We start from the raw sequence: 288,358 nt of genomic DNA on the forward strand, positions 1-288,358 counted from the left end.
ACAGGCCACTTCCACTCCATACATATTTTCACCTGCTTTTACTATGTAGATATCTGAGCAACATCGTATCCATGGTGTTGAAGTCTCTTGCTGAAATGTACTTTAAAAGGAGAAATCTGGTCCTAATTATAGAGTGATATTAATTTGCCATGAATTACTGACTTTGAGCAGCTAGCAAAGATTGATTTTTCCTTGTATTTCAAATGGAGATGTTACTTGTGCACCAGCATCACAGCATGCCTGGAAAAGATGCCAGTTAAAAGTTGTTAGAGGGACAATCAGAACAGAAACCATCTTTATTTCAATTGTTACTGGGCACAGACATATACAAAAATCTTATGTTTGATAATGTTCGATGAAAATTCTTTTTACAGGATACCTTTCTCAATGGAAATAAATTTGTATAGTTTCTTCACAAGGTATAGTAAGGTAGGTACAGATTAAAATACAGGACTATAACAGCCACTTTGATAAAAATAAAAAGGCTCTATATGGAATCAAGTCTGCCTACACATTGTGCTTTGTTAGCACTAAGAATGTGTGCATCAAAACAGGATTTTTGTTGCAAAGAGGTTTTGTGCTCCTGTTGCTCATTCCCCACTTATCACCAACACAGGTTTATTGTTACCCGCTTCAGAGCAATTAACTGTGATGTCACCAACAGAGGATTGTGACATAGAGGGCATATACCCAGCAGTGGACAAAACAAGGAACAAATATTCTGTTTTCAGGCAGATATGCTATGCAATAAAAGAGAGAGGAAACCAAGTATAACATGTAGGTAGAATTATTTGTAAATAAAAAGCTTTTCTGAGTTTTCACAATCCATCAGCTGGTCTTTAAAATGGATTACGGAAGACAGCATTGACTTGGCTGGTGGTATGGAAAAGGCCAGAAACCTAAGGGTTAAGATATTCAGTATTCTGTGATTCTGAAGGATTATTGATATTTTCCTCAATATCAAAGAAACTGCACATTGAAGACCACTAAGCCAAATAAACTGAATTTGGTATATGATAAAGGATCAGATTGTAAATGGAGTTTAAAAATCAAAATGAAGAAATATAAGCATCTGAAACCTTTCTGTCACGTCTATGTTTGTGGCACTGTCCGATAGACAAAAGGTTTGGAAAATGTAAGTTCTTTATCCTATGAATAGTTCAGACATTTGCCATAGTAGCTTCTTTACACTCTGCACCCTAAAACCTTTGAATTGCCTTTTTCCATACACAGACTGTCATTCCTTCCAGACAATTGCAGGTTTTCTGATATTGAGTGCAGTTGCTGACTGCAACTTGTAAGCAACCATTTTAGAACTATTCATTAGAATCAAATTCAGGCCATGCAGAGAGTCACCAAAACAATTTTATTTCCAGTGTTTAAGTAGGTATGCACACAGGCATGATACAGGTTTGAATTCATTAAGTCTTCATGCAGAATTATATTCTTCTCAATAAAAGAAACCAGTTCCATCCAGGATCCACTATCTACACGCTCTATGTTACAACATTTATATCAAATCTCGTATCTGAAGAAAAGATACACATGTAATATGTACATTTAAGTTACTTATTTTACAGAAAGATTAAAAATTCAAGTCACATAAAACTCAAAAACTGTATTAAAATTGGATTATAAAACTCAGAGATCCAACTGGAATGCCTAAGGAATGGAAGCTCTGTATCCACCTGTGTTAAAATTGGTAAAATGTAATGAAATTTGTTACCAATAAAATGCATTTATTTGTGTGTAGTATGTTTCTCTAATTTAACAATTAACAATATGGCACCCTAACAAAACCAAATGAATTTATGATGAGGCACTTGTTAGTGACTAACCCAAAAGAACAATTTTTCTGCATACTAACGCCAGGCCAACTTTCAGTCATAAAACCATGTACACACCACATAGCATGTTGCATCAGATGCTTTGTTCAACATTTGTATGCAGCCATCAAATATACTTTTTTCTTAAAATAGATATATACTTTAACTTCTTTTTAATGTTCTTCTGACTGTAGTAATGCACTGTGAAGACTTTCCACACTGCACATGGATGAAACCAGCCCAAATGAAGGCTGCATAACAACAACAGTACAGGAAAATATATACAGAGTTATTGGGAAGTGTAACAGTAAGCTACTGAATTGCTGTAGTGGACCTTTCCCCATTTCAAAGATACTGGTAAAATCGAGATCTAACCACCTGGGTCCCAGAGAGTTTATGAGGATGGGCATCAACTGCTGGACTAAAGTTGCTTTTGTTCATGCTCTGATAGCTTTCACCATTTACCTGCTCAGGGTGCTGGAGTGATCCTGACAGAGGTGTTCTATTGATCAAAGTCAAGCGGCTAGAAGAACTGCCTTCATCTGCCTGCATCTCTACAGGTAAAGGCAGATCTGCTAAGCTAGTGTTCTCAAGTTTGGGCTCTCCAGTTTCACCCGTATTAAGGTCAGTTGTGCTAGTGCGTAAACGTTCCCGTGCAAGCCACTCTGAAATGGAGAGGTCCTGGGCTGGACATTTTGGCTTCAACCGATTCACAGCTGAAAGCTCAGATTCTTTCTCTCTACTTTGACCTTGATCTTGAGCTTTCCAAGCATTCAAAACACTTATTTCAGCAAAATCCCTCTGCCCTCCAAGCGTGTGCCTTCGCCTGATATTTTTTCTCCTTGAGGTCTCTGCAGAGCTAAATTTTTGATTTCCTATCCCAAACATATCATCTGCAGACGCTTTGAGACGCAGTTTTAACCTATCTGTTATTTTAAGTCTCCATGTAGGTTCTTGTTTTTCAGTTTCACTTCTAGTTGATGTAGTTAAACTGCTTGTTGATCTTCCTTTTTTCATTATATCAAACATTTTGGTCATCGCAGGCGACTCCTTCTCACTCTTGGCATCTCCTGATCCCTCGCTATCTGTTTTGTGCCGGGCAGACTTTCTTCTAGATAGTGTATCACATTCAATAAGTTTGTGAGAACTAAACAGTCTGTGGCTGTCTAACTTTGGTGTTGAACTTCCTTCAGTACAACTTACTACACTTTCTTCAGAGTTCCTCCGATTTGTTTTTGGCACTTCTTGTGTTTTCCCCCTGAATATCCTTTCAGCAGCAGAACTTGTAGCAAAGACAGGGAAATCACTTTCACTGTCTGTTTCCATAGGACGACCTTCACTGATCAATTCACTTCTTTCATCATCAGCCTCCTCTCCCTTGCTTTCGGTCACCGATTGCACCTCAGGGCTCAGCATATTAGAATCTAAACCGGTTACATATGTATTAGATGAAGTGGTTGAGTAATCAGAGGTGATAGAACTGACATCAGCAGCTAAAAATTCAATGCATTTAATTTCAGGGCTGGCTAATTTTTTGCATGAAAATCTGTGCAGGGAAGCCTGGGAAGAAGTGCTAAGCATAGTACCAGAGTCAGACACGGTTTCCTCAACCTGGGATGAGGCTTGCGTAATAGGCGTTTTAGGACTATCTTTCTGTATGGTTAGCCGGTGACTGAGATTAGGTGATACTGTGTATTTTTGGAGGTAAGGCGGTGAAGGTTCCTCTGAGGCGGTGCTCTCTTTCCTTAATGATTTCTTTTCATCCTTTGCAACATTCATGTCTTTTTTAGTGCTGGTCTCTTTTTCTTTCAGAACAAACATCCTTTGTTTTCTCCCTGCAGCCTCTCTCTCTCTCTCACATTCCTCTTTAGTTGTGTCCTCTTTTGTTACATCACCATGAGATTGTTCAGCAAGCTCCTTCTTGAAAAACACATTATCCAGCTCATCTTCTGAGCTGCTTGGTTGTGGTTTCTCTTTTGGTTTTTTTCGCTTGCGACTGGCTGCTGCAAAGATGGAGGACACAAGCAGTTCCCTGCTATACTGATCCTTTCCAGATCCCCAAGAACCCTGTTTAAAACAAAAATCAAGGCACAAGGTTAGCAGTTAAAACTTGTACCAGTGTGTCATTGGTTTGAGATTTTATATAGGTGTTCTCATAGACTCTCAGACTTTAAAGTCAGACGGGACCATCATGATCATCTAGTCTGACATCCAGCATATTACAGGCCGCAGAACCTCACCCACCCACTCCTGCTATAGTCCCCTAACCTCTGGCTGAGTTACTGAATTCCTCAAATCAGGATTTAAAGACTTCAAATTACAGAAAATCCACTGACACTAGTTTAAACCTGCAAGTGCCCATGCTCCATGCTGCAGAGGAAGGCAAAAAAAACCCCAGGGTTTCTGCCAATCTGACCCGAAGGAAAATTCCTTCCAGACCCCAAATATGGCAATCGGTTAGACCCTGAGCATGTGGATAAGACTCACCTGCCAGACACCTGGGAAAAAATTCTCTGTAGTAACTCAGAGCCCTCCCCTTCTAGTGTCCCGTCTCCAGCCACTGGAGCTATTTGCTGCTAGTAGTCGCAGGCAGAGCGACAGTGCTTACTCACCTTTCTTCAGGGAACATTTCTCTGCACTGCCACATGGGGAAACCTGCATCCTCCTTTTCCCCATTTTTCAGAGGAGTCCCTCTGTCTTACCACAATCCAACTGCCATTATTAGCAACTGTGTGCTTGATTAAATAGTTAGGGAGACTCCATTGCTCCTAAAAAGACCATCTCCAAGACCAGAATATGGTATAAGCTGTTTGACAGATGACATCCTGCAATGCTCCGACTTTGTTCCCTCCCTCCCTCCCCTGCTCACTTGATGCCCTTTCTCTGGGTGATCTCACACAGCTTCAACTACCACCTCCATGCTGATGAGTTACATATGCCTTTCCACTATTGACTTGTTTCCGTCCATCCAGTCCCACATCTGTGCCCCTCTTTCTGACATTGCCTCCTGGATGCAAACCATCAATTTAACCGTAACACAGGGAAGATCAGTTTTGGCCAGGAAGCATTCTCTGTTCCTCACATTCTCTGTCATTAATGACATCACCACAAATGTCCCCAATATTCAGCTGGGGGAGTGTAATGTCTGACACTTCCTTTTTCCTTACTCCATCTTATCTAAGCCCTGCTCAAATTCTGCGGCTTCCAAACCATTCAAGAGATCCAGTTTTTCTTTCCTTCCCTATAGCTAAAACACTTGCTTCTGCCCTTATCTCCTGTTTTGATTACTGCCCTCCACGCCACACAATACATGGGTTAAGATCATTTTCCTTGCCTGTCTATGGTACCCCTTCTAGGAATTCTTTTACTGGTTCCCTCTCATCTGCATCAGTTTGCTTATGCTTGTCCTGCATAGACGGGTACCCAGAAGTCACTTACTACAGGACATACCAAACAAAGAAAACAACAGAACACCACTGGGCCATCACCTACAGCCCCCAGCTAAAATCTCTCCAATACATCATTAAGGATCTACAACTTATCCTAGCAGATGTTCCCTCACTCGCTCAAGCTGTGGGAGGCAGACCTATCCTTGCTTACAGACAGCCCCCCAACCTGAAGCAAATACTCACCAGCAACTGTACACCATACAACAAGAACACTAACCCAGGAACCTATCCCTGCAACAAACCCTGTTGCCAGCTCTGCCCACATATTGACTCTAGTGACACCATCACAAGTCCTAACCACATCAGCCAAACCATCAGGAGCTCATTCACCTGCACATCTACTAATGTAATATATGCCATCATGTGCCAGCGATGCCCCTCTGCCATGTACATTGGCCAAACCGGACTGTCACTACGCAAAAGAATAAATGGACACAAATCAGACATAAAAATGGTAACATCCATAAACCAGTAGGAGAGCACTTCAACCTCCCAGGACACTCTGTAGCTGACTTGAAAGTTGCCATACTTCTACAAAAAAAACCCTCAAAAACAGATTTCAGCTAGAAATTGCAGAGCTGGAACTCATCTGCAAACTTGACACAATCAAACTGGGTCTAAATAGGGACTTGGAATGGTTCTCTCATTACAAGAAGTAATTGTCATTGTTCACACATTCTCACCTCCTAATCAATGGCTGTGAATAGGTCTCAACTACTCTAACTGAATGGACTTTGCTTATACCTACCTTCCCCATTGTTGTTCCTTACCCTTGGATGTGTATATATAAACCTCCTATCTGATTTCTATTCCTTACATCTGACGAAGTGGGTTGCAGCCCACGAAAGCTTATGCCTGCAGAAATTCAATTTGATAGTCTTTAAAGTGCTACAGGACTCTCGTTATTTCTTTTTGTGTTGCCCTTCCCCACTATCTCACCAATCCCAATGATCCCAGTCTGTCTGCTTCTGCCACAAGAATCCCTAGGCTTTCTCCAAGGCCACTCCCTATGCACACAACTCCCTCCCTGAACTGGTCCCCAAGGCCACCAGCCTCTCTACGTTCAAGTCCAGCCTGAGGGCCCACTTCCACCATGACTTTTACAAGAAATTAACCGGCTGCTTATGGCAAGGTGGGTGGTGAGGTACTTAGAGACCATCTTTTTGGTGGTTGGTTTTAATTATCACTACTATTAAAGGTGCACGCCAGAAGATTTTTCTTCAAGTTTTTTTACACCCTTCTGTATTATGTATAAAGACAGTCTGAAAGTTTTAGGCTGTATGTGTTTGATTTTTTCAAGTGATTTTTCTGCTTATTTATCTTAAGCCTTATCCACACTAGAAAGTTGTACCACATTAATAACATTGGTGTAGATAGAGCAGTACAACCTCCTAGTTTGGCTGCAGTTCTGTCAGTAGAAAGGTATACTGGTATAGCAATTTCTATACCAGAAGGGAAATAACTGTACCAATAATAAGTAACCTTTATACCAGTCTGACTGGTATAAAAGTATCCACATTTATATCCACTCTATGGCATTACTGGTAGAACTATTTTGGTTTAAAACAAACAAAAACCCACACCCCTAAATCCAAAGCTATACTGGTAAAACTTTCAAATGTAGACCAGGTCTTAGCGGAAAAAAATGTCAAGTCCAGTCTTCTTTGGTTTTGCTGAAGGGGGATTGGTGGATGTTTCTGAGAATTTTTACTATTAATAAATTAACTGAAGGGGTGAGGTTTCTGATTTAATAAAGTTCTTTTGTTCCAAATGTTAACTGGTCATTTTAAATGATAACAAAATCCATTCTAACTCAGTAGCCCTTTCCCTCTGAACTACCCAGCTCACTCTCAAAAACTCAGGGTGTGTCTAGACCAGAAGACTCATGAGTGGAGACTCAGTGCAATCGTAACATCACAAAAGCAAATGTAAAAAAAACAAAACAAACAGAAATGTAAAGTCTGCCTTTATACAACAAAGCAGCAAACCAAAAAAAGAAGGAGCCTAATTTTTTCCCCTCCTTTGTAGGTCATCTTAAAAATAAAAATATTTTCAATACATTGTCATCACCACCACCAGACCACTCTTCTTGTAAGTATCCTTTCCCCCACTCATTTTCTCTATTTGTTTAATCTTTTTAGATCATAAGCTCTTTGAGGCAAAGACCAACCCTCCTCCTATGTGTGACCAGTGCCTAGCCATTACTAGGAACAAATAATAATAATGACAACATAAGTAAGGTACGTCAGTTGCTTATATCAGTGATGGAAACTTTAAAATAGCAAGATTCTGAAGTTTGCAGGTTGGCATTTCCAGGGCGGAGCAGTCTGTTCTTGAGGTCCAACAGGACCTGTAAGTGCCACTTATTTGCATCTAATGAACTGTCCCCATATTGCTAGTCTCTCTCTTTCTCTGGCTGACCTCACAAATGGAAGGTTCAGTCTACCAGGGAAGAGCAGGAAAGGGGACAACCCTCCAGAATCTTAAAATCCTGATCAGTAATTAGCATGCCTCCAACCACATGGCATTAAAGTTTTGGGGCTCCTCCCCACCCAAAATAGCTTTTGTTTAAAATGAAGGTGGAAGCTGCTAAGCCCGTCCACTCACTTGCAGTTGTGCTGAGTTATAATCTAGCAATTACAAATGCTGAAGAAGTGAGTACAATAAGTCTTAAGGCAAGTAGAAACCTTACTTGCTACATGTTATATAATCTAGATACTTATACAGCCATCACCATTGTGGAGGTCTAAGGACCTCACAATCACAATATTTTGTTCTTACAAAACCACTGTTAGGTAGGGAAGTATTATTCCCATTTTACAGAGAGGGGGAATTGAGGCACAGGCTAGACTAAAAGACATGTGTAAAGTAAGTCACATAGGGTATGTCTACACTGTACTTAGACATCCATGGCTGATCCCTGCCAACTGACTTGGACTCACAGGACTCAGGCTAAGAGGCTGTTTAATGGTGGGATAGACACTTAGGCTTGGACTGCAGCCAGAGCTCTTCGACACTCCTACATCTCAGGGTCCTAAAGCCGAGCCCAGATGTCTACACCACAATTAAACAGCCCCACAGCCTGAGCCAGCTGGCATGGGCCAGCTACAGGTTTTTAACTGCAGTGTAGACATAACCATAGAAAGTCTGTGGTTAAGTCTGAAATTAAATCTAAGCTCCTGAGTCCCAGTCCTGAATCATATTCATTAGACCTTCCTCCCTACCCCAAAAATCCTTTCATGGGTTTTTGCAGGAAAATCTTTGGCTATACCAGCTGGCTTCTTATGGAGATACGATCCATGACCTTCAGCAGAAGTTGCCCTGGTATTTCACACATATTTCACAGATGTAAACAGACAGACATTCAAATACTGTCGCACTAGTCTGGGTGTCAACAGCAGGCAAGAGTAACATACTATATAATCGAAACAAGATGTATAAATAAATAGTAGTATACAGTATATAGACCCCAACTGTAACAAATGTTGCTTCAGAGTTTGTAGCTTCCATTCCTCAGAGTCAATCTTTATACACATTTCAAATGAATGACACTTTTTCCACTTTCATGCTCCAAACTTAATTGGTTAAGGAATACTGAATATAGTACGTTTACAATAAAATCTTAAATAGTGCCATAACTGTAACCATGTATAAACAACCAATGCAACAAAATGTAAACACGTAAAGTAGATTATTTTAAAAAGTTTATTCTTTATAATTTCACAAATGATTTACCTTAGATTTTGCTGAGTCACTAGTAGCTGAGTCTGCGGGGAAAAAAATCAGATATAATATGGTTAACTCTGGGCAAAATTTATTTTTTGCTACAGACAGTGCTGGACTTATGGGGGGTGGGGGGAAACAAGCACAGAACAAAATGTGAAAGCAAATAAAAACCAGAACAGAGTGGATAGTCAGAGCTCACAAAGATGCAAGCTGCACCACAGAAAGCCACCGCCATGAAAGGATGCTGTGAATTGTAGGCAGAACCAGCTCAATGACAGGAATGGCAAAGGAGCCCTTTTCTTCTAAATAAAAAACAGAAATACTAACGTTTATTCAGTATTTTAAGTATACAGCCCTGCAAAACTGCAGTTGAGAGACCTTTTCAGGATTATCCTGGGTACTCTCCTGTGACTGATGCAATATACAATACAAAACTTAACATCTTAGTAGTTTTGGCTGTCCTAGTTGCAAATTGAGGTTCTCCTAGTTGCATTCATTTTGTCAAACTGCTAAAAGTTATTTGAAATAAGGAGTGGCCTTTAACATTGTGCTTTGTTTTAAACCCCAATTTTACATCTGTATTCTTAGAGTAATATATTGGTGACATTTTACTTTTATCTAGCTAGATTACAGTAGCTACCGGTTTTGTATTTCTCTATAACAAGCGCTATTATGAAATGAAAAATGAACACCATCGTTTTATTGTCTAGCAAAAACTGAAGTTATACAGTTATAAAGGGGGTAGGAAGGGGCTAGCACAATGACCAGAACATGTTTTCTTTGACATTTTCCAACTTTTGGGGGCTTTTCCCCCCCCCGAATTAAAAAGCTGAGCCCCATGCTACACCCCTTGTTGACACATGGCTAATGCTTTATGACTAGAAAAACTGGTGGACCATACCATGCTATTCCTCCTCAGGGTCTGCTTCAGAAATAACAAGAAACAGCAGAAAGACTTTTAAAAAGTAGCATTGATCTGTTTAAAATACTCTTAAAAAAAAATTTACAGCACAGATCAATTTTTTTTTTTTTTTTTGCATTTACAAGAAACGGGGGTTTCTGCAGACAAGGCAGCTACAATGTGGGCAACAGTCCTCCTTCTTCCTACAGTTCCAGCTGTCCATCAGTGACATCACAGAATCCACTAGTGACATCACCGTGTGATAGACTCCTCCCACTTCACCTGTTTCAACGTCAGTATAGAGTGACTGTTTCAGTAAGTGCTGAACAACCCTTGAAAAACTAAAACAAAAGCTAGAGACAAAGCGATAACTTTTGTGGGAAACAACATGCTGGGTTAGTGCAACAGTACGGTGGGGGTAAAAAAGTCACCGAGAGCGCGGCTGCAACGCTAGTACTTAGCCAAACGACAGGATGGCAATTGATAAAAAGAAGGAAATAAGCTTTAATATAAACATATTGCAGTATATTTATGAAAATGTCATCTGTTGACAAGCATCATAACTTAAGTTTTAACTGAATTCCTAACTTTGAGACAGAGCTCTATATAGAACAGCGTAGAAGGTAAAACTTCCTGCCATCACAAGCAACCACTTATACAGCAGCACTTATCTATTTGACCTCATGATTATTACATGAAGAACTATGAATAAATAAAACAGTGCATGCATGTTTGTTTGCCCTCAGTCTTTCAATGATTACACTTTTATTAGTCAACAAAGCTTTCCAATCTATATTATAGAGTTCTGTGTAAGCTCAAAAGCTTGTCTCTCTCACCAACGGAAGTTGGTCCAATAAAAGATATTATCTCTCCCAGCTGGCCCCTCTAATTATCCTGGAACCAACATGGTGACAACCCCACTGCATCGAACACCACTACAGACACTTAAAAATATTAATGATCATTTAAAAGAAGAAAAACCAACTTATTAGTAAAAGAAAATAGAAAATTATAGTGAATTAATAGAGTAGGTTATTCTAGCCTACGGACTAACACTGCCCGGCAAGAGTTACCTGATACGTCTCCAGGAGATACTCCCGTCCTTCCAATGTTGGTGAGTAAATGATCTATGTTTGGCACTGGCTGAGATTCTACAGTGTTTTCCTCCTGAACTGTTGTCTACAGTTAACAAACAAAGATCTCTTCATCATCGTTTCACAATTAGTTCATTAGGATTCAAAAGCATTTAGAAAACTGCACTATTACACCTGAGGACACAGTTTCCTCGTGAGCTCTAATTTTTCCATATTGCTTTATTGTTTTTAACAGAAACACATGGAGCTTATTACTAGCTCTTTAATTACCGCACAGACTGGAGCTCTATAAAGGTTTTTCTGAAGGGCAAAGCATACAGTGGTCTAACAAGAAATATATACATATTCTAAGGATATCTGGACTGTGTGTTCTAAACTACAATGAATTTGAACACCAATATTTAAGGAACAATACTTACAAGGGGCTCCTCAGCACCATCTTCTGTGAAAAACCAGTCATGCTACAATTTAAAATAAAAAAAGTGAAAACCCCACAGGAAGTGAAACAATCAAATGTGGATATGACTAAAAAGGACAGTTTTGAGAAAATGGCTCAAGGGACACAACTCAGAGCCAAACTTGTGCAATATGTGAAAGCAGGTCTTGTCTGTTTCATTTGTTTTTTAAATAATGAAATGAATTCACTTACTTTTTGGATGAGAGTTTCTACTATTTTGTACTGGTCTGGCATGTGAGTAACCATGTGTGTCATGTTGTCTTCAGACGTCCTCACAAGAGTTGGACCAAACACTATAGCCAGATTTCTTGGTTCCATCTAACAAGCAATGGAATTAGATCTGCATTACACATTTATAATGGGGATATACAATAATACCCATTACAATAAAATACATTAAGGGCCACTCAGCTACTAAATAGTTTTGCTTTCTAATAGTCTATCTTCCTTAGCCTTTATTTGTGCAATGCAGAACAACCAGTTAATAGCTATTATTGCTGTTGTTTTTGAAGTCAGTTAAACTTACGACATTCAAAAGGTTTTCAGTAGTGCTCATTTTACCAACTCAGGAAGTCTGATGCATTATTTTTTTTTAAATGAAATCTTTTATAAATGTACATTTCAGATAAAAAGGAGAAGATTCCTCTATACAAAACCTGATCCATTTCTGTACAGTGGAACTTATACACCTTTATTGCAGTTCAGAATCCAACCTCTTTATAACCAGGGAAAAGCTTTATAAGTGCAGGGAAAAGCTAAATTAAAAGGACTCGCTCATATCTTCCACCTACATTTTTGATTTTACATAAACACTATATAGGTAAAAACAATTCTGGAAAATCACTGCCTTTTAATTAAGATATTTAAGCATCTTCTAGAAGCCGTGAGTACTGGGAAACTTCCAAACTGTATTTTATCTCAAAGTGTTTTATTCAAAAAGGGAAGATTTCAGCTACTAATCAAACATTGTCCTCTCAAAAGGTATGGAAATCTCTACTATCTGTGCACGCCCTAACTTGTGATGCACAGAATCCACTCCACTCCCATTCACCTATGGAGAAGGCAGTCAGCATTTTGGACCATATGTGAGACTATCAGATAATCTTCACAGCACACCAATTGCTTACTCTATAAATTATCTGCTTTTTAAACTGCACCTTATGACAAAAACCATAAGCAAACTGAAGCACAATACGTCTACTATGTTTTATTATATATTGTGGCTTACAGTTTATCTTCTCATGCTCATGACATGGAATAAACTCGTAATAAATGGGAGGCAACGTGGTCCGCAAGAATGAGAACAAGACTGCAAGTCAGGATGTCTTGAGTCCTAATTCTAGCTTCGACTCAGCGTATTGCCTTGGGCAAGTCATATCACTCCTCTGTAAAACAGGGATGCCGCCAGACTACGTATCCACGCCACGAGGATTCATTAGCTGAAATTGTTACAACACTTTTGATATATAAAATGCCATTATAAGGTCTAATGACTATCAGGCAACACCCTGAACATTGCTCTAGGCATTGTACAAAAACGTATATTATAAATGGCTTGTGTTGTATCTTACAGCTTTGGTTTTATTCACCACCAAAACCGGATTATATTTTGTAATCCATCATCATTTTCAAAAGCACCTCCGTGATTTAAGAGATTAAGTCCAATTTTCAAAAGCGACTTAGGTGCCTAAGCCTCAATAAAAGTTAACAAGACGTAGCTGCTTAAGCACCAAACATCACATTTAAATATAGGATTTAGGAGTTTTGAAGGTTTTACCCAATCTTTTATCCTGCAGGATCCCAAAGCACTATACAAAGTATGGGCCTGACTTTGAGAACTATTGAACACTACAATCAGTAGAACATAGCATATCATACAACAGTGGGAGGAGAAAAAGAAATCACAGTAGGCCCCTATTTTCATGAGATTTTTAATTTCAACTCTCAGACAGTAAACAGACTGAGCAGACCTCTCTAGTCCACACAGAAAATGTGCATCATTTTAACTGAAATTTGTTGCAAACCGTTCTGTTCAACTAGCTGAAACATCGCAGGGACACACTTAAATCAGTTTACAACTGGCTAATGTTCAAGTTACAGAATTAAACAGCAAGTATATAAAGAGAACTGTAAACCAATTTAATTGTGCCCACATAGGCCTTTGTACCATTTCATGCAAATAAAAATGAATTTTAGTTAAACCAGTAGATACTTCGTAGGCAGACAAGTGTCATCCAAAAGCTCTACACAGCAAATGGCCTTATGTTGACTTTACCTACCTTAAATAAAATGCTGGGTAGACACACACATGGGTTTATCACCTGAAATAATCCCGAACAATGAAATTTGTTTAAAGTAAAATGGAACATGTCCTTTACATGTGATTTGATACCTTGTTCTTTTCTGAATTCTCTGCTACTGTCTTCAGATGTGCAGAAAGAAACTTGAGTGTTTCATAATGATGTTCAGGTAAATCATGAATCTGAAACAAACAATCTTAGTATGGAGTTTAAAATATTTTTGTGCTAAATTTGTGCTGCATTTGAAATGTATTCAGAGTCTGCATACCAGCCTCTTAAGTGTTTTCAGCCGCTCAACAGGATCTTCTCTTCTATTGGCATCTATGAAATCTGCATATTTGTCTGATAAATGAAAAAAAATCTATTTTACTGCACATCTGAGAGAAGTTTTTTAGACAACAGAATTTAACCCATTTAATCTTTTACATAACGTGTCAAGCAGCTATAAGGAAAAATTAGCTCTCTAAGAATTTATGCCATAAATTAAATTAATAAATTCTAATAATGTGATTGAGAATGTCACTGGATTGTAATTATAAAAATTAACTTACCATTCATTTAAACAGAATTTACCCCCACACACACTATTTATATTCAAGCCCATATAAAACATAGGCTCCATATGCAGTAACAAGGTCAACAAACTCCCTTCCCACAGCTGTGCTACTAAGTTGAATAATGGTTAAACACACATCCAGACACAAGGTTACGTTATTTCAAACTCCTCAGAAACACAAGATCAGTGAGGGGAGGAGTAAGGAAAATTTGATTAGCTTATTTTGGCAAAGGGCTAAAATTAATAGGATACTACCTGTATATTAACCTACTACGTACAATGCAGTGGCGACATTAACAAATTATGTTCCTGTTTTGGTTTAATACTTCAAAGCCATTTGCTGTGATTCTTGGCAGTTAGAGAAAAAATTTACCTTCAGTCCACATGTAAACCATTTTAATCATCTGCTTTTTTAATAAAGAAATTTGGAAGTGTACTACTTTACTACTTGTTTTCACTTGATTTTTTTCTCAGTCATTTGAAGGCCCTAATGCGGATTAATATTTGACAAAAAATTCTTTAAAAAAGCTCAGGACGGAGGACAACTCACCATTAGTAAAAAGTGGTTCTGGAAGCTTTCTGAAGAAGGATTTCAGTAAACTGCTTATCACATTCAAGTCTCGCCATTTCTATGTATTCAGAAGAGAGAGAGAGACTGTATATTTCTATCATCATCATACAAAAAATCTCTCTAAGAGATTTAAAATGGAAATGCAGTGAACACTAACTTACATCATCATGAACATCAATGTCAGTCATTCCTTTATTGAGTTCTTCTTGCATACTTGAGATGGCAGCATTGTTTCCTGGGACTCTGTATATACCTGTGTATTCAAGGCCTCGTTCTTCAACCAGTTTGCAGCATATATCAACTATCAGGGGAATATACTGTGGGAGGGGTGGAGGAAGATGGTTGGTTTTATTTCAAAATGTCTCATATACGAGTATGAACATTAAAAAGCAGAGCAAAAAGAAAAATTGTATTTTCATACTTTATTGGTGTGAGCAGGGGGACAGTCATCAAGCCTAACGCCAAAGGTTCCTATAGCAGATGGCTTCTTCTCAAATGTCTTCCTCATGATGCTTGGAATGCCTTTTCGCCATGTTCCCTTGTCTTTTGGTGGGCTTGTCTCGTCTTTTTGTTGTTGATTTAAAGCAAGTGGGGACGAAAATGGAAATGTTATACAATCAAAACCAATTCTAATGAAAGGCAACAAAAACCACAAACACAAAACTCTTATGTCTTTGAAAGCGTGGACATTTAACAGAAATGTTGTACTTCCTACTCTCTCTCACCCTTTTCCCTCAGCTGTCCCATTGGTTTCCATTACTGAAAGCAGTTTCCCATTTGGCTTGCACATTACCATTGTGAATAGTGATTTTAGGTTCTGAAGTTATTACTATTTGCAGCATGCATCATCTCAGAAAAAGAGGCAGCAGAAGGGCACCTCAAAACAGAGCAATGGGGAAGATCTCGTTTGATTCTTTGACACGTCCGCAGGCTTTATTAGAAATTTAATCTTGGTCTTCATTAAAAGGGCCCTCATTATCGTCAACTTTTATACCCCCCACCTATCAAACCAAAAAGGCCAACCATTTCATGATTTGTCACAATTTGACCACTTTCACTGTCTGAACTCCTTGCAGACACTTGCAGTAAATATGCATAGCTTCTCAGAAACAACCAGGCATCTGGCCTCCACTGAAAAGGGGTGACTGGAGTTTGCCAGCCTCCCTTAAGCTATATAAAAACACACCTCTCTCTTCACATGATCTGAAACAAACCTTTTTGGATGCACCCAATCCTAAGATTTAGGGATAGAAACAGCTGAAGTGGTGTGTTTGGCACTGTGTGACTTCGTTATGCTAAGAGTAAGGTTTTCAAAAGCATCCAATCTCATTTTCAGAAGTGACTTAGGAGCCTAAGTTTCACTGAAAGTCAAAGGTACTTAGGCTTCTAAGTGTTTAAGTCGCTTCTGAAAAATGGGACTTGGATGTTTTTGAAAATTTTACCCTTAGACAGATGCAGTCTCAATTGCTAAAAACTCAGTCATAAGAACAATGTTAAGTTCCCCTCAGTGGTACAGCAAGTGTGGCTCCACTATCACTATAATTCTTTGGATGTAATCCTGTCCTCTTATTCAGAGGTTTGTGGAGAAATAATGCTGTTGAAGATCCTGAAGTTTACCCAGCACTGTTTCTTTCCAGCAAACTGCTATTGCAGTTTTAATATATAAAACTGTATGATAAAGATAGTTAGTACAAAGGAAAACTTATTTGGGGCACAAAACTGAACTTATTTTCTCAGAGTTCAGGCCCACATGTTCAAACCTGAGTGCTTAGTCAGTCACCCAAATCCATATATAGGCACCTAAATCAGTGGTCTTACTTTCAGCAGTGCTGTGCACCAAGAATTCCCTTTAAAAATTTTGGCCTGAGACTACCTGTTGGAGATCAATTATTGACTTACATTTACAGTTGCAGCTCACTCACCTGTGAAATGTAATATGTTGGCACCTCAGAAAGAACTCAGAGGGTTTAATTTCCTGCCCTGGGAAATATAATACCGTTTCCCACCCAAAATAAAGTTTTTCTTTCTGTACTTTAAATCCATGGGGCAAGAAAATCCTCTACAGTTATAAAAGGTTTTAGAGAAAACTTAGGTTTCTTAAAAATAATTTAAAAAAATGATTCTACTATTCATTTCCAGATTTCCAGGGTAGAGAAAGACTAGTGCTACATAAGACTAATCTTCCCTGAAGCAACGCACAACTTCATAGAGCTTGGCTCTGAGAAGCACAACACTGGTATAGTCTACTGCTGCTGTCACTACAAACAGTTGGAGGAAAAGAGCCAAGACCTACCTGAGAGGAGACTGGAATACATAACTTCAACAGCCTGAAAAGCTGAAGCATAGCTACAGGTAATATTAGAATCTATGGATTTATAAGGACTGGCAGCGAATATAAATACAGCTCAATAAACTAGTTAATGCTTTTTTGTATCTATATATTCCTGTATCTGAAGAACTGGACTAAAGCAATTTTATGTCTTGAACATTTGGCCTTCTACAAGGTTAATTTTTTATAGGTTTAACAAACATTAATGTATGCACATACACACCTTTAGTGAGCATCTTTCTTTCAGACTCCTCCTTGGGAGAGTGAGGGCTTTGGGTCCTTTGTTCTGTTTTAGTGCCAAGGAATGTCTGCCTGATACTGAGACTCTGGCGAGGTGTTTTGGGGGAAGGCTCCATTTTGCTGCTGGAAGAACTGAAATAAAACATGACTTGGTACAGGGAAGCTAGGTATCAGGCAAATAAAACTGCCGGCTACATACATGCTGCTTACCTCATCATTGTGCTGTACTCTTTAATCCTCCGGCTAATTAGATCCCTACTAGTGACACCAGTATCCTGTAAAGTCAATCGAGATCTACTTTATAATCCTAGTTTTGTTAATACCATTGCAAAACTTTATCTAATCACCTTCAGAATATCCACAACTATTCCCATAATCAGACATACCACAATTACATAGTGTGTTTACAATTCCAGTACAGTGAAAATGTAATGGATATTTTCAGGAACCAGAAAAGAAAATAAAGACAGAATATTTGACGTTTAAAGGAAAACTGCAGCGTTTAGTTATAAGTTAAATGCTACCATAAGTGTTTTCTAAGCAGCGCAGAGGATTTCACCACAGATCTTCAATTAACTTACATTTTAATAGAAGATGTGACACTAAATCCCCTGTATTGCTCTGAAAATCTCAATTTATACACATACAATACAACCCTACTTACCTAACTCCCTACCTACCTGTGTGGCAATGATAGCCATATGATAAATTGCAGAAATAATTAATAAATTCTTTTAACCACCTCCCCAAAATTCTACTCACTAATCCACCTTCTCTATGCTAATTATTTTAAAATTGAGGGGCTTCAAACAGCTGTAATAAAAAAAATTTTAAAAGCATGAAGAAAATATTTCTCTTCCCAGCACAAAAATGTAAACATATCAAAAAAACATACAAAAAACTGTTTTGCAAAAAAATATGTATAGACACAGGCATCAACATACTATATAAAATATGCGTGTATGTATATGCATACAACATGCTCTCTCTCCTAATAATTTTTATATATTATAATTTATATAAAGGAATATGCAAATTACAAAAATGTTTTGAAATACCGGTCAGTGTTTCACTATATAACTATTAACAGTGCAAAGTTTCTCAGTGAAAACTGCTGCTTATACTGCTACTTCCCAGCATGAGTCTGGTGGCTCAGAGTATGCCTGAAATTACAGCTCCCATCTGATTACATTGTAAAGCAGGGATTTTAACAGGTATTTTATAGTGTAACAAAATATATTTGTAGTTAAATTAACAATTGTTTTTAACAATCACTTTTTAATGGATAAAGCTTACTTTACTACTTCTAAAGTTAAGTACAAATTAATTTTACTTTAGTACAGATTAACTAAACATCAAATTTTTAAAATGTCATTTTAATTATTTAAAATGCCATGTCTATTAGCTCAATTATTCTTTGGGATGTTTACAACTCAAAAAACAGATTAATAATTTATTCTTCTACATAAATAGATGTAGTTACATGGGTATCTAATTGCTCTGTAGTTTTTTATTTCCAAATGAGCATTTCAATTTAGTGTCAACCTGAAAAATATATTTGTCCTATTATCAATAAAAAATCTGATGATTAAAAGAAAATGCAAGAGACTAAAATAGCCTGTAAGATTATACATCATATAATATATGATTACCTTATCATTTAGGTTGCTATTGTCTTGTATAGCCTTAATCCATGACAACATGTCATCTCGGTCTTCAGCCTGAAATAGATACTCGCAGTCTGATGTGGTGAGCCGAAATACATTTTTCCTCTTGGTTTCACTATATGAGATATCTATCAAACACGCATTGATACTGATAGGTTGTTCTTCTTCAGATGGAGTTGTCTGCTCTTTTTTATCCTTGTATAAATAAAGTGAATGACCTCGAAGAACAACGTAAATTTGTTTCCATGGCCGAATGCTGCCACCAACTCGCTGGAAAATATGAACCAGTTGTGTTTGTGTGTATAATACATGTTACTGTTACCTATTTATAAGCCACATACAAATCTTTATGTTCTAAAAGTTCTAACACAGGATGGCTCAGAATACTTGACCTTAAGGAACAATATGGAAAAATATTATACAAAAGTACCACAAATATTATACAAAAGCTGTCCACACAAGTGCTTATGCCAGCAAAATTTATGTCATTGGGGGGGGGGGGGGAGGAAGGGAGGGGTTCACACCCTGAGCGACAAAACTTTTGCCGGCATAAGTGTTAGTGTAGACGAGGCCTCACTCTTCTTTGTGCCCATTACATAATGTTTTGCTGCATAGAAGAAAGCTTTACAAGGAACATCTCTTGCCTACAGCTTGACTTTTCTTACCCTCAATTTTGGCAACTGTATTTTTTATATTTATCCTTCATATATGTTAGAAAACACAATACCTTTCCCTTGTCTGAGACAAGCTGTCTAAAATAGAGCCATCCTTCCTTGGAGGCATCGCCAAAGACCTCTGAAGAGGAATCTTTTCTTGATCCAGAGTCTTCTGAAGATTTGTGGCTGTCTGGGACCTAAAGAAAATGCCAGAGTCAGAATATCAAGAGATCCTCCAAATATATTTCTCCGTAGAAGTCTATATTTAGGTCACTTTCCTCCTTCATTTTAATAGCTTGCACCTCATCTCTACATGAAGTGTATAATACAAGGAAATACATACCAGGTTATGAAGGTTTCTACTATTCCATTAGTACAAAATGATTAACTGTGAATTCACACACTGTTCAAGCCTATGTAATTCTTGTGGCATTCCCTCTGTATTTATTTGGATATTTTTTAAGAGTGCATCAGATACTATAGCTCAGATTTGAGATGCCACAGAAAATGAAAACCAAAACCTTTGTTCAGATATAAAACAAGTCTAATAGCATTTTAAAGTAGCTTTAAAAAACTAAGAGAAACCAGAGAACAGTAGTTCACATTTACTAACTTTTCAGAGTATGGTGCCTTTTAGGGAAAAATATATCTGGCATAAAAAAGTCACTTTAGCATGAGTTGATGGGTAACAAATAAATTCCCATTAACATCACATATGTAATCCAACACAATATTTAAAGTTCATATAACTCATATTAGCAAACATTAACATCCACAACTCTTATAATACTCAAATGTTTTACTAACCTTGATCCCCTTTAAACTGCATACATGTTTAATAGATCTGTCGGGAGAAAAGAGTACGTATTATAATGAACATTTTGTATACTTTTTAATAAAAATGCACATACACGCTCACACACACGCTCTCACACAGGCACACACACAGATAGATGTGTTCAGGACTTACAATTTTCCTTCTTCTCTATAGTCATCCAATCCTTCATCATAAGACTTGGATCTCTCAGTTTTTGCAGGCGATTGACCATCCAATATACTAGGCCTGATAGATTCTGCAAATCAATCAATTATTCAATACTAATCAGCTAATCACTAATCACATTTTGTGCTTTGACTATTTGAAGCAATAAAACACAAGCAGCTACATTTTCCCTGCCAAAAAAAAATAAATTTTTTTTTAAAGAAAATTTGTTTAAAAAAAAAAACCAAAAAAAAACAACCAAACTTACCATGGTCATGGGATAGCTGACGTCGAATTAAAGGAATTGACGACGTGGGACTGGGAGGAACTGTTGTTACAGTGGGAGCTTGAGAGGCAGATGCAGAAATAACAGCAGAAGCAGGAATGTGTGCAATATCATGGTCAATACTAGGGCTACTTGGCTCATCTACAAGGCAATATGCAATATATTAGCATGTTTAATGCTTTAGTAAAAAGCTCAAACTAAATAGCAGCCTGGACTTGCCTCTTTATTAGAATATCCGAGACTAATATCTTAAGCCTTTCAAACATCAAGGAGTCAGTTAATTCACACTGTTAACACACACATTTTTATTAAGAGAAGTTGGTGCCATATCCTATTGACATATTAACATTAGCTACCTATTTGGGATAAGAAGAATGCCATAACTGATTATGCAGACTAGAATGTCCTGTTTTCTTAGATCATACAACTATCACAATAGAATATCTATGTTTAAATGGTATGCAGTTCAAACAGCATGCTGTTGGTCAGAAACCTTTATAGTTCTAAACTCAGTTGCTGATACATAAGAAGGCAAAGCACACAAGAAATGGAATACAAGTAATATTCAGTGCATTAACATTCATGCATAAAGACTTCAATAACAGTTGATATTAATCTTCAAATACAAATCATAAAAAAGCTCAAACAGCAATGTTTGAAATGGCAACGTACTTAAAAGATAACCAATCCCCCATTTAAAAAAGAACATCTGTAGTAGTTAAACCATTATTCATACTTCATAGTTGCTACTGCTACCTACCAATTATATCTTCCACTAACTGCTCATATAAACGATTGCAATCTGTACATGCCCAACACCTCACAGTCTCAAAAGCAACAAGGGTCATCATGCAATAATCCAGAAAGATTTAAGTGTTTCCATGATTTTTATATACTTCTTACAAGATGCAAAGTGTTGAAAAATCAAAGCATATAACTTAGCATATAACATAGCATATAGACATGTCCTAAAATACACTAGGTATACTAGAAAAATACTTATTCCAGTACTGAGGTACAGGAGAAAGATGGAGAGAACCAGATCACGAGCATGTTGCTGAACTGTACTGGTATAATTAATATGTATGTATTCTCAGTGCCGTGAATTTTAATATGCAGAGCTTCTGAAAAGCCTATTGAAATCAGTGAACATTCACAAACAGAGGTTTATTCTTTGCTTTGTGTGAACACTACTGCATGCACTGCATTGTGCTTTTCAAATAGTCACTAATAGTTCTGTTCAAAACAGTCAGAGCTTGTACCATCATATTTTGGTTGAACACTTACATTTTTTAAATGGTAGCAAAGTCTGTTACAAGTTTAGTAATTTTACACAGCCCTCTACTCTATGTCACCAATGCTATGTTAAATGAAAACTGAAGCAATGTCTTGAACTGAAAGACTAATAAGGTCCATTATAAATCTGATCTATGTTATACTACTGTAAAAGGTAGCAGCAGAGCTCAGCCATGCAATCTAAAATTGTGTGATTGCAACACAATTCAAAGCAAAAGGTATTTTCCTTAAAACTAGTATTTATCTAAATCATTTCAAATTTTCACCTATTTCCACAGAGGCAATCAGAGACATTAATAAATCACTTCTCTATTGTAGTTTGGGGGTGGGAGAAACCCAGTAATTTCCATTTTCAGAACTACAACAATCCCTGGTTGTCCTATTTTCTTCTTTTTCATTGTGCTTTGATCATCCATTCCAACAGAAAATCCTGAAAAATTCCCATACCCTAATAATTTGGAATAAAGGATACACACTGTGAAATGAAGAATTCCAACACCGCTTCCTTTAATTGGTTCTTAAAATGTAAATTGGGAGTGCTCGGTTTGCATCTTTTTTTTTTTTTTGATGCCACAGACTTCAGTCAGAATGCAATAATCCCTACTCCAACAGGCAAGAAACACTGGCATTCGAAATAAATCCACTCAAGCTATAAATACTGGAGTGTTACTTGATACTCAAGATGCTACATGATTTCCCACAGTACATGGTATTTAACCCATGAATTAGGTTGAAGAGAAATGCTTCACAAGCCCCTAAGATCCTGAGGTGAAAGCAACGATGATTTATATTTTTGTCTGATTTTCATACTAATTCAACTTTGTTTAAAATTTACCTTTTACTAATCCTAAAAGGCTCCAACACCCAATTCAAGGGGCTATGAAATGCCACCACAAGAAATAATTTTAAACTATTTTATAAAAATAAAAATAAGCAACAGAATTTTAAAACATTGAAACATTTGTAATATCTGGAAATACGTTGTGTGGAGCAGACAGCTGATCCACACAAGCTTCAAGGAAAGTATTACTCATTTAGTCCAAGATGTTCCCAGCAGAACTCTTGTATTCGGTTTTTTTGTGGCTAATTTGTAAAGTTGTAGCTGATGAAGTCAGTAGAAGGGATGATGGCAGAAAGGGCAAAATATGTGAAGAGAATAGAGAAAGGAAATTTTTTTAAATACAAAGTTTTCATTTTTCTACTTTTGCCAGCGTCATGGAAATTTTGCAATTATATAAGTATAGGGCACATGCTGCAAGCCTGTCCTTTCCACTGGGCTAAGAACAATCTGATGGGATATCTTGCTGCATTCTGCTTGTTACTTAAGGCACTAGACATAATGCTGTTAGCATTTGTTTTGTTTTACCACTGTAGTATTTCTGCATGCCACTTCACACAGAGTAGTGACATCTATTTTTGGGAGATTTTTGTGGTGCTGTTAATGCATCTACACGTGTCTGTGCACAGTGAGAAAACAGTAGCGGGGAATCAGTAGAAGGGACTGCAAAGGTCATCTAGTGTATCCCCCGCCAAGATGCAGAATTTGTGGTGTCTAACTCACCCAAGACAGATGGTTATCAGCCTCCTTTTGAAAACCTCCAATGAAGGAGCTTCCAAGACTTCCCTAAGCAGTTTGTTCCATTGCCCTACTGTTCTTACACTGAATTTCATCTGCAATTTTGTTGCCCAGTCACCCAGTTTTGTGAAATCCTATTGCATCTCTTTGCAGTCTGCTTTGGACTTAACTATTTTGAGTAATTCTGTATCATCTGCAAATTTTGCCACCTCACTGTTTACCCCTTTTTCCAGATCATTTATGAATATGTTGAATAGCACAGGTCCCAGTACAGACCACTGGGGGATACTGCTATTTATCACTCTCCATTCTGAAAACAGACCATTTATTCATTCCTACCCTTTGTTTATCTTTTATCCAGTTACTGATCCATGAGAGGACCTTCCCTCTTATCCCATGACTGCTTACTTTATTTAAGAGCCTTTGGTGAGGGATCTTGTTTATGGGAAACAGGAAATCTGTAACATGCAAACTATTGTCTCTCTCTCTAAATATAACGGTGTAAGCATTACTCATTTATTCCGATACCTAATCAAAATTTCCTTCCTTACTTCCTGACCAAAGCTACAAATGGCATCACTTATTGAAATAAGCTGTTTATTGCCCATTCATCTTGTTTTCTAAGACATACAAAATTAAACTATTTTGAGTTATGTACAGTACTTAAGTAATCTCATTTGTGGCAAACTGTGCGTAGCCCTAATCACTTGATCGTATTTTCAAGTTTCTCCTTGAGGCAAACAGGCTTTTAAGTCAGCCTGTAATAAAGTCTTCCCATTATTATGAAGCTGTCAGGTAACCATTCTCTCATTTTTTGTTTTCCTTTAAGCTACAGTAAGGGACAATCTATCTTAATACCTTAATGCAGAAACCATACAAAACTTTAATCTTCTGAGGTATTTGTTGAGGTGTCTTAAGTCCAGGAGAGGCCTCAATCCTCCCTTTGCTTTTGGAATCAGGAAGTAACGGGAATAAAACCCTCATCCCCTTAAGTCTTGGGGGATCTTTTCCACTGCACCCACCTGCAAGAGTGCTCGCACCTTCTGAGCGAGTAGTTGCTCATGAGAGGGGTCCCTGAAGGGGGATCAGGGAAGGAAGGTGGGAAGCCGGGAGTGAGACAATGTAGCCAGTGGCCCCTGAGCTGAATACCAGTCCAATGTTATGGTAGCTCAGGCTGGGAAACCCCCAGGAGGTTAAATGAGAAGAGAACAGAGAGAGAGGTTGGATCCGTAGTTGAAACTGGTAGGTCACTCTTGTGCGCACCTTCAAAAGGTCTGCTTTCTGTCTCAGTTATGGTGGCTGGAGCTCAGTTGAGGGGCAGCAGATGATGAGCAGCCCTGGTGCCTTTTATAACCCTTATTCTTTTTCCTGTAGGAGTCACTACAGGAATGGCCTCCGAATCACTGTTGGATGCTAAGGCGTGAAGTGCCTCCTGGATGAAGGCCATGTGTACAAGCCAAGGGACTGCAGGGTTGCCCTTGAGTCCTTCATGCTGTGCAGTCTGGAATCAGTCTGTCTGACAAAGAGGGCCCATGCCATTAAAGGGGAGGTCCTGGATCGATTGCTGGACCTCTGATGGGAGGCCTGAGGACTGTAACCATGACGCCCTTCTCATCATCACTGCCGATGCCATGTTCTGGCTGCAGAGTCCACTGCATCAGAGGCTGCTTGCAGGGACGCTCTGGCTACCATCCTCCCTTCCTCCAAGATGGCTTCGAATTCCTGCCTAGAAGGGTGTGACAATGAGTCCGCGAACTTTTCTAGCAACTGCCAGATATTGAAGTGGTACCTGCCCAACAGTGCCTGTTGGTTTGCTACCCGTAGCAGTAGGCTAGCAGTGGAATAAATACTTTGACCGAACAAGTCCAGCCTTTTTGCCTCTTTATTTTTAGGCATTGAGCTGACTTTACCCTGTCTGTCCCTTTCGTTGGCAGCTGTAACCACAAAACATCCCGGGGAAGGATGTGTGCGCAAGTATTCAAACCCCTTTGCTGCTACACAGTACTTCCTTTCCACCCTCTTTGCTGGAGGGGGAAGAGGTGGAGGCAAGGAGGCCAGGGTTTGCCACAGTTATTTGGCCAGTTTAATTACCCCTTCGTGGATAGGGAGGGCTACTCTACCGGGTGCTGCCGATGCCAGGATTCCAAACAGGTCATCCATAGGCTCATCCAGCCTCCTCTATTTTGAGGCCCAGACTGGATGCCATACTTTTTAAAGGTCCTGAAGTCATCAAGCAGTGTTGCTGATGAAGGGCCCGCTACTGCCCCATCTGGTGATGATGAGGAAGAAGCTGGTAGCTGGAGTGGGGGAGGGTCTGCTATTCTAGCTGGGGTAATGTCCCCGGACTTGAGGTAGGTGACCCTCCCTGATCAGATTCTGAGTCCAGGTGCAGTGCTGAGCTCTGGGGGATAAAGGACCCCTGCACTGAGGCCCCTTGTCCTGAACCAGTCTGCAGGAACCCAGGGGGGAACCCCCATCAATAAAGCCATGGCCTTAGACACTGTTCCTTGGATCTGTTAACCGGCTTGTCCCTTGACACGGTACCCGCCATTACCAGTGTCAAGTCTCGATGCAGTGGTCTTCTGTTTGTCGGTGGCACAGGCATTGCCAGGAGAGGCCTTTCATCGCTTGAAAGGCCTATGGAGATGATGGCACCCTCAGGTGAAGAGGGCCTCTACCACTACCTGGAGTCGATGGGGGGCCTGGTGTCGGGATTGAAGCTCACAGCGGTGAGGGACCCTTTGGAGATGGAGAGGGTTGGCAACCCAACATGGGTCTCACTGGGTCCCCCGTATCTTTGTTTTATTTGCCAGTAAGCACCCTGGCGTGGTGCACGTTTTCTTTGACCTCTTCTTGAGCACTGGAGATGGTGATTGGTGCCAAGAGGATGAAGAGGATGCCGGAGGGGCACTCCGTGCAAAGCCTACTGTGCTCGGTGCCGAGTCCGATCTACCCAGCTCCAACACTGGCCTGAGTGCCGATTCCATAAGGATGGCCTTAAGCCAAACATCCTGGTCCTTTTTCATCTGTGGGGGAAAACTTCTGCAGATTTTGCACCTCTCACTGATGTGAGCATCTCCAAGAGACTTCAGACAACTTTGGTGCGGGTTGGTCCTTGGCATAGACTTCTTATATGAAGCGCAGGGTTTAAAACCCAGGAAACAGGGCATGCCCTGGCCCTGGGGATCTAACTACTACAATACAACAACTAAACTACAACTAACAGCAACTATACACAAGAAAAAGAATAAAGTAAACAAGGTTACTTATCAGTAACTGATGTGCTTCGAGATGTGTTCCTCATGTCCATTCCACTATAGGTGAGTTCCGGGAACCGTGCAAGGTGGCGTGCACTTTTTTCCCCTTAACAGACCCTGTAGGTCTGGCTCTGGTGCCCCTTGCAGTCCCACGCACATGCCGCAGTATATGAGGCACTGCCGGCCCTATGCCCCCTCAGTCCCTTCTTTCTGCCAACTCCAGCAGCGGGAACGGGGGATGGGCTGTGGAATGGACATGAAGCAACACATCTCGAAGAACATCAGTTACTGGTAAGTAACCTTGTTTTCTTCTTCGAGTGATTGCTCATGTCCATTCCACTATAGGTGACTAACAAGGAATACCCTGGAGGTGGGTAGGAGTTACCGGTGAGCTGCCCTCAGCACGGCTCTGCCAAATCCCACGTCCTCTCTTGCCTGCTGGACGATGGCATAGTGGGATGTGAAGGTATGCACCGACGACCAGGTGGCAGCTTTGCAGATGTCCTGCAGGGGCACTCTCTCCAAGAAGGCTGTAGATGAGGCTTGAGGTCTGATTGAGTGCGCTGTGATGGTTCCCAGAAGCAGCACCCTCGCCTGTTCGTAGAACTTGATGCATGATGTAATCTACGAGGAGATGCGCTGGGTGGAGACAGTGAACCTTTCATCCGGTCCACCACTGCAATGAACAGCCACCAAGTGAACCTTCAACGAGGACAGAGCCAGACCCTGGAGCTTTAGCTGGAGCAGGTACTCCAGGATCGCCTGCACAGACGAGATGCTGGGCGGGATGCCCCGGGACTCCACCCAAGAGGTAAACCATTTCCACATAGCCTGATACACAACCTGTGTAGAAGGTTTCCTACTGCCCAGCATGACTTGTTGGACCTGCACCGAGCAGGCTCTCTCTCCCTCCGTCAGCCACAGAGCCTCCAGGCCGTGAGGTGCAAGGGGTCCAGGTCCGGGTGCAACAGGCGACCATGGTCTTGGGACAGAAGGTCGTGCCGCCTTGGAAGCTTCACGGGCAGGGCGATTGAAAGGTCCAGCAGCATGCTGAACCAGTGCTGTCTCGGCCAGACTGGAGCGATAAATATAACGTCCACCCTGTCCCTCTATTTTCAGCAGGACCTTGGGCAGCAGTGGAATAGGCAGGAAAGTGTACATGAGGGTCCCCATCCAGTCAATAAGGAACACATCGGAAATTGACCCAGTCTCGCAACCCCAGAGCAAGCAGAACCTCGGACACTTCATGTTCCAGGCCGAAGCGAATAGATCCATTTGGGGAACACCCCACTTTTGGAAGATCATAGTCACTACCTCCGGGTACAGCGACCAGTCGTGGTGAGGTAGAAACGACCTTCTGAGGCGATCCGCCTCATTGTTCCTCACTCCTGGGAGGTGAGAGGCAGTCAAGTGGAAGTCATGTCTTACAGCTAAGTCCCACAAACGGGCTGTGTCCTTGCAGAGCCGAGGAGCGTGCCCCTCCCTTCCTGTTTATATAAAACATAGCTGCGATGTTGTCCGTCAGCACCTGCACCACTCTGCCTATCAGGAATCAGAGGAACACCCTACATGCTAGGTGAATAGCCCTCAGCTCCTTCACACTGATGTGCAGGTGACTCTCCTCCCCTGACGAGAGCCCCTGAGTGCTCAGGTTGGCGCTGATATGGGCTCCCCATTCCACATCCGAGGCGTCAGATATTCGGGTGACCAACGGGACCAGTTCCCTGAATGGAACACCCTTCAACACTGCCCTGGGAGACCTCCACCAGTCTAGGGAGGCAAGACGGCAGGGGAACTGTGACCACCCAATCCAGTGGGTGTCTGCTTAAGCACATATATGAGGCCAACCATGCCTGAAGTGGTCTGAGTCTCAGGTGAGCTAGTTTCACTATGTACTTGCAGGCCGCCATGTGGCCTAACAACTGTAGGCAGTGCCTGGCTGTTGTCGTGGGGCATTGGTGCAGCTGGGAGATGATAGAGACTATCACCTCAAACGTGGCCGAGGCAGGAAGGCTCTGGCCTGGGAGGCATCCAGGGTGGCCCCAATTAATTCTATACACTGTACTGGGGTTAGTGTGGACTTCTGCTCATTTATGAGAGGTCCCAGCCTGCTGCACGTGGAGCAAGTGAGGGTCACACTCTCCTGCACTTGGGACCTGGGCCTGTCCCTGATCAGCCCATCGTCCAGGTAAGAGTAGATTTGCACACCCTTTCACCTTAGGTGGGCCACCACTACCACCATGCATTTGGTGAACACCCTTGGAGCCGAAGATAGGCCAAAGGGCAGGGCTGTAAATTGGTAGTGGGAGCCAGCCACCGTGAAGCGGAGGAAGCGCCTGTGGCTGGGGAGGATGGACACATGAAAGTATGCATCCTTGAGGTCGAGGGTGGCATGCCAGTCTCCTGGATCCAGAGAAGGGAGACTAGGGAAACCATGCGAAATCGGAGTCGTTTGACATATTTGTTTAGACGATGGTCTAATATGGGTCCCAGACCCCCCTTTGCCTTGGGGATGAGGAAGTACCTCGAATAGAACCCCTTCCCCCTTCTGCCTTGAGGAACCATGACAACCGCTTCTATGTTGAGGAGAGTGTCCACCTCCTGCAAGAAGAGTTGCTCGTGAGAGGAGTCCCTGAGGAGGGACCGAGGGGGGGGGGGGATCGTTGGGGAGGGTAGAAGTAAACTGTATGGCGTAGCCTCCAGAGACTATCCCGAGGACCCAGCAGTCCGACATAACCTTTGCCCATTCAGGAAAGAAGGGTCTCAATCTGTTTAGGAAGGAGTGGGGCAGTAGGGCTGCCACCCTTGGGTGCACCATCAAAACTGCCTCCTTGATTGCCCGACCCCCCTAGGGGGCCCCCTGCTGGGGAGCTAAGGATGAGCTAGGAGGCTGATTTCATCTTCTAAACCCCCTATTTCTGTAGGGTTGAAAGGGCCTAGGCAGAGGCTTTGGTTGCTGCTGCGCCTGGGGCCGTGACTGCCGCCTGGAAGCCTGGGGTGTGTACAGGCCAAGGGAGCAAAGCGTGGCCTTGGAGTCCTTCAGACTGTGCAGCTTCGCATCGGTATGATCAGAGAACACGGCCAACCCGTCGAAGGGATTGTCCTGGATCAATTGCTGCACTTCCTGGGACAGGCCTGAGGATTGCAGCCACAAGCACCTCCTCATGGAAATGGCGGAGGCTATAGCCCTACCCGCCGAGTCAGCAGTGTCACTGGATGTTTGGAGCGCTGCCCTAGCCACCGTGATTCCTTCATCGAGAATGGTGGTGAAGTCTGTGGCCTGGTCCAGGGACAGGGCCTCAGTAAACTGCCTGAGGGAGTCCCACAAATTAAAATTATATCTCCCCAGGAGAGCCTGATGGTTGGCAATCCTGAACTGCATGGCTGCTGTGTAATACATTTTTCTCCCAAACAAATCCAGCTTTTTGTTGTCTTTGTTCTTGGGAGTGGAACCAGGCTGACCTTGCCTGTCCCGCTGGTTGGCTGGGTCTACACCAGGGTTCCTGGGGTCGGGAGAGAGAACAAATACTCGAACACTTCAGCTAGGACATACTACTACTTCTCAGCCACCTTCGACATGGGGCGACCGAGGAAGGGGTTTGCCACAGGGCCTTAACAATTTTGAGGACCCTATCCTGGACTGGTAGGGCCACTCTTGCTGGGGGAGTCGCCACCAGCACATTGAAGAGGGTATCATCGGCCTTCACTAACTCCTTGACCTCCAGCCTCAAGTTAGAGGTCACCCGCTTGAGCAGCTCGTGGTGCGCCCTGAAATCCTCCAGTGGCGCCATGTGGTCCCGGGAGACTGCTCATCCAGATAGGAGAAAGAGTGCTGCTGAGGCGTGTGCTGCGGGTGCTCCCCCGCCTGACAAAGGTCCCTCCATGGGGTCTGACTCCTCGTCTGAGGAGTGGCATCTATGGGCCTTCTCCTGTGCTGGGGGCACAGAGTGAATCCCTGCTGACAGGGTGGATTGAGGCCCCAGTCCCATCTAGATGCCCCATGGGAACTAATAAGGCCGTTATTGTGGCCATTGTCCCTGGGGCCAAACTGGGACTGACTGCACCACCTGCTGTGATGCCTTGTGGGAGCGTCAGCTGCCCGACGACTGTCCCCCCTGTGAGACCCCGAGCCACTAGACGGGCGGTGCCGTGCCCGTCCTTGGTCCTGGGTGCCGTGCCGTGCTGGGGACCGTCCTCTCGATGCTTCTGACATGGAGGACAATGAGGACTGCCTCCATCGCCATGAGCAGTGCCGACGGACGGAGGAGTGCTCCGAAGAGCTCTCGGTACTGGAGCGCTGTCTTGGTAGCGACGACTTGCGGCGCTGCTTGCCCCTGGGTGATCGAGACCGGCGCTGCTCTGAACTCCATGGTGTAGAGCCGGACTCCAGCAACCGGGTTCTACGTTGGGGACTTCGTGGTGCGGGGTCCTTATATGGTGACCGGGTTCCACACCGCCTCGGTGCAGGCAAACCCCTTGATGCCAAGTCCTCCGATGGTGAACGGGTTCTGTGCCGCCTCAGTGCAGGCGAACTCCTTGGTGCCACTTGGTGCCAGGGATCTGGAGCAAGCAGGAGCTGTCAGACCTCGACTGGTGCCACCTCTTGGCCTGCACTGCCTCCGGTGCCGGGAACAGACGTTAGTGCCGAGAGGGAGACTCCGCCTCCTGAGTCAAAGTACGCCGACTCAACGCCGCCGACCTGGAGCGACTACTGGGGGAGCGTCCTCGCTCTACCCCCGGTGGCCATCTGGTGGGAGATCTTCCTCCCTGTACCAGGGATCTCTACCGCCCTTCGGGGGGACCCAATGCGGGCTTGCCCCGGGACACAGGCCCCTTCTCCTTCGGCCGGAGGGGGGAAGAGGGAGAGATAAGATAAGATAAATCTTACATTTATCTTTCCTGTGCTCTCCCCCCAGGCACTTAAGGCACTAATCATGGGGGTAACTGAGTGGGAAAGTCTTCCCGCAGGAGGCACACGGCTTAAATCCAGGTGACCGGGGCATGGGCCGTCTGCTCTAAGCCTCTCAGGGACTTCTTATCTAACTACACTTAACACTACTTAACTTCTACTTAAAACTAACTAAAGTACTTTGAATAACAAAGAGTTCAAAGAAGGGGAATTGTACTTGCAGAGAGCAAGGCTAGTTCCAGCAACCATCACAGGCAGAAAGAAGGAACTGAGGGTAGGGCAGGCAGTGCCTCATATACCGCAGCATGTGCGCGGGACTCCAGAGGGCACCAGAGCCAGCCCTACAGAGTCTGCTAAGGGGAAAAAAGTTCCAGGAACCGTGCACGGTGGCGTGTACTCACCTGTAGTGGAATGGACATGAGCAATCACTCGAAGAAGAACACTGAGTTCAAGAACAACTTGCGAAAGCAAGACGCTCCAGCACCATCACTGGTGGTAAGAAGGAACAGAGGCAGGGGGGAGTGGAGCCGACAGCACCGATATGCAGGTGCATATGCGCGCCCCTGCAGGGGGTGCTTGAGCCACCCACTATGGGTACTACTGAGGGAAAAAATCTCCGGCACAAGTGCATGTGGTGCGCACACACATCTAATTTGGGAATGGACATGAGCAAGCACTTGAATTATTTGACGGGCAGGACTTCTGTGCTTTCGCAGACCAGCTGACTTGGTTTCTCCACTCCCAACTTTATCAAACCGTTTGCTCAAGGTACAATTTTCCTGTTCTTTCAGATTCTTTATGTTTGTGCAATAAAAATCAACATTTTTCAAATGAAATACTCTATTTATTCCAATCATGGGAATCTGTGGGGGAAAGGGAGGTACAGGGAAACTGATGCAATGGAGGGGAAGGTATGGGAAGCCACAACTTAGGTAAGCAGTGCACATTACTGTGGATCGCCACTGAAATGGATTTTCAAAGCCTCCTAGGGATGGTAAGATCCTTGCTGGGCCTCTTATTGTCTTGGTATCTTGCTGATCAAAAATTAGCTGCCAGCCTATCAGCCTCCACACCCCACCTCTGTGGAAACTTCTCTCCCTTTGTCTCACAGATATTATGGAGCACACAGCATGCAGTGATAACGGGATATTGCTTTCAGTGAGGTCTAACCTAGTAAGCAAACTGTGCCAGCAACCCTTTAAATGTCCAAAGGCACATTCCACCACCATTCTGCACTTGCTCAGCCTATTGTTGAACTCCTCTTTACTGCTGTCCAGGTGGCCGGTGTACAGCTTTGTGAGCCATGGGAGGCAAGGGGTAGACTAGGTGTCCCAGGATCACTATTGGCATTTCAACATCATCAATGGTTATCTTGCAATCTGGAAAGAAGTCCCTGATCGTAGTTTTCTGAACAGACCTGTGTTCCTAAAGATGCACGTGTCATGCACCTTTCCTGACCATGTCACATTGATCCACCAGCACTTGAAATACCATCAAAAAGTATTCCTTATGGTTTATGTGCTCTTTGGCAAGATGGTCTGGTGTCAAGATAAGGATATGCATCCCATCTATTGCCCCACTGCAGTTAGGGAACCCCATCGTGGAAAAAACATCCACTATGTCCTGCACGTTGCCTAGAGTCTCTACTCTTCTTAGCAGAAGTCAATTAATGGCCCTGTATGCTTGGATCACAACAGCTCCCACAGTGGATTTACCAATTCTGAATTGATTCCCCACTGATCGGTAGCAGTCTGGTGTTGCAAGCTTCCACAGAGTGATTGCCACTCACTTCTGCATTGTCAGGGCAGGTCTCATTTTAATGGTGCTGCACTTCAGGGCTGAGGAAATCTCTGCACAAAGTTCCTGGTAAGAGACCTGCATTTGAAAGTTCTGCAGTCACTGCTTGCCATCCCATAGCTATATAACGATGCAAGCCCACCAGTCAGTGCTTGTTTCCTGGAATCAGAAATAGCGCTCCATTGTGTTCAGTTGCTGCATGACTGCCAGCAGCACCTGGGAATTGCTTCATTCTATGGCTTGCAGCAGGGCTGCTTGAATGACATCGCAATGTCCCAGGAGGCAGCTCCTGTCTTGGCTCTGGAAATACTGAACTGTAGGACAAGGCACAAGATGTTTCTAATGGTCATAACAAAAGTGCACAGCTGAGTGGGGTCTGTGTTTTTCAGGCTATGGTGTACACACAGCTAAGCCAGGCTTTCAAAAAAAAAAAAGACGCAAAAAATTATGGGCTGTTTGTGCCATTGATATTAGAGTAGGGAGGGAGGGAGGAAACGCATCATGGGAAGCCGAAGCCATGTTCCCATTCCTCCATGCGACCATGTTTTGGTCCCATGAGGTTTTGGAAGTCTTTCCCAAAACCCCCTGTGGCTAGTTGCATTGTGGGACAGCTACCCACATTGCACTGCTCTGTGCATCAATGCAAGCACAGCTAGTGAGGACGCACTCCACCAACACAATGAATGTGGTTAATTACTGCAGCGGCTGGATGTCAACTTAAATTAAGTTGATTTAACTTTGTAGTTGAGACGTCCCCGAAGTAAAAAGAAGGTAGAGTTGGGAAAAAAAAAATCTCAAACAAGTTGATTGTCATTATCTTGTTACCATTAATGATTTTAAAGCTTTCTGTATTTTAATTCGCCTCGCCCCCTGCCCTTTTCCTCTCCACCCCAACCCCTTTTGGTAAAGGATCATGTACAAGAAAGGATAGGCACAAAATGTTCTTTCTCCTTTAACAAAGTTGTTGTGTTTTTCTGTTCTTTATGTTTATAAGTACTTTTCTCAGACCTGAAATCTACATCACTAAAAGTACTCCTTCCACTTTTCTCTCTGTGGGCAGAACTGCCTCTTCAATTTCAGCTTTGCTGCAGCTGTTACTGGTAAACAAATCATTGCAGAGCCTGTGGAAGGATGTTCATCAACATATCCATGAAATGCCTGTACACAAGGCGCTGTCAAATGCACAAAGCAAACAAACTGGTGGGTAATTAAAGAAAAAAAATGAACTTTTCTCTTTCAGTTACAGTAATGTCAGTGGTTACTTGAAACAGTAAGTACAAATGGGATTTCCAGTTGACAGTATCCTTTTAAGCACTTGCAGTTAACTGGTCAAGCCTACCAGATTAAAAATTAAAACTAATCTCTATTTAAAAACAAAATATGACTAAAGCCTATTTTACGTCACTGTCTGCCAAGCGACGTTAAGAGACAGACTGAGAAAATGAATCAGCAAACCAACCAGACTACAATGATGTGACAAACTGTTTGTTGAAAGGGAAGCTATTCTTGTTAAACACTCGTCATGTTTTTTGTTGAAACATGACAATTGTCTTTGCTTTTTAAAATAAGATTTCTTTCTGGCCTTACATCACAAAAACCTTTATACAAAGAAAGATGCACTGTGTATGCTGTGTGTACATGCACACATGCACAATACAATTTAAACCAGAGATTCATAACCTGCAAAAGGTCAGAACAACTATACTTTTCCAATTCAATTAACCCAGTGTTAATTAACACAATTATTATTTGTATTGCAATAGCACATAGAAACTTAACTGAGATCAGGGACCTGTTGTGCTAGGCAATGGACAGTCCCTGCCAAAGAGTTGACAATCTCAAGGACTGACCCAGTAAAGACTTGCATATGAGTTTAACTTTATACACAGTCTCATTAACTTCCATGGGACTAGTCCCCGAAGTTTGAAGCTTAAACAAAGGAGACAAAGGTTGGTAGAAAGGGAGTATTATCACCCCCATATTACAGATGGGGAACTGAGGCAGAGACATTAATTGACTTGCCCAAGATTACACAGGAAGCTTTTGGCAGAGCCAGGAACTAAACTCTCTCTCTAAAAACTCTGACTTAGATTAGCAAAAATTCTAGTCACAGGATACGTCTACACTGCGATTAAAACCCCACAGCTGGCCTGTGCTAGATGACGAGGGTTTGTGGGGCTCAAACCAAGAGGCTGTTTAATTGCCATGTAGACTTCGGGCTCTGGCTGTAGCCTGAGCTGTGGGACCCTCCCACCTTATGTAGTCCTAGAACCTGGGTTCTCACCCAAGCACAAACATCTAAATGGCTGGCTATTAAACAGCCCCTGAGCCCTCGTCAGCTGGCACGGGGCAGCAGTGCAGACAGACCCATAAAGGCTAGACTGTGACCAGTTCTGCACAAGTAAATATGATGGAGATAGCCTTAATCCCTAACACTCAAAACTGGCTTTCCCAAGCACGGGAAGTAGGGAAGGTTACCGTCACACCTGCACATTAGGAGGATAGAGCCATTGTGAGGTGGCAGAAAGAAGCCATTCACCCTATGAGGATAGAGTAGGTTCAACTCTGACTTGTGCTTCCCTGCTGCATCTGAAGATACAGTGCCTGATTCAGGCACAACACTTCCAAGAAACTGTTCCTGGGAAAATACAGCTCTGTATCACCCTCTCCCCACCCCCATAACAATCAGCATAGCTAACTCTTGCAATTTTATCAAAATTCCTGTGAAATGTGGAGTTAATACTTAAAGTCTCAGCTCACCAGAGTCCATTTTACAGTGTGAGAATCTCAGCTTCCATTAGAAGAGTAAGTCTGGTTGCAGAGAAAAGCCTGCATGGTTGCAGAGAAAAGCTTGAAAGCATGAACCCCTAAAGGCTCAAATTCCAGACAGCAAATTTAAAGACATTTATTATTTTTAACAATTTCATAATTTTAAACCAATCATTTTTTCAGCCTGGTTTATGATTTTTGAGCACTGGAAGTTGGCAATACTGTGGCCAGTCTCAATACTAGAAAATTCATCCATAAAAGATTCTGAGATGGAATTGCATTGTTTAATAATGTATTTATAAAGCATGTTAATTTTATACTATTAGGGATAAAAATTTAATAAAATATGCTTCATGACCATATTCTAACAAATATATAATTTAAACAAGGCCTACTTATTACATGATTTAAATCTTTAAAACATGCCATATGTTTTGTAAACTGTAATTAATCTTAATGACGTTCTTGTGTATAGACGGACCTTTAATTTTAATTTGACTTATATGCACAGAACTAAATAAGAGCATAGCACATAGAATAATACTCATGTTCAAATCCACAGAATTACAACAAATGGGAACTGGGAACATTCTATTTCTTTAATTTTGCAAGATTTATTAAATCCACACCTGATTTTTTTTTTTATAATATTTGTTTTATTTTAAGATGTCCCCGCAGTAATCCATGTATAACAGCACTGTAATTTTGGTTATTCATCAATCCTGTAGATTTATAACACTGAACTGCACTTTGTAAAGGGAGTGGTGGTAATCTGTAGGAGGCTGAAAGAAGGTGAGCAAAGCGCAAGGAGCTCATACAATTGATGACAACAAAAAGATCCTTTTTGTTCGTGAGGTAGTAATACAGCCACAGACATCTTCCTGGCAGTGGGATGACATGCACTTGTATTATTCAGTCAAACACTATAAATAGGCAGAAGATTAGCTCCATCTACTGCAAACAAAATTTAAATTCACAAATAGTTTCTCATTGCTTCCTCATACTTCAGTTCATAAATAATTCTCACAAAAGGAACAATAATCTTACTTTAAATGTAATTAACTACTAAACTTCTAAAGGAGTTTGGTATATTTTCTAAAAATGCAGCCACAAAATCATCATAAAAGATCAGAGTTAGTTTAAATCCTACTGTATTAAGCTATGGAAAACATACATTTAACATCGACTTCAATTTTTTTCTCAACACCTGATCTTGACCTCAGAACTATAATGTACACACTGCTTTAAAAAAAATTTAATTTCATTGATTCATAGATTCCAAGGCCAGAAAATACTACTGTGATCATCTAGTCTGACCTCTTCCTGTATAACAGAGACCACAGACCATCTGAAAATTAACTCCTAAGATATATCTTTCAGAAAAATATCCAATTTTGATTTTAAAATTGCCAGTGATAGAGAATCCATGACCCTCAGTAAATTTTTCCAATTGCTAATTACCCTCAGTTAAAAATTTAACATTTCCATTCTGAATTTGTCTGGCTTCAATTTCCAGCCATTGGATCATGTTATATACCTTTCTCTGCTATACTGAAGAGCCGAGCCCATCATCAAATATTTGCTTCCCATGTAGGGTACTAATAAACCTCAATCCCAATTAAGCTCCTTAACCTTCTCTTTGTTAAACTAAATGAATTGATTTCCTTGAGTCTATCACTATAAGGCATGTTTTCTAATCCTTTAACCATTCTCATGGCTCTTCTCTGAACCCTTTACAATTGATCAATATCCTTCTTGAATTGTGGACATCAGAACTGGACACACTATTCTAGCACCAATGCCAAATACAGAGGAAAAATAACCTCTCTACTCCTACTTGAGATTCCCCGTTTATACATTCCAGAATCACAGTAGCCCGTTTTGCCACAGCATCACACCGGGAGTTAATGTTTCAGCTGATTACCCACCATGACTCCCCAAATCTTTTTCAGAGTAGCTACTTTGCAGAATAATAATAATACTTTGCAGTCCACCTCCTGAAGGTATAGCCTAGATTCTTCATTCCTAGATATATACATTTAATTTTAATTGTATTAAAATGCATATTGTTTGCTGGCATCTAGTTTACTAAGCAATCCAGATCCCTCTCAATCAGTGACCATCCTCTTCATTATTTATCCCTCCCCCAATTTTTATGCAATCTGCTAATTTATCAGTGATCATTTTATGTTTTCTTCTAGAGGTCAGTGGTTCTTAACCTTTCCAAACGACTGTACCCCTGAAGCCTGAGTCCCATCCCCACGGGGCTGAGGCATGTAACTTAGTTTCATGGCGCCCCTGTGGCTCCAGGCAATTGCCTTTCTTGCCACCCCCAATACCAGCTCTGCACTTGCGGCCCCTCTAAAACCCCAGGTTAAGAAACACTGTTCTAGGTCATTAATAAAAATGTCAATTAGCATCAGGCCAAGAACTGATCCCCCTGGGACCTCACTGGAAATACTCTTGCATAATGACCATTCCCCATTTACAATTATATTTTGAGACTTATCAGACTTTCCTTTTAATCCATTTTAATGTGTACCTTGTTAATTTGATATCATTCTGAGGTCTTTTAATCAAAATGTTGTGCAGTACTAAGTCCAATGCCCAACAGAAGTGCATTAAATGAACACTGTTACCTTTAATAATCTAACCTGTAATCTCATTAAAAAAACAAGTTAATTTGACAAGATCTATTTTCCACAAATTCATGTTGATTTGCATTAAATTACTTTCCTTTAATCCTTAATTAATCAAATCCAGGGTCAGACACTCCATTATCTTGCCCAGGATTGATTAACATTCCTATAACTACCTAGGTCATCCCATTTACCCTTTAAACATTGGCACAAAAACATTAGCTTTCATCTAGTCTTCTGGAACTTCCCCAGTTTTCCAAGAGTTATTGAAAATCAACATCAATGGTCCTGTGAGCTCTTCAGCCAGCTCTTTTAAAACTCTTGGATGAAAGTTATCTGGACCTGCTGATTTTAAAATGCCTAACATTAGTAGCCTCTATTTAATAGCCTCTGAAATACTAATGGAATAGAAAGAGTGTTCTCATATGATTTGACTACATCAGCTAATTCCCCCCTAATTTCCTAACATTGTATAGATTTTACCTATTCTAGTGAATTTTATTTCTTTATAAAACCTGTGAAAGAATGGACAATTGCAACCCAAATCACACTAAATAATAAAACATATCTAGGCAAAGACAACAGTGTCCAAACATGCAATATATGGGACTTACATGACAAAAGTGTATGCTCATTATAGGGCATCAAGGACTGGCTGGGGCAAGTTCTCCATTGACAAGATACAATAATGAAAACAGATATATATTGGTATCTGAGTTCATTAAGAAATGAAATCTTCCATTATTTCACATTACAAAAAAGAAGCATGACTAAGTTGGGGAGAAAAAAAGGCACCCTCTAAAAACTACCAAATACTGCAGTCTTAACTTTAGGAATCTCTCCCTAGATTCATTTTACAAAACAAACTTGATGCAGCTGGACATTTAGCAGTATGACTTACTAACTACACGGAACATACTGACATATGTATGCTATCAACTAAGATAGCAGATAGATTAACATTAAAACAAGTACAACAATAAACAGTATATGTATATATTCCTAGCCAGCTACCTATATACAGCTCCAGATATCTAAGTATCCAGGCACAGTAGATTTCCAGATTACCAGGTTTCCAAAACAACATGGGGTTGTATCTAAATAGAACACCCTCAACATGGGATACCTTTCAAGGCAAACAACATATTTGGCCTAAGACATTTACTAATGTCCCTTTATCACTTGAGGTTTTTTGTTTTTAATTAAAATGATATGTTAAGAATGTTGTGTACATTTATTTAATTGTGCACCAGAGCCACTCCTAAAAAAAATACAAAACCTCTTTTTAATTATATCTTCTTCTCTGGATGTTACCGATTATTGACTTGGAAGTCTAAGTTTTAATTTCAAATGCATTTTAAGTTATAGAAGCACAAACTAATGTTTGAAAGCATTAACATAGTTTTGTCGTTGTGCTGTTGTGCTTTAAAATACCAACATTTTCAAAATTTGTTCCTAGACTAATAAACATTGAAAGTTTTAGCCTGGAGCTATAATAATTTTTCAGGCCAAGTTTTAAATCTCTGACAAAAATAAAGGATGGAGCCTTATAATAGAAATACTGGTGATATGTTAAAATCTTTGCCAATGCTACTGTTAAAATAATGAAAAGCAACTGTCCCTCAAAAAGGAACTGCTGTCAGCCTGAATTTCTATTGCAGCTACATGTATATTTATGCAGCTTGCAATTGCTAGTTCATAACTAACAGAACGATCAGGAATATAAGAACACATTTGAAGATGTCTCTATTCAGCTTGTTATGGTCTCTGCTAAATTTGAAAGCTCCTTGAAACCTGTCCTAACAATGTCTATGATCAGACACCACTTGTCTTTAAGAGATCCACACATCTTAGGCTGACAGGCAATGGTGTCACTGCTATGGGTATCCCTAAGGAATTTAACATCTTTGTACTTGATACCTACTCTTTCCTCACTTTAAAATAAAACAAAACAAAAACCCCCTAACTTTTGAACAATCTTCAGTGAGGGGGAATGTTCATTAGGATGATCAGCATTGGCCCTATATTTATTACCTTCTCTCCATTCCCTCTACTACCTTCTTTCCTGTATTGCATTTCTTAAATATGTTTTAGTTACTTTTCGATTCTAAAAGGATAGTTTTTATAGGTGTTTTGCAGTCTATTTAAAACTATACTATTCTAATTATTCTATACAGGGGACCAAACACCTTGGGTGTGCTGCTAAAAACAATTTTTATTCAGAGAGTAACGGGAAAGACCAGCTAATTTTTAAGTTAAAAGTACTTGATCATAAGAGACTGTCAGCTATGTCAGATCATATGCGTGGTCTGGCATTTAGAACAGCAGCTGGGATTGCTGAGTTCTACGAGTGTCTCTGCGGCTGACTTCTCCACTGCAGGAGGAACATACAACTGCACAAGTACAATACAATTGGTTTTGAGATGTTAAATGGATCTTAGAAAAGCATTTTGAGATATGCAGAAGAAAGGTGTTTTAATAATTCAGCAAAGGAGGATTACGATTAATTTACTTCTAAAAAAAAAAAAATCAGGGGTGGGAAACAAGAAAAGGAATCAAAATGGGAATGAAGGAGAAAAGAAGCCAGAATCCATTAGCAACCACAACAGAAATGAGTCAGCCTTATTTGTGATGTAACAGAAGATCAAAATATTTTTGTTTAACATCATAAAGTAAAAGGTTTATAGAGAAATAGGTCAATGGGATAATGCAAAAAAGATAACTTTTTGATAACACACTCCTGAAATAAGGCAAACTGATTTACAATCCAGCTTTGGAACTTGTGTAACAGTGGCTGGCACCAATGAACAGCAGAATACATTTAAAAGGAAAGAATAATGTGTAATAGCTAGACAGAGAAAATATTGAAAAGTATAAATAAAATGAGGATGATGCTTCAGATGCCAAAACTTGGAATCCTGTCCCTACTGAAGCATGTTTTATTACCCACATATGCAGACATTTAACAGCATTCTGCTTTGGAGTCACTTAGGCAGACATGCATTCAATTACAATTTACTATGGCCAAGACTTTTTAGTGAAAAAAAAAAAAAGCTTAACAGAAACAAGAGACATGAACCAGAGAGCAAAAACAGTAAACATATTTTTGACGCCTGTTAACTTTCTGGACTACCGATGTTCTATATCAGTCAACAAAATAAATAAAGGAAGCTATTGTACATTTGGCCAAGCTTCTCTACATTATACACAACTACAGTACCACATATCTTGGTGATGGACTAAGTGATGCCGCTTTCCAGGAAATTGACATGTTATGAGTCTTAATGTATTAAAAACACTGGTCCTGCCTCCCACCAAAAGATTGACATTTTACAAGTAATTTGCTGCGTATTGCATACATGAAATGCACTCAAGCGCAGGATGGATAAAAATTGATCTTAGTAAAAGAACAGAGTTTTATTTACAATCAGTTTTTATTTAAATCAAATACACTTTTCCTTTTTAAAATTCTATTTAAAATGAAATTTTAAATTATGATAACCTATATTAATGCCTAACCTTACTATCATCTACTCAAATCATTTAAATTAAATAAATATTCACATAGTACAGATTTGCTGCTGAAGTTTTAAAGTAAGTCAAACCACTAAACTGGTGGAAGTCAGTTCCTGTCTTAGCACCTGGAACCAGAGTATGCTGAAAGGCTAAATGAGCTTTTTGACAGCAGTAGCCTCTTCTTCAGGTGCTGAGAATATTTTCTCCATTTCAGTTTATTTAATTGTTCATTTAGTTCAGTTCAGTGACTCGTTCATTCAAAGCTTGGGAAATCGATTGGGATTGAAAAAGCAGGAAATGCTTGAGAGAAAGCTTGAGAAACTGAGTGGGATAAAAATGAGGTGAGAGGATGAAATCTATGAGTTCTAAAATCTTAGTGGACATGGTGACCAGAAATCATTAGTTCAATCAACTAACTATTGAGACTCACTCATTACTGTTCAGTACTACTTCGTTTAATAAATCAGTTTTAAATGCGAACTGTGTTTTGATAAATTTACTTTCCTTTTTCCTTACATACCCCGAACACTTAATGTGGCTTTATTTAACTAGTAAAAATGTAAAAGACTTTCTGTGCATTTGTAATTAAATTCCAATTTCCATCCAAATGCAGCTGCACACAAATCACAAGTTAAAAAAAAAAATCAATTTCCTAGTAAATAAAAAAAATGCATCACTCGCCATTTTCTAACAATAAAAACTGTAAAAATTATGAATCTGAATAAAATTATGCTAAGCAATATAATTGCTTAAATAAACGTGTGGATATAGCGTATCCTCCTGTTTAACAAAAAATACCATCAAATTATACTGACCAAGAAGAATCAGCCTCTCTTTAGGAAAATAACTAAAAGCAGAAATGCAACACAAGATTAAAATACATTATTTGAATCAAGATACCCTTCTTACTGATTTAAACCACCATTAAAATTGGTAATTAAACCACCCTGCTCAAGAGGCCATTTTGTGAAAGGAATACATGCAAGAAGCATGCTATAGCTGCGTGTCCCTAGGTCGTAAGTTTGAAGGAAAAGTTTGGTTGGATTTCTGTGAGGGATGCAAAACATTAAGATGTGATCTCAGAGAGCACCCTAAAAACAACTGGTTCCCCCTGGCTAATTTCCCCCCCTTTTTAGTACTACGTTCCTGGCCAAATCCTCCCCATCTTCACCAAAATCTAAACAAATCATCTAGAACAATTGGACATATTTATTTTGTTTTAGGAATAGAAAAGTAACAATATAACAATAATAAATGAAACAAAGTCTGCCTATTTAAAACTTCAACTCTACATAACATCAGCCAGTATTTACTCCCTAGGCATTTAAGTCTGGACGATACTCCAAGGTTGTCTGGCCAGTTCCATTGTACTAACAAGATCAGTATTTTATAAGAAGAGCATACCAGTGTACATATTTGTGCAGACAGAAGCCCCGAGGAAGCAAACAGGCTGCCAATACCAGGATAAAGTTTTACACTAAATCAGTATTCTTCCCTCACCCCACATATAGTAAATAAAAAATCCTTTAGATTTTCCAAATAACTTTTACTGAAAAGATTGGATATAATTGGTTAAGCATTTTTTTAAACTATATCTAGGGAACTCTTCACCCATTGAAATATAGTCACCAGTGGGGCCAAACATTACAACTATGCAAAACAGTTTAGAACAAGAAAGGAAGAATACTGTACCCAACTGCAACTTCAAGGGCTGACAAAATGTAATTTTTTCAAGTCACATTATTAGTAACAAATAACTCTATTTTTTCAAAAAGGGCTATTTCATCTTTAATGAACTCAAGTAGCTGGGGCCTCAATATTAAATGGTCTCCAAAAGATAGCATCTCAAGCAGCACATGGATTTTTAGCTTAGTAATTCGTTTAGAGGTGACTCAAGGGTGTGCCCCCTACTCAATCAACAGCATCAGTCCTTCATGTTCTTTGGTGATCTCCCATCCAAGACACTGCTGCATAGCTTATGAAAACCTCACAGGAATGTGTGTTATGAGACAGCAGACAAAAAGACAACAAAGAAAGTTACAACTCTTTCCTCTAACTTGCAGTGCCATTACCAAAATGAAATACATCGATCATAATTTAAAGCTCCTTTGGACTTTAATCTTTAGACCTGTTTAAAATCTGGAAGTAAGCCACGTCTGTCACAAGTTCATTGCATATCTTTTTGTTTAAATTAAACCCAACCCTTTTTACACAATCTCTTATCATAATGTGGCATTATTTGTCTGTTACACAGCATGACATTTAAATTGCATGTGATTAGAGAATTCTTAACCACTCATACAAGATATATGTAATCTACGTATGGAACTATAAAGAACCTCTTAATAGACCTAAATCAGACTTAAAGTTTGTCAAATATGCAAATTTCACGACGATCTTTAATAGTGGGAAAGCACTAAGCCTTTGAGATACAAAATATACTCCCTCCACAAAATAAATGTTTACTGGTTATGTGTCTTACTATCTTATGCTAATGCACTAGGAAGAAATGTGGGGTTGTGCAATAATTAAAAGTACCAATTAATGTTCATGTACCAATTAATCAACAATTTATATACTACTTATACCAATTTGACAACATATAAACCACCTGTCCATTCACAGAGAAAGTGGCTCCATGAGGACAGTTAAAGCTAAAGAAGAAAATAACATGCATTCTTTGTGAGACCTCCACCCTCCAATACACAAAAATTTTCATCATCACAATTTCATGTTAGATGTCAAAGTGACTCCCAACTTGGTTGGGAAGCTTATCTATTATAGTTTTAGAAAAAAATAATTGCCAGCATAATATCTATTTGAATAAGTAGTGTTGGAAAAGATCCACAAAGAGAGAGTGTGTCTGACAGAATTCTAGTTAGCTACCTGAATGCTGTTCTCTTTATTCAAACTCTATACATTAGAAATAAAGCAGTAAAACGATATATAGCACACTGATACAATTAATCTGTTTAGCTCACCTATAAACGGAATGGATGCCAAGGAATCGCCAGGTGGGCTGGAACCTGAAGCTTTCCTTTCTTCAATCCTTTTTATATGGACCTCTCGACGTGCATCATTAGGTAACCAACAGGTAGTGTCTGAGACAGACTCCTGGTCATTTACAGCTAGGATGTAGGAATGATGTCTCAAAGGCTGTGGAGTCTGATGACCAGAGGGAGATTTTTCCCGCAAGACAACCGTGTCTTTGCCATTTTCCAGAACATCTGGTTGCTGAATTTCAGGGTCTTGTGCATTTTCCCTTTCAAAATCCTGAATCTTTTGTCTAACAGAAACATCTAAGTTATCAGAGGTAGCTGAACTCTTGCTCATCTGTTGGACAAGTTTGGCGGAAGCTTCAGTCGAAGAGGGGGATTGGATGCTCTTGCCAATTTCTGTTTTGTGGTCTGGGGCACTTTCTCCTCGGATTCTTGATTGTTGATTTAACAGATCACTCTGATGCAAGTGATTTACTGCTCTTTGGTCGCTGGCCACAACATCCAGGCTCTGATTAAGGGGAAGTGATGATTTTTCTGCATAGGGAGCATAGGTCTTCAAAGAGTTACTTCTAGAACCTCTGGCTGTCACAAGAGATGCTCTCTCTTGTGAAGTGGTTGTAGGCTTTGAAACACCACCAGTGATTTGAAAATCCCGAGTATGCTGCAGTGTTTTTACATCTGGTGGAACTTTCTGGAACTGAGAAGCAGACATAGAGGCTCTAGTGCCTTTTCGCCTGTCTGAACTATAAGCACCTGGAGCCACAGAAAAATGTGGACCTCGAAGGGACATATGAAATGCATGCTGCCTAGATCTTTCATAAATACCTCGCCGATCATCTTGTTCAGTAAATCCAGTCCATTTGTAAGTCTTTTTTCTGTCTCCATTTGAATCTGTAACAAGATTCTCAGCACAAACATTTTCTAATGTTTCACCCTGTTTGCTGAGGTAATCCCACGACTGAGTCCTATGGTTCCTAGAACTAATAGATGGTGAAGTTAATGCATCTTGTGAAGCACTTCTTGGCCACTCTTTCATCAATACAGGATCTTCAAGTCTTTCCTGGGACACGCTCCGCTGTCGGATCTGAATTGATTGTGGAACCCTATCGTGAGAGGTGCTTCTCCGTCGTACCTGTGAAATAGTGCGATTTGGCACCACTTGATTATAATCAGTTGTGTTCTGAGAGGCTGCTCTCAAACTATCCAATCTTTCCTGTATCGTTCGGCAGCCGTACATGTGCAAACGTCTGTTGTCAATGTACTCTTTGTATGTTTTGTAGTTTTTCCAGTCTATGTGCTGGTGGGAGTTTGGAGAAATATGGTGATTAGTAGAGATTGGGGGAGAACCTGAAGGAGGTCTAGTGCTTGAGATCCCTTCTGGATGTCCTCCATAATTTTCAGGTTTACTTATCATTCCAACAGGATCTATTGGCCTTGTAAGTGGAGTCTGAGGAAGTACAATGGCAGTGGACACTGAAGACGGCGGTGATGTGGTCCTTGCTTTTGTTTTTAAAGTGGTTTGATCCTTTAAGCCATACCTCACTTCCTCCGTCCTGTGTGATGGACCGGCATGATTGGTTCTACAGGATGGCAAGTCTACAACCTTCTCGGAAGGCACAACAACAGTCCTTATGGTTTCATTGCAAACACACACAGCTGTATTTGATTTTGCAATATCTGTTGGCGACGGAGGCACTTGTATTTCCATTCTATAGGCCCTGTCTGGCTGTGTCGATGTCCGTACTGATCTACTACTGGCTTCCTGCTTGCTCAACGAAGAGTCAGAAGATGGTATGTCTACAGGCTGTACCATGACAGAAGCAGTGGATGTAAGTCGAGGATAACATAATGGGGGTGGTTCAGGAATGTTGTGAGCATTGCCACGATAGGCTTCATTGCCTTTCAGGTAGGCATCTTGGGAATACGCCTGTGGATGGATGATTTGAAAAAAAGAGTCAAGTCACAGAAAACAGAGATGAAAACATCCCCTACATTGAGTCCATTCTCTTGCAACTGAAGGATAAAAGTCCGGAGAGAGAGAACAGTTTGGATATTAAATTCATACTACATTTGATCTGAAACAATAGGCCAGTTTAAGGAAGTATAAAAGTAGTACATTTCTTCCCTTAATGCTCCCTTGCTGTTTGGAAATTTCACATGTGAAGTAACTAGAGGAAAAAATTCCAACACACACTTCAGAAACCAAATTAATTACAACTTTCTGGAAATTAATGCAGGTAGATGAGAATGACATGTTTCCCAAGATTTGTGAACACAAACTAAAGGATTCATTTCCCCCCCAATTTTCTCCAACCATACTACCTCAAATATTCCTCCCTTTTAAGCCCCAAGATGCTCGGAGCTAGGATTTCACAGCAATAGACAGGTTAAATGGCTGTATAATACATTTAACCAGCACTAGAATATTCTCTGCTCTCTTGCCATGTAAAAAACTAGATAGTATTTGTATACACTTCTCCCTGAAATATAGATTCTCATATGTAAAAGGCACTGTTGCTAAATGTAAAATGAATAAATAAGAGTGACTGATAACGTCTTTGTTGCCAACCAACACCCACCACCCTTTAAATATACTTGCATATTATAGAGGACATTCAATAAATGACACTATTATAAAATTAGTTGCTTAAATTGATATAAGTAATATGAAAATACATGTGTAACTACTATTGTCTATATACTAGTATAGTAAAATGCAAACTAAAATTTCAAATTAATTTGCTCAGTATGTTTAATAATTCACATCTTACCTTCTGTTTAAGAGCCTGACTCCTAAGAAAAATGGTTAGATTACATTTTGCATGTTTCATCAGTCTCCCTTTTGCATCAAGAGACCTTTCTGTAATCATTGCAAAACTAAACAGCATGTACACAAAATCAAGTCAAGCATCATTTAAACACTACATTATTTTAAAACTTTAGCATGACTTGGTCTAGTTAAAATGTGAAGAAATAGAGAGCTGACAATTCAGATCTTGCCAATGCAGTAAATGACTAAAATGATTTCCCAGGTCTTTTATACAGTTCACAGTTTAGGTGTGGTATCATATTACAGCATTTCCTGCTCAAATCATAACATGCTCAATTCAAACAATCAACGTGCCTTGTCTTAGCAGTAGAGAGGTTGTAAAAGCCCAAGTGCAGCCATAAACATAAGACTGAGAGCAAAGTACTGAGGGGGGGAGGGCGAGGCACTTAAAACACTGCTGCAAAAAAACATTATGTGGAGCATTAGTTAAGTGCAGAATATTAAAGCAAACTGAAAAGAAATCAACCAAGTAACAGGCATATTCTACAAATTAACAGGGTTATACACCATGAAAGGAATTCAGCTGACCAGCATATCTAGCTCATTTCCAGCAACTTGCAGGTTTTAATATTCTGGCTTCTTACGAACCCATTAAGAAAACATGCCTTACAAAAATCAGAGAAATGGCTACTGTGTACATTTCTTACCAGTGCTGTGACATCCTTTGTAAACTGCAGCTGGCAGAAAATAGGAAAACATAGTAAAAGCTGCTTACAGATGTAAAGACAGAATTATATTGTCATACTGATGCTGGCTACAGCAAGCTAAAAATACATCTAATACCAATTTTTCTGGAAGGTACCAACGGAGGTGAAGGGCAGTGGAGTATAAAAAAATAACTTCAGGTTCCTTGTGGACATGTCTATTGACTGCTCCTTCCATTTATTCTCTACCTGTTCCGGAAAGCAAAATACATTTGTGCCATGTTGTCTTGGTGCATCTTTACTGCTGCATGCAGAGCGCTCTGGTTGTGTGTAACAAGGCTTCCCTTCCACTAGAGCAACATTACTGTCTCATCTCCCCTGAGCTGCTACCATCCCTGCTTCCATATGACGAAATGAGGTCTTCATTATGCATTTGAAACAGTGCACCCCTTCCCTACATATATCTGAACATAACCACAAACTGTCAGCTGACCGTAGCTGCCTTAACACTATATTCCAGAAATTAGAGGGATGATTCTGCAGAATCATCTTTCCTATGTGATTGTTTTCATTTTTTTCACCCCTCACAAAACAGGAGCAAGCTATGCTTCCATTACATGTTGCGTGCTAATAGTTTTTTATCTATAATGTTTTTCACTATAGTAGAATATAAAAACTGCATTTCTAGATTCATATAAAAAAGTGGCTATTTATAATCTTGACAAGCTCCCAATACAATTTAAAAAGAAATGGGAAGGAAGAGGGACAGCCAGAAAAATGCAAATGAAATAACAGATTATTAGCATGCAGATAATTGAGACCAGGGAGAATTTTGTCAGTTTGTAAGGTAAAAACATAAAATAGTCTGGTCCAGGAAGGAGAGCTAATATTAACATTTTCCATTAGACCTAACTTATAAATTGTGCTGGAATTTGCATCTTCGTAAAATATGTCCACCACAGAAAATGCTTCATTAACTTTGAAAAAAAAAAATGCTAAGATCTAAACCGACAAGATCTAGAGAGGCCCCAAATTATAAATGACTGGAAATGTAATAATTATGTACCCCACAGAAACCTGAGTGTTGTACTAACAATATGCTTCAGAAGATAACTGATTTTTTAAAAACATTATGTACACAAAGGTATGTATTTATGGTCACAGCCGCTTAATATCTGTGCAGAGCAGGGTCACTATTGTGAAGAGAGGAGAGCTGACTGAAAAGGGCTCTGAGGGATTGGTAAAATTCCCTAATGAGCTAATTCAGTCCAAGCTTCATTTTCAGTGCGGAAAAATATCTAGGGTGAGGAGTTTCCACATTTGTATTAATTAAATCCTTCCTTTTTATAATCCCAATTATGGGCCTGCACAGAAATATTGTAACATTTAAGGAAGCGAAAGCGCTGCATTTTATTACTGTCCCGATAATACTATAAGCTGAGGAAATGAATGGATAAGTTACTGGTAACATTATTATTTAGTCTAAAAAATTTTAACTGCATCAATCAGCAAGTCAATGACCAATTTTAAAAATAGGTTCAAGAATTAAATCAGAATCTTGAGTGCATCAATATACATTTTCTGGCATTCATACCCCTATTTGGGCAGAATCTAAAATATATCAAAGAAAATAAAAAATGTGCATATTATTTTCACTCCATTAGTTCCACTTAGTAGTTTAACACGTGAAACACAAATACAGTGTCTCAAACCTGTTGCACTAAAAGGTATGTTTACAAAAATGAGCCATTATGGTTTGGCTTAAATTACAGTAGTGGCTTCTGATTTAAAAGCCCATTTAAGTCCCTGATGCAAAGAGCTGCCAAACACCTAGGAATGCATTGAGAGCTAAGGAAGCTCAGCACTGACAAAGTTTCTCTTTTTAATTATCCAATACCACTGCATTGCAGCTTTGTAATCCTTCCTACTTCCCATAAAAATATGAAGTTCTATGAAGGCATGCTATAGAATTATAATTATACTTATCTCCTGTAAATCTGTTGCTCTACTTACTTACAAGATAAGGGAAGAATGCAGCTATGATTTGGTAGAAAAACCCTGTTTTTATCAAGTTGAGTAAAAACCATCTACATTATAAAACATTAATTCTCTCCCTTTGTTTTTGTTTGTACTGTGTATTTGTATGCTAACATTTCAGGGCAGGGACTGTATTTGTACAGCACCTAGCACAATGGATCGCTAATTAAGAAGACAAATCTTTAATCCTATGTGATGAGAACAAATTATTTTAAGTAAATAAAACATTATAAAAATATTTTATCAACTCATATTAGACTAAATAATTAACTTAAGACGTTCATTCATTTTTGTTAATTTCCACTGCATCTTAACAACATTTGGCATTAGAACAACTAAAATCCAAACTCAATTTTTCTTTCCATGATTATTGCCTACAGCCACCACACTTAGTCAATTTTAATTAAAACACAAAGTTCTATTTCAGAAACAACTAAAACAATATGCTGGCAAAAGTGATTTAAAAGATTATCATGGTAAAACTGTATTCTGAGAACTTGCACCCATCGGCCCCAATCTACAGATTAGTTTGAGCAAATGCTTAACTTTAAGCACCTGGAAAGTCCTAGTGATTTCAAAGGGATCACTTGAATGTTTGAAGTTAAGCATATGTTTAAGTGCTTTGTTTAACTAGGTACCAATGTGATGATCTTGGAGGACTAAGCCCTTGGTGTGCCTTCTTCCCTCCCTACCCAGCCAGTTTCACTTTCTTAATATTCCATTTCTTTATCAATCCATTGAATTGTGCTCTTCCCCATTCCTGCACTTCATCATTCTACATTAACAGGGGAGCACTACATCACACACAGTTCTCTTTTAAAACAGGGGTGCATCTTGTCACTCATCTTGCAGCATCTTGGTTTAGTTCATTTATGGCTAGATGGCCAATAATACAGCTCAAGGGGGTTCATTTTATTGAAAAAAACCCAACACATTACTGGTGGGCTATATCCTAAGAAAACAAAACACGCATCTAGTCTCTCTCCTTCCAATGGTGAATATTTAAGTACTTAAAATCTTAAACTGCAGAAATTTCATTTAAAATATAAACAGTGTAAAGAAACTTTTTACTGCGAGTAAATATCACTTTAGTCATTTATCTGATGGGAATTATATTTTCTAAACATAGTTTCTTAATGCCATAAAACAGGGCTTACTGAGAAGATTAATACTATATATTTCTATCCTCTTCATCTGTTTATTCCATGGGCCACAAGATCTGCAACATTTCCCAGCTCTCACCCACAAGTGTTTAATGGTAAAACTTAATATTAATTTCTGTGGGCATTAAGCGTTTCCTTTAATCCAAAAGCTGTTTAAACAAACACCCCAAGAGTACTCTTAAAATACAATGTCTATTTAAATATACATGATTTATTACAAAACATTTAATAATTTGCAAAGACAATTAAATGCAATGGAAGATCAACATGGACCCATTAGTTTGGGGGAACTGCATGGTTCGGGAAATTAGTAAAGTACACAGACTTTCACCATCAGGCGGGTAGTGACTGAAGAAAAGTTATGATCCAATAATAGTTCCGTGGTCTATGTGAAATACATTGACAGATTAGAATCACTTCTTTGTGCATATGTCTGCATCACAAAAACACCACTGCAGTTTGCAATTATTGACTTCTCTGTTGGCCCTCTCTCAATGACACGGACAACCTCCAGGGTCATCTGCTGCCCTAGTGCTCCTCTTCCACAACCCAAATATTTTCCCTAGATTTGGCTCTCAGTGTAGCAACAGCCTTAGTAAAGCAGATTGGAGAAGGGGAAATCTCTTTCTTCAGTTGTATGTAACCAATGTATTCTGAGGTAGGTTTTTTTTTTTTTTTTGGGGGGGGGGATCTCCTTCCTCTGAAGCATCAGAGATGGCCACAGTTGATAATGGGACACTGTACAGCGTGTTCCAATGCTCTGAGGTGGAATCACGCATGCTTCCTCTCACGTGCTTAGCTGACTGGTTCTTGCTCACATGTTTAGGGTCTAACTAATTACAATATGTGGTATTGGGAAGGAATTTCCCCCCAGGTCATAGGCAGTGACACCTTGGGTTTTTTCCCCACCTTCCTCTGCAGCACAGCATGCAGGTGACTTGCTAGTATTATCTGGATATATCTCACTTACTGCCCTGCCATTGATGCACCTTGATCCATCCTATTCTCTGCCCATGGCACACAAGAGTTTAGCCTCCAGTGGGCTGTAATATTTTGGTCTAATTTTGATTGTTGGGTTTAATGTGTGGGTGCTGGGTAGAATTGGTGGCTTGTGATATAAAGGAGGGCAGACTAGATTAACTCCCTTCTGTCCTCTATGACTAAGACAGCTGGGAGCCTGACCACCACCTGTTGCTGATTTCTCTTTTGCTTATCTGTCATTTTTGGGGAGTCCTTATTCCTAGGCCCTGTTCTCAATCAGGAAGTGAGTGCCAGTTCATTAAAAGAGAAATTTGATCTGAAACAGGTGAGGAATTTTTTTAAACTTCTTTTTAAGGATGTATTCAAGGATCTATGAGTTTTGAACGTTGTTTTGGGGCTGAGAGCAATAATTTATTGCCCCTTGGTATAATTATGTATGTAAAGCTAGATATATATATTTAAGATCTGGATAAATTCAGCTGGTAATTAGCTGGTTTTCTCCCTCCCCGCCACCCCCACACCATTTGGGACAATACTGAGCTCGACAAGAGAAGCACCTCTGGTCACTATAACCCATGTCCAAAAGTACCAAAATTCAGAGACAAAATTCCACAAATTTCAGTTTTGGGAAGGATTGAATTGCAAGTCATCAGGACACAAGAATGGCCATACTGGGTCAAGCCAATGGTCCATCTAGTCCAATATCCTGTCTTCAGACACTGGCTGATGCCACGTACTTCAGAGGATATGAATAGAATAGGCAGTCATTGAGTGATCCATCCTGTCATCCACTCCCAGCTTCTGGCAGTCATAGGTTAGGCATGCCCAGAGCATGGGGTTGAATCTCTAACCATCTTAGCTAATAGCCATTGATGGACCTGCCCTACATGAATTTATCAAATTCTCTTTTGATCCCATTATACTTTTGGCCTTCACAACATCCCCTGGCAATGAGTTCCCCAGGTTGATTGTGCAGTCTGTGAAGTAGTTCTTCCTTTTGTTTGTTTTAAACCTGTTGCCTATTAATTTCATTGGGTGAACCCAGGTTCTTGTGTTATGTGAAGGAGTAGATAACACTTCCTTTCTTATTTTCTCCAAAGCATTCATAACTTTATAGACTATCATACTCCGTTAGTCTCTTTACCAAGCTGAAAAGTCCCAGTCTTTTTAATCTCTCCTCATATGGAAGCTGTTCCATACTCAATCATTTTTGTTGCCCTTCTTTGTAACTTTTCTATTTCTAATATCTTTTTTGAGATGGGGCAATCAGAACTGTATGCGGTGTTAAAGGTATGGGCATACTATGAATTTATATAGTGGCATTATGATATTTTCTGGCTCATCTGTCCCTTTTCTAATGGTTCCTAACATTTTGCTAGCTTTTTTGACTGATGCTGTACACTGAGCAAATTTTTTCAGAGAACTATTCACAATAACTCCACAATCCCTTTCTTGAGTGTTAACTGCTAATTTGGATCCATCATTTTGTATGTATAGTTGGGATTGTTTTCCAATGTGCATTATTTTGCATTTATCAACACGAATTTCATCTGCCATTTTGTTGCCCAGTCATCCAGTTTTGTGAGATCCCTTCGTAACTCTTTGCAATCTGCTTTGGACTTAATTCTCTTGAGTAATTCTGTATCACCTATAAATTTTACCACCTCACTGTTTATCTCCTTTTCCAGATTGCTTATGATTATGTTGAACAGCACTGGTCCCAGCACAGATCCTTGGGGGACACTACTATTTATCATTCTAGAAAGTGACAGTTTATTGCTACCCTTTGTAGCTATCTTTTAACCAGTTACTGATCCACGAGAGGACCTTCCCTCTTATCCCATGACTGCTTACTTTGTTTAAGAGCCTTTGGAGAGGGACCTTGTCAAAGGCTTTCTGAAAGTCCAAGTCCTTTAATTTAAAAAAAGAAAACAAGATTAAGCTACATACAAATAAACAAACTGCTCCTCTCTCTCAAAAAGTACAATGCAGTCAGTTTTGTGAGGAATAGCAAATTGTAATATGCTGCCATTTATTTCAAATGCTGAGATAATACATTGTCATTGATGGAACACCAACTGAAAAATAGCTTAATTAACTTTTCCTGAATCCAGCCTCAGTGGTTTTATTTAAACACAAGTTAGAATACCTTTCTAACAAAGTTACAGTCTATACCCGAGGACATTTAAAAAATGACATCTACGAGTTGCCAAAGTAACCCATAAGGATGCATTTATGCTAACTTGGGGCTAGTTCCCAAGAGGAGATTATTGTTTTTAACCATTCAAAGTAAGATAGTTGGAGATGTGATGCAACCAGAATAGATGATGTTTTGAGTTGTGCAACTAATGATGGAAGCTCTAGAGAAGGAAAAATGAGACATCTCTAAACTCTGGAAAGCCCCAGCAAAGAGTGAAACTTTCACTGGGAAGAAAGTCTGAGAATCTGGGTAAGTTACAAGGGCTGGATTATGAGTGACACCTAAGTGAAAGCATGAAGTGTTTGTCTTCTGCTATTACTGCATTTAGCGTAGATTCAGGCTAATATTTGTGGTTTTGTTTGTGCTATTATGTTTAGTCAATATATTGCTGCTGTGTTCTTTATATATTAGAGTTCCAGCATGGAAGTGGCAAACAATAGAAATGTAAAGCACCATAGGAATGGTGAAACAATTCATACACACTGCATACATCTCATCAAAGGGAGGGCTAAAGGTGTTAGAGGAGTAAACGGATGGAAACAGCATGAGAATGCAACACACAACACTTAACTGCCACTAACTTTCCTGAAACTATCCCCATTAAACAGAATTCCTAGTCACTTTAAGAAAAAGCCACTGCCATTAAGTATCATTGGCTTGAAACGATAACATATTGGCTCATACAATGTACTTAAGCTGGTTCCCTGAAAGGACATTTAGATTACAGTACATCCAACCAATTTATTTTTTTACACATCTATCTTTTAAAAAAAGCTGAATGGGTCATTCAGGAAACTGAGGTTTTGTTTTATTTTATTTTTAAAGAAAAGGGTGGAGGTCCTTGCATCTCTTTGCATCAAAAATGCTAGGAGTGCTACGGCCATAACACCTAAAATACATGAAGAGTGCCTCACGACAGAAAACTACCCATGGCTGAAAAATGATCAACACAGATAGGAAGATGGTAACTACCATAAGATTTTAAAGGCTTGGGAGAATACGATACTGAGATCCTTAAGGCTCTAATATGGATACAGGCCTGCCACCACCTTACCTACTCCCCTACATAGAAAAAAATAAAATAGGGTCTTTGAAAGAAAAAAGTGCCAATTCAGCAGCTATATGGTACAAAACTGGTCAATTCTGGGAAAAGTCCAGCTCTATGGGAAGAGAGTTCTTCTGTGTCTTTTGGCAATAAGTGCAGATTTCATAGTCAACTCTCAGGTAGTAGCAGTTCTTGAAAAATGCAGCGGCTCCAGCTTTTTATGGAACTTTACCTACTGTGATATTTGTGTTTAAAAGGAGATTACAAGTATTAATACTTAGAACCCGCCCTACCCACCTCTTCTCTGGCAAGCTGAGTGCAAAAGGTTTTATATTTTTTTCCAACTGTCTACATTCTGCTCCTGCTAGAACATTATCTCCAGTGTTTATACGTAATCATTTCCAAGATGATTCCAACCATAGCTGTTTGAGGGAGACATTAAATGAGCTTAAATATTTTGTAGCAGGGCAGAATTATGAGTTATGTAAGAAAACTCACTAGGCCATCGAAACACTGTTTGACTACACTGAATGAATGACGTTGAATCACACACATTTTTATAAGTATAGCTTTGTTTCAGAAGTGAACTTGATTGATTTATTGTCACATCAGTTGAAAGTTAGAGATTAGTCTAAAAAGCTGCTTTTAGAAAAGAAAAGATCACCACACAGTTGGGGTTCTGTCCTTTTAATTGTCTTAAGGTAAAGAAAAATAGATTTCTGATTATATCAAGTACAGCTAAACTCTGATATTTCATGCCAGATACTCAATCTCCAAGCAGCATTTCTGTTCTAGCCTCATTTCAGCATCTGTCTTGCCTAGAATCTGCTCTAAAATTCAGTACAACTGTGCATAATTGTGCAAGATACCAGTTTCTAGAGATTTTAACAAAAGCTCTATATCTCATTTTTCAGACCATTTAATTCCTTCCAATTAATTATTTTGATAAGCCCATTGCTGAAACTGAGGTTCAAGGCATCCCCTCAGTCTTGCCAGATTAGGGCTCCCTCCTCTCATGGAATGGGCCTGGGGTAAATCTGCCACACCCTGGACGAGTCTTTTAGCTTCTCCTCTCAGCGTCTCTGGCTTAAAGCATTCAGGATCGGCCTTAGTTCGGGACCAAGGAATGCCCCCGACATATGAAGGGTGTAAGTGAGTAAAAAACCCAGACCTAGGGTGCCTCTACCCCACTCTACCAGAGGCGAGGTTTTAATAGGCCTAGAGCTGCCTTTAATTGGGCTCAGGTGCCTCTAATTCACCAGAGATAAAGGCCCTTTTCCCTAGAAGCTGGGAGGAGGTTAACATTCTGGGGCTGACACATCTGCCTTCTAGCACCCTCTTGTACCCATCTGCATGCCGGACCCCAAATAGTAGCGCTCTCTTCTAGTCATCCAGCCTCATTTTGTCACAGGCCCCTACTACGGAATAGAGTGAGATGCATAGGTGGGGCAATTTTCACGGGCAAAGGGCCCAGACCCGGCAGCGCCTCCATCAGGGGCTTCTCTCTGATTCCACTGCATCTAGAACAGTGGTTTTCGGCCTATTTACCATGGTGGGCCACATATGCAGCTCTCTGTGTGTTATGTGGGCCGCATCCATACAATATATGTATTACCTGTATGGCCCTGAGGATGTCACATGGGTTGCAGCTGTGTGCTGATTGAGCTGCAAGTGGCCAGCGGATCATGGGTTGAGAACCACTACTCTAGATGCTGCTGAGCTGTTACACAGAAACCACCAGCCAGAACTGCACCTGGCTTCATTGCTACTTTCAGGGAAGCTGATTTCTCCCTGTATAGTAGTTACATATCCTTTTCCTATCTTTGCTCGGCCTCCTCTCCCCTATACCAGTGTCCACAGAAGCACCTATACTTGCAAATCTGGTTCTCTTCTTCATCCACCGAATAGAGAAGCTCCTCTTTAGACAAACATATGTAACAGTAGGTAATACTTTTGTCATTTTTGTATAATTACACCATTTTTTCATTGTTGTGACAGTCCTATATATACTTGTTGACAAATAAAATTCAATCGAACTTGTGCTTCTAATTCCTCTAGGTGCTACGGAAAATCCCACAGACTATGTTTAAAAATTATTCATAAATTGTATTTAAGGAATACATTGCTATAGTTTATTCAGCAAACTTTTACTATATACTTTCTTTTCAACACCTTGTACAGCCTTCCTCTGGAACAATTGAGAGGATGAGACAATTAACTGTTAAATTAAGTTAGCTCCAAAATTAAGTGGCCTTTATGGGAGAGCAATTTTTGACTGCTACTCTCTGTTACAGTACATTGTGTAAGAATGGTTTATTGTGCTGCATGTGATCAGATATCTGAAGCCTATTACAAGGAGGCAGAACTGAGGTTGCAAGAGAAACCTCAACATTGTCACTTCCTGACTGTTTAGTGCTGACTCATGCAACCTTAGTATTCTCTAGATGTACTTTTTTTAGACAGAATTTCCTAGGATACTTTACAAAACCCAAATATAGGAAAACGTTCCATATATAAAATTTAAAAAAATACAAACAAATTGAATAATCATATTTAATTAAAGAAGAGGCAACAGTATAATGAAGCTGTGGACCTATTTAGACATAAAACACTGGAAACCCCTATGCTGTGCACATTGAGGTCCACAGGAGAGATCTCTTCTCTTGTACCCCATAGGAAGTTCACGAGAGAACCCCTCTCCCACAAGCCCTATGAGAAATGCATCTTTTACTTGTTTAGAAGATGTGAATAGGTGGTAGGACTTTTTATAAAGCCTTAATTCATTCACTAAATATTTACTATATTTTACACTACACAGATAATTTTTTGTACATGCCTAAGTTATGTTTTTTCCTTTGCTTCAAGTTTATAAATCCTAAAAATACAAACCAATTGTACTGTGGATAGTATGATTTTTTTCAAAGGCTCACAGCTAAATCAAATAAAAAACAATGTTCCCTAGAACAGTCAAAGGTTCTTTTCAATAAGGACTATTTCTGTGCTACATTTTAGTTTTTTCCCCAAGCAACTATACTAGAATTTTTTTTTTAAAACTTAAAAGAAAATTGTTTATTTTTAAATAATGGGGCAAGTCTTTTTATTAAAAAGCAGGTCAACCATTTTTGCTCAAACATGCCAAAATAAATAAATTAGATCATCATGGGACCAAACTAAAAAATTAGAGTCTGGAAGAATTAATACATTTTAAGTGACTAAAAACAAGGATTAGAATGTGTCGTATGTTCTCAGTTTTCTATTTAAATAACTGTACAGAATGTAACTTATTAGGTTTCTTTTGCTTTATAGTTCTACCTTCTTTCACCTTCTCTCTTTCGTATACTTAACCTAGGCTTACATTTTCCTGCTTTGTTTTCTTTATCTTTCCTCTTTTCCTCCACCCCCTAGAGTATATGCCTTTTTCTCTGTCCACGTTATATATTCTACCTCCTCCTATATGTTCTCTGTTCTTCCCAGTTCTCCCCCCAAAACTAAATAGTCTCATCCCTTCCTCACTTCTTTTTTCCAACAAATCACATCTCTCTCACCACTCTCCCACATATATTTTCATACTCAAATCACCCAACACCTACCCATCTCACTTCCCTCATTTGTAAGCCAGAAAGGTCTACCAAATCTTCCAAAGCGAGAGGATTAAGATAGGTGTTCCCTAAACTTTTCCTTCAATTTTTAATTCTGATGTAACCTGGGAAGAACTACCAGCAGCAGGTGAGGCTTTGGAAGCTCTCTGCAGACTGCAGAAATGAATTTCAGCAATTTTCATTTAGTTCACATTTGGAAGGTTATCTTTATAACCTCAGAGGCTAGACACTTAAGCTGAAATACTGCCCCTATTGAAATCAATAAACTGGTCAGGAATTATTTGACAAACCATTTTCCAACAACAACAAAAAAGTTAATTTGTCAAAACCAAATTTGTTCATGTGAAAGCACTGGTTTTTGACAAATCTCATTTCAAAATGAGGGGGGGAGGGGTAGAAATTGTGGAAAGACTACCCCAGAAGGGGAAAATACATAGAGGCTGTAGCCTGTGAAGCAAGAGAGGAGCTGCAAAGCGGAAGAGAGAGACCATGGGAAGGGGTGTCAACCTCACAAGCTATTCCCCAGAATGACCAGGAGAAGGTGGCGCCCTATCAGTCAGTTGAGCACCCTGTCACAGACAGGAAAACAGTTTCCCCCTCACTCCTAGTCAATGCAAGTTTTGTCATGGACAACACCAGGCCAGGATTTCACCCTTACTTCCCTTTTTAAATAAGGAAAGCAAACATGCCACAAACATTCTCTCTGTATGATGTTACTAGAACATATTTAAGACAAGACAGCCTCTCCTAAGTAAAGGTGATAAACAGGTCTATCCAAGACAAAATAAAGCGGGTTTACCTCTCTTACATATTAACAGCAAACCAAACTATCAAGTTAAACCGTGGGTGTTATCCTGCTCCTGAACTTGAGAGAGAGAGAATTAACATGGCTCCTGCACCCCAGAGAGACACAGGAGACTGAATCCCCAGGAGACCTTCCTGATTTGTAACACAAAGACAATCCCTTTGGGAACATGAGAGAGACTCCATCTTTATCCTTCTCCTTAAGGAGATAAAGCAACCAAGCAATTTGATCTCTGTGATGGGTCTTGGCCTGGGCAGCCAGTAAAAAAAACTGGAAAAAAAATTGTGGGTAAAAGAAGTCATCTTGAATGAAGACTGTATCTTGCTAGATTAAGTTTTAGACTTTCAGATCTGTATTTTTCACTTTTATTTGCTTGTAACTATACTTTCTCTCTTTTACTTGATATCATCTAACCTAATCCATGCTCTTTGGTAAGTAAACTTGTTTTACTTCTACTATAAACCAACTGAGTACTGTGATTGAAGGGAAAGTAATATTTACCCCAGTTAAATTAGTAAACTGAGATGTACTGGCTCTTTAGCAGAGCAGCGAACTTAATATCTTCTATGAATGCACAGTGCTAAGGGCTGTGCATTGTAGAAAAATGTCTCTGAGGAGTTTGGGGGCTGGAGTTCACTGATAGGCAAGATATGGGCCAGGAAAGCACTGAGTATGCTAGTGAGGAAGACAGACTGGTGTGGCTGACGCACAGTCTAACCACCAGCAAAACTCACTCTTACTCAGAGATAACACAGGGGCTCATAGCTGTGGATTTCCCCAGTAGGATGTTACATAAGTCTTTGTTAATGACAATTTTGATAACAACTGTATAAGAAAAAGTTAACTGATAAATTGTTACCGAACAGTGATCAGGGACATATTTACTTGAGGCTTAATTTGTAACAAAGAAAAATGGACATTAACTTCTATGTATTAGCAGAACACTTAAATCTGCAAGATTAAACATTTTAATTTAAATAAATTTTTTTTAAAATTAAAAGAAAAATCTCCTCTCCAAGAGCAACAATGAAGTCAAATTTCATTCCAGTGGCACAACTTGTGTTACACTAGCTAAAGATCTGCTTTCATTTCATTTTTAAAGCTGTTTCTTGTAAGATTTATTTAATGCTATGAAGTTTCCTTTGGGTTGAAACTTAGCATTCAACATTTCAGCTTAGTGAGATCTTAAAGTAACTTTATATTCAACAAATTTTGGGAATTCATTTCTCCAATTCTTGCCCTAGCAAATGTAAAACAAAAATTAAATGAACCTGAGTTATGGACCATATTTAAGGTTTAAGTTACTTAAAACAGATTTTTTTTAAAGTTGAATTCTGTAGGATATCTGTGGTGTGAATCATCCATTCTTGTTATTTTGAGTATCTCTGCCTGTCTTGCATCTCTTCACAGATGCCCAGTTTTTACCCTATGTAAAGTTTAAGTTGCCCTCTAAACTCTTGACTGCACCTCTCCCCTAATTCCAACATTTCTGTATCACTATGGACACCACCACCATTCTCCCAGTCATTCAAGTCATAACATGGGTGTTATGTGTTCATTCAGGCCATTTTTAAATCTTGCCACTATTCCCACACAAAACAATCTTGAAAATTCAGCTTTTTCTCTGTCCACAAAGCCAAAACTTCCCATCCTTATCATCATAATTTAATGTCTTCACTACTGAAGCTCCCTATTTCATGGCCTTGTCTATTGTAATCTTACTCCCCCTCAAATCTATTCAAAACACTGCTAAGATAATCTTCCTGGCCTGTTGATTTAAAAAATGCTTCATGTAGTCACAGCAAGTAAGTTCTTTCTGTGCAAAAAAATTCACAAATTTTAGCAATTTTTTTTAAACAGCCCTTTCTCAAGTTCTAATGCTAAGAAACCTAAATTAAATAAAGTTAGACAACCAAGAGTGACAGTGTCATGCTTTCTAAAATACCACTTTAATATAGTTTCAGTATTTTACTAATATCATAGAAAAATGTCATGAACTGAGGTGTTTTTCCTCCTGTCCTGAAACTACTGGTGCTTTCATATCCTGAGGTTTCAAAGATAGTGAGCAAATAGAATGGGAGTTAAAGAGTAATAGAAAAATAAATGTTGAGATTCCAACTACTTAATAGTAAATGTTCAAAGATTTAAAATATTCAGAAAGCAGCATACTTTGTTCAAAAATTTTTCAATAAACCAATGAGTTTTTTCAATAGTATATGTTATTTTCGTTTTCAGAAACACAACATACCAATTGAAGGATGTCTTCGTCTTTAGGCATAACGCTAAGTTCCAATATGCAGTCACTGAAATATAAGAGAATATATTACTTATGATTTTGAAAGGGATATTTTATTTTCTGTTCTGTTAACATAAGGAGAATGACACTGGTTAAAATATGGTCTGTTTGCTTCCCCCAGGTCAGAACTATTCAAGCACTCACCATTTAAAAGTTAGAACACGGTTAGCCTTTGAAATTAGTCTCTTCACTAGAGATAATCGCCATTATGATTTCATCATCGCATAAACCAATAAACATTATTTTTCCCCTTTACATACAGAATTATACTTACTAAGGTTCATTTGTATATGCAATATGTTAAACATAAGAGATGTGATATCATGCAGAGATTCAACAGAATTAAAAATTCCTGCTTCAATACTACACGACACAATGCAAAGGAGCAAGATGGTAGGACCCCCACAATAATATCACACTAGGCAAGTTATTGTTTTGCATTCAGTGTAACCTTTTATAAACATCCATGTTTAGCCTGTGAGCTAAACAATCTGGCCATCTTCTGGATGGGAATTTGGAATATCTGCCATCACAGCTTCCTTGGCTAGCAGTAGGAGCAGTTTTATGCACAGCAATTTGCCACCTATGAGTGCTTCTAAGCTACCAATACTATGTCACTAAAAAAACACTTTTTGGGGGGTACCTATGACACCTGCTTTGGGTTTCTTGGACAAAAATTAAAGTTGCAAACACGTGAATACAAGTAAAACTCCCCTCTCTCCACTACCTTAAAGAAAATTAATTTAGGGGTCTTGAAAACTGGCAGGGAAGACAATACAGGCAAGTATAGGTAGATGTACAGAAGACAGAGTACAGGATGCAAAGCATGCATCCCTATCCAAACCCACCATCATGCTTCAACCTCATCCTGGAGGAATCAGCTAAAACTTGCATAGGCATTCAGAAGAGACATATGCCAATGGGTGAAATGCCAGCTATTTATTGCCATCTCATGTCAAGCTTTGGTTTTTTATATCTGGATTACTAAACCCAGAGGCAGAACAAACAAAGAACAGTCTCAGATAACTGACCACTGCTTTCAGAAGGGCTAGGTACATACAGAAGTCTGGAATGCTAGAATGAAAATGGATTAAAAGATGGGTCAGACACAGCCAGAAATTATAAGTGTGATCCATTCGGTTAATCCAGAACTAATGTTGACAAGTTATCTGGAGAGAAAGTGTAATCTCACATTACACAAAGGCAAATCCTATGAACGTGTTATTCTGGAAACAATGCCAATGAGCTCTATCAAAAACAAACTAAGGCAGCTCAAGAACCATGGGTATATGTCTCCACAGGAAAAAAAAAAAAAAAATCTACATCAGCAAGTCTCAGAGCCCAAGACCACTGACTTGTGCTCACACGACTGGGCAAAAAATAGCAGTATAGACCATGGGTGGCCAAACTATGGCTTGTGAACCACGTGCAGCTCTTTTACAGTTAAAATGCAGCTCACAGAACCCTCAATGACCCCCCGATTCTCTGCCTACCAGACTAGGATGGGGAGCTCAGAGCTTCAGCCCTGCGGCACGGTGGTGGGGCTAGAGGATTCTGCCCAGTGGGGATTCAGCCCCGGAGGGGGGGGGAGGAGGTCATTAAGTTTGGCCACCTTGGTATAGACTTTCAGGCTCAGTGTGGAGCTTGGGTTCCAAAACCCTCCTCTCTTGGCACATTTTAGAGCCCAGGCTTCACCCCAATCCCGAGTGTCTACATTGCTATTTTTAGCCCCACAGCACCCAAGTCAGTGGACCCGGGCTCTGAGACTCTCTGTCGTGGTGTTTGGTTTTGTTTTTTTGCTGTGTAGACATATTCTAAGAGTCTCCATTGCATTTCCTGATGTGCTCAATGGATCTTGATACAAAATCTTATCTTTGTATCAGACAAGGCAGTCTGTTCTAAAATTCCAGTCTGAATCGATTCCAAATCAGTTTTACAGTGAGTCTTGACTGGCTTACGCAATAATATTAGAGCTGATCTAAAACCTTCCTTATGTGACTTAACTATAACTGATGAACGTTTATTGGAATATGTAAATCCTGCTTACTGCATTGAAATGGAATGGCAAAAATTAAAAGCAACATGGCAACTTTAGCATTAGAAATAAATGTCATGCGCCTTGTTTTGGAAAATGGAGAAACCCAAGATTTCACCGTAGTCAATAGAAAATAAAGTGCCCTGGTGGGAGGTGGGAGGTTTTTTTTTCCTCCATCTTTCTCTCCCCTCCCCCTTAAAAAGGGGACTGAACTTCAAGTCCAGACTTACACAGAGGTCAGTCTGTTCAAGTTTCAATAAAAGGTCAGAACTCAGTTTAATAAAACTTATTTTCCAAAAAAGCAAATCCTCATTCATTCTTGAAGGTATAACATACACTTAGTTATTCTTTACATACAAGACATTTCTGTTCTGTGATCCATTTATCCATTTGCTATTGACTACAGACAAAAGGTGGGATTTCAAAATAGGATCATATGGGAAATTAGATTTCAAAAGTGTTTTTCCTAAAATATTAATTTGAACATATGCAGTACACTATGCCAAATGGTAGTTTCTTTAACTTTGAAAATCAATTTTATCATTACAGAAGTAGATTAATAAAGCTAAAAGTGTGTAAACTATTATAAAAATATGTCTTCAAAAGTACGTTTCAAAGACATTAACAAGAAAATGTACACTTCCCATTTTACCTGATGATATAAGCAGTAAAGTTATAAACAAATCTTTTAAAACAGCACTGTTAACAATACTCTATGTTGTATTGTTTAAAGATGATTACCCCTTACTCTAGAGTAACAACTGAAAAAAGAGGAAGGGGGAGAAGTACCGTAATTTTAAATTATTGCTCCTGAAAAATATAGGCTTCAATATTAGAATTGACCTTAGGATTCATACAGAGCCTCATTATGCAAATTATGCAAGGGTTCTCCCATGCAGCTCCAACTGCAGCATTGGAATCTTAGACTCTATATCAGGAAGTCACATAGCTGGTAATGCAAAATTCCCATTCATGTAGCATCTATAGAGGACGAGGACTTCTTTAATATAGCAGAATATCAAGCCATTCTCCTACTCTCCCCACCCATATTTCATGCTCGTTTATATGAGCTGTGTAAAGGGAATTTTCTTCTAGTCAAATAAAATTTAAACACTAATTTCGAATAAGTCACCAAAAGAAGTCCAACATTTGTAAAAATAAAATGTCACTGAAGAAGCTTTACTCAAATAGTTGATCTAAATTTGATTGTTAATTTATATGAACCTTGAGGCAAAGGGGTTTGGGACTTCCCAATCTTACTAGTTTGTGAAATACATCTGAGAATCTTGACTCTAGATGCCAAGATATTAAGGAAATATTTTTAAAATCTCCCATTCTTTTAACACTCATGAAAGTGTATGTAAGATTATCACTTATATAAAGTGGATCGGGAACACCACACACCAAAGTGACAGTTTGAACAAAACATTAGGTACAGCATTATTAATTCTTAGAGATGTCTGTGGAGAGTACTAATCAAGCAAATAACCTCATTTGTGTCATATTTGCTGTTAGTCAAATTTAAAATTCTTGATTCAGCATCAGAAGAGTTATCAAAACTAAAGCACTAAAACAGAATCTAGACCAGCATGAAGACCCACATTTGATAGGCTCTCTTTTTTGTGGCTAATGGAATAGAATTTAAAGGAGTTAAAATGTTAATCTTTTGTATAGTTCTGAAGGTTTTAGCAATACATTTATGTTATGAAAAATTAAAAAAGAAAACAGAATGGAAGGATGGATGGTAAAAATCCCTCCCCCCTCCCTCCTCTGGAAAATGGCACACAATGTTCTGTGGCTCTTCTAATCCCGAAATGACTTTTAAAAAAAACATTCTTATGAATCAGAATACTGATCTCCTGTTTCTTTGTCTATTTACAACAACTAGTACAATAATTTATCTCTTACAGGTTTTTACATTAGTGCTCAGCACATCTCTAAATTGCTTTTATGCAAGTGAATAAAAATAAAATTTTGGTGGGCCAATTGAATGGGTTGGCAAATACCACTAACTGGTACAAGACCTAGTTTCAAGAGCAATCTTGGGACTTGTACTATTTGGAACAATTTATTCTGGGAATTCTGCAGAGTTCATTCTCTCATCCTGCAGAAAGAATATACAGTGTAAATCAAACTTTGCCATCTCCTACCAGAGACAGAGAGAGGGCTGTATGTCCTTAAAGCCACCTGATGAATGCAACTGACTTCTCCAAGGAAAAAAGGCATGTGGATTAAACCCACTGAAGTCAATGGGGAATTTTTCCACTGACATCAACAGGCATTAATCTGCACCCTATATTAAGGAAAAGCCACACTACTGAAGTCCATATAATTCAGTAATGAGGACAGACATCTACACTGCAAAACTCAGTTTACATCTTTTCTGGAAATAAAGATGAGTTACTATTACATTGAGGTGCCATAAAAGTGGTGCTGGAATAATGTGATAATTTAAATACCAATAAGCCACCAGGCCAGATGGTATACATCCAAGACTTCTAAAGAAGCTTAAATATGAAGTGGCTGAGCTGGTACCAAAATATGTACTCTCTCGTTAAAAACAGTATATATACACCATAGGATAGCAAATGTTGTATTTATATTTAAAAACATATCTAACGGGTGATTGGGGGAATTACATAGCAGTAAGCCTTACATTTATATCTGGTAAATTGGGTTGAAATTATAATTAAAAAGAGGATATTGACGTATCTGGAAAATCATGCTATTCTAGGGTATAACCAACAGTTTCTAAAAAGTAGTATTTTACTAATCTATACAAATTTTTTCAACATGACAGTAAAGTAGTAGATGAAGGAGAACCGGCTGACAATTTAACTTTCAAAAGACCTATAATGAAGTCCCCAAGAAGCTACTAAAGAAACTAAGCTGTCACTGCTGAGAGGCAAAGTACTGTCTTGCACTAGATAAGATACAGGAAACAAAGAATATAAATAAATGGTTGATTTTCATCATGGCAAAAAGGTAACAATGCGTGTTTCAAGTTTATTTATTTAATAATCTGGAAAGTGGAATCTTCTTAGTGTACGCGCAACATGCCTCAGGCGATATGTGACCAGGATTCATCACCAAATTCGGCCCACAGGTTGGATCATTAGCTTGAGCAGCAAGGTTGCAAAATTTGAAGACGACAGTTATTTAGGTTAGACTAGTACAGAGAAGACTCTGAGGAACTTTTAGAGGGACTTAACCAAGCTGTATCGCTGATCAATATAATAGAAAACTAAGTTCAGTGTTAATAAATGCAAAGTAATGCACACAGGAGGGAAAAATCTAAATTACGCATATATCTTATAGGGCTCTAAATTAACTATCAACTCAAGAAAAATACAGCATATCCAGAATCCTGTTTGCAGAATACTGGTCATTCCATCTTAAAGAAGAAATTGCAAAATTAGAATGGGCTCAGAGAAGAGTGACTAGAATTAATAAAGGCATGGAAAAGCTCCCCACAAAGAGAGGTTGAAAAGACTGGGATTGTTTACTTTATAAGGGAAACAAATAAGAGGGGACATGGAAAAAGAGTGCATAAAATAATGAATGGAATAGAGTAGGAAGATCGGGAGCTTTCTTTCTCCCTGTGTGATAAAACAAGAACAAGGGGACATTCAAAGAAAATAAAAGGTGGCATGTTCAATACTGATAAATGAAATCTTTTTTCCATCTCAGCTAGACTGTAGAATTCATTGCCACAGAATGTAATTGAGGCCAAGAATTTGATAAAATTCAAAGGATTAGAGACACAAGGTGAGTGAAGTAATATCTGCCGGTAGGACCAGCTTCTGTTAGTGAGAGAGAGATGCTTTTGAGCTTACAAAGAGCTCTTCTTCAGATCGAAGACCACCTCAATCACCTTGTTGTATCTCTAATATCCTGGGACCAACACTGCTACAACAGCACTGTATACAATATTATCCAGAGTTATAACAGTTAATCCTAATAAATTTTGAAGGGATATCAAACATTATGCTTCATTGTTTAAATCCATCTCCAACCATTAGGGAATAGAATGAGGCCTTCATGGAGGCCTTCCACTATTATTCCATTATTATTCTTCTGATGAATTTGGTATAGGCCACTGTTAAAGACAAATACTAGCTTAGATGGACCTTGGGTCTGATCCAGTATGGCCATTCCTGTGAGTACAATACTGTATGCGTGTTGGGGGGAGTGGGAGCTATATAGATACATACATATATACTCACAAATACCTTTGCTTCATCATGCAACAGTCATTCCTCCCTAGCACCAATATATTAATTTGGCACTCAAAATTGATCAATTTACCAATATCTTACCTGTTCTGAATTAAAGCGATTACTTGGGAATAGGTCTTCCCAATAACGCTTTCTCCATTGACTTTTACAATTCTGTCACCTACGGTGAAAAACAAACAAAAAAATTAAACATATAGTATATTTGTTTCTATTTCAGTTTTCTGGACTCTTCTGTTCATTTTTAAAGGATGTTTCAGTATTTCACAACAATCAGGTTCACTAACAATAAATTTAAGTTTAGCTTGCTTTAAAAGCCAACTACAAGCATATTCTTTGCCACTTAAAAAGATACACACTATATCTACACATGAAGGTATATGAATACAAAAAAAATGGTTACTAACCTTCCATAACTGTTGTTCTTTAAGATATGCTGCTCATGTCCATTTCATGTTAGGTGTGTGCGCGCCCACATGCAAGGCTACCAGAGATTTTTTGCCTTAGTGGTATCCATAGGTCTGGCTCTGGATCCCCGCACTCATGCGGTGGTATATGAAGCACCGCTGGCTCTGCACCATCTCAGTTCCTTCTTGCTGTCAACTCTGACGGTGGGTCATGGAATGGACATGAGCAACACTTATCAAAGAACAACAGTTATGGAAGGTTAGTAACTGTTTTTTCTTCTTCAAATGCTTGCTCATGTCGATTCCATGTTAGGTGACTCAACCCATATCCCTGGAGGTGGGCTTGGGCTTCATGGATGTGCCATTTGCAGAACTGCTCTGCCGAAGCTGGAGTCGTCCTGGGTCAGGTAGGTTATAGCATAATGGGATGCGAAGACATGGACTGAAGACCAGTTAGCAACTCTGTAGATATCCTGGATCAGTACCGGACACAAGAAGGCTGCTGAAGAGGCTTGCACCCTGGTAGAGTGGGCTGCTACAATCGCTAGTGGAGGCACCTTTGCTTGTTCATAACCGCCTGCATCAAGTTCTGTTATCAATGAGGAGATCCTCTGGGAGGAGACCAGCAGACCTTTAAATCTATCTGCCAATGCAACAAAGAGCTACATCGACCTCCAGAAAGGTTTAGTCCTCTTGATGTAGAAGGCCAAGGCATGGCTAACATCCAGGGGATGCAACCTATGCTCTTCCCTGGATCCATGTTGCTTCAGAAAGAATACCGGAAGGAATATGTCCTGGTTATTTTGGACATGTGACACCACCTTTGGTAAGAAAGCGGGTGGGTGTCGCAGTTGGACCTTGTCCTTATTTAAAAAAAACTGAGGTGCTGAGGTGATTGCCCCCATGAAGGATACCTTCCAGGAGAGGGGAAGCAAAGAGCAGGTAGGTAATGATTCAAATGGGATCCTGTGAGCCCCAGTAAGACTGGGTTCAGGTCTCTCAGAAGAATAGGGTCCTTAACTTTAGGGTAAAGCCTTTTCAGATCTTTTAAGAACCTGATCGTCATGCCATGAGTAAGGCTAAGATTTTGTCACAGAGGTCACAGATTCTGTGACTTCCAGAGACCTCCTTGAGATTATCCTCTTCAGCTTCTGGGGGCTCTGGGGACTGGAGCTCTCAACCACCACAGACAGCAAGGGTTCCAGGCTCGGGGGGGCAGCAGCTCTCAGATGTGGTGGAAACCCCCCCAACTCTGCGGGCTGCAGAGGCCCCACTGCTGTCTGCCAGAGCAAGCAGTAGGATCACTGGCAATGCAGGCAGCAGAGACCCTGAAGCTCCAAGCCGCTGCAGGCAAAAGGAATTCCTGATGCTATCTGCCAGGACAGGCACTGGAATCCCCTGCAGCCCCAAGCCACCACAGGGAGGAACCTATAGCAAGAGGCAGGCCCCGCAGCTCCCTGCCTCTGCGTCCCATCCTCCCCCTTCAGCAGCTCCCAGCAACTGTCCAGTTACTTTTAGTAAAAGACACAGACAGGTCACAGTTTTATATGAATTTTTGTGCATTGCCTGTGACAAAATCTTAACCTTAGCCATGAGAAAAAAGACGGGTCCACTGTGAATTGGAGAATGGAGGGCTGAAATAGCTGCCAGATGAACTTCCAATGATGAGAGGGCGAGGCCCTGATGCTTGAGATATTACAGGGAGCCCAATGTGGACTGAATTGAGGCTTGGTAAGGGAAGAGATTTCAGCTTGAAGCCCAACAGGAAAACTTCTTCCATTTGGCCAAATACGTTGCTCTGGCAGAAAGATTTTGGCTGCCCATCAGGACCTGCTGAACTTCGGTTGAGCAAGCCTGTTCCTCTGCATTCAGAAATGCAGCAGCCAAGCCATCAGGTGCAGAGATGCAAGGTCTGGATGCAACAGGCAGCCGTGGCCCTGGGAGATTAGGTCTAGCCAGAGTGGGAGCTCCAAGGAATTCCTGTTGAGAGCTCAATCAGAGTTCCGGATCAGTGCTGCCTTGACCACGCCAGAGCAATCAATATCACATTCACCCTTTCGGAGGACCTCGTGAACCAATGGTATTGGTGGGAAGGCGTACAGCAATGTGTCTGCCCATGAGAACAGGAAGGCAGTGGACAGAAAGCCCCTGTCTAGCCCAGGGATCGAGCAGAACCGGTGGCACTTTCTTTTCTGTCTAGACATGAACAGGTCCACTTGTGGAGTCCCCCACCTTTGGAAAATAAGGCTGACAACCTCTGGGTGAAGTGACCAGTTGAGACAAGACAAAACGGACTTGCTGAGGAAAGCCACAAGTGTGTTCCTGGCACCCGGGAGCTCTGAGGTCACGATATGAATGTCGTTCTGCACACAAAAGTCCCACGCGCAGAGGGCTTCTTAGCACAAGGCTGACGAATGGGCTCTGCCTTGCTTGTCGATGTAAAACACTGCGGCAGTATTGTCCATTAGAACTTGGACCACTCTGCCTGTCAGGTAGGGAAGGAACACCTGACAAGCCAGATGTATTGCCTTGAATTCCCTGGCATTTATATGGAGGAAGCAATCCTCCTGTGTCCAGAGCTCTTTTGTGCTAATATTGTTGAGGTGCACTCCCCGCCCCAAACCCAATGCCTCAGAGACTAGGGTCACCAAGGCGGATGGTCCTTCAAAGAGTATTCCTTCCAATACCAACAGAAGGTCGTCCACCAAGTCAGGGATGATAGGATGAGCAGTCGGACTGTGACCAAACTGTGTCTGCTGGTGACATAGACTGATGCTAGCCATGACTGCAGTGGTCTGAAATGTAGACATGCATGTCAGACAACGTAAGTGCAGGCTGCCATGTGGCCCAGCAGGTGGAGGCATGTCCTTGCAGTCATGAGAAGGTTTGAATGTGCGTGATGAGGTCTGTCATGGTTCGGAACCTGGGCTCTGGGAGGAAGGCCCTGGCTTGGAGGACTCAAGGACTGCACCTATAAACTCTATCCATTGGACCGGGGACAAAGTTAACTTCTGCTCGTTCATGAGCAGGCGCAGATGCTGGCAGGTGGCTCGTACCAGATTGAGGATGCACTGAACCTGAGCTTGCAACCTGCTCGATGAGCCAGTTATCCAGGTAGGAGTAGATCTGCACCCCTTGATGACTCAGGGAAGCGGCCACCACTGCCATGCATTTTGTGAAGAGCCTTGGGGCAGATGAAAGGCCAAAAGGTAGCATTGTGAATCGATGATGGCGCTGGTAGACCACGAACCGGAGGAATCTTCTGTGACCAGGGAAGATTAAAATGTGGAAGTAAGCATCTCTTAAATCGAGGCAGCATACCAGTCCTGTGGATCCAATGAAGGGTTGATGGAAGCTAGCGGGACCATGCGGAACTTCAGCCTCTTGAGATATCTGTTGAGGCAATGCAGGCCCAGGATAAATCTGAGACCTCCCTTGGCTCTCAGGATAAGAAAGCAATGGGAATAAAACCCCTTTCCCCTTATGCCTTGAGGGACTTCCTCCATTGCCCCCCATCTGTAGGAAAGTTTCCACTTCCTAGATGAGAAGTTGCTCATGAGAAGAGTCCCTGAAGAAGGAGGATGGGGAAGGGGGCTGGGAGGAGGGAAACTGAAGAGAACTGTAGGGTGTAACTATTTGATATGGTGTTGAGTACCCAACAGTCTGATGTAACCTAGGCCCATGCAGGAAGGAATGAAGACAGATAGTTGAGAAACAAAAGGGGACATGGATCCTCAAGGGAGACTGGGATGCCATCCTCGGGCGCACCCTCAAAATGACTGATGTGAGCTACTCGGGTGGCGCAGAGGGGCCAGTTGAGTCATGGACGAGGCTGGAACAGGGCAGCAATGTTTAAAGCCGGTCTCTCTCATAGGAGCCATACTGTGGTGGGCCCAAGAATTTAGGCTGTTGCATCGGAGGGCAGAATTGCTTCCGGGAGGCCTGTGGGGTGTACAGACCTAGGGAGGGTAAAGTGATCCTAGAGTCTTTTAAGCTATAGAGCCTGGTGTTAGTCTGCTCCAAAAAAAGGGCATTGCCCTGAATAGGGAGGCCCTATAAGGCCTGCTGCACTTCCTGGGACAACCCTGATGACTGCAGTCAGGAGCATCAGCACACACACACTGCAGGGGCCATCAACCTGGCCAATGAATCAGCCCCGTCTAATGCTGTTTGTAGGGAGGCTCTAGCTACAGCCTTGCCTTCCTCTAGAATGGAGGCAAACTCCTGTTTGATCTCTTGTGGCAGCAAGTCCTTGAATTTTGCCATCAAGTCCCATAATTGTAGTTATATCTCCTCAGCAGCACTTGCTGAATGGAGATTCTCAGCTGAAGACTGGCTGTGGAATAAATCTTTCTTCCAAACAGGTCCAGCTTCTTTACATCTTTAATTTTGGGCACTTAGCTCACATGGATCTACTTGTCCCTCTCATTCACAGCTGCCACCACCAGGGACCCTGAGGGCGGGTGTGAAAAAAGATATTCATATCCCTTAGATGGAATATAATATTTCTTTTCACCCTTTTGGATGTCAGTGGCAGTGAGAACAGGGTCTGCCGTAAGGCTTTGACCACCTTAAGCACCCCTTCGTGCACTGGCAGTACGATCTTGGGCAGCACTGCAGCTGCCAGAATATCGAAGAGGCTGTCCACAGGCTTCTCTGCCTCTAAACCAGGGCTCAACACATTTGTTTTGGAGCTAGGAGCCAGCCCAAAAATTAAGGAGCCAGACAACGTGGGTTCAGTGGCGGGGTGCCCTGGCCAGAGCACAGCAGCTGCTCTCCCCTCCCGGCCCCACCTTTTTCCCCCACCCCTCTCCCACAACGTGGGTCCAGCGGCAGGGTGCCCTGGCTGGAGCACAGTAGCTGCAGCACTCCCTCCTCCCAGCCCTGCCTCATGGGTGCAGTGGCGCCCTGGCCGGAGCACGACAGCTGTTCCCCCTGGGGAAATACTAGGTGCCAGACTTAAATTTCTAACTGCCATGGCAACCTGGCACCTGGGGTTTGTCGAGCCCTGCTCTAAACCGAGGTTGGAGGCAATGTTTTTGAGGAGCTCCTGGTGGGCCCAAAAGTCATCCGGAGGAATTGTAGGGGCCGGGTCGGTGATCGCCTCATCCAGGAATGATCAGAATGACAAGATCCCTGGGGAAGAGGGTGGCATTTCCTCCTCTTCCACGGGAGCTGTCCCTAGTGCTGGATCTTGCGGTTCAGTGCCGGTGTCTGAACCGGAATCCTGTTCCTGCACTGGGCCGGTCAGTACCACGGTACCTTCAGAAGCGGCTATGGACGACCGGTAAAAGAGTAGGGTCCCAGCCTCATGAGGCTCCCCCATGAATACCAGTATGGCTACTGGATCGGTAATTGCCCCTGGGGCCAGCTTCTTGCCATGGGACCCACACCCAAAGCTTATGCACCTGATGGTCGGTGGTTTCGAGGTTGGTGGCTGGGTTCTCCTGATTACAAGGAAGATGGCTCTTCCCTCAGGGACCATGGTGGAGCAGACAGCGCTTTCGCCTCTCAGCTACAATGCGGCACCAGGGAACGGTGCCACGGGGAAGTTGATCGGTGCCGGACTTCTTGAGAGAAATGCTCCGCAGGAGAGGAGTGGCGAGACGGCCACAAGAGGTGCTGCATCAGGGAACAGGGCAATAGATATCAGTGCTAGGGGACCGGTGACTGGCGCCACACCATCGGCGACTGGTGCCTAGATGACAAAGATGCATGGCCGGAGACTCATGCCTCAGAGCTGGGGGACCAGGTGCCAGGGGCCAAAGACCTTCACTGAGGTGTGGGAGACCGGGGCTGAGGTGTTATGAATCGGTGCTGTGATTCAGGGGAGTGGCATGGGTCAGTTAACCACTGTGATGGTCCCATGGTGGGTTTTCCCCTGGAGGCCGGTGCCTTCACCAACTCAGATGCTGAGGGAAAGTACCGCGGAGCAGGAGAACTGGTAGCCAGCTCTACAGATACCACTAAGGCAAAAAACATCTCTGGTAGCTGTGCACATGGGTGCACATGCACCTAACATGGAATCAACATGAGCAAGCACTCAAAGAAGAATCTAAATTTTCCTGCCAAATTTTCAGATGTAGTACTTAATTCTACGCTATCCCCAAATTACACCCCTTAAACAACTCATTTACTCATGCAAATGCTCTTTTGAACACACAAGCAGGCACAAACGACATAAGAGGCTAGTTTGAAAATTTGGCCTCCCAAACAACTTTTGAGGCATATGTTTCAATATTGAAATGTGTTGATTTTTTTAAAGTGATTTACATGTAAATTTTTATTTTGAGACTTATTTATTTATTTTTTTTTAAAGATAGGTAATTTTGATTCAAAACACCTCCAGCAGTAGCACCTCTGTCCTTTCATTTTAACAGCCATTGCAATTTTCTTTTGTCCTAGAGTACAGCAGTGATAGCAATAAGGGAGAATGTTTCTGAAGCTGATCCATTTCCTTCTTTCCCTTAGAGTGCTAGTGTCACTTCTGAGATACTTTCAGCTTTTCGATGTTCAAACTATCCATCCACACAGAGCAGTAGTCTAATTCTGTGCCACCCAGATCAAACTTAGAATTGAACCCCAGGTTTTTTTTTTTGTTTTGTTTTTTTTTGTTTTGAGTTTTCCAGGTAGTTTTTGTGTGTCCTACTGATTATAATCTTCTTTTACTTGTCAACCATGGATAGATGGCAAACCGCACATAAAGGAAACATGACAAAAATGTGTATTGTGGGCTCCTTTTCAGTTTTGGAACACAGAATTAACCTCATTACTATCACAAGAGAGTCAAGAAGCTGTAACACCCTACACAATATAGGAATTATAAAATAATCATGTGCAGACCCTGGTCTTCTCTCAAAAGAAGAAAACAAATACAAAATGTTTAAGGAAGGACAATATTAACATTTAAGAGGCTTTGAAACAGGAGAAAAGAAGGCTTGACTCTTCTAACAAAGAGAGGGAGAACTCTTACTTTTCTTAGATACAAATCTAACCTATACTAATATCCTGGAGAAGAGGTTAACCAACTACAGATATACCAGATACACACTGGAGACTCTTTGGAATGCATGATTTCTGAAGACTCTTGCGTGACCATCTCTCTCTGCTTGCTGGCATCTTGCTGAGGACAAAGTTCTGCATGAAGATCTGACCCAGCTGAGTTCCAAAGCCAGAAATGGACCGAATGGTTCCTCTTTATACTGGTTTAGACTGTACTTGTGGTTTTCAACATATGATGAGCAAAGGATCACACAATGGGGGTTTACAAATTTCAACTTGGTAAACAGTGCATCTGTGTCCTTGCTTCAGCAAACTGTTTTGCTGAACTGGTATTGCTGACTAAAGTAGTTTCCTGAAGCAGAGCAAGAACAAGAAGCAATACTACATAAGAGAATTGGATGCCAAACATCTTGGCTGGTGGACACATGACCGACAAGTAATCTTGGCTGGTGGAAGGCCAAACCCCAGATAGGTAGGTAAGTAGGTCATTGCATTGTGTATTCCCTACCTAGTTCCACTGAAGTGTTGAATTTTTCTGAAGCCACAGTTTAGTCTGGAATGCTTGAATCATTCTCAAGCTACAAAAAATAAAAATAAAAAAAAATGTACAGATAAAAATTGTCACTATTTAAGCCAAAATCTACATACTTAGGAGTTTTAAATCCAGTTCTAAAAAGTTCAGCCATATTGCAGGGCTTCCTCCAAACACCACCAGAGCCTTGCCTCTGACACTGAAAATAGGAACACATTTTTTTATTTTAAATCATAGCTTCAAACCTTGCCCACTTATTAGGTACTTCCTGTTTTCACATAGGAATGTGGAGTAATGATGAACATCCTTAGATTGCCTCATATCACCTGTCTTCGTGTGGAGTTTTTATTTCCAGTCTGTTTTCCCCATGATTTACAAATCAGCTCTCAGATTGGGAACTAGCAGAAGTGATGTGGGTCAGCTAGGAGCATGTGTCCAATGAATCAGAAAAGAAAGCCTGGAAGTTTAAGTGGGGCTCAGGACAGAATCAGCCTCTAGAATGGAGTGATTGAAGGAAGACTATGCTCTGTCATAGGTAGACAAATGGAAGGAGAGAGTGTGCTTATTGTAGGAAGATGTAAGAAGAAGCAGGTGAAAGCTTGTTCTTACAGTTATCCAATGATTAAACCCATCTCTATACTTTTTGGCAAAGTTCTGAATCAATCTGAACACACTAGTAACAATTCGCTCCTGCCTTGCATGTTGTGGAGTCATTTACATCTGTGCTGAGTGAGTGCACAAATACTGTTCTGATAGTGCTTTATATCCACTTCGCATAGGTGTAAATGACTACATAAAGGGCAAAGCACAGGAGAACCAGGTCCATTATGGTTATAGGTATTGTAATTGATTTCTACCATGTTTAAGTATCCATGTTCAGGATTTTCAGATGTGATCTCTAAGATAAAACGCTTTAAGTGTCAAACATAGGAACTATGGACCTATTCAGCACCAATCCAATTAGACTTATGAGTACAAAACTATATAAAATTATGGAAAATGTTTCAAATAAACTCTCTGCAGTTAGGTTATCCTTTCATTCAAGTTTACAAGATTATCACAAGTCTCTTTGTATTACAGCGAGCCACATTTAGCTTTTCCAGTCCACCGATCCACTGACAAACTGGGTGTTTCTGTTCAATCAAACTGTGAATGAGACATTCAATAATACAAAATAAGTGCCTTGCAACAATGTAATACAAACTGACAAAAATAATTAAACATAACTACCTAAGTTCGTATTAGATTTCAAAATGTTTTATTTCCCTTAGCATATAAAGCCATACATTGCATGGCACAACCCAAGAAAAGTTGGTTCCACAAAATGAGATACCCACTATATACAAAAGTGATTGTGTCAGAAGTTGAGCAATCTAACTGGCTGATCATTCCCTGAGTACTTTATAATGTGATTTCCAAGATACAGCCATAATAATATATTTCAATCTAAAGTTTTAAGAGAAATAGCAACATGACCTAATTAGATACAAATTCTATTACCAGTCTTCTTAAAAGGACACTTGGGTAATTTTTAAAAAATTATTGATAAGTTATTTTCTTTCCCCCCTCTGGGGTTCTAATAGTTTTTTTTTTATAAGCTTGAAAATAAAATTTTCTCTGTACAGATTTTATTTTTTCCCCCCAGTTTGGCAAATACTGAATTTCATCTTCATCCAGAAAAATAACATTGCTCCTTTGTACACTTCAACATATGTTGCAGTTTATCAAGCCAAAACTCCTCTCTCTATACACCAGCATCTAATTATGACATTATTATTCAGAGAATGATTGCTTTGTATAACCAGAGCAAGGAGAAAAAATAGGATGCACTGCAGAGCCTGGAAAGTTAGTGCTGTGGTTTTTAAATTTCTTGGTACCCTGGAGTTTTCATATTTCTTTCATAAACTTACAAAGTGACCCTATTCCAGACAATTAATACATGTAAATTATTATTTTTTTAAAAACCACCAAACCCTGATCAGTCAGGTCTGGAGTGTTCTCTTTGACTCACACATATTCCTTCTGTGGAGCATAATGTGTGCCATGCTTTTAAGGTTAGAAATTCACATTAACAATGGTATCCAGCTACATAATCTGTAGTTTTCTAGTGTGTATAATTGTTCCTTCTAATAGTTTTTCTTTCTTGAAGTATTTAAATAAAGAACCATAAATTACTACAAAACATAGGCTAAGTCTACACCAGACTTGTGCCAGCATAGCTATGCTGATCCAGAATGGAGCCTGACTAACTTAGGCAGGCAGGAAGAATTCTGTAGGTCAAACATAGTTATAATATGCTGGTGTAGCTTGTTTCATTTGCAGGGAAAGGGGGGTTACTATATTAGTACAAAGAGCAACTTTGTGGGTACGGCTGCATCCAGACCGGGGTGGTTTGCCAGCATAGTACACTGGTATACCTACGGGTGCTCTTAGTGCAGACCTAGCCTTATATAATGCACTTTAAATGGTGCTTTACAAACAGATCCTTTCACAGTTTCAAAGAATTTATGGACTAAATCAGGGAAGACAAGCAAAATAATAGTTAGATAAAAGGACCAAATGGGAATTGCTCACATTTATTGATTTCAAAAGAGGTTGGGAGTAGGAGGGCAGAGTGTTAAATGATTTGAAACCATCTAGTTATGCATGTAACAACATGTAAATTCCTGTTAGCCCTGGTCCTCCCTGTACCCTTCCCTCCTGTTTGTGGCACTCACTTGTCCCTGGTCTAATATTAAATCGTAAGCTCTTTGCGTCTTCCTTTATGTTTGTATTGAACCTATCACAATAGGGCCCCTGCCTTGATTTGGGCTTTGGACATTAATACAAATAAATAATACAAAAAACAACATGAAAAATACAGACCAATCATTCAGGAAAAGGAGGATGAGATGGTTATAGGAGATCTGAAGTAGAGCGGAAGGATTACTTGAAGAGGTGGGTTTGATGTAGAGGTCTGACGGAAGAGAGAGCACTTAGAGGATAAATCTGGTGACAAGGCTCAAAGTGTGGCTAGGTGGAGGGTAGCATGAGGAACAGCATAAAAGAAAAGAAGGAGCAAATCGAGGACTAAAAGGTGCACAGACAGTGGGAGAGGAGGAAATATAAAATGGGAGCCAAGATTGAGGTGGGGGCAAGATTATGTAATATTTTATAGGTAAGGACAAAAGAGCATAAATTTGTGGTGGTGAGACATGAAGCTACTGAAAAAAATCAAAGGGGTGGAATTGTGTGGTCAGAGTGGTGGGACCAAAAGAAGACTATAGCAGCAGTGTTTTGGCCAGTCAACAGGGGAAGAGGTGAGAGTCAGTGAAGCCAGAAAGTACAATAATCAAGATGAAAGACAAAACGGCAGAAAAGTTATAGCTTTGTTTATATTAAATTAGCACTATAAAAGAACAGCACCTGTGCATAATCCAGCTTCAAAAGCAGGTCCACCTTCTTTAACCTGTTTAACAAATATGGTATCCATCGGTTCCAGTCTGTTTCTTTGCTTCCCTAAAGAAAAGCACATGTGTTGAAAGGTGTTTTTTATTAAGCTGTATTATGATGTTGAACTGTAAAAAAAAACATTTCTGAAAAATTTTAATCATGCCATATTCATCTTCATATTAAATATTAGGATGCAAATTATTTGTAATTAATTTGGCAAACAGAGCCTTAACATCTGTTCTATTTGAAACCATTTGCTTTCTTTTGGCTAGACTGAAGATCTTTGAACTGTCTGTGTAAAACTGTAGTTGCAAAATTGTAGCATATGCATATATCAGAAGACAGACTTTTCAGCTTTACTTTTTATCTCATCAGTATTCCATTCTCATGCTGGTAGTGGCCATGGTTTTCAACACGGGCAATTCTTTGTCTTCCAGATTCCCATCTGGCAGGTTTGTGGTTTCACAATCAGAATTACAGTGCTATGACTTGGAAAAAAAAAAATGAAGCATTTCTCCAGAAGGTTTAGACTTTGTAGGATCCTGAGAGCACCATAAAACTCCCCAAGCTACTGATCTATAATAGCAACCCACAGCTCCCTGAGACAAGCTGACCAAAGGTCTTTGTAGGTTTCTTTTTGATGTAGGTTCAAAAATCAAAGTGCATATCAAGATTAATGTGTAATATATGTCGTTTATACACATAATCAGACTGAGTGAGACACTCACAGGTTTGTCTAAGGGAGTCTCAACTGGTGAAATGTATAACTTCCTTGCCTCCTAACTGTGCACGCTCACAAATAACATGACCATCCCAACCCTTCCCCTTTTACACATCACTTTTGCATTTGGTCCTCCAAGTCTAAGAAAGTCTAAGAAGCAATAGCCATGCTAGGTCCAGAAGGGTGTAGCAGGAAACAGTGACTAAAGCATGTATAAATTAAGCATGACTAAATTAAGCATGTATAAATTAAGATAAGGAGATATAGATGTAACTTGCAGTTCACTGTAAGCAGATGCAAGTCAGAGTCCACCTGCATCTTAACTGTAACTTGATGGTAACATATCAAGAGAGCTCTAAGTATAATAAATTACATCAGCTTAGACTTGTCTGTTTGTACACTGTGGGTCAAATTCAGAGGCAAGTCCTAACAGCCCAATTTTGCCAACTGATGAGCACTTTGAACTCCCAATGAAAAGCATTTACAACTATAAGTGATAGCATCACCATAAATAAGCCTTCAGTTGCAATGGAACAATCAAGAAAGTTGGTTCTACGAAAGGAGATACCCCTATATAAAAAGTGATTACATCAGAAGTCGAGCAATCCAACTGGCTGATCATTCCTGGAGTGCTTTATAAAGTGATTTGCAAGATACATGTATAATACATTTCATTCTAAAGTTCTGACAAGAAATAGTCTTCATGAGAAATACCTACTACATCTGGCATTTTCTACTTCCTGTTTTAAATACAGACATTAAAACATTGCTAAACCATTTATGGCCATTCAGAGGCACTAATACTTCAAGTTTGGACAAGCTCAAAATGCAAGACAAAGACTGAATTGCTCAAGCCAAGGACATGAACAAGTTGTTCCAGTTGTAAAGGCCAGCACCTATATGGGTGACCTTTTGTAGGGTCAGATCCCATAACCACCAGTATTGCCATTTTTGTCCCTTACCACAAGGTACACAATGCCGTAACTGAGAAGAAAAACAAATGCTGGAAATTGGAAACATCAACATACAAAAAAACCACACACAGATACTTATTACCAATACAGCACATTCAGTTTATAACCATTCCCTTGGGGGCTGGGGGGAGGGTGTACAACACTTACACAGCCAAAAGCTCAGACCTAAAACTCATACTATGGATGAAAGCTCAGCAGTCAACAAATCTGACTTCCATAACCTTATATCAGACAAGGCTCCCATCATGTCTTTCTTTACCAAATCCTGGTGAGATGGCACCAGAGACACAATGCTAGCTCACCTCATCCTCCCAAATCACTCTATATATTATCTCTATCCAAACAGACAAAACAAGGGGCCAAGCAGCCATGTTACTCCCAATTCAACATCATACGCAGAGAAGAATCCCCTGGAAAAAAACAGAATCCTTCACCTGTATCCACCACATCTTGTATGTGATTATCTCCACTGACTTACAATCTATAGAGCACAGAGATCGAAGGCTTCCCCGGAGAGCTGGAGTTTCTGATTGACATAATAGTGGAGTCCCCAAAGCTCATCATCACAGGGGACTAATATCTACACTGACAATATCTCAGATGGTGGCCAAAACCTGCCTTTTCTACACACATGCTCTCCAGCCTGGGTTTCATAGGTATTCTTGGGACCAACTCACAAAGCTCTCCAGCTGAATGGCTAAAGTGTTCAGATCCCCTTCTGGGGATGTATCCAAGTCCACTGAAGTCCAACATCACTGACTCTCTTCAGGGTCTTCAATCCTCTCTCTGGAATTAGTTAAACTCCCTCCTCAGGGATCTGGCCCCTCTGCCTGTGGTCTACTACTCTGGGTCCCAACCCAGGGACCCTGTGAATTGCAGCCACCCACAATGCTGCTACATTGCCCTGGGCCACTCCCCCGTGGTCCCTTCACCTTCTTCAATCTTAACTTAGGGCTTTAACTACTAAGTCCCAACAGCCAGTCAGGAGCTCCTTCTTGATCCCACAGTCCCTGCCAGCAACTGCTCTGTCTGAAGTACTGCAGTCCCTTCAGTCAGCCAGGAACACCAACTTTCCTCCTCTGGCTCCAAGCAGCAACTGCCTCCTGCTCTGTACTGCAGCTCCTTTTGTATGGGCCTGCTGGGCCCAGACTGGCTGCTCCCTGCATCCTCCCTCTGATTGGCTGCTTTCCATGCAGTCTCTCTAGTCTCATGCTCACAGTGGCTGTGGAAAGATGCCCAGGAGCGCTTGGCACCTTTACTGACAAAGATCACCAAATGCACTTTTGATTAGAGTATGTCTCAACGACACATATTTTTAAAATTTCTCTTGACTTAGAGCTTGTGAACTACTACCCAGCATCCAAACTCCCATTCTAGAGCAAGATAATTGAGAAACTTGCTGAGTGGCCTCCAAGAATACCAACAAAAAGCTAAAATCCTGGGCCCCTCAGTCAGGAAATGGGAAAGTACTGAGCTGGTTCTATTCCTTCCTTTCAGAATGCTCCCAGAGTGTTCCATCCATCTCCACAGTACTTCCTGCAGATTCCCATTCTCCAATCCATTCTCTTCTCTGGTCCATTTTAACGTCAAAATTAAGTCCTTAGTGTGAACTGGGAGATGGCATAGGCTCAAATGTCAGCAGTATACAGATGATCCTAGATTTCATTCACCTCTTTTGCCAACAGCACTATTCCCCAGCTATTCCAATGCCTGCCTGTATCAATACAGGGCAGGAAGATGAACCTGAGAAACATGGCAGTGATGTTATTAAGAAGAGAGTAAACACTCTGAAGACCTAACTGCTTCATTTCACTGTCTATTGAGGGAGGCTGCCCCCAGATCAGAAAATCAGTGTGCAGCCTTGAATGCTTTCCTCCGACCAGTCTCAAATTACAATAACTATGAAAATGCTTACTTCCATCTGAGATTGGCTAGAAGTCCATGTCCTATTCTATTGGGAGACTTAGTCATGGCAATCTATACTTTTGTGATCTGCAGGCTGGATTACTGCAATTTATTATTGCTAGGTATAAACATATACCTTAAAAAAAAGGGGGGAGGGCCTTCAATTAATCCAGAATACAGTCTCCCACTTCCTCAACATCAACCACTGACAGTACCTTCACTGCAGTGCTCCTAGTAGGATACCAGGTCATGTTCAAAGCTGCAGTCCTAATTTTGGTAATGACTTAGATACCAAAGCCCACCATAAAAGTGGCCTTTGGTATCTTAGAAAACACCTCTCTCTGTGACGATAATCTCCTTCTGTGACTACATTAATCAAGAGCTAACTATGAAGTGGTCATTCTCAAGAGTGAAGGACATAAGAAGAGAGGACAGAGCTCCTAGCAAGCGGGCAAAAGCTTTGAAACTTACCACCTAATGGTTAGAATAACCAGAAACCTGATAGCTTTCAGGAAAGTTTAAAACTCTCTTAATCGTCTTAGCTTTTCCACATTCACAACAGCAAAGAAGAGAGGAATTGGAACTGGAGAAAAAAGAAATGAAGAAAAAAAGAGAAAAGGGAAAAGGAGTAGAAGGAGAGTAGAGAGGAGATAAAGGAGGGAAATTAGGCCATGGAGTATTTGCATGTTTTATTTTTAATTCTTTGGGAGGCTCTTAGCAACTACAGTGATGGGCGCCTTCAGAAAACCTGGATAAATAGCTAAGCAGGATAGATGACAATTCTCAAATAATAAAACAAACTCATTGCCTGCCCTTGGAGGACATTTAGAAACTCAAAGAAAAAAATAAAGTTTGATCAATTCCTCCAACTGAGATCATGGCAAGGTTTGTACACTTCCACAATGCATGAACCAACATCTATTTCCTCAGAGAGAGGCATTGGAATGCTCAGCAGTTAATCCAACTAGTTCAACATTCTCACTGCTTTAAAAAAATCAATTACACAAAAGCAGACTTTCCACTTTCAATGAATTTCCGCTGAAAAGACAAAAGGTCCATTTTCAGGACAGGTCATTTAAAATGCAAGCACGCAATTCCAATCCAGTAGCAAGTGGGCATATTCCTTCTACCAGTGCATTTCAATACCTCTCAGTGGGGGAAGAAAATTAAAACTCGCATAAAGAGACCCCTTGTATGGCACTGGTAATCTCTGAAGGGAATACTATCCACTCCTCCTTAACCAGAGGCTGGAAGCTGAAATGTGGTGGTGGTGTTTGGATTGGTGGTAAGCATGGAAAGATCCCCGTGCTGAGAAAAGAAGAAAAATCCTTCAAGTCATAATTTCACTAGAAGAATGAATATAATTTGTCAAACCCTAATAAACACACCATGAAATCTAAACTTTACAAATGGGCACCAAAAAGAATAACAAAAGCTATTTGATTGAGCGCAATAAGAGTCAACCAATTGAAACAATTTTCACCAAGCAAATTAGCAGTTGACACCTAAAAGTCCCTCTCTCATTTGATCACAGAAAGCCAAGTAATTCTCAAGCAGCCCTTAGCAGGTTTAACCTTGGTGGTAAATTAATTAGGCAAGACCACATTGGCTTACCAAAATCATGCTCTTTGGCAATTTGGAAGTTTGTAACAAAACACTATTATTAAGCAGGGATTAAGAAGCCTTCACCTTACAGTGGTCTAAGAATGGACAACACAGTAAAAGGAAATCAGACATTCCTTTCTGTTTATGGTCAGGTACCTGAGTATTCCTTGGTCAGTGGAATTTGCTGCGGAGTTCACCACAGAAACTCAACTTCCATTTTCAAAAAGGTTTCTAGTGGGTTCTTATAAAAGGTTTCTCATGGATGCAGCAAAAACCTCAGAAACTGGAACCAGAATAAACCAACGCAGTGTCATCTGCCGAGATGCTGAAAACAACAGCTCTGAGAGGTCTGACTTGGTCCATTCATTTCAAATCAGGGATCATGGAAGCCACAATCATATGACAGCATTAGCCAGCTTTTTCCCCAAGATGCCATGGAATTCAACACTTCTACCATGGAATCCACCGTTTTTCAGCAGCCAGGTGCTCAACATTTTGATTTCTAGCTCCCTGCCATGTTGGGACCTGCTTGCAGCTGATGCTTGCTCTGCAGGTTTCCTTGCGGGAGGGTGGAGAATGTATTGGATTACAGTCCATTCTATTATGCATTATTCCATGGAGCCAGGCAGCAGGACACTGTAGATTGGGAACTGAAGTTTAGCTTGTACTCAGGGAGTAGACGAGACAGAAGTATAGGCTGGCCACTTCAGTCACTTGGTGAAAAATGTAGCGGTTGAGGCCAACTACAAGCTCCTTCCTTTCCTGGCATAGCCTCAGGAGTAGAACTGTGCTGCTTGACGAGCATAACAAAAAACGGATTCTTTAAAACAGTCATGGTGGAAACATTCATCAACAAATTTTATGTCAAATGAGCCACAGCTGGCTTTTTGTGGATATGAAAACAAGGGATATTTTTGCTGCAAAAGAATAAGTTAATGTTGCTGCTCAGAAAACTGGCCCCGCTACGTCATGGAGTTTTGGGGGCTCTGCCTATGAAATGAGAATCCAAAGGACCATATTAAAATTGTAGGTAAAATAGAACAAGCAGACCAAAATGTCAGAGATATTAATGGCAGAAGTTGTGGAAAGAGTAATGAAAATATATTCCATAAACTTAACATTTATAAAAGAACTGGGTTAAATAAAAGGCCTTTAATTGAAATTACAAAGCATAGACTCACAACAACAAGGTCAGAAGGGACCGTTATGATCATCTAGTCTGACCTCCTGCACAACGCAGGCCACAGAACTTCTCCCACCCATTCCTGTAATAGACCCCTAACCTATGACTGAGTTATTGAAGTCCTCAAATAATGATTTAAAGACTCCAAGGTACAGAGAATCCACCAGCAAGTGATTCTGCCCCATGCTCAGAGGAAAGTGAAAAACCCCCATTGCCTAGGCCAGTCTGACCTGGGGGAATATTCCTTCCTGATCCCAAATATGATGATCAGCTAAACCCTGAACATGTGGGCAAGACTTATCAGCCAGACAACCAGAAAGAATTCTATGTAGTAACTCAGAACCTACCCCGTCCAACATCCCATCACAGGCCATTGGCATATTTACCGCTAGTAGTCAAAGATCAGACAATTGCCAAATTAGGCTGTCCCATGATACCATCCCTTCCATAAACTTATCAAGCTCAGTCTTGAAGCCAGTTAGGTTTCTTGCTCCTATTGCTCCTCTTGGAAGGCTGTTCCAGAACTTCATTCCGCTGATGGTTAGAAACTTTCTTCTAACTTCAAGTCTAAACTTTCTGATGACCAGTTTATATCCATTTGTTTTCCATTCCTCAGATCATCCTAGCAGCCCTTCTCTGCACCTGTTACAGTTTGAATTCATCTTTCTTAAACACGGAAGACCAAAACTGCACACAGTATTCCAGATGAGCTCTGACCAACGCTTTGTATAACGGTACTAACACCTCCCTATCTCTACTGGAAATATCTTGCCTGATGCATCCTAGGACTGCATTAGCTTTTTTCACAGCCACATCACATTGGCGGCTCAGTCATCTTTTGATCAACCAATACGCCCAGATCTGTCACTTCCAACTGATGCATCCCCAGCTTATAGCAAAAGTTCTTGTTATTAGTCTCCAAGTGCATGATCTTGCACTTTCCACTGTTAAATTTCATCCTATTTCTATTACTCCACTTTATAAGGTCATCCAGATCTTGCTGTATGATATCCTGGTCTTTCTCTATATTAGTAATACCTCCCAACTTTGTATCATCTGCGAACTTTATTAGCACATTCCCACTTTTTGTGCCAAGGTCAGTAATAAAAAGATTAACTAAGATCGGTCCCAAGACCGATCCCTGAGGAATTCCACTAATAACCTCCTTCCAACCTGACAGTTCACCTTTCAGTATGACTCGTTGTAGTCTCCTCTTTAACCAGTTCCTTATCCACCTTCCAATTTTCATATTAATCCCCCTCCTTTCCAATTTAACTAATAATTCCCCATGTGCAACAGTATCAAATGCCTTACTGAAATCTAGGTAAGTTAGATCCAGTGCATTCCTTTTGTCTAAATAATCTGTTCTCTTCTCAAAAAAGGAGATCAGGTTGGTCTGGCACAATCTACCTTTCGTAAAACCATGTTGTATTTTCTCCCAATTACCATTAACTTCGATGTCCTTAACTACTTTTTCTTTCAAAATTTTTTCCAACACCTTAGACATAAACCAGGTTGTAAGAGAAGCTTAACACCGAACAGCACATTGGTTTCCAGTTTTCAAAAGCCACTACCAAATCTGCATCCAAATCTGAGGCCAGGGTAAGACTCCTCTGGAAATGAGACTTATCAAATGCAACAAGTTACCGGAACCTGTAATATGTGCCCATATATTAAGTGAGAGCATCTCAATATGTTATGCTACAAAGGATAAAGCTGTCACAGTATGAAATCTTTTCCATAAAAACACAAAATAGCAGAGATTGTGATACTAAATCCAACGGCACAAGTAACTATTTCACAGCTCATGCAGCTCTACCACAACAAAAGTCAGTAAAAGATTATCCAAATCACAAGTCAAATACGTGCTTTCAGACATCTGATTAAAGTATAAACACTGAGTTTGGACACCCTTCCCCCCCCAACATGAAAATATCAATGGCTTATTATGTTTGGGAAAAATAATTTAAATAAAGCCAGTTACAGAGCACCCCCAGAAAGTTCCCTGAAGTGAAGGCATACTGAACAATGCATAACAAAAGAAAAGATCACAGAACCTCAGAATCCAAACAAGACCAGAAGATATCACACACAAAAACACAAGAAAACAACTCTACGTTCCACCAGAGATCCAAAGTTACTCCGTACTTTGCTTTTTTGGAGTAAGAACTTAGCAAGACTAAATAGCAGGATACCACAGATGAACAAGAATTAGCCAGCATTCCACAAGGCACGGAATGAAGAAAAAAGCCAATTATCTAGATAATGTTACCTCTAAAAAGCTCCTCTAAGAGTCTATCTTCATTTTTGTGAATATATTTCTATGTTTAATATACACAGTAGCTTCACATATATACACACAACACTTGGAATATAAGGTTTTATTTATTAGAGATGGAAGAATGTTGTACATTTTCTAGGCTTATATTGGGAAATATAAACTTTTCAGTTCTCTCTGGTCTGCTATAAGTTTTGAGACCAAAAAAACTGTTTTCTATTGGTAATAAGCACACAAAATGAGCTCTGCACGAAGCGTATGCCTCAAAGTACTGCATGTTGGCATTTTAATTTATAATCCTAACAAAGCTAGAAATACAGGATTTCTTTTTTTTTTTTTTTTAAATAGTTGGAGATACAATTCTAGCTCATCAAACCAGCTGAAGGGGGATAAATGTTAAGTGTCTTTTTAAACTATAAACATGTGAAAGCACTTAGTGCTGTACACCAAATTACAGGTTTGTGTTTACACTGTCCATTTCAGCTGAACTAGGCAAGTAACTTCATGCTGAGTAATTCAACTACAGGGCTTGTGTTAAGTGCTACTGACCTTTTCCAAGTAAACATTTAAGATATCAAAGCACAAAAAAGAAAACCTTGCATTTCACAATTGACCCTGTGTCTTGAAAGATTTGCAAATAGCATTCACGCCATGTAATGCAGCGCACAGAATTTCTCAGCATATTAGCTGCCAGGATTTTCTAGCATGACCTCCATCCACTCTCTCCCACTGCACAAATTAAGAATAGTCTGTCCTGTAGCAAAAAGTAAGGCCTGGTCTACACTTCAGAGTTAGGTCATTGACCTAACTCTGTAAGTGTCTACACTATAATGTCACTCCCACCAATGTAACATGCCCACTACACCAATATAATAATTCCATCTCCATGAGAGGCATAGTTAGTTCAACAGTGTCAGTGTAGACACTTTGTTGCTTACATCGACTGTTGCTGCCTTTCAGAAACGGTCCCACAATGCCCCACACTGGCAATTAAATCAGTGCAAGCACACCTGGTGAAGACATGCACCACCAACACAAGGAGCGTCGTGTGGACATGTAAAATTGATTCAATTACTGCAGTAGCTGTACATCGACATAACTTAGGTCAACTTAATTTTGAAGTGTAGACTTGCCCTAAAGCAAACTCTTACAGTTTTTCAAACCGGCATTAGGTACACTGGTTATTGTAACATGAAAGAAAGACTATTCGCCTGTTACGGGAGTTGTCTGAGTGTACTGCCTCCACACATTCACACTTACACAACATCCTTCCCCACTTTTGCCAGGACCTGACAAAAATAGTAAAAAGGAAGTGAGGACAGTTGGTGTTGCTGTCCATTACAAATCCCTGCAAAGAACACCCAAACTTGCAAGAGGGTGTGAATACTCGTGATTCATCATTTTCTAGATGGTTCCAAACCATCAGCATGGTTGGGATTTGAAGTAAGTTCTTGCAGAACCGTATTTCTAACCATGTGGATCATTTAAAAACTGTTCATTTGATACACTGAGACTGCACAATTTACAATAGGTTATAAAAATACTGAAGTAAAACGGACCTGAGCTTGGTTGGACAAGAAAAATGTACATGTAGAGTATCTTTTTGAAAATGACAACTATTTTTCCCTTATTATGTTTGCCTTTGAATTGCTTTAAATATGTAAAAATTCTCCAAAATTTTATTGTAATGGTCCAAAGTTGAGGTTAGGCCACAAATTGTCACAAAAGCAGAGCAAGCAAATGTATTTAGTATAATGATACACTAGAAGATTCATGCCCCTTCAGGATATGTGAAGGCCAATTAAACCACATGAAAATTGACTTTTAAAATTACCCTTATTTAAATAGTTTGAATAAAGTTGCAAGAAGTGAGTCAGCTGAGTGGAAAATATTTTTCTGAACTTTTATAGAGCAGTAATTAAATCAGAAGATGAAAGCCTTGCACACTGAAGGCCAACAAACAATAGCTTAAATTTACGCTAACCGTAGAAGACAATGTACGAACATACATCAGGAGAACCTCCATGGAAAGTACTGGTTACCAAATCCAATTTTTTTTTTTTTTTTTTTTTTTTAAGTGTTTGCCAAGATTAATTTAGACATCAGACATTTATTCCTGTTCCTTCACATGCTGCCCTTCGTCATTTAACAAGTGACATGCCTAACATAGGTAAATTGATACTGTTTCTCTTCCACACACATAAATTATGCTATATCATCTAAAACAGACTTCCTGTATCACAGTTCAAAGTTCTCTGCTCCTTTTGTTAGTGATAAAGTTTAAAGTTACTCAGTCAACCATAAACAAGATAATCCAAGTTTCATTATATCTTACATGTATGGTTAATTGTTTTCCTTTATTTAAACTCCTGTTCCCAGAGTGGAAAAAAACCTACATATGTTCAAAGTGCACATGCATAGTTTTTGGACTCTGCATTTCACAGTAGTGAAATTGTTGCACGCTTGAAAAGCTGGTAGTTTATAAAAAACATGCAGACACTGAAATAGAAAATTAGTTTCTTAATTGAAATACTCCCTTCATTATGAGAAATAAAAATTAGCTTAAAAACAAAGAGGGAATTCACTGGTCTCAATCCTACTTATAATTAGATCTGCACATTGCACAAGCATCACAATGGTGGTACCGTCTACATCCCTTCATCTCCCCTGAGTTCAGATGCCCTCTCCCGGACAGTGGCATCAATACTTCACTGTGAAAGCAACCTCTCTGGCTTCCTCTGAGAGCGTAACTTTTAGCTCACTGCTCTCCACCGCAGAGCCTTAAAGTTAGAATTTCTTCTTCAAATTAATTGGATTTTAGTCATCATAACAATCATAACTTGATGATTCTCCTTCTGAGCAGTCTAAAGATCCTGTGTGCTGAATTTGCATTTTTTCTGGCTCCATCAGAGGTCATCTTCATGGCAATGTCAGCTCAAGGTTTAATTCGAGCATTGCCCCAACCCAGCTCTGGCTACACAAAAATCTCCAATTCAAGTTAAATGGTGTTTTAAACTCAACACAGCTTGCCCTTGAGTGCTGCTGATGCTTGGATTAATAAAGCTGTGAGGACTCAGGTGCTCTCTGCTGCTAATACAAACACTCTGCGCTGCTTGAGAACTGTTTTGCATTCTGACTGCCCTCACTAAACTCCAAAGAAGTTAACTGTGTGTGGATAATGAGCTGAAGAGGAGCCCTTATGGAGGAAATATCAGGACATGATGCTCTTTCACTCTAATGACAGGTTAAATGTCACAAGGAATAAAATCCAAGAAAATGGAGACACGGGTATTCAAGAAGTTCAAGAGAAGGATTCTTTTGCCAGATGTAAAGCAGGAGGGCAATATCATTCATATGTTGTGCTATCACTGTCATCCGATTCACAGAGTTGCCTTGTAATTAGTCTCTAATAAATTTATTTCCTCATTCTCCCTGACCAAAGAAAAAAGTATCACAAAGGTCACTATCTGAAAGGGAACAAAGGAGTTTAAAGGGTTTATAAGCAACATCTGGAATGATCTTCAACTGGGACCAATTTGGGACAGGGAACCGTGGCACAAAAAAAATATAGCTCATCAAACCAGTTTTCTTTCTGAAGAGTAGCCTGAATATTTCTAGGAAAAATATTGCCCCACTAAAAACTATTTCTGGCTTATTTCCCTAAGAAAGCCAGGTTGGAAGACTGGCGCTATCATTCAAGTGAGCTACAACCAGCTATGCCTATGACAATTCTCTTAGCTCAAGTACCATAAAATCATTCATTCTAATTTTAAGCCACTATTTGCAGATTAGACATTACTTTATTATGCTCTGGGATTTATTTGAAAGAAATCTAGGGACACGAATGTTATCAAATTCACCATCAAGATCATCAGTTAGTGACAAATCACATTACTTTTCCTTGGTTAATAACTGTGTGACATATGACAATGAGAGATAAAGTATCAGTCATAACCATCAAAGATGACAAAAATAGGATGTTTCGAAGACAAACCACTTGGATGTTTTCAATGTCTTGCAGAAAATAAAAACTATGGCTTAGCAATTAACGTCTCCTCTCCTTTAATATAGAGGAATAAGCCTGACAGTGTTCAGATCAGGGTGTAAAACACCTTTCTAATAAAGCCATTCTCCAGAACTGATTTAAATACAAAGGCATGCTCCAATAGAGGAAATGAGAAATCAGACATCTTTTTGTTCAGGGCTAAGTATATAAGCTTAGATACCACCCTGACTTCTGCGCTGCTGCTGGGGGCAGTGCTGCCTTCAGAATGCCGGGCCAGCAGCCGCTGCTCTCCGGCCACCCAGCTCTGAAGGGCTCTGACTGTCAGCCATGTACAAGGCTGACAGCCATGGCATGCACAGGAGCTGACAACTTGCAAACCCCCCATAATAACCTCACAACCCCTTGAGGGGTCCTGACCCCCAGTTTGAGAGTCCCAAACCTAAGTTTTCCATAGACTTATTTTTTTCCTGTAAAATATTAGATTTTTTTAAAAGAAAAGTTGTCTGACCATTTGATTTTTGTTAATGAAAGCCCAACTCAAGACCCTTGCACCTGACCCAGTACTGAGCAGACATATGGGAGGTTGGTGATGGAGAGGAGGCAAATAGTTTTCAAGCTGAAGAGCCTTTACACAGAGTCTATTTCAAACCCATAGCTAAATCAGATTACCTGGGTTTTTATGCACAACTTCCTCTTACCAAGTGAGAGCAAAAAATCTATGCAAATGGACTCGCCAGCTTCATTTCCTCCCCAGGCATGCTGCCAAGCAGAATTGGGCTCTATAACATCTATGGAGCTTGCACCCCATGTAATCTGGCATTGCAGAGTGGACTGGTTCCTGGGATGCCTTTCATCCAATGAATGGAGGGCTACATAGGCCTCCAGTGACACACGTTTTACAGTTACTGATCTCTTGATATTTGCAGTCATATCCAAAATTGCTCACTTGGCAAATGAAAAGTAACAGTGAGCTGTTTCAGTAAACAGTAAACCAGTGGCTCCTATACAGAAGTCTGAGGACCAGCAGTGTCTATGGAGCACTTGCTGGTGCCCTGCAGGGGATATCAAGAGGGTATGGTTTATTTTTCAAGAACTAAATTACATTTAAAAAAGCTAAAATAGACTGAAGACTTTTGTAATAAGTGATTGCTAAGTGATTGCTGCAGTTGCCATAGGGATGTTATTTCATCACAAATGGAAAAGGAAGATTATTCGTTTACTTGCTTATTTGCACGTCAGTGATGTTCTGACACGCATGCCCTGTGATGACATTCATTTTAGTCCATTATACCGAGCAACGTACACTTTGGTAACAGCCTATTCTCTCTGCAGTAAACAATACAGATAGATCAAAACACTTGCATTGTAACCTGTGTGCATAATCTAATCCAGGCCACCAGAGACTGGGAAATGGGGACAACATATATGGCTCTCAAATGGACTACTTAACCAAAAAATTAAAATAAAAAAATGTAGACATTATCAGATTCCCTCTCAATAATTAAAAATAAAGGTCAAACCTTAAAAACAGCTGTTTTTAACATGTCTGGGGCAGTAAGATGCACATTTGTATTGAACTAGACATTTTGGCTTAATGATGTATTTGACTTTATAATAAAAAAAAAACCTCAAAGTTCTCCCAAGCTACTCAGTACTTTCAAAATCTTTCTTTTTAAAGGTATAGTATATCCCAAATTAATGAAACGGTATTTGTTGATGTCCAAATTAGAAAAACTATTCAAAATATGCCCATAAACTTTTAGTCTCCTATTAAATAAAAGACAGAATTTTGTTTTGTTGTAATTTTACATAGAAGACTGAGTTTACATTAGTGCATTTGTTAGCCATTACCAAAAAGGAGTCTAAATTTAGTATTTTTTGCCCAGACAAAAATCTCACTTATTTATCTTTAAGTATGAAAAGCGCTAAATAACCTAAGGGATAGGTCCCTAAAATGGAAAGATAAGCAGAGAGACTTCCTATCTTAAAAAAATAGCCTTTAAGCTTTTCTGAAGCAAAACCTTTTTGCCAATTCCGTGACATATATTCAAATGAATATATTCCTAGTATGATTCTAAGCATATTTAGAGTTTTGAATATTTTCAGTATGAAGTTTCTTTTTTTTTTTTTTTTTTTTTTAAATTAACTTGTTTTTTGTGTTACACGTCTTCCCTCTGCCACTATTCTGCTAGATAGCATAACTAACAGATTCCCCACAGAAATGTTTTTTCCCCAGGGAAGTAGCAACTGTATGGGGCTAGTCTTTTGATTTTTCCAAACGAATTCTCTGCTGTTCCACACTTTGAGCTTTTAAAATACAGAATTCTCTCTAAATTGTAAATATATTTTCCCTTGTTAGGTAAAGTGTACCTGTTACAGTTATGACAGATGGTTTGCCTACACAAACACATTCAATTTGTGGCTAGCATGGTGGGGAGGGAATCTACCCTATAGTAGGTGTTAGTGAGCATCAGCAAGGTCCACACAGAGAGTTCATGTGTGACAGACCGATGCAGGGTAGATTTATACCCCAGCTTACCACAAAATAAATGTATTTATATCTTTGGTACTTAAAGCCCAAGACCATCTCTTCTCAGAGTTTTAACTATAAGCCCAATATTGAACATTCTAGAATGTGTAGTTCAGTTTTGGGGCAAGAATGAAACTGGAAATATTTTCCTTTTCCTTCTATTCAAACAGAGCAGTAACACTCATCCTTTGTAGGGGACCTAAAATCATTACGTGGAAATAAATCATGAGGTTTTTTAATATGATCTTTAATAAAAGCCAAAGATGACATGGAGCTATGAATGCTCATTGATTGATCTTCCATTGCCCATGACGTGACAAGCAGTGGCTATCAGGATACAGAAGGCCCATCTCTACTACAAGCAATGGCGACATTTTCTAAATGAATATCATCATAAAAAAAGACAGATAGAAGAATTATTAAGCACTGGAACAAGTGGAAGATGGCTTTGACAGTGTAGACTGAATACACAAATAGATAAACTGTCTTCCAAAATTGCCAACCTAAAGTATTCTAAAATTATGAGCTGGATTAAAAAGCCAAACTCATGGTATGTGTGGTCTTTTCACATTGGAAATTAAATCTTAAATGCACACTGAAAAATGCAGGCAACACATCTGGCTGATATGGTCTCCTAACTCCTGGGATAAGGTAGTGGAATTAAGTTCATTCAGAACAAGAGCTGTTACTGGAGTTAAGTTTTCTATATCTGCAGAAGAAAATATATGAAGCCATATACAAGGCTAATATTCCCAGCAAGAAAGAACACTTGACTTTCTCTCATTTATCATACCAGAAGTTACAAAGCCAAAAAGCAGGCTTAAAGCATCAGGGCAGAATTTTTATAACTTAAATACTTCAAATGTAGATACATAATCAGGTACCTAAGTAGCTTGATTTTTATGGTACTGAGCACCCACAGATCCCAATGAAAACAAAGACCTGAAGTCTTGTAGTAGGTTACTCAGCAGTTTGTGCTCTCTTACTAAAGAGATAACTGAGCAACTCATATATATAACAGGTAGCATTCACTGTTATGGAAAGATGAGAAACTGAAATGGCAGTTGCTATGGATACTGCTACACAAAAATAGGAGAGATAGTGGGATGAGCTAGAATATCATGAACTAGAATACCAAAAATATCTTGTAGGAATTAGATTTCCAACCACAATACACTGAAATGGGTTTTTTCTGTTCTCATGATAAAAGAGGAATTCATTAGAAAGACAATCACTTCTAGGCTTATTACTATTTACTTATAATTTATGAATCAAAATAGTTTCAAAAAATAGTATTATTTTAGATCAAAGAAAAAAAACAAATACTGAATAGCTTTAGTGAAATACATCACATGAAATATCCTAAGCATCCATGCATTAACACTTTATACTGAACACTGTCTGGTCAACTACCACTTATATTAGCATCAGCCAAAAACAACATATCTGACCTTCTTTCCAAAAATTGAAGTATAGAAATCAAGATGTTCATTCTGTCCTTTTGGTAGAGATATCAGAACATGACCTGTGTTTCCCCAAACTTAACAGATCCAGCAACTGCAACGCAGTAGGCATAGCTGACATACATCTTATTATATATACTAACAATAATAATTTCAAAAGTGTTACAATCCTGTTTAGAAAGATGTGTGCATTAATGCAAACCAGGGGAATAATTTTTAAGTATAATCTGACAATGAGTATGCTGTAAACTGTACAAGGTATTCTGTACGTTTTTGTGAATTAAACATGTGAAATCTGTGCTCAAACACGTCTGTTTAAGAATTAAAAAGAATATAAATATTTGCTACTCATTCCTTTCCAATGTCACAACAGTTACTGCACTACATCATTTCAATCGCAGTGTGAATTCAGCATACAAACATTTTCATCATTTTATAATGAACAGCATGTGAAAAAAGGTAGCCAGAAACACTGAACATGTGATTCCCACACACTTACATTGCTGCACTAAGTATATTAAATTGTATTTTTACTTTATAAACACCTCTCCCAGCACATAATGTTGTGACTGTTTGCAGATAGAAAATTAAATATCAAAACAAGTTTCCTGAAAAATAAACTGTTCACCTATAGTAAGGTTCTTGCACATCCCACCAGTTTTGGTCAAGTAAGTGCACTAAAAATAGTAGTGTGGACACTGCGGTAAGGACTCCTACCCCAGGAGCAGGCAGGCTTGTACCTGGGTGGTTAGCCTGTGCCACCACATATGCTGCAATAGCCACACTGCTACTTTTAGCACGTTAATTTGAACAATTAGTGCATGTCTGTTCACTCACCATGGCATCCCCCCTGCATTTGTTAAACTTTTGAATACCTTATTTTTTATTGCATTTGTAGCCCATTTCACGATTTTAATGCACGATCTGCATGCATGATTCATCCGTCACATGAGAATACATTTGCAAGCTAGGATTTGTAAATCTGTATTCTATTTTCCCTTTTGTTGCTAACAACAAAAATAGCACCCTGAGCCTGCCACCCCAGGTGGTTGCTTAGGTCGTCTGCCCCTAAATACGGTCCTGCTGGTAGGCATGCTCCCACCTGCGGTGTAGACATTATTCCTGGAGCTCTGGTGTATCGACAGAACAGTGTTCCACTTGCTCCTTGTTTTACTGATTTTAGCTATATCCACGGTAAACACATCAACAATTACTTAAGAGGGGACAAAACCGTGGTTAATCAGCATGGGATGACAAATATCAGCAAATCCCTCAAAGATATAAAAAGATGACAATGCTCATTTTAGGTTCTTATATTGTGGATTAACACAGTGATTTCCAAACTTTTGAAAGCTGACTCCCTTCCACACTATTCAGAAAAATGAAACTAATGCCCATGACCATGCAATCCCATGACATGTTCTTAAAGGCTTACACAGCTTGATTCACAGTATGTCTTTCACCCTTTCCCTGCCCCACACAACAGCGAGCCCTTTCAGAGGGGTGCAGCCCACACTTTGAGAAACACTGGTATAGATATTCATAAAATGGCATTTCTCCCTCTGTCCAAGCTTTGAACAGTGAAATTGTTAAAAATGTTAACATTTACATTCTCATAACTGGCATTTGAGTTAACAGCCACTGAAATGAATGGAGCAGTTCAAACAACTCAGAGCTATTGTTTCAGGCTCTCAGCAAACTCAGGCAGATGATTTTTGCATTAGTTACATTTGCTTCACATTTTGAAGGTTTTATTCACAACTATGATAACTAGAAATTGTCTTTTTTTTTAATTGAAAGCTGAAATTAAAGAACAAAGGTCTGTCCAGGGCCCTCTGGCAATTTTTGTGTTTCCCCCAATGGCACCTGCCCACAGTCTTGGAAACACTGGACTACAGATACCTTTGCAAATTCACATGATAAAGGGGCTGTGACATTCAAAATTGTTCCTTCTACCCTACTGCTCTTTTCAACTCATACCACCTCTGCTTCACTTCACATCCTTTTCCCCTTCCTGGGGGTTTCCTATCACAATTTTGGGGCTGCATTCAGCAGAAGGTGACACCATCAACACAGCTGAGCAGGTCTGATAACACCGTACTCTGAATAAGATTGTTTAGGAAAGAGACAAACAAACCTAGAACATTATTATATAGCTAGTATGGCAAATTATTTTAAATATGTTTTGAATTATACAAACAAAAGCTAAATATAAGCTAAAATAATTTGTTCCTAAGTTAAATTACTACTTGGAAAACAGAGTTTATAAGACTGATAATCACAATGGCCCTTTCTGGCCTTGGAATCTATCAGGAGTTACCAGTGGTTCACAGTCAAGTTGAAAGGGCATATAAAGTGGGGTCCCACAGACATCAGTTCTGGGTCAGGTTCTACTCAATCTCTTCATCAATGATTTAGATAATGGAACAGAGAGTAGACTTATAAAGTTTGAGGACGATACCAAGCTGGGAGGGGTTGCAAGTACTTTGGAGAATAGAATTAAAATTCAAAATGATCTGGACAAACTGGAGAAATAGTCTGATGTAAATAGGATGAAATTCAATAAGGACAACTGCAAAGTACTCCACGTAGGAAGGAATAATCAGTTGCACACATATAAAATGGGAAATGACTACTTAGGAAAGAGTACTGCGGAAAGGGATCTGGGGGTCATAGTGGATCACAAGTTAAACGGGAATCAACACTGCAATACTGTTGCCAAAAAAAAAAAAAAAAAAAAAATAACTCTGGGATGTATTAGCAGGTGTATTGTAAGCAAGATACCAGAAGTAACTTCTGCGCTACTCCATTCTGATTAGGCCTCAACTGCAGTATTGTGTCCAGTCCTAGGCACCACATTTCAGGAAAGATGTGGACCGATTGGAGAAAGTCCAGAGAAGAGCAACAAAAAAAGATAAAAGGTCTAGAAAAACATGACCTACAAGGGAAGATTGAAAAATTTTTCCCACTCCTGGCTCCAGCTGCAGCTCTGACAGCTCCGACAGCAGTCTCGTTCCCAACTCCCAGGGAGGGACAGGGGTGGGAGGAGGGCGCGCAGCATAAAAAGTTTGGGGACCACTGCTTTATACAAATATTCAATCTCCATTTAAAAGTTGTCAGTGACTGAGCATCCACCATGATCCCTGGTAAGTTGTTCCAATGGTTAATTACTCTCACTGTTAAAAACTTACACCTTATCTCTGGTCTGAATTTCTTTAGCTTCAACTTCCAGCCATTCAATTCTGTTATATGGTCCTCTGCTACACTGAAGAGTCCATTATCAAATATTTGTTCCCCGGGTAGGTACTTAGAGTGGGCAGTTCTGGGCCTGGTACAATTCAATATTTCATTAACGACTTATATAATGTAGTGAGGGAATATGCTTACAATCTACAGATGACACCAAGCTGGGAGGGGTTGCTAGCACTTTAGAGGACAGTATTAGAATTCAAAATTACCTGGACAAATTGGTCTGAAATCAACAAGATGAAATTCAATAAAGATAAGCACAAAGAGCTTCACTTAGGAAGGAAAAAAAATTAAATACATAACTTCAAAATGGGAACCACAGGCTAGCTGGCAGTATTCCTAAAAAGGATCTGGGGATTATAGTGAATCACAAACTGAATATGAGCAAAAAAGGCTAATATTCTGTGGTGTGTTAATAGGAGTGTTGTAAGACATTGGAAATAACTGTCTTGCTCTATTAAGCACTGGTGAGGCCTCAGCTCAAGTATCATGTACAATTCTGGGTGCCACGCTTCAGGAAAGATGTGGGCAAACTGCAGTGTCCAGAGCACCAGAAATGAAAAACATGAAATGAAAACCTGACATATAAGGAAAGATTAAAAACCTGGGAATGTTTTGTCTTGAGAAAAGAAGACTGGGAGGGATGACATGTGATAACAGTCTTCAAATATGGCTATATGGCTAAGGGTTCTTATAAGCAGGAGAGTGATCATGTCCACTCAAGCTAGGACAAGAAGTAATGGGCTTAATATCTTTAGCCAGGGAGATTTAGATTACATATTAGGAAAAAGCTATATGGGTAGTTAAGCACTGCAAAAGGTTTCCAAGGGAGGCTGTGGAAGCCCCATCCTTTGAGGTTTTTAAGAACAGGTTGGACAAATACCTCTCAGGGATGACCTAGGTTTACTTGGCCCTGCCATAGAGCAGGGGATTGGACTTGACTTCTCAAAGTCCCTTCTAACCCTAAATGTCTATTATTCTGTGGTTCCCAATACTTCATCTGTTTCAGGAAGATGCTGTGAACCCACAACTCCTGGCGAAGTCAATCAGAATTGAGTGTGTTCACCTCCTCACTGAAGGTCCTTAGCAACTCCTATGGCATGTCTACACTGCCACGACAGCAGGCATCAATGAGGCAGCATCAATTGAGTGGGTCTGTGTAGACCCAGTCAGTCAATGGGAGAGCACTCGCCCGTTGATGTAGCGTTATGAAGACGCCACGCTGTGTAGACGTAAGTACGTTGACGAGAGATACGCTAGTTACATAATGTAACTAGCGTATCTCATGTCAATCCAGCATGGCAGGTAGACCAGGACCTAGTCTTGCATGGTTAAATCCCTTACTTGTTAAACACTGCCAAGACATCTCATTCTAATGTTATTTTATTTACTTATAAAAATATGATGGGACCTGACAAAGGAGAAAAAGTATGAACAACTGGAGGACCTCCATTCAAAAAAATATTCCAAATATCAATGCTACAGTTTTGCACAGATTCCCATCCACTTTGCGTAAGTGAAACAAAAGCTATGAATGCCTTAGGTTAATCTTTGATCAAGTTAAGCTTCAAGTGAAAATGTTACCTGAATGCTTCAAAGTAGTTCATGTTTACAATTAACCCTTTAAATTAAGAAAACTGCAGCTAAAAAAGTCTAAATTTAAGTGTTTTCTGCATGAAATCAATTTCCATTTTGAAGAGAGATTTCTTTCTCAAAACCAGTGACAGACTACAGTATCTACATAACTACCAGCACAAAATTAAAATTTTATGCAACCCTCTAAGTTTTTGAGCTAACTTTTCCTGTCCCCCGCACCCTCCCCCTCAAAAAAGAAAGCGTTCATTATGCTGCTCCTCTAATCCCTTTGGAGTCTTTGATGATACTCAAACCTAAAAACATCCATTCTGGAAAAAATATTTTATAAATTTCTATGCTAACTTATCTTACCAAACAATATGAACTTGCTGAAGGAAAAATAAGCAAGCATGTTACTGCAAAATCAGAAGTCCCTTCATGTAAAACAAAAAAAATCCTTCCATAACCTAAAACCTATGTAAGGCAGTTGCCACTAGATGGCTCCTTTGTATTACATATTTCCCAGTAACACTGTTCCATAAAATGGTAACAAATTTAAGTGATCCTCATATGGGATGCTGCCCTACCACCACTCAAACACACATCTATTTGCATGTGCAAAAGCAATTTCTGGTAACTTTCCATGTTAATTACCTGCTTTCTTAGGTAGGCCATTTATTTGAGATTCCTTGTAAAGGACTGTGTAAGCACTCCATAATTTTGGCATACCTACTTTTTACTAAACTAACATGTGGTTAGTGCTTAAAAGTTTGCCTAACTACAATTTACCACTGATTTCTACTTTAAGAAATGATTAAATGAAGCTATTTAAATCATTCAATTATAAATGGTATATAGGTATAGGTTTCCTGATTTGATCTCCTGCATGATAACTATTCTCCTATTTTGGGAATGGGTAACAAAGTTGAAACAGCTTTGGCACCACCAAAGAAGCCTTTTTCACTCTTGCAACTGCAACCACCTGCTTGTCCGCCTCTCCAGGCTCCCTTGAATATTGCAACAAGGCTTCAGAGTACCCTGGGTGAAAGCAAGACTTCAGAGCAGTGGGTGAAGTCCAACAACTTAACCACCTAATAGACTACTCCATCCAAAAAAAAATACAATCAAGGATGATATCTACAATGTGCAGTACCATCTGCTTTTCTTGAAGTCTAATGTCATACACATCAGTGTAGAACGTGCTAAAATAGTAATAGCCTTCTGCCGTTTGGACCGAGTGTCTGGCATTATATGGTTTAGGGCACTAAACAGTGTTTTAGAAACACTGTATGAACAGTAACTCTATGACATATTAAGATAAAGGCAAGCCTGGCTGTTCACCTTAACCTTATCTTCAGTTAACACTGCTCCTCCTCTAATCTTTCCACACCTGCGTTCTTTCTCCCTGACCACCACATATATCATATTTAAGGATATGATTTTGTCACAAAGATCATGGATTCCGTTAGTTTAACACACTTCTGTGCCTTCTTTGCTCGAGCTGCCAGCTCGCTCTGCAGTGGCGAGGCGCAGGGCTGTTGGCACCCCTCCACCCTCAGCAGGAGGGCTCGGGCTTCAGCCCTCACACTGACAGGTCGCATGCTTCCATGAATTTTTGTTTATTGCCCCCAACCTGTCCTTATTTTTTATTTAAAATAACCGTGACAAAATCTTAACTTCAATCATATTCAGTGTCATCCACTCTGCCGCTACTGCTTCTGTGACCATCAAACCACCATTCATGACCTGCTGTTTTCACCCCCCTTCCTCATTTCTACTAAATCTGTAGTCAAATCCCTCCTCTTCAGTCTTGATTCCTTTGCCGCTCTCTCCCAAAGGCCATCCCACCAATCTTTAACTTTGGTTTTGGTTCACCCCCATTATCTGGTTCCTCCATTTCTGCACTGTTGAATGGTTCCTGAGAAAATTCCATGAGTACAGAGGCTTCTTCTACTACACATTTACTCTCTCCCCCTCCAGCTGTGTCATCTTGTGTTAGAAGCACTGTTTTTCTCACTCTTAATAAAACTTGTGTGTATAGTTTAGGGATCATCAAGTTCTCTTTTACTCCAAACATCTAGAAAACCCAAATCTCGTCATTGCTTCCTCCACAAATTCTTTATATCCAACCTTTTCTTTTAGTTCAAACAAACCACTTGTCGATGCTTTCATTGTTTTCCTTCATTACTGTACCCTCCCCCCTCTGTTTCCCACATCATAATCCTACAATCCATACAAAGTGGATAGCTAACATACACTTCGCCAGTTGATCTGATCATCTGAATAATATCCCACAATTCTTCCCATCTTGTCGGTCTTATTTCACTCTCTGTACCCGAACTACAATGCCAGTTCCAATATCTAATTCATCTAGTTGTCTTACAAAACCATTTTCCTACTTTCTTCCACATTATCCCTGGCTATATAGAACCTCCCTGAGCTTCTCTAGAAGGCCCCTCCCCTATCCTGATTCAAGTCCCTTCTTAGGGGACCATTTCATCCATGAAGTCTACAAGAAATTTAGCCAATGAGACTTTTATGTGTTTTTATTTCTTACACATATAATTCTTCACTATGACATACACTGGTTCTTCTAAGCAACCATATTATCTTACTGATTGTACCCCTTTCCTTCTGTATCAACCCAGTCTTGCTACTCCCTTTGATATACCATATCTAATATTACACATCATCTTCCCAGGGCAGGGTTCATGTCTTTGATGTGTATTGCAAGGAACCTAGTACATCTGAAGTTGTTGTGATAAATCTTACAACTTTAGTGTAAAGTAATTGTTAACCAAAGGTTTCAGGAAAGAAATCTTGTCCCCAACTTATACCTCATTATACAACGGGCTAAATGCATTTGGGGACTGTTGCCTTCCCTCTGAAGCATCAGGCACTAGCCACTGAGAAATGTATCTCAGGAGGCTATTCAAATGAACAAAATTTGAAGTAAATAAATATTGATCTAAGCCTCTAGCTGATCAGATTATCCCCACGACCTGGGGGAATATTGCAGCACTTTGCCAATAACAAATACATTTAGTTTTAGGGTAGTGGTTCATTTATTATTATACATTCTGTACTTGTTCTGTGCACAGGACTGACTCTTTTCAGCATCAAAGGCTCTGTGTCCAGTGGATCCTAACACAGATGTGTGTGGCTGTTACTTCCTTTTTGGCACTGGTTGGCAGGGAATAGGTGGTCAGAGACTGAGCAGAGGCTTGGCTCCACCCCATAACATGCTAGCCAATGCTGCTGAGCTAGCGCAGTGGGGTGGTGGAGGGAGGGGATGAAAGACGTGATCTGCTAGACCAGTAGAGGAAAAGGAGATTCACTGTTCCTTCCCTAGTCCACTCCTGAGGCACCACAGCCACACACCAAAACATAAAATAGCAATTTGAGATTGTGCCCTTTTAACTTTCTTTGAACACAGTGTGCTGCTCTCTAGACTGTATTTGAATTGCCAGTCTTCAGAGACCTGCACTTGTACATTAAACTCAGTGCAGATGCAAACACTTTATGTTGTGTTTATTCACTTGCTTTGGGCTGAATCAGAAATCTTTTGCATTCCCTAAAATCCCTCCGTAGTCAACAGGAGTTACAGGTGAGCAAGGAAAGCATGAGTAGGCCCCCTTAATTTCCAAGGCAAATTTCTTCACACAGATCAAAACCACTTATCACTGTAAAGAAGGAAAAAGAAAATAAGAGGAAGAGGGGGCAGGAAATAGATAACAGTAAGTGCCAAAGGGAAAATTAAATTAGGCAGGAGTGAGATGTTGCTCTGGTTTTAAAATAAGTTAATATTTTCAAATATATAAAGGGTGAGCAAAAGAATTACTCAAAGAAGGCTGGAAAAAATGGAAACTTGCAGAAAAACAAATGGGGGGGGGTTCCCCTAATTTAAGTGCAATGTATAATCTTTTACATATATATGCTTACTTTCTTGAACCTCTCTAAACTATGTTCCACAGGTCTTATTTCAGAGGGAATGGAAAATGAGAATGGCAGAATACTGGAGCTGATGAGAAGGCTTAAAATTAACATTGTTAAAATTCCGATGGGCATGTAATTACATTCACAGGGCAGGCTTTTTTCTAAAAGTTACAAGCCACATTTGTGGGTAATTTCTAGCTTATTTCAATTCCAGCCAATGTTATGCATTAGGTTTATATTCTGACCTCTCCAAGTGCTGACTTGCTTTCACCAGTACAGACTGCATCATAAGCCAAAATTCTTATTATTTGCCCACAATATACAGAGAAAGGGTTTGTATATCAGGCTCCAGTCCTGTATTATGATTTGTGCAGGTGGACCACTGTACCTACAAGGAGTGCTACTGAAGTCAACAGGGCTGCATCTATGTGGATCATAATGAAGGATCAGGGCCTTTGCATTAAAAAGCTAAGCCAGTTGGTTTCTCAAAATACTCATATGAGCTACAGTACTACATTTATTCCATGAAGTTTATTTAGTAAACTTCATAGCATAATCATTTTACTTACAGAATATACCGCTTTTCAAATACAAAAAAAATTAGTGAGATAGAATACACAGAGGAGTGCAGGGCATGGGGCAAACCACACTGTGGGGGCTCCATGCCTGGAGGTCAACCCTGCATTTGGGCCCTTCCTCAGCCTCATGCGCTCCCTTCTCCCCCCATGCAGGGCAGGAAAAGTCCCCGGCTCCCACAGCACCGCCCCTCAGCTGCCCTGGGGAGGGGGATCTGTACCTGCAAGTGGGGGAGGGGGCGCACACACCGCTTACCTTCTCCTGCACAGGGCAGCAGAACCTGACTGCACAGTGCCCGTCTCTCCTGCTCCAGCCCCACAGCTCGGCGCTGGCTCGGATGGGGCGGCCTCACCCCCTGCCTGCGGGGGGCGCGGCGCGCGGGCGCTGGGCTGGCCCTTCACAACATTCATGGGGTGTGGGGCACAGGAGGCTCTGAGGGGCGGCTGCCACTGTGCATCATGTGAAAGGCTGGCCTGGCGCACGCACGCACACACACCCCACACCCCCGTAGGCTGCTGCTCAGCTCCCTCTAGCTCCCGGCATAAAGCCGGGGCCCTGGCAGTAGCCACCTGCCTCCCACCCGATCTGGAGAAGGGCTCCCCAAAGCATGGGGCCCGGGGCGGTTGCCCCGATCTGCCCTACCCTTGGTACGGCTCCGAGAATACATTGCTTCTTGTGCTTAACGGACTTATGCTCCACTGTCGTGTGAGGCCCAGAAAAAACACTTGCGTAGTCAGACACTTCATTTTTATCTCAAATCTTAAATAGCCATTACAACACATAGCCATTATACTGTTGATGAGCGGTAAATAAGTAATACTAAAAACAAAAAAAAGACAATCCATACCTCCATTTCCATTTTCTTCATCCTGCAAAACAAAAACAAAGTACAATTAAAACATCAATTTATCAGATGGAAGAAAACATATAAGTACCAAAGGTTTAAAAAAATGGGTGCCTAGTTAGTATGGGTTTTTGAGCCTTCAGTACTTAAGTAAGTGATCTGATGTTCATGGCAGAGGCTGGATGCTTAGCACTTTTTAAAATTAGGCATTAATTACTGAAAATCTTGGCAGTGTGTATATTTAAACAAACAAATCTCATCTTAGTTCCTTGATATGTCACACAGCTGCAGTCATATGGCGTTACTTGATTCAAGAAAACAATATAATAAAATGTAAAGCTGTATTGCAAGCATGTGCACTTAATCTAAAATCACGAGAGGTTCCACTTTTTGGTCTATCAACGATTCATTATAAAATTGGTTCACTTTAAAAGTCTGAAGTATTTTCTAACTGCAAGCCCTGCAAACTCTTCCTGAAATCTAAACATCAAACTTTCTTTGTCTGTAATCCTACGATCAATATGTTTCTAGACTTCTACAGATAGCTCTTAGGTGACAGTTTTGTTGATGACGTTGCTCCTTCTCACTTACTTTTCAATATTAACAACTCAAAACTGGGTTGTGTCAGTGAACTATGCAACTATAACTTGAATATACTCATGAAGGAGATGAGCTGAATAAGCCTGTGCCTTTTTTACACAGTCATTTTGCTGTCCAGAACCACACTGTAAAGTGAATATGGAGATTCAGTAGCAACTCCACAGTTAAGATCAACCTCCTATTCCATATTAAGATTGATTTTATCTGCTCCCTGACTTCACCAAAATTCTACCAATTTGGAAATTTACATGGCCTTACATCAAAGTAGAATTTTTCTGGAAAAGCTAAGGCAATAAGACACTTAAATACAAGGTGTCTCCTCCCACATTGCCAAAGGAAAATTTTGAAAACACATTCCAACTTCTTCAAATGTCTACTAACTTTTTCATCTCAGATTATTTTTTTTAAAAAGCAGCTTGGTTTAGGAATTTACTTTGCCTGGCTGACATGGCCTCATTCAGAATAAGGTGAACTAGTGAAGGCAGAGTCAGAAGTTATTTAGTGATCTTACCTTTGCAATTTGTTTTTTTAAGTGGAACCTTCATTCCAAATTTCCAGGCCACTTCTATTAAAAAACAAGAAAAGCCTACATCTTTCTCCTATTAATTTTGTTTTCCTTTGATGACAGCTTTTCATCCCAACCTTTACACCAGGTTAATATTTTTTCCTAAAAGTTTATAATATGTAATACAATATAGACCTGGGAAAGGTCCCTTTAGCTACAACATGCCCCACTGTGACACAGCAATTCAGTATAATCTGCATCACAATACACTGTCATCACAGTACAGAAGTTACCAATGGGTCTGCTGAAGCTTTAAAAACCTCAACACAAAAAATTAACTTTAAAAAGGATTGAGCTAGTAAGGATCACATGTCTATTCTATCACTAAAAAGCAGATACAATTGTTATATCAATTAGGTGAATTTTGTGAGAATAGCCAGTTGTATACCCTTGCATTTTTGTACAATACTGACTGTTCAGTATAAAAACACTGTCCCAGCGAACAACTAGTGTTAAAAAGTCATTATTACAGCACTGGCTTCCTGTAACAGTTCAACTTGTTTTGAACTAGGATCACCCAAAAGGATTGCAGCATAGAATTACATAATGGCAAACATCTGTATTTCTCTAGTTTCCACCCAATTCATTGAATGAAAAAAATATGTTTGAGACTTTAAATATTTGGCTTCTCATTTTCCAAGGCTATATAATGATGGGTCAGAACTATGAGAGGCACCCATTTAACATATGATACAGTTAACACAATACTGGTACCAATTCTACAATAAGTAATCTATCCGTTTGTGAAGAACTGGAAAGCTGTCATCGGGCATATGCAGCTCAGTCATAAAACAGCTGCAAAAGATTAACATTAAATGGATTTTGTATGATACCAAGGCAATGATCTCAATCCTTTTAAAAAAAACAAAACTAAAACTAAAAAAAACCCACAACCTACACGGAGCACTTGATAATGCAAACACTTCTGAATTTTAAAAATATTTCTTTACATTCACCTCACATACATGCTGCAAAACTTTTTAGCAAGTACTGTTCCAGTTATATTGCATTATTCATAATACAAACAAATGCCTATCTGACTAATTTAACATGCAGAAGTACTTCACTTATAAAAATAAGTTTCTGTTGCTACTTAGCACTAACAACAATTAAACAGATAACGTTCATTATACTCTTCTCTGCTTCATCATGTCTCTCGGCTCCTTCATTTCCCCATTGATACCAGCCTTGTCTGCCCATTTGTCAGCTTCTTACATCTCCTCTCACACTGCCCCTTACACATAGAATGCCCTTCCATATCCTTCCTCAAGACCAGCCATTGCCATGATGTACATAACAAATCTGCCAAAAAATAAAGCTGGGTTGGGAAGCAGACGACGACAGTCGATGCCCAATTTATATAACAATATATTTTGGAGAGAAGTATATAAAATTGTGTGTGTTTGATTTCTCGCTCTCTCACCTGTCTTCTTAGATAAAAGGCTCTTTTGGAAAGGGACTGTACTTTTATATGTATCTGTAGAGCACCTCACACAATGGGTTCATGATCCTGAATGGGCTCTCTGGTACAAACATAATATATATATATATATATATATATATATATATATATATATATATAAAATGACAATACTACTTTATAAATACCATTAGTCCATCTGTTCACATTCAAATATTACAATATTATTATATTTCAATAAAATGCAATGAAAATAGAGACAGTATAGCAAGTGAATTGTAGTTAATAAATCTGGCTACTTATGAATGTCCTGAGAACTGTAGCCAAGATTGCTTTCCCCACCCAATCAAATTTTCATCTGACAGACTGTTGTAACAGATCTTTATGGATGCAGATCTTCACCATAGTGACCCATGCGTTTGTCAGCTTTTCACCTAATTGCCACGCTGTGTTCTGCTTGAAGCTACACTTCACGTTTACTAAAACCCAAGCTAAGATAGGAGCCAGCTTATTTCATGTGTTCTACAGAGCATTACACCTGTGCTCCAGTCTGCAAGGATTCACATTTGGTCTGCAGTGTAATTCGGGCTGTTTGTCTGGAGGTATGCCAGTTATGGTTTGGGTTAACTTAGAAACAGCCTTAACTGTTTTCTTTATCCCATAAAGGAGGTCTATGGAGGCACTTGCACTGGCTGACCCGAGAGTTGTATGACTAAGACCTGAAAGAACAATGTTCTTAGTGGAGAACTCTCAACTCTGGAGCTCACTTCCACCACTGATCCAACCCAAGTCTCCTAGCTTTTATGATACATTGCAAATCTCATCTATTTTCTCAGGCTTTTCCAGAGTGGAGAACATTAGAAAATTTCTCTTACTTTTGGGGAAGTTTAGTAGGAATATTAAAATAAATAAATAAATAAATGGAAGGCCACAATTTTGGCTCTATCGTATCTTTCTACATTTCTTGGGTATGCGCTAGGACAAAAGAGCCTTTGTCACACTTACGACTCAACAGTGCTTGTTTTTCATATTGTAACTAAGAGACACTGCTTGGTTGGCATTGACTATCACCTTAATGCAGTGTTTCTCAACATGGGGGTCAAGACATCCTGGGGGACTGTGGGATGGGTTTGTGGGCGGGGTGGGAAGGGGTCGCAGTCTCAGGCAGCTTCAGCCCCAGCTAGTAGGACTCAGGCAGCTTTAGTCCCCTCCCTACCTTTTCAACTCTTAGCAGGGGAGTAACGATTTTTTCCTCAAGTCCAAAGGAGGTTGCCAGCATAATAAGGTTGAGAAACACTGCCTTAATGTAACCAAGGCCATCTGTGGCAAGCCGAAGCCATGTCCTGTACCAAGTTTCCCCAATTCTATTAAAACGTCAAATACATGAACCCTGAAGAAACTGAAGTGAATTTGGTGCCCTGCAATTGCTGGATCACAGCAAAGTGGATCTAAACAGAATGAGCTTATCTGATTTGACGATAAACACCCGGTATGAGTATTTAGAATGCGAACTATTTAGGAAGTGCCTAACTCCCCAAATCTGTTACCAATAGAAAATGCCACAATATCACCCTGCCTTTCAGTTCACCTTACTGGCATACCACCAGGGCTGGATTTATACCATACACGCCCCTAGGCACAGCATCTCCATCACAGCCACCCCATCTACAGCTGACCTTCATGTTTTCTGTGCTGGGGGGTGGGGGGGGGGGTGCAATGGAGGCGAGGTGGTCTGGCTAGGCCAGCTCTGGGGGAGATGGGGGAAGGGGGAGTGCGGGGGAGGGCTGGGACAACCAACTCAGCCAACTCTGGGCAGCGGGAATATGCTCACCCCTGGGCTCTGGTTTCTGGCCTTGCCAGGAGGTGGAGCTTCAGGGAGAAGAGGAGGAGCAAATTGGCCAGGGCCTCTGGGCACAGCCCCGTTGGCCCGTGTGGTAATCCGCCACTGTTTCGGACCCCTAGAACGTTCTGCATAACATAGTATACAACTTGGCTAGTTTGGACACCCTGGGAAATATTCAAGTAAAACTGGCTCCTTACGTTGGCAAGCATAAGCCAGAGAATTATCTGCCTTCAGAACACTCAACCCTTGCACACAGTCAGTGTTCTCAAGGCACCTCACCAATTTCATTTCCAACATCTTGTACAGATTCCTGCAGCTACTACACTTAAACCAACAAGGTTTTGAAAAAGAACTCTTACTCTCATTTGTATTCTGGGATATGGTAAAGTCATTGCATCATACCCAGACTATTCCTCTCTCTAACCTCCTTTCAAGGCTTTCTAGATATTATTTTGTGGGGAAGAGGATAGAAGAGGAGGCATAGGCTCACTGCCCAAAAAAACTGATCATAAACAAGTCCTAGGCTAAGGTGCCAGAGACCACATGCCTGCTTCAATATCAGGGGCAGGGGGTTTGGTGGGTGAACAATTAAGATTAGATGAAAATAGACCAAAAATGTCAAACAAGTGCAACTCTCAAGTGGAAATTCATTCACCTGTGTGGACCTGAGTGTGGCTGGATCAGCAGAATGGCTGTTCAAAGAACTGGGGAGATGAAAGGAATCTTTAAGGATCTTTGTTTCCTCTCTGCTCAGTAATGGAAGACCATCTCCCTTCGTTTCCCCCAGCAGTTTATGAAAGCACCTACTACAGAGTTGTCCACTCTGACCAGGACATGTTGACTTGTAAGAAGGTTCAGGGACAACAGGACATGTCTAACTGCTTTTGAGTTCTAGCAAGTCAACGTGAAACCCTTCCTCTCCCAGGGAACAACTCCTCCTGCACTGATCTAGAAGGGAAATGCGTGGTCACAAGCTCAGACTGCCAGTGGTGATAAAGGAAAGACTGAAGGGCATCTACAGAAGGGAATACTTTGGGGAACTGGATCAGTGTAGCTGCCAGGCCAGTGAAGTCTCCCCCAAGGGTCTGAATAAAGAACTGACAGGATTTAACAGAAACAGATCAGAGAACAAATCATGACAAGACATGCTGCCCCTAGCACCTCTCTTTTTGCAGGTCTGGTAGGACCAAATGTCCACTTCCAGCTTTTCAATCTTTTCTGTGGATGTTCACGCTATTGTCTCCTTTCTGTCCATGACTGCACTGAAAAGGATTAACTTCTGGGATTGGGACTGTGAGCTCTTGTGGAGGTTTAACATAAGTCCCAGGGTTTTGAATATGACATGAGGAGATCTGGATATTGCTTGTTATTATTTATTTGTATTACTGTAGAATCTAGGAGCTGCACTCATGGATCAGGACCCCACTGTGAGAGACATTGTACATACAGAGCAAAGAAATGGTCCTGGTCCCGTAGGGCCTGAATGGTCTTTTGGAGGGACTAGGCTTGAATGACTCAGTTATCCAGGTATGGGATCATAAAGAAGCCGTCCAGTATGAGAACAGCTCAAATTACCATCATAATCTTAGTAAAGGTTGGGGTGGGGGGTGATAAACTTGACTGGCAGAGGGATGTTTTGGAAGTGCAAGTGACCCATTAATAACCTTAAAAAGAGTCTGCCAGGGAGATACAGACGTGTAAATACACCCTCTGTAGCAGGTTATGTGGTCAAAGATGTTCATTTTGTCTATCTCCAAAATCTTGGATGGTAGAGATTTTAATACGAACTGCTGAGGTTTTATGAATTGGTTCAGCCACAGGGGTATGGGTGTATCCTGGACCACATAATATCTCACAGTTCCCTTAAGAGATAAGGTGGATAAGGTAATTTCTTTTATTGCACCAACTTCTTTTGGAGAGACAGACAAGCTAGACATTAAAAATCATGGACTGAACAGAGACACTGGATTTATGATTTATCACAACATTCTCTAAACCACAAACCCACTCTTTTTGTCCTCTGACTTGAGGGGTGTTAACAGGACACACTGCCTTGAATAGGCCTTAGAGTATGTGCTAATTACTTAAGCTAAACAAACCGTTCCACCCTGCATTTAGCTGTTTGTTTATTTTTCCCGGTTGTTATTTAAATGTGACTGTGATACAGACATCAATTTTGAATAAACTATTTTAAAAAAAAATCTGGACAGATAAGTGTCAATAGTTTTATGTTAAAAAATCTGCCAAGTTTGACAACCATACTTTCAGGTTTTACAGTAACAAAGTATTACTGCACTTACGGATAGCAAAAAAAAGTTTTTAAAAATGGAAGCTTTTTTCAATACAAGTATCTAAATTATCCTTTTCATACAATTATTTTCAATTTCTATCAAGTCAATTCAATAATGTCTCAGTCACGTTGCTGGGCTGTAGTATTTTGCAAGGGAAGGAATTAAAAACAGGAGGAAAACTTTGGTCTGTGACCTCAGTCAGAAGAGCAGTGCAACAATAATTTATCTAAGGAAAGATGCACTTTGTGAAAATGAAGGAGATCAAGGAGTTTGTACTGCAGAAGAGAGCAAATGAGCTTGACATTTATTAGTACACATGAAAAGTATTTCACCTCAGTGTAAGATTTACACTCATGGAAAAAGAACAGCTTTTACTATCTTAAAGCAGATTGTTATTTTGACATGGATCATTTTTCCTCATTACCACATAAACCTAAGGAGTAAAAAAAACAGAGCACAACAAAACATAATAATGCTTTGTTTCTGAAACATTGGGGTGCTTTTAAAAATATACTTCGTTATTCATTTCACTTACTTTAAAAGAAAAGTGAACAGCAGATTCTGGAGGGTAAACAATGAAGTGTCTTAAGGTAAAACCAAAACCTTGAGACGTCCTCCTTAACTCAACTGTTTTTGGACCAGGCCAAGAGAATGTTTCTTCTTCCTCCGATGGCGATACAACTTCACTCTGCTCTTTTCCATCTTTATGTTTTGACACCTAAAACAGATCAGAAAAAAAAAGTCTGGATAGATTCTGTAATTTTTATTTTTATTATATATAAAAAGAGGCTATCCTTCCTCTATCTTCAAGAAACAAAATTTAAAAGACAAAATACACATAGGATCATATCAAGCTGTAAGTTCTCTTAATATACTTCTTGTTCCATCAAAGATTAAACCTCAAGTTATATCCTGAATACAGTTACTTTTAAATTGTAAGTGAAGCTATATGTACCTCAAAGTCAACATACAAAAATCAAGCACTAGAGTTTAATACTTTGTACTAAACTAACCTAGAGAGATGTGGACAGATTGCAAATCTTGTTGGACTCGTAATTTACTCAAATACAAATACTGAACTGCTTCTGCTGGGATTCCATTTCAGGTATTTACACAGCACAAACACACTATGTACTGTACAGAGACCATTCTCTTCTGACCTCTAATTCACATAAAAATGGCCTAATTGGATCAGACCAATGGTATCCTATCTTCTGACAGTGGCTGGTACCAGATGCTTCAGAGGGAATCTACTGAATAGGGCAACTTATTGAGTGATCCACCCATCGTCCAGTCTAGCAATTAGAGGCTTAGGGAAACCCAGAGCATGCAGTTGTTCCCCTGACCATCTTGACTAACAGTCATTGTTAGTCCTATCGTCCATTAACTTATCTAGTTCTGTTTTGAACTGACCTATACTTTTGGCCTTCACGATGTCCCCTGGCAATGAGTTCCACAGGTTGGCTGTGTGTTGTGTGAAGTAGTACTTCCTTATATTTGTTTTAAATGGCTGCCTATTAATTTCATTGGGTGACCCCTGATCCTTGTGTTACGTGAAAGGGTAAATAATACTTCTCTATTCACTTTCTCCACACCATTCGGGATTTTATAGACTTATCATATCTTCCCCCATCACCTCTTTTCTAAACTAAACAGTCCTAGTCTTCTTGATCTCTCTCATATGGAAGTTATTCCATACTACTAATCATTTTTGTTGCCCTTCTCTATACTTTTTCCAATTCTAATATATCTTTTTTAAGATGGGGTGATCAGAACCGCATCCTGTATTCAAGGCATGGTATACCATGGATTTATATAGCAGCTGCATATTTTCTGTCTTATTAAATATCCCTTTCCTAAAGGTTCCTAACATTCTGTTAGCTTTGTGCACTTCTACTGCATGTAGAGTGGATGTTTTCAGAGAATTATCTATAATGACTCCTAGATCTCTTTCTTGAGTGGTAACAGCTAATTTACACCCCATCATTTTGTATGAATGGTTGGGATTGTTTTCCAACGTGCATTACTTTGCATTTATCAACAACAAATTTCATCTGCCATTTTGTTGCCCAATTACCCAGTTTTGTGAAATCCCTTTGTCACTCTTCACAGTCAACTTTGGACTTAAATATGTAATTTTGTATCATCTGCAAACTTTGCCACTGCACTGATGACCCCCCTTCTTTTTCCCCCCAGATCATTTATCCAGTACAGATCCTTGGAGAGATCCCACTATTTATCCCTCTCCACTGTGAAAATTGACCATTTATTCTTACCCTTTGTTTCCTATCTTTTAACCAGTTACTGATCCATTACTTCCCTCTTATCCCATGACCACTGACTTAGCTTAAAAGCCTTTGGTGAGGGACCTTGTCAAAGGCTTCCTGAAAGTCCAAGTGCACTATATCTACTGAATTACCCTTGTCCACATGCTTGATGACCCCCTCAAAGATTTCTAATAGATCGGTGAGGCCCAATTTTCCTTTACAAAAGCCATGTTCACTCCTGCCCTAGTTGACTCTTGCCCAATATATTGTGTTAAACTATGTGATAATTCAGTTCTTTACTACATAGTGTGCTCAATAACTGGTATTCTGAGAGCAGCAGCAACTGAACCAGATCAGTTATTACTTTTTAACCTCTTTACTTCCCTCCACCAATCACCTTCCATCTGACAAAACTGACAAATGTAGTGAAGGTCCATCCATAACTGATTCACAAGTTAAATGTTCTATCCCTGAAAAGGAACTACACAAGGTGTAGACAAAAGCAAATCCAATTTCTACCTTACACAACAAAATTTAAAGCAATGTGACAACAGAACACAACTGTGACAAAGCAATGTGACAACACAACTACTTGATCTAGAGGGGTTTAATCCTTTGTTATTCAAGCAAATACTGACTTAATCTCTGTGTTTGAGTTCATTCCTAAAGTGCGATTCCCCCTCCCAATGTTTCAGTTGCCAATGCCACCCAAAATTACACTAGTAGCAAAGTCAAAATTCCATCTTCCGTTACAGTTACATCCCACCCTCTCAAGCATAAACAAAAACCTGTATTTAAAGAATAACCAAATATTTATGTAGATTTCATATAACTATAGCTCAAATTATGCAGTCTTACTAAATTGTGTATCATCATCTCCTTTCATCCAGCTGCATCATCAGACAATCTTTTACTCATAACATTCACTTGAGATTTTCCAAACCAATGCCACTTCATGCTTATTTACCTCAAAGCCAAAGTCAAAAGAAAGAGTTTAAAAAAAGTAGTATGTGAAAACCTATGAGGCCTTCCAAATAAGATCCCACGTTCTGTCTCCCCTTTGGGTATTTAAGCCTGTGATCACGCAGATTTTTTTTTTCCCCAAATAGCATGAATAGCCCATAGTTGCTTTAGTTGAATATTAAAATTTAATCTTAGATTAAAAATGGGGAGGTCTCCAATATATTACTTTTCAGGGACCATTTTTTAAAAATCTATAAGAATTAGGGAAGAGGTCCCCAAACTGTGGGGTGTGCCCCCTGGTGGATGCAAAGGAACCTTTGAGGGCAGTGCGGGGGGCCTGGGCCAGCCTACATGGGGGGCAGAGAGGAAGCACCACCCAGTCCTGCGCTGCTCCTGTCTCTGTTCCGGGCCCCAGCTCCCAGCCCCACTCTGGGCTCCAGCTCCCTGCCCCCATGATCTCATTCCTGGCCCTGGGCTCTGGCTCCCAGACCCGTTCGAAGTCCCAGACCTTGTGGTCCTATTCCTGGCCCAGGGCCCTGCAGCTGCAGCTCCAGCCCTGCCCCAGCTGCAGCTCAAGTTCTGGCTCCAGGCCCCCGACTGCAGCTTTGGCCCTGCTCCAAGCTCTGGCTCCCAAGAGGGCACGGACCAGGTAAGGGGGCGCAGGACCCCAAAAGCTTGGGGACCACTGAATTAGAGCGATTAGAATTAACTGGAATCTGAGAGAAGAAACCTAACTGTCCAGGAAAAGAAGGTTCCTACATGGGTTATTTTCCCCAAGGGATGTGAATGTCAGCATTACCCACATCATTCTTCATCTGTGGCTGAAACAACTGTGGGGAATTAAATATGAAAATTCTGTACACTGTGGGCCTAACCCAATGTCAACTGAAATCCGGTGGAATTGGATTGAGGCAAAGGGGGAATCCCATAAAAGCCACAAACACATGTCGAAGTTATTTGTACATTATTTGTATTTATTGTTCTGACAGTAGTAGTACCTACAGACATCACAGAAAACATAGGTTTCTAGGAATGACATTAATGTGGTCATTCATGAACTTTAATGAGGAGCACTCTTCAAAAGCATAAAGGGAGTCATGGCAGAATGTGAGAGATGCTTGTTGGAAAAGTAGACAAGTGGTTGATCAATGCCACTGGCAGAGTGAAAGTAGGGTGTAAATGTCATAAGAAGTTAGCGTGGCAAAATGAAGCCTAAATGATGGAGGATATTGAAGGTGAAGATAGGAAACCTGTGGTTGATGTGATAGAAACGGGCAATCAGTGGAGGGGATGAGGTAATCAGATAGGCCAAGGAACTAATTAAACCTAAATTATTCAACTCTTTAGTATAGCTATCAAGTTAGCTATTTAAGCTTACTATGCAGTTTCTGTATATTTGATTTTTCCCCAGTTCAATAAATTGGACCTTGTAAACAATGTTGATAAATGCTTTAAATCGTAACCCTTACATACAAAGTAGTCTAAGAGTGTATCCTCTCAAAGTCTCTTACATGCTCATGAAAAAACAAAGAACCAATCCATTAAGGACAGAGCTGGTCTGATCCCATTAACTGGGCAAACAGGAAAGTACTTGAACCACTAGCCTCAGAACACAGGAAAACTCTTCATTACTAAGATTTTCAAGCCAAAGTGCAGGGATTCAGCTATTTAACTCCCATGTATAAAAGTGTAGAGATAAATGTCAATTTTGTACAAACTATGTAGTACATTTGAAAAGTTTTGGGCAAGACAAATGACAGAAATAGGATCAAGAATCACATTACATGTGAATGTTATACATACTAAGTGTAAGATAAACATTATAAAAGTCATTATGTATATTCTAACATTTTTTAAAAGTTTAAACATAATACTATTTATTACAAGACTGCCACACACTGTTAATTTATGTAGATAGCAATGGCCTAGTTAATCAAATGGAAATTTCAGGATTAAATCATTGAAGTTTAATTCTTCTGTTACTGAAATCTAATCCATACAGAAACCTATAAAACCTGAAGTAGTCTGTAACATAGCAATTTGAGATTAGATAAAACCTGAGATTAGATGTCCCTGAGTTAAGGGACAAGGTGGGTGAGGTAATATCTTTTATTGGACCAACTTCTGTTGGAGAGAGAGAATCATAGAAGATTAGGGTTGGAAGGGACCTCAGGAGGTCATCTGCTCCAACCCCCTGCTCAAAGCAGAGCCAACCCCAAACTAAATCATCCCAGCCAGAGCTTTCTCAAATTGGGTCTTAAACTCTAAGGATGGAGATTCCACCACCTTCCTAGAGATAAACTTTTGATTCACACAGTTCTTCAGATCCATGGGGCTAAAAGACTTGTGTCTTACCTACAGAAGTTGGCCCAATAGATAATATTACGTCACCCACGTTGTGTGTCTCACATCCTCAGACTGACATGGCTACAGCTACCCCCAATTAAAAGTTCAGTTTAATTTCCTTACTATTTTATGTCAACTTTTAGTACTCATGAAAGGCGCTGGATTGACATTTATTCACAGAGCACATACAAAAATGGTAGTACAAGGTTCTCCAGATAGCCACACCATCATTTTCTCAAAGGATGACACTCATATCACAAAACACAATTCATTTCATGTCACCCAATGAATAACCATCAGATAGCAGCAATTTTCAGTCACTACTAGACCAGAGAAGGATCTGAATTAGTTACAAGTTAAAGACTCCATGTCACGGTACTAGCCCCAGGCACCAGACAGACACCAGTTGTGCCCCCTATCACTACATACCATCCCCCCAAACCTCCGCCTTTAGAAAAAGTTTTTTTGGAAAGAAAAGAAGTTTTCCAGTATAAAATTTAAGGTGTCTGATATACAAGAGAGAAAAAAAGCATAGGAAAGAGATTATGTTGATTTCTATGGACAAGAATGATTTATGGAGTGCAGAGCTCCCTACACATTTTTACTTGTGAACTGAACAAAAACAATAGTCATGTAAAAGTTATGAATACACAAATGTGTCATTTCCTAAAGGTGACTTCTCTCTAGAGAAGCTTCAGTTGCATTTCATCAGCATGAAAAAATGTAGTTACATAAAGAATAAATGTATCTTAATTTAAGGTAAGTTCTGACAAACTAGAAGACTATTTTATAAAATACACCTTATTATTAAAGCTCTGTATATTTGTTTCATTTTAAACAGAAAAAAAAATCCCTGAATCTTTCTGGATTAATCAGTTCACAGTCAGTAACTGAACCATCAACCTTAGACAAGAGCTGAACAATCCAAATTTAAGTACCCTTTACCTAACAGAGCTCAAGAGACATTTCTAGAAGTCCTGAGGGGAAGAAGGTTTTTTTCAAATCTCAAACACCATTTCCTATTCAGTGTAGTTACCATAAGACACATGACATACTGAAGTTTACAGTAAAATACATACTTTGCCTTCATTATTGCATTTAGTAATAAACTAGGCTGTCAATCGCAGTTAACAAGTGATTAACGCAAAACTAATTAACTAGATTTTAAAAGTTGCGATTAATCGCAGTTTTAATCACACTATACTAATTTAACACATCATATTAATTTAAAGTATGAATATTTTGGATATTTTTCTACATTTTCAAATATATTGAGTTCAATTACACCACAAAATGCAAAGTGAACAGTGCTCATTTTATATTATTTTTATTACAAATATTTCCACTGTGAAAAGAAACAAATAGTATTTTTCAGTTTACCTCATACAAGTACTGTAGTGCAATCTCTATTATGAAAGAGAAACTCACAACTGTAGAATTTTTGTTGTTTAACGTAACTGCACTCAAACAAAACAATGTAAAACTTTAGAGCTTAAAACTCAAAGCATGAAGGGTCATATGAATGTTTAGCATATCTAGCATGTAAATATCTTGCAATGCATGCAAATGCCTTTTCTCTCTTTCAGGTGACATTGTAAATAAGAAGCAGGCAGCAGTAATTCCCGTAAATGTAAACAAATTTGTTTGCCTTAGCAATTGGCTGAAGAAGTAGGACTGAGTGGACTGACTTGTAGACTCTAAAGGTTTACATTGTTTTGTTTTTGAGTCCAGTTATGTCACTCACTCACTCACTCACACACACACACACGTGTAAATTGCACTTTCATGATAAAGAGATCACACTACAGTACTTTTAGGTGAATTGAAAAATACTCTCGTTTCTCTTTTACAGTGAAAATATTTGTAATAAATATAAAGTGAGCACTGTATACTTTGTATTCTGTGTTGTGACTGAAATCAATATATTTGAAAATGTAGAAAAACATCCAAAATATTTATAATAAATTTAAATTGGTATTCTATCATTGTTTAACAATGTGATTAAAACTGCAATTAATCACGACTTTTTTTTTAATCTCATCTTAATTGCGATTATTTTTTTAATCGTTTGATAGCCCTATAAACACTTTTCTGAACTCTGAAGATATCCATAGACTGCAGGTCCTTTGAAGTTAATTTAACAATATGTTAACATCTTAAGAGCCCTGCAACAGACTGTCTAACAAAACTAAAGAAGATCAGTAGACATTCTTTATATTTTTAAATAAAAACAAAACAATATTTCAAGACAAAAAAAAATACAACTTCTCGGGCCACTTTCATACAACATAAAATGGACCAAATAAAGTGCACAAATCCAAATCAATATTTTACAAATCATTAGCAGTCTATCTTTAAGTTTCTGTGTGCTTCTTATGGGTAGCTCTAAGCAATAAAACAGTCCCGCCTAAAGATGACAAAGGCAGATAACTGCAACAAAAAAATCCTAAATCCAGAAGTCTTCCATTTGGCTCCCTTCCGATACTCACAATACACCTCCCTCTCTTTATATAGACCTCTAACACTGTCTGGACAGCTGACCACAACATAAATAATAGATATGTTAACAACTGCTTTGAAAACATCCAACACGCTTTACATTCAAGCACGAACACTGACACTAACCAATTAATCCCCAAAACAAACCTGCAAGTCAAGTATATAGCTGCTGGTATACAAGTTTAAATACTATGGATACATCTTTAGTCATTTGTGGTAAATGTTGAGACTCCCACTGAGGTTTGTGGGAGTCACTTATGTTGTGTCTACCAAGTCAACAAAAGCCCAAATTCTAGCATATTGCATGATGGGCAAGATACAACTGTGACTGCACTTTGGTTTATATTATAAGCAGTAAGACATGGCAGGGGACTACCTATTGTGTAAATTAATTCTCTGAAAGTACAAGCATATATCAGAAAATCCAAAGTTCTATTTCTCCATTCTTTATGTGCGCGTCTGGTCTATTACAAACATACACACATGCACATACACGCAAAAAGGGGAAAATTTTCAAAAGTCACAAAGAGGAGTTAGGTGCCTAATTTCCATTTACTTTCCATGGGAGTTGAGCTCCCAAATGTCCTTTGTGTCTTTCAAAATCTCACCCAAAATTAAGTTCAAACATTTCATAGAGTTTATTATGGACAGTTAATACACAGGAGCAGATCATTGCCCTTCACCCACAGGCCATATTGGGCATCGGAAGGTTGGGAGGTTAGAGGCACACCAACTCAACCTACGGTTCTAGCAACACTGTGACAAGTCAGACACCACACGTCAGAGATGTACCCACTGCAAAATCCTCTGAAAGGGTGAAGTGAGTACTACTCCTTCTGCATTCCCCTTCTATGTCACTGGTGGTGTCTGACTCCTGCACAGGTATGCATAGCTGAGGGGATGGAATATTTCCTATGGCCTCTCCCTATCCCAAGCTGTGCAGGACTGAAACAATTCTTGGTATAAAGAGCTCCTGAAGCCACCATCTGCAATGCTGGAATTCTGAACTGTGAAGCTTCCTCCTCCCCGAATCCACATTCCAACACTGAACAGATTGATGGTTAGTTGGTACAATTTGAGAAAACTCAATACAGGCACTGTGGAAGCCTACAGAAATGCACTGCTGCTAGCGTCTAATTTTACGATCAGCAATTTGGACAAATGTTCATTCCCCTCCCCCCCATTGAGGAATATCATTTTATAGCCAAAGTAGTATATATATTAATTAATTTCACTATGCACCCGCAAACCAATCAAAAATATTTCCATTGGTAATAATCAAAATGAACAGATTGGCAAAGTAAGAAAAATCATGTTTGATTTAAGGATATTTACACTGTATATTTTGATATGTGGTGTTGACAAATTATTTGACTGATACAAAGCTAACTTTTTTACCCGTTTTGACATCTACTGTCATTCAACAATTACTGTCTGATCTCTCTGTTGTCTAATCCTCCCGTAAATTCCCACAAATGAAAATTTAAAGTTGGCAACGCTAAAAATAAACAAACATCAATATCTATCGAAATAATAAAAAAATACATCTAATTCGGCTAAGCCTAAATATAAATGTTTAATGAACACTCAGGCGTCAGGTGTGTTTATGGAGAAAGCATTATTTTTATCAGCTGTATGAGCACGCTCCCCAGTCTGACTCCACTCAGGCTTCTGGAAACATCCAGTTCACACTGAGCATGCTCAACAGCATTAAATCTGCATTAAACACAATTAGCCCCATACTAACATCACATCATCTTATTTACATAGTTCTTCCCACACAAGCAACTCGATAGCTAGCCTCATTAGCAGGGTAATTTAAATGATAGAAGAATTGGAAATATTTGTCTTCTTCCTTGTTCTGGACCCAAAAGGTCATAGAATTATTTGCAGTGCTGGTGCTAACCTCTGGAGAGACATTGTGAACGGACTAAGCCTCCCAGTCTGAGAGCACTGGACATGGTCACAAAGCAGTGGTTTTCAGCATAAGAGCAGACAGAAATGGTAGAGGCTTCCGCTCCTCGCCCCCGCCAACACACCAATTGTGTAACTAAGACCAGAGGTGGCAACCAGCTACTTCTACCTGGGCTATACAGTTTGGCTCTAATATATTCAGAGCACAGAAACTCAAATTCATGGTTCCCTGCTGCATTGTAACAAGTAGCCACCCAGAAATGTTGATGCTGAAATAGCAAAATGAGTCAAAGACAGCCTCTCTGTGTTACAAGGCTTTGGTCATTAACTTGCCAACTCTCTGACTGCAGTGTACAAACAAAAAATACACACACACACACACGTATGTGTATCATTAATAAGTCATGAAAAGAAACAATGAAATAAGATCCAAACCACGAACATCCCCCCCGTTTCAGTTTCTTCCATGAAATCTCAAAAGGAGAAAGCTAAGGTAATGCGTAGAAAAAAAGAAAAAAAAAGTCAGTTACATGCTAGTAAGTTTTCCACGGTGAATGAGGATGATTTAATTAGTGTATTATTCCTGCCTTCACCACCATCACTAAACTCAAACATAGAAAAACCAACATAAAGGATGGGGGAAGACCTGTCTTTGGAAATCTCAGGGCAATACCTTAACTTGAACCTGAATTCCTCACACCTATCCTGAATTATTCATTATTTAATAGTGGTAGTATTAACTCAAACCATCCAAGGATTTGGAGTGATTTCTGACAATCTGTAAGATCTTGTCCTATGACTGCAGAGGTGTTAACAGGCCACTCCACCTTGAATGGTTCCTTAGAATATGTGCTAACTACCTAAGCTAAACAATCTGTTCCACCTCATATTTAGCTGTGTCTTTCAGAGTACCTTTCCCAGACCTGAAGAAAAGCTTTGTTTTTATTACTGTTTTTTAAACAATTTAGGCCTTGTTGACACACACAAGTTGCATCAATTTAACTGAAATCAGTTAAAAAAGTTAACTTTATTTAAATCAGTGCAACTTCTATATGTTTAGTCCAGGCCTTATTCTTTATATGCCAACAGAACATTTCAGGGAACAATGCTTTTTAAAAAAAAAACAAAAGCCACAAACAGGAGGAAAGCATGGGAGAACAAGATATCCCAACACATGAGAACGTAAAAATGTCCATGCTGGATCAGACCAATGGTCCCATCTAGCCCAGTATCTTGTCTTCAGACTGTGGCCAATGTTTGACCAGAACAGGGCAATTTATCAAGTGATCCATCTGTCCAGTCCCAGCTTCTGACAGTCAGAGGTTTAGACACACCCAGAGCATTGGGCATGTGCATCCCTGACCATCTTGGCTAACAGCCATTGATGGACCCATCCTCCACAACAAAATATTTTTTGCAGTTTATTTTCTGTTTACGTCTTGTAATTAATGCCAGACCACAGTACTAAAAATATTAAAATTCCATCTCACTCCGGTCAGAAATATTCAAAACAATAAGAAATTAAGGGCTTCCTTGTCTTATTATAGCTACATTAACAGAGACTTTCATTCTTTAACAGCTATATCCTCTTTAATTTGGAAAGAAAGGAAACATCTGCAGAATTGGTGGCATATCAACAGTAACACAAACTGGTAGGTAACACAAACTGCACGATGGGGATTCTCATTGCCAAAAAGCAGGTTTCCAGCAGCAAGACTTGGAGGGGGAGAAGGAAAAGGAATCAAACCCCCAGAGGAGGAGCTTTAAAAAGCTGTCCCAGTGGCTAGACAGAAATGATTTGCTTAGAGGTGCTGCTTGTCAAGGAGTGCCTTGCCAGCTCTCTCTTCCAGTGCCAGAGGGACACCTAGAGCAGGGGTGTCAAACATACGGCCCGCGAACCTTTTTGATCCGGCCCACGTTCGGGCAGTTTAAGTAAGTAGCGCTGTCCCCGAAAGTTTCTCTGCATTGGCACTTTAAGAGATTTCTGGGTTGAGAGTCTTAAAGCAGCAATACCTTCCTCCGCAGAACCCTGCCGCCGAAAAGCGGAAGACGACCTTACCTGGCGGCGGGTACTGCTGTAGAAACCCCTTAAAGCGGCAATGGAGTCATTCCGGCAGTGGGGTCCACCACTGCCGAAAAGGGGAAGATAAGCCGAATTTTTCGGCGGCGAGTATTGCATGGCCCGTTTGAAGTACAGGTTCTGTGAATTTGGCCCATTGCTGTCAGCAAGTTTGACACCACTGACCTAGAGGATCCACACACTCCCACAGAGCTATTCCATGCCCTACTCTGCTTTCTATAAGTGCTGAAAGACTTATTCATGCTCCTAGGTGAGATGGCTGCTGAGAAGATATGGAGAGGAGACAAGGCTTTTACTTTGCTTCCCTTCTTGGAATGACCAGGTCTCTGAGAGAAGAAGCCAAGCCATCCATTACATTCTGTCTCCTACTATCCTCTCATCAGACCCAATGACAGAACACACTGTTACATACCTGTTTCTGTGCATGCCAGTCTCATCATTGTACCTTGAGGCACAATTTACTTTGGCACAATTTATGCTGAGCCACCAGTAGAGCCCAGATATCTGCCAACCAGCTGAGTCACCAGAAGCGGACCATACCTCATTGCGCCCCCTTACTCAAACGAGGAAAACAAAGCAGCATCCCTGACCTAGACTTTCATGTAATACATTGCACAGTTAGAATGTTGAGCAGGAGTTCTATTCGTCGCTCTCGGCAACAGGAGAAAGGACAAAATTGGATCTGTTTTCCCTCTACAAAATATTAAACAGTTGTGGACATTTTTCTACCTACCTATTGTAGGTACTTGCTGTAGCATTGAGACCACACAATCTTTAATATATTTATCCACACAACAGCTGTAAGGTAGGGAAATATTTTATTCCCATTTTACTAATAGGAAATTGACACACTGACATTAAGGGCTTGTCTACACAAATAAATTGTGCTAGTTAAACTAAAGATGCAAAGTTGCAACAATTTAGTTAAACCAGCACATAGACCAGGCCTTCGGCCTTGTCTACACTAGAAAGGTTTGTTGACGTAAGTTACAGCAGTGATCAAAAAGTGCTGTAATTAGGCTTATCCCTGTCCACACAGCATTCATTGTGTTGCTGAAGCATGGTGTGGGCTCAAATTCTCATGATGCCGTGATTTCCGTCCCATCATCATTCCATGGGTTTCCAACTGCTTTTTGCAGCCTTTTTCAATGGCCCCAGTTCCCGAGTGCCTGCCATCTCTATCTAAAAGGATGGACCCTACCACCTTCACTGTTGTTGTCAGTATTCTGAACACATCACAGCTTGTCATGCAGTATATCAGCAGCTCCCAATCAGAACTCGAATTCGAGATGCCTGACTTGCTGTGTGCCATGCAAACAAACAATGCCGGATTACTGTTTGCATTCACGGAGCATCTGCACACTGTGCATCGCTCCTTTTGGGTGCATGAAACAAGCACTGAGTGGTGAGATCACATCAATAGGCAGGTCTGGGATGACAAGCAGAACTTTCAAATGCACAAAGCCAACTTCATGAAACTCTGTGTTGAGTTCGCCCCTGCCCTATGGTGCAAGGACATCAGAATGAGAGCTGCCCTCTTGGTAGAGAAGTGCGTGGCCATTCACTGTGTGGAAGCTGGCAACTCCAGATTGCTACTGGTCAGTCACTAATCAGTTTAGAGTTGTGAAGTCCACCGTTGGAGCTGTGTTACCGCAAGTGTGGGGGGCTGTCAACTGCATTCTGCTATGCGTGACTGTTAGTCTTGGAAATGTGCATGAAATAGTGGATGGCTTCGCAGCGAGGGAATTCCCTAACTGTGGCAGGGTAATAGATGGCACACATCCTGATTTTGACCCTGGACCATCAGCAACAGAGTACATCAATAGAAAGGGGTACTTCCTCTATGGTACTGCAGGCATTTGTGGATTATCGTGGGTGTTTCACTGACATCGAAGCGGGTTGGTCAGGGAAGGTGCATGATGCACGCATCTTCAGGAACACTGGCCTGTACAGAAAGCTGCAAGCAGGGACTTTCTTTCCAGACCAAAAGATTCCAGTGGGTGATGTGGAAATGCCCATAGTGATCCTGGAAGACCAGCCTTCTAATGCTACGGCTCATGAAGCCTTATACGGGAAACCTGGATAACAGGAAGAAGCACTTCAATAAAGAGGTTGAGCAGGTGCCGAATGACCACTGAATGTTTGCTTGGCAGATTAAAAGCTTTCTGGCAATGCTTTTATAATAGATTAGCCCTAAATGAGAAAAATATTCCAATGATTATAGCCACCTGTTGAGTACTACATAGTCTTCAAATATTATGGGTGGAGCGCAGAAGCAAATCACCTTGTGGCTTAATATGAACAACCAGATGTCAGGGCTATTAAAGGGGCACAACGGGGGTCATTCAATTCAGGGTGGCCTTGAGGAACTATTTTGACAATAAGCACCAATAAGGTGTCTTTGTAAATAGCATTATGACATGGCAAGTTGAAGGCTAACACCCTAACCATGAGACCATCCTTCCTCTTTGATTGCTACTTTGAGCCATTCTTTCAGCATTTTAGATTCCACCTTCAAAAGATGTACCTAGCCACTTAAAAAGACGGCTTTCTTGATAGAAATGTTTTCCATTTCAAACCTAAACAGTCCACAAAAAGATAATTCATTAGCCAAATGTTGAGAACATACTTTCCATAATGTCAGAGACAACAAAAATGCTAAGAAAATAAGACTACCACTTCTAGACCCACCACTGCCCATGCAAAAAAAAAAAAAAAAAAAAATTGTCAGCCAGCCTATAAAAGCTTGTTTTTAAATCAGCATTGTAAACTTAATTACTTTAAATCAAGATTGGATGTTTTCCTAAAAGATATACTCTAGGAATTATTTTGGGGATGTTCTGTGGCCTGTCATATGTAGGTCAGGCTAGATGATCACAATGGTCCCTTCTGGCCTTGGAATTGAGTAATTGTACTGTACTCGAACACTGAGGCATAAGAAACTGTAGGCATAAAATATGGTGCTTAAAAACACTCAGACAGGGTTACTTTTAAGACTTTTTCCCTACCATCAATGTACAATACTATGGAAAAGTTTCCAGATTATACATTAAGAGTTTAAAGAACTCCACACATACAAAAGACAAAATTATGGTACATCCCACAAAAACAGGCATTTTGGGCTCCCTGTGTAGGCTCTCCATTACAAGCTGATACAGTACACAAAGACTATATTAAAACATAATTCCAGATTATGCTAAAACACATCCATTCTAATTCCTCTACACCAGTGTTTCTCAATTGGTGTTGGGTTCCGCGGGAACACCGTTATGGTTCCGCGAGCAGCTGCTCTCCGCGCCGCCGAAAAAGGGATGCTGTCCCGGATTTTTCGGCGGAGAGTATCGAGTGTAAGGAAAATGTAAGTGAGAAATGCTGACCCAGTTGTTTGAAATTTGTTATATAATTTGCTTATTTCGACTTTTTTTTGGCCCCATATGTAAAAATACCGTTAAGAGTTTGGGGGGATTCCGCAATTATTTATCGAGTTCAAAAGGGTTCCGTGGCCAAATTTAATTGAGAAACACTGCTCTACACAGAAGACGGAGAGAAACAGCTTTTGCCAATTTATGTCCTTAGAGAATATCGCAAACAAAAACAGAGGCCACAAAAACCTGAAAATGTATTATCTAAGAGCATCCTTATTAAAATGTGTTTGTGGCAACATGTTGTAGACCCAAATTCTGAATCCACCTGGAAATTCCAACTCTTCATGCCAACAGAGGCCGGATATGTTATGTAAGTAAATGACTGGATAAAATGAGACACAAAAGAGGGGAAAGGAAGTTGTCTGCACCCGTCTGTAAATAACTCGAGAAACTTTTCCAAAGATCTGTGATGTGGTCAAAAGTTAGTTGCACACTTCCAAATAGTTTGTGCTGAAGGTCCTTCTCTAACAGCAGCCTATGCAGAGATGGATAAACCTACACTTGGGACTCCGGCCAGGAAAGATTGTCTATTTTAACAGAAAACTGCTTTAATTAAATAGATTTACTTTTTTATAAAGTAAGTCTACCTGTATTTGTATGGCTATCATTGTTTTTGGAATTGCTTACTGTTGTCAAGTTATTTTCCTGTATTTACAAACATCAAATAATACTTTTGTAACAGGTACATCCATCAACAGGAAATTCAACCATTAACTGTTTCCTTTACTGCATAATTTTATACCTTTTTAAAATAAATTTAAAACAAATATAATCAATACAAAAATCGCTGCACAACTAATCAAAGACAAAAATGCATTATGCGTAGTTTACATGGAGGGGGAGGGGCGACAGACTGCAGAAATAAGAATATATGAAAATATCCAATGCAAAATGTAAAAAATTCCAAAATATCCATCACCTGCAGTCACTCCCCAAAGGAATTTAGCCACCCTTGTTATTTTGTTAACCAAGTTTAGATTAACTGAGAAATAACTGAGACTCTCCTAAAGAAAAAGATTATATACCTGCAGTGCAGCAATCTCTGCAGCATTTCTGCATTCTGAAGCTTGTATGCAATGTGATAGCCAGGCTGCTGCACTACACTGCTTCATTTTCTTTCCCAAAAATTACTTTACAAAATCTGGATGCTGAGGGAATCTCAGTACTTTATATGAAAAGAAAACCCATAACAATTAACGGAACTATTATACTCACCATCTGTTTTAGAATAAAAAACCACAACGTTCTATGCATTAGTTCAACCTATATTAGAATATAAGCACAAGCACATAAGCCTCCTTTATATACTTGGGTAATGGGGCAAATGCCTCACACAGGCAGAGGAGGAGTTAAATAAGCCATGGGGAGGCAGCACAGGAAGGGGCCAATAGGAGAGGGGCTGTGAGCAACAGCCAATCAGGGCTCAGCAGGCCCATATAAGATGAGCACCAGGGCAGAGCAGACCACACACAGGGCCTGGAGCCTGAGGAGGGAAGACTGTCTCCCCCACAGCCTGTAGCACCAGAGGCAAAAAGTTACTGCTGGCAGTGACCGGGGAAGCCAGAGGAGCTCCTGGCAGGCTGCTGAAAGTGGGTAGCGGCCAGCCCTGAGAACAGGTGAAGAAGGTGCTGGGGTTGGGGGGGGAGTGGCCCAGGGAAGCAGTAGCAAGAAGAGGAACTTGGGGCAGAACAAAAGGCTGTGATCCACAGGGTGCCTGGGACAGGACCCGGAGTAGTGGGCGGGCTCGGGTCCCCCCATACTCATTACTGGGAAGTGGCAGGACAAGTCACTTCAGGGACCACTGAGGGAGTGGCAGGACGAAAAACTGCAATTGCCCCTGGGAAAGTGGCCAAACAACTGAGGAGCCAAACCTCCCCCAGTCCAGCAGTGAGCAGAGTGACCCATTACAACCTACTTCAGCATATTCCATGTAGTCTGAACAGAGAAAGGCCTCTAACCACACCCATTCAAATGGTCCGGCCTATTCTTTACTATGAAACCATGTGATCAGCTACAGTGAAGAATTCCAAACTGATGGAAACATGCAGAACCTCTGCTCCTCAATAAATTAATAAAAGCTGTTATATCGGGAGACTCATGGTCTCATGAGCTGTGTTCTTTACTGCTATGAGATTCCCATCACAAACATTCAAGAGACGATGAACTGAGTGAGGGAAAAGAAGAGATCCTTACTTTATTCAAAAGCAACCCATCTGATCAATTGAAGAAATGGTATTGATCAGTTCAGAAATATTCAGTCTATGCAGTTCACCTGTGTCAGAAAGTAGATAGCAACACCTTCAAGGGTCTGTATGGACAGTGAAGGTTGAGGAAGTTACGTATCCTCAAAGTTCCATAAAAAGACATGAAGGAACACTTCCTCCACCTCCACGTTAAAGAAAGAATTAAATGTCAGGTTGCCGAGTAAGGGTACAGTTTGTGCTGTTGCTTTCCATACATTTGCCGAAAAAGAGAACGCTTCTTTAGGTCACACTTAACTCTACTGATTTTTGTTTCTGAGACTTCAAGGCTATGTACAGCAATTCCTTGTAACACTCACAGTTTATTGTGAATTTTAAAATAAGTTTCAAAAGATAAAACTAAGTCCTCAAAAAACAGATTGAGAATTAACAACAAGAGATCTGTGGCACTTTAAAGACTAACAAATTTAATATTTGCAGACATAAGCTTTCAAGAGACTTCAGCTCTCTTCTTCAGATGCAGTAATACAGAAAATAGGTAACACAGAGGCATCTTATTAGTCCTGTCAGAAAGATTGGAATCTGTTAACATTGGGATTAATAATATATCATACTAATGGAACAATTTAGAAATGCGTACAACACAACACAGGCTTGCATGTAAATCTGTTTCTAGATGACACAAATCTCCCACGATAAGATTGCAAAATTTAAGGATTAGTTAAGGGGGGCAGCAGATGGCAATCATGTGGAAGTTTTAAACAGGCTGTGTGTCTCTCACTGTTGAACCTATCCATCTCCCTGGAGACAGATGTAGTCACAGATGATGCAAGAAAGGAGCAGAAGGAGGTCTCAGCAAACAGTGAGAAATTAGGGTGGGGGATAAGCTATTAAGTGGTCCAATAAAGAAGAAAAAAAGAAAGAAAAAATGCTTAATTTGTTTTGGCATAATCTTACATCAAATTAAAGATGAGCTGTGACATGGCTCTCAAGTGAAGATACAGGTATCACCATGTGAAACAAACACATTGTCGTAACCATTCCACAGGGGTTATGGGAAAAATCCTAACTCATTGAAGTCAGTGGAATAACACAGATTTATACCAGATAAGAATTTGTCCCTATAGATTTACATATTAGTATCAAGCATTACATATTTTAAAATACAACGTTTTAATACACACATACACTATGTCATCAGAATTTACAACACCTAACAAAAGTAAAAACGATTACAGATCCACCTGAGACCCAGGGAATGAAGATTCTCTGGAGATTTAAAGCAACACAGCTATTTGATAGCTTTTCTTCCATTGAACTAAAATGATTCCAGGAAGCATTTGTTTCCTCCGAATATTCTACAAGCAGTAATGTCCAGTTACACTAACTTTCATTTTTGATAAGACCATAATGCTTTTTAAGACACCCAGTACAGAGCAGAAAATATTCCTTGCCTTTCTCATACTAATGTATTTTCCTGTCTTGAAAATAACCAATAAACTCTCAGTGTTGTAACAGAAAAAGGGGTCTCCATGGGGTCAGAGGCATCTCTTGCATTACAGTAATGAGTAACTGCATATACTTACTACTAATCTAGCAAGCTTCTTTTTCTCTTGAAAATATGTTAAGTGGCTATTTAGAACAAAAATATGTTTTCCCCCAGAGGGCCAAACTACAGCCAACACACAGCCCATGTAATTAGGAGCTGCTCTGGAGTTCTAGTGGTCAGGGTGGATGGAATCACACTAGGCTACAGAACTGTTCCGTGGAACCCACAGTAGTCTCAGTGCTACAGTAGCCCAAACTAGTGCTGTGCTCCCCTTTCACAAGGTGTGGGAAGAATAGCAGGTAGATACATGCAGCCATAAATCCAGCAGACTAACCTTGCCCCCATCCATCTCCTTTCCTAGCAGCACCCTCCTTGAACACTACAAAACAGGGGTCTTGAACAGAGCTTGGCTCCACAACATACAGGGGTGTAGTTTCCTCTTGGGTACGGGGAGGGTCCCCAGCATCTTCCACACATACCCTGGTTAGCATTAGTTGTAGTTGGAACCATCTATATCCACAGGAAAAGACCGAGGGCCCAGATGAAAGCTATAAAAAAAGTGTTCACTAGGATGCACCATGAACAAAGGGAATTTAATTTTACTTATGGGAAAAGCTATGCAGCATTCCTCCATATATTTTTTTAACAAAGCTAGCAAGACAAGGCATTTCAGCAGTATTTCTCAATGTATTTAATACATTAATTAGCTATGCTTAAATACTAAAAATATCTTACTTCAAATTTCAAAATAAAGGACTAATTTGCTTTAGAAAAACATTGTAAACTTGGGCAGTAGAGTAAAATTAATCCGATTCTAGTTTTTCATCGGCTATGGGAATCCAAGCTTCTGTTTACTTTTCTCTATTGGCAGTCATACAAACTAACTCCCGCTCCCTCCCACCCACTCCCCTGTACATGTTAAGATCAACCCAAGGTTTAGTCAGAATGTTTAAAAAAAAACCCATGTGATAAAAAGGGTGGAGGGATGGGATTGTAACAGATTCTTCTTGATTTCTGGTAGCAGTTGTCAGCTTTGATTTGTATTTCATGCTGAACTCTAAGCAGGTGATTTCTTGCCACCTTGTGAGCAAACTAAATTAGAAATCAAAACAGATTCAGAAATGTAATGAGACACTGTAATGAGAACCAAAGAGAAAAGAGGTCCAACTTTTCTATTTTTGACTTTTTTCCTTTAATTATGTGTATATTTTAACCTAATAGAAACATCTGTCATTTCTTGCCACTTTGAGCACCTAGAGTCTATTACTACCATAATGTAAACACATTAGGGTTTTTTGTTTTTTGTTTTTTTTTTTAAACTCAGGTATCTTTGAAGCCATAAGGCTTCAAATTTCCCTTTCCTTGAAATTTGTCACAATATGAAGGACAATCTCCTGAGAAAACTCAGTATCCTGGCAAAAAGCCCAGCTATGACGCAGTTTCTTAAATAAATAAATAAAATAAATAAAAACAACTAGTAAAAAAAAGATCGTATTGGAGAGGTAGAAGAGTAAGTAACAAAGTTACTTCTAAAACTGCAAATTACTACATAATTAAATGTTCAACAGCTAATCAAGCTAATTGTAAATATTAACAGTTTTCAGTAGATCTGCCTTTAAGACTACATTAGCACAGAGATATAGAGATGTTAACAGCGATTGCCCATATCTTTATCAGTTAAAAAAAATAATGATTAAATTAATGGACAACAATATATTTGTTTAATTAAAAAGTATAAGTATAAACAAGTGTTCAAGATGGTTTATATTTTAAAAGGAGCTGCAAAAGGGGCTAGTGAAGCCTGGGAGTTACTTTTGAACCAGCAAGATATCTAGAAAGTTAAGTTATAGCAAATGAATAGCAGCTATTTCCCCTACATTATAGAGGAATGATAGCAAAATATGTGCATTATCTAGAGACCTGTTTTCAGTGTCTTGCATGAAGTTTATGTCAGACAAAGTAAAATATAAACTGTTCTGAAAATATGACAACTGGATAGCAGTATTTTAAACAATGAAAAATTGCACTCTCTATATACACAAACATACCTTCTAAAACCCAATCTATTGCTTCGCCTCAGTTCTGCCATGAAGAACACTATTATGCTCCATGCTGTCGCTATTAAAAACTGGACAGTCTCCTGAGGGAGTTCATTTATTTTTGCTTATATGCTTTTAAAACAATTATATGGATCTGAACTTCATTCATCTTGCAATGACAAGCACGTCTATCCCAAATAAAAAGGAGAGAAAGCAGAGTTTCCCTTTATCAAAATAGTCAAGGTAGTTGAGAGCCACATTAGAGGAAGTAAATCAAAAAAATATATATAAAGGTTTTAAAAAGGGTTGGTTTTTTTTTTTTTTTTGGGGGGGGGGGGGGTTTGAAGCCTCTGCAAGGTCAGTTTATAGTCAGCATTTTAAGAATGTTAAAAAAAAAATCATGCAATTAGTGAAAGCATACTTAATACACAACTGTTTACCATTTACAAAGGATTATTCTAGGTTAAAGGTAAGCCTTGCTTTATAGAGGTTTCTAACAGGATTCTTGGGGAATGGGGAGGGGAAGGTTGTTTGGAGCATTCTCTTTTTGACAAAATTATTTTAAAATCCTCTTCATAATAGTTAAATATAGTGAATAGACAAACCTGACCACTCCAAGCACAATACAGGTTACATATCAAACTCCAGTTGTGGTTGATCATGCAGTCTAAAATCCTCAACTGGGCCATGCCTGCCTATAGCGCAGACTGCTTCTCTGCTCTGACTCAGCTTTTGTTCATATGGTACTCAACAGTATGAGAGCAATGCAGTGATGAGATTCAGGAACAAGGACTTCCCCCCTCCTTCCCCCATCTGTCAAGTCAGCAAGATAGCAAATTGGCAGAACAGTTTAGTACATTTAAAAACATATTCTGGTACATCTAAATTATGAATTCTTAGAAAAAGGGTTGGAGAGTGGGGCAGAGAAAGGATAATTTTGAGAAATCTCACTAGAATAAATCCTGAGAGGTTCTCTCATTTGTTCTTTTCGGCTAATAAAGAAAAGAATCTGAATGTATCAGCCTTTTAGATATGACAAATCCTATCTAATTTAACATCATGTATGTATCTAAACATTTTTAAAATTCAAACAATGGTGACAAGGCTTTTTTTGAGCTCATGGAACCTTAAATTCCAATTCTGCTGTTTTAAACATGGCAGAATACTCATCAACCTTAGAGACTCGAAATATATTCAGTTTTAATAAAATCCCAAATTTCTCCTTCATACCGTTAAATAGCAGCCTCGTTGGTAAATCACCAGGTGGTACTGACTGGCTCGAAAGGGTGTCCAGTTCTCTATAGCCAGGAGGATGGTGGCTGCCATGTTGCCAGAGAATGTGGAAAAACTCAATTTTGATCAATTTAAAAGTATGGAAAAAGAAAATTGTTAAATGCATCTGTACCAACCATGCTGACTGAGAACATCCACAATTGTTGGGCAACTACCACAGGCAACCATGCATCTTACTTTTCCTTTTATGCTCTGAAAGTCAACTTTGTATATACCCCTTGTCTTTTAGAGTTCTTTAGGTTTGAAAAAGGAGAAGAGAACACACCAAATTAGCTCTACACAGAAACGTACATACTTTCGAAAGATGATTATCTGAATTGGTTGAAACGGTTTCAGAAACAATCAAAATATTTTCTCAGACTTAATCACCACCAGCACAGACCAATAGGTTTTAAGTAAAAGAAACATGAGGAAATGGAAAGACAGACAGATTGAGTTTAATAATCAATAGTGGCTCAAGAAACCTTAAAACCATTTCAGTTTCCCAACATGCCTACAAAGAAGGCATCTAAGAAGCCCATTTGAAGCTGGTAGCCAAGAAAAAATAAGGAGTTGGTCTTGTAGAAATGGTATCCTCTGTTGAGGCCATATTTAGTTGTCTCCAAGCCCAGTTCTTCCCTCATTAAGGAAAGGGTAAGAGATTGAGGTCAACATTCTCTCTTATATCTGCCTTGCATTGCCTTCGGGAAGAATCCCTGTGCCTGGTAGAGGACTGCTTTATATTAATATTAAACATGAAGGGCTGCAGGAACAGGTTCGCCCTGTGGTGTAGCAGGAACCGTAGCTATGAGAGAGAACCAATGGGATCAAAGTAGGACCAAGAAGAGATGTATTCTTTAGAGCCAAGAACACTGTTTAGCTGAATGGTAGCTGTAGCTTTATACACAAGATTACAGACGTGGCCTTCTTTAGTACACACAAAAATCCCATTCTGATTTCTAAACTGGAGAGCACGGGTGTCAATACCCAAGTTCAGGGCAGCACCCACACCTCACTTTTTCAGGAGCTCCAAGATTACCATGGCTGAGGTCTTTCTGACAGAAGTCTGTCCAAATCCACACCAGAGAGCATATATGGCATAGATTCTTATATGGCAGTGGTTCTCAAATTGGGGGTCAAGCTGTGAGCCCCGATCCCAGACAAGCATGGGGATGTGAGCTTGGAACACCACCAACCACAGTGCTGTGAGTTCTGACCCCAGCCAGGTACAGGACTGTGAACCTCCCTGATTCCTCCTGGTAGAGGAACAAGGCAGGGCGGGAAGGGGCAAGCAGTGACATACAGATACCCACCCCCCAACATTCCTCCACACCCCCCTAGGCGGCTGGGGGGAGGGAGGGGGAAGCAACACCAGGGATCCTGCATCTAGGTCACTTTCCCTACCTGGGCTGTGCTCTGAGGCAAGCATTAGGAGCTGCTGTTCTCTGTCCTCTTCTTATGCAGCCCAGGTGGGGAAAGTGACCTGGATGAAGGGATCCCTGACATTGCTCCTTGCTCCCCTCCCTTCACAGCCCCTAGGGGTGCATGGAGGAGCAGCATTCGAGGGAAGAGCAAGCAGCAATACCAGTCGCTCTGTGGATGCAGGTCAGTTTCCCCAGGTGGGTGTGGGGGTGTGTGCGCAGGGGTTAGGAGCGAAGGGGGCACAATGCAGGGGTTCGGGGCAAAGGAGGAGCTGGGAGTCCACGAGGGCCAAATGTAAAGGGAGTGGGGACCAATGGGGCTGAGGCGATGGGGGGGCACCCCTGGAGGCCAGGGGGTCACACTCAGAGGCTTACTGTGTGATAGGGGTCACCAATACAGAAAGTTTGAGAACCACTGTTCTACAGCATCCTGAAAACTGCTGCGTATGAAACGTTTTTAGTACTAAAATCCCAACCATGTATGCTAGACTGCAGGATGGCATGGCACTGTATGAATTACAGCCCCTTACTGCTATCTTTTGGTATGTACATGTGTTTTTGTCAAAGTTGTCATAAGTGCTTCTCTGAGAAGTACAGCAGGGGAGGAAAAAGTTAGAGTTGGGCGCGTAAGTTCTTTAGAAACTTCTGTATCAATTTACAACCTCCGCATACAGGAGGCTAGAAGCCATGTCCCATTTAGCAACTACTGCTAGGCAGGACAAGTTTACATTTCCAGATAACAGACATCATAGCCAGTCCAAGTTCTGCGGAAACCTGGAGGAAGATTTTGGGAAGGTCTTACTAGAAGTGGAGTTACAGCAAAAAGAAGCCAAGAGTGGAGGAGGCAGGACAATTGGGGAATAAATGCTGCAATGAGAATAAAATTTCAGTTCTTAAATACTGGCAAAGAGGGATGCTAGAAGGGGGAAAACTTACTGCAGCAGCCTTCAAACCTTTGTTGAAATATGGCCTACTGCAGATGATGAACATCGGAGGAAAAACGTGATCAGTTTAGACTTTCTGCAGGCGTTGATATTTTGCTTTTTTCAAAAAAGCTTTCTATGGACCATTCCCCCCCTGGTCTCATCATCTATCACTTTAGGCTTTCCTCTTTTAATTTGCACCTTTTTATTGTAAATTTCACAGGCTACTTGTTATCTAGGCCCTCAGGTTTTCCCCCACATCTTTTGCCTTCCTCCCCACTTTGCCCTTTGCACGGATCAGCCTTCCTACTTTTAAATCACAGAAAAATTGCAAACCTTGTTAAATACTCAAGTCTTCTAGGGCACTGTACAGCATGAAGAAATTTAGTTCGAGGTTTAGATTTATCCCAACTGGATTTGTGAACTCCCAAAACTAGATCAAGAACTATAATTAATCTATCATTCTCTGACCTCTGTTTAGAAATCTGCATTCAACATGTTTGAAAACTGAACTATCAGATTCCTACGCAGCATTGATACCTAGACACTTCAGTTATTGGTCCAAGAGGTTCCTAAATACAGTGCATTTAACACTACCAATATATAACTGTTGGGTGAAATTTTCAGAAGTACGCAGCATTGACCTAAATAAGCTCCCACTGAAGTCAATGCTAAAACTCCCATCTACTTCAACAGGAGACAAGTTAGGACAACATAAACCTTTTGTGAGTCTCACCCATAACGTGTTGAAGTTCAGGTGGAAGCTCAGAAACTATAGCAATAGAAGTATCTAAACAGACAGTGAGTTATACTAACTGCTTCAAACTAACCATTTTCTCATGGTCACATCTTCCAAAAAAAAAAAAAAAAAAATCAGTCAATTTTGTTAAGTCTGACCTGCCTTTTGTAAGCCCTTGCTGGCCATCTCTAACTAGCCTATACTTGTTTTCTTTATTTTGTCCCCAACAGATTGAGAATCATTCACAATGTAGAGGTGAACTGAAGTTATCAGGTCTGTAGTTCCCCGATTCTTATCTAGGTCTCTTTTCAAATCTCCTTGTCACATCTCACAAACCCTTGTATCTCTAGAAAGATTTTTTTATTTGTTCTATCTATAGTTCATATTGGCATGGCAACTACTCACACAGAATAAATCTACAAAGCCACCTTTAAATGATAGCTCTCATACTGAAGTGTCACACTCTTCCTTTAACAGATCAAGTGTTAATCCCTCCATGAAAAAGTTATCAATACAAAAAACAAATCAAACCTGAATGATCTGAATTGTAAAGTAATTTTTATTTTAAAAATGCACAGAATTTTTGATTGGGTGGATAGAGAAACATGATGCCACATGGACATTCAAATTTAGGTATAAAAGTCCTAAGCAAATGTAATTTGGGAAGAATTCACATTGCTTAGATTGATTCCTTCAGATGACACAAGAATGAACATTGTTAGGCTCCAGGGAGCGGAACATCCAACACTCCTTGCCCAAAGGGAGAGAAGATGATATTCAAGGGCCCAGGGATGCAGCAAAGCTTTAAAGATCCCTTCTCTGCAAAGTAGGAGGATGTGAACTTAAAAGAAAGTGGGAGTAATACTAGTATGATACACCGGAGAAATCATTGATTGATTACGTTCTTAGGCCTCAATCCTGCAATTTTCCAAAAGTGTCGGTGAAAACTTGCACGGGTGCAGGACCCCATTGACTATCTAGAGACTCTCCATGCAGGTTCAGAGATCTGTCCATGTGTTATAAATTGCAGGCTTAAAGCCTAACTGTTCTGAGTTGAGTCAATGTGAATATGGAAAAATAAATAAAAATAGATCAAAGTAAATTCTCTTTCCTGGAACTTAAGGACTCAGGGATTTCAGCAATGTTAGTCTATTCTAGATCAAAACACACAAGCTATGAATATTATCCTTTATTTGTCCGTTTTTAAAAATTATCAGCCCTATGTCAGACTCCAGGAGGTTAAATGAGACAGGATTTTCCTATGTCAACCTTCCATAGCATGTCCATCACTTATCTAACCCTCCACCTGAACTTCTAGAAATGGTAATACTCATCTTACATTTACAAAAAGAGGGTCTTGTGACACTTCTTGGGGCACCAAAGACTGAGAGTCACCTTATTACTATCTGTCTCCAGCATGAAGGAGTCTTGCCTGTGCTAGCTGGGTGTTAGCTCCGCAGCACTATCAGCCTGTTAGCCACTCAAGTAAGCCCCTGTGGGCTACACCAGTCCTGTCTTTGTCTTGCAGGTTGACAACAGATGCACACCAGCCCCCAAGTGCCTTCAAAGTGTCCCCCTGTGGTATCCAGCCCCTGATCACTGAATACCCAGAGAAATCCCAGACCCTCTGTTCCCAAAGGAACAGTGTACAAACAATTTGCCAAGTTTTACCTTAGACCCCTCTGGTCCTTAACCATTTTTATTTCCTGTGTCTGAATTGAGTTTATCAGCAATGTATATTCATGGAGTGGCCAGGCCTTATGATTGCTGCTGTGCTGGCTGGAAGTCACAGCCCCAGCAGCATGGAAGGGGTTAAAATAGTAAATATTTCCAAATCTGACAAGGACAACTTGGAAACAAAATAAGCCTGGCTGAGATTCCTTTTTCATGAAGGGAACATACCCCACCTGGTGAAGATAAAGGTGTACCTCTATAGTTATACCCCCAAAAGTTCATCATTCTTACTTATAAACAGGATTCTCACTGGCTGGTTAACTTCTTCCTGTAGATCTCCTTTTTGAAAATTTCACAATCCTTCATTAGCATTCGGCTCAGAATGTAAATAGATGCCCATTGTGAAATATACAATACTTAACTCACATGTAAACAGACAGACATTTCTTGCCTGAAGGAAAACCAGCGTTTCACCTTTCTAGTAACCAGTCCCTAGTCATAGACCTTAAGAACAGTTTTCAGTATATACACAGACAGCTCCTTACACAACATCTGTACATGTCTTGCCATGATTATGACGACCAGTGTGACACAGGTTTTCATTAGAGACCTTATACAACATCCTTGGGGTGAACCCTACGTACCTCTGTGCCCTCTGCCAGTTGACATCCTTGGGTCACAGGTGTTCATCCTGAAGCATTCCAAACAGAAGTACAAATTATACACAGGAATCAACTCCACAAGCCACACTGCGAGAAATGTGGCAACTGAGGAGTGAATATGCAGTTTTCAAATGGAAATTGCTGGGGAAGGTTAGGTAGGAAAAATGTAATTCAAGTTGGAACTATTCATAACATCAGTCAACCATCCCTACTTCTACATAATATGTTATTGGCTCTCTAATTGACCACAAATTGCCAGGACCAGCAGTAACTCAGAGACAAGCACCAGCTATTAAATAATACATAGCCTTCATATAATACTTTCCATCTTTCAAGTACTACACAAACATTAATGAATCCTCAATACCCATGTAAGATAGAGAAGCACATAATTTCATCATTTTATATACAGGGAGGAAAAAAAGACAGAAGTGGTGTGTCTTTCTTTATGGTTGGAGCTAGGAGGGGAGCCCACACTCTCAACCCTCCTTGACCGTCTGGGGGGAGACCTCAACTCCTGTCTCCATCACACACCGGGGGCACCCAGCGCGGGTTTTCCCCGGGACGCCGGTTCCTGCGCCCTTGGCCGAGGGGGGGGACGGAGACGTGGGCATGCCCATGAGGGCGCGTGCTGCAGCGAACGCCTCCGGCGTCAACGGTCCCTGCAGGGGCACTCCCCCACCCCGAGGAGTCGGGAGAGGCTCCCTGCGCGGAGATGCTGGTGCCGAAGCACTCTCGACGGCACGTGGCTGGGGCATCTCCTTTGCTACCCCTGGCAGTACCGGTGGCGCGGGGGAGTCCATGTGTGCGGCAGCTTGCCGCCTCTTTTTCTTCGGCACCGCCGGCTGCTGTTTTGACTGTCCTGGTGCCGGCAGCACACTGCATATCGACGAGATGCTCTGTGCCGCAGGGGAGCAAGACGGTTCTGAGTCCGGTCAGAGCACGGACTCCATGAGAATCGCCTTGAGGCAAGCGTCCTGCTCCTTCTGGGTGTGGGGCTTAAAAGCCCTGCAGATCTTGCACTTCTCCCTCCGATGCTGCTCCCCGAGGCAACGGAGGCAGCGGTCATGAGGGTTGCTGGTCAGAAAAGCCTTACCGCAGTCTTTGCAGGCTTTAAAACCCGTTGAGCCCGGCATGGCTCAACGTAAAGCCCCGAAGGGCAAACTTATCTAACAACTCTAACTCTCTAATTAACTACTTAAGAAAACAACAACTCTAGACTAACAACTACAGGGATTGCTACTTGCTTTAGAAGCAAGGGGCAGACGTTCCAGCTACTGTCAACGGGCGGAAAGAAGGAACTGGGGGGCCTGCGGGTCGGCGGCGCCCTATGTACCACGGCATGAGCACGGTACTCCAGGGGGCACCTGAGCCGACCCTACGGGACTTGCTAGGGGCAAAAAAGTTCCAGAGACCAGTGCACGGGGCGCGCACTCACCTATAATGGAATGGATATGAGCAATCACTCGAAGAGAGAATTCAGGAGTTCCTGGCCTCCAAATGCCACGCTCAGTCCAGTAAGTGAAATTGCCTCTTGCAGTCATTAAATTGTCTGCCATCCAACCACCAACTTGGCCTGATCCTGCTAAGATTCTGATTGCTTACAGGACCACAATATAAGAGGTATTATCCTAGTACAAAGAACTCCTAGACTAGGACACCAAACCTCACTTCCATTAGTAAACAGAAAGTTTACTTGACATGAATTGTAGATTTTTTAAAAAAATCAAATCATGTTATTTAGCCTATCTATTACTCTGAGGTCCCCCACTGAAATCCTATGTAGACAGCCTTTTGGTGATGCATAAAAATCATCTCTGGCTTTATACTTTTGAGACAAGACATGGAAAATGTATTTAAGTCAATGAAGATTAGGCCAGGGAACAAAATGAATACTGAAAGGAAAGTCACCTTTCAAACAAAACAATGTCCAGTCAATAGAGCAATTAGATGTCTCAGAAGCAGAATAGCAGAAGGATTTTACTGGTGCTACCATAGGACAGAACAAAGCCCTTAGTGTGCTCTAAAGAGAGCCATTTATGCCTTGTTCCTTGTGTTGTTTTAAACATCACACAAAAAAACCACCATGCATCAGTAGTTTCAAACATTATCCAAACAATAAAAGAAAACAAGAATTTTCATTACACTAATTGTTTTTCAATCAACTAGAGGCTTTCAGAATAAAATAGAATAAAATAAAAATCATCTGCAACAGAAAGCAGCATAGTCAGGTGGAAGGAATCCTATCATCCCCAAGGCAACAATAGTTTTCACCCATTGCAGTTGCCTCAAGGAGAGATAAAACGAGTGGGCAGCCAATAGCTTCTCCTTAGAGACCTATGCTATAACTAAACCCGGCGGCATAAACCTACCACCTCATATGTATCTACTTATTAATGATTGGTTAACTGGAAACAACTGAATTCAGATCTGGGCAACCGATCATCTCTTCTACCCCTCTTAGCACATACTTGGGAGGGTTGAAAAATATTCAGCTAATACTGCTAATTTCCAGCAGAAGCTGCACCATTTTCCTGATCTGCTCAATCTATTCTGAAGTGCACTCTTATTTCGGTTTGAAGACCTCCTATTCAAAGTTGCAGTGTATATATAATTTTGAAGAGCGGCTGAATGAGCCACTCTGATAGAACACTGGGGAAAAGGGGAAGGCCTGGCTGTCACTTTTCATGCTAAAGCATGCCAGGGAAGGGGAGGAATACAAGGCCTTTATAATACAGGTGCCTCTTTCTCTCAGGTAATTGTAGGGAAACCAGCCCAAGTGAAGAAGTGGTGTCTGCTTGGGTGAATAAGCCCTCGGAGGCAAAACCCATGGAAAGGCTCATCTATTTTTATAGTTTTGGGACTTTTACTTTACTTATATATTGTGAATGTTCTTGGGATATCACTTTGAAGAACGGGTCTATATGTTAGTCATGGTTGCATATTTGGTATAATCTACATCTTGATTTTAAGAAAAACCTCTTCATGGTTCTGTGGTTGGCAGGAGCACCCTGAAACTCTGAGCTGCCACCAACTGAAACTTTTGCTATTGACGTAAAATTGCAGAATACTGATAAGTTTGATCCCATAAGCGGGGTTTTCTATGCCTGTCTTAATACAAAGTAATAAAAACAACAACAAAAAGTAGCTGCAATAATACTTTAGTCCCTATTCTACGCCTTCAACTTTAGCATCTATCAGTAGCAATCTGTTAAACTCCCACACCCAAAAACTACAGGGAAAAAAATCTGTGATTATACCATAAAATAGCTGAAAGGAGACTGCTTGAAAAGAAAATTGAAACCTTTTATGTTAACATCACTTTTAATTTATCTTAAAATTAACAATTTAAAGAAATAATTGAAGCACTTCACACTGGATGTACTTCCCCAGCCAGATTTAAACTTACAAATCCACTACTGGATGCTGCATGAGAAGAATGAGTCAAAACTAAAAGGAAGCGCAAAACTGACACTGTCAACAACATTAATGAAAGATGGTTGGTCAAACATTAGAAATGACCAGATAACATCTACAAGTATCCACACTGGGAAAAGTGCATTCATACTTTAATGTTATTGATTCCACACTTGAAAAGAAAATTCAGACTATTGTGTCAGAGTTGCTGAAGATGTCATCCAACAGTGCAAAGTATAATTCGAAAAAGGCGGCCCCTTGTCATTTGCTCATACAATTAAAATAGAATGAAAGGAATAGTTTCTTCCAAGATGCACTCATTATAAGCTTCAACTTTAGTTCTCTCAATAACTTTTAGAACAGTCATAAAAAGCACATTGTGGAAGTTCAAAAAAGTTTCTGCAATAACTATCATGCTCATGGTTCCCTGGCTGAAAGAGGACTGATGCCTCAGTTTCCCCAATGATACTCAGTGGAACTCTCAGGTGCATTCTCAATTGCATCTAACTACCATTATGTTGAAATATAAACTGACCACACAAATATCTTTTAAATTAAAAAGAAAAAACCCCCCACATAATCAGGGACTTTAGACAGAGGAATTAAACCTACAAAAGCAACTAAAGATTTTGTAGGTACTTGACAAGACAGAGGCTGATAATGCTACTATCATGGTCTCAGTGAGAATCTGGCTTGTTTTAATTGGAGAGAGCCAGAACAACAAAATAGAAAAAATGACTCAGACAAGCTATGAAATCCAATCCCAAAAAGATTTCATGTGAATATAGCTGACAGAATGTAATTCCGATTTTCTGCCTTCTAGCATAGAAATTTTGATCTTCAGGTTTCAACAACAAATCAAAGTATGTGAAGGAGGTTATGTGACAGTTTGTTACATAAAATGACGGAAAACTGTGGAGTTAAGTCACAGATGGTAGACCAATTAAATTCACAAATGTCTTTTTAAAAAAGTGTATTCTGGACCATCCAGATCAGCAACATTTGAACCGGTTTGTAACAACTTGGAATTAGCTTGATTCAAAAAATTTGCTTTTTCAGTACCCAGCCGGTTACAAATAAGACTTCTCAGTTTCTAACATCTGATGGAAGAGTGGTACTCCTCACTAGTTAGAGTGGGGCCTCCATTCTCACGTTTTGCAGTTCTGTAAGAAAGATTTTCATTTTACACAAATATGCTTATGCAGCAAATCACTTAGTATGCATTTGGTGTTGAACTTCATAAAAGCCTTCACAGTCCCCCCCCCCCCCCAAAAAAAAAAAAAATACTGCATTATCCTATAAACAGAGTTATCATCAATAGCTATTTGAAAGCTAAAATATGTGCAGGATGAGGCTACCCATCTGCTTAGCACTGTTTGCCCTCCGCGATCATGTTACATCCATTCTGAGACTGCTTCAATGGCTTACTATTTGCTTCCCAGGAGAATTCCGGATATTTAAATTGATCTGTAAAGGCTTATGGCTTAGGTGCTGGCTAAGAGAATAAAACTCTCCCAATGTACTGTCAATACATGAGGTCAGCTAAAGTATTGCTAACCATCTCTAGATTTTAACCTCAGAGGGCTAGTTACAGTCTGTTCACAGTGAAAGGTCCCGGAGTTTCCTTCCCCATTAGTCAGACATTTCTGAGACTACTGACTTTAGGGTATTATGTAACACACTTCTCTTTTTGAAGGCTTTTATCTGAAGTGTGGTTGGGGGGATGGGTTCTTTTAGTTTATTTTGTGGAACAAAGGGATATGCAAGGTGAAGAGTCACCTTTTTGCATTTTTTAAAATAAAAAAACCCAATACACGTTCAAGTGCAAGGAGGTATCATAAAAACATGGGATTCTGCAATGTGTAAACCCTTGTAAGTGAAGTGATAAACCTGTGAAATTAAGTTTTCCACCATTTTCAACCTAATTGGGACAGTGCAGGTCCCAGTTAATTAGACAAACTATGTGTTATTCAGCCGTTAAAAGATGCTCTTCGCCAGGTGTATACCTGTGTCCTGCTATTAAGTACCTTTGCAATGTTTACTGTGCTAACTAGTCCAAGCCCACAGGAATGCAAATGTTATTCCAACCCATCATCACTTTTCTATAGCTCAACCTGTTACACTGTCATCACCACAGCAGACCAAATATTTTTTAACTTCAGATCTTGATGCTAGAAGGAACACCGCCATACTGGACCAGACTAATGGTTTATCTAATTCAGTGTCCAAGCAACAAAATCAATTAGCTCTTGGTGTTTATTTTTTTTGTAATCTCTTTTAAAATATCAACAGGTGAGAGAAAGTTATGAGTACAATAAAGAAAATCAAGTTAATAAAGAGACTCAAAAAAAAGTGATAGGGCAAATTTCATTAGTGTTCTTCCACTGAAGTAACTGTATAAAACCTACACCTGCTCCAATGTGACACATCCCGGCCTATAATTTATCTATTTGTCCCACAGCTACTTTTCTAACTTATCTCTGTAAGTACTACACAGTCTCATCCAGGTTCCCTTTGTGACAGTAACATATTGAGTACTGCAAATTCTTCACAGCTTCACTAAATTTGCTACTGTTGCAAAGATACACCATTAATGATGCAGATTCTAGGTATCTATGCTAGAAAAATTACTACTCATATTGCAGCAGCAGCCAGCAATGGCACAGTTAGAGCAGTGCTAATGCACTCTGAGCAGGTCTTCGTAACAGTGGCAAAAACCCCTGAAGCCAATTCACATTAGCTTTCACACCACAGCAACCAACAGTGCAGCTGTATCATTAGAACACAGAAAATAAAGTATAAGATTTTCTAGTTTAGATACACCTAAACAAGATCTGTCACCTTTCTCCAGTAGCACACACAGAGTGCTAATCTGCCTCTACAGAAGCAGTATAAATAATGTTGAATTCTGAATTGAGTGCTGAAACTCATCAGCCTGCTCACATCAATTAAAATAGGAGAGGTCTCTCTGAGCATATACATGGTCCAAGGTTGGTTTGAAGCCTACATTTTGGCTGCAGTTGCTCTATTATACAGAAAGGGGTACCCTTCTCAATTATTTGAGTTCTGAATTACTTCCTTTCTACTTACTTTTCCTTTTCTTTCTCTTAAATAAAATCATGGCTCCATTAATTGGGGCTGAAAAATATGTTTTGCAGAATGGTTGCAGAAAACCTTGAAAATGTACTGAGTGTAAACCCATGCTGTTGTATTCTCAAGTCCGACAGCCAGCCAGAAACAACTCGGATGTGAACAGTCATTTTTCTGAATGGGTTGGTAAGTCACACCTAAAAAATTAATTATTTCAGATGTCAAAATTATTCTCTCACATTTGATCATTTTAGATGAAACATCCAACTATTGTATTTTTACCATAATTTCAAACTACCTCTGACATCTCTGTAGCCTATAAAATAGTTTAGGTTAAAAAAATAAGTAAAAGTTAAGTTTTGGGCCTTAGTTAGGCTAAGTGTAGAAAAATATAAAAAATTTGAAGTGTAAAAATGTTAAAAACAAAATGTTATAAAAAAGGAAGAGTTAGCAAAGATAATCCAGGATTATGTTACTATTATGTTTTGGTTATAACTAGTTTGAGCAAAGTGTTTTAAAAACTGCAAATGTTTTATTAAAATGGTATCTATATTAATAGTATGGGAAAACCATTAGTGCAGATGTTAATTTAAGTAAATAACGTGTAATGTAAAGAGCCATTAAAGAAGCAGCAAAAATAGAATTATAGTAAAAAGTAGCTTAATGTTAATTATTATTGTAAGGTATAAAAAAGTAGTCTTGCTAAATTGTGAGAAAGTTCCCATTCAGATCAAAAGGGCTAGGTTCCAGAAAAAGGCTGTACTTCGCTGTAGGTAAACTGACATCCACTGATATGCTATTTCATGTTTAAATGTAAGTACAACTGTAGTATGGTGTAAGTAATAATTTATGGCTATTTGTTTAAATAATCATTTTCTTTTTAATAAAATTTAGTTGCATCATTCAAAGTGTTGCCTAGTAGTCCTCTAGGAAATAAGATTTTCTGTAATCTACCTAAAGATTCCAACCTAAAAACTGAATTGAGTTTTACTGCATCTTTAACTTTAAACAATTAGGAACATTTCAACACAAAGATTACCAAAATTTACACCTCCCAAATTGCCAAAATCCACTACTACCCCTTGCTAAACTGAGAAAACAACCAGTGTTGCCCTTGACAACTTCCACAAGTGCAGTTTCACACAGTCAACACAAAACTCTTTGGTACATAGAAAAATGAAAATAGGCAATGGCATAAAATAAATTGAAGTTAATATCATAAGATTACTGTAAGAAGAACATTAGTTTATTTCATATTTAATTTATTTTTCAATAGAAATGAAGTTGCTGTAGAATTTCCCAACTGTTGCACCAGAATATCACACAAATTAGGAAACTTGCTGCAGAATTTAGTTTGCCCACGCAAAATGAAAGTTTTCATTTTGGTTTAAGGTATGTAAAACAGTAGAACCTGATCTTAGTTTCCTGAAAGCATCAAATGAACTAGAGAAATGTGACACTGTACAGGCAGAATAGTTCTTAAAGATAATGATATAATGAAATTTTCCATGAAGCATCAGCAGCTCTAAATGCATACCATATCATGTGCAAGAATTCAATCTCTCATATACGAGAGAATTCATATTGTTACTCCTCTTTACCAATCAACTCTGTTTCTCTAAATACAGAGATTCGTGTGTATACACATATAATTTACATCTAAAACTAAACAAGTCCATAATCCAACTCCTTTCATTTGGTGCAATTAGCACTCTTTGTTTTGGAGATATTCTCCATGGTAGCTATGTCCAGGGTAAATTACCACTCACTCTTGAGATTATTATTGTCTCTCAGGAACAAAGTCAAACTCATAAGCAGGATAACAAAGTATCATCTTCAAAAGACAATTATTTCATATTGCTGCTAACCAAGTCACAAACATGCACTAGATTAAGATGTGAAATCTTCCATCACATTTAAACAGCAGCCCCATTTTTATATTTTACATTCAAAAAATATTTTATTGCAAACCTATAGCTGAAATTTTTAAAATGCCCAAATAAAAGTTCAGTATTATGGTTCTTACAGCCACCACATTTCACCACATTTACACACCGTATATGGTATTTTGTATTACTATACATGATGGAATGATAATGCTTGTGTGAAACAGAAGTTATGGTTGCAATGAAAACCATAACTAAATTTTCTAATCAACTTGTGCTTCAAAACAATTATTGATATTGTAATGTATTTTCCCCAATTTCTTTGCTTTTTAAAGCAAAACAATAAGTGATTATTGCCAGCATACGGAAGTCTAATTGTACTACATCATTTGTTTCAAATAAGTGCACACTTAAATTGGTATATGGGTTAACTCTGTGCATGTATTAGATCTCACACTCAGGTAAGATTTCATACGCTCTAGGGGGTTTATACCTTGCCATACTGCACACTGTGGAAAATTTTGAAATTAGGGGGCCACCCTTGAAAAGCAACTAGACTTATTGGGCCCCTCCTGATGCCAGCTGGATGGGAGAGAGGGTGAAAGCTTTTAAAAAGAAATCAAGACATCAGAGCACAAAAAGTAATTCAGATTTTTTAAAGAGTGAAAAGTGCCCTTTCCTCCTCCCCCAGGCCCTCACCAACACTGGACAGTCTATTGAGGGGCAGGAAGATGACACAATGAACGAAAAGCACACTGTCAAGCCTTACAGGTAAACTGCAAAAATACAGGTGGTAATCTAGTCTTAGGGTAGGTCTATATTGACGGAAACACTGTTGGCATCGCCGGATCAATTCTGCGGGATCAATTGAGCGGCAGTGGAGACCCGCTCAATCGATCCGGAAGTCGACACCGTTAATCCACCCCCGGCAAAAAAAGTAACACTGCGTCAAGGGAAGGGCATTTCCCATCAGTGCAGTGCATTGGGGACGCCACAGTAGGTAGAAGTTAGGAAGTCGACAGGAGATATGCAAGCTACTTTACATATCTCCTGTCTACTACTGCCGAATTTCACCAGCAGTGTAGACCAAGCCTTCAACTACAAACATTTTTTTTTTTAAACTTGAATGCCTGGGTAAGAACCTTTTCTCCCCATGTCACACTTTCAATCATCACTTATGTCTGTTGAAGTACATGGAACACAGCTCCTTACTCTGCTGTAGGCATTAACAATGTCACTGATTATGACAAGAGAAAAACAGAGACCTAAACTTGGGTCCTAGCAGATTTTAAAAAGCTATTCAGTCAACTTTTTCATCTTACAATTTCAGAAAAGCAGTTTTTTCCAATATGTACGTGGGTGTTTTTAAAGAAAAAAACCATAGATTATAAAAACCCATGTTTAAATAAAAATGACCATCTGGAGGGTAAATTCATACCTAATTTTATGAAATCTAGAATGGGGTCATCTGCATTATCATTTTAACTATATATTTTAATATATACATAGCAACTACAGGTTTCAAAATATGTTAATATCAAAAATAACCTCAAAAGACACGAGTCACAAATTCAGAGCACAATTATATAAAAACATGGGATGCTTTAAGAAATGTACACATGCAAAAACTAGACCACATTTGGAGATGTGACTATTATTCATACAATATGCTGAAAAACAGAAGACACCACAAGGTCAGTCAAACTTTTTTTTAATTCTTCTCTCAACTTCAGTCACAGTTTTCTGTCTGTACCAAGATCTGTCTGCAGATTGTATACCTATGCACTGGGACTGAACCATGTCCTAAGCTGCAGTCACTATTCCATTTATAAACAATTTTTTAAAAGACAATTAATTACTCTTTTAAAAGAAAACAAAATTACATTTTAAATCTAATTAAGAAAACCAGAATAAAAAAATTATTTAAACTGAAAAATGGAAATTAGCTCTTGCTCACCAGTAAAAGTGTTAGTGAGGTCATTTTCCAATTTTAACAGAACTGACGAGGTTAATGTCTAGAAATAAGGCAATTTGGATTTCAGGCTTTTTATATGATTTTTACTTTTCTGCTCATACTCAAACAACAGAAGTGCTATTTTGCTTTTTTTGACTTCGGTGCTATGATAAGTGACCCTTAAAAGTAAAGCCCTACTCGGATACAATTTTGTATCCGCATGTGATCCACAATAACGACCTGCGGATATCTGCAGGGCTTTACCCACAAAGTATTACTTTAACACTGAACTCTCATTTTGACTCTTGGAGCTGCTCCAAGGATCAGCAGCAAGCAAGCAAGCAAGCAAGCAAAGGGGCTGAATGACTGTATTCCAGTGCTATAATCCTGATAACTCCAATTTTCATTTCAAGGAAAGCAGAAAAGTATTAATTCATATTTTTTGCTGTTACTTCCATTCCCACACCGAAGCACGCACGCACGCACCTCCACCCACCCAACAGCCAGGACAAAAAATAAGAGGTGCACAAAATACTTGAAATACCACACTATAACTCTCTTCAGAACTTTTCTAATAAGATTTAGGAATCAAAGTGTGAATTTCATTTAAGTTTACTTCTTGAAATGCAGAATATCAAAGTCGTGTGTGTGTCATAAAAACCCTTGCATAAAGAAATTAAATGGTACATTATATAAAGCCCATAAGCATACTTCCTAAATCTCACACACCACTGTAAGCTTGTTGTAGCAACAGCTACGAGTTATCTCACAAATTAACTGTGTTTTTGAATGCAGTCACATTCCATCATGAGACTCCCAGGAATGCTGAACATTCTCTTTGAACCACTTGACCAATGCTGCAAGAGATCTCAAGGCACTACTTCATCTAAGTCTTTGGAACTGCACTCTACATTCCCTATCTGTAATCTCATAAATTAAGGTGTGAGCAGGGGTTCAGAATTTGTGGTGTTATTTAACTCCTGCAGAGAGAGAGAGAGAGAGAGAGAGAGAGACAGGCTTTTAATATTATTAGCATTGCATTACTCATTACAGTTTGAATACTTCTAGTTAAAAAAAATTGCACCACTGTTCATCTGTTTCAAGCAAAATAAAATAGTTTTAAAAATTACATTTCACTTACTATGAACAAATCAGAAGAGGTCCTTGTTTAAGAACCTTGTGTATTTTTAAAAGTTACCCATGTAGGGACCCAAATTCCAAAGCATTTTTCCCCCTCACACATTTTTCTTCTGTACACAACTCCTTGTTCACAAGAAACATACAAAATAAGACTTTAAGCTACTACTTAATAATGAACTCTTGTGATATAATTCACTTCCACACTGTAATTTCTACTTTGTTGGAAGGTACAGTTAAAACATGATAGCTTCCACATCCCTATCCCCAGAGTTAAATTGTGGCACTTTAACCCATTCTATCAAACACCTATTAGCCAGAGCGCAGACAAAACACAGGACACAGCCACAGCAGCCAGCAGAAATAACAGCATCATCCTGCACCCAAATGTGGCATGTAGGCTGGGTTTCTCAACAGGATACAGAAGAGTTAAGTAAAACACAAGAACAGAGTCTAAACTAGTTAGGGCCTACCATTCCTTTGTACTGGTACTTAGACAAAGAACTTACAACTCACTTGTTTTCTTGACAACTAGCCTACTGCAATTTTCACCAAACCAATCGAAATGTGCTAGTCCCAGTTTTTTAAAAAGCAAAACAAGAAAACCCATTAAATTGCCTTCTTCACAAATACAGATTTAATAGAAATCTGGATCTTCAGTCTTCATTGGTAGAAGAAGATAAATTGAGGATTACATTCTACCAGCCTCTCCCTTCTGTTCTGGGCTCAGCCGATGACCTTTCTATCTGGATTTAGTCAGCTGATTAAGAAACGGAGATTCCACAACTTCCCTCAATCGCTTTTTCTACTTTTGCCTTTCTGTGATTTCAGTTTTGTTCTAAATTAGCTCAAACCAGATTTCCAATGAGATTGCAACAATCATGTCAGCTGTAGTCCTTTACCTCCATAGTCTCCTTCATTCAGTTGTTACTGTAAATGCAATGCTCTTTTGTTGTGCAGTGTGCGCACCGTTTTGGTCAAAGCCCTTTTATCGTAGAATCAGAGGGTTGGAAGGGACCTCAAGAGGTCATCTAGTCCAGTCTCTTGCACTCATGGAAGGACTAAGTAATATCTAGACAATCCCTGACAGGTGTTTGTCTAACCTGCTCTTAAAAATCTCCAATGACAGAGATTCCACAACCTCCTTAGGCAATTTATTCCAGTGATTAATCATCCTGACAATTACGAAGCTTTTCCTAATGTCCAACCTAAACCTCCCTTACTGCAGTTTAAGCCCATTGCGTCTTGTCCTGTCCTCAGAAGCCAAGAAGAACAAGTTTTCTCCCTCCTTCCTGTAACAACCTTTTATGTACTTGAAAGCTATTATGTCCCCCTTAGTCTTCTCTTCTCCAGGCTAAACAAATCCAGTTCTTTCAGTCTTCCTCATAAGTCAGGTTTTCTAGACCTTTAATCATTTTTGTTGCTCTTCTCTGGACTTTCTCCAATTTATCCGCATCTTTCCTGAAATGTGGTGCCCAGAACTGGACACAATACTCCAGTTGAGGCCTAATCAGCACGGAGTACAGCAGAAGAATTACTCCTTGTGTCTTACTTACAAGACATCTGTTAATACATCCCAAAATCATGTTAGCTTTTTTTGCAACAGCATTCCACTGTTGACTCAATTAGCTTGTGGTCCACTATGAGCCCTAGATCCCTTTCCCCAGCACTCCTTCCTAGGCAAGTCTTCCTCTGAGCAAGTTTCTGGTCTTCCACTAAATATTCATTCAGTGGCACAGCTAATCTTAATAATAAATACACACACCACCCCACCCATACACAGACATAGCAATTTTCCTCACTTTTGAGAGAAGCCTGAATCGTTTCTAGCATGCTCCTTAACTCTGAAGTTCACACATTACTTTAGAGGACTTCTATTTTGTTACTTAACTCATTTCCTTTGACTTTAAGCATGTTGTGTAAGGAAAATTCACAGATGTTTGATAATCACTAAACACTTACAACTACCTGTTCACCTGTTGATCAGCAACTTTATGTTTTCTCCTGTTAGCTCAAGAGACCACCTAATATATTCAATACTGTGAAGGTATAAGACAAGCTAGTCAACTTTACATAGAACTACACCAAATGTGTTGCCCACTTTGCAGAAACCACTAGATTCCAACAACCAAAACCCCTCTGTGTTCACACCAATTGCCCTTTCTTCAATACCCAATGACAGTTATTCCTGCTAGACACACCCTTCTCTCCAAGCATTAACTCCAACCATTACCCTTCCCCTCTAGGTTTCTACATAATTCTGTAACTATTGTTTCCAAATAGGCATAGGAACCTTGGTGCTTCCCTTTAACGTTTTAAAATGGATGAAACTGAAATTAGTGCCTAGTATTTCTAGTAGTAATAAAATCTTTCAAACATGTCATGGTCATGTAAATCTGTCAGTGTGACAGAAGTTTAAAGGGGGGGGGGGAAATTCCAATGGCAATTTTAGAAAGAGGAGACTAAGACTCTGATCTTGAAAAGGAAATTGTTGGGAAAGGTATCCACCCACACAGTGCTCTTTCCAGAGCCAGGGCCTAAACCAGGTTTTCTGACCAATGCTTTCACAATAGAGTAGATTCGAATATCTAAGATGTTGCTAGTTATCTGTGGGGTCTGCAGAGAGCACAAATAGCAATTAGGTGCTTAACTTTCAATGGGAGCTGAGCATAAAACTGCTACTTGGGTCTTTGAAAATGCACCCCAGAGTTACTGCGTTTGTACCAGTATTTCATTCATTCATTCAATTCATTATAGAGCATTTTGAGAGAGTATGAAAAACACTCCAAAACCAAATTCTATTCTAATCTGGCTCTGAAATGATCAAAAACCTAGAAACTGCTGCATACATCATTCCAGGTGGCTCAATATAACATTATATAACAGGCAATTATCTGAAGCATGAAAGACTCCACATGATACTGAATGCTTGTATTGTACCAGAATTTTAAAAAGAGTCCCTTGTATTTTCTCACTATGGGATGACAGACAAGCGTTTTGTGAGACAGCAAAAAACCCATGCAAGATAGAAACAAAGCTATGCGTAAACTAAAGACCTGCCCTTTCTTCTGCTAGAAGCACTGCCACATTGCAGTTACAGGCTTCATCATCTGACATAAGAAAAAAAAATTATTTTTCTCAAGACTTTTATTACATGCTGAAGCCAAGATAATATTCAGTGGCTACTGCTAAGAAGAAATATGAAGTCTTAACTCCGATTGCAAAAAGCCCATAGAAAATCAACAGACTCACTTTCTCAGGGGCAGTGTGTAAATAGCACATCATAATATTTTTATGAAGCTCAGAATTATATTTTTAACCTTCAATGCAATTGTTAGCATAATATTCAATAGGTTCTATTCCACACTACTGGATTTAAACAAAAATATCAGCAATTCTTGACCAGTAATAAAAACAGAATCATGTCTATGTTTCAGATTCGACAAGGCTATATTCTGAGACATTATACAAGAGACTTATACCAATAAGATACTTGCAAAAAGATTTACATGCACTTTTTTAAAAACAGTTTTCAGTAGAAACCTAAAACAATCTAAAACAGGCGTCTCCTTTGTCACATGACTACCTAAGTCTACAATAAAAACCCATCTGAAGAGCATCTTGCATCATGCATAGAACTCATTCATAAATATTACGAGTACTCTCCCTCCCACCCCCACCATACACAGAAGTGCTACTTAAGTATTTGCAAGATCACGTCCTTATACACGTGCTTAACTTTACTAACCCAAGTAGTGCCAATGATTTCAAAAGAACTACTCGGGCTCCAGTCCCATGAATGCTTATGCACATGCTTAAAACTTTATTACCCTAAGTCAAAGTCAGATACCACAGCAGACAGATCTTTTCATAGTTCTTAAAAACACATCTGAAAACACATGGTCTATATTTTCATCTTACCTTCCCTCTTTTCATACTGTTTTTTGTACTCTTGAGAGAAACAAGACAGCGATGACGGGCCTCCAAGTTTATGTACAATAAAATGTTAACAATGTAGGATTTTGGTATTCACTATCTGGAGCCTCCCAAAAGCTGATCTGAAATACAACTCCTACAAACTCCCAACAGTAACGGGTAAGCCAAGTCAAGAGAAAACGTTGCACTTTTGGTTTTGTTTTTTTAATTCTACTGTCGTACCTGATTAGACTTTCTACAGTTAACACTAATGAGCACTAATGAACACTAATGCTCCCTTTTGGCAAAAGGCATGATGGAGAAGATCAATGATTAAGCCTCGGAATCGCCTCAACAAATCTCAGTTATTGTTCTTTAAAGCTAAGGGGAAAAAAAAAGAACAGTGCGACCTATTCTTTTTCCCAGAATACCTCAACTAAAAAAAACTCAGGCTGAACCAGGACCACAACCATGCAATGGTACCTCCTTCTCTGCAACCTTTGCATTAAAATATTAAATAAGGGGTCAGAGTACCAGTCCCACAGAGACATTTTCTAGACAACTATAAAACTTAAATATACTTTATTCATGAATGGCCCTCAGCTCTTTAATATGCTTTCCCCACACCAGTGCAAAATACCCCAAGTCTATTGACCTTCAGAACATACTGCACAACTTCTGTTTACCCAGTCTGCTGTGGAGATGGACCTTTGAGAAAAATCAAGTGTGTGAGGAAGAGGAGAGTCTGGTATTCTGCAAGAGATCTAATTTTGTTTTTGTAATTTATAGAAAGGGTTCCCAGACCTTACATAGGTGCCCTTTTTTTTTTTTTTTTTTTTTTTGGGGGGGGGGGGGTATAAATCAAATAAGTAATAAATAATAATAATAATAAATATTTCTTGGTATAATACATACACCAATAAAATGAAAAAACTATGCCTTAAGAAAAGATTATTGCAAGAGAGAGTAACTCAGCACAGATTATTATAATTGTAATCAACTTCTGCAGCTTGCATAATTTATTGCACACAATACTACAGTAAAAAAAAATCCTAATTTGGCAAAAGAGTGGAAAAACAAAGTGGCACTATGCATTAGGAATCCAGTCAACAGCAAAGAGAAGCTACACCTAGCCCTGGTACTACACCTAGCCCTGAACCCCCTAGCAGTTGTAGTTTTACAATCTTATTTTCCTATGTTTTGCAATGTTTTACCATCAACAAGGGAGAGAAAGACCCATACAGTGTATCTGACTGATTTACTTACTACATTACACAGGGGTAACAGTGAAAGTAACTAAACAGAAAGTATTGTCCAATACACACACACTACAAAATATGTACAAAGGTTTTTTTCTGTAACATTTTGTTCTGCTACAATAAAGTTAGGAATTACTTGTAACAGTAGGTAAAAAGAATTCAGAAAGTAATATTTTAAAGTGTCCCTTTAAAAATGAAGGCTTCTTACTTAGAGCTAAGACATAAACACAATGGTCCCTGATTTACCCAAAGTAGCGTGTGCTCTGCCTCAAGTCTTATTCACTCATGACAAGTAAAATCATCACAGGCTACTAATCCAAGAATCAATTTTTGGTGTACGACTACAGTTTTGGTTTGGTTTTTTTGGGGGAGGGAAGCACACAGACAGGAAGGAGGAGTTATTAGGGGGCAACAGAACAGACAAGCATCTAAACACAGACACACTCTGACCCATCAGCCCTAGGTAAGACATCTGTCAGGTTAGAACAACTGAGAGCAAATTTAGAAAAAAGTGCCGAATAGCCATAGGTTATATCATCTTGCAAATATCTCCCATTTTAGCCATACTGGCTGCACTGTTTGTCACAACTAGTTGCTTACAATCAAAAGATATGGGATAAAATATACATCACTAAAAATTGTAGTCAAATATTTAAATAAATGTGGATATGCAGAAGGCATCATGCTTGTCACACAAGTAAACAAGCTCCTCCCTCAGTTGTTACTGCAGAACTCACTATGTTTGTTGTAAACATTATGCCACTCTTCCATACTTGTAAACAAGGAAGTTTCTAAAAACGTTTAGCGTTTGCTTAATCCACGAGAGGTCCAACCACTGTAAAGCCCAATAAAGTAGAGTAATCTGCCAAAGAATTTCAGCTTTCTTGACTTGCAGAAGTGCAGTGTATCAGAAGGCAGAGTCAGTTGTAAGTATAGCATAAGCTATTTGCTTAGGAGCTTTGTTTCTGATTGTTGTTCTCAAAACAGAGGATGCTGGAGATCCTGGGACTTCTCTTTTTGGTGTCAAACATTAAGTGTACATCTTTGTACAGAAAAAAACCTGTAAAATCTGAAGTTCTTTTAATAAGCAAATACAAAAACATGCATATTAGCAACATGACAAGGCTATGAAATGAGAAGTAAAGAATTAGCAACTAAAAAAAGCTAGTGAAAGACTTTTTTGTTTTTTAAATTCACAAAATTGTATCCACCCTACTAGACAGTAATGAAGACCCAGCATGTGGTGCTGCAGGGCATATGCAACTACTTGCAGTCACTTGTCAGAGAGTTGAGTGAATCTCCAGGACTAACTGCAAGCAAACCACCCTTTGTAGGTGTAGCTGTCTACTATGCAAAAGGTACTATTTTTTAAACTCACTGGATAACAATGGACCTGCTATTTCAGTGAGGAAATCTGCAGAGAAAGTGGACTTGATATCACCAGCTGGGCAAACAAGGAAGAATAAGACAGACTTCATACTTGTGAATTGCAGATGGAAATCGAGTACACTGTTGTACAGATCATTTGCTGCAGTATCAGATTCACTAATGCCAGTACTGACTTCTATGAAGTTGGGGACAACAGCAATCAAAAGAGTGCTGAGAACTAAAATGCAGGACATGGACAAATTGAATAAGCCAGATACCAGGAAACACAAAGAAGCTGTGGGGATAGAGGGAGGAAAAATCATGTCTCTAGGGAACAACATGATTGCTGAAGAGACATGGAACTGTGTGAAAAATGGGATTATGAGAGTGGCTGAACAACGTTGGGCTACAAGAACAAAAAGAAGAAACCAAGGTGGATAATAGATGAAGTGCTGCAGGTGAGTGACAAGCATAGGAAGATTAAGAAAAAAAATGGAAGAAGCATGTCTAAGAGCTGAGTACAATAGGTTAACCTGAAAACGAAGAGAAACTACGTAAGTTAACGTAAAGTAACAGAAAAGTACCCACAGAGAAATGTGTCACAAGGATTGCATTGCAAAATAAGAGAAATGAGTGGGACATATTAGTTGACGTCAGTAGGGAAAGACAAGCAAGGGCAAATAAGCAAAAAGTAAGTAATTGAAAGAATATTTTGAAGAGAACGCAACAGATTAAATGATTCTGAAGCAGCTCCCCCATACAAACAAAAGAGCAGATACCAGAATTGTAAGAAATAGGAGTAAAGATCTTGATAGAAAGCTTGGGGGGGGGAGAGGGGGAAGAGAGACAGTGAGAAATTACACAGTGTACCCACTGAGCTGCTGCAAGCAGGTGAGGAACACACAATAAAGGCAATGCACAAGCTACTTAACAAGATTTACAAAAAAAAGCGAGTGTCAAGCAAATGAAGAGAAAGTAATAGTGCATATATATATTTTTTTCCTTTACAGAGCAAGAGCAAGAACTACAGAAGAATCAGCTTAATCAGAGTGCTGGGAAACGTATTCACCAAGACTTTGCAAAGGAGAATGAAAAAGTAGGCGGAAGCAGTACTTGTAGAGGAACAAGCAAAGTTTACACTCAAATGAAGTACAACAGATCAGCTATTTGTAATAAGACAGATATTGAAGGAAAACACAGAACACAACCAAACCCATTACAACAACTTTACAGACTTTAAACAGGCATTTGATAGCATTTGGCAGAAAGGCTTATGGCAGATCTTGAAAATGTATGGCATCCCCAAGAAATTGATCAGGTTGACAGAAAACATCTACAGCAAGACAATGAATGCCTGACAGTAGACAAGAAGCCAATAGAACTCTGCACTGTAAGAGTGAGACAAGCATATATGTTATTGCCAGATTTGTTCTACTTGTTACTGAAAGCAGTAGTGGCTTTAGCACTGAGAGATTAAATGAGATGAGTCATGTTATGTGGGAAGACAGACAATATTGACCTCATAGCATTGACCAAGGAGGATTTAGAGAATAACTGACAAGCAGGAAATTCAAACTGAAAATCGGCATGGAAAAGACAAAAATTATGGCAATTGGAAGACAAGTGCAAGAGATAAAGAATAACTTGAGAGACAAAACTAGAAGAAGTGGAAACAATTGTTTACCTTGGAGGCCTAGTATTGAAGAATGTGAATTGTGAAGACGACATAAAAAAGACAAATCAGACTAGCAGCTGTTGCATTCATAAAACTAAGACCTGGAAGGCTGAAGATATTGGTAAAAAAGAAAATCAGTATATAAAAACTGTTATGACAATACTGCTGTACCAGTCGGAATGCTTAAGTATGAAGAAAGCTGACAAAAGAAAAATATTGATTGCAAAAATGAACTAACAAAGCAAAATACTGACAGTTTCAAAAACTACAGAAAATTTAAAAAATGAAGTAACAAGAAAACATTGTTACAGAAGATCCAAGAAAGGTGACTGCAATGGTTTGTACATGTGACAAGAATGGACTGGGAAAGATACCACACTTGACAACACATACCAGAGTGCAAGGAACTAGAAATAAAGGAAGATAGAGGACATAGAACAAAAAGGTTTGAAGATTAACAAAGCCATTAACTAGGTACAAAATAAAGCGTTGGAAAGAATTCATTCGGCTTTATTGTCACTGCTGAGCTGACTGATGGGAATCAAAGACGATGATGACTACACAGTGAGATCAGCGAGCAAGAAAGATGCCTAGATACTACGATGACTGACATAGTATAAATACCAGCCAGAGCAGAACCTAAGGTGCATAAGCACAGAAAAACAGGGTTACTTATCAGTAACTGTTGTTCTTTGAGATGTATTGCCCATATCCATTCCATTATAGGTGTGTGCGCGCCCTGTGCACAGATTCCTGGAACTTTTTTCCCCTTACCAAGCCCCGTAGGGTTGGCTCAGGTACCCCCTGGAGTACCGCACTCATGCCGCAATACATAGGGCACCACCGACCCTGCGGGCCCTCAGTCCCTTCTTTCTGCCGACTCCAACAGTGGGGACAGAGGGTGGGTTTGGAATGGATATGAGCAACACATCTCGAAGAACAGTTACTGGTAAGTAACCCTGTTTTCTCTCTTCAAGTGATTGCTCACATCCATTCCATTATAGGTGATTAAATAGCCATACCTTGGAGGTGGGTAGGAGTCAGCGTTGAGCTACCCTTGCCAGCACAGCTCTGCCGAAGCCCGCGTGCTCTCTCGCCTGTTGTACAATGGCGTAGTGGGACATGAAGGTGTGGACCGACGACCAGGTCACTGCTCTGCAGATGTCCTGCAGGGGCACCCTCTCCAGGAAGGCCGCGGATGAGGCCTGGGCCCTGGTTGAGTGCGCTTTCACAGCTCGTGGAAGTGGCACCTTCGCCCGCTTGTAGCAGGTCCTGATACAGGTGGTGATCCAGGTGGAGATGCACTGGGTGGAGACAGGTGAGCCTTTCATCCGATCCGCCACTGCCACGAACAGCTGTGTTGACTTCCGGAATGGCCTGGTCCGCTCAATGTAGTAGGCCAGAGCTCGTCTGACATCCAGGGAGTGCCATCTCTGCTCCTCCTCCGAACCATGCGGTTTGGGGAAAAACACGGGGAGGAAGATATCCTGGTTATAATGAAACTGAGACACCACCTTTGGCAGGAAAGCCGGGTGGGGTATCAGCTGGACCTTATCTTTGTAGAAGACCGTGTAGGGGGGCTCCGAGGTCAAAGCTTTTAACTCAGAGACATTCCTAGCCAATGTAATGGCCACCAGGAAGGCTATCTTCCACGAAAGGACGAGCAGCAGGCATGTAGCTAAGGGCTCGAAGGGGGGGTCCTGTCAACATGGTGAGGACCAAGTTCAAATCCCAGGGAGGCACTGGGTCACGGACATGCGGGTATAGCCTCTCCACCCCTTTGGGGAACCTGACTGACAGAGCCGCCAGGTGCACCTTCAGGGAGGCCAGTGCTAGACCCTGGAGCTTTAGCTGGAGCAAGTATTCCAAAATCGCCTGTATGGGCGAACCGCTCGGTGGGATGCCCCGGGATTCCACCCAACAGGTAAACCGTTTCCAGTTGGCCCGGTACACCACCCGAGTGGAAGATTTCCTGCTGCCCAGCAGAACCTGTTGGACCTGTACGGAGCAGGCTCTCTCTCCCTCCGTCAGCCACAGAATCTCCATGCCGTCAGGTGGAGGGAGCCCAGGTCCGTGTGCAGCAGGCGACCTTGGTCCTGTGAGAGCAGGTCGTAGCGCCTCGGGAGCAGGAGCGGCATGTCGATAGACAGGTCGAGCAGCATGCTGTACCAGTGCTGCCTCGGCCAAGCACGTGCAATCAGTATGATGTCCACTCTGTCCCTCTTGATTTTCAAGAGGACTTGGGGCAGGAGCGGAATGGGGGGAAAACGCATACATGAGTGTCCCCGTCCAGTCTAGAAGGAACGCGTCGGAGAGGGAGCCCGGCTCGTGACCCCAGAGAGAGCAGAACCTTGGGCACTTCCTGTTCCAGGATGACACGAACAGGTCCAGTTGGGGAAACCCCCACTTTTGGAAAACTGAGGTCACCACCTCCGGGTGTAGTGTGCCAGTCGTGGCGGGGTAAGAACGACCTGCTGAGGCGATCCGCCTCATCGTTCCTGACCCCCAGGAGGTGAAAGGCTGATATATGAAAGTTGTGCCTCACTACAAAGTCCCAAAGATAGATGGCCTCCTGGCACAAAGCTGAGGAGCGCGCCGCCCCAGCCACTTGTTCATGTAGAACATGGCCGCTGTATTGTCCGTGAGGACCTGAACCATTCTGTCCCTCAGAAATCTGAGGGAGACCTTGCAGGCCAAGCAGACTGCTCTGAGCTCCCTGACGTTGATGTGAAGACACCTTTTGTCTGTCGACCAGAGCCCCTGGGTGCTCATGCCACTGGTGATGTGGGCTCCCCATCCCTCTTCTGAGGCGTCCGTAATCAGCGTTACTGATGGGGCTAAGTCTCTGAAGGGGACGCCCCTCAGAACTTCCCCCGGGTCCCTCCACCAATCTAGGGAGGACAGTCCCGGGGTGGGAACAGTGACCACCCTGTTCAGCGAATGCCTCGCTAGTACATATACCGAGGCCAATAACCCTTGGAGAGGCCTGAGCTTGAGGCGAGTCAGCCTCACCACATACGTACATGCCACCATATGTCCCAACAGCTGGAGGCAGTGCCTAGCTGTTGTTGTGGGGGACCTGTGTAGATCGGTGATTATGGCGGCCATGGTCTCGAATTGAGGCTGTGGGAGGAAGCCTCTGGCCTGGGTGGCATCCAGGGTGGCCCTTATGAAGTCTATGCGCTGCACCGGGGTGAGCGTGGACTTCTGCTTGTTGATGGCAGCCCTAGTCTGGTGCACGTCGCACAGGTGAGTGCCAGGCTGTTCCTCACATGGGCCCTGGACCTGCCCCGGATCAGCCAGTCATCCAGGTATGGAAAGATCTGGACCCCTTGCGGCGCAGGTGGGCCGCCACCACTGCCATACACTTTGTAAAGACCCTGGGGGCTGACGAGAGGCCAAAGGGCAGGGCCGAGAACTGGTAGTGGCAGCCAGCTACCATGAACCTGAGAAACCTTCTGTGATCAGGGAGGATAGAAATATGAAAATATGCATCCTTTAAATCGAGAGTAGCATACCAGTCCCCTGGATCTAGGGTAGGAATGATGGAGGCTAGGGAAACCATGCGGAACCTGAGACGTCTGATGAATTTGTTCAGACAGCGGAGGTCTAGTATCGGCCTCAGGCCCCCTTTGGCCTTGGGGATTAGAAAGTACCGTGAGTAACCTCTTCCACAGCCCCGAGTAGGAGGAGGGAGTTGACCTCCTGTGTGAGGAGTTGCTCATGAGAGGGGTCCCTGAAGAGGGAAGGGGTAGGGGGAGAGTCCGGGGGGAAGGCCGTAAGCTGCAGGGCATAGCCCTGCAGAACTATCCCAAGGACCCAACGGTCCGTTGTGACAGCTTCCCACTTGGCATAGTGTGGCTGGAGCCTGTGGGCAAAAGGTCAGGAGAGATCCAGGGGAAAATGAGGAGTGCCACCCTCTTGCGCCCATCAAAATTGGCATTTATTGTTACCCCGGCCCTTGCTGGGATCCTGCCGAGGACCCTTGACAGTCGCGGCAGTTGGGCGCCCAATACCGGTCCCGACCTCTCCTGGGTTGGGCGGGTCTGGGGGGCAGCCTAGGAGGGGGCTGAGTCTGCCTCTGAGCCTGAGGCCGAGACTGACGCCTCGAGGCCTGCGGGATATAAAGCCCTAGGGACCTCAGTGTAGCCCAGGAGTCCTTTAGGGCATGAAGCTTTCCATCCGTTTTATCCGAAAAGAAGCCAGCGCCATCAAACGGTAAGTCTTGGATGGCTTGCTGGACCTCCTGGGATAGCCCCGAAGCCTGGAGCCAGGAGCAGCGTCGCATGACGATGGCCGTAGCCATGGCCCTGCTGGCAGAGTCCGCCGCATCACTAGCAGTCTAAGGCAGTTGCCGCCACCGCAGCGCCCTCTTGGGTGACAGTGGCGAAATCTGCTGCTTGGTCTGGGGGCAACACCGGAGCAAACCTCTGCAGCGAGGACCACAAGTTGAGGTTATACCTCCCGAGGAGCGCCTGGTGGTTAGCGATCCTGAGCTGCAGGGCTGCAGTAGAATACATCTTGCGGCCAAAGAGGTCCAGTTTTTTGCTCTTTGTCTTTGGGGGTGTTGCCCTGGCCGCCCTGCTGATCTCGCCAGTTAGCGGCATCGACCACCAAAGTCCCTGGGACAGGGTGAGTATATAAAAAAAATCAAAACCCTCCTTGGGGACATAGTATTTTCGCTCGGCGCCCTTGGAGGTGGGGGCCACCGAGGAAGGGGTCTACCACAGGGCCTTAGCCAACTTCATGACCCTGTCATGCACTGGCAGGGCGACTCTTGACATTTCCCTGAGCTCCAGGTTAAGATTGCTCGCCACCCTTCTTAAAGTCATAAAGGGGAGCCCTGTGGTCCCTGGCAGCCGCATCATCTGGGGATGAGGAGGAGGATTGCGGGAGGGGCCCCGTGGAGGGACCTTCCTCCGGGTCTGAACCCTCATCCGAGGGGTGGCCCTGGTCCTGTTGGCTATGGGGGGAGGGGGCACTGGTTGGGCCACAGAGGATTGGACCGAAGTGGTACCCTGTCCCACCTGGGTACCCCAAGGCCCCGGTATGACCACTTCCAGAGGCCTTGAGCCCACGCCAGAGCAGGCATGGACATCTGGATGGCGCCCCCGGGACCCAGAGCCACTGGATCGGCGTTTGCGGCTCTTGGGTGGTGACCGGCCCCTCGATGATGACGACGAGGGCGACCACCGGTGCCGATGTCTGCGGTGCCGTCTGGGGGGAAGAGCTGCTGGAGGAGCTGGATGATGCTCGTCTCCCCCTCCTTGAGCTCTTGCGGTAACGCTTCTATCCTCGGGACCGGGAGCGGTGCCGCCTATATCGCCGTTGTGCCGACCGCGAGCGTGACCGGCTCTGCGGCACCGCAGCGGTCGGTGCCGGACCGGGGCATGGACTGTCTGCAGATCTCGCCTGGTGCCATCCCCGCATTGGACTGCCCACCGGGGTTGGAGATCGATGCCAGGCCAGGCTCTGTACCGGGGTACAAGAGCTAGAGCTGCGACCCCTGCGCAAGGCGGAACTGGAGCAGTGTCGCCTCGCGCGTGTACCTCTCGACTGACTGTGGTGTCAAGGAGCTTGACAACTAGGAGTCGGAGCTAGGAGGGGAGCCCGCTCTCTCAACCCTCCCTGACCGTCTGGGGGGAGACCTCGACTCCTGTCTCCTCCACCCACCAGGGGCACCCAGCACGGGTTTACCCCAGGACACCTGCCCTTGCACCCTCGGCCGAGGGGGGGATGGAGGCGTGGGCATGCCCATGAGGGCGCGTGCCGCTGTGAACGCCTCCCGTGTTGACGGCCCTTGCGGAGGCGCTCCCCCACCCCCAGGAGTCGGGGGAGGCTCTCTGCGAGGAGATGCCGGTGCCGGAGTACTCTCCACTGCACGTGCTGGGGCATCTCCTGGGTGACCCCCCGACCTCCTGCTGTACCAGTCGCAGGGGGGAGTCCATGTGGGCGGCCAAGGGCCGCTTCTTCTTCTTCAGCACCGAGGACTTCGGTGCCAGTGCCGGCGGAGCGCTCCGCACCAAGGAGACGCTCAGTGCCGCCGGAGATCGGGATGGTTCGGAGTCCAGGCAGAGTGCGGACTCCATCAGTATCGCCTTCAGCTGAGAGTCCCATTCTTTCTGGGTCCGGGGCTTGAAGGCCTTACAGATTTTACATTCGTCCTTTCTATGCTGCTCTCTGAGGCATCGGAGGCAGCGATCGTGAGGGTCACTCACGGGGAAAGCTTTACTGCATGACGTACAGGCTGTGGAGCCGGGCATGGCTCAACCGCAAGCCCCTAAGGGCAACTATCTACTTACTATAACAACGATTAACACTACTTCAATTCGAACAATGAACTACTAAATGCTAAAGGGGTGCTACTTGCAACAGCAAGAGGCAAGCGTTCCAGCAACCGTCACAGGCGGAAAGAAGGAACTGAGGGCCTGCAGGGTTAGCAGTGCCCTATGTACCGCGGCATGAGCACGGTACTCCAGGGGGCGCCTTAGCCGACCCTACGGGGCTCGCTAAGGGGAAAAAAGGTCCAGGAATCTGCACGGGGCGCGCACACACCTATAATGGAATGGATATGAGCAATCACTAGAAGAGAGAATACACACACACACTTCCAGATAATGTTTTGTGTGGAGGAAGAAAAAAAAACCCCAAACCCCAGCTGATCTCCTGAAATTCGTAACTAGACCCAATAACAGCAAGCCATATCAAACCATACTACCAACTATTCCAAATGAACTCTATATGAAGAATCAAATTAGTGCTTCTTTGAGGGTTTGATGAGAGAGTTACAGTTCTAACAAATCTCTTTTTAAATCAGCAAGTCCAAAAGCAAATATGATAAATCAGGTCCGAGATGGTTGTTTGGACACAGAGAGTACTACTGTTATACCCAGATCTAGAAAAGAAAACATTATAGGAAATCCAGTAGGCAACAAGCAATTAAGGAAAAAACAACCCTAGATCAGAGTGTATCATACAAAGAACAAATCACAGCAGTAGAGATCTAAAACCAAGCCTGCAGGAGCCTTTTACTGAAAGGACATCAGCTGATTAGACCACAAATTGACAATAATCACATAATTAAATTCCAAATTACTTTTCCAGCCTTAGAAGGAAGGCTGCCTTCTCTGTCTCTCCCCTCTTTTAGTCAAAATAAGCAGTCTTGACCCTATATTGAGAAACTTCATTTATTAATATCCTAAGCTAATGTACATGTTCTACTTATAAAAGCTTCTCTTACTCCATCTTAAAATACAGATCTAACCTGGGGCCTATTAGCCATGTAAACTCAAATACACTTGAGCAAATTTTTGAAACACAAACTTTTTTTTTTTTTTTTGGGGGGGGGGGGGGGTGCATTAGATAGACAAGTAAATGCTGGCAGAAGAATTGTGAACAGTATATGGGACGGGAGATGTGTATCATTGCTGGACTATAAAATTTACACCTACTCTTACTCCTAACTACAGAGCATCTTCAATCCTAATTAGCAGGAAATCATCAAACCTCCCCTTCATTTTAAGTTTGTTACTTTATTCCTCCCTCTTAAAAAGTCAGCGTAAAGCATATATTCACTAATTATATAGAAGTTCTCTCTCCAGATGAAAAGCAGTTTAATAAAGAATTCTGGTTACCATTTTACTTTTTTCTTTAAAATAGAAGCTCCAACTGGGATCAAGGGATTAGAAAAAACCTACATCCTGTAGCTGGATAAATGTTCATATGGGTCATGTGTCAAATTCACAACATAAGCCATAGGTTCAATCAACATGTAATGATAGCTGCGAGAGGGAAGCTTTGCTTATCTGTTTTTAACCAGGTTCAAAATTGTGTATGTATTGCATCATATATTTTATTTAAAAACACAAACACATGGTAAAGCAATAAAAGTCTCTTATTAAGAATGGTCTTTGCAGATTCTTATAATTGTTTCCAAAACTTCTCTCTAATATTCTGAGAAATGTTATTTTGTGCATTTAGTTTTAAATGAAGCTGGCCAGCTTATTCTGGTTTATACTTCCTGTGGAGAATTCCATCTCTACTAAACCACGTATTTTTCCATAATTCTTCTTTTTCTTTATTCTCCTGCACCCTCCGGTGCATAGGGCACCAACCAGTTTCTGCCATTTATTTCGGTCTTGTGCTGGTCTGTACAGATTTCTGAGAATTATATTATTGGAATAGCTTCTTTCTCTATTGTTCTGCATGTTTCTCTAGGTCACCCCCGTTCTCTTCCAAGGTGGGGTCCATATCCTCACTGGATGTGGAAATTGCATTGGTGGCATTCTTGAAGCATGTCCTAAATATGTTGAACAGCATCCAGTTGCCATGTTTGATACTTGAGGTTGGTTTGCTCTCCTTATAATTTCTCATATTGCAAGGAACTCTTTCCAATGAACTCTGAAGATCTTTCTCACAGGCATTTACTTTGGAACGAATTGATCATCTTATCAAATTCTGTTGTAGCTTTCTCTGACTCTGCTCCATAGAGGTCAGACATGACACCAGTGTTAAAAAAAAATCTATTTACATATCAGTGCCAATCATGTTACTTTTCCAAATCTTTTCAAGTTTATGAAAGTTTTTTTTTTTTTTTTTTTTTTTTAAAACTACTTTTGCTATTTATTTCCTGGTATCTAGCATGGTGTTATAATTTTCCTCCTACTATATAGTTTAACTCCCTCTCTCTGAAGTTCAGTTATTTACTTTGTCTTAAATCACTTGTTCAGTAGGAAATGGCCCTAGCAGACCAGACAGCTGAGTGTGGTATACACTGTTTCTGAAAGTAGACAGTACCAGGTGGTTCAACGGAAAGTATCAGAATTGCCACAATAGACCGTTATGGAACAAACCATGGTGGACAGTTTTTGTAACCTTAGGCCTTTTCTATAATAGGAACATTTCTACTTATTTTCTCAGATTACTTCAGCTACACCAACACCACCAACAGTATCAACACCCTAGGTAGGCCAGGTTCAGACATTATCACCACTGTATTATATCCCTGCTCAAGACCCTGACTTGATCGATAAGAAGTCTGATCTGATTTGGCAGTTCTCATGTTCCTATTCAGTAAACTTTTAAAGGAAGAGGAAACAACGTTATTCAGACAAAAAAGCACTTTGGATTCATAGTGGCATAACAATAAAGTCTCCTGGAGTTCATGGGTGCTTTGTGGGTAGTTTATGACCTAAAATACCAGGGCCCATACATTATATTGGTGTGGGGGAAGAAGGGGTAACTGTGAAATGTTTTTCATATAAGCATTGCACCCTTTTCTGAAGCTTCTGACTTAAATAACCACCTGTGGGACCCACTGAGAAGGCATAACTTGTGTAAATTAATTATTCTAATCAGCTTTACTTTTGTTTCCTTTAGTTGGGTTCTGATCCCCTAGACCCAAAAAGTGTTTTTGTGGAACTAACATGTCATTTGCTGCCATCATGTTTTTCATTCTGCTTGTGTTATATTCTCCCGCCCTTCTACCACTCGATGTCTGTCTTGCCTATTTAACTGGAAGCTCTCTGAGGCAGGGACTGCTTGCAACCATTCATTTGCACATGGCAGCACAATGAGATCCCATTCTCTGTTAGCCCCAACTAATACCTTACCTTGTTATCCAAACCCTATTTTATGAAGTGATTTGATGTCCCCAAAAATGTCTGGGCTAAATAGGTCTGCACCATAAACAATGAGAAAGAGCCATTGTATCTAAAGTAAACACTGAAGTGATTCACAACCATCTAAATAGCATGTCCTAAAAGGCAAGCATTCCAGGTTTAGCTATGAGAAACAAGCTCTCACTGCTGGTAACTACTAAAAACTTTGTCAATGACAAGTAGGAAATTGTAGAGGCAACTTAGGGAATGAAGGGCTAAATCATCAGTTTCTGCATAAATTAAGCTCTCTTTTTAAACAAAAAAACAGTGGAGAAAACTTTCAACATCTAATCATAATATAATGCTACACCGCCCAAATCTAAAACGTACAATGCTGTAACTCCTCCAAGTTTCCATTTTTTATTGAGGATCTTTATGTCTGAATAGCCCCAGTACTTGCTTGCTGGTAATGTCTACAGCTTTGTCAAAAAGAAGCAGCCCAGTGAAGTTAACATCAGTCTAGTCAGTTTCTTCACTGCTATTCCTGTCCAGCAGATGTGAAACTGACAAGAATCATGTCAATTTCAGACAGCAGCTACTTGAGAAAAGAAGCAAGACAGCAAAGACAATTACTAGGGTTATTCAGCAAGAAGGCTTCCCACACACACACAAAAAATATGTAAACTATGGGAAGAGTAGTGTATCAGAAACCATCTCTCACTCAAAGGCTGGGAGAAAGCAACCTCCCTCCCAAGACCTCTATCCAGAAGATTATGGGGTAGAAAAGGAACTACATCTGCCTTACCAGAACTAAAAGCACTGTACTGGGAGTTTTAAGTTTATCAGCCAAAAGCCAATATGAAAATAGAGTTCTTTGAGTAGACACACAAGATCCTAAAAAGAATCTTTGTACTCTCACACTTCACAGCAACAGGGAGGAGAAGGCTAGTTTTCTCAACAAATCATTGACTTGATCTTACTACCTTCCCACTCATCACCATATTTTCCATTGGCCTTGGGGTAATATGTTCAGCATTCTGCCTAGCAGGCAACAATTAAGTTTCCCAAGAGCTTCATATACGAAGGTACATCTACGCTACAAGTGAGACAGTGGTGTAGCTGTGGCACTGCAGCTATGCCACTGTAGCACAGACACTTGCTACAGCCATGGAAAGGGTTTTTCCCATCACTGCAATAAATCCACCCCCTTGAGAGACAGTAGCTAGGTCAATGGAAGAATTCTTCTGTTGAACCAGCCCTGTCTATACTAGGGCTTAGGTTGGCTTAACCACATCTCTCAGGGGTATGAATGTTTCATATCGGTAAGCAACATAGCTAGGTCAATTTTTTTTTTTTTTAAATGTGCATAGCCCAGTTTGTAGTTTCCAACTTCCTTTTCAGAAAATTCCAGAAATGCAGGAGTCTGTCATGATAGCTCTTTTCAAACTGTTAACGTTAAACTTCAGCTACTAAATATATCAGGACTCTAGATTAATATTGGTGGACTTATATTTATCTGTGACTCTCCAACACCCAGGGCTTTATTTAATATCCTTGAGAAGATACAACAATTACAATTGCCAGTTAAGTAAGTGACTGTATATTGAAAACCTAGCTGTTAAGATGTGTGCATGTTTCCAAAGCATCAAGCAAATCAAGAACTGCCTGCTACTCTTTCTGCCCTTTTGCACAGTGCTTCCATCTTTGATTTTGTAAAGATAATGATGTTCTAGATAGGATCAGATATTGAATGAATGAAGGAGAGGAGAAAAAGAAAAAGAGATGGTGCTTTCTGGAAAAAAGTTTCAAACTATGCTTCAGATGTATATTGTTCAGAAAATTAGTGTTTAAATACCACCATTCTATGACACTTTGCTATTTATTTTCTACAATGACTCAATAATACATTAGTTATAAAGAAACCTTTTAGGTACTACACATGGCATAATTAGAGAGAGATATGTACACTGATTATTAATATGCAAAAACATTTTACAGTAAAAAGGCTGGAAATATAGGGAAAAGACTTTTACAAAAATTACTGCACTTTGGAAGGGTTTTTGGAACCAACTGAAAAAATCAAGTGTCATAAGTCATCAGAACCTGATGATATCTGTCCAAGAGCTCAGAAGGGACACAGATACGAAATTGCAGAGCTAATAACAGTTGTTTGTAATCTATCACTTAAAACAGCCTCCGTACTATATGACTGGAGGATAGCGAATGTGATGCCAATTTTTTTTTTTTTAAAAAGGCTCCAGATGTGATCTTGGCAATTACAGGCCAGTAAGCCTAACTTCAGTATCAGGCCAATGGATTGAAACTATAGTAAAGAACAGAATTATCAGAGACACAGATGTTGGGGGAAGAGTCAAGATGGCTTTTATTAAGGGAAAACATGCCTCATCAACCTATTAGAATTATTTGAGGGGGTCAAACAAACATATGAACATGTGTAATCCTATGAACGTAGTGTACATGGACTTTGACAAGATCCCTCACCAGATCTTGCTCTTAAGCAAAGTAAGCTGTCATGGGATAAGATGGAAAGCCCTCTTATGGATCAGTAACTGTTTAAAAGATAGGAAACAAAGGGTATGAATAAATGGTCAGTTTTCAGAACAGTGAAAGGTAAACAGTGGGGTCCCCCAAGGATCTATACTAAGACCAGATTCACAAATTATCTGAAAAAGGAGATAAATGATGAGGTGGCAAAGTTGGCAGACAATACAAGATTATTCAAGATAGTTAAGTTCAAAGCAGGTTAGGATAAAAATCAAATTTTTTTTTAAATCAATACTAAATTTCTCTTGTTTAAAAAATAAGTTACAATTAAATCTCATCACAAACATGCTAAACCTACACTTATAGTCTCTCAAAAATTAATTAATGGCTCTAGTCTGTTCAGCCTAACTACCAGCTCTTGCTTCTTGGAAGTTCTGGGCTTTCAGTTTCTGTTTCAGTTTTTCAGCAGACAAGTCACGCATGCAAAGAAAAATGCAGGCTGGATAGGATTGTTGTTGTTCTGTGCTTATGTGGTGGGAGAGCTGGGTGAAGGAAGGCAGAGGAGTTAGTTAAGACACTTTCTTAAAGACGGAGAGACAAAGGACGGAGAGAGTAGAAAGGAACAGTGGAGTAGACAGGAAAGAAAAAGGGAAGACATTCAGTATACACATAGCTTCCTATATTCCCACACACTTTTACCACAGAAAAACTGTCTGGGCATAAAAGAGCCACTATTTAGGAATATTTTGAAGAAATTCCTTCCTTGGGTAAAAAAGGAAAACGTGTCAAGTGTAAGCAGTGCAAGAAGGAAATGCAGGCCTAGTTGCAAGAATGAAACATCATAATGAAAACTGCTTATTGGGAGAAAATGATGTGGATACGTCTGAAGAACAATGTGGATCAACTGTTTAGTAACTTAAATAATTCACTTTGTAATGCACCATTCTTCAAGACTCTCTCTATGCCTTTAGTACAAGTGTGATTTAACAAGTAAATTCCCAAGCTGTTTTGCTATGCTGGATGTTGCTAGAAAAAAAAAAAGTTCAGCTTAGCTAATCCTTATGGCTTGTTTAGTTAACTAGGTTTAGAATCTATCACCCAACCGTACAGTACAGAAAGCCGCAGTCAGAGAAATCTAGAGTTGCCAGTTGCCACTGGGTGTCATTTTCTTATTTTATATTACATTATACATGCCCCTTATTTTGGAACATCATGGCCACAGATCATAATGGTAATACCGTAAGTCTATTCCCTATTTTACTTCAGCATAACTCAGCTTTCCCAAGGGAACCCCATCCTATACTTGTTTTCTCAAAAAATAGAAGTGCCAGTGAGTTTTATGGGGCTTACTCCAAAATTAAGTGCACTCTAAGTGCAGTCTGTCTTCGCTTTTTTGGTAATTTGAAATCAAATCTGCATCCTTGCTGAAAAAAATGTAAATGATTAACTGAATAATAGAGTGAGAAGAACTGAGAAGAACGATTATTCAAAATAATTTTTGAATTTTGTTTCAGGATTCCATTTAAGCATAAGAGACTTTGACTGTGACTGTCTATCTGCAACAACTTCAGAGTCATCCGTTGGTACTTTTACAAGCAGTGCTGCAACTAAACGTATTTCAGACAACAAAGTATCAGTAGCAAGCAAAAGATTTCAATCATCCAGTAAAACCAACACCATGGATGGGTTTGTAGTAAGGACCAGCATACACCAACAAGACACCATATATGAAAAGATTGCTCAATTCATTTATGCCACAAATTCTCCTTTTCGCATTGTTAACAATAAACACTTGATTGATATGGTTGAGTCCTCACAACCAGGCTACACTTCACCTGGTACAGCAGACATTGGTGGAAGAGGGTTGCTAGATACAGTGTATGAGAGGGAAATACTAAGAGGAAATATGCCAGTTTAAGCCTTGATGGGTGGAGCAATATACACAATGATCCAATAATATGTGCATGTGAGACAACAGAAGATGGGGCTGCTTATCTTTCAGAAACAATAGATACATCGGGAAATGCCCACACAACAGAGTATTTAAAAGAAGTGGCAGTGAAAGTTGTAATAAACTGAACAAAAATTCAACTGTCACGCAGTTTTGTCACAGACAATGCTGCAAACATGGCAAAGATAAGAAGATATTTAGAAGAAACAGAAGGATGTTCCTTAACAACATAGGGCTGCAGTGCCCATTTAATGCATGTTTTAGCCGAAGACTTAAGTAAGTCTTCTCCAGGAATAAAAGAAAATGTTGTTGAAGTCACAAAATACTCCCGTAACAATCATTTTGCTTCAGCTTCACTGAAGAGAGCCGGAGGATCTAATTCTCCCTCAAGATGTTCAATGGAATTTTGTGGTTGATTGTTTTGAACAAATTTATTAAGAACTGGACTATTCGCATAAACTTTTGGGAAGAAACCGTGATAAAATAGATGGACGTATCTCATCCAAAGTATCTAATATTGGATTAAAGAGGAATGTAGAGGATATGCTCAGTATACCGAAGCATATATCCATAGCCTTAAACAAACTTCAGAGAAATTGTTGCTGCATTGCTGATGCTGTTGAAATTTGGAATGCACTTCAAGAGACATTGAAGAAAGAAATACCTCACCAGAAAGTTGAACTGCAGGCAAAAAAGAAGCGAATGGACCAGGCACTATCTCCACCTCATTTTCTTGCAAACACTCTCGATCCCAGATATAAAGGTAGATGCCTAACTTCTAAAGATGCTGCTGCCATAGTATGGGCATCTCAATATCACTCCTCAGTTATGCCAGTCGTAATAAATTTAAGGGCTGGAGTGAAACCATTTAAACAGTACATGTTTACTGATGAATTTCCACTTCATGCATCCGTGGGATTCTGCCACGAAAGCTTATGCCCAAATAAATTTGTTAGTCTTTAAGGTGCCACAGGACTCTCGCTGTTTTTTAATATATACATGGATCCCCCGTGAGGAAGAAGGATGGCGTCATGTGTCTACCAGGCCAGAGACAATGGTGAATGATCCTCAGCACTCGAAGATAGTCTATTCAAAGTAAACACCTAGGGACAATTGGTTGCTCTACCTGGGGAAAGAGGCTTCCTCTTGTCTGAAAAGAAGGGTGTGTGTGGGAGCGGGGGGGTTTTGGAGTAATGGAAAATTACCAAAAGGCAAAACAAAAGCAGCAGGTGGCCCCAGCAGGAGTCTATAAAGAGAGAGGGGATCACTGAGGGAACTGGTGAAGAGAGAGACATTCTGCATCAGATTAAGATGAGGATGGCAGCTGCAAGGACAGGGTATGCAAGGGTGCCTGCCTGCCTGCCGGAACAAAGATGATCTCCTTCCCCCAAGAAAAGAGTGAGCTAATGAGGGACATCACATTTAGGATGTTGTATTGTTTTTGTGGGCTCTGTACTTTCTTGTGCTTCATCTGTTAAGTAAAGAGCATAATTTTAGACTGAACAAAGTGTGTATGGGTGTTGACTGCTTCACAACTGCTGCATGCTCCTGAGGGAGTTAAAAAGTGTGAAACTTATGGTTTTAGTTTAACGTGGAGCTGTGGGAGAGAGGAGTCTGAAGGTCCAGTGCAGCGCACAGAGGGGCTAAGTGACTGGACAGCAAGTGCCAACACTTGGAAGAGGGGTGCCAGATATAAGGTCCGTGCCACGAGTGTGCCTAGGGACCATCAAAATTGGGACAGTGGCAGAACTCCATTCAGGCTCCAGAAGCTTAACACACCCCCAGGAGATCCAGAGCAAAGAGGCTTGGATTCCTCTCACAATGATCCAAATGGGTGGCCAAGACAGCACAATCATTAGGATCTGTGACACCTTTCTCCTGGAGTTCCACCCTCTTGTTGGATGGGGTGGACTAGAGGTGGTAGAATAGAAGCTGAAGAACTGCTCTATGGTGACCTTGAGAAGGAGGCGGCAGCAGCAGCATCCATAGGAGCAGCAGGATGAGTTGCTCCTACTAGGTCTTGATGTCTAGTGATTGTGTTGCCCTCATCAAGCGGGTGCCACCAAACAGCCGCAACCTTTGTAAAACTTGAAAATGAGGACAAGAACTTTTGAACATAATTCAGTTCACAAGTGGAGGAATATATGGGATCAATAGGCATGAAAAAGCAAAAGAGAATTACAATAAGCAAAAGAGAGACACCAACATTTCCAAAGATTAGGAATGTCTTAAGTGCTTTTGTCTTCTTGCAGATGGGGAAAAAGTCTGTTTAATCATAATGACAGCATGCAATTAACCAAAAATCACAGAAGAGCATTATTAGTGCAGTAATAATTACTACAGATGACGGAACTAAAGCAATTTACTTATTTTCAGAAGCAAAATTTATGAACTTATGAAATGCTAGACACAAGTTCAGAAAACTGAACTTGTTTACTACTGCTGCTTGTAATCACCGCTCTCAGCATGTCAATGGGCTTAATACTAGATCTCTACTTGAGGTCTGAAACAGTCTGAATTCTGAAAGTCTACCTTCATCGACAATAAAAGGGTCAATGCCCTAGTACTCATGGCTCAATGTGGTATAAATATTTCAACCAAACCAGTGGAGTTGGGGGGCGGGGGGGAAGGAAATGGAGAATAACTTAAAAGCTTTTGATAAGTATTTTTGCCTCCAGAGATGCCAGGAAAATTCAAAGTTAAAATTCCCACAGTGTAACTACACCATAACACAGCTGCAGAATACTGGCTGTTTTTGGGTGGTTTTTTCTATCAGTGATTACACTTATTTAAACACACATTTATAATGCTCTCACCACCACAGTATCACTGCACACTTTAGATGGCTTAAACTGGGTCATTCATATTTCCAAATACATGAAGCAGAACACTGGAGCCTGCAACTTTAAAACAGATGAAAGGATCAGATCAATCAGCTAAGCATTCAGAATTCTGTAACCCACAATCAACAATGTGGGTGGAGATAGCTCTTGAACTCTACAGGTGGCCAAGTTCATGATTAAACATAATTACAGAAGAAAGAGTGGGCTTATTACCAAAAATGTTCTGCCTACAGCTCCTGAAAACTTCACCTTTAGGAAAGGTTAGTGCCAATGTTTTAGATGAGCCATTGCTCTCAGAGTGGGTCAAAACAGAGAGAACAAGTTGTCAATGACTTGGCACTAAGGCTATTTGGCCATTGACTAAAGTGAACAGCTCCATGGTTTTCACACAAAAGATTATGCGCAGCCAATGCAGAAAGAAAAAAAAAAAAAAAAACATGTTCTTGACAGCCCACTTCACTCTGAAGGACGGTGTAGTATCTGGAGTTTTTGGAAAGGATTTCCGTTTCCCCCAGATATATCTTACAAAAGTTAAGCTCAGAGGTAATGGCCGAGAGGTGGTCTCCATCTGAGAAAAGTAGGTGACTGCACATGGAAGGAAATATACTACACATGTAACAATTAATATAAAATGCCACTGTGTTTCTTGCACCATACTGATATTCAGATATACAAGCTATGAAACTAGTGAATTCCAGCCTTGAAAGCCACCTTTGTGATCAGGGTGATCATTCAAAAACAGTCAAGATGACTTTCAGAATCTGGGAAACATATTTAGGATGAGAAGATGCAGCCTAAAGGGCTATTTTTCTAGAAAAATCACAAGTGCCAGAAAAAAGGATCTGAGAATTAAAGTACCTCTCCTCAACCATAAACATGAATATTGCTACTGGGATATTAGAATAACTTGGCAATTCAATAGCATATGTCTTGCCTTCAATTAAAAACATTGACATTGATGGTTTAACTGTCCCCCATTTTAATAAAATAAATTACATCAATTTGGTAAGAGAGAGAAGTGTTTACAATTACTGTAGAGTTGTCTTGGAATTAAACTAGCTATATTCAATTACAACATTTATGCATTTTCTTATCAGCATTTATTCTGCCAATAGATTACTTTGCTTACTGATCAATAAACATTTAGAACCAAGGTGTTCTGAAACAAAGAGCTTCTTACCTACAAGACAAGGAGAATACAGTTTTCCTAGTCCTAAAAAATAAATTATAGCAGAGCTTAACCACACCACAAACTATAATTAAAATAAAGTGTTATAAGAAAGGCAGGAGTTTAACTAAGGAGTTACCAAAGCACACTTGAAAAAAACCAAAGAATCTTCGCTCAGTAGATGTATTTTAACATTTAGCCACCTAAAGGACTCTGGCCTCAGCTGCTGATTTTTCTCATGTACTGAACAGCTAAATCAATGAAAGTACACATTACTCTGGGAAAGTTTAAAAATCAAGAACAGTTGTTAGAAAACAGTACAAAGAATTCCAGGAATATCACAGCTTCTGGAATCCAGAAGCCAAGGAAGTTGCTCTTGTTTCCCAAGTTACTATTTCTGCTCCCACAACACTGACTGCATGATGCTTGTTCAGACATCACACTGCAAAAAGGACATTGATAGACAACAAGGTATGTTACTTTGATCAGTCTGGGCAGAGTATGTTACAAACAATCCTATGGCAATGTTTTGGGAGGAAAATCTTAACCACCATGATCAACAAGTTCTTACCTGCTGTCCCAAAGAGATGGCTCTTTTCCATTAATCCAATATCGGTCATTCAGCTGAAATTTAATTTCATTCCTACAACTTTTTCAAGAAGGCAAATGATTCTGTATTATGAATCACTCTTGGAAATGGAGTTACTTTTTGACTAATTCACTTAACTACACTGTACAGTGGGATACAAGTTCATATTCTGTATAATATGTACTTTTAGAGCTTTTAATCACTATATAACTGACAAAAAAAATTGAGTGCAGTTGATTAAAAAAAACATGAAAACCACTGCCTACAAATCAGTTGTTATGCCCCACTACTTTATCAGTTGACCAGTATCATACAAGAAAATAAAGATAACTGTAACCAAGTGAAAAAGTCTACTTTAAATTATAATCTACCTTCTAGAAAACCATAAATCTGACTTCTACACCCATCAAACTGAGCAGGAAAACCATTTTGGTCAGATCTGCAGTGACAAAAAGAACAGGTGTCTGGGGCTAGCCATTAACTACAAAAAAATTAAAATGGAGCACACACAAGACTCACCACTTTGCAACTCTCCATCCACTTCATCAGGACCAAACACTAGCTTACAACATATTTATGAATAGAAAGTTAATCCAACCTCCTAGCCGAAACTACAGATTGTCAGAAATACTGAAAACTGGTTATTTTGTTTGGATTTTTTGCAGGGCTGAGGAGGGTTAAATTAGATCACATTGATTCCTATCTAGAGAGAGAGAGATGGAATGCGCCTACTTTGGTACTTCAGGAGCACCACAGCATGAGTTATCCTTTAAAGCCCTCCACCCCCTTCTTAAACCTGAAAATTCTTAATATCACTGACTTCTTACAAATAACGAACACCGCCCTCTCCTTCAGCAGCCTCTGAAAAACCACCTCAACACGTGAAAAAACACCCAGACCATATTCAGAGATCAATAAGGGAAAGCCTTGAATATGTGAATGTAGTGAAAGGTTAGTTAATTTGCCTTGAAAATTGACCAACCCAGTCTAAAAATTTACTAATTTGCCCTCTATCATGGTGACTGATGATGTAAAAACAAAAATAAATGGCTTCAAGAGTAAGCAAGCAGAACTTTGCAAGACTGAGTGAGGGATGAAAAGACAGTAGCCACACACTGGAAATACTTGTCACTGGAATTATAGTAGGGTCCCTATTTATCAGGAAAGGGATTAATGGGAGATGGAATGAACAGTAGTCAGAGGGAAAGAGAAAGGAAGTAATGTGTGACAAGACTGTTTTTCACCTGGAGAGTCCTACAAAAGCTGAACTCTTCAAATGAGCCTTAACCAGTGCCAAAAGGTAACAGTAAAAAGAAATGGAGCTACTGACTGGGGGTGGACATCTCCAAATCTGATCCTCCTTTCTTCATCCCAAATTCTGAAAAAATTTTACAACTTTATTCTTTTGTGCAAAGGGGAAGTCTCTGGTGGTCAGTGTTGCAAACCCTTTAGGCATGCACTGAACTCTAGTCCTTTAAATCCTAGAAAGCGGAAAACACACCCAGGTTCAAACCTGGCCAGTCTATACTGGGCTTCAAGTTGAATTAAGGAACCGTGTTTAAAAATTGTTGCAAACAAATTTACCTAAGGTCCTAATAAAATTACCAAAACCACCATATCTTGGAGTCCCCAGACAAAGTTAAAACATGACTCCTCCACAAGGTAAATGGGATTTAACTACACTAAAGCCTTGAACATCAGCAGAGCTCAGGCACATCATCACAGCATAGTTTAGACCCATCTGCTATATAATAGAACCACATTTCAACAAGTTAGAGGATTTCCATGTACTAATACAAATGAATTATTATTGTAGATGGAATCTAACAGTTTGGCCAGGCATTATGGTTGGGTACAAACCTCATTAGAAATAGCTTCAAAATGCTTAGCCTAAGCCTCCATCTAAGCTGCCACATTGTTTTTAAACCATGGTTTAAAAGGTTTGAACCCATCCATACTGATCAGCCAAACCAGATCAGAAGCCAGTTTAGCTGCAACCATGTTTACTGTGAATTTACACACTATTCTAAGTTTCCAGATCTGTGTAAGTGGCACCAAAAAGTCTTGTTCCAGTATGGAGAAAGATGCTGCAATGTGGCCAAATATTTCCTATTATGAGGACCAACAAGTTCACCACACATATTCAACCATGTTCCTTTAAACAGGGAAAATTTCAAAGTTAATAGATTTTTTTAAAAACACACACACTCACACTCTTTGTTAAGGCTCATGGACAGTTTAAGCTATTTGGAGATAGTTGCTTCATAGAAGTTGTGTATTTCCAAGCAGCCCTCCCAATGTGGCTACCGATTTTTTAATTTTTTTTCTATCACATCCTTCCCTGATTCTTAATATAAAAAAGCAGCACTCACTTTTTATTTCATCTGTATAAGGTTTAATGGAAATATTTAAAAGATTTTAATATAACCATTAGTCAAGAAGCAGGAATCTCCACATCTCTATAAAAATCAAAAGCTGGGTTGATTTGAGAAACGCAGCAACCAGAGAAAGGGCAACACGACAAACACACGACTACAAATTAAAATGAACTTTGAGATACGCTTACGAGTGTTCTTTATTCCTATAGATGCACATACTTTAAGAAAAACAGGTTTCTTTCTTGTATTCACCATGTGCATTTTATGCTATAAAAACTAGCCAAGATCCTCCACTGTGGCCAAGAAGCAATCTGCATAATGTTGGGTGTGTTAAAGGACCACAGGGGTGGCATTAAATTACTTTTGCACTCCCCCAATATAGGGGTGTCCTCAGGGACCTTGGGCAGGGTAAAGTTATTCTAATTACTCTGCTCTCAGTTACACTGGCTGCCAATGGTCCTTCTGACAAACAGCCATCACAGGACTTTAGAGGACTGTCTCCCAGATTTAAAAAAAAAAAAAAAAAAAGACAATTGTAAGAAACTAATAATTCAACAAAAGAAGAATATTAATGTTTAATCCATTAAAAGGTGAATGAATGTGCAAGTAATCCCTGGGTTATATTACCATTTCATTCAATCAATATAAGTGAGGAAAGTAAAAATGCAACACTAATTTAGAAACAGGGTCAAGGTTCTCCTTTCATTTCACTTATGCAGATTGCAACTGTTTAACAGAAACATGAGAGTCCCCCCCGATAGGATTTAATGAGTTCTACTTGATTTTTAAGAGCAAGATCTCACAAATATCAAAAACAGAAATGAGACAGAATGATATAGTCCACCCCCAGGTGCTAGTGCAGGATTATTCCCTACAGTACATTTTCTAGTGCTTAGTGCAAACCATACAGTATCCCCCAACACATTATGCAAATGATGCATACATAAAAGCAAACAGACTATCCGTAATTAGCACTGGCCTCAGAGGAGACACCTCATTCACCCTCAGTGAAGCAGTAGCAGCTGGCAAAAGGGAATAAAGAAATTGGAAACAAAAATAGGTCCACTACCTTTGCTCCCAAGGGTGTAAACTCATGACTGCAAGCAAGATTCAAAACCTAAACAGCTGTTCGTATTTTTCAGAATTAAAAAAGTGCTGAGGTTGAACCGCATGTCTAGCGCAAAGTATTTATGAACAGCATGATCTATACCAGGCTCCCCAAACTACAATGCCCATTCAGTCGAGCGACAGCCCACAATGCTTTGGGTAATGTAGTGTTTGTATAAAAGAACTCCTAGTACACAAGCTGTTATAACTGAAGACAGACAATATAAGGCAAAAACAGAGATTGCTTTCAGCTGAAAGCAATTCATTTATAGCCCACTGACTAACCCAGAAAAAAGCAGAGGCACTATTTGTACAGTTCCTCTAACCCCAGACTAAGGAACTAAAGAAGGAGAGAGAGATGGGACATGGGTCCAAAAGGAAAAAGGAAAAGCTTAGCAAATTATTCAAAAACAGACATGCAACTCTGCTACTAAGAAAATATAGAAGCAACTTTCTAAACTCATCTTACTTTTGGAGAGAGGACATTAATGTCAGCATCTCTTTTCTGGTGCAAAAATAAATTAAAACTAACAGTTTTCTGATCTTCAGAACAAAGATGAAAGTCACAATGGAGAGCGTATTTCATTGACAAAGTGACTAGAATCCTCACAAAGCTAATGTAACCAAAATGCACCCCATCTCTGGCAAAAAATGTATTTTGATGAAGGAGGTTTTGTTTTTTGTATACATTTATTAAATATTTATCTCAGCATGGAATTGTGAGAGAAGAAGGGACTCTCTGTTTAGACATTCACATACAAATGATACCCGAGCTATGTTCATATTAAAAGCCAAGTCTTATTTAATGTTCACATTGCTGTAATGCCCAATGGCCCCAACTAGAATCACAGCCAATTGTATTGGGTGCTGAACAAAGAAATAGGTCCCTTTCCCAAAAAGCATTAAGTTTTAAGAAACAACTTGTGAAAAGGGTGTGGAGGAGGGAAAGCAGATACAATCAAAAGTATATAAACATAATTTGAATTTGTTTTTATAACCAGACCTAAGATAATTATCCCCATTTGTGCCTTTCAATCTAGCCAAATGACGACCACTATCTGTACAAGGTGAATTAGCACACTGTCACCAAAGCAAGAACTAAGCTCAAAACCTGAACTTTGAACACCTGCATGGAAGTATATTGCATAGCTACTAACTCACAATAATCACTCCTGTTAATATAATCATGCCGATTAATACAAGTCCTGCTATTGCTCTATTCAAAACAATGACACCTTATTAACAAAGGCTTAAATCCATTTTTATTCAACCGTTTCCTAAAAAAATTTATTCTATTTCTAGCCTACATAAAATAGACAAAAATTGTAGGGGAAAAAAGTCACTGAACATACGTATCTATTAAACAAGCTTATCTTTTCTGCCCCCCTTCCAGCTCTTATCATTGGGAAAAGACCAGCAGCAGCGGAGTACTGTTGTGTTGTCCAAATGGTTAGTCAGCAGAAAGCTGAACTACAGACACACTGAAGAAAAACAGCGTTTAAAACCTTTTTGCCTTAAAAATCCACAAGTTGCATGCATTTCTATTGAATGAAAGCAGCACCACAGTAGTATGCATGCTTGTGTTCATTTGACAGTTCCTAGAAAATACATGGGACAGCTTTTACTTTTTCAAAGTCATTTCTGTTACCATTAAATTACATTTTACAACAAGTGTAACCACTGAAGATGTTTTACGTATTTTAAAGCATATACCAAATTCAAAAAAGTGTAATCTTGAAATACATAAACCATGTCAGCAGAACAAGTTTTTCCTGTGATCACCTCAATCATCTTTCAGAAAAGCAGGTAACTGGAAATAAACCAAAAAATTATGGATCAGAGATGGCAGTGAAATATCATTTTGACATTAATTACATTTTTTCATCTGAAAATTTACCACTCACAAAAGTGAACACACCCTGTCCAGACTACCCTCAAACTTTATTTGTGCCAAACCAGTTAAAAAACACTAACTATTTAGACAACTCCCTGTTGCAGTTTGTCCAGGTGTATTAACTGTGCTCAAAATACATTAGAAACAAAACACACTTCAAGTTATTTTCCATTCATAGATTATTAGGACTCATTCTGCAAGCCACTAAGTGCCTCCTACAAAAGTGCTAAATACTTTCCAAGACTGGATCATTGTGACACACAGGGTTCCTCCAAACTAAAAATCCTTAAGGATAGCAAATTGACTAGGCTTGGTGGAGGTGGGGATTGTCTAATTTGTCAAGCATTAGAAGGCTCTGCCTATCCCTCGTTTATATTAGCTCAAGATAGCACCAAAATAAAAAGCCGGTAAAATTGTTTAGATTTCCAAACATGTAATGTTTTCTGCCAAACAAAGAGTTCCAACGTCTACTCCAATTTCCACCAATGTAGGTCAAAAGTAACTAATTTAAAAACAGCCTTATTATTGTAGCATGACAGAACAAAACTTAAACCAGCCATTTTGAAAACTAGCCACAACCCTTTTTGGTAATCTTGGAATTTATATTATGCCTACTTATTCTCCCCTTGAAATGTGCATAACTCCATATCACCACAAATTATACACACTTACTGAAAGGAGAACTAATCTTAAAAGACAAAATTCTGTCCATGCATTCATGAACTTGTTATGAATTAATTTAATGTTTTTACATACCAACTAAGCTTTACAGTCCCAGACTCACTGATGTGCTGAAAAAAGTGGTGGCTTCCAATGTAATAAGTTCCAGGGGAGTTTAAAGGATTTACCACAAATATGTCCTTAAAGATTTAAATATTATGCATAAATACACTCCTTGGCTTATTTAGCCTATACAGTATTTTGAGACCTGACACTTTGATTAACTGTGAATTTACCACTATACTTCTGACTACACCTACAGAAACCCTCCAGGCACTTAGCCTTATTCGCGCATTTATTCCCCCCTTATAAAACTTTCAAAAGTTTCCAAGATAGCTATTCCTAACAATTTAATTGGTAGCTAAACTGAACAGAATCTTCTCTTTTTGAGACTTCTTATCTTTAGATTTTAGTACAAACATTTTATTTCAAAGAAACGTAACTAAGTAATATAGAGCAAGTAATGTATCTCCAGCATATCAAATCTTTAGCTATCATAAGGAGAAAAGGTAGTTGATAAAAAGGTAGGTCTGTGATAATATCCTTTGGAGTTCAGAGCTGTGCTTTATAGCTTTTACTTAAGCAACAATGCTAATGGAATACAAGTTTGTTCTCCAATACAAAGCTTGTGGTGAGTCAAATAAAGGCAAAGGCACTTATTTTCTACGCAGTAAACAAATCATTGCAACATACACCTATATTACACTTGATATAGAAGCAGTAATGTTATTTCAAAATATAAATGAAGCTTTTAAAGCTATGAAAGTGGTGGTCTGGATGCTTTCTTCTCAGAGAAAATCCAAGATGGTAACCACAATGCGGATTAATGGTCAACTGTTCAGCAAGCTGAATGATTTATAATACCATACCAGTTCCATTTGTTCAGATGCTGTGTTCCCCTGCATGCAAGGGGGTGGATACAAAAATGACCAGTGGTGATAGAGAAAGCTCAGTGATTATTGCCCGTTTGTAATTCTGCTTCTACAATTTCAAGAGGGGCAGGTAGCCCTTTTACTGAAAGCCTCTTCCCTTCTTTGCCAGCTCCCAAAACTGTTGTCCCTAGGAGCAGCTCCCTTGTATTTAAGCAGAAGTCTGAAAGACCAAAGTTCTGGTCTCTGCTCTCTCAGCAATCATTTCAGCAAGGCAAAGCAAAAGCAAAGAGAAAAAAGCCACCACACAATTAAAAAACAAAGGACAAGAAAAAAAGCCAGGAAAGAACAGGAGAAAATATGAATAGTTAAAAATTAAAAAATAATAGGAATTGTGCAGGGACATAGCAGAGCAAGTCACCAGAAAAGCTCAAAGATGGTCCAACAAAGAAAAGTAGGAGACTACGGATACAGTATGTACCAGCTGAAACAGCTAAGATTTGTCTCCTCAGTCTCCCAGTTCTGTGTGCACGAACACAGACATGGAGACACACCCCCCTTCTCACTGGATATTTCTTCTCTTGCCATTACAATCAAATCTTGTCCCTTTGCTTACAGAGGGTGAGGCCAAAAAATTGAAAGCAAGATTTGATGGTCACAGAAGGTTTGGAACAGTATTATTAACTAGCTAGGAAGTATATCTTCCTAACTTTTATTGTAACTCAAGCTCAATTCTTCTCCCTATAGTGAGCACAGGCTGTGCTTGAGGGACTTCACATCAGGCCAACATGACTTGCATGTAAATCAATTTGCAGCCAACTATTAAATGTACACATAATACTGAGCTGTGAAGAGAATTGCACATGGTGTCCCAAACTGACAGTGTTCATCACCATATAGTCCACGTAACTGTCATCTTGTCTTTTGTGTCAAAACGACCACACTGTGAATAAGACCCACTATTAAATGGAATCTATAATATTTCTGCAAACTTAAAATATCTATTATAGACATTAAGATGTTTCTTTAAATTGTTTTCGTAACACCTCAATGCAAATTATCAGCCTTGCAAATCAAACAGTAATTCACACTTTAAGAGTTTAATTCCATTTATACCTAAATGCTGTACACATAACCATAATTCAACCAACCATATGAGGGAGGAGGTCCAAAACTAGAAACATTAATCTCTTTTGTAGCAACCTTTAACACAAAATTATATTGTGTGACCTCAGAGCCTAACTGAAAACTCATACTTCTAGAATATCTAGCAATATGCAAGTTGCATTAATTGAAAACTTAAAAAGCATTGATGGATTTGTAATACCATACATATTAAAGAGTCACCAACTGCAAGTCCTTAACCCAATGAACTCGAACAGCTCCAAAAGGCTCATTATGGTTTTCAATGCTAATGATAGGTGTATTATATGTAAACCTCAGTGCCTAAGATCCAATAGTTTCAGGATGAGCTGAATTAATAAACAGTGTCATTTTTGCATTAAAGAGTGTAGTTTCTTCTCTCCCCATAATGTTCCAATAAAGTTAAATGATTCATTTTCCAAGAATTCTTAAGCTTTCAGTTATGCAGATAAACATTTAAAACAAAAACAAACAAACAAACCACTCATCATCCTGCACAATAGTCACAGTTTAACCACAAAGGTTTTAACTAAAAAAACAAAAGTAAACTCACTCAGAATTAAGACTAACACTTTGTCCTGACCTCACCCTGTTGTAGTAAAATATTACAAGGGTCTTAACTCCGGTGGGTGATCTTACAATACCATGTGTGTTGCTGTTACATCAAAACTCTAGAGTGAGTCAAGGACAGTGGCAAACTAGAGACCACTGTCTTTTAAAAAACAAAACAAAACAAAAAAAAACCCTTAACCTTACCACTTTTCAGATGAATTTAATGAAGCAAAGCATTCTTGTTTACTTGTTATTGATGAAATTCAAAAATATGGGCGGCTCCCCCTTCATATTAAGGACAGGCATGTCATTGTCACACTGGGAAGAGGCCAGAACTTGTGCAGGCTGTACACTCAGTATAATAGATATACAGGTTGTTGGTCTTCTTATTGAACTGTGAATTAAGACAGTTCGACTGAAGCCACATATAATGTGATCAGAATAAAGTCACCCTTGATGCCCAGCACAGTTTAATTATGAAGCATTGGGGGACATTTAATGCTGTAATACAGAGTGTAGAATGAAGGGATCGAGGTGGGGGCCCTTCAAGCCAGGACTACTGAACAGGCAGTGCTACCACAAGGTATTTAATACATACAGTTTTTAAACTAAATACACACAGGAACTCCCCACCAACAACACTGCGCATATAAATACTCTCACACAAACATTTAAACCAGAGCCTGGAGCAGCAGGTTGATGGGGCTTCAGCGACCTGGCTACCAGCATACCCAGAAGATAAAAGCTATGCCCACATGTCTCACTGGAAGTTTGTCTGCACAAGGAGAGGGGGCTATTCCATACACTAAAGGCACTCCAGAGAGGCACGGGGGAAGCGGGAGGAGACCAGGCAGGGTGCCCTTATCCCTTACACTGAATTAGGGGGGCAGAAGGCTGCCCCCTCAAGCCGAAGGAGAGGAGACGACCAAGCTGTTTCCCCCCTAACCGCTGCTGTATCCGGGGCAGGGTGAAGTAAAGGGGGGCAGGGCAGGCTGCCCCTCACACAGACACCCGGGGGCGGGAGTGAGGCCAGCCTGCCCCCACCCCACGAGCGGGTGTTTAGGGTGGAAGGAGCCGCTTAAACTTTGCGGCGACCCCCCCCCAGAGGAGCGGCGGCGCCTCCCGTTCCCGGGGGCGGCAGATCCACGGCTCCCAGCGTCCAACTCTGGGGCGGGCAGGAAGGAGGGAGAGACGGAGAGAGGGGGCGGCCATTAAACCAGCTCCAGCTAAGCCGTTCCCGGTGCTCAGCGCCAGCCGGCCTGGCACGGCGCATCCAGACCCCACTCCTGACCCGTTCCCTCCTCCCCCACCCCCGCGCACCCCGCTTCTCCTACCTGGCCGCTGCTGCTGCCTGCGGGCGGCTCGCTGCCTCCGTCTGCCCCAGGCGGCCCCGCTGCCCATCGGGTCGCCATTATTTCATTCCCGGTTACAAAGGAGGAGCAAATCCTCTGGAGCCCTCATTGGAAAACACACGCTCGCCCGCCCAACGCCCAGCAGCAAGCCGAACCGCCCCGCGCCGGGGACTGAGGGGAGCCTTCACGGAGCTGCCATGGGGAAAGGCAGGACGATCCCCCTGGACTTCAGCTGGACTCCCCAGCGGCTTCCCCCTTCATGGCTGGCGAGGGGAGAGGGAGAAGATGTGTCAGTGCGGGGTAAAGCCGCCGCCGCCCTCCCTTGTTAGGCTAATTGCACTGGCTCGTCATCTTCCTCTTCCTCCTCCGCCTCCTCTCCGGAGCCCCAGACACGGGGGAGCGGGAGGAGGAGGAGGGAGCGCCCACCGCCTCCGGCTTCGCTGCACTCAACCCTTCGTGCCCCTGGAAGCGAGGGGTGGGGGCATACGTGACCCAGGCGGGTGTGGAAAGAAATCCCGCTGGCCCCCGAGCCAGCCTCCCGCCCGGGGCAGCGCTGCTGCCGCTTGGTGACTTATTGCCTCGGCTCGGCCAACTTTGAGCAACTTCGGAGAAGAAAATATGCCTTGGCAAAGGCTGCAGGGAGCTTCCCGTTCCCGCAGCCAGGGAGGGGCCGGGGGCCGCCCGGTGCACCCACACTTACATTGCCCTGCCTTATCCTAGCCCCAGCACTGCCTGCCGCTGCTCAAAGGCGGGAGACGGCGGATCCCACGTATTGCAGAGGGCCGAGGGCTGGCTTGTTTGTTTCAAACGCCCCACGTTTGCCTGCATTAGCCAGAGCTATTGCTGAGCAGCACAGACACCCCCCCTTCCATCCCGACCGGCCCCCCCCACTCCGGCTGCTGCCCCCGCCCTCGCACACTGTTAGATTGAACGCACAGGCGCCGCCTGAGCGGCTCGCTCCAGCGAGACGGGTCTGTTCGTGCCGCCTGGCAAATGAAAGCCAAACTCGCCCTCAATCCCCCAGCGCGCGGCCCGGGGCGAACGCGCCGGTGGTGCCAGCTGCGCCCAGCTCAGCGCCAGCTGGGCGCTGCGTTCCCCGTCTGCCCCCGGGGGGGGGGGGGAAGGGGCGGTTTTTTTTTTTTCAGGTCTCATATGTTTACTACAGCGGCTCCTGAAATTTCCAAGCACCGCCGAGAAGGCCAGGAGCTTCCCTGCGCCGCGGCCACCGACACACACACACACACAGCCCAGAGAGAGGCTCCCCCTCCTGGTTCCCGTCCCGACCCGAGCCAGCGCAGCTTTCCTGCGGGCGGGCTGGCGGGGTCCTGCCCACCCCCAACGCACTCATCCTGCGCTGACAAGTCAGAGGACGCGTTGTGCTGTGTCCCCGGTTCCTCATTGGCTAACAAGAGAGCGGGACCTGCTGCCCCCAAAGCAAACCCGCCGCTTACCCTCCGTCCAGGCTGAAGCAGAAGCTTGCAGGGACCCGGCCAGGCACCAGCTCCCGCGCAAAATCGCCGCACCCCACTCCTGGAGCAGAGGTAGACGCGGGGAGCGGGCCCTGGGCTCCCTGTTCAGCCCGGGAGAATAACACAAACGGCCCTGGTGGGGTCAGAAAATGCCTCCCTGACACGCTACACCCTGTCCACCTTCAGATCTACCCCAGCTTGGCTGAGCAAACAGAGGGAGCCGAGAAAAACTCCTCACGGCAGGAGCTGGCAAAGACACCATGCTAGCCTTATACTCCTGCCCCCTTCTTCCCGCACCAACTCCCTGTTATCCCCCGCCCAGTCCTACTGTTTAGACTGGCAAAACACAGGCACCATCTGTCTGCCCCCAACTTCCAGGCTCCGTTTCTCCAAGATCTGCCTGCCCCGCACTGACATTAAAAACACAGTGACTAACTTACTCCAAGTTCCCCTCTGGACAGAGCTGATGCTAGCCAATTGGGGGCCCTAAGCAAGAACATCCCCCCCATAATAAAAATAGATGTTCTTATAATAAAAAACAAATAGGGGGCCCCCTTGAGCTACTTGGGGACCTAAGCAATTGCTTAGTTCAATCAATGGTTCTCAACCTTTCCAGATTACTGCACCCCATTCAGGAGTCTGAGTTGTCATGGTGTACCCCAAGTTTCACCACTTTAAAACTACTTGCTTACAAAATCAGATATAAAAATACAAGTGTCCCAGCATACTATTATTGAAAAATTGCTTCCTTTCTCATTTTTACCATATCAAATAAATAGACTGGAAAATAAATATTGTATTTACATATCAGTATATAGAGCAATATAAACAAGTCATGAAATTTCAGCTTGTACTGACTTCACTAATGCTTTTTATGTAGCCTGTTGTAAAACTAGACATATCTAGATGAGTTGATATACCCCCTAGAAGACCTCTGCATACCCCCAGTTGAGAACCACTAGTTTAGTCTGTTTATGTCTAGCACTAGCTCTCTGCCTCCAATCCAACATTTCCTGGGCTCACAATCAAGGGAACCAGCTCCTCTAAAACTTACACACTCCCTCTAAATCCACCATCTGCCTACTGAGCTGACAGTAGTAGGGTCAGGGACCCTGTAAATATTTTCTTCCCCTTGCTGCCTACAAATTCCCTCCATAGCTAAACAATAAACCTAGCTCTTGCCCTCAGTTCTGGGGAGATTCCAAATCCTCACACCAAGCACTGAAAAGCACAGGTGAATTAATCCAGAAATTGTAACAACCCAAACTCCTTTTCCCTGCCAACTACCCATCACTCCCAGAAACAGACATCATGCACCACAGCTGCACCATGTTTGTGTAATAATCTCTGATGCTGAGATGCCACTCACTCCCCAGGCCATGGGGTTCTTTGAGATAGTGGAGCTGTAGGACTCATTTAATCCTCCTAATGAAAGGCATGAGGGCTTTGGTTTTACTTTTGTTTAAAGATGGGAGCACAGAAAGTCTCTCTCTCCACTTCTAAAATCATTCAGTGTTGATTTTTTCTCATTCTCTAGATCCATCTTTTCGCCAGCTTCCTATACAAAGAAGGGTCTCTCCTTAGTTGAGTTCTTGTGCCTTACATAACCTTCTTCTTGTTATGAGCTAGCGGATCCCACAGAAGAGATAATTGTCCTACTCAACCACACAACATCTGCTCCTTCTGATGATAAATCCAGAATGCCAAGAAAGGTGTCTATATTATTCAGTGCAAACCCAGAGGGAAAGAAGTCTCAATATCCAAATACTGACTACTTTTGCATCAATGCAAATATCTGTGAAAGGATTTTTCCCACTAAGCAGAAGCCCCTTTCATGTGGGTTGGTGGTAAGAACCACCACTGAAATGCAGCTACCGCCACCAACTCAACATGTTACACAACTGTGAGAAAATGGAAAATTCTGAAAAAGAGGACATGGATCAAACCCCCTCTCCTACAAAAAAAGTGCAATAGGCTCTTTAATGTCCATGCAGACCAACCTTTGTTTAATTCAAAACAATTAATTATAACGGTTGGTTGCACCTGCTGCAGTTAGGGTTAGATTGCAATATTGGGCTCTGATTGTGCAATGACTTGTACTGGTGCTTAACTTTATGCACTTCCATTGACTTCAGTTTGACTACCTATGTGCATAAAGTTAAGCAAGTTACCTTTGCCAAGAGTGAAAAAATTCTTTTCCTGTTAAGATGCTGTTATCTAAGACAAAACAAACAAACAAAAAAAAGTGACTCCATTTTGTTTTAAGGGTACAAACTGATCACTTAGCTAATTTGCAGAACACCCCAAAAAATCTATTGTGTTTCAAAATCTCTCCATTTTGTGTATATTTACTATATTTACTTCTGCTACAGAAGCTACAATACTAAACTGCAAATCTAAATGATGGTAACTAAGTATTTACATAGAAATTTTTCAAACTATTTTTAGAGGCAGATTTCAACACAAATAATCTCCAGGCCTTATTGCTAGTGCCTTGAAAGTCTCTTTTACACCAGTGATCCACATCCATCTGTGGAGCAATATCAGTATAACTACACAGCATTGACAAGGCCTCAATTTTTATTTTCTTGAAAAATAAGGAAAATGTGATTATATAGGAAAATGTGATTGTAAACACATGCACTCCAGACTTAAGTTCTTTGTCCACAGAACGTGGGGAATGGGCAATGGTATTGTAAGTTTCCCCACACTACCCCTCCTCAACCACATTCTGTAGGATTCACTTCTAGAAGTGTGAGGATTGTTGATTCTCCACACTAGTTCTATTTTTGACAATTTACCAAAACTGCCAACAATGGTGCCAGTTATGGGCCTGATTCTGCCACTATTATTCACTTGGAGAACTACTACTCAATTCTGCTGAAGTTCTTATACCACACCCATCTCCACGGTATTTGAGTAATCTCTTACTCACACAAATAGTCCTATGAATTACTCATAAGAATGGCAGAAATCATGCACTCTGACAATGATGTTGTGTGTTGTATTAATTTTGAACTGGACTGAGACAACCAACTTAATTAACTTAAGCCACTGGAATGGATACAGACAGGCAACTCAGAGCCAAAAACCTGTCTCTTTACCAATTCCCTGAACAATCCATCTAGTCCCCACATCTTAAAATATTTAACAATTTTTATGTGTGAACCTGTATCAATAAACTTTTTAAGGTGTATTTACATTTATTCCATTTTTAGTAATGGAGTGGAACTTTCCTTCTGCCTAAAGACTTTATAACTAAAAATATCAGGTACATTAGAATAACCCAAGAAATAAAAAATAGATCACTTTTAAATTATTTGTTTATTCAACAAGAGAGATTTCTATTGAGTCACCATCCCTAGAGTTACTCCAGTGATTTCAATGAAGTCACTCCATAGATGAATTTGACCCATCGTATTTGGTTATATAATGACGTATCTTTGCATTTAAAATGTTTCCAGAATATTTTTTCTGTTGAGTACATAAGGTTTGCTTGTATGCAGTTACTATAACTACATACCAGTTCAAGGAGTTGTATTTTGGTAATCTGTTCTAAGAAAACCTCCAAAATCAATCAGAATTTTTTTTTATAAAACCACAAACTACTTTTCTACAAGCTGGTAATTTGGACAAACATTTAAATCACCAGTGGAGCTGGTATAATTTTGAACCTTAAAAATAACCCTGACTATAAATTACACTAGTTTTACATAAAACAAACAGGTGGTGTTAGGCAGTAATTACAGTTTTATCAAAACTAAGGTTGGTTTTATGATAACTATAGAAAAGAGTTTGTCCTTACCAGGCTTTTCCCCCCACATGGTCTATCCAGAACAAATCCTTTACAGCTAGGATTTTATTTAGTTTGTTTAGTTTAACAATTATTTGTTTAAGTGTACTACTTCAAGACTTCAAATCTCAGCGTGTGAATGTGTAGCTTGACTTTCTAATCTTTCCCAGGATGCACACAGTATGTGCCCAATTAATGTGCACTTTTTGTGGATAGGTGTATGAAGCATGATGAACTATTTATCAGAACTAAAAACCTATTTGTGAGTGGGAAGGCTAGGATTTATGGGATTACCATACTAACTCATTTTGGTTTTTACATTTTTGTTTTCCCTGGGTTAGTTTTTGTTCCTACATAAGGTAAACGTCAGGCTCAGATAAAGTACAAATCCAAGAGATTGAGACACATTAACTCTCCCGTCCCCCACCCCCCCCCCCTTTTTTTTTTTTTAATAATTATTGGAGAACAAAATGCCAACACTTCACAACTCTACCTTCTTGCATTCTATAGCATCACCACTCTCTACACAGCCAACTCTCTACCACCTTTTTGTTGATGGTCTCCTTAGGGCTCACCTACACATAAAAGTTGCACCAGTTTAATTTAAATTGGTTGAGTTAAACTTGTGCAGCCTGTGTGTGTGGACTCTCTGCTATCAATTTAGCTTTCACCTGAATAACTAACTGGTCTACACACAAAGCTATACTGCTACCCCTTACTTCAAGGCTTTTGGCAATTCCATTATCTAACCCTAAATTATTTCCTTTTGAAACAGACAGACCCCTTTCCCTCAAAAAAGTGAAAAGCATTCTGCTGCCTCCAATGGCAGTTTGAGAGGGATCCTCAGGGCCCAAATGTGTTAGTTGAATGATACCTTATTCCTCACATAGTCCCACTGAAATCAACCATGTGAAACTACCTTTCTGAGTAAAATGATATTAATACCTAAGTTTTATCAGAATGAGCCCTACTGTTCATCCTAACTAGGACCATCCCTGCCATTCATGTTCTGGGCCTTTGTATAGAAGAAACTGCTGGCTATGCTAGATTATATGGCTTTTACAATATTAGTATTTGAGCCCCAACAGCAAACTTGGTGCTCTACAAACAAATATGACATGCTCCAGACCCACAGGCACGTACAGGAATTTAAACTTGAATGTTTTTGGAGGGGCACATTAAACACACACAAAAGAAAGGTTCGCATCACTCCCCCCTTCCCAGATTTCTCAGGACATCTCTGGCGGGGACACCCAGCAGCAGGGCTCTCTGAATCCCTATAGCCCAGGGAGGGAGGAAGCAGCAGGGCAGCTAACTGCCGGCTGAGCTCCTCCTCCCCCTACCCTTATAGCTGCTGCTTCTACTTCCCTGCTGCTGGAATCCTAGTGCTGCTGCCTGCTTTGCAGACTGCCCACTGAGGTGAATCAGAGGGTGGAGGCAGAGGCAATCCTGTGGGACTCCAGCAGCAGGTTGGGGAGAGGTGGAGCTCAGCAGGTAGAGGTAGGGGAGAGGTGGAGGTGCTGCTTTCTCTCTCCCTGAGCTGCAGGGACACACACAGATTTTTGGGGGGACTCATGCCCCTCTTGCCCCACTTCCATTCCCCTGTTCATACCTAAAGGAGTTCACCATACAGACCAACCACAGACAAAACCCCCCCACATATTATATGGTGTGCTGGGAAGTGTTAAAAGGTAACAGGAAGAGTGGGCTGCAGTGTAAAATTCTAGCTAGCAATAGTGTGCACAAACTGGAACTAGGAAGTGCCCACCTGAACTCACTTTCATTTTGATGTGCGTTTCTAGAGAGGAAAAGGAAAATTTACTGCATCACTCTGTCGCCATAAACAAAACTCTTGTTCTTCATATTTTGTTGAATGAAAACACAATAAGATAAATAGGACACCATCAACATGAAAATACTTGTTTCTGAAAATGTCATACTATTGTTATAAATAACTTCTACAATTGCTACAACTGAAAAATTAGCACGCAAAATTCAATTGCTTTATTTTTTGATATATTTTATTTTTTGATATATTTCAATTGTTTACTCTGTGCTTTTGACAGAATTTTATAGGGAAACAATGAAATGGAGTGTGTACAAAGATATCCATCAAGGAAGAAACAGATAGAAGGCTCAAATCATGCATGTTGAAACATGTAGGCAGATCTCTGCACCTGCGCACAGCCCCATTCAATTAGTTAGGCTCCTTATGCGTGCAGCGGTCTGTCCATGCTTTGTGACTAGCAAGCCTAGGGACCCACTGTAAGATCCTTAAAACAGGGGATCAAAAATACTCTTCTTAGGAGTGTTGTTTAAGGATTTTTTTTATAAACCTTCAGAATATTCTATTTAAAGGATGCTGTCGCAGAAACATTTTGAAATTACTCAATTAAAAAAGCCATGGTTGACAGTTCCAGAGGGGTAGCCGTGTTAGTCTGTATACAGCAAAAACAACAAGAGTGAAACAATAAGGTGCTACAGGACTCTCGCTATGGTTGACAGTGTACTTTTAAGTCTAATGGATAAAACACTTTTTATGGACCTAGATCTTTGTACAAACTAGGGAATGCACATTATTTGATTTTTATAGCCATCTTTTTGTAGTAATTATATTTTATTGTAATTTTCTTGGCTTCTAGTGCATTCACGTAACAATAAGGAGCCCTCCACTGGCCAGTATAGTATCTCTAAATTCTCTCAATTGTTTAATTAAAGATGCTGTAGCCTAACGGATAAAGTGACCGACTTCAGTCCTGCTGAGTGTCTATTAACTTTTTTCAGTTAAATGATATGTGAGTTTGCTTTAGAAAACCAGTGAGAATTATTTGATGTGAAGCATTTAATATTTAAAAGAACAGTTCAGAAGGGTAAATAATCTCTTTAAAAATCAGTCATGTTAGAAAAAGTTTAGGTGCTCAGATAGCAAAGTGAAAAGACAATTTTGGTTACCTTACGTCCCCCTCCTGAAGTAACGGCTCCCATGTGTGGGTCTGTGATCTCTAGCGGGAATTAGCCTTGATGGTAAAATTGTTTAATTTGGCTATGTAAACAGCTAGCCCACTACTAACACAGCTTATCAAGGTCCTATCTACATACATGGCTGCACTGTTCTTTTCCGATCTTGGATTTATTTTACACGCTTAAGTATCTATGGCCGTGATCCTACAATCAGATCCCTCAGTGAACACTCATGCAACCACATGCAGACCCATTTATTTCAGAAGGGCTTGGATGAGCACATGGGGCTACTATTATGAATCAGTTTGCAGAATCAGAGTTTAAAAGTTTTATAATGTACTCATCATCATAGCATGCATATATTATCTAACTCACTAGAGCCTCAGCCAGAATTTCCAGGACAAGTAGAAGTAGGGTCCCCCAGATACGGCAAACCTATTTGACCGCTGTTCCCCTAAGTCCCTGCCTCAAATTTACGTTTACCTCCAGCCCCTTCATTGTCTCACTCATCTAGGTATTTTAATTTTTTGTTTGTTTGTTTGTTCTCTCCGGCCCTATTTTTCTTTCATCCAGGTATAAACGTAGTGTAGAATTAGGGCCATAATTTTTAGTTATGCTGCTTGCGATAATCCTCTTTTTTTCTAATACATTTGAAGACTAGTCTTGGGAAGCCCATATAATTAATAACCTAATGGGAATAGACTGTCTGGCATTAGGGATCGACAGGCAACAGCAGGAATTAGGAGTACCAATATTTGGCAAGTTCTGAGTGGCTCATCTGCCTGTAAGAAAAAAGCCTGTGGGGAAGCCCAGCTGTGCAGATCAGTGCATTTAATGAACAGAAATGTGGTTTTATATTCATCTCTGAAAACTAGCTACACTGATTGCCAATGCAGATTGCAATATCTAAAGATGAAATGTGCTTTTGAACTGACAGAGATTAAAGCATTGGGCATAATGTGCTTATAATGTGACTAAATTAATTATTACCATGCTGCACCAGTTTATGTCAATATGCTATAGACTTTGAAATGCATCTTGATTTAAAAAAAAACAAACTCATAAGTATGATCAGTAATCACATAATGCTGACTGAGAAGAGGAAATGAAGATAGCGAACTTAGAAACAAAGCCACATTAACAAAATGTTTTCATCAGTCTTCTGCTAAATGAGACAACCTTGGATGTTCTTTTCCACACTGCTTGTTCTGTGAAGAAAGCAGCAGCTAAAATGTTTTAACTCAAATAAATATTAATTATTTTTAGTACAATATCACATTTCAACTCCTAACTTAGGTCCTGCTTCTCCAAATGGATCTATGGGAGTGCAGAGATCTATCCACCCAAAGAGTTTATTGCAGGATCAAGGCCTTATAGTCAGCAGATCAAAATATTAAAAGGGAGGCAGGAGAAACAGCTGAAGTTAACTTAATACTCAAGACAGCCATTGGACACCAGCCTAAAATTAGTACAAAACTCTAAGTACCGGTGGGGCCAAAGCGTTTTTTTTCATACATCAAAAATAAGAATAAAACTTCAGTTTCTTGATATACAGACAGTGGTCTTTGCTTTTAATGAGGTAGAAACGGACTGTTAGACTCTAGGAGCAAAACGAGCTGTCTGGATGGAGGCCAGAAATACTACACACGTTGTGTAAAATTAAATTATTCCATATAATTAATATAGAACAGAAATCTGGAGGGAGAACCATACTCCTCACTGCATTCTAACCTGTGTTCTTGTTAAGGCACAACCCCTCCTTCTATTGCTCTCTGCCATCTGCAGGATTTTATTCCCCTTCTGTCACCCCCTGAGTTCTCTAAAGTCAAGGCTCCTCTTTTGCAGAAGATCATTAACTTTTAGAAATATCTTGATAAAAGCCAGAGAACAAGTGACTAAAGATTTGTGTTAGTCGTCATTTGTCAACCTTTTCTGTTCACCAAGACTGTTTTACTGTGTTGACAGTCTCTACGTTTATTTAATCTTCTTTCCTTTATTTATTGCCTTTCTTTTCCGAGGAAGCAGTTACTAAAATATTGCCAACACCACAATAAGAAACAAACAGTTTGTTAATATTTAGCAATGCTGCCTTTTGAACTGCCACATGCCTCAGGAAAGCAAAGAGAATTAAAGAAAAGAAACATTACAGCAGCATCTTCGCAGTCAAAAAACTTTTGAAAACAGAGGTAAAAACAGATGTACGAGACTCTAGTATTTTCAGCTCTTTTAGTGCCAGATGGCCATTTCAATTACTAGCTTTTGGGGGAAACCTGTATTGAGCTGAGTGAAACTTCATAGCATGCAACTATTGGTGAAGGTCCAGTGCTGCAAGATGCTCTGTGCCTTCAGCTCCAAGCACCTTGCAGGATCAGGCCCTTCTTGTCCATTAGTGATGCTTCTTCACACGATAGACAGAACATGTCAAATAATTAACTCACTTGAGAAGGTCAGAAAACAAAAAAGAACCCCCCAACACACACCCCTTTAATAGAAAGACAGTCTCCAAAAACGAGTGACAAAACTAACCAATAAAGGAATAGGTTTTCCAGACCCTTTATGTTGCTTTGCTGGCAAAAGGGGCTGTAAAGACCGCTTACCCAGCCTCCTAAGGATTCTCCCAGTCTAAGGGAATCTTCCTGTGGCAATAATACTAGTTATGTTGGCTCTTAACACCCCTGGGGGTTGATTATTATCCTGGCCTACATTTTACATATGGGAAAACTGAGTCTCAGATTTTCAAAAGTGGTTCCTACTATTGATTTTCTTAATTTTGAATTCAAAATTGAGATGCCCAAAATGAGAGGCCACTTCTGAAAATTTGGACCTAAGTGCCCTGCTTGAGACCACTGAGGAGTCAATGTTAGAGGAAAAGTAAAACCCCAAAATCCTGACTTTCATTCATATGCTCTAACTGCTAGATAACACAGACCCTAGGGAAAGCCACTTCTGGATTCCTTTTAGATTCACTTGTCCACCCACTATGATTGTTTATACAGTATAATACTGTAAACATCTTTTCCTACATATTCTATTACAGTTGTGCATACATGCTACAGTGGCTAATCGTAAGTAACAAAAAAAGTGCATAAGACACTTTTTGCACATGAACTGCATAAAAAAGAGAAAATGGGCTCTGGCCCATTTAAAGTGTGGGGGCGGAACGGGAGGAGGGAAATGACTTTAACCCATCTATGCATTGCATCTGTCCATGGGCTGGTTAGGGCCTGTCACAGATTAGCGCTATTTTGGTGATGCTCTAAATTGCACCCAGCATCCTACAGCCCCAACGATCAAGGCTGGATTTCCAATTAGGCACACTAGGCTCATGCCTTGGGGCGCCAGCATTCTAGGGTGCTTAAACAGTGGCAGATTACTGCATGGGCCAACGGGACCTGTGCCCAGAGGCCCTGCATGAGTGCCGGTTTGTGATTGTGTTATTTATCTGTTGTTTTTCTATTGTTCTCACATTTTAAAGTTGAACTGTGGAAAAAATACCCATTATTTAAAAATGAAAGGACCACAATAAAAAAGTTTGCATGAGCATTTGTGTTTCTGTGCTCAAGATTTTATTGTCTACCTCTTTAATGCACTTTTAGTGTTCCCCTCAGCTATTCCTTCTCTCACTGTCCGCCAGCCTCCCTCATTGCTCCATAGGAAGTCCACTTCAGTTCTATCACTTACACCCAATTCATGGGTGCAATCCTTCTCTAATGGTTTGAATTATCACCTCTATGCCAAGGACTCCTGAATCTATCTTTTCCCGGTGTTTCACTGCTCTATCTGCCTCTCTGACATCTCCTCCAGGAAATTTACAGAGTTGAAAACAAAATCCTTATCTTCCTCTCCATACTCCCTTATTTATCTATTACTATCAATACTTTCACTATTCTGCTGTCAAACTAACTTCAGCATTAATCTGGTTGAGTTTTAAATCAGTTTACCTCTAACAAGCTCCTACAAAGCTTAGAAGTTTGGCGATAGTAAAATTCTCCTCCTGCAGGTGTGAGGGAGGGGAGTTCAGCAACACAAACTCCTGGAAGTCTGGGGGGACACAAAAAATTCTGATGTAGAAAGATGTGTGTGCGTGGTGCTTACTATTTTTTTAAACACCTCGTGTAGGACCCTGATAGCATAGAAAACCTTGTATGCTCAGCATAGAACTTTATTTTACACCAGGTCATATCCATTTTAGCTCTATATATTTATTTTTAACATAATTCCCATACAAGCAACTTCATTTTCTTAGACTTAAGGTTGCTAGAGTAAATATAAATCTTATATATAAAAACAGAGTGTGCAAAGAAAGTTATAATTCAGAAATGTAAGCCTCAAAAGGTATGGAAATAACCAGGATAGTTTAAGTAAATATTCCTTATAATTCAGAAATGTGAAAATTCACTTTTCACATTCAACTATCAACCTTATCTTTAACCCAAAAGACAAACTTAGAAATTCTTTCCACATATATGCCACTATGGTCATGATCCTGCAAAGATTTTTGCACATGCTTAATCTTACATACAGTGAGTAGTCCAGTGCATAAAGTTAAGCACATGGAAGCCTTTGCAGGATGGAGGCCTATACATTTTACACCAGCATTGCAAAATTGTAATGAAAATGTACTGGCCAGCTTACAAAATCTATTTGTCTGTCCTTTTCCATGAAGATTATAATTGAAGTAATACTTTAGCTCCCTGCTAAGAAATTACACACCCAGGAGGAGTGGAGTACTACAATTTTGCAATGCTGCTTGACATAATTGAACATCTCTATAGACACAAACAGCAAGCCATATATGCATCTGTGCCAAAAGCCCTAGACCATTGTGCTATTAGAGGTATAACTCAACCAATCACTACATTTACTCACAGCTAATTTGCATGCAATGATTTAATTGATTGTAATGAGTCAATTATATGAGCAACACTGCACAGATAGTGGATTATTTGATCCAACAGCTACAGTTCTTCAAAGGTTGATTCACCACCTATACAACTCCACACAAACCAAGACAGAAACACATGGCACAATCCCCCAGAGGCAAATCAACACAACCAGCACACACCCCTCATTCACTCCCTCACAAATCAATACAAATCTCCCAGCACAAACTAAACACTCACCTAAACCATCAGTTCATAACTTCTTAGAGCTGCCTGCTCTGGGAGTGCAGCAGCCCACAGAACTGCCTGCTTGGGCAGCAACCTGCTGGTGGAGTCAGGTAGCCTGGAGAGCTGCCTAGGCATGGAGTCTAGAACCTTCTACTACCACCATAAATATGAGCAGCCAAGCCATGGATCATCACTCGTATACATATATTAGTGACACTCATATAAAAGATAACTATGTTCTATGCATTGGAGTTAAGGCTACCAGAACATATACAATACATTTTCTCTTCTTAGTAGTGCCATTAACCAAGTGTGTGAACTGTATTGACTATTTAAATTACCTTAATGAGTAATTTCCATACTTTAAGGCTTCAGACTTTTAAAAACCATAATGTTCTTTTTGAGTGTTTTATGTAAGGGTTCTATTTGCTGTGGCCTTTATAACTGTCAGTTACTTTTTTTATTGGGGTGAAACTTGTAATGATCAAAATGCTCAGAATAAATACTTCTCCAGTGCTTTAGAAAAAGAAAATATTGATTTTCAATATAGCTCCATTTATCACAGTGCAGAACTGCTTACGTGTTGCAGAATGTATCAGGGACAGCTTTTGATTGCTACCAATCTGCCTGATACATCAGATTTTCATTGATTTCAGTGTACTGTCCATTTAATAGTAGTACAGAATTGGATAGAATTGTTCATCAGCACAAGAGGTAATTAGAAAAACTTTTGTGGAGGACATTAGTCATCAATGCACAATGCCAGATAAAATGAAGTTATTGGAACTTGTATATAAACTGACCTCTACTGAAGGGAATAGTAGGGGGTTATATGCAGTACACCGTATATGTCAAATGTATTGAAACCAAATTTATGTCTAATTATACTTTCTAATATATGGTAAGTTGTGTGTATATTTCACTTGGCAATGGTAACCTGCTCTATACAGATGGCTTCCTAACACTTTATTGAAGGTCACTTTTGCCCTCTAGGCAAATAATTAAGCAATACGGCTGCTCTCTAAACTATTCTACATTAAGAAATCATCAGGGCCTGTGTTTTCCATGATTCTCAGTCTAACTGGAGAATCTACCCATCATAGGATTGTGCTCTTGAATGTATGCCTTCATTAGAAAGATAACTCTCTACCTCTAGGATTACAAAGCAAACCTAGTTCAGAATGTGACTTGAATTTAAATCAACGCAGTTGTTTTCCTGAGATTGCAAACAAACAGCATGAAACAATAGCTCTGTGATGTGTGAACTACCCCATTCATCTCAGCTGGGATAACTGAAAATTGCTGATCATTTTAACAGAATATCTATTAAATATATGTATCCAATACTGTTCAATTCAGTGGTGGGGCACACAATGAGAGTCAAAGGGGCTTCGGGTTATTGTCATAGGTTAAGGGGTGATGAACAGATTTTTAAATCTCAAGTCACCTCCACCCATGCTCATAAAAGGAGAGAAGATATATCCTCCTCTCCATTGGCAAAAACCTCAAAATTAACCTTGGTTTCAGAAAGCCAAATAGCCTTCCATCCATTCTTGAGTGCCCACTATGTCATTATTAAAGCCTTCAATCTTACCCAAGACTACCTTGATAATTATGGATTGTCAATTCAAAATCCTGCAGCACACTAGAAATTGAAAATATATGGAGAGCATTAACTGAAAGACATTCTAAAATGGAGATTTAACATAAAGATACAGCAAATAAGGAATAATCTACAAATTATATTTAATTTTATAAATATTCTTCTGATTAACTTATCTAAAGCTGCCACTGAAATTCCACTCTGCCACAGGATTCAGCAATGCTATGCTGAAGATAACAGGGGGTCTTCCTATAGAGTTTAGGTTCAGTGTGCTCCAGAGTATAGAGATCCTGAGTATGACTTTCCTTCAAATCAGGTCAGCTGTTTCCTTCCAACACCAAATACATATATTTCTTAGTGTTGGAAGAAGCTTATCTAGACACAAAGGTGGTACCGCTTTCACTACACCATTATAGTTAAAGCTGTACAATTCCCCTAGTGTGGATGTATATAAAGGTGCTTTATGACAGCATAGCTATTTTTGTATGGGAAGGACAACGAGCTACACCAGTACAAGGCACCTTTATACTGGTATAATTATAGCCACTCTAGGGGTTTAAAAAAATCATACTACTAACCGAGATAGCTATACTGGAACAAAAATTGGGTGTATGCCAGGCCTCGGTGTTAGTTTCCTAGCACTGTTGTGATAAGGCTAAGGGATGAAGCACTGATCTGCTCCAGTAGTGATGAGCATTTTAAACATTCCATAATATGATTATACAGAACTTGAGAATTTCCTCAAACTGTTGCTAACAATTTTATTTCTCTCTCTGTAGAACACCCACACAATGGGAAGGAGGAGCTCAGTTATTCCTCTCCCACTTGTTTTCATCATATCCATAACCCTTAAAATCAAAGAATTTGATTTTAGTGACCATTCTTTGCAATTATATGGATCCAAATTTACTTACATACCTTATAAGGAGAAAGGAGCATATGCCTCATAGATATTTTAAACTAAAGACTTACAGTTGTTTAGCAGTAAACCAGAAGAATATATTTTCCTGATACTTCCAAAGTAGTTCAATTACAAAGATCTAGTCTTAAAACTAGCTCATAGATATCACTTAGAGACAGTTTGTAATGGGAAACATATGCCTTCTAGTTAGATTAATACATTTAAATAGATCAGTGATGAGATGCAGCTGTAGGGTGGAGCTATTTTAAAACTGTCCTTCTTACTGCCAAATATAATGATTTAAGGATGATATCCAGCTTACTTATTGTGGATTTTTATGTGAGGGAAATTTTGCAAAGTGAGTATTTCATACTCTAAAAGTGTGCTGTGGAAAATCAAGAAGAATACAGAAGTTATGAAAACAAGATATGAGATAATAGTCAGAAGAGAAAGTGATGAAACAAAATACAATTAAAATATAAATTGAAGAAAAATTAAAAAGAAAGACTACCTGTGGAAATTAGAAGAACTAAGGCAAATGTTAAAACTATTAAAAAGAAGAGACAATGTGGAAATGATAAATAAAACAAACTGATGTCAGAAGTTAATGTGTCCATTCTTTCTGGGGGGGTAATAAATGAGGCTTCTGATATAAAATAATTAATTCTTTAACAAATAAACTGTGTAAAATTATACTAGTCACAGGAAAGAAAGTTCATGGGATAGTTTGCCTACCTCAAATGGAGACCAGTAGATAATTTACTTTCTGTCCACCCTCTACTCCCTGCTGGCAATTTGGGTAGCAATACTCACGCATCTACACTTACATCCACAGATGTGTAAAGGAGCAGGCTCTCTGAATCATTCAAGGTAGTTATCTTGCTTCTGCAGCCATTTGCTTTCCTCCTTTATGACATCCACGGCAGCTTCTTTATTATGCCTCTGGCTAGAAGACAGGCAACATTCAGTCCAGGTGTCTGGACAGTAAAATAATACCTCACAAAAACTGCATGCTGTCAGTGCTGATTGTCAATACACAAAAGAGCCACTGTCCCTTCTTCCTCCTCCTCTTTTAAAAACTGTTAAGGACTGAGAACTGCTGTAGAGATAACAAAGGCCAACTAAATTGTAGCAGTCACTAAGGGTTGCAGGAAATTTACCTGTATAATTCCAGAGAAAAAAGATCCACAAAATGTGCTGTGTAAGATTCATATTGTATTTAGTTTTCTGGCACTGTACAAATTTCCTCAGAATTTCAGCCTGGAAGAAGGAAATGTATTACAGTCTAAATTCAGTTAATAGGGAATATGTCTGTGCACCCGGGAGGGGGAGAGGAGGGGAGACCCTCTACCAAGCAAACATTCATAATAAGAAAAGTTGGTTTTTTCACATAGCAAAAGCCTCACGAAGTACAAACAGGCAGGAAAATCACATGGAATTGTTCAAAGATTTCTAAACATTTGTTTCCATGTGCTCTAGTTGTACTGTTATTGCCCTTTCATTTTGTGTATTTGAACATACCAAACAACAGAGCTGAAAAAAAGCTATGCATAGCTGAACCATGGTGATTGCTAGAGAATGACACTGCAGGAAGGAATGCTCTGCTTCCTCAGCAGGCCCACCCCAACAGCTTGCAACTTCAATTGGAATCAATTTTGTGAAGCCATCTTTTGGGGCACAATCTTGGCTGTATTGACTGCACTAGGATTAGCCCCAAATGACTAAAAGGCAGATGCTTTTTGAAGTAAATAATCACGGTCAAGACTGGTTCCAACAAATGCAGGGACTTCAAAGAAACCATTCAACTACCCATCCCCTTCCCCCCCAAGGTCTGAGTCTCAATTTATCTCACACCTTCCCCAAATTTCTCATCTATGCCATTGGTGGGGCTTAGTCCAATGGGGTCCATGGAAGGGAAACAATAGGGAATGTGTCCGAAATTGGTGAGCTTGTTGGTGAAAGGAAGGAACGTGTGCTATATCCCAACCAGGGCTGCAATAAAGGGGGAGCTTTTCTGGTTCCCTGACAGGCTCAAGTTATCACCAGAGCTCTAAATCAGCGTGAGCTCTAAATCAGCAGAGCTCTAAATCATACTACACAGCACTTGAGCATGATTGGTGAATATTATATTATCATTTCAACCTGTCCCTAAGTGGGGAGAATCCTCTGCAGCTGCCAATTTGGCAGTCTTGTCTGAACTGGCCTTGAATAAGGCATATGTTATTGTAGAATAAAATAAATTGAGATTGAAAAGTTCTTTTAAACCATCTACTTTATCCCACTCCAACTACAGCAGGGCTGTTTCCTACATTATATTTTTCAGTGCTTTGTCTTGTCTAGTTTTAAATGACTCAAGAGATGGAGCTTCCACCACTTCCCTTGGGAAATTAGTCCACAGTCTAATAGACTTCACTGTCAGGATATTTTTCCTGATGTTCAGCCTCCTGTAGTTTTCCTTTGTTCTGTTCCATCTCATTACTCCCAGTTATTTCCTGTTGGACAATCCTAAGAAATCCCTCTTTCTCCTCTGTATTTACACCTTCACAGACAAAATTGTCTTAACTAAAAGTGGATGGATTTTGCTGTATATTATTCACCTCTTTATATGCAGCAGTGAGATGAGAATGTGAACACTGGACAGTTTGATCTCGCCTTATGGGGGATTTCCTAGTGTAATTCACTGCTGTTCTTCTCCTCTAGCATTCTTGGGATCCAACCAACAGTGACTCCATACAAACCACTACCTTTCTTCTATTTCCAGTGCAAAGGTCCTAGGGTCAGCTAGAACAGAAGATAGGGGGGTAACAAGTAAGGGGAACAGTAGAGATCCAGAATGGGAGAATACAGAAGCTGGGGAGCTGCAAACGGATGTGGTTGAAGGAACAAGCATTAAAGCCAGTGACAACAGTCACAGGGGAGCATCAAGACAAAGAGAGGGAGTAAAGCAGGGAACTATAGCACCTAGTGGGTTCCTATTTAGTTGATTTAGTTGGGGTTGGTCCTGCTTTGTGCAGGGAATTGAACTAGATGACCTCCCGAGGTCCCTTCCAAGTCTAATATTCTATGATTCTATTTAGGATTCACCTTCAAGTCTAATATAAGTCTTTGGTAGGGATGGCTAAAAGGAAATATCATATATACACAATGCTAGTTGCAATAAAATATAAAAGATTCTAAATAAATTTATAGGTGGCAGGCCAACAAGCAGTTATAAGAGCAATCTTAAGCCCTATGGTTCCCTAGGCCTAGTACCTGCGTTGCTTTTTGAAAGCCATTCCTCTCTCGGAGGGCAATAGAGTTTTTGAGTTAGATTTTACAGGCAAGGGTCTGGCAGTGTTCTTGCTGGGCCCTCATTAGTAATGTTCCACAGCAGTTAGCATTATTGGTTATCCTATGTCTTCTGCTTGCTGGTCCCTATTTCTCCGTAACAGTTAGAAAAATTTCCTCTCCCCAGTTACCACTCAGACATACCACACCCAAAGTGCTGCATTAGCCTTGCATGACAGCTCCTAGAGTGAACCTTGCAGGTAATCAAATGCACTAGCTGGCTACTTGTATTTAACATCCCTTTGTGCAGGAGGCTCTTCATAACTGACCTGGGCCTACAACAAAGGCACCTTAAATTAAATGGCACCTTACTCCTTGAATAATGCAATGGAAGTTAATAGGATTACCTATGGAATAGTGTGTTATTTAGTGTAAAAGTATTAGAATATTTGACCCGTAGGGCTTAATTTTCATTGGCATGAGCCCTCACAGCTCCTATTAACATCTAGGAAAGTTGTAGGTGCTCCACTCCTCTGAAAACTGGGCCCTTAATCTCTCTGGCTCAGTTTCTTTGTCTGAAAATTAAATTTGCTTACTCACATATTTGTGTTCTGAAAATTAATTAATTCAATTTGTTAAGACCTAAGTTCTGATACTCTTACTCACACCAAGAAGTAAGGTACTACTGCTAACTACTCTAATAGCCCATTGATTTCAATGGACTTGATTCTCCATTTTATTACATGAGTTTTACACCAGTGTGACTTGTCAAACTGGGATAATGGCACAAAGAATAGTGTCCAATATGAGTAAGGGTGGTAGAATCAGGCCCTAGTGATTTGAAATCCTTAGATGGAAGGTGCTGTAAATACACACACTGTATTGGGCTTTATTTAGTTGAAATATCTTTAAAATATTTTAATTGATATGAACTAAACTTCCTAGGTAGAATGGCTTTGTAAAAACAATGATAAGTATGTGGTTATTTTAAACATCTATTGGTACCACATTGATCTGTAGTAAGCACAGGTCAGGAAACAATGATAGCCTAGGAGAGTGTTTGCTAAGTTGTTTACTAACCAGCTATTTAAAAATTGCTAGAAGGGCCAAGAGTCTGGCTTTGTCAGGAACATTTTTGCTTTTGAACAGGCTGATAGATAGAAAAACATTCTAAAAGAATTGGTGAAGAATGCTAAAAACAAGCTTGTGCTTATAATTTGCAGCGGGGCTTCTCCTAGGAGTTTCTTCTAGATCCTGGGAATGTTGAAAGTAGTACCAAGGCTCAAGACACCAGGGTCCTGATCCTCAGTTACAATGTTTCCATGCTTAGGACAGTATGGGAAATGAAAGTAAGGTTGACGTTGTGTCATCTTTGCAGTCTGGAGATGTGCAAGGCCCTGGCCGGCCCCTACTCTGAGAGCAGTCTCATGGTTTCTCAGATTTATGTTTTGCTTTCATTGGCACCTTACCAACCCTGAGAAACAAAGAATAGTTGTGGTTTAAGTGCTCTTTGGAAATGCCACCAAATCCACCCTTAAACCAGGGCCTGGGACCAGAACCAATACTGACCTTATACTAGCTCTACCCTAGTTGGGGAGGCTTGCTATGCAAGGTATATGCTCCCAGTTCTGCCAATTTAAGGCTGTTTTATGCTGCCAGAATGGCATGAAGGGGCTTCAGTGTAATTAAGAATCAGTCTTGGATGTTTGGTCATATCTGAATCAGGAATATTATAACTCACTATCTGAAGCATATACTAATGAACAATAGATTATTTTCTGCATACAGAAATAAAGGAAAGTTAGATTGGTGTGGTAATATAGGAGCCACTGAGAAAGGGAAAATGTATATGAAAAAAAGAAACTAAATTTAAGATGGACAAGCCTGTTACCAGGACCTTCCAGGACATGCTAATTTAATATAAGCAAAACTCAGTCTCATGATATAAAAACAAACTGCAGAAGCCATATCTAAGGAAATCTTCCCATGTCAAGGAAAGCAGAGAAGGAAAATGTGTCAAATAAATATGATCAGAAACCCAGGAGAAGCAGAGTGCAGAATTCAGACACTTGGTAAGCTATGCCTGACTGTTTGAAACCTTTTGAAAATAAAAATAAGGACATGGAAAATTAAAGGATTTTAATTCATCAGCATTAAAGAAACTACACACCTGCACATGTTTTTAGGTAAATATGAGTGAAAATACAGTTTATTTTGAGATGTTGTCATACATGCATATTTGTGTTGATAATTATAATTAATTCTTATTATGGAAATAGGCATTCTATATAAATATATGTTGCATTTTATAAATGTTTTACACAAGACAATTGCAACTGGTAAATAACAGTCAGAAATGAATGATGAAGTGCATATTTTACTTAATGTATCTTTTAGAGCAAATATGATATAATTATTACTCTGATTTGAATTGAACTGGACTTGAAATAGCACTGGAAATTTCATAGGACTTGTCAAGCTCATCAGATCTAAAGTTATGGATGGTTGGGCTTGGACAATACTTAGAGGAGAAAACCCAGGAAACTGCAGGAAGTGACACTGGTGTCTTAGTGGATAGCAATCTTCTCTCTGAGCTAATGAACTAGTTTCTGAGTGCTAAATGAGTGAGCATTGGGCTGCTGGATGGGTTCTGCTTTAGCTCATAGGTAAAACTGAGGCACTAGTAACTAAACAGATCATGAAAATTTCCCCTCAGAAAATAAGGCAATAAGGCAGGGCAATAATGCAGTGTCCTGATCCCATTTTTAATGAAATGCATTATTCCTATATGCCTATGTAGTACCTAACATTTTAGGCACTCCTGCAGTGTATAATTTATACTAATAAATGACAACTTAACATTCTTTTAGTTTGTGAAGCTCTGTGTGAACCTTGTGAATGAAAGATGCAGCATTAATTATAGGTGAACTACAAAACATTATGTCCTCTACTGTTCTTTTATGCTTTATAAAGGAAGTTTTATTATATAAATTCTGCTATTTTTAAAAATTAGCAATAAGTTGGTTTTCAAAAGGCAGCTGGATCGCCATCTGTCTTGGATGGTTTAGACTCAACAAATCTTGGCAGAGGGTTAGACTAGATGACCCTTGTGGTCTCTTGTAACCCTATGATTCTAAGTCCTGACTTCCTGATTTTTGATAGTGGACTTTGGAAAGCCTGGAAGAATTGTACTGCGCCTGTGGTCAAGATCTAGGCTACAAAAAATTCCCAAGACTGGTTATAACATCTGCATTTTTCTGTCCAAACAGACAAGACATTTTATAACAAGGAAGCCCTTAAAAGTAGCAGACACATATGCTGGTGCATGGTGATTCTTTTACTGAGTCTTACTCAGAAAGTTTGTGGCATGGTCATATGTCCTATAGAAAACAGAGTCTTAGCAATTTAGTAAATACCATACAAACATTTGAGCTCTCAGGCTTAACATAAAATGGTACAAGCTTTTTCTTTGTTTATATGGGTGCTGTAGTATCAAGAGGCTAAAAGATTGTTTGGTACCATAATAGCCAATTGAAAAGTACGACTATTGCTATAAAATACTACCTTAGTTACTAATAACCAGGGCCTGAATCCTGCAAAGACTTAAGCACATGCTTAATTTTAAGCATACAGTCCCATTGACTGTGTGTTTGTGTTTTGCAGGATCAGCACTGATGTTGCTATGATGTTATTTCCTTATTCACACAAAGCATGCACATTCCCTATTTTCCTTTGGTGTTTTTAAATTTTCAAATATTTTTAATGTTCAAAATGTTATTGTCTTTGTGCCTGCATACTTTAAAATAGCAAAACATGTCATCCTGTTCTGTTAAATGGTGCCAACACCTAAATATTATGAACACAGTTTGAGGGACATATAACAACATCAGTTACTGTCCTCTGTGCTTGTCTGAATACAGTCAGTACAAATAATCCTGAGATTCTGAAGCATTACCATGACGTACCTAGACTTCCTTCTTCCTTTCTGTTCAGGAAATGTATTCTTATATTTGACTGTTTTCTCATAAATCAGTGTAACACAATCAGGAAAACATTTACTAGTTTTGGACTTTGGTTTGTGCCCTTTGGGAAAAAATATAAAAATATCTGATATATATTTTGGCTAGACTGCTGCATGCTGATGATTCCTAATGGAATGAAAGGCATTTCTAGTTTCAAACCTGACCTGCTTAAACCCTACTCCATTTTAAAAGCCACTTGTCAGGATAGTGGAGCTAGGAATGTTGCAAAAAAGAAGGATGTTTGGTGTTCTCATTTGCATGTCAATAGTGTGAGAAAGCAGGGCCAGACAGCAGCAGGAGGGTCATAGAAGGGAGATATATAAGCCCCAGGAGAATGATGTGGAGATGTACCTCCTGGCCTTCGAAAGGGCAGCCCTATGGGAGGCCTGGCCCTGAGCTCAGTGGGCTGGCATCCTCACCCCATTCCTCTGGGAAGCCCAGAAGGCCTACTATAATATGGCTGCATAAGCTGTAACAGACAACCCTCAGCTGAAGGCAGAGATCCTGGCCAGGTCTGAAGTAACAACAGCAGTGCAAGCCCAGAGATACCATGAGTGGCGATATAGTGAGGACAAGGCACGGTGGTCACAGCTGTTTGACTTGATCCACTTGACCCAGAAGTGACTGGGCTGCAGCTCCGAGAAGATAATGGAGTTCCTGGTGCTAGACCAGTACACAAGAGGATCACCACTGGACCTCTGAGCCTGGGTGGGTCAGAATGACCCCTCCACCTATAATGAGTTGGTTGCCCTCTCAGAGAGACAGCTGGCAGCCCGTAAACTGTTCCAGACCCATGGGGAGAAGATATGGCGGACCCAAAAACCAGCCCCCAACTTAAGTTCCCAGACTGTAATGAACTCCAAGAGAGCTAAGGCTGAGAGGAAGAAAACTGAAGAATGGCCCAAAGCCAAGAAGGGACTGGGAGACTTGGAGGGAGAGGACTGGAGGGGCAGACCAAATAGCCCAAGGCAGAGGGCAGCACCTGGGGCAAGGTATCAGTGTTACGAATGTGGGAAGTTGGGGCATATAGCAGCCCAGTTCCCCACAAGGAGGAGCTATGCAGTGCAATCTGGGGAATCATGGGGAGCAATGTAGCCTAATCGGCCTGGTAGGGGTTGCAATGACCCCACATGGATACAGGAGGCCAGTGAAAATGAACGGTATGGCACTGATGGATTCTGGGAGTGCTTTCATGCTGGTCTCAGGGAAATTAGTGGGGCAAGACCAGCTGTCCCAGGCCAAACTGACAGGGGTAACATGCATCCATGGCACTGTAAATTTCTATCCCTTGATCCCCCTACAGATTGAGATCCAAGGGAACATTACCAGAGTGACAGCCGGGGTGGTCCCTAAACTCCCCTACCCAGTCCTAATCAGTAGGGACTTCCCAGAGTTTGAGAACCTGCTCCCCTGAGTAGAGCCAGAGGACAGTAGCAAACCCCAGACTGAGACCGAGGAACCTGCAGATTGCCTTGCCCCAGTCTTTGCCAAATTTCCCCCAGAATTGTTTTCAGTCCCAAAAAACCCCAGAAGTCAAGGCGGGAAAGGAGGACAGATAAGAGGTTAAGGACCAGGATTTTGATTAAAAACCAGAAAGCCGCCCTAGCTGGTAGACAAACCCATTCAGGAGACCAGGAGGCAGCTCAGGTCGGAGAGGCCCAGAGGAGGTTCCAAGCCCCAGTAAGAGCAACCCAAAGGATGGAGTTGAGGTCAATCCTCTAGAGTTAGGCCAGATCGGTTCTGCCCATGAGAATTTCAGACAGGATCAGCTCAATGACTCACTATATGCAAATATAAGATGGGAGGTAGTGGAGGTAAATGGTGTGCCCATGGAAGGGAAGACCAAAGGCCCGGGGCCATACTACATGCTCAAAAGCAATCTACTGTATTGGATAGCGCAATTACGGGGGGAAGAAGTAGAGCATCTCCTAGTGCCATGGAAGCACACAAAGGCAGTATTAGAACCAGCTCACAGCCATTTTTTGGGGGGAGCTCTAGATAAGACCCTGGATAGAGTCCTACAGAGGTTTTTCTGGCCAGGGGTACAGGCAGAGGTCCAATGCTATTGTGCATCCTGCCCAAAGTACCAGTTGCACACTCCCTGACCTCACTTGCCTTTGCCCATTTTAGAAGTCCCTTTCGAAAGGATAGCCATGGACCTGGTGGACCCACTAGAAAGATAGGCATGGAGCCACCAAAGCGTACTTCTTTTACTGGACTACATCACACGATACCCAGAAGCCATTCCCCTAAGAAGCCCCACATCCAAGGCAATAGCAAGAGAATTGCTCCAGATCTTTGCTAGAGTGGGCATCCTGAAGGAGATCCTGACCGATCAGGGAACTCCCTTTATGTCAAAGTTAATGAGAGACTTTTGTACCCTGCTCCACATCCAGGCCCTGAGGACCTCAGTCTACCACCCTCAAACAGGTGGCCTGGTGGAGAGGTTTAATCGTACCCTCAAGAGTATGATCTGGAAGGTGGTAGCACAGGATGGAAAAGACTGGAATACCCTTCTACCGTACCTCATGTTTGCGATATGGGAGATCCCCCAGGAATCCATTGGATTCTCTCCCTTCAAATTACTATACGGATGCCATCTTCGCGGCATACTAGATATTGCCAAGAAGGATTGGGAGGAACAGTCCAACCTAGGAAAGAACTTTATTGAACATGTGGTACAGATGCAGGAACATATAGCCTGAGTGACCCGCCTAGTACAAGAACATCTAGAGAAAGCACAAAAGGCCCAGTGAACCTATTACAATCACCAGGCAAAAGCATGGAAATTTCAGCCAGGAGAACGAGTTATGGTACCAGCACTGACAGCAGAAAGCAAACTCCCGGCCAGCTGGCAAGGACCATATGACATAGTGGAAGCTGTCAGGAGAGGTGGACTATAAAGTGAAGCAGCCGGACCACCAAAAGCCAGAGAAAATCTACCACATCAACTTGTTGAAGACTTGGTGGGACACATGCCTGGCCACCCAGAGAATGCCACCCCAGGCAGATGCCCCAAAGAGAGGGGTGAGGATATTCCATGAGTTAATCCCAGAACAATGAACAGAGGTCATCGATAAGATCCAGTGGAACCAAGATGTGTTCTCTGTGCAACCAGGCCGCATGTCAGTGGTTCAACACCACATTGTCATCAATCCTGGAGCAAGGGTGACAATAAAACCGTACTGAATACCGGAAGTCAAAAGGGAAGAAATAAGAATGGAGGTGAAGAGAACGTTGGAATTCGTTGTTATTGAGTAATCCCGCAGCCAGTGGTCCAGCCCCATTGTCCTAGTACCCAAGCCTCATGGCACCCTGAGGTTTTGCAATAACTTTTGAAAATTGAACGTAGTATCCAAATTCGATGCCTACCCATACCGCATATTGATGAGCTCGTTGATCAGTTAGCCAAGGGCCAATACTTGACCACTCTGGACTTGACCAAAGCCTACTGGCAAATCCCACTAGCCAAGGACGCAAGGAGAGGACTGACTTCTCCACACCTGAAGGCCTTTCTCAATATACCATCCTTCCCTTCGGTCTACATGGAGCCCTGGCGACTTTCCAACATCTAATGGCTAAAGTACTATGGCCCCACGCCAAGTATGCCACTGCCTATTTAAACGATGTAGTCATCCATAGCCCCAATTGGGGGAGACATCTGGGAAAAGTAGAGGCAGTGTTAGATGCCCTCAGAAAGGCTGGCCTCACCACAAACCCTCCCAAGTGTGTGATCGGGCTAGCTGAGGCCAGGTACCTCGGATATGTGGTAGGGAGAGGATTGGTAAAACCCCAGTGGAATGAAGTAGAGGCAATACAGGACTGGCCCCGACCGGTGGGCAAAAAACAAGTCAGAGCTTTTCTAGGGATAGTGGAGTATTACGGGGGTTCATCCCTCACTTTGCCACTAGAATAGGGCCTTTGATGGACCTAATAAAAGCTCGTGGCCTGGATATTATAAAATGAACGGATACAGCAGAAGAAGCATTCACAGACTTGAGGACAGCCCTATGCAGTCGTCCCGTGCTCATCGCCCCAGACTTCGAGAAGGAATTCATCCTACAGACAAATACCTCGGAGGTAGGGCTAGGGGCTGTCCTTTCACAGATGGTGGGGGATGAGGAGCACCCAGTCTTGTCGGAAACTCCTCCCCAGGGAGCAGAGGTATGCTGTCGTTGAAAAGGAATGTCTGGCAGTTAAATGGGTTATGGAGACTCTCTGGTACTACCTACTGGGGCAGAGGTTCACCCTTGTGACAGACCATGCCCCACTCCAGTGGATGCACAGGAACAAAGAGAAGAAGGTGAGAGTGACCAGGTGGTGCCTATCCCTGCAACCCTTCCATTTCCATATACAGCATAGGACCAGAAGCCAACACGGCAACGCTGACGGCCTGTCGCATCAGCAATGCCTCTCATACCAAATAGCCCAATCTTGTGGTGTTGAGCCGGGGGGAGGGAGATATGTAAGACAGCAGGGCCAGATGGCAGCAGGAGGGTCATAGACAGGAGATATATAAGCCCCAGAATGTTCCGGGCCTTGTTCCTGCAGACTGAGTACAGGTTACTACAGGTTAATTAGGAGCTCCTGAGGCCAATTAAGGCCAAGCTAGAGTCCTGATAAAAACCCCTGCTCCAGCCAATTGGAGGAAAAAGTAAGGAGAGCTGGCAGTAGTGTGGGAGGAGTATTGTGATCAATCAGAGGAACCAGACCAAGAGCCACGAGAAAGGTACGAGAGAACAGAGAGGGGGAAATAGCCCACGGGAAAGAAGTTCAGCTGCAAGCAGTGTCAACAGCACATAGCTGCTATTCATAGGGCCCCTGGGCTGGGGCCCAGAGTAGAGGGCGGGCCTGCGTCCCTTCCCCCTTCGCCCTCACTGGTGCACTACAGAGGCACCGACATCCAGAGACAGGGGCAACAGGTGTTGCCCTGACCCACCACACAAAAGCAAAGCGCGGGACTCACCATAGCAGAGCGGGCAATTTGTCACAATAGCCAGAATGCACTTCCAGCTCAGAACTATTTCTTAGCAGGGCTGTTGTCTCTGCTCTGGGAACAAACCAAGCCGTTTGGACATGTTGGTGGGTACTCAGAATTTCTTTCCGTATGCCTTGCAAGCCAGTTAGCCTCTCCACTGTCATATTTTTGGAAACAAACCAGAGGGTTTTTAAAATTAAATTAAGTATTCACTTTCTATTTTTAAAATGGTAGCAACGTCAACGTCTGTTGTTCTTAGGGTTTCGCCTATTTCAGGGCTGCCAACTTACCCACATTTGGAGGGGAACACCCACAAAATTATAAAAACATAGAATCATAGAAATGTAGGGCAGGAAGGGACTTTGACAGATCATATAGCCCAGGCCCCTGCACTCAAACAGGACTAAATATACCTAGACTATCCCTAAGCAGTGTTTGTCTAATCTGTTCTTAAAATCTCCAATAACGGGGATACCACAACTTCCCGTGGAAGCCTATTCCAATATTTAACTATCCTTTTAGTGAGAAAGCTTTTCCTAAATCTCTCTTGCTGCAGATTAAGCCCATTGCTTCTTGTCCTACCTTTGGTGGACATGGAGAACAATCCATCATGGTCCTCTTAATTACAGCCTGTAACATATTTGAAGACTGTTGTTAAGTCCCCCCTCAGTCTTTTTTCCAAGAGTAAACATGCCCAATTTTTTCAACATTTCCTCATGGATCTGTTTTGTTAAAACTTTTATCATTTTTGTTGTTCTCTTCTGGACTCTCAAATTTGTCCACATTTCTTAAAATGTGGTGCCCAAAACTGGACACAATATTCCAGCTGAGGCCTCACGAGAGCCAAGTAGAGAGGAAGAAATACCTCATGTGTCTTATATGACTCTCCTGATACTACTATTACCAGGATATTAGCCTTTTTTGCAACTGCATCGTACTGTTGACTCATATTCAACTTGTGATCCACAGTAACCCCCAGAACCTTTTCAGCAGTACTACTGCCTAGCCAGTTATTCCCCAATTTATAGTTGTGTATTTCATTTTTCTTTCCAAAGTGTAGTGCTTTGCACTTGTCTTTGCTGAATTTCATCTTGTTGATTTCAGACCAATTCTCCAATTTGTTAAGGTTTGTTTTGAATTCCAATTGTGCCCACCAAAGTGCTAGCACTTCCTCCCAGCTTTGTGTCATCCACAATTTTTGTAAGCATACTCTTTATGACATTATCCAAGTCATTAATGAAAATATTTAATAGTACTGGACCCAGGACAGCCCATATTGAGAACTGCTTCCATTTTGAGAGGTACATAGGCCTGGTGGAAGGCTTTCTGCTCCCTAATAAGACTTGGCAAACCTGCTTTGAGCAAGCCAGCTCTCCAGGATTTAGCCATGGTGCTTCCAGCCACCAGGTGAAGGGAGCTGATGTTGAGGTGAGCAGATGACCATGGTCCTGGGAAATCAAGTCTGGATGTAGAGGGAGCAGCTACGAAAAGCCTAGCACTGTGGTGACCAGTGCTGACAGGGCAAAGCCAGGGCTATGAGAATGACCTGCAACCAGTCCCACTTGATTTTTAGCAGAACCTTGTGAACGAGTGGGATGGGGGAAAAGCATAGAACAGGTGACTTGTCCATGGGAATAAGAAGGCATCCGTGAATGAACCTGGGCTGTGGCCTTAGAGGGAGTAAAACTATTGACACTTCCTGTTGTGCCTTGACCTCAAACAGGTCCATCTGGAGAGTCCCCCACAACTGGAAAACGTCCTGCACGATGTCTGGGCAAAGGGACCACTTGTGGTGACTGAAGAAAGACCTGCTGATGTGAACTGCCAGTTCATTCTGCACTCCCAGAAGGTGAGAAGCCTCAAGGTAAATTGAACGGGATATGAAGAACTCCCATAAGATGATTGCTTCCTCAAACAGGGGGAAAGAGCGAACCTCCATAACCTGGTGAGGTAAAACATGGCTGCAGTATTGTCCATAAACACCAGCCCACTCCTGCCTGAAATGTGAGGCAAAAACATTTGACAGGCCAGACATTTGACAGGTGGACTGCTCTGAGCTCTCTGATATTGATGTGTAGCAAGAGCTCTTCCAGAGACCACAGGCCTTGAGCTCTGAGGAACTGTAGGTGAGTTCCCCAGCCTAATGCTGATGTGCCCGAGACCAGATGGGGCTGTGAGCAGGAAATGCCCATGCAAACCACGAGTGGATCCAGCTACCAGTTGAGGAAGGCAAGGACCGGGGAAGGTATCATGAGGACCAAGTTCAGATGGTGGTGCATACACTGAGGCCAGCCACTCCTGAAGGGGTCTGAGATGTAGTCTTGTGTGCTGCACTACATATGTGCATGAGGCCATGGGACCCAACATCCACAGATAAATCAGGCTCTTTTAATGGTGTGGTCCCTGAGGTGAACTCTCAGGGATGTGATTTTCTGAAACAGACCTTCTGGGAGGATGGCTTTGGTCAAGCACCACTTCAATAAACTCTGTCCTCTGTACCAGAGTGATGGTAGACTTCTGTGTGTTTATTAGCAGGTGTAAGGCCTAGAAAGTTGACTGAATGAGGTGGATGCTGGAGTGGCCTCTGACTAGACAGTCATCCAGACATGGGTAGACTTGTACCCCCTGTCTCCTCAGGAAGGCCGCCACTACTGCCATGCATTTTGTAAACACCTGTGAGGCTGCTAACAGGCCAAAAGTGAGTACTGTGAATTAGTAGTGCATCTGATTCACCATGAACCTGAGGAAATTTCTGTGGCCTTGGAAGATGGAGATATGAAAATAAGCATCCTTTAAATCAAGGGCAGCATACCAGTCTCCACAATGCAAGGAGGGGGTAATGGAAACCAGGGAGTCCATGTGAAACTTTAGTTTCTTGAAGTAGCTGTTGAGTAGGCTCAGGTCTAGAATAGGTCTGGGACCACCCTTGGCCTTTGGGATTAGGAAATAGTGAAAGTAGAACCTCTTCCCTCTTAAATCTTGAGGAACCTCTTCCATGGCTCCCAACCAGCGGAAGTTTGCACTCGTGGACTAGAAGTTGCTCGTGAAAGGGGTCCCTGAAGAGGGACGGGAAGGTATGGCGGGAGGGGGCCGGGGTTAGAAATAAATTGGAGGGTATATCCAACTTCCACAGGGCTCAGCACCCAATGGTCAGTGGTGATACATGATCACACCGTGATGAAGTTGAAGTCATCTCCCCAGAAACACCTGCTCATTTGTGATCCTTAGCTGTAGCCCCCCCATAGAGTAAACCTTTATACCAAACAGATCCAGCTTCTTGGGGTCCTTTTCCTTAGGAGTTGCCCCTTGCAGCCCTTGCTTCTTCCTTTCATTGGCTGCAGACACCACCAGAGATCCCATGGGTTGGGAGACGGGAGAAGAGTATAAAGGAACTCATAATCCTGGGTGGGCACAAAGTACTTCCTCTCAGCTCTTTTTGAGGTCAGAGGAAGGGAAGGGAGGGTTTGTCACAGAGCTTTCACTGGGTCCATAATGGCCTCATTGAGGGGCAGAGCTACTTCTGATGGCCCTGCTGTGGCCAGAATGTCAGCCAGGCACAGTTCCTGACATAGCCTCATTTAGGGAGGAGGTCTGCACCAGCTGAGGATACCCATTGACTTTTCTGTGGTATATGATTTTATTGATCACTCCCTCCTCCTGAAAATCTGGTCCTGTCAGAAACCAACATGTAGAGGGTTAGGCCCGCTGATCGGAGCAGTGGCAGCCAGGCCAAGAATCAGAGCCAAAGGCAGTCAGAAACGAAGAGCAGGTTCAGAACAAAGCAAGAGCAGGGCTGGGAGCTAGGCTGGAGCAGGAGCAGGGCTGGAGCAGGACTGGGAACAGGACCAGGCCTGGAGGAAGCTAAGGCCTATGGAGTGTGTCACCACTACTAGGCAAGACAGTTCCAATCCATGAACTGACATTTGGCAGATTAGGCTTCTGTTTTTCCAGTGAGGCTTACACATTTGCCCTGAGAGTCACCCGACCAGCTCCTCGATTGTAGACTGGCTGGAGCCTAGCAAAGAAATGACTCACTGCATGTGGCTTAATCAGGCTCTAGTTCAGGGATGACTTATCACCTCACAGGTCTGCTGTTGGTTTTTCCATGTCTTCTCTTAGTTTTCCTCCTATTTTTCCAGCCATTCTTTTCATGGTTTTTCAGCCTCTCTCTACCAAACTTCCATCAGCCTTGTGATCACCCTGTGATTAATGAGGGGATAGGGCTGACCAAGAAGTCCAAAGCTAGAGGCTAAGCGACTAAGATGAGCTAGCAAACAGGAGAATTTTACGGGAATTTGCAAGAGGAAGTAATAATATAATTGCTATGATTAGGAACAGCTGCATTGCCAGTGCCAACACTGCTCCTGTCTCTTCCATCTGCACCTGTATCCAGACAGAGAATATGGATGCTTCTACCCAGATCCTGGTGTGGATTTGCAGAGACTGTGGCCTGCATTTCCCTCTCTCAGAAAGCCAGGATGGGGGGACCATCCAGTGTGAAAGGTGTCTTCTGGTGGAATCTCCCATGAAGCAGGTGGGAGAATTACAGGAGGAGGGGGCTAGGCTGAGGAGCATTCGTGCACATAAGGAATTAATTGAGAGTATTCATATGGAGATGTCCAAGGCTGAGGAAGCTATCCAGCTAGAGAGGACTGTTGTCCTATCCCTGGGGCAGGATGATATAGTTCTGTCACAAGGAGGACACTGGCTGCTGGTTACTTCTGGCAGCAGACAGTGCTCCACTCCTACTCCCAACCCACCAACCATAGTAATGAAGAACCATTATGCTGCTCTGGCACTGAATGATTAGGAATTGCACCCAAAGGTGGAAGAGGAGAAGCTATGTACCCCCCAGGGCTGGGAAGATCACAGCCATCACTCCCAGGAGGAAACGTAGGGTATTGGTGGTTGGTGACTCTTCTGAGGAGGATGGAGGCACTCATCTATCGGCTTGACATGGCATCCTGGTTACCTACCACAGGTCAGTATCTGAGATGTTATGGAGGAATTGTCAAGGATCAGCTGGCCCTCTGAATACTACCGCATGCTATTTACCCATGTGGGCACTAATGATACTATGAGGTATGAACCTGAGCAGATCAGAAGTGAGTACAGGGCTCTGGGAGTAGGAGTGAAGGATCTGGGAGCACAGGTGGTGTTCTCGTTGATCCTTCCAGTCAAGAGTAGGTTTGATTGGGACGGAAGACAAAAGCCCACAGGTAAGTCAAAAACATGGAGACCTGGGAGAAAGGTCAGAATCTGGGAGGAGCATGGCCCATTATAGCAGGCATGAGAGAGAGACAAGAGAGAACATGGAGGGAAATCAAATCAGTATCTTGAATGTATGTATACCAATGTAAGAAGTATGGGGAATAAGGAGGAAGAGCTAGAAATGCTAGTTAATAAACACAACTATGCCATAGCTGGCATCACAGAGACTTGGTGGGATAATACACATGATTGGAATATTGGTATAGAAGGGTACAACATGCTCAGGAAGGACAGGTATGGAAAAAAGGGAGAAGGTGTTGTCATATATAAAAAATGTATAATTTGGACTGAGGTTGAGATGGAAATAGGAGACAGACTTCTTGAAAGTCTCTGGGTAAGGATAAAAGGGGTAAAAAACAAGGGTGATGTACTACAGACCACCTAACCTGGAAACAACTAATAAAACATTCAACTAATAAACAACAATAATAAACAACTAATAAAATCATTCAAAGCACAGGACTTCGTAGTGATGGGGGACTTCAACTATCCAGACATATGTTGGGAAAATAACACTCTAGTGCACAGATTATCCAACAAGTTCTTGGAATGCATTGGAGACAATGTTTTATTTCAGAAGGTAGAGAAAGCCAGTAGGGGGGAGAGACTGTTCTAGATTTGATTTTGATAAATAGGGAGGAATTGGTAGGTAAGATCCCATGGGAAGCAAGTCTAAGTGGAAAAACAGTTCAAGAGAGTTGGCAGTTTTTCAAAGAGACATTAAGGGCACAAGAGCAAACTATCTCACTGAGTAGGAGAGATAGGAAGTATAGTAAGAGACCACACTGGTTTAACTACAGATCTTCAATGATCGGAAACTCAAAAAAGAGTCCTACAAAAAGTGGAAACTAACTCAAATTACAAAGGATGAATATAAACAAACAACACAAGTATGTATATACAAAATTAGAAAGGCCAAGGAACAAAAGAGATTAAACTAGCTAGACACAGAAAGGGTAACAAGAAAACATTCTACAAATACATTAGAAGCAAGAGGAAGACCAAGGAAAAGTTAGGCCCGTTATTCAATGGGGCGGAGAAACAATAACTGTAAATGTGGAAATGGGAGAAGTGCCAAATTATTTTTTTGTTTCAGTTTTCACTAAAACGTTTAGTAGCAATTGGACATCTAAGCTAATGAATGCTAGTGAAAATGAGATACCATTAGAGACTAAAATAGAGAAAGAATAAGTTAAAAATTACTTAGACAAGTTAGACGTCACCAGGGCTTGATGAAATACATCCTAGAATCCTAAAGGAGCTGACTGACAAGAATCTGTGTCATTAGTGATAATCTTAAAGTCATGGAAGACAGAAGAGATTCCAGAGGACTGGAATAGGGTAAATATAGTGCTCCAATCTATAAAAAGGAGAATAAGGACAACCTGGGGAAGTATAGACCAGTCATCTTAACTTCAGTACCCAGAAAGATAATGGAGCAAATAATTAAGCAATTTGAAAATACCTAGAAAATAATAAGGTGGTAAGTAACAATCAGCATGGATTTGTCAAGAACAAATCGTGTCAAACCAAACTAATAGCTTTCTTTCACAGGGTAATGAGCCTTGTGGATAGAAGGGAAGCGGTAAATGTTGTATATCTTGACTATAGTAAGGCTTTTGATACTGTCTTGCATGACCTTGTAAACAAACTAGGGAAATACAATCTAGATGGAGCTATTGTAAGATGGGTATATAACTGGTTGGAAAACTGTTCTCAAAGACTAGTTATCAGTGGTTCACAGTCAAGCTGGAAGGGCATATCAGGTGAGGTACCACAGGGATCAGTTCTGAGTCAGGTTCATCTTAATCAATTATTTAGATAATAGTATAGAGAATACACTTAAAGTTTGCAGATGATACCAAGCTGGGAGGGGTTGCAAGTGCTTTGGAGGATAGGATTAAAATTCAAAATGATCTGGACAAACTGGAGAAATGGTGTGAAGTAAACAGGATGAAATTCAGTAAGGACAAATGCAAAGTATCCACTTAGGGAGGAATAATCAGTTGCACACATACAAAATGGGAAATCACTGCCTAGAAAGGAATACTGCGGAACGGGATCTGGATGTCATAGTGCTAAGCTACATCATAAGCTAAATGTGAGTCAACAGTGTAACACTGTTGCAAGAAAAGCAAACATCATTCTGGGATGTATTAGCAGGAGGGCAAATATAGTCCAAAAATTAATTGTAAACAAGACATAAGAAGTAATTCTTCCGCTCTACTCCACATTGATTAGGCCTCAGCTGGAGTACTGTGTCCAGTTCTGGGCACCACATTTCAGGAAAGATGTGGACAAATTGGAGAAAGCCAGAGAGCAGCAACAAAAATGATTAATGGTCTAGAAAACATGACCTATAGGGAAGATGGAAAATATTGGATTTGTTTAGTCTGTAGAAGAGATGACTGAGGAGGGACATGACAACAGTTTTCAAGTACATAAAAGGTTGTTACAAAGGAGGAGGGAGAAAAATTGTTCTCTTTAACCTGATGATAGGACAAGAAGTAATGGGCTTAAATTGCAGCAAGGGAGGTTTAGGTTGGATGTTAGAAAAAGCTTCCTAACTGTCAGGGTGATTAAGCACTAAAGCCACTGGAGCAAATTGCCTAGGGAGGTTGTGGAATCTCCATTGGGGAGGTTTTTAAGAACAGGTTAGGCTAATGGTCCTCAAACGTTTTACTCCACGTCCTCACCTCGTCCAAGCCCCCTCGCCCCTCTCCAGCCAGGGCTGAGAGCAGGGCCATGGTCGAGGCCTGCAGCTGGGAGCAGAGCCATGGTTGGGGCAGGAGGCCTATGGGCAGGACCAACGAATGGGAGTGGGGCTGCAGTGGCTGGAAGTCTTGGTGGGCACCACAGCCAGGGGCCAGGGCAGGAGCTGGGCACCATGACTGGGGACTGAGGTGGGGGTTGAGCGCTGGGAACAGAGGCTGAGGCTGAGCCAGGGGCCAGGTGCTGAGGCCAAAACAAGGAGGAGGCCACAGCTAGGCCTGGAGCAGAGCTCAGGGCAGAGCAGGGCTGGGTGGAACTCCCTCCCTGTCACATCATTCCTCCGGGGGGGGCACGCCCCACAGTTTGTGTTACACCGAGGTCCCCAAACACCTGTCGGGGATGGTCTAGATAACACTCAGTCCTGCCATGAATGCAAGGGACTGGACTATGTCTTGAAATCCCTTCCAGTCCTACAATGCTATGATTCTGTGGCAAGATACCTCCTCCACTCACCAGGCTCATCATTTCTTTTTCTGGCTGTGTGGGGACCTGGAGTAAATCAGCCACACTCTCAACAGCATTTATTTTCCCACTTTGGGTTTATTTCTCAATATTTTCCAGGGAGGCCACAGGGCAGGCCCAAGGAGTACTCTTCCGCCAAACAAAAGGAACAAATTCACAACACAGAACAAAGGGGAGTACCTTTTCCTACCCCCTCTCTGGGGGGGGTGGGAAGGGGGGTGTCTGGCCTTGTTATTGGCTCTGGGGTGCCAGTCTTTCCCCGACACAGGTAGTCAGTCAAGAACATACCCCTGTAGGGAGGAGAGCAGCCTCCCACTTGGAAAAAACCTTTCTCCCTGCTGTAATTAACCCTTCAGCAGCTTGTCTCCTCCTCTCATCAGAGGAGGGATTTTTTTAAAGGTCTCAGTCAGCTCTTAATTGGACTCAGGTGTCCCTTGTTGACCTGAGATGCCCTTTTCCTTATAAGTTGATAAGGGGTTCTTTATCATTCTAAGGCTAAAATACCTGTCTTCTACCACTCTTAGTTGTCCAGCTTGACTTCTCTCTGTTGGGATCCCTTATGGTTCTGTTCTTGGCCCCATCATCCTCTTTGCCTGCTATACCCTTTCCATGGGTGATTTCATCTATTCCCTGACAATTCTCAGTCACAATTCTTTATTCCAGATCTACGTCTCATAATGTCAAATATCTCTTCTTGGCTGTCTCCTGGTCATCCCAAAAATCAACATGGCAAAAAGTGAGCTTACAATCTTTTTTCCCCCAAGTCTTTCTACTTCCTCTATTCTGTATAGGGTTGAAAACATCACTGTTTTCTCTGTTACCCAAGCCCATAATGAGGAGTTCACTTTCAGCTATTGCTTCTCATGCTCCACCCACATCTAGCCTGCAAGTAAGTCACAGAGGTGCTGCTTTTATATTTCAGGACTTCAACCCTTTCCTTACTATTCCAACAGATAGACAAGCAATTTATCTCCTAATCATTTTCCACCTCTGTTATTTCAGTCTCCTCTTGGGTATTGTGATACTAACCTGACCTTCTCTTAGTTGTCCCAAATGCGGATAACCACATTCCCCTTCCCCCCTTCACTGTTCCCCATTCTGCTGTGTTCAAACTTCCTGTTATCATTTTCAAGGCTTTGTACCATGGTCTTCTTTTACATCTTCTTATGCTCACTCTGTCAATGACACCAACCTTTCATACACTTTTTGTCTCCTTTCCTCTCAAACATCTCTGTGCAAAGAGCCTAATACTCTTTCTCTTCCAAAATCTGTTATCACCACATGCACCTCATTCAAACCACTTCTGCAACACTTCAGAAAATCCCAAACCAACCAACCAAAAACACGTGTATGCATTTAAATGACCAACACCCATTTATGCCTCAGCTGACGAATGATACAAGCATATCTGTAAATACTGTTTATCCTTGCACTTCCTCTTCCCGCTCTAAATTATATCCTCACTTGTCCATCCAGTTCATCATTTAGACTAAGGGCCAGGCTAGTTTTACAAAGGTATTTTAGCATCTAAGGATGCAGATAAGGACCTAGTGGAATTTTCCAAGTGTCTGTCAGAAATCAGGGCCTGCAGCATAGCCGGTCTCTGGGCAACCTTACAAGGACAGCTGGCCTTTAGTAGGCCACCTGACTGGCTATACCACCTGATTGGTGGGAAATGGGAAGAGTCAGTAGACCAGCTATTAAGCCCAGCAGCAGCAATTTGGCAGCTACTCAAAGCATTTGCCCATAGCTGCATTTGCTCCTGCTCATACCTTGTTCCAGTCCTGCCCCTGCCTTGCCTCACTCCAGGTAACCCAGCTCTAGCTATTGGCTCCAATTCCTGACTTCAGCTCTGGCCTTTGATTTTGGCATCTAGCCTCCAACTTTGGCTCTGATACTTGGCTTTGGCCTCTGGCTGCTGATCCTGGGTTCCTGTTCCTAGCTACTGACTCCTGCTCCAACCACTCCTCTCTGAAGCAGCCATGTTTTTCCAAAACAAAGCAAGCCCTTTCTCCAATGTATCAGGGTTTCTCCAACTGTTCTCTCTCTATTTTTGGAATCTTGTCCCTCTCCCTAAATGCAGATGATCTGTCCCACAACCACAGTTTTTTTGTCTCAACAATTCCACATTGTGGTGCAGAATTTTAGGAGGAACACTTGTAACTCTTCCTAGCTGTCCATGCACTCATTGCTTAAGTGAATTTTTTAAAGTGTCCCTCAGTGCTCTGTGATGGCTGTCAGGGTTATTTAAAAAGCCCGGTTTCTTCCTTGAAGATTCATAATGGTATGAACACTATACAGTCTGGGTTATGGAAGCAACTGCCTCACATGGCTCCTTCGCTAACAAGAGCTAGTCAATTAAAGAACAACCATGAAAGGCACATGGAATTGGTATGAAAATAAATTTATTTTCACTCTGCTTTTAATTTCTCATTTTTGGGGGTGGGGGGTGATGTATGTCAGTGCCCTTCTTCCTGCTGCTACTATATATGATCATGATGGCAAATCCCAAAGAAATGTGGTCTCGCATACTGAGAGCACCCAGATCAATCTCTGGCAAGGTACCTAAGGCTGTCTGATTGTATATTCAGTTTATGTCCATCATTAGCAATCTTTGTATTGTTTATACAAAGGTTTAAAACCTTGACTACTAAAATATCTCCATCTGCATTTTGCCGTCTTTTAACATTCTTCTGACTCTTTTGTACTATCTTTGAAAGAACCCATAATTTTTTCTACCTGCTCTTGTCCAAATCATGTTTGCTTCTCACTTCCTCTTCTAAGTCAGACAATTTACTTATACTGTAAGAAGGAAGAAGAGGAATTTTATGGTGAATTGTGGTAAATTCTGTAGAGTCTTTTTCCTCTCTTTCACTCAAATTAACCATTCAGATTTTCTAAAAGAAGAAATGGTTACTCACCCTGTGCAGTAACCACGGTTCTTTGAGATGTGTGTCCCTGTGGGTGCTCCAATCTAGGTGTGCTAGTGGCCCCTGTGCCTTTGATCTGAGATTTCTCATAGCAGTGTCTGTTCGGCCCATGCATGCATGCTAGTCAGTCTCGTGCCCTGTGCCATTATTATATAAGACTGAATCTGCGAACAGCCCCTAGTTCCTTCTCTACTGTGAAGCTCCACAGCAGAGAACTCTGAAGCAGAGGGGAAGGAGGGCAGGTTGTGGAGCACCTGAAGGGACACACATCTCAAAGATCCACAATTACTGCACTTGGTGAGTAACCATTTCTTCTTCTTCAAGTAGTATCCCTAAGGGTGCTCCACTTTAGGTGATTACTGAGCAGTTCACCCTAAGGTGTGTGGGAGGGTAGGTTTTAGGAGTTGAGTCCAGAACTGAAGAAAGTACAGCCAAGCCAAACACTGTATCAGCAGCAGAGCTGTGAGTTATAGCATAATGTTTGATGAAAGTATATACAGATGCTCCAGTAGCAAGCCTTACATATTTCAATAATGGGAACATTCTTTAGGAATACCGTAGAAGTGGAAATGGATCTTGTATGATGAATACATATATTCAAAGGTGTTTGAACATTGCAAGATTTGTAGCAAGAATTCATGCAGCTGGATATCCACTTGAAAGTATTTTTTTAGAGATTGCAGATCCTTTTGACCTATCTGCTAGCAGGACAAATGATTTGTGAGTTCTTCTGAAAGGTTTCATCCTATATAGATAGAAGGCCAGGGCTCTCCTGACATCAAGGGTGAGCAGCAGTGCCTCCTGGTTATCTAGATGTGGTTTGGAATGGAAGATTGGCAAGTGAATGGGTTGGTTAATATGAAACTTGGAAGAAATTTTAGGTAAAAATTTGGAGTAGGGTCACAGGTTGATCTTGTCCTTAAAAATACTATGAAAAGGGGGCATGCCATCAGGGCCCCTGTTTCACCAACCCGCAGTGCCAATGTGATAGCTATCAGGAATGCAGTCTTAGATAAATGAAGAAATGAGCAGGTAGCCATCGGTTCAAACAGTGGTCTTGGGAGGCATTTAAAGACCAGATTGAGTTCCCAAACAGAAGTAGGGCATTGGAGTAGCAAATAGAGGTTTCCAAATCCCCTGAGGAATCTTGCTGTCGTTGGGTGGGCAAAAACAGAATAATCCTCTATTGGGAAGTGGAAAGCCATGATGGCTGCCAGGATGACTCTTATGGAGTTCATAGATAGTCCTGAACTTATTAGAGTTAGGATATAGTTCTGTATATCTGACAGTGATGAGATCATTGGTGGAATATATCTGAGGTCATATCAGACAGATCTCATCCATTTTGAGAGTATGTATAGGGAGTAGACTGTTTCCTGCTGTGTAAAAGTATTCATTTTACTTCCTCTAAGCCAGTGGTTCTTAACCTTTCCAAACTACTGTACCCCTGAAGCCTGAGTCCCACTCCCACGGGGCTGAGGCATGTAACTTAGTTTCATGGCGCCCCTGTGGCTCCAGGCAATTGCCTTTCTTGCCACCCCCAATACCAGCTCTGCACTTGCGACCCCTCTAAAACTGTCACAACCCCCAGGTTGAGAAACACTGCTCTAAGCAGATGGTTCATGGGATTAGAGACTATCGACCAACCATGCTCTGAAGTTGGGAGAACCAGGCATAACCTCCCAGTAAACCAGACCTACTAACTAGTATCTATCTGAACATAACATGAGAGATTTTGTTTTTTAATTTTTAAAATTAGGAAGCTAAAACTACTAGTGCTTCTTTACTAATTAGGCAAATGCTAAGAGCTACTATAACTAACTAATAGAACAAAAAAAAAGGACAAAATTGAGGAAATGTCAATGGGGACAAATGCCAGAGTTCTGTCTCAGGCTGAGGCAGTTGAGAAGGAACTGAGGATGGTTCGCCTCCACAGTGCCATATAACAGCAGCACGGGGCATGAAACTCTCCTCAACATTGCAGTATTCTCCTCTGTCTTTCTCAATTACCTGTCTCTGCACTATGATCATCTCTCTCCATGACAGAATAGCTTTGGGCATGCAAGAGTTAAAAATCCCCCAAATTTCCTGTGGGTGTAAGTGGCCCCTGCTCATTAATGTAGCATTTTCTTGTAACTTACTTCAAAAGGTACTTTTGTTTTCTTTACATACCCTTGGCCCCTGTTGATAAGTTTCATCTGGAACTCTGGGGAACCTGTCAGGTTTTCACATCATTTAGTCAAACCAATTACAGGTTTTCATGCTTTTCCTATTTGAAAACTTTTCCCTAATATGACTAATACTCTTCAAGTCAAACGCTGCAAAGAGAAAAGGACAGTTTCACTGAAAAAGCTACTAGGTCTCAAAAGTTGCTTGCCAAATTCAATATCATGTTTCATTATTCAACTATTAAAAAAAGTGTCTTGGTCCAATAAACTTCTCATTTCCATACAGTACTTGCGAAACATTTATTAAAAAACCTGTCAGTATGGGTTTTAAAATTTTGTTTTAAAATAGTAATTAAAAAGTTGCTTCAGGATTAAGAATTTGTATGCCAACACCCAGTCCAGACTGAATTATTAGCACCAAATAACAAACCATTGAAACAAAGGTTGATAACAGAAGCACTGGCAGAACCTTCAACAAAGTGACTAAGAGGGTGCCACTACAATAAAAAAAAAATAGCTAATTTTATATATATATAATTAGCTAACTACTTTGTCATAAAATTGACAAAATGAAGTCTGTTGGATAACAGCCTTTTCTATATCTCATAAAACTACTGTATTTTTATTTCAGTATTTTCTCCTTATTCTTAAGAGAAAACTGAAGTAAGTACTTTAGGTATCTGGAATCAATTACAGTCTTCATGCTTGCCAAGTTTTGATTACAATACAGTTTTTCACTCCCATAGTATCTTATCTGGAGAAAATGAAAATGCAAACAGATGCAGAGTAAGTGACTTTGCTTCACTTTATCCCTCTTAGTCAAAAGAAATGATAGCAAAAATTAAAAGTGATTAAAAGATTACAAAAAATCTTGAGTTAAATTAATGTAATTCCAGTTGCAGAATGATGACCCATATAATCAATAAATCCCCAAATTAAGCACTATATTATGCATAAACAAAACAAACTTGGCTCAGAGAAATCAGAAACTACTTGGCAAATGTTTAAACTCCTATTGTAATTTGAAAATTCAATGTGCAAATTATCCTAGAATGGAAATGCAACATGTTCAAGAATCTTGATAAAGCTACTAGCAAGCAATGGAACCCCCCTCTCCACTATTTTATACTCACTTTGCACAATTGTGAATCAGAAAGGAATGCAGCAGCAACTTTTGTAGAAACAAACATTACTTTAGATATAGACATATTTTGCATTATTTAAATATCCTATCTTAAGCAGAAATTGCTAAATATTTGGAATACATTTGCATTTTATCATGTGAAATTACAAATTAAAAATATAACTAAAGTTAGTTAGTCACAGGATGTGAGTTTTTCCTGCTTTTGTTATCATCAAACAACTACTTTCAAATTTTTTGGGACTAGACCAACTCTTGAGCATGAATGAACTGAATGAAGTCTAAAAACTGACCACTGATAAAGTTTATGTAACTTTAAACATAATTACTGCATATGTTAATCTTTTTGGGAGGAGGGGCAGGGAAAAAATGCCAATGTTGGAGTGTACAAAAAGAAAAATTCAGACAAAAATGGATGTCTGCCAAATACTGAAACATGTTGTCCAGAAAAAATAACCGATTGTGAAGAACATCCTCTCCTCTTATATAACCTACCAGATGTTGTTGAACTGATTTTAAAAAAATTAGCTTATGAGTCATAGGGTGCAACCACAGTTGAAAAAATCATTATTGGCTCTTTAATTAAAGCACCTTGTGGGACATGAAACAAACATTATTATTAAACTAAGATGTCTACAGAAATAAGAAAAAATGAATAACCTTCCATAACTGTTGTTCCTCAAGATGTGCTGCTCACGTATATTCCAAGTAGGTGTGCATGTGGCACGCACACAGTCGCCGGAAGGTGTTTCCCCTAGTGATATCCATAGTAGTCGTCTCTGGAACCCCCTGGAGTCATGCTGTATATAGGGCCCTGCCGACCCCTGGCATCTTCAGTTCCTTTTTGCCAGCTGGCTCCAACAAAGGGGTAGATAGGCGGGTCTTGGAATGGACATGAGCAACACATCTCAAAGAACAACAGTTACCGAAGGTTAGTAACCTATTTTTCTTCAAGGGTTTGCTCATGTAGATTCCAACTAGGTGATTCTCAAGCAGATCCATAGGAGGAGGGGTCAAAGTTCGATGACCTGAGGATTGCAGTACCGCTCTACCAAAAGCCGCACGGTCTCTGGCTTGATGTGTAATACAATAGTGTGCCATGAAGGTGTAAATAGATGACCATGTCATGGCTCTAAAAATGTCTGCAATTGGTATCGGAGTGAGGAACACTGCCAAGGATACCTGCATCCTTGTGGAGTGAACTGTCAGCACTGGGGCCAGTATCCTTGCTAAGTCATAGCATGTCCTGATACACAACATGATCCATGAAGAGATTCTTTGTGATGATATCAGAAAGCCTTTCATCTGGTCTGCTATCACTAGGAAGAGCTGCATTGTTTTTCTAAAGGGTTTAGTCCTCTCAATATAAAAAGACAAAGCCTGTCTAACATTCAGAGTATGCAGCCACTGCTCTTGGCTGCTGACATGTGGCTTTGGGTAGAAAACTGGAAGGAGTATGTCCTGATTTGAGTGGAATTGTGACACTGCTTTTGGAAGGAAAGGTGGGTGAGGGCACTGCTGAACCCTGTATTTAAAAAAAACTATATAAGAAGGCTCAGACATGAGGGTCCTGAATAATGAGACTCTCCTGGCCAAAGTTATGGCCACTAGAACAGCTATCTTACAGGACAGATAGAGAAGCAAGCATGTTGCTAGGGGTTTGAATGGAGGACCCATCAGTCTTGATAGTACAAGGCTGAGGTCCCATTGGGGAATCTGCTGAGGCATTTCATGTATAACCTGTCCGGACCTTTAAGAAAATGCCCCACTTGGGGTTGGAGAAGACTGAACGGCCTGCAATCCAGGTATGAAATGCTGAGATTGTGGCTAGGTGGACCTTGAATGATGACACTGACAGTCCCTGCTGTTTGAGATGTAACAGATAGTACAAGATGAAAGGTATTGTCGATAGCGTGGGCGGAGAACTCTTCTGCGTTGACCAGATGGAGAACTTCTTCCACTTAGCTAGGTAAATGGCTCTGGTGGAAGGTTTTCTGCTGCCAATGAGGACCTCTCTGACTGGTTCTGAGCATTCTAGTTCCAAAGGATTCAGCCATGGAGCTTCCACATGGAGAGACTCTAGATTGGGGTGACAAAGGCGGTCGTGGTCCTGAGTGATCAAGTCCAGAATGAGAGACAGACTGATAGGTGTTTCCACTGAGAGTCTGAGGAGTGTGGTGTACTAATGTTGGTGCAGCCACGTTGGGGTTACCAGAATTACAGAGGACCCTTCTTTCCGGATGTTCAGCAGGACCTTGTGAACAAGCAGGATAAGTGGAAATGCATAGAACAGATGGCCTGCCCAAGGGATAAGGAATGCATCCGTGACTGATCCCAGGCTGTGATTCTGGAAGGAGCAGAACAGCAGGCATTTCCAATTGCATTTTGTCACAAATAACTATGTGGGGAACTCCCTACCGCTGGAAATGTTGTTCCCCACCTCCGGGCAGAAAGACCACTTGAGGTTGGAGAAAGACCTGCTGAGGTGGTCTGCCAACTCATTCTGAGACCAGAGCGGGTTGGATGACTTTAGATGAATCTACTGGGCTATGCAGAAGTCTCAACTTTAGGACTTCCTGGCACAGGGGAGAGGAGTGTGCTCCACCGTCTGTTTATACAGAACATTGTTGTATTGTCTGTCATGATAGATACACACTTGCCCTCCAGGTGGGCTTGGAAGGTCTGAGAGGGCATGCATACTGCCCTCAGTTCTCTTACATTGATGTGGAGTGAGAGTTCTGCATGGGACCAGAGACCCTGGGTCCTGAGCCCCCTTAGATTAGCTCCCCCGCCCATCGCTGAGGAGTAAGGTGTGGAGAAGGGGACTCCTGCACAGACCAACTGTGGACTGAGCCACCAGTGGAGAGTTTCTAACATTGAGGGAGGAAGCAAGACTACCCTGTCTATGTGATCTTGGGATGGATTATACATTGAGACTAATCAAGCCTGGAGTGGTCTGAGATGTAGTCTGGCATACTGAATGACATATATTCATGCCATTAAGTGCTCTAGCAGCTTCAGGCAGTTTTGGGCTGTGGTGGTGGGGTACCATTTTAACTCTTCTATGATAGAGCATATAGTCCGGAATCGAGATTCCAGAAGAAAAGCCCTGGCCTGTTTTGAATCTAGCACTGCCTTTATGAACTCTATCCTCTGAGTGGGAGTCAAGATTGACTTCTGCACATTGACCAGGAGTCCCAACTTGGTGAAGGTTGACGTTATCAATTGTACATCTGCTTTCACCTGTGCCTTAATGCGACCCTTGATCAACCAGTCATCGAAGTATAGATAGACTTTCACTTTCCACTTCCTAAGAAATGTGGCAATGACCGCAATACACTAGGGTAAACACTCGAGCAGCTGCAGAAAGGCAAAACAGAAGTACTGTGAACTGGTAGTGAGTCTGGTTGACTACGAACTGGAGAAATCTTCTGACTTGGAATGATTTACATGTGGAAGTAAGTTTCCTTCAAGTCGAGGATGGCATACCAATCCCCTGGATCCAAGGAGGGAATAATGGAGGCCAAAGAGACCATGCAGAGCCTCAATTTCTTCTCAAATTTGTTGAGGTTTCATAAATCAGGATTAGGAAGTAGCAGGAATAAAACCCTTTACCCCTTAGTTCCTGAGGAACCTTTTCCACCGCTCCTGTCTTTAGGAGCGCCTGAAATTTTTGGATTAGAAGTTGCTCTTGAGAAGGGTTCCTGAAGAGGGACGGTGAGGGGTGGGACAGATGGGAGAACTGAACGGAAGGAAATTTCCCAGTTCTACCATGTGTAGTACTCAGCGATCCGACATGATCTGGGCTCACGCCAGGCACCCTCAAAAGTTCTGTTTGGAACTAGAGGATTGCCTTGCCAGTCCAGAAGCCTGTAGTTCCTGCCCCTTTTATGGTTATACTCTTGCCTGGGTTGGAATTGGTAGAACCGAGGTAGGGGTTGAGGTTTGAAAAGCCTCCTCTGCACCGCTGGAGTGTGGAGGCCTAAGGACTTTAAAGTAGTCAGAGAGTCCTGTAGGCTGTGCAGTTTTGAGTCTGTCTGCTCAGAGAACAGCGCTAGACCCTCAAAAGGGGAAGTTCTGGATCATCTGGTGGACTTTATGAGGAAGGCCCAAGACTTGTAGCCCCAAGCTCTGATGCATTGTTATTGTCAATGACATTGTATGAGCTGCGGCATCTGCCATATCCAGCGCTTTCTGAAAAAAGGCCTTTGCAACCATCTTGCCTTCCTCTATTAGAGCCACGAACTCTGCCCTGGAGTCTGAGGGTATAGACTCCAAGAACTTTGACATAGAGCTCCAAGAGTTAAAATTGTATCTACTCAAAACTGCCTGTTGGTTCTCAATATTGAGTTGGAAACCCCTCTCCCCCGAGTAGAATACACCTTTCTACTGAGAGGTGCAATTTTGTAGCATCCTTTGCCTTTGGCGTGGGGACTGACCTTGTCTTTCATGCTCATTGGCCACTGCAACTACAAGTGACTCAGGTGGGGGATGAGTATACAGGTATTCATGGTCCTTAGAGGGTACAAAATGTTCTCTACCCCCTTTGCAGTTGGAGGCAGAGAAGGAGTCTGCCATAGTGACTTTGTTGTGTCATAAATGGTCTTTATCAGTGGCAGTGCTACCCTGGATGGGCCCGCAGGGGCTAGAATGTCTACCATAGGGTCTGTGTTGTTGGAGGCCTCCTCAATCTGGAGCCCCAAATTCTGCGCCACTCTCCTCAAGAGCTCCTGATGGGTTCAGCTGTCATCTACAGTCAGTGCTGCTGAGGGCCCCGCTACTGCTTCATCTGGGGATGAAGAACAACAATAACTGAGCAAGGAAAGTGAACTGCACGTGTTCATTACATACGCTGTACATTTTCCAGACTATATGCTCCACAAAGCTAATGTACAACTCTCAAATTCTAGTGAATCAATCTCTTCTGTTACAGTGACAATTGCTAGATGTTACTAATTTTGATCTTGCAATCAATGACTTTTATACAAAAACAATTTCCAGCAATCTGGGTTATGTCCATCTTAAATACTTGCACTTAGTATTTAGCAAATCATGGTTTAGTGTGTTCATTAAGATAACACATTTTACATAATATTTATGGTAACTCTAGAACTGAGCCTAATCATCCCTCACTATCAAATACCCCGATACTAGTAAATGTACAGAATAAAATAAGATTCAACTCCCTTTGCCAGTTTCTCTCTTGGAACAGTTGAGTGTAGTTTGTTTTCTTCTGCAAACTGAAGAAGAATATTAAATGTAGGAAAACATTTTTCATCAAGAATCCATATGAACATAAACACATTTTTGAGGAAGGGAGGGGGAAGTGCTAAAACATTTTACTTCCAACCCAATAATTCCTATGATCATACTATTTCATATCATTAACATATTCGATTTTATCCAGATAAGAAAGGTTTATGAGCCACAGTGTACATATAGGGTATGTTTAGATTACTAGTCCAAATACACATTTTTAAAGGGCTGTTAATGGGTGTGCAAAAATACTGAAGCAGGAAAAAAATCAAACGTTTGTGTAACGTAATAAGTGTTTACTGTTTCTTTATTAGTTTAAAGGAAACTAGAGCCTAACAACAACATGCCTCATACAGTTCAGAACAAAGCAGTTGTTATAGTTATTTACTTGGCATTTGCTTCCTTCAGGAAATTATTGAGAACAGTTGTATGCAGCAAATAATTACATTTTTTCGAAGTAATACAATAGGTAAATTAACAAACTTCTTTCAGAAATGCTGTTTAAGGAAAACAAAGTCTAGAGCCTGCAATATTTATGATGCTGACTTGTTTTTTATGATAATGTGTTTTTGTTATAAATGTTTACTGTTTTTTATAATAGGACACTTCTAAACAGGACAATTTACTATAAAATTGTCTTAACTTTGTTAGAAATGTTATGAAAACCAAAGTTATATTGGAATAACTGCCATGAAAACATTAAACTTTTGTATTTGATTATTTTTAATTATGGAAGTATACCCTTGAGAACATTTTGTTAATTCTGTGACTTATGTCCCGCACAAATAAAAGGACGCAGTTTAGAAACTGAAGCCTCAACACCATTGTTTTCTTTCAACTAAAATTCAATGCATTAAACACAGTTGAATACATCCATACATATATGACATACCATTATAATCACATCTTGGAATTTCAAATTAAGGGTTTCCTGTAAAGGTTCATTTCACAACATCATTAATATTCAGTGTATATTGTAGTTCAAAAAATTCTGATGGAGCAGATAATAGTGGTTTGTCAGAAATGTACAAACACATTTGAAACCTACCAGAATGAGAATTAAAACTGAACAGTAGTCTTGAATTTGATCTGAACTAAAGTGATGCTGAATTTATAGATTAACATTTCTGCAGTATTACAAAATCAAATTTAAGACACAATGTAAAGCTATGTCTGAGCAACTGTATGAGACATTCCAAGGTATACGAACTGTAAAAATGACAAGTGATTTAGAGTGACTGATTAAATGTAGAAAAGGTGTATTCACAACAAGTCTATAAGTTGATTACTTGTTACTGACAAGGCACAGTATATTACACTTAGTATTTAAAACCTGCCATACTTTAAAAGCCCTATGGTTCATATTTAGATAGGAGCACTCACTTTTGAATACTATAGACGATAATCTTAGAAGAAACCATTTTTATGCTGAGATGAAAGAAACATACGTCTGCTAAATTAGTCTTCAGGCAGATATTTCAAGGATTGTACTCAAATTTCCAGTTCACTGAATTTACAGATTTTAGGCTAGGATGCTACTACTTCAGATTTGGTATTTTGCTTTCCATGGTCATTGATAACACATGTGCTGAAACATCATAACAGATTGCAATAATTAAATCATGTAATTAATTATACTGTCTTTAATCAAATATATTTGATTTTGACCAGCTAAGTGGCCTGATAATTAGTACTCTGCACTTTAGAGACCTAGGTTTGAGTCATGATCCCAGTCTCTCAGGCTGTGACTACACTAGGAAGTTTTGGACTGTAATTCCCAACAGGTGAAGCTCCAGAGTGGTAGTACCCGGAGAAGTGCTAGGCCTCTTATCACTGATTCACTGAGAACAAAGATAGAAGACATAGTAGTAAAACACCTAAGCTATCTGAGCTGTATCTACATTACAGCTTTCACTGGTTGAGTTGCACTTATTGGGAATTATGGATTTGAAAAATCGTAGTATAGACAAGACCTCAGTCTTCAAGTTCATAGAAAATGGTAGTGTGGCAGAAGTGACTCTTTCAGCTCTTGAGTGGTGGGGAGGAAGAGGTCTCAAGAGAAAGGGTAGGAACAACTCCTCTAGCCACTTAAGGAATGGTGTCTGCAGTTTTGAAAGGAGTTCTGTTCAGTCCTCTTCTGCTGCAAGGACCATGGCCATCACAAAGCTTCAAGGGAGGAGGGAAATGACAGGTTCTTCAAGGCTCCAATAAAGTGAAAAAATACATCTTGTTTATGGCTGAAAACACTTACACTTAGACTACAATGAGCACTTCAGAGATCTAAGGCATAACTCACCACAAATATAAGGCACTATAAGGCATAAATAGTGTAACATAACATAGTAATATAATATAAATATACATATATTATATATAATATATATAAATATTATATTATATAATAAAATATAAGGCCAATATAAGGCAAAACCTACCACAAATATTCTGAACAGAAAAATATATACACATGGAGCCAAATTCTGGCTACATTAATTATTGGCCCTAATACAGGTACAATTCATTACTGCTAATGTGAGATTTAATTCTGGTCAGTTGTGACTTCATGCCACAGATTATTTGGGCCTGAAGCATGAATGATCTTTGCCAAGGAGTGGGAGGAGATGGCACCCAAAGGCTGTTGTCAGATTAGTGGCATAATACACTGCAATTTTTTATCCCTATTATTTTGCCGTAGGACATCCCTCTGTGGTTCCAGTTGTGGAAGGAGCCAGAATCAAGACAGAAAAATTCTGCCCAAGTTGGTTGCCACTGCTTAGGCATGCATGTACGTGTAAAGCCAATCTGTACATCACAAAGGAAACAAAGATGCATTTTAGTGAATAATTCATAGGTAAGAATTTATAGATCTATACATGGCTCTATACATTCTCTTTTGGGAACAGCAAATATTATATTACAACAGCACCAAATATGTGCCAGGTGCTTTACCTACTAAGACCCAAGTCCTGCAAAGAGTAAAGCACGTGCCTAAATTTAAGTATATGAATAGACATATTAAGTGAATGAGACTGTTCACATGCTTAAAGGTAACCACAAGTGTAAGTCTTTGTAAGTGTGGAGTTTAGTGAAGTATCAGCATCATACAGGAAGATCTAGACCCTTCTCCAAATTGCTCACAATCTAAAAAATAAAGCTAGAATCTTCAAGACAAATAGATGGGCATACCAACATTACATATACACAAATGAGAGGGTTTTCACCTTTTAATGTCTGTGGATAAATTACTTCTGGAAGAGCAAATATAGCTAACTGGAAGAGCTGACCAAGCACTATGGGTGATTTAAGGCGACAGTGACCTCAAACGTTTTGTACTCTTGGGTCACTAGCAGTGCATATTAATAAGAGAACAAATCATATCTGTTTCTCATTACTTTTTACTTGAAGTTTGTCATAGATACATACCTTTGTTAACCATATATTAAAATACATGTTAAGTTTTTCCTTAAGGAAGTATCTTATTGAAGATTGTTTTACTTACATACATTTACTTACAAGCATAGTGAGTCCCATGAAATATATACTTAATATAATGGCCCAAATTCCATACATCAAAAGTGTCAAGAAACCAAATGATGTATAGAAAGCACTTCAGGGTGGAATGACTGGGTCATAGGCCAGGATACTATGCTAGAAAGGGAGGTTACTTACTGTAACCAGAGGTTGCTCGAGATGTGTGGTCCCTATGTGGATTCCAAACATGAGTGTGCATGTGTTCATAGCAGTGTTCGTCAACCTCAATGCACATCGTGCATCGGCCCATGGTGCATCCGAGTGTTATGAGGCTGCGCAGGTCGATGCCTCTCCAGATCTCTATTACCAACTGGCACAGATCCTGTAGCAGAGGGGAAGAAGGGTGGGATTGGAATCCAGATGGGACCCCACATCTCAAAGAATCTCCAGTTACAGTCAGGAACCTCCATTTGTTCTTCAAGTGCTGGTCCCTATGTGGATTCCAAACGTGGGTAGCATAGCGAGCAGTACTCAGCATGGAGGTGGGAGCGAGAGTTCTCCAGAAGTAAGTCTTCAGGACTGCGCGGCCAACTGCTGCATATGCTGCTGCCAAAGGGCTATGGTATAGTGAGGCTATGGTATACTGAGCGGTGAGAGTGTGGATAGAGGACCATGTGGCCACTTACAAATGTCCTGCAACGGAACATCCACAAGGAGGGTGGACGTGGTTGCTTGAGGCCGTGTGGAGTAGCAGTGATGCCAGGCAGCTGAGAGACTTAGGAAAGGGAGTAACACTCCTCAATGCAGTTAAGGGAAGTTAAAACTGAGGGGTAAAGAAGTATCTATTTGTGGAGGTGGTCCATTTGTGGTTTGTAGATGGTACAAAGTCACAGTTGAGGACATTGCATATGCAAGCGTGCATGTGGGATGACAGATGTGCAGGTGTCATATGGCCTAGGAGGAAGAGGCAATGTCGGAGATGTGTGCGGGGGTGGTGGGAGGGGAGTTGTGCAATTAGGGTAGTGATCATTTCGCAGTCCTCACTACTCTAATTGCACAACTCATGCTACAAGTGAGTTTAGCCGAAGAAATTTGGAATGGGTGGGATGTATGTCCACATGAAAATAGACATCTTTCATATTGAAGGCCACAAACCAGGCTCCAGGGGGAAGGCAGAGGAGAATCTGGGGAAGTGTAAAACGGGTTACTTACCAGTAACTGTTGTTCTTCGAGATGTGTTGCTCATATCCATTCCATTATAGGTGTGTGCATGCCCTGTGCACAAATTCCCAGAACTTTTTCCCCCTTAGCAAGCCCCGTAGGATCGGCTCAGGCGCCCCCTGGAGTACTGCACTCATGCCGTGGTACACAGGGCACTGCCGACCCCATGGGCCCTCAGTTCCTTCTTTCCGCCCATTGACGGTAGCTTGGTTCCTCCCCCATCATTTATCCTTTGTGACAAAGTCAGGCCAGATTGCTACAAAAGGGTATTCCTATTTGGGTTCCGTGACATGGGTAGACCCTCCTCCTCCTCCTAAGGGGAGGAATCACTGGGCCTGGGACTCAATTTTAGGAGACAACGAATGAGAAAACAGGAACAGTCGTGAAGGTCAAAGGGTTAAACAGAGGGAACCTGAAGGTGTTGGGGAATATGGTTGTATGTTGTAAATAGTTCATAGTTCTCCTAGGGCCTGACTAGGCCCAACGCCATTTTGTTTAAAATGGAATCTGAAAAAGGACACAGTCATAATGCTTGGCAAGGTGCCAGCAGGGCAGGTCTGCCCGGCAACTGGGAAAAAGGCGGGAAGTCTAGGGGTTTTGGTGCCGTGTGCATCACCTGAGAGGATGGTGTGCAAAGGGTTTAGTGCCGAGTGAACAAGAATGGTGCCGTATGCACAACGCCGAGGTGGGAAAATCCCTAGCCTCTGATTGGTCCAGGACTGGAGGGACCAGAAGGAATAAAGGACACTCAGCCCCTAGAGGCTTGCTGCCCATCTGAGTGGCAGTGTGGGGAGGGTGCCTGTGACCATTAAGAACTGGCGGCATCGAGTGAAGATAATCTTCGGACCAGGACGAGAAGCCGCCGACTGCGGACCTGAAGCAGACAGAGACCAGACCGTGACCAACGCTCGGTGATCTGAGCGAAGAACCAACTGTGCGCTCAAAGAGACTTTGGGGGACCAAGGGTTGTTTTATTGGTCGGTGGGACCTGGGGTTCACCCCCATTCATTGTTTCTTGACGTTAGTGGTTTTGTTAAGTTGTCACATAATAAATTGTCACCTTTTGTTTTGGAAACTACTGGAGCGGTGTGATCCTTACAATCCATCCACCGGTGACAGATCCGGCAGGGTAAAGTCCTTCAGTATAGCGATCCCCTTTTTAATTCTGTTTTACGGTAACAAAGGTGACACCAAGCAGAGAACCCTGGACAGCGCCCACTGTATGTTAGAGGCCCTTGTTCCTGCAAGATAGGAGGAGGTTACCTCAGATCAATTAGAGGCACCTGAGCCCAATCAAAGGCTACTTTAAGCCTATTAAAACCCTGCCTCTGCTGGAGGGAAAGGCACAAACTGTCAGAAGGATTGTGGCAGCAAGGAGATAGACTTCTCCAGCACAGGAGACAATGCTTCTCCCCACCATAAGAACAACACGAAAACCCAGGCACCAGCTTGGGAGTTGGGCTGATACTGCGCCCACCCCCCCCCCCCCAGCTGCACCACCATGACTGCAGACCCACCAAGAGGGCCAAGGAAAAGGTATTTCCCCTGGGTCTGGGCTTTACAGACTTACTATCCCCTTCCCCGTATGCCAGAGGGGCATTCCTCAAGCCCAAACCAAGGCCCATCCTGAATGCTCTAAGCCAGAGATGCTGAGGGGAGAAGCTAAAAGACTCATCCATGGTGGGGCAGATTTACCGAAGTCCTGTCCAGCCAGAGGAGGCAGCCCTAACCTGGCAAGACTGAGGGGGTGCAAAGCACCCCCTAATTGCCCTTGTCATTCATAGTGCAGTATCAGGTACCAGCACTTCAAAGAAGAAGTGGATGCTTACTGGGCAGCAGAGCAGCAAGGGGCAGACAAATTATCAGAGGAAGAAAAAAGTCCAATCTACCCTGTGCTTTTTTGGAAGGTTACTTATAATTATCATTGTCTATCAAATAAACAAGGTAACCTTTAAATAAGGACACTTGTTTCATTATTGTCATTGAACTTCAAAGCTTGCAAATAACTATGCTACAATGACAACTTTCAGCTGAGAAAGAATCCTGTGGCTCTTCTAAGGATATCATGAGGGGAGGGAAGAAAAGGACTTGTTAACCCCCACTGTTGCCCAAAGATAGAAGGGAAAGCACTTGCTTGTCATAGGTAAATTAATGATTTTCCTGTAAAATTTTCAGCAGGGAACAGACTGAAAAAATTGTTTAGGGTGTTAGTAGCTACAGTATAATAATGAGGTCAGACCTTCCAAACTGCAGTAGTCTGTATCATTTCTGTGCAGTTCCTAGCCTCACTGGCCATGAGACTACTGACTGCAGAAGATGAAACCTTGCATAGTGGTAGTATAACAGTGTGCAATGCTACTGCCAGAGTAATGTTAGCTTATTGGGTCATGATGTAAAGAAAATTCTCATAAGAGCACTTAGTCGGGTCTATACCAATCAGGTTGGGATGTTCTTTTCACCAACAAACTATCCTAAAAAAGATTTTTATATAAAAAGTTGGATTTGTCTGGAGAACTTACCTTTAAAAACCATTCATTTTCTCCAATACCATACCATAGAACTATAAAGATTCCCACTATTTCTGCCTCTCTTCGACAATATTAATGTCTTCCTAGCAGAGAAGAGATGGGTATGTTTCCCTACAAAGTCCATCAGTGCCATTATTGAAATGGCTAAGGGGGTCATCGCAGAATGGTACAAAAGCATTTCTTCCCCTCTTCTCCCCACTCCCCGCCTTGTAGTGCTCCCAGAAAGCTAGTACAACAAGACTAAATCAGACTTGAACTGGGATTCTCCACAGGAAAACATGTTATGCCACCCTTAAAGTAACCATTTATTTTCTTTTAATAGTTAAACATGATTTTTGTGAATGTTTTAACTCACCTTGCCACCTTAATCATTTTTGGCTTGTATTTTTCTATGTTATTAAGCAAAGCCTTGATAGTCCTTCCAGTTCCAATAATATCCTTTGCAAAACATGAATATAATAAGGGGGAAAATAATCATGGAATAGGAAACCTGAGTAACATTAGAGCTGTTTCATATTTTTATTTCTGGGGAAATTATGGTTTTGTTTTCTTCTCCTAATGTACTAAAAGTTAAATCCGGAAAAGGTTGGGGGAGTGGTTCAATTCTTTGAAGCAGGCACTTTCCCCACTGCGATGCAATTCAAAAGAAATACAAACAGGTTGGAGGACTGCCTGCTCCCTACTGTAAAGGGCTAAATTCTGCCTTTTGATGCACTCGTGGGGATTCTTCTGACTTCAGTGGACACTGCATATACATAACCATCAGATGTCTTATATCAAGCCCATGATTATAGTCTCTCAGCACTTGTGCATCCAAGGACAGAATTTAGCCCTAAGAAGCATTTTGACATAAGTCATAGAAATGCAGGGTTGGAAGGGACCTCAAGAAGTCATCTAGTCCAGCTCAGAAGGCAGGACCAAGTATACCTAGATCTTCCCTGAAAGGCGTTGGTCTAATCTGTTCTTAAAAAACTCCAATGATGGGGATTCTACAACCTCCCTTGGAAGCCTATTCCAGAGCTTAACTACCTTTACAGTTAGAAAGTTTTTCCTAATATCTAACCTAAAACTCCCTTGCTGGAGATTAAGCCCATTACTTCTTGTCCTACCTTCAGTGGATATGGAGAACAATTAATCCCCATCCTTTTTATAACAACCTTTAAAATATTTGAAGACTATTATCAGGTCCCCTGTTATTCTTTTTTTTCTTAAGACTAAACATGCCCAGTTTTTTTTTAATCCTTTCCTCATAGGTCAGGTTTTCTAAACTATCATTTTTTTGCTCTCCTCTGGACACTCTCCAATTTGTTCACATCTTTCTTAAAGTGTGGTGCCCAGAATTGAACACAATACTCCAGCTGAGGCCTCACCAGTGCCAAGTACAGCGGGACAATTACCTCCCATGTCTTGCATAAGACACTCCTGATGATAAAACACCATAGAATATTAGTTGTTTTTGCAACTGCATCACATTGGGTCACAGTTGAATATGAACCGACAATGTAACACCTGGACCCTTTTCAGCAATAGAATCACATAGCCAGTTATTCCCCATTTTGTATCTATTTATTTTATGTTTCCTTCATAAGTGAAATATTTTGTACTTTATTGAATATCATATTGATTTCAAACCAATTCTACGATGCAGTCATTTTGAATCCTATTCCTGTCCTCCAAACTGCTTGCAACTCTTTCCAGCACGGTGTCATCCACAATTTTTATAAACATATTCTCCACTCTACTATCCAAGTCATTAATGTTAATATTCAATACTATCAGACCCAGGGCAGACCCCTGTGGAACTCCACTTAATACATCCTCCCAGTTTGACTGAGCCACCGATAACTGCTCTCCGAGTATGGTTTTTCAACCAGTTATGTACCCACCTTACAGTAAATTCATTTAGACCACATTTCCCTAGTTTGCTTCTGAGACTGTCATGTAGGACTGAGTCCAAAATCAAGATACATCATGTCTACAGCTTCCTCCCTAACCAGTATGCCAGTAAACCAGTCATGACATACAGTGCAATGCAACTGAATATTCATGGAAGTGTGCTGCACCATCTGAATGGACACATACTCATTGTATCAGGGTTTCCCTAATCCATGAATATATAGCTATGCAACTGAATATTGCTGGAGAGCTGATGGTGATACTAAACTCTGTGGGTGTGCAATTTCAATTGGCAAAATTTTATCACTACTCCTCAGCTACCACTTAATTATAACTTGCTGCAGATTTTTTGTATCCCTTGTAAAAGGGTGACTTCCCCTATGGTGAACCTGAGGCTAAGACAGAATGAGCCTCATCTGATAGGAATCAGGTGATTTCTGTGTAAAAAGGAGCCATGGTTAAGTAGTGATAAAGTCCAGATGGGGAAAGAGCTGAAGGGAGGTTCCTATAAAGGCAGGAAGCGCAGAGCAGAAAGTGGCAGTAAAAGGGGGGAAGCCCAGGAAATTGCCACTATATCGGTAGAGACAGCAGGGAACAAGAAGGATCCTGCAGGGTCCTGAGTCAGCAAGAGAAAGCTCTCCAGGCAGGAAGGCCTCACAGGCTCCCTGACTAAAAGCAGGGAAGAGACTGGAAAAACTCTCCAGTCAAGGAGACCTGCAAGAGGCCGTGACCAAACTGGGAAGAGAATTAGGACTAGCTCCAGAGAAAGCAGAAGTCTGTTGCTCTGTTAAGACATTTTTAGACTTTTAGTTTTAGACAACTGGGACCCCTGGAAGGGTGAGCTCGCCAAAGGGCTGAGTCACTGGACGAGTTACTGACAGAGAAACTACCACAGCGCTAGAGTGACTATTGGCAGGGGATATTAGTGCAGTGAAATAGCTGCAATGCCACGCCTGACCATGTGGGAGCCCCTAGTTTTGGGGGGATTTGTTAAATCATTGTTGAAGAAACAAGTGCTACCCAATACCAAGAGTCCTGCTTTATTATTCAAACAGCCAATGATCTTTTAACCTTTTAATTTTTCCTTCCATACTGACACACTCAAAATCCTGCTCACTATTAATTTCCATGTCACTTACCATGCTGCTCACCCTCACAGCTCTTCCTCTCATTGGCAGACTTAACCTAGTATGCCAATCACAAACTGACCTGTTCAGAAATATGGCCTATGTGGCTTTTCTCTCTCTCTCTCGTGTATGCGAAATATAAACAGAATCACAGGCACAGACTGAGCTTTTGCAGTTCGTTTCTGTTGATATTTTCTTTCTACCACCCCTATCTCTCTATGTAAGTGATTCAGGCTAGGCACTTTCCTTTGAAGTGCTGGCATGATAGCATACTCCTGAATGTGCAGCATTCAAATCATTATCAAATCAGTCATACACACTTTAAAAAAAAAAAAAAAAAAAAAAAAAAAAAAGACAGTCTGGGCCAGTCTGTGAACAAAACATACACAGCACTGAAGTCGTGAGGACCATACCATTTTACTAGTTCTATCCCAAAGTCATGCAATTAGGGAGCTTAGGACATCATTGCAGTAGCCTCTTCTGTCCCCCAAGCTACTGAGCCACTGGCAGAAGAAAGCAGAAATCAGTGATACCATCAATAAAAAAGAGCAGGTGGTGCCACCAGGAAGGTTCCTGGGCACACGAGAGTGGATCCTGTACTAACTCATGAGAGCAGAAATAGGATTTCATCAGTAAGCCAATTAGAGGTGGTGGAGAGGGTCAACTCAAAAATAAAATGCTTCCTCTCTTTATTACCCTCCCACCTCTTGAAGAGTGAACATTCTCACTAGCAGTATTTTAGAAGTTGAACACAGAATTATGACTATCATCTTTGTACAATATTATAAGAATAGCCAGTTTACCTCCACATTTAACACTCTGAAACAAAACAAAAGGAACTCAGTTATACAGGAAGTCATGCAAACTGTATCATAATACATGCTAACTAAAATAAATAAGCATTTAAAAAAAATCTTTAAAGCTAAATTAGGGCCCTCATGCAGCTGTGCAATGGAACAGGCACAAACAGCATCTCCATTATTTTAAGGCCTGAATAAGATCCAGCCTTAATTGCAGGCACAGCATTCAGTCTATTGCCCTCCCCAGCTGTGTGACAGGCAGCAGACCTTGTCATCAATGTATGAAGGGATATAGCAGCAGGTAGTACAATCAGATGGGAGAGATCCAACTGGGAGTATTTTCATTTTATTCTAGTTCACATATGCCCAGAAAATCTTTCTGAAAGTCCATCAAACCACTGCTCTCAATGGTACATGGAGCTACAGAAGTAATATCAAACACAAGTAAATGGTTTCCATTTTTCAAGAATCTCTACTTTATGACAAGGGATTATGGGCCAGACTCTGCCACCTTTACTCATTTTAAGTAGTATCCTCAAATCCCATTGAAATCAACGATATTACTTGCAGAATAAAGTACCATTCGATATAAGGGTAATACAATCTGGTCCTACATTTGTAAAATTATAGAGGCTGATCTTCCTGCAGAGTTGGATCTGTGTTAACTCAGATGGGGTAGTTCATCTTCATGCCAGGAAGCAAGGTAGAAAAGATTGTCAGTTTTCTTCTATTAGAACCACAATTCCCCAGGCTACTCATTGGTGCTCTCTGTCTTTATACACAAATGATTTGCAAAGGAAGGGACATCTTAATAATAAAAAAAAAAAAATCACACTGCCATGAAAGGTGATTATAGTGCCCAATATTACAGTATTTCAGGACTCCTCTTCTGAGGTGATATCCACATCAGCAAAACTTGCATTTCCATATCCTTTTTTATGCTATACTACTGATGTTAGCCTCTAATGCATTATTTCTGGTGAATCGTGACCTCTCCAGGGGCCATGAGGTGTTGAAAAGTTTATTATGATCTGAAGCAAAGAAAATCTCATTTCCACACTGCCCACAAGCTCTTACCCTTCCAGAGTGAGTATTTGTCAACATCTCAAAACACACACACACAAATAAATTATGTAAACTTACTCTTGTTATCACCAATACATAGTTACTCTTACTTTTATAGTAAGTGTCAGTAGCCATAAAATACTTTGTCTTAGAATAAGGGGTTGCCAACCTGAAACAGTTGAGAAACACTGCTCTAAAGCTTATTGCCTTTCAAAGTTGTACATTTTTAGGTGAGCTGGAAGACGGTTGTTAATACATATGAGAAAAGTCCTCAATTGTGATTAGCTGAAAATACTCAAGCAGTGAGTCAAGACATTTACATTCTTTACCTAATCACAGGTCAATAATAAATGCTACAATGTTAATTAATAAGATCATGTATACTAATGAGATCTCGTAAGCTTCATGATTGACAGCAATTAGTTCTATGGAAACTATTTTTCACCTTGCAGGAAATACACATTTTTCCTGTACTTCTGTTTTCATCTTCATGTAGAAGATGAATTTCAAGGGGAAAAACTGTTACCCATGCTTTTTAGGGCACAAACCTTGTCTCCCATTGTATTGCACAGCACCTATCACTTTAACATGATCAAATGTAAGGTTAGTCATCTGGAAATGAAGAATGTAGGTCACACTTATAAGATGGAGGAATGTATCCTGGAAAGTACTGAGGCTGAAAAGTTCTTAGTAGTCATGGTAGATAACCAGAGGAACACAAGCTCCTAGTACATTGCTACAGTAAATGCCATGCCAGAACTAAAGGAACATCGGAAATAACTGAACTCCAGCATTCAGATGATCATGCTGTAGTTGCACACTCAAAGGAGGATCTACAAACAGCCCTTACCTGCTTCTCTGAAGCTTACAAAAGCTTAGGGCTAACCGCGAATATCGGCAAAACAAAAGTTCATCACCACCTGCTCCCAGTCAATCAGACCCAGTAAGGAAGATCTACAATGACAGAGAGGAACTAGAAAATGTAGAATACTTTGCCTACCTTGGCAGCCATCTCTCTTGGAGAGCAAACATAAATGTTGAGATTCAGCACAGAATCTGTTGCACCAGCCTGGACTTTGGCAGACTGTCTCACCGGGTGTTCTGATGTCATAGTTGTTGAACACACACTAGACTTTCAATTTGTAAATCAGCAGTAATCCCAACTCTCCTCTATGGCTGCGAGACTTAGGTGACCTACAGAAAACATCTGAAAAACCTGGAATGCCAACACCAGCACTTTCTCTGAAAGATCCGCAACATAAAGCAGGAGGATTGCTGCACTAATGTTAGAAGTTTGTTTCCAAGCTTACAGTCAACCAAGGAGCAATAGTAGAAGAGTAATATGTTTTGCATTATAGTTACATGAACCTGGGAGACACAAAAGATGGTGAGTGGTTAAACAGAGGCATGAGAGAAATGGAGCAGGAAGTTTGGCTTGGAAAGTGCAGCTTGTACCTTGCTCTCACTAGGCTAAAAGAGAGGAAATAATCATAAAGCAGTAGCAGAACAATTTACTTACATAAAGGAAGTGTTTTACAAGGATATTCACTTTGTGATCTCCAAGGAAGGAAAGAAAACAAGTGATGAAGTAGAAGGCCTTTTTCAGAAGCAAAAGGGTTCATTGTAACTCAAAAGCAAAACCCTGTGGAGCAGATAGAGGGACTCGATATACAAGTTAATATACAATCTAGGGCCAGGGAACAGAGTGTTATGTGGCACCTGTCCCATAAACCACTGACTGAATAGTGAAATTATAAGTGATCCCTAGGAGTGTTGGAGAGATGACCCTAATCATCCACCACTGTGGAACTAATTACAGATGCAGCAGAAAGCTGAACAAAGTAAGAGGAAAACTGGACAGCAAAAAATAAATACAGATTGCAGCAGGTAATATTCTTGGAACATGTTCCAATGTGATGAGTGGGAGAAAAAAGAAGATGAAAGATAACGTAGACAGTCATTAAGTTAGAGTATAGCAAGGATTTTTGGCACACTTGTCTTCTTGCAGAGGAAAGTGAGGAGTATTCAATAATTTGAGTAAACTGTCTTTTGGGTCCACTCTAGCCAGCCATATTAGGAGGGTATTAGAATATTAATAAAACTTTTAAAAGGATGCAACAACGCACACTGAAAAATGCCCTAATACAGAAATAGGGCTAAGGATAGTGATACTAGTTTCTTCTTCTTAACCTTTAAAAGAATATTTACTACCTTATACATTTCTAGAAATGCTAGAACCACAAAAACAAACAATAGGAATTTAATATCAACAAAGGCATTAATACTGCATGAAGGAAGTTATGAACTGACTGTCATGGACAAACTGTGGAATGCTTCTCATCAACTGGATTGTCAGCAGTAATGAATATAATCATAGAAGCCTAGAGTTGGAAGGGACCTCAGGAGGTCATCTAGTCCAACCCTCTGCTCAAAGCAGGACTAATCTCAGCTAAATCATCCCAGCCAGGGCTTTCTCAAGACGCTGCTTAAAAACCTCTAAAGATGGAGATTCCACCACCTCCCTAGGTAACCCATTCCAGTGCTTCACTATCCTCCTAGTGAAAAAACTTTTTCCTAAAATCTAACCTAGACCTTCCCCACTGCAACCTGAGACCATTGCTCCTTGTTCTGTCATCTATTACTATTGAGAACAGCCTAGCTCCATTCTGCCTGGAACCCTCTTTCAGGTAGTAAGAGGCTGCTATCACCCCCCCACTTCCCTCATTCTTCTCTTTTGCAGACTAAACAAGCCTAGGTCCCTCAGTCTCCCCTCATAAATCTTGTGCTCCAGCCCCCTAATCATTTCTGTTGCCCTCCACTGGACTCTCTCCAACTTGTCCAAATCCTTTTTATAGTTGGGGGCCCAAAACTGGACACAATACTCCAAATGCAGCCTTACCAATGCCGAATAGAGGGGAATAATCACTTCCCTTGATCTGTTAGCAATGCTTCTACTAATGCATTGCAATATGCTTCTTGGCAACCAAGGCACACTGCTGACTCACATCCAGCTTCTTATCCACTGTAACCCCCAGGTTCTTTTCTGCAGAACTGCTGCCTAGCTCGTCGGTCCCCATCTGTAGCTGTGCATGGGATTCTTCCATCCTAAGTGGAAGACTCTGCACTTGAACCTCATCAGATTTCTTTTGGCCCAATCCTCCAATTTGTCTAGGTCACTCTGTATCCTATCCTTACCTTCCAGGGTTTCTACTACTCCCCTTAGCTTAGTGTCATCTGCAAACTTGCTGAGGGTGCAATCTACCCCATCCTCCAGATCATTAATAACGATGTTGACCAACCCCTGCGGCACTCCACTTGTGACCAGCTGCCGGCTAGACTTGGAGCCATTAATCACTACCTGTTGAGCCTGATGATCTAGCCAGCTCTCTATCCATTTTATAGTCCATTCATCCAAACCATACTTCTTTAACTTGCTGATAAGAATACTGTGGGAGACTGTATCAAAAGCTTTGCTAAAGTCAAGATATATCACGTCCACCGCTTTCCCCACAACCACAGAGCCAATCACCTCTTCACAGAAGGCAATCAGGTTGGTTAGGCATGACTTGCCCTTGGTGAATCCATGTTGACTGTTCTTGATCACCTTCCTCTCTTCCAAGTGCCTTAAAATGGACTCCTGAGGACCTGCTCCATCATTTTTCCAGGGATTGAGGGGAGGCTGACCGGTCTGTAGTTCCCTGGATCCTCTTTCTTCCCTTTCTTGAGCCTTTTTCCAATCATCAAGGACCTCCCGCAATTGCCATGAGCTTTCAAAGATAATAGCCAGTGGCTCTGAAATCACATCAGCCAACTCCCTCAGCACCCTTGGATGCACGGCATCTAGCCCCATGGACTTAAATAGTCCTGAACCTGTTCTTTCAGCACTGAGGGATGTTCACGTTCTGCCTAGTGCAGTAGTCTGGGAGCTGACCTTGTCTGCTAAGACAGAGACAAAAAAAGGCATTCATTACCTTAGCTTTCTCCACATCCTCGGTCACTAGGTTGCCTCTCCCATTCTGTAAGGGGCCCACACTTTCCCTAATCTTCCTCTTGTTAGTAACATACCTGTAGAAACCCTTCTTGTTCCCCTTCACGGCCCTTGCTAGTTGCAACTCCAGTTATGCTTTGGCCTTCCTGATTTCGTTCCTGCATGTTCGAGCAGTATTTTTATACTCCTTCCTAGTCATCTGACCAAGCTTCCACTTCCTGTAAGCTTCTTTTTTGTGTTTAAGCTCGCCAAAGACTTTTGTTAAGCCAAGATGGGTGCCTACCATATTTGCTCTTCTTTCTGCACATCAGGGTGGTTTGTTCCTGCACCCTCAATAAGGTTTCTTTAAAATACAGCCAGCTTTCCTGGATTCCTTTCCCCCTCATATTAGCCTCCCAGGGGATCCTGTCCCTCAGCTCCCTGAGGGAATCAAAATCTGCTTTTCTGAAGTCCAGGGTCCGTATCCTGCTGCTCTCCTTTCTTCCTTTTGTCAGGATCCTGAACTCTACATCTCATGGTCACTGCTGCCTCGGTTGCCATCCACTTCTACTTCCCCTACCAAATCTTCCCTGTTTGCGAGCAGCAAGTCAAGAGGAGCACGGCCCCTAGTTGATTGCTCCAGCACTTGCACAAGGAAGTTGTCTGCAACACACTCCAAAAGCTTCCTGGATTGTCTGTGCTCTGCTGTATTGCTCTTCCAGCAGATGTCAGGGTGATTGAAGTCCCCCATGAGAACCAGGTCCTGTGAACTAGAAGTTTTCCCTAGTTGACTGAAGAAAGCCTCATCTATCTTGTCCTTCTGGTCTGGTGGTCTATAAGACACCCACCACGACATCACCCTTATTATTCTTGCTTCTAAGCTTAACCCAGCTTAACTGGCTTATCTCCAGTTTCATACTGGAGCTCAGAGCAATCGTAGTGCTCTCTTACATAGCTAACCAAGTAACCATTTTCCTATTAAACTACAAAAATGCAATAAAAATTAAGCATGTATAACTGAAATGTGAACTATATGAACCAATTTCAAATGCAGTTTAAGTGTTTTTTCTGTTTCCCCTTAAGTATAAATGCTTTGTAGGCAGATTTTGTAGCAGTCCCTCACATCTTTGCATTATCAATTGCCTTCAGTGGTTAATTTTTCCAGATATTTGATGCAGTGCTGTTGGCTGGCTCTCAGCCTGGGCTCAGCCCCGGGTCCTCGCTGGAACTCCCACTACTGAGCAAGCTCACTGTTCCCTAAGGGGACTGAACTTGCTCCTGGGGGCCTTTCTGAGTTTAATTACCTCCATCCCCTGGCGTTGCTCCTCAGGTCTAGCTACAGGGTACTGATGGAAAGCAGATGTCTGCAGCTCCTCTTAGGGCTGCAGGATCTGTCTTTCCTAAACAAAGTGGGGAGAAAGGGAAGGCTAGTCACTGCCTCAGGCTGGGCTCTCCAGGTTGAGCTCCCTAACAGTCTCTCCTCTTGGGCAAACTTCCCTCCCTGCTTTGTGGCCAGCTTCACCTTTTTAAGTTCCCCTTCTCCAGGTAGAGTATACTCTGCTGGTGTGCCTAATTGGCACTACCTTAATGCAGACACGCTCATGATATTTGATGTCAGTGGGATGAGGGCCTGTCCTACCACATGCCCCCCAAGACCTGAAAGATTTCTTGCCTGACCATCTACCCAGCCCCAGTCTTCCAGGGGAAAAAGTCTGCATTTGTATGCTCCTTCCCTGCTCAGTGCTGCACTCAGAAGCTATAGTAAGAGTAAAAAAAATTAGTAAAGTGCTGAAGAACAGGAATAAATGTCAAAATCAGGGAAATGGTTAAGAACCCAAAGCATGAAAAGACATGCTCTTTAGTACAAAATTCAAAAATCTTAACTCAATCCAATTTATAGATGAATGCCCAAAAAGCATCTTCCGAAAAAGCCACTTTTTTTCATTGTGTTAATACGACAAAAGGACTTAATACGTTTAAGGCATTTACTTTTAATTGCATCTGTGCTGAGGACTTATGCACCAAGAGAAATTTCAACAGACATAATTGTACCAGAGTAGTGCAGTGCTACTGCCATTCGCCTCTTCATATACTGTGTTTGTTTTGACATTGTCAACAGCTTAGTTTTTTGTATCTTGTACAGAAGGAGAAGAGAGAGATTGCTGCAAGCCGAGGGGCAAAAATGTGTAATATACCATATGGAAGGTGGTGTAAGATCAAATAGGGAAAAAATAATGATTAATTCCTAGAATTACGGAGATGATCATGCAGACCCTTCATCAAGCAGGAGTTGTCCTTTACTTGTTCCCACTGTGATTTATCTTTTAACTTATTAGAAGACTTCTATAGTGAAGGTAACTTGGCTACTTTTCTAGATAGTTCATGATCTAAATTAAGGGTATGGAGTTAAAATTATATAGCCAACTTTTTTCTACATTTTTAGACATTAATGCTTCATTTATGTCTTATCCATTATTTTCTGAAAGTCCCTTTACAAGGTGTTACCTGTACCCCCCTGATTACTTCAATAGCCAGACCATTAAGTAGCTAAAACTGGTTGCACCATAGATAGTGCTGAGGAGGCACTTTTATCATAAACCCTTGTTTTCAATACACATCAATTCAACTGTCTACCTGACCTATAGTTATATTTATTATGTAAATTAGTTTATAACTCAAAGACAGATGAGTGACTAATTCCATCTGCACTTCCTCCATGTGATGGGACATGCTGCCATTCCACTCACAGCAAGCCTAATGAGTATTCCTGCACTCAGGCAAAGCCAATTAGGTGCACCTGCAGAGCATTCTCTACCAGGAGACTAAAAAGGTGCAACTGGCCAGAGCAGTGGGGGTAGTTTGCCCAAGAGTAAAGGCTGAGGAGCAGTGCCAGGGACTGGACATAATTAGATTCAGAAAGGCCCTTGGGGTTTAGCTCATCTCCGTCAGGGAACAGTGAACTTGCCCAGGAGTGGGGGTTCTGGAGGGACCCAGAGACAAGATGTGAACAGATGATGGCCAAACTCAGGTTGAGAGCTGGCTGACACAAATGATGGAGAATGTGGGAATAATGCTCTATGATTGATACAAGATCTTTAGACAAACAGATTCCACACCAGTCCTTGGAGAGGGGGCATCAGTCAAGATGTACCCTGAACACTACTGAAGTTACAAAAATTGGATTCTTAAGTTACACCATGACTTTACTCCAACAATATGTATCTGTGATCCATGTCATTGAAAGTCTCCAACATGGCCCCATGATCTTTTTCATGGAAGAATTCATTTGAACTGTGGAAGACAATTGTTTAGTCAGATTGCAGGCCTGAGCTGTTAACTCTCTCTCAGAGCATTTTATATTTCGCATAGTTTCAAGCTTGTTGATTTTTTTTGTTTGGATCAGGTTCTAACCGGCCTGTTTTGTACAAGATGTTGTGCACCTGCACTCCTGTTGAAGTCAATAAGAGCTGAAGGTGTTCAGCATCTGTGGAAATGATGCCACTCACTCAGATACTTAACAGCAGAAGATGCCCAGGTTTGGTTCAAAATTTTGGCTCATACTCTGTCTCAGTTTCTTCATCTGTAAAAAGGAGATAATAAACTTTCCCATCTTTGTAAACTTTGAAATATTTTAAATGAAAGGTGGTACGTATTTGCAAAGCATTATCAGTGGAATAAAATGGTTCCTTTTGGAAAGTTCTCTCTTAAAAACTATGCACTAAATCTTGTAACTTTTACTCAAGTAAAACTCCCATTACTCCATAGGGGTTTTGCGTGGGTAAAGGCTACAAGATTTGGCCCTATGTGCTCAAAAGCTCTAGCAGGCTGTTCATAATAAATCCAAAGATTATGAACACTATGTACCAGTGAGAATTTGGTCTTTGAAAGCATCCAGTCTCCTAAACATAATAAAAATTTGCCCTATTTTTTTTTTTTTTTTTTTAAATAAAGAAAAGGACAACTTGTCCTCAGAAATGTCAAGCTTTATATCATCTTGTCACCTGAGGTCATTCAGGTTTATGTTGATAAGTGTTTTGTAACTAAGATTTTAAAAGTATAGATTATAAAAGGTTGCTTTTTAAGAAATATCAAAAATGCTATCTTTTTATACCTGAAGTGATACATTATATATACACATCATAAACATAAAAAATTATGTAAAAAGAACATTATTAAGCTTGCAAAGTCAAGTGCTTAAGAGTTAGGAAATGCACCCGCAACCTTAATTCTAGCAACTTTAATTCTGTCCTCTTTTGCATATGCATTATTATGCTGGGAGTTGGCATGAGGCTGTTGGACACGATGGTCACCTTCCACTCAAGCTAAATGAGGGAACAATTAAATGCCCATTTCTTTAGCTGAAACAATGGAAAACCATTGCCCAAGGACTAAATCACATGCAAGCTTGTGCAGTGGCTGGACCATATAAGCTAAGGGGTTTCTTGGGAGTCTGATAACATCTGTGTGTGGGTGAGGGTGGACTGATTTGATTGCGTCTGTGTGTGTGTCTGCAGCTGAAGCAGACAGAAGGCAGCAGAAAAGCTAAAGAAAGAGGCATGAAAAGCACTGATACTATTGCACTGAGAAAGTGAAGTGAGAATTTTTTTTTGACAGAGTGCTGGATGGAAAGAGGCTTCTAACTGTGAGCAGAGAAACTAACTCCTGTTTGATCTCTTACAAGGAAACAGGACTATGGCTTGCTCTCCACTTACCTGGAGATTTGGCGGCAGTCAACAGGAATTATGCAAGCTACACAGAGTAGCTTGCGTAACTCCCGTCGACTGCTGCGCTTCTCTTCTGTGCACCGTCTTCACTGCACTATGCTGATGGAACTGTGTTCCCATCAATGCAGCACTACGCCATTTGAGGGGATGGATTAATAGCATCGACTTCTGAATCGATTGAGCGAGTCTTCACTGACTGCTCAATCGATCCAGATAAGTTTATCTGACAGCTGCGACTTTGCGGCCGTCAGTGTAGATGTACCCTTAGGGTATATTCTCTGTAAATAAACAACACTATCAAAGAAATATCTAATTCTATTATCAGTTGCTACTCCCAATGGAAACAACCTGTAAGATCCTGAGTATTGGCTAACCATTTACCCTAAAATGGGATAACACTATGATATACAGTTTTTAATTACATGTTCACATATATTTTTTTTACAGGAATCCTGATTCAGTCAGTGCATAGAATGGATGGTGCTCACCTAATGAGCAGCTATTCAAATTTTTGTTTTATATTCATTGCTCAATCTGTGGCCCCAGGCTTTATTTACCACACACTATTCAAACCATGCTATGAAGACAGAATTATTAATTTCCTCAGGGGCTTTTTTCTGTGGCAACATCACTTTTGTATCTGAGTGCGTCACAAACATTCATTAGTTTATCTTCACAATGCCCTTGTGAGGGGAAGAGGTGGTATTACCGTCATTTTACAGGTGGAGAGCTGAGAAACATTGATTAGGGTAAAAAACTTCCACTAATTTTGGATGGCTAATTTGAGAAACCTTGGATTTGATTTTTCAGAGTACTTAGCATTATATAGCATGTTATACAGCCAAAGCACAACTATTAACTTTAGTTGCATCTTTGATTGCTCAGCACGTCTGTAAATCAGACCACCCAATATCAAGTTGGTCACTCAGAAAATTCGGAACACACAATTAGTGACCACCTGTGAAATGTTTGTGACTTGCCCAGCATCACACAGGAACTCTGGGATAGAGACAGGAATAACATCCAGTTCTCAATTACCTTAACCATCAGATTGTCCTTTTTTTCCTACCTCATTCAGTACACACCTTCCAACTTCTGTAACAAATGAAATAGGAGTCCTACAAACAACAATCTTGCACAGGCAACCTTAATTCTGGCATTTCCTAACTTTTGAGCACTTGCCTGAAATCTTACTAAATAATGTTTTTAATGTATTTTGTGTGTGATTTCTGAGGTTTAAAAAGCAAACTAAAAAACCCCAGAAATTCCATCATCTGGTAACATCTTGACACCGATATGCTTTATCAGCAGAGTTGGCATGTTAGATCCATTGCACAAACCGCTGCCACTTGAGCTAATGGAGTCATTGACAGCAGTAGTAGGTTATCATCCTATATGTGGACCGTACCAGATGGGGGATGAAAGACATCTTGCCAGTGAGTTTCAGGTATTTGTTGACAGCAGGGGGAATAGTGAGAATCAGGAATCTTGGGTTCTATTCCTGGCTGGAAGGGAGTGTGCGCTAGTAAATACACATTCTAATGGACCCCATCAATCGGAAGGCATGAGATGCATTGTCTTAGGGATCGGGGGTTCCACGACAACACTCCCAAGAGAAGGAGACAGGTGGTGGTGAGCAGGGACTCCCTCCTAAGGAGGACGGAGTCACCCATCTGCCATCCAGACCAGGAAACTCGAGAAGTACGCTGCTTGCCTGGAGCTAGAATTCAGGATGTGATGGAGAGTTTGCCAAGACTCATCAAGTTCTCAGATCTCTTTTGTACTTTTCCACGTGGGCACCAATGATACCGCCAAGAATGACACTGAGCAGATCACTGCAGACTATGTGGCTCTGGGAAGAAAGATAAAGAAGTTTGAGGTGCAAATGGTGTTCTCATCTATCCTGCCTGTTGAAGGAAGGTGGCCCAGGTACGGACCATCAAATTGTGGAAGTAAATGTTTGGTTACACAGGTGGTGTCAGAGAGGGCTTTGGATTCTATGACCATGGGATGTTGTTCCAAGAGGGGTTGCTAAGAAAAGATGGAATCCATCTAACAGAGAGAGAAAAGCATCTTCACAGATAGGCTTGCTAAGCTAGTGAGGAGGGCTTTGAACTATTTTCGACAGGGGATGGAGACTTAAGCTCTGAGGTAAGTGGGGAAGTGAGATACAAGGAGGAGGGTGCAACAGGGGAGGCCTCTTGATTCATATTGAGAAGGTAAGGCAAATCGGTGAGTTACCTTAGGTGCCTGTACACAAATGCAGGAAGCCTGGGAAACAAGCATGAAGAATTGGAAGCCCTGGCACAGTCAAGGAACTACGATGTGATTGGAATAAGAGAGACTTGGTGGTGTAACTCACATGACTGAAGCACTGTCATGGATAGGCATAAACTGTTCAGGAAGGACAGGCAGGGGAGAAAAGGTGGAGGAGTTCACTATATGTAAGAGAGCAGTATGACTGCTCAGAGTTCCAATGTGAAACTGGAGAAAAGTCTGTTGAGAGTCCTTGGGTTAAGTTTAGAGGTGACAGCAACAAGGGTGATGTTGTGGTGGGCGTCTGCTATAGACCACCAGACCAGGAGGATGAGGTAGACGAGCTTTTCTTCAGACAACTAACAGAAGTTTCCAGATCAAAGGCCCTGGTTCTTGTGGGGGATTTCAATTACCCTGACATCTGCTGGGAGAGCAATAGAGCTGTGCACAGACAATCCAGGAAGTTTTTGGAGAGTGTTGGGGACAACTTTCTGGTGCAAGTGCTGGAGGAACCAACCAGAGACCGATGTCCTCGTGGCCTGCTGCTCACAAACAGGAAAGATTTGGTAGGGGAAGAAGAAGTGGATGGCAACCGGAGCAGCAGTGACCATGAGATGGTCAAGTTCAGGATCCTGAGAAAAGGAAGGAAGAAGAGCAGCAGAATACGGACACTGCACTTCAAAAAAGCAGACTGACTCTCTCAGGGAGATAACAGTTAGGATCCCCTGGGAGGCTGATATGAGGGGGAAAGGAGTCCAGGAGAGAGGGCTGTATTTTCAAGAAATCTTATTAAGGACACAGGAACAAACCATCCCAATGTGCAGAAAGAATGGCAAATATGGCAGTGTGATGAAGGGGAGATATTCTTGAGGTTTCTTCTGAGTGCAGGGTGTGTTCCTTAGTTTCCCCATATGTTACTTGTGTATTTCAGTGATGGGACCCGGGTGTGTGATCATTTCAGAGACCACTAGAGGATGGATGGGCCTTCCCCAGCTACACGTACACAGACCTAGCCAGGACCCCCTGCCCTGGCCCAACCAATTGCAACAGGTTGTGGTAGGTGGAGACCAAGAGAAGTGGCCACCTTGCCCAGAAAGGACACAAAGGACTGGAGAGGGGCAAGGGGATGGCTTGAGTGGGAAGTTCCCCTGGGAGCAGAACCCAAGGATGGGGCTCTGGGACTCTCAGGTGGTTGCTGTTGTAATTCCTAATTAAGCTGCTAGCAAAATCTTTCTACGCTGTGATCCTGAGATCTAATAAACCCTTCTGATGCCACACTGCTGTGAATTGCTTCTGACTGCAAGGTGGGATGCATTGGCCCTTTGGGGGCGTGGAAGAACTCCCCAGGGTCCCATCTGTGGGGGGCCCACAGGAGGAGTTCTGGCAGAGCAGGGGTGCTAGACCCTCTGAGATCAGAGTCAGAAGGTGGCTGAACTGGTGTGTGGAGACCCAAGGGGGCAGACACTGAAGCACTAGAGTCCTGACTGGCTGCATCCTGAATGGTTGCAGAGCACGGTTCCTGGGGAACTCCGTCACAGGCAGGCAACTAGTTTTAGCTTAAGAGAAATTTTCAGTGAACTTAAACACAAAAAGGAAGCTTACAAGAAGTGGAAGTTTGGATGGCTGACTAGGGAGGTGTAGAAAAATACTGCTTGAGCATTCAGGAGTCAACTCAGGAAGGCCAAAGCACAACTGAAGTTGCATCTAGCAAGGGACATGAAGGGTAACAAGAAGGGTTTCTACAGGTATGTTAACAAGAAAGTGGTCAGGAAAAATGTGAGCCCCTTATTGAATAGGGGAGGCAACCTAGTGAAAGATAATGTGGAAAAAGCTGAAGTACTCAATGCTTTTTTTGCCTGTCTTCACAGACAAGGTCAGCTCCCACTCTACTGCACTAGGCAGCACAGTATGGGGAGGAGGTGAGCAGCCCTCAATGCTCAAAGAACAGGTTCAGAACTATTTAGAAAAGCTGAACATGCACAAGTCCATGGGGCTGGATGCAATGTATCCAAGGGTGCTAAAGTATTTAGTTGAAGTGATTGCAGAGCCATTGGCTATTGTCTATGAAAAATCATGGCAATCAGGGGAGGTCCCGGACGACTGGAAAAAGGCAAATACAGTGCTCATCTTTAAAAAAGGAAAGAGGATCTGGGGAACTACAGACCATCCAGCCTCACCTCAGTCCCTGGAAAAATCATGGAGCAAGTCCTCAAGGAATCCTTTTTGAAGCACTTGGAGGAGAGGAAGGACTTGGAGAGGAAGGTGTTCAGGAACAGTCAGCATGGATTCATCAAGGCCAAGTCATGCCTGACCAACATGATTGCCTTCTGTGATGAGATAACTAGTTCTGTGGATGTGGGGAAAGCAGCAGATGTGATATACCTTGACTTTGGCAAAGTTTTTGATATGGCCTGTCACAGTATTCTTGCCAACAAGTTAAAGTATGGGTTGGATGAATGGACTATAAGCTGGACAGAAAGCTAGTAGATCGGGCTCAATGTCTAGTTGGCAGCCAGTATCAAGCGGAGTGCCCCACAGGTCAGTCCTGGGGCCGGTTTTGTTCAGCATCTTCATTAATGATCTGGATGATGGGTTGGATTGCACCTTCAGCACATTTGCAGCTAACACTAAGCTGGGGCAAGTGCTAGATACGCTGGAGGGTAGGGATAGGATACAGAGTGACCAAGACAAATTGGAGGATTGAAATCTGAAATCTGATGAGGTCAACAAGGACAAGTGCAGAGTCCTGTGCTTAGGACGGAAGAATCCCATGCATTGCAACAGACTGGGGACTGACTGGCTAAGCAGAAGTTCTGCATAAAAAGACCTTGTTGTAAAGAAGGCATATTTGGAGTATTGTGTCCAGTTTTGGGCCCCTCACTACAAGAAGGATGTGGACAAATTGGAGAGGGTACTTTGTCATTCATGGTCCAGATGCACCAAAATCTACTTAATATTAATGTATTATTTTAACTATTTTCTATTCCCTTTTCTCAGTATGAGATAGTACAACAAAATAAATGATCATATTAATGACACATTTTGATCTATTTTACAAAAGAAACTGATGTTATGCAATGCCAGTTAATTCAAGATTAACTGCATGTATAGTATAAACAAAATAGGTATTACTTTGCATTAATTCACAATGAAGCTTACTTTTCTGCCTATTTTGCTCATAGACCATAGGCCCAATGAAATCATTCTTCCTTCCTCCTTAAGTACTGTTTTATATAGCTATGCCTGGATCAAAATAGTCTTTTCACTGAATCAAATCTCTATTTCTCTTTCATTGTAAGTATGATCAGCCATAGTGGAAAAGGAAATTCAGTCATACACAATGCTCTGCGGATTGCCAAATGCTGGAAATAAAATATCCTATCTGATTTAGTTAAGCAACTGAAAAGTCCAATAATTAAATATTTTACAGTTCAACAAAATATTAGAATCTTCAAATATTCAGATATATGGGCTAAATTCTGCCCCAGTTACACTCCTGCAATCTCACTACAAGTAATGGAATTACATATAACAGGACAGAACTTGCTTCCTTTTTTACAGAAAAAGGAAATAAAACCACATCCATTTCAATGAACTGGTTAAACTATAAAAATGTTAGATTTTCAAGCATACAGCTAATATAGATAGTCTTCTTCCATATAGAATCAGACAACTTTTTCCAGCATCTTAACTGATCTACTTCTAAAGTTTCTATTTAAAATGAACAAACCTTTCCAATCAGCTTTGAAAAATCATCTCCTCCTATTACCTGCATATCTTGTGTAGACTGATCATTCTGAAAGAAGAAAGATAGTGCTTTTAAACTGTTTTTAATTGCACAAGTATTAGAACAGAAAAAAAATACTTTTGGATTTTTTGGCTCCTCTAATTTCAATTACCAATATTTTTATATCAAATCTTAGCACTAATATATGGCAGAATCATTCTGAGCTTCTCTTTTGGCCTGACAATCTTTTCCTTAATGGAAAGTTTCTTTCTTGTCTCTGCATATGAGACTTCTGCTCTCACCAAGATATACGCCTACTGGGAGTATTTAAAAAAAGTTTTCGGAGAAGTGATGTTCCCCTGTTTGTTCTCTCTTATTCTGGCAGGTGTGAAACAGTATCTTTGCTCCTAATATGTCACACCTCTTCCAATAAAAAAGGAAAAACAAGATAACATCACTACTTGATAAACATCTGTAAATTCATTTTCTTATTAGCAGAATCACTACAGATATAGACAGAATGCACACAGGTGTTATTCATGATGGATACTAGGCTATTTTAGAACCAATGCACTGACCTGAAAAACAAAATATTTCAATTTGATTATCCCACAGCAATTTTGATTTTTGCAGAAACTTCATTTTTCATCAGAAAATCATTGATATGGAAAAACTTCCAAGCAGTCCTAATCAAAACCCACTAACATCAGCAGAAAAGGGCAGGAACATCAGAACAGATAGAAAATTAACTTTTCATGGAAGTGCACAGATGTCTTAAATTAGTAATAAAGATTAAAAACAAACAAAAACAGTAATTCTAGTCCTGCTGAGGAAGTACACTTCCCAATGAAAGAAAGAAAATAGATAAGATATAAAAATAATTGATAAGAGTTTTTGCCAAGTCAGTACAGCTTCTAAGCTAATAATGTTAGGGAGAGAGTGTTAAAGTTAGATTAACAGCTGCAGAACCAATATTTTTTTTAACGTGACACTAATTTATTAGTAACATCACAAAACTCCACAGCTATGAAAAAATTACAAAATGTGCAACTTTTGAACATTTTTCTTATATCTTATCAATTGTTTTAAAACAAAGTAAATATTTTTAAAGGAAATAAAGTTTTCACAATTGTTAAATCACATGACCCTGACTTTTTAAAAAATGGGTGTCTACAGTGAGGTTTCTAAATCCATAATTAAACACTTGTATAAGTGGCCTGTTTATCAAAAGTACTGGCTACAAAGATTGCAGGATACTCATCCAATACCCACAGCTGGAGTTTAGAGAGATTTACGTTGTAAATTAGTAGAACACAACCCTTATCTGCAGTTCTTCACAAGCAACAATATGGATGTATTCCAACTGACCTTGTATCCAATACACAGTGAGATTCTGTGGTGCTCCTCAAAGAGGAGGTATTTCTTGAAGCGCGTGTGGAGAGGAGCTATGTTAGCTTCAAGTCATTTTTGCACCTTTCTCATCCTAGACTATTGTTCAGCCCCAGGCATAATTCAGACAGCCCTAGGAGCCTATCTAAATAACAGCAGCCTTCCTGGACTACCCTATGAGTCACAATGTTTTCTGAACACTCCACAGTGAGACATGCTGCAGCCTCACCCACAACATAGCCTTCTCACCCCTACATCAGGATGTGGAACAGGGAGCCCTCCTAAGACTTACAGCTGTCTTTGCAGTTCCTATGCTGAGAGAATCGTCCCCAGCTGGATCTAGGGCTTTTAGATCCCTTTTATGCTGCCCCAGACCTTTAACCCAGAGAAACAGGGACATTGGGAGAGAGGATTGCACCCCTTACATTGTTAAATATAAAAGTTCAGTGCTTTTTTCTTCGAGAACAATTTAAAAGTAAAACTAAATAAAGAAAATTGCTTCCTAAGGGATTTTAAAAAAATACTAAATACAAAATGGAAAAGATGTAGAATATTTTTTTCTTTAAGTTTCTATAAAATAAAAAAACATCAAAAACAAATAAAATGTTTGGCCTAAAGCAAAACAGATTAGCTCTCAAAAATCCAGTGAACAATCTGAAAAAGCTATATAAGGTAAAGACACTGAAAACATCTGAAGTGAACTAGAATTGTAATATAATGGTGGGAATTTAATTACTCTTCTGGTTGAAAAAGCTGAGAAAGCCTTGAGATACACAATACAACTTTTCTTGGAAAATTTAACAATGTAAACAAACTGCTCATCAGAAGACTCAAGGAAAAGCAAGTAAGTTATTTTAATGTCCAGTTTGCACACTACTATGGACTTAGGCCTTGTCTACACTACAAAAATAAGTTAACCTAACATAGTAATTACTGCAAAGGCTGTAAGCCCACCTGAGATGGCTGATGTCCACACTACCCTCCTTGGGTTGGTGGAGTGTGTCCTCACCAGAAGCACTTCCACCAACCTAAGAGGGGCAGTTTGAGGAGTGGAGAGCCCTGTCTCTCAGTTCCCTGCCAGCTCCCGGTGGGCTGCCTCTTCATCTCACATTCCCCACCAGGAGCCAGCCCCAGCTTCTCCCCGTCCCAGGCCAGGAGCTGGGGGAAGCCACCCAAGGCTTCCCACTCCCAGAGCTTCCCGTCCCCCCAATCCCGTTTCCAGGGAGAAGCTGCTCTGCTTCTAGGGAGTGGGTGTGAAATTGACAAAGCTGCCCCAGCTCCCAGTGGGGAGCAGGCGGAGAAGTGGCCCAGGGCTTCTTCCCTCCCCACTCCCTTCCAGGAGCCAAAGCAAGCCACCCAGAGGCTGAGCCACAAAATTGACATGGTTGCCCCGTTCCTGGAAAAGAGCAGAAGGAGACCAGCCACTGGGGCTTCTTGTCCCACTCCCAGCTGGGAGCAGAGGGAGACCAGCCACCCCTGCTGAGATCAGCTGCCTGGGCTTCTCTCCCCCCCCCCCCAGCCCTCCCAAAGGGAGCAGAGACCCAGCTGCTCAGTGCTTTGTTATCAATTTCAATTTTCAGCAGAGTGATGAAATTGACAAGAAAGACAGCCCCACAGCCAATGTAAGGGGCACAGTGTCTAGACTGACACTGCATCGCCCTAACCAAGCCGACATAAGCCCTACAGCTCTTGTTGAGGAGGTTTTATGATGTTGGCATAGCAGGGGAGTCACATCGGTGGGAGGAGCATTTAAGTTTGTACACTTCCACTGTTTTGTCAACAAAAAGCTGACTTTTGTTTACAAAAAACTCTCTAGTGTAGACCAGCCCTTAGTCTTTGTTTCAGTAGCCATCTATGAAGTTTTTATTTCATGTCACAATTCATCCACAAGAACAGAAATTAGAATTCTGGATTACATCTTTTAGCACCCCTTTTACACAATCCTTCCGGTATGTAAAGCAACCTCCAAGTTTCTGAGTTCTTTCCCTTTTCAGTGATTTCAACACTATATAAACAAAAAATTATTCCAAATAGGTTGCTGGAAAATTTTGAACCCCGGGAGATGAATGGAATATAAAACTATCAATCCACATAAGAAAGATACATTTCTGTGATTAGAAGCAGCAAAATGCTGCTTTCTGTTTCAGTACTTACAGGTCAGGTGTTTTGGCATCAAATGCAAGAGAAGCACTTATGGAAAAACCCTTATGGAGGTCAAGTCAAGTATGGGAACTTAAGTAGGAGAACCACTTCTAGCACATATTAGGTCTATCTCACCAGAATAACTAACATTTTTACCCTGTGTTTCCAAACTGCGACGGGTGGGATTCTCCCAACTAAACCAAAAATATATAACAGCTATTGTGGGGAACCGAGTCTTTCTGGCCTCAGGGTTAAAGGGAGAAAAAGATAACAAGGAGGAGGGAAATTAATGAAAGTGGATTTTTAAACTTAAAAAATCCCTTTCAGAAATGTCACAGCATTGTTTCCTTTGCCTTTTGGTATTTTTGGCTTGAGCCAAAAGGAAGAAGATGAAGCAGCATCTTCATTGCTGGCAAACAGTTTAGTAAGTCAGAACAATGAGCCATTTAGAGCACAGGCATTATGGTAGCCAATCAGAAAGAGAACCGCATATTCAAAGACTAGCTATTGTGACAACTGGACATAATTACATAAATCTGTGTTCTGATTAGCTGGTAATTGATTTCAGAATACAAGAGTAAGTTTTCAGTATAGCTCTTGGGAATTACCATACAGTAAGTAGGCATTTCAGACATCTAGAATCAATTTGGGTGCATGGAATTGCATAATGAATGAAAAAAACAAGTCATGCATCAGTATCTATATATCATCCACTGGCTAGGAAAATTCCATTTCAGTACAAAAATCTGATAATTTATTATACAAACCTTGAAGGTAAAGATATGTCTCAGATATTACTCACTCATATTTTAATATAAATACTTGCCAAATAGCGACATTGCACAGCATAATATAAACTAGTAATAAAAATAATACACACAGAAAAGCATCAAGTTATGGTTGCCATAGGAATTTCAATTTTAAATTTTCTGACTTCTCTGGATTTAGAATCTCAAATTAACATTGCACTAAGTGTTAAGCAGCAAATATTCAAAGAATCATAGATGTCACATGAAAACAATATCATTCAGAACATCTCCATGCCAATGCAGGATTGTTTCTCATAGCACTTATTCTTTTGTTTTCGCTGTCTGGTTTTAAAAATACCCCGTAAGGGCTTTTCCCCTTGTTAGACTATTACAAAGCTTAATGTAACTCACAGGTAATATAGCTTAAATAACTTAAATGGGACTTTGCACCCAGGACCCAAGCATAATTTTTTTGGGCCCAGTACAAACTTGTAACATGGGCTCCCTCCTACACACATACCACAATCCCTCATCCCATACATACAATCTCATGAGTCATGAAAAAAGTTTGAATTCTGAAATTACTGTTACATATTCTAGATTTCTGAAAAATGCCCCCTTTTGCTATTTGTGTTTAACATAACACAAAGTCTGAGAGTCCTACAAGTTTGCTGACTATTTGGTAACTTTTTGGTCATTATAAAGATATTACCTCCTGTCAACGTCTTGATTTTATTCATCTGCTTCCCTAGTTAGTATATTGCCTGACTGCAGAAAGTCCTTGTCAGATTTGAAAAACTGGAGGATAGATTGGTATCTTTTAGCTTCTTTTAATTGCCTCTTACCTCCTTACGTTTCTGGCTGCCTGATTTGTATTTATAGCCACCACCAGACATGGCAGTATGGGGGAGGGGGGGTGAGACTAAGTGAATTAGACACTTACCCACATATATTTTGGGCCTGCAAATTCGACCAGAAGCAGCAGCAACACTAGCTCCCATTGTCCTATGGTGCTTTGCCCGTCCCACCAACTGTCTCTCCCTGCTGCCTATGCAGAAGGAACTCTAGGATTGGTAGTTCTTGATCTTGATATGATAGACCATGTCACAGAGAGGAGCACAAACCTTTCTGTCTCAGTCTCAAACTATACATTCTAGTTTAACCGCACAAGCACACACTCTATTCTAGAGAAGGGCCTGGGCTGGGCCAGCAGGCCCAGCAACTCACCATTCAGAATGTTGCTTGAGACTGCTCTAACACTGCTTCTGATTGGCTCCAGCAAATCTCACAAGAGCTGGACAATAGATAAATAGATACAGGGAAATAAGTTTCTATATGATCTACAATCTACAAGGTATGATCTACAATTTAGCCTCAATTTTTTCCTCATGGTAATGGGGGGTTGCAGCCTGGGCTGGGCCACCGGGCCCCAGTAAAGTGTACCCTTTTTCCCCTGTTTGCACCGGTGGTTTATATTGAGTAGACTTTGCATACTAGTCTTTATATTGCAGTCCTGGCTCCTCAGTCTTTCCTCATAAATCATTTCCTCAAGCAGGGTGGATAAAAATGGATAATTTAATTTATATTTTTTTACTTTAATTTAAAATAAAAAATCCAATTTAAATTAAATACAGGTTTATTTAAAAATAAAACCTATTTAAAATTAAAACTGAAATTATCACAGCCTATGTTAATACCTAAAATAATCTATTACAATCATTTAAATTAAATGGAAAAAATACTATTAAGCAGTACATATTTGCTGCCAAGTTTTAAAGAAAGTCAAACACTGAAATGGAGAAAGTTACTAGCACCTGGAACCAGTATTTGTTGAAGTGCTAAACCAGCTTTTGGGAGAAGTAGCCTCTTCTACAGGTGCAGAGAGAGTGTTTTCTTCATTTCAGTTTCTTCACCTAGTTCAGTTCAATGACTAGATAAATTCAAAGTTAAGAAACCAATTGGGAGTTGAAAAAGCAGGAAAACTTGTTATCCTCTTCTAGTCAATGAATGAAAACTAGGTGTGAGAAGATGAGATCAACTGGGTCTAAAATCTTGAACAAGGTGATCAGCAACCATAAGTGCAATTCATTAACTACAGATAATACTTGCTTTATTTAAAAAAATCGGTTAGTTTTAAATACAAAACATGTTTTGATAAACTTTGATAAATAATTTCTTATGTATCCAGAATATTTAAAGTAGTTTCTTTAATAAAAACAAGTTTAAAATGCTGTTTGTGAATTTTAATTCCAATTTCCATCCAAATGCAACTTGACACAAATCACAAGTAAAAATTAATCTAGTAAATTAGAAATGCATTATTCACCATTTTCTAACATAATAAAAATGTAAAAATTAAGAATCTGAATAAATGTAAGTAAAGCTATTTAATTATGTATTGATATCCCATATCCTCCTGGTTAACCAAAAAAAGTACCAAATTTAGTGTACAGGCTACATTTAGTTGCAAATCATGTTTAAATGGTTACCAACCAATGAGAGTCAACTTTTCTTTAGGAAAATAACTAAAAAGCACAAATGCAAAACAATTAAAATTGATGATTTAAATCAAGGATTCCTACTCACTGATTCAAATTGATTAAAATCAGTTATACAAATCATTTTGATTTAATCAATCCACCCTGCCCTCAAGCCCCCACAATATCTGGTCTTCTTTGAACTACCTCTTGTCTATCAAACTTCTTTGGCAAAGTGGTGCTTAAGTCTCAATGCAGTATGCCAGGTGGAAAAGCCACAAAGGCATCATGTCACATAGCAGAGATTCTTTGTGTATGCAGCCTCAAACCTGCACTGGCCTTTCTTTGCAGCCATATCACATTACAATGTGATGTCTAATTTGTGGCCACTCTTACACCTAAGCATCTTTCAGCATTGCTGCTTCCCAGATTGCTTTGCTTCATCCCATTTAATATCTGTTTCAGTTTTTTTTCCTCCAAATGTATTACCTTATATTTTTCCAAGTGGAATCTCATTGTTAATTACAGCCCATGTTTCTAATCGCTCTAACTTCCTTTATATAATTTCCATGTTCTAACTGAAGTTCACAAATCCTCCCCAAAATAGCATCATCTGGGAATGTCATACACATGCTCTTTACTGTCTCTTCTAGAGCACTAATAAAGAGATTAAATAAGACATTTCGTATCACCTATCCCTATGGTACTTCAGGTACCTCCTCTAAACACAAAACCACTGCCGTTTCTCATTACCCATTGTTTGTCTTCTGGCGAACTTTCAAGCCACACAAAAAATGTTCGTATCCAGATTTCATTACACCAAATAGCCTGTCATTTACAAATACAAAAACTGAAATTTGAAAAATCTTTTAAATCTATTCTAGTATCTTCAGAAGAAAGGACTTTTTGCTTTGCTGTTTACTGGACCTAATCCTTCAGAGATTGTGCTTGGGTGTGCAGGGATTGAAGGAGAAAGGGTGCTTCTCCATTTTTTCTGAACGCACAAATGGGCCAGACACAATAGCAGCCCTGACTCTTGGTGGAGCACAAAGACTTCTAGTGGCCTTAAGAGCACCCCACAGGGAAGGGTCCGTATGAGGTGAGGCCATAGTCCTGCACCATTTCCACAATGGGTGGGTAACAATTTTCCCATCCTGTGAATAGCTGAGTTTGAAAATTGTTCCCAACTCAAATCAGGAGGAAAAGTTGAAAATATCCACAAACAGGAAAAACGTTTTTCCCCCATTTTGGGTCAATTGAAGTGTTTTATAATCAATGATTTTGACCTTTAATTTTAAAATATATTCAGTATAGTTCATTTAAAAAATTAAGCTAAAAGTTGTTTCAAACCAGAAAATTTCATTTTGACAATTTCAAAAGATTTTTTTACTCAACCTTTTTTCAGGTGGGGAAATTCATTGATCCTGATCCTGTCTCAAACAGTTGCAATTTTGACAAATTGGCATTTTTCAACAAAAAAAAAAAAAATGATTTGTCAAAAAAAATTCATGACTAGCTCTAAGATTGGAAATAGTCAGTCATCCAGTCCCAAACTCCTCAAAGTGATACAGCTCTGCACTGCATCCAATGTGAGCTAGCTCCTTAATAGCACAACCTGATCCTTTGTTTTTACTCAAGCAAAAATTTAACTGGCTTCAATGAAAAGCCAATTTGTTACAACACCTAACGTGATTGCGGGCCAAAATAAAACAAAACCAAAATAAAGAATGAAATAGCGATCCAGTGCTATTTGTTAATCAAGTAAATGAATGCTTCTGAAATATAAGACATGGTTATGCTCTGTAAACATTTTTCATCTATTCATTATTGATTTATCATTTTTATTTTACACAAAATCCTTCATTGTGTGTCCTGAGATGCTGAGAGGACCTTGGGAAAGAAAACAAAATACATCTATTGCCACCTTCACTTCTCAGAGCTTGGACGTTAACAGTTTGACTCCAATGCTGACTGGCAGTCAGCCTTTTAAATTTCTTTTAAATTTCTTCTGTATTAAATCATGTCTTTTGAACTGGGTGGAACACTGAATTATTACATTTCTTTTATTTCTCTAGAGACCAGTGCTTGGATCTAGTACAGGCTGGAAGTGAAATGAGTTGGGTGGTCTCAGGAACATTTCACGTAAACAGCATTGCTCACCAGAAAGTTGCACAAAGCCATGCACATCTTTGGTCTGTATTAAATGAATGGAACCTGGATTACATTAATACTGTACTTGCAGAACGAAAGATACTTTAATCATGACAAAATCTAGCAAATCAGTTCAAGTGAAAATTTGCATTATAAAATGAGGACATTATAACTCTATTGTATCTCATTTTATTGTAACCTGGACAGCTCATATGTATTTTCTGTTCAAAAAATCAAATTAATTTGTGCTCATAAAAAAAGTACCAAATGTATTGCCTTGAAGATTGAAGGGCCAGATCTTCACCCCTATTCCACTTGCTTTGTGTGTCTCCAACAGTGCAAAGCAGCTTCAAATCTACCAAGATGAGAATTCCCTCAGTGAGATTTCTGCCTTTTTGCTCCCCCCCCCCCCATCTCCTGGCATAGGGGCTGTTCACAGGGAAAAGCAGGGGGTCAATGGAACTCCGTGCTCTGCTGCTTACCGCTTGGGACCTCAGGCAGCTGGATGTAATTTAGAACATCTGCAAGGAATGCAAATGCCCATGCTAGTAGGGCTTCCAATCCATTGTCACTGGTGGGCCTGTAGGACACCTGAACCATTGTTGCTGAGGTGGCACCTGTATCTGTGCATAGTGAAATGCGGTTCCGACTCTGAGGACCAGTCAGATTCTGATTGTTCTGGTAAAGGTGGTGCCGTTGAAGTGTGCAGGGCCAATTGTGGCAGTTCAGGTGGTCGTACCACAGGCAGATGGTATAGCTGCAGTAGCTCTTTGGCTTGAGATGGAGGCTGCATGATGCCTGGTGCCTCATAGCGATGCAAGGGACACTCCAGCAACAGTAGGAGCTCTGCTGTGGGAGTTAAGGGCAACAGACAGCCCAGTGTGTGTGGCACCTGGAGTTGATATGGTGGTATTTGTAGCAGTTCCAGTGGAGTCAATGGTCGCCAGGGATCTGGAGGGACTCCAGTAGCAGCTGGAGTTGCGGGCTGGTCTAGGTGTTTAGACTTTGTCTGTCTTGGCCCGTTTGGGAGCAGGAGCTACTGTGTCTGCATGCAACTTTTCACCCAGCTGACCGTGGCTCAGGGAGGGAGCACAGCGTAAGGAGGTGGTCCTTCTCGGGGATCCGCCTTTGTACCCATGGTGTTCTTCTTGTGAGCACGATGTGGTTTGGTTAGTGTCTCAGCTGGAGACGCAGTCACCATCAGTGAAGTTGGGCATTCCAATGGATCTGTCGGTGCCACTTCATGATGCGCACGTGGATGCATTGCCTCCTCCATAAGATGAGGCAGAGTTCTCTCACCTCAGGGGTTCTCGAAGGAAAAGAGTGACAGACAGAGCACTGCACAATGATGTGGGTCTTACCCAGGCAGTAGAGGCAGCGTTGGTGCTTGTCACTCACTGAGAACAATCGCAGGCATATAACACAGTTCTTGAACCTGGCTTGTCTCGGCATAATCCCCCACCTGGGGAAGACTGCCCCCAGGGAGGGTAGAATTTGGAAACTATTGTTTTTTTTAAACACTCTAGCACTGACTAGAACTAGAACAATAAACTAACTAGACTATTAAACAAACTTTTTTGGGGGGGCTACGTAACTTTGTAGGAGAAGAATGTTCTGACTCTAGCCATGAGGTGGTAAGAGGAAACCAAGGGGATGTCAACCCATGCAACCGCATGAGACCTCGGACGTACCACGTGGATGACACGAGGCACGCAGGTGGGTCGACGAGCACTACTCTGAACAGTTCCACATAGAGACCAGCACTCAAAGAAGAACCACAATTTCATTCTTTGTTTGCAAAGCAATTAAATTTAGGTTAAAATGCTGGGTTTTTAAAAAAAAAAAAAAAATGTATTTCTAACATTTTAAAAAGAAGAGGTACAATATCTGGTCTCTGCAGTTTCAGGATGAATATTTTGTGGAAATGCAGTTTATGGTTTATTTACCCATCATATTTAAAACAGAAAATATTTTAATAATAATGTTTCTATGGCTGGATCAGGGCTGTGCCTGCACAGACTGTTCTCCCCACAGACCAGTAAGATCCATTACCTCCTGCGTACTCCAGGCTGGAGCATGTTTGGGGTGTTGAGTCGCCATGATCAGCTGGGCTGGCGAGCTCTGCAAGCTGATCAAACAGGAAATGGGAATTCAAAAGTTCCCGAGGCTCTAACATGAGAGGGGCTGTTTTCTATGTACCAGGCTGCTGTGCAGCAGAGTTGAAAACAATCTCCAGAGTGGTCACAACAGAACATTCTGGGACACTTCCTGGAGGCAAATTCTTACAAAATGCTGTGTCTACACCGCCTGTCTGTCAATCCATCAACATCGAATCAAACACTATGCCTCTTGCAGAGGTGGAGTAATGAAGTCAACATAACAGGCGAGTATGTTCTGAAAGAAAGGGGCTTCCCGTCCTAGGATCCCTCCCTCCCAAACAGGTTAAGGGGTCTTGACCCTGACGCTATTTAACGGCGGCTCTAGGCGATGAACAAATGAGCCAATCAGGGTTCCTTCGAAAACAGGACAATTTATTAGGTGACAAACTATAATAAACACAGGGGTCAGAACACAATGGGGATGAACCCCAGGACCCCAACCTCCAAACAAAACCCTGGTAAGTATCTCCCAAATCCTTCAGGTCTCACTCTTTTACTTCACCTCCTGGCGTAGATGTCACCGATCATCCGATTATCGTCTGCTTCTATTCCTGGTCCACGTCGAGCCTAACCACTCCTACAACCTTGTTGTTCTACACCTCCCTCCACTCTGTCTCTGAAACGGACAGCAACCAACTGTCATTGTCACAGAACCTATATAGACTTGCTTAGAGTCTTACCAGCCAATGGGGAAGCTGGATTCTCCCGCCTTCTCGGGGTTGTGCACAAGGCACTCCAGCTTTGCACTCAGCACTACTGATGTTATGCACACGGCCCTTAGCGCCAATCTGTTTCCCATCGGTCAGTGCCTTGTTAATAGGCAGATTGGCCCTCACTGTTCTCCTGACCGCTCAACTGCCTGCTCTGACCTTTTGACCTAGGTCCTCTTGATGGACAGGGACCCATTTCATATAAAACAATAGAGAACCCACCCACCCACCCACACGGATCCCTGTAACTATGTACATTAAAACCAGAGGAAGGGGGGCAAGGAGGACACAGAGCCACTTCCTTACAAGTAAGGTTGGCAGAAGGGATCTGGTAGTATAGATGCATATGTTATTAGATCGACATAAAGCAGCTTCTGTCAACCTAAGTTTGTAGTGTAGACCAGGCCTAAGTAATGCAGTCTTGCTCTGGGCCTCTGCACTATGTGTACATTTCACTCCAAATGTATTTAGTGATCACTATCTCAATTGTTATTTTAGTGCATTTAGTATATTTCATTATAATTACACTATTAGCACACCCCAGGAGTTTGTCTTACTACATAGGTGCTAAAAATTCATTTCTAAGTGGGCTTTTTGTTAAAATTGCTCTTAGCCAGGAAATAGGGTCACCAGCTCTACAAATCTCCTAACTTGTACAGACATCTATGTATTGTTGGAGCCTTAAGCATCATTTATATTCTGCCATTTAATTTTTTTAACTAACTTTATGCAAAAGCTCTATAGAGCATCACTAATACTGATCTTTGGAGGTGAATGCAACATTATATGCAATACTAAAATCTCAAAGGAAAAAAGAAACGTCTACTTAACAGCACTATACTTATTATGGTAGAAAGCAATCCTACATTTCAGAGATATGGCCTGGATGATGTAATACATTTTTTCAACCGCTATCTCCTTGGCAGAGAAATTACTACATTATTCCCAAGATTTCTTCTAGGTAACTACAGTTTAATCTTACTCAGAGAGTATGAATGCTAAAGAACTCATCTTTCAAAAACACCACACTTTGTTGTAATTGTACTGATCAGTATTCTTACTGAAATAATGCTATATTGTGTTTCTCCACTCTACAGTAGATTAACCTTACACCCATGGCATCACTGTACGAGCAGTTTCAGCTTGGGAGAAAGAGAGAAGACGGAGCATACTGAAGAGTAGCAAAGATTCAACCTCCACGTATAATTACACAAATAAAGAGGAGGAGGATCAGGATTATCTGTCAGGTAGGACAACGATGTAACCCTGTGCTGCAAACTATACGATTACGATAAATTTGAACTTCCTTCTGGAAAGTGGAGTGATCTGGAATTGCTATCACTAAGAACACAGCTGTTTAGGGCAAATAATTAAACATATATAATCTAAAACCTTTACATTTTATTTATTTTGTTGGATATATTTTTACAGTACTTTTGTACATTATTTTTTCTGCAGATATTAAAATAAGAAGACTTTAATGATATGACAGCATACATCAGCCAACCCTATAGCTTTTATGTAGGCAAAACTCCCCTTGAAATAATTGAACCATAATCTGATCTCACTGGGATAAATCTGAAAGTAATTCCACTGAAGATAATGCAGTTACTTCAGACTTACATTGGTGTAAATGATAGCAGAATTTAGCCCAGAGAGTTTGGCTATTACGGATTCTAGATAATATAGGATAAGTGATTTCCAGAACTACTTGTTATATATTTATTTTGTATTAGTGCAGAGTGTTATTTAATACATTATTTAAAACTGAAGTAATTAGACTGACAACTACCATATACCCTTTAAGAAAGAAGGAGGTAAGCAATCATTTAAAACAAGGATATAGCTCCATGGAGAGGTTCTATTATCATCATAAACCATAAGAGCAAAATTCAGGTTGCGTGTTACACGAACTCTAGTGTGGGATTTTCTTGTATTATATAGTGTTTTATTCATTATTTTGTAAAATAAAATTGAGGTTTTAATTTAAACTATTTTTATGTTCCAGGATCCAAAAAGGTAACAAATATTGCTTAGGGCTGTGCATGTAATCCCCAGAGAAACCTGAATATCTCTGTATTCATATGTACATTTGTGTTCATTATTTTCCCCTTGTTTTTTGCCTTGGGGAGCTGAAATAATGTGAAGCCCAGTTTTTATGCTGTATGAGTAGAAACCCTGGCCCCATAAATAACTCCGAGACAATACAATGCTAGTGGAAAACCAAACAAAAATAAGCACACATCTCACTAAAAGTGATAACACTTTGGGCCTGATCTACATTCACTACATAGTGTCACATCACTGGCTCAGCTACTGTGGGTCCCACACTTTTCTTTTTCATGGAGGGCCAGGGTGTCCTGCGTGGCCCCTATTTCAAAGTGTTAGCCAGCCCGGTAATGCCCTGTGGGGCAAAGGGGGAGGGGGAAGGGACACTTCTTCGGGTCCCAGTCCAAGGGCCCTAATAGTAGCGGCTATGCACTGCCACCACTGCTTCCGGTGCTACCTTCCCCTGGGCTACTGTCCCCCTCTGTCCTTTCAGCTTCTGTGGTTTGGCAGGCAAACCTCCCAGCATTCTCCTTCACCTGGTTCTCTTGAATTTCTCATCAGTCACCACATCCCTCCAACTCTCTCACCAGCTCTCCTTCCTCTCACCAGCTGCCTGGCTGGAACAGGGATTTTTAATCAGGCCCCTGGCTGGGCCTTAATTGGCCTCAGGTGCTCCTAATTGACCTCCCCTCAGTTCACAGGAAACGAGGCCTGGATCATTCTAGATCTTATATATCTCCCTTCTACCACTCTCCAGCTGCTCTTTAGCCCTTCTATCTCACCACAGGCAAAATTCCAAGGACAGTGGTCTCAACTTTTTCTGCCACACCCCTCTTACCCATAATGGAATCTGTCCACACCTCCCTGGGAACCACGATCAGGAGCCAGGGTTGGTTTAAGGGTAGGGTCAGGAGATGCAGCCAGGAATGGGGCTGGGACCAGAGCTGTTGCTAGAGGCAGGGCCATATAATGGACTGGGGGTCAGCACGGGGCTGGGTAGCACTCTCCCCACCCGCCATGGAGGCTGGCTCAAGCCCCACTGTGCCGCCCAAATATTCCTCCACTCCCCCCTTGACTGTCATAGGGCCAGGATTTGGATTGTGTTGACTTCATGACATTTGTACTGTAGGACATTACAGCAAAAGTAATGTTACTCATTTGGCACTTGTAATGTAAACTAACATTTTAGAAAGAAACAGTAACTTTACAATTTAATACATAGGACAGTGTAAAACAAGAAAACCGTACCTTAGGCTTATAGCAGGATAATTGCTTCTTTCCTATATTAAAATTTGTGTATGTTTAGAGCTCTAATATTTCATTTTTAAATAATTTAAGCACTCCAATGGGTTATTAATGTACATATGTAAAGAGAAGGGCTTACACTTTGAAGAGTGACTATGATTTGGGGCGAAGGAGGGGTGGGGGTCTTTCAATTTCTGAATATCTAAACTGAGGCACTTTAAAGGGGCCTGTTCTTCAGAAAGTGCTGAGCACCAGCTTTAAAAGTTAGGCCCCTTTAAATAGGTCTCAAATTGGGTAACCAAAAACTGAAGTACCCAAAATCACTATTAAGTTTTGAAAATGTAGACCCAAGAAACAGAAACATATAACCTAATAACCAAAATCAGACAATCCTTAACAGGAGGAGAATTTGAAAACAATCTTATTCTAAAAATGATTAGGCTATTACATTTCAGACCTATAATTTATTCCTTTATATAATTATTAATGTTCTCCAGTCTCTGAAGTGTGAATAACATTGCATAGCTGAAGTGCGATCCATTATTTTGCACATCAGATAATATATGTATATTTTATTCTATCTAAACAGAATATGGGAGGAAATATATAATTTCCAGTCTATTGTGCATGCTTGTATTAATTTTCTTTCAAATGGTCTTCTGATCCTAGCTATATTTATTTTATGTGTATATATATTTCTATGTACATTTTGAAATATTTACAATTATATTCTATTACACCAATTTATGGTTAAAGTTCATTGTGATTACCATTTTTTATCCTACAACTGCAGTCAAACTAACATTGTGTCATGTCTTTGATTTCCATCAGTGCTACTAGAAAGAGCTTGTTATTTAAATTTCATTTTAATTTTCTTACTCGAAAATTTAGTTCAGGTACAGCATCTAATTTTCACCCATTTTTCCAGCTGAGTTTCCAAACAAATACACAAGTTTACTCATCATCCTGAAGACTGTAGAGTGAATTTGTGGCTCGGTCTGGATTGGTATCTAGGATCCTCCTGTCTCTCAGAGCTTGCTCTAGCCACTAGATAACATGTTAGAGTAGAGGAAGGCTAGAATAGTAAGTGGGGAGAATCTGGGTTGTGGTGAAAGGAGAAACAAAAGTGGAAGAATTTTCAAATGTATCAAATAGCCAGAGGATGATACAAAGCATGCTCCAGTGGGACCAGCTTAATAAAAATCCCAATATTCTACTCCTTCCCAACAGCTGGGGGTGCAAGTACTGGGCTTTTCATTACCTCTAACTCAGCAGTAGGCACCACTGTCATCTTTCAGATCTGCCCCCTATTATAAATTTTAATCCTCTGGTTAGTAGTATCTGGTACGTTTGTCAAGCTCTGACAGTGTATGTATTCTTAGTGAGCACTTATTCACAGCATTTACCATCAAGGTCCTTTGAAAATACTTCAGTAAAAACAAGATACTTATAAACATTTCTGGAAGAAATAATCATATCCCCTGTCAGTGTAAAAATAGTACACTAGTAGACTATGCTCACTAGGGAAATCCTTGATTTCCTCCTTTATAGTTTCATGAGAATCCCAGCTGTGCTATGATTTGTCTGCTCACATGAAAACCAGTGGGGATAAAAGTTGTTTTCTTACTGCCATCAAGTATATCATAATGGTGTAATGTTAAAGAAATTCTATGCTTGTAGTCACACAATTGGGAAGTGTCATGCTACAACACCACTTCTTGGCATTGCCACATTCTTACACTGTAAAGTATTCTGTTTTGTCTTATGCCTTCCAGGATTACTAGGGTGTGGTACTGTCTGAGCCTGACACATGCTATGATCTGTTTTAAGCAACAGGGATTAAGAGATGCCAGCAGAGCAGGTCATGGAATTCCTTGGGAAAATTAGAGCCCCATGGCTTCTTGTGATTAACTATCCTCCTTTTCAAGTCTTAGTCAAAGGAAATGCCTCTAAAGTGTGTTATTAATGTAAGAACAAGGAACCAGGTGATATTTTGTCAATGTGCAAACATGCCATGGTGCTTTCAACTTCAAGTCTTGTTTAAACCACAGAATGGATACCACCAACATTCCGGCCATTGACTATAGACAGGATCTTAGTTCCAGTTGCACAGCATTGTAAAATTTGAGGGACAGATTTACATTTACATACATGTAACATGCCTCAGAAGCAGAGAGAAATTACAATATATTTTAGAAATTTATTTTTAAAAACCTTGACAGTTTTATATACATAAAACATGTGATTTTTAAGGTTCAGTGTCTTGGGACTTAAGAATAGAAACAAATGCCACTAAAAATCTTGGAATTTCTTTTTTAATGGTCAATGCTCCCATTTATAGTCCTTGCAGAATTGAGAGATATGGGAACTTAAATTCAGCACCACTCTGAGCCCGAATGTTGCCCATGCTGCACTTCACACTAGTTCAGTCTTGAGGGTAAAAGAGGAAGGATATAGTTCTGCAGAAGTTTTCATTAAACTGTTGGAAGTGCACAGAGGTTTGGAATATTAGAAATACTCCAAGTGGAGCTGAATTAGTGGGCATAGTGCAGATGGGGTGATTACAAGTGTATAACAACTGCAGTTTACAATCACGACTGCAATTTCAGCTTCACATATGTTGATAAATACGTTATAGGTTATCAAATAATGCACCCACATACAATATACATACTTGGCACCTATCTGAATTCTTTATGCTTTTTCCCCCTCACAGAAGGAATGAGTCAAGTGTTTCAGTGACTCATATGGGAGATTGCTGGGGAAGCTGAACAGAGATAGGGTAAGGCAGAACTGAGTAGGAAGCAGCAGCTTTAATTACTGTGGGAGCAGAATAAGGAGTGGAGGTGGCAGCAAAGCTGCATGGCCGATTGGCAGTTATTGGGAAAAATCAGTATACCAAATCCCTCTAGTAATACCAAAGTATTGCCTAGAGCTACTAGTGGGCCCCTTAAAGCAGATTAATACTATTGACATGATTAAGAAACCTTTATTTTTATGTCTTGTTTTCTATCTGCACATTGCCTACCAGTATAGTTGCATATTTTCCAGCTTCAGAGTTTTTTCCTGAAATGATTATCTTTCTTGCTTTCAGACTAATATTTGTTCATACTTTTATGCCTCCAAATAGTGCTCAGAAAGTCACAAGACTATCATAATGTAAGTAAAAGGAATAATAGAGAATGATTTGAAAATTTGGACCAGAGTGCCTAAAGAGCCACCTAAATTTATATGTAGGTACCTAAATGGAAGTGGCCTGACTCTCAGAAGTGCTGAGCACCCACAAATCCACCTGAAATCAATGAATGCTCCTAGTGCTGAGCACTTTTTCAAAATTAGGCTGCTTGAATTTAGACAGCTAACTTCAAGAACCCAGATTTGAAAATTTTGGCTGAGACAGACTGATCAATATTTCATCTTGACTGTGACAGGTTTAAAGTCCAGGATTTCATGACACAGTGATGTCTGAACTAGGGCAATCACATGAAAGCATAAAAAGGTGTGCATTAACTTCGGAGGAAAAGAAGAAACTAAGAAAGCACATAACCTGCAACATTGATGTGCAGTAAGTAAGTGCTCATCCCCTGACATTATTAGGCCCAACCTGTGCACCTGAAAAGGGGTTTCTAAAAAAAAAAAAAAAAAAAAAGTTTATCAAATTGGGGAAAATGCCTTTTCAAAGGTGTGAAATTTAGTAAAAACAGCATACAGCAGTGGGGGATCCAAAGTAAAAATTAAAAAGTTACATTCAAGTTAGTGGTGTACTGAATGGCCTCTTCCACTTGCTATGTTTTTCCATCCAGCAAACACACAAAAACCCTCTAAGCACTTGAACTAATGGAGATTCTCCTTTCTCTCAAGGGATGTGTTTTTGAAGCAGAATGTCATGAGTTCTACTTCCCATGCCACATGTGTGTGGATACCTGACAACTATAGTGTTATGATCCATGGCTGCATTCACTGTCAACTAAATCTAAGTGTTCTTTAGAGCTTCTTTAGTTAAATGAAAACACTGAAAACAGTCCATTTTTCTTAGGCTCTTTAGATTTGACTAAATTGTTTTCAGATATAAATTTCATATTTCTTCTGAAAGAAATCCATTCCAGTGATATACAGAATAGAAACAGTCATTGCTTATTACATAATGCATGTGTGTTTATTGAGGTATAATCATAGGAGAAATGCATAAAATAATTTAGGCTGTTGAGCTTTCTAAGGAGTAAGGACTGAGTGATAATAAGATGTAAAATTACAGGGTAGAAAGAATTTTAATAGGCATACAATTTAATCATTATATGTTTTAATGCAGTAATATGTCTGTGCCTCTATACTCTTAGAGCAGATAGATCTACCATAACCATTTATGGAAATGGCTTTGTGTAAATTAAAACATTTAGATCTGTATAAAAGCACAATGCCTGTTTTCAGAGTTTTGTAGCACAAATTCTTCTGTTTATGCCAAGATTCATAATCAATAGTTGTGAATATATTTCAAACTGGAGGCTGAAGATGGCATAGATAATGTCAATGTATTTGCTTGTGTACACACATCAATGTGACTATTGTGTCTGGACTGCTAATCAGTTATGTTCTGGAAGCCATAAATGCTTTTGATTAATTTCAAAGGATTGTGTGAAGTGTCTCGATCCACATAATCCTCTACAACTTCCTCCACATGATTTCCACTTTAGCAAAACAACGCCCTTTTTGAAATTTGTATTTTGGGGGACAATTTAAGAAGTTTACTTTCTTGCCACCTGCAGCTGAAAACAAGTTTTCTGACTCTACAATTCAGGTATCAAATTGACAATACAAAGTCATCCCAGTAACGTGCATCTGAGTATGAGCAGGAGTCTACATGCATCAATATGTACTGAAAATTGCAATTCAACTGCTGTCCAATCAGGATATACTACACAGTTTTCAAAACTATCAGGCCACTATCATTTTGATCTGCACAAGATTAAACTAAAATCATTACAAAAGGATAAGGGAAAGGGGAGCTCTATCAATTTCATTATGAGCTCACTGGTGTACATTTCTTCACTGCAAAAAAAATCATGTCATTGAGATTTTTGTAGGAATCCTAATACGAGATTTTTTTTATACCCACCACGGTTTCCCTAGTATCTAATTAGACAGAGGACTAAAAAGCTCCAGATATTGATAACTGAGATGCTGAATTCTTAACCAGGAACAGAGTACCGTGGATGCAGAAAGCCTGTCAATCCCCTGTTAATGCCACATTCTCCACTTTCAAACTCCACCCTCACCACCACTCCTGAATCTTTCAGTTCATCCTCCCATTACTCTCTGTCCTATCAAACTCCAAACCGGATACATCAATTTCCCTTCAAGTTCATGGATGGCTTAGCATCTTTGGAGAAGATCTAGGAACTTTGTGTATTTCCTCTGAAACATTTTTTTCCAACTCCGCTTTCTTCCTTGCTAGACTGCTCTATTTGTCTTCCTTGACTGACTCTTGCCCCTTCAACCACTGGGGGCTCTTGTATTTCAGTCCACTCAAACCTTCTCCACCCAAGAAATTGTTAAATGTTAATGAAGGAATCTGACAATCTCATCCTCTTTCATCCCTGCCTCATCATGAGCCCCTTTCTCTCCCCATCCTTTAGTCTTGACACCCAAAATTTATACTTTGAGGTGTTCCACTCAGTAATTTGTTCGCTTCAGCTTATTACTTTTTTACTCCTGTCCTCTCACTTCCAGTTTCATTCCCTCTTTCATCCTCAACCACTTACCTAGTTCCTTTTCTTTAGTCTTCAACATGCACATGCCCTGACCACTACAGTCTTTAAAATTCCCTTCCTTTATACAAATAAACTGTCCAATTACTACTCCACTTCCCTCGAGTATGTATTGTATTCTTACTGCTTCAGCTTCCTCTTCTCTAGTTCCTCTTTGGGGTTTTTCCAGTTTAGGTTTTTAACTCCACAAACTGCTGTTACCAAAGTTACCAATGACCACATCAACAAGTTTAAAGATCTGATTCTATTTTCCTTTCCTCTCCCCCTAGTGTCAATTTCCTCTAATACTGATTCTGAGCTCTTTATTCTTTTCCCATAACACCTTATCTCTGGGTTGCGTCATCTGTTCTCATGGGTTCAACAGCCAACTTTATAATGGTAATTTCAAAGTCTACCTCCACCTTCACTCTCCCTCTTTCTGTTCACTCTCATATCTGACATCTCCTGGATGGCCTATCACAGTTCAAATTCTATGTGGTAAAACCTAAACTCCTTGATTGATTGCCCCCTCAAGCTCTACTCTGTCACTATTTCCACTATCCTCTCCCCTCCCAGGTTTAGTATATTCCATTCACTTTCTTCTACCCTCATATCAAGGTTGTCACCAAATCCCATTTGTTCTACTTTACAATGCTTCCAAAATCCATTGTCGTCTCCTCATTCTTCATGCTAAAGCCTTTGCCCATGCTTTGGTCATCTCTCACTAGTACAAACGCAGCTTTGTGCTTTCAGGACTCCTTGTCCCTTGCTTTACTCCTCTCCAATCCATCCAAAACACTGCTGCAAAATTTCTCCCCTCTCCCCCATCTGCTGGCCCTATATTCAAACTCTTCACTGGCCTCTATTTGTCTTCTGCAAATTAGTTTCAAGTTCATTAGTTTCAAGTTCGTGGTCCTCATTTTCAAGGCTCTTCACACCTCTTCCACCTCATCATTTCTTTATACTTCTCTCAGTTCCTTTTCTAACTCACCTTCATGCTTTCTTCCACATTGTCCTTTATGCTTGGAATGTGTTCAAGTCACCACACAGCCTCTATTAAAATTCCCATTTAAAAACCTTCATATGGTACCCTTCAATGACAATCATCCAAACAAACAAAAAGAAGAGAAAAAAAAACCAGGCAAAACAAGATATGCCATTTTGCAAGTCCATAGGAAACCATGCCCTAATCCCTTCTTTACTGTTGCTTTCCTATGACCTAATTCCACCTCCTTTCCTGCAATGTTCTCTTCTCATTTCATTAGGTTTTTCTAACTTTTACATTGGCAAAAGGGCATTATTTTTTGCCTGTAACAGTACGCTAAACTATGGTTCTCTATAAATGAGAATTTCCATCACTTGTTCTTTCTATAAGTGTTCAATAGAAAAAATTTTAAGAAAAAATTAAAATAACTTCAAAAGGTCTGGGAAAACAGTGAGGGATTTCATTTTTCCATTTCATTTAATTCAGTGTGTGGACGTGCCCCTGGAATCGGGGAGCAGCGTCCGGGTCTGGCTCCCTCTCTGGGTCCTCCTCAGAGGGGGACCAGCCCTCCCGGCTACCTCCCACTGGGAGCCGTCTTGCACCTTTCTCAAGGCAAGCAGTCTATAGCCAGGCCCTCAGGCAGGGCTGGCGAGGCCAGCAGTCTATAGCCAGGCCCTCAGGCAGGGCTGGCGAGGCCAGCAGTCTATAGCCAGGCCCTCAG

The 288,358-nt window shown here is 40.7% G+C and overlaps 1 protein-coding gene across 6 annotated transcripts; it reads right to left on the reverse strand.

Moving 5' to 3' along the window:
* Positions 1-1,347: 1,347 nt before the first annotated feature.
* Positions 1,348-208,042, reverse strand: ARHGAP21 (Rho GTPase activating protein 21). 6 transcript variants are annotated; one of them, XM_067562379.1, is made up of 29 exons: positions 207,949-208,042; positions 207,616-207,734; positions 203,115-203,214; positions 190,933-191,213; positions 115,141-115,323; positions 107,890-107,911; positions 81,015-81,107; positions 69,753-69,831; positions 63,351-63,405; positions 55,308-55,364; positions 49,276-49,305; positions 45,781-47,725; positions 21,023-21,181; positions 20,743-20,845; positions 20,580-20,616; positions 19,844-19,969; positions 19,102-19,386; positions 17,660-17,724; positions 17,433-17,581; positions 15,302-15,444; positions 15,042-15,197; positions 14,860-14,938; positions 14,022-14,095; positions 13,846-13,935; positions 11,646-11,771; positions 11,416-11,457; positions 10,976-11,081; positions 9,011-9,042; positions 1,348-3,893 (listed from the first exon to the last, which is right to left on the reverse strand). In XM_067562379.1, the coding sequence occupies exons 4-29, from the start codon at positions 191,008-191,010 to the stop codon at positions 2,172-2,174; spliced, it is 6,036 nt and encodes a 2,011-aa protein (XP_067418480.1). In that variant the 5' UTR covers positions 191,011-191,213; positions 203,115-203,214; positions 207,616-207,734; positions 207,949-208,042; the 3' UTR covers positions 1,348-2,171. The 6 variants fall into 6 exon arrangements, with proteins under 6 accessions (XP_067418480.1, XP_067418482.1, XP_067418481.1 ...); XM_067562381.1 differs by lacking the exons at positions 203,115-203,214; positions 207,616-207,734; positions 207,949-208,042 and adding an exon at positions 206,860-206,943; XM_067562380.1 differs by lacking the exons at positions 203,115-203,214; positions 207,616-207,734; positions 207,949-208,042 and adding an exon at positions 191,887-191,949.
* Between the last annotated feature and the right edge of the window lie 80,316 nt (positions 208,043-288,358).

Source organism: Emydura macquarii, unplaced genomic scaffold (genome assembly GCF_026122565.2).
Source record: "Emydura macquarii macquarii isolate MOO-44397 ecotype Brisbane River unplaced genomic scaffold, CSIRO-AGI_Emac_v2 contig_2422, whole genome shotgun sequence".
In the NCBI taxonomy this organism is placed as follows: Eukaryota; Metazoa; Chordata; order Testudines; family Chelidae; genus Emydura; species Emydura macquarii.

Bases quoted from the DNA above. Each gene is read 5' to 3' on its own strand.
- ARHGAP21 (XM_067562379.1), bottom strand. From the start codon at position 191,010: ATGGCGACCCGATGGGCAGCGGGGCCGCCTGGGGCAGACGGAGGCAGC. The intron at 19,387-19,843 runs GTATTGTGTTTT...CATATTTTCCAG, and splicing joins TTGTCTCAGACAAGGGAAAG to CGAGTTGGTGGCAGCATTCG. The intron at 17,725-19,101 runs GTAATCATATAT...TTGACTTTACAG, and splicing joins ATAGCAACCTAAATGATAAG to GATACTGGTGTCACTAGTAG.